This window comes from Mustela nivalis, assembly GCF_964662115.1.
Source record: "Mustela nivalis genome assembly, chromosome: 14".
NCBI classification, from domain to species: Eukaryota; Metazoa; Chordata; class Mammalia; order Carnivora; family Mustelidae; genus Mustela; species Mustela nivalis.
In genome coordinates, this window is record NC_139033.1 from 58,289,798 (window position 1) to 58,572,138 (window position 282,341).

General features: G+C 41.1%; 1 protein-coding gene and 1 pseudogene across 3 annotated transcripts; one reads left to right on the forward strand and one right to left on the reverse strand.

Moving 5' to 3' along the window:
• Positions 1-40,248: 40,248 nt before the first annotated feature.
• Positions 40,249-240,131, forward strand: GAREM1 (GRB2 associated regulator of MAPK1 subtype 1). 2 transcript variants are annotated; one of them, XM_082699589.1, is made up of 6 exons: positions 40,249-40,377; positions 117,291-117,431; positions 200,259-200,389; positions 221,138-222,310; positions 237,371-237,537; positions 239,036-240,131. In XM_082699589.1, exons 1-6 carry the CDS (start codon positions 40,257-40,259, stop codon positions 239,931-239,933), a joined length of 2,631 nt encoding a protein of 876 aa, XP_082555715.1. In that variant the 5' UTR covers positions 40,249-40,256; the 3' UTR covers positions 239,934-240,131. The 2 variants fall into 2 exon arrangements, with proteins under 2 accessions (XP_082555715.1, XP_082555716.1); XM_082699590.1 differs by having other exon boundaries at positions 239,039-240,131.
• LOC309847610 (large ribosomal subunit protein eL30 pseudogene) lies at positions 103,005-103,927 on the reverse strand (annotated as a pseudogene). Its single transcript has 2 exons — positions 103,606-103,927; positions 103,005-103,082 (listed from the first exon to the last, which is right to left on the reverse strand). The product of its transcript is annotated as a large ribosomal subunit protein eL30 pseudogene (transcript).
• Positions 240,132-282,341: the final 42,210 nt, after the last annotated feature.

Sequence of the window (282,341 nt, forward strand, 5' to 3'; positions counted from 1 at the left end):
TTTGTCTCCCCCTCCAATTTCTCCCAACTCACTTCTCCACTATGATTATTCCACAAATTCTCTCCCACCACCATAATAAATCTACTTATGATCCATCTCAGAAGTGGACCAAGGCCCTGTTTCAAATAGAATAATAAAGTCTCTCTCTGAAAACTATGGATGAAAGTTGTCTCATGGCTTACGTGGGCACTACTTTCTGAAATGATATCTCATAAATGTGTCCCAGAAAAGCAAGATCATTGCCTGATTATCACATCTCTATTTTACCATCCATTTGTCACCACTTAATGTGTTCCATATCACTGTCTTAGGTGCTATTGAGAGTTATAAGGAATTATAAGAATATACTTTTCTGCCATTGAAGAGCTTATGATCCAATCAGATATACAGAACAACCAAAAATTTTACCACAAATAATGGAAACTAGCAAGTCTCGAACTATTTGGTCTCAGAACCACTTTACACCGTTGACATTATCAGGAATCACAAAAGCTCTTGTTTGTAGGTTATATCTATATCTGTATCATCCAACAGTCTGGTAGAAGAATTAAAACAAAAATTTAATACACAAGCACACATTCTACTAGTAATAGCCTCTGAAAAGAATGAGAATGAAAAGACCAACAGCATCTTCAAATCATTACAAAAATTGTTTGATCCCAGAGACGCCCTGAAAAGATTGAGAGTCCCCAGACCTCACCCTGAGAATCTCTGCACACAAACACATCCATCTTCAGAAAGAGTGATGGAAGATGATGTGAATTTCACAAACAAACAAAAAAAAAAAGAGATCTGAGGGGGTAGAACCAAATATCAGAAGTGTACATAGGAAATGCCATTTGCAGTAATTAGCAGGCTCATGAATATTACAATCTCTCTAATGGTTGCATCACATTATTTGGAAATTCTCCCAGAGAAATGAAAATTTATGTCCACGCAAATCCTGTACACTAATGTTCATAGCAGCTTTATTTGTAACTTTTTAAAACGGGGAGCAACCAAAATGTCCCTCAATCCTAAATGCGTAAACAAATCATAGGCCATCCACATGATGGAATATTACACAGGAATAAAAAAGGATGAATGACTTAGATGGATCTCCGAGTGAAAAAAAGTCAAGTTTCAAAAAGTCTAGTCAGGTACAATTCTGTTCACATGACATTTCCTAAACATTCATAATTATAAAAATGAAAAGCAATCCATGGTTGCCAGTGATTGGGGATCATGTGAGGAAGAGGGCAGGGTAAGGAGTGTGACTATAAAGGTAGCAGGAGGTGGATCTTTGTGTTGATGGAATGGTCTGTGTCTTGACTGGGTGGTGGTTCCACGGATCAACACTTGTGGTAAATAAAGTCCAACTACAACACCCATTTTACCAATGCCAATTTTTAAATTTTGATATTATACTATACTATGGTTATCTAAAATATAACCATTAGGAGAAACTGGATGAAATCAGAAACTAGACCTCTCTGTACTATTTCTGCAATTACCTGTGATTTTTTTTTTAAATTTTATTTGTTTATTTGACAGACAGAGATCACAAGTAGGCAGAGAGGCAGGCAGAGAGAGTAGAGGAAGCAGGCTCCCTGCTGAGCAGAGAGCCAGATGTGGGGCTTGATCCCAGGACCCTGGGATCATGACCTGAGCTGAAGGCAAAGGCCTTAACCCACTGAGCCACCCAGGCACCCCTACCTGTGAATTTATAATTCTTTTAATATTAAAAGTTTTAAGAGTTCCTTGAGTTCGAGGCATCAGTATGGACTCATTTTTTTTTTAACAGTTTAAGATAGATAGAGATGGCTACATAAAAAGTATTTACAGGGGCACCTGGGTGGCTCAGTGGGTTAAAGCCTCTGCCTTCGGCTCAGGTCATAATCCCATGGTCCTGGGATTGAGCCCCAGGGAGCCTGCTTCTCCGTCTCTCTCTGCCTGCCTCTCTACTTGTGATCTTTGTCTGTCAAATAAATAAATAAAATCTTTAAAAACACTTTTAAAAAAGTATTTCTGATATGTGTATGGCTATGGGCTGATTTACGTTCTTCCAAAATTCATATGTTGAAATCCTAATCCTCAATACCTCAGAATGCGACTGTATTTGGGTACAGGGTCTTTAAAGAGATAATTAAGGTAAAGTGAGGTCATTATGGGTGGAACCTAAACCAAGACTCGAGTCCTTATAAGGAGATTAAGACATAGACAGACAAAGAGGGAGACCATGTGAAGACACAATATTAGAAGGCATTTCCTTAAAAAACTCACATCCTCTAAAACTGTAGGTAGAAGCTAGACCTGAGCCATGGAAGGAATGCCCAGAGGTGGAGTCCCAAGTCCCTGAAGGGGAACAGTAGAGACTGGAACTGGAGGGAAGGATGATGACAAATAAGCTACAGATTAAAATCCCGGTGGAGGGGGAGGATGGCACAGCATCCTGACCTTGAGGCTTCCAAGACCCAGGGTTGACCGATCAAGGGCCACAGGTGCAGACCTTGCGTTCTCCTCTTCCACCTGTGCCCCAAGGTAAACCTAGACTCCTTATAATGCATTTGCATTGAAGTATATTCCCCCCCACACCATCCCACTGAGAAAGGCTGAACTGATGGTTCCAGTACAAAGCTTGTAAGGTCAAAAACTCCCCCCAACCTTTGGGAGGAGTTTCTCCAAATGATTGGAAGCTGCCTCCATTAGAGGGCACTGGAGCCAATCAATTGGTTAGATGGTTGCCTTAGGCTTGGGTCATGATCTCAGGGTCTTGGGATGGAGCCCCGAGTCACTCCTGCTACCCCTGCTTATGCTCTCTTGCTCTCTGTCAAATAAATAAATAAAATCTTAAAAAAAAAAATTAGAGACCACCTCACTATACAAGGCAGCTCCTCCCAGCCCAGAGAAACCTAGCAATATTCAATCCCAAAACAACCCAGAGGCCAGTCCCACTCTGTGGAACCCACCTGATCTCCCACCTGGAGAGGTACTTTCTCTTTAATAAGAACTGCTTTGTGCTTGATGCTTTCCTTCTGCTGTTTTCATTCAAGGGCCGGTACCCCACATAAATCTTCTCATAGAGAATCAAAGGACCGAGACCTCCATTCATACAATGCAGAGTCAGTCACAAAACAGCGTACTAAATGTAACAAGGTATATGGGGGAAATGGCATTAGGAGCAAAAACCTTAAAACTTGGTAGTCTGGAAAATAATTTTATCAACAACAATCTTTTAAAAACATTGCACAGTTGAAAAGACATGCAATTTTTAACAAAATAATGCTACAGAATACATAGGACGTTACATAAGAATAAATGATAGTAGCTTGAAGATCACGGGTACGAGAAAGGGTTGAGGCTGAGATAAATAGTGGAGACAAGGTAAACTGCATGAAGACTGGAAAGACTCGCTCTCTTTTTTTTTTAAATTAACATATAATGTATTATTAGCCCCAGGGGTACAGGTCTGTGAATTGCCAGGTTTACACACTTCACAGCACTCACCATAACACATACCTTCCCCAGTGTCCATAACCTCTCCTCTCTCTCCCTAGTCCCCTCTCTCCAGCAACCCTCCATTTGTTTTGTGAAATTAAGAGCCTCTTACGGTTTGTCTCCCTCCCAATCCCATCTTGTTTCATTTATTCTTTTCTTACCCTACAAACCTCCAACATTGCATCACAACTTCCTCAAATCAGGGAGATCATATGATAATTGTCTTTCTCTGTTTGACTTTTTTCACTAAGCATAATACCCTCTAGTTCCATTCATGTCATCACAGATGGCAAGATTTCATTTCTTTTGATGGCTGCATGGTATTCCATTGTATATAAATATATATACCACTTCTTTTTTATCCATTCATCTGTTGATGGACAGCTAGGTTCTTTCCATAGTTTTGCTATTGTGGACATTGCTGCTATGAACATTCGGGTGCACATGCCCCTTTGGATCACTACATTTGTATCTTTAGGGTAAATACCCTGTAGTGCGATTGCTGGGTCATAGGGTAGCTCTATTTTCGACTTTTTGAGGAACCTCCATGCTGTTTTCCACAGTGGTTGCACCAGCTTGCATTCCCACCAACAGTGTAGGAGGGTTCCCCTTTCTCTGCATCCTCGCCAGCATCTGTCATTTCCTGACTTGTTAATTTTAGCCATTCTGACTGGTATGAGGTGATATTTCATTGCAGTTTTGATCTGTATTTCCCTGATGCCGAGTGATATGGAGCACTTTTTCATGTGTCTGTTGGCCATCTGGATGTCTTCTTTGCAGAACTGTCTGTTCATATCCTCTGCCCATTTCATGATTGGATTATTTGTTCTTTGGGTGTTGAGTTTGATAAGTTCTTTATAGATTTTGGATACTAGCAAAAGACTCACTCTTAAAAAGCACTTACAAGACAGAGCATACAAATGAGCAAGAGGAAAACTTGGTATGAAATTGCAAAACTGGGCTCGCCCATGGCTTGCTGCTCTCAACCCTCTTACTTCATGTTAAACTGCTGTTAATTGAGGGTACAAAGCATTAATGTGCTTAGAAAAGCCATAAATCATGGAGACCTCAGTACTTTGCTAACACCATTCCCCTATTTATGCATCCCAGATGAGCTAATTTTGTTAATTCTCATTTCAGAGACACACATTATAGCAAACAAACCGGACTTGAAGAGATTTCTCTTTGTTCCCTTATTATCTCTATACTTGTGAATAATCATCCAGCCATAGTAACTATTTATTAAATTTAAATAATTTTCAATATCTAAACAAAGTTTCATACCTTATTATATGGGACCATAGTTCATTTCAGCCACAACATACAACATTTAGGGTTAAGTTTAGGAGAACAAGATGGCCATTAGACTTTCCCACCTTCTCTATGTGTTTTCTTGTGCTGTTGAGGTTTTCTGTTTTAATATTTGAAAAATATTCAGACACAGATATTCCCCATTCTCATCCATAATTTCAGGTTAATTTTTCAGGTTTAACTTTCAAGCCCTTACTAAAGTGAGTTTGAAACGAAAGGCCTTAACATTTCATTAATTTTGTTATATGCTCCAAAAGATAACAACTTTTGTCCTACCTAATATAAAATTGTGCACAAAAAATAAAATTGCTATCCAAGTATTTTTAGCCTTTTATGCCTATTATTTAATCAGAAGTAACTATGCTCTAGAGGGTCTGAAAAATACAAACCAAATCTAGTTCTGCCACAACTTCCCTAATAATTAGTCCTTGGCTCCTCAACGTGAAAATTATTTTTTCAGTGAAAAGTATTTCTTATGGCAGCATCTTACTTCAATAAGTCCATTCGCGGCTCACTGCTTTCATCTTCTAGTACTTCAAGGAATCCAAATGTTACCTTTATGAGCTTCCTTTCTAAGTTTCTTGACCTTTTAAAGCTGTTTGTTTTTTAATCCCCAGAGAGTATACTTCCTTTCCAGACTTTCATCTCTCCTTCTCCAGAAATCTACTTCTCTGCTTCATTAAGCCTCTCTGTAATATCCAGAATTAAATCGCATACCTCATTTATTGTTGTGCCGGTGGATTGCTTTTTTTCCCCCCTTCTTTTTAATGCAGCACTGGAAATGACTTTGAAAGAAATGACCTAAAGTTTTCACCATTCAATTTATTTAAATTTTTACTTCTAGATAATTGTTGAATAAGAAGGTGTTTGACCTAAAAAAAGGAGGAAGTCGTCAAAAGCGCTGGGGTCGGGGAAGGCCATGAGCAATGATGGTCACCTGCCAGTAATTGAAGGGCTTTGTCATGAGAGGGAGGAATGATATTATTCCATAGAATTTTCAAGACAGACCCAGGACATGACAAAATAAGCTACCAGAACATATTTCTACTCAGGCTGTTGTAGAAGCAGTGAGTTATTCCCTTCCGAGAGATTCCTGAAATGAATGAGATATCTTACTGAATGGGCTTAGACATCTGTATCCATATTAAAACTTTTGGAAGGCTTTGACCGAAGGTCTGTCCCAGCAACACAGAATCATGTGGTGGGTTAGAACAAAGACCAGGAGGACAAAGAACCCAGGTTTAAGTCCCAGCTGTACAAGAGGCAAAGTTGTGTGATGTTAGCAAGTTTTGTTTGCCTTCTCCTTGCCTCATTTCCTCACCTATAAAATGAGAATGAAAGTCATGTCATAGGGCTTTTGTGAAGGTTAAATTAATTGATATGTGTAAAGTGCGCTGACAACTTGTATTATGTGTCCTTTTATATGGATTTCTTCTGTGTTCTTCTAAATTTTTTAGAAATAAGGAATAAAATTTGAGGCAGGTTATGATTCTGAAAACTGAACTCTTCTGTTGTCCATATGTACCGAACATAATTCCATGAAAATGCACCAGATCCACAAGGGTAAGGACCTTTTATTTGTTCATCAGTGATTCCCAAGCGTTAGAAACAGCTAGTCTATTGTAGATGTTCAATAAATTAAAAAATTAAAATGTCCAATTGTCTCACATTTTGATGAACAAATAGCTGTACATAGAATGATTCTTGTTTGTAATTATATCATTAATGATAATTGATTGTGGGATCATGGTAATTCTACTCAGTCTTAAATAAAGGCTTTCTTGGTCATAACCAGAACACTTAAAGTACAACTTCTGGAAGTCAAGAAATAGGTCCAAATTTCTTTCTCTTGCTTTTTTAAAACATCTGTGCTGGAGTGTTGTATGAAAGGAGACAAGGTTAGCCCTCCCCTGACAGCGAAGGAAGAAGACCTCAGGCCTGACAACGCACATACCCTTAAGGCATTGCCACCTACTCTGTGGCATCTAACCATTTTTTAAGAAACAAAACAAATGAGGGCCCCTGGGTGGCGCAGTCGGTTAAGTATTAAGAGAGTGTGAGAGACTCCAAGCACAGGGAGGGGCAAAAGGAGAGGGAGAAGCAGGCTCCCTGATGAGCAAGGAGCCCGATGCAGGTCTTAATCCCAGGATCACACCTAACAGACTGAGTCACCCAGGCCCTCCACTCTTGCCATTTTAAACATGGGGCTGATTCATTTGGTAGAGTGTAAACATTATGGGCCACAATCCAGATGTAGAGCTAGCTTACAGTAAAAAGGCTTAAGAATTTTTATTTGAATAGTAATAAAAGAAATTAGTATATAATCTGAACACTATAAACCATGTATCAGTTATCCAATGGCCAAGGAGTAACCTTGCATCAGTGTTTTGGTAGATCCTGGCATAGCTTTACAATGTGTGGTTTTCTACTATGATTCCATGACTGAAATCTATCCCAACTGGATTATGGCTGTTCCCCCATCCCTCCTAGTTCTTGATGAATTCTATTTCACCCCACCCACAATGCCAAGGGAATTATGTGTTTCCAAGTAAAATTAAATAATAAGTTTGAAAAATCAGAAGTTAAATGTATAAATTGTATGGAACTTTTCCCATGGAACCTTTGAAAATTCTCATATAATACCACAAATTAACATTCACAGTTGCCTGAACAATCATCTTAATGTAGTTAACACAGAGATGTTTGTCCCTGAGCAAGGGTCAAGGTACAGACTGGGACATCTTTGGAAATATAAGGAAGCCGCTCAAAAATATTTCTAATTCTTTGACTCAACTCTGTAGGTTTCTGTAGGAACCCATAATTATTCAGGCATTTAGAATAATGGCTACAAGAACAAGCTTTGGAATAAAAAAAGATCTAGGTTTACTTTTTCTTTTAAGATTTTATTTATTTATTTGACAGACAGAGATCACAAGTAGGCAGAGAGGCAGGAAGAGAGAGAGAGAGAGAGGAGGAAGCGGGCTCCCTGCTGAGCAGAGAGCCTGTTGCAGGGCTCGATCCCAGGACCCTGAGACCATGACCTGAGCTGAAAGCAGAGGCTTTAGCCCACTGAACCACCCAGGCGCCCCTAGGTTTACTTTTTCATTTAATGTTGCTTGAACCAATTATTTATACTCTCTAGAATTCACTCTACCCATCTGCAAAAGATGTTAATCCCACTTTGTAGAGTTACTGTAAGGGTTAAATGAGATAATGTATTTTTAAAACATGTTATTATTAATAATCCCACCTGACCACTCATACTATGTATCAGTTTATCCAAAAAATATTTAAGGACGACCAAATATGTGCAAGGCACTGAGTTCTATCCTAGTGATGCCAACAGGGATTCCTCTGACTGTAGAAGGAAATGAACTTTTAAGGAAATGGCACAATCAGGTATGTCAGGTAGTTTGATGTAAGCCTTCCATGTATTCAAGGAGAGCACAAAACTTCAATTCTATCCCAGGAGCTGGGATCATAAAGACGCTAACTCTATCAGTGTTCCAGCAGGGGAGAGATGGCACACTCCAAGGTATCAATGAGAAGAGTTTACTGTAAAGACTGTTTACAGAGGTTGGGGTGCCTGGGTGGCTCAGTGAGTTAAAGCCTCTGCCTTCTGCTCAGGTCATGATCTCAGGGTCCTGGAATCGAGCCCCGCATCGGGCTCTCTGCTCAGCGGGGAGCCTGCTTCCCTTCCTCTCTGCCTGCCTCTCTGCCTACTTGTGATCTCTGTCAAATAAATAAATAATTTTTTTTAAAAAGACTATTTACAGAGGTATGGGCAGGGTTAAGAGAATCAACAAGGATGACGAAGGCCTCCAGGATGAGCAAGAGTGGGAGGAAGCATTAAACCCATAGACCGGTTTCGTTTCCAGCATTCAATTGAATGAGAGCCGTGGCGGTGGGAGGCACGGCATGGGGAGAAGAGCAAAGCCACTACCAAACCACAGACCAGCAGGGATGAAAGCATGCAAAAGCGGAGGGAATAAATATCCAGACCTCTCCTCCTGCCCTCTAATCTTCCAGTCCACGGGGCCTCCCACTGGCCAACTTCAAGGGCAGGCTGGAGCTCAGAGGAGCTTGGTGAGGGAGGAGACGTCCCCCATCAGTCCTGGGGCAGAAAGCTGGGTGGGAAAGGCCGAAGAGCAGAACTGGAGCCGCCGATAGACGAGAACCAGCACACTCACAGCTGATAGGAGCCTGGAAACAGGAGCAGGTGTGGCTGAGTTAGGAGAGCATTTCAACAGATAGCGCAACAAAAACAAAAACACAAACGTGTGAAAGGACGGAACAAAACAGGTCACATCAGTGGAATCGGAGGGCGGACTGCAAGGCCAGAGATGAAGGAGAAGTCAAATCTTGGAGGCCCTGATACATCTTGCCAAGGCACTTAGACCATATTCTTCTACAGGACAAATAACAGCCTGTGTCTCCCGAAGGACAAAAGGAATCTATTGCTAGTTAAGTCCATGTCTGTGTATGCATATATGCTTGTGTGTATGATGAGAACAGATCATACTGAGAATTTTTGTCTATTTCCTTCTTTGAGACTCTTGTGAACCAACTGCTAATACAACTACATATGTTACAGAGGACACCGTATCATTCCTAATTGTTTTACGATAATATATTTAGTTACACACTAAATTAACACTAATTGAAGTTGGAAGAGATTCAGAAAGCAATTAAATATTATTTGGAATCGAATGGTAGGGCAGGATATGTTGTTCTCTCAATATAGAACTCGTGTTGAATGATTGCACTGAGTTAAACTGACATTTTTCCCCCTGAATTCCAGCAAGTAATTCAGTCCCCTTCACCTTTTCCAAATCACATGGTAAGAAAAGAAAAGATGCTAATGTAAGTATGTTTCCTTATTTAGATTTGACCTTGCATTAGCTATTTAAACTAAAAGCCAAATTAATCTTACGGTGAAGCCTACAAACTCCAAATCACATATAATGAATCATCTGTTTTGCTCTTTTCCTAATCTCGTCTGTGGAAATACAAGAGAAGTACTCAGAAGCTTGTTCGAAGAGCAAATTAAAAAATAGTTTTTCAAATGAGCTCTTATACACTGTACCTATTTTTTTTTCAATCCTGTTTATGCCTTTTGTGTAAAAAGAGAGATAGAAAAATACACTAATTTTCCTTGCATCTAAATACACGTTACAATTCAGAGCAGATACTTTTGGAATTTTTGTTTACTGTTGGGACTCACCGTCTGGGGCCACAGAGTTCTGGGCCACAGAGCAACATTTAACCCTTAACTTCAACTCCACTGGCTACTAAAACCTGAACTAAAAATCAAACTGATTTCTGGATGTTTCTGTAAGTATGTTGTATGTTATAATTTAGGAGATTACCAAATTAAAACCAACTACCTGACTTTATTTTGGCCTAAGTCGATTATTATTTTTTGAGGTTTTAAAGGCAGCAGACTAGCTTAATTCCTAGGAAATATGTGATGGTATACAAAATTCTGTTTACCTTAGATGCTGGAATTGAATATAATTAGGTCTTAATTAATTTGTTGCATATTAAAATAAGTGTGTGGCTTAAAACTCCAACCTGGTAATTTATCTATTCAAAGATTTCTTGAGGGTTTGGCAGGAATCAGAGAAATAATTAAGTTACTACAGGTCTCTAGTGTACAATGAGAATTTCAGAGGAAGATTTGCTCCCTCTCATGAGGGAGACTTTCTGGAGGGAAAAGAAGTAAGGATTATAACTCAGAGGAAATGACTGCCTCAGAGGCGAAAAGGGAAGATTTTACTTCAAAAGGAAGATGGTTTAGAAAAAGACCAGCTTCTCTGAAGCCTAAAAGAAGAAGCAGACCACAGACATTGGAACTTGTAGCTCATTTATTTATTCGAGAGAGAGAGAGAATGCGCACAAGTGCGGGAGAGGGGCAGGGGGAGAGGGAGAAGCAGACTCCCTGCTGAGCAGGGAGCCCCATGCGGGGCTCCATCCCAGGGTCTCCACCCCAGGACCCAGGATCATGACCTGAGAGGAATGCAGCTGCTTAACCACTTAACTGATGAGCCACCCAGGCGCCCCACAGAGCTCATTTTTTAAATATTAAAGTATTTAATCCAACAGTTACAAAATACTTAATTACATTTTAGACAGAGGGATACTTCTATCCCTTGAAGACTATTAAGTCTATTGAGAGGGGTCAAATCGTTTGAAAAAGAAGTGTGAGACTTTAAAATAAAATTTTACTCATACTGTGGGAAAAAAGCGGAGTGTGTCGGAGTGCTGGAAGGAAGTTTGCAGGGAAGAGATGACGCTTGAGCTGAGTCTTGAAAGAGGAGAAATGGCTTGCAGAGCAGAGAGGAGTCAGCTACTTACGCTGGGAATTTTCAGTGGGAGAACCGTGAATTCAGTGTGCTGGGAAGGTAGAGTGAGTCAGGGAAAACCATGTCAGAACAGGCTGGAGAATGGTCCTGATGCAGCCTGCCAAAGAATGTCAACATCATTTCATCCACGCAGGTGGGTCACTGGGGATTTTAGGGAGAACGGGGATTTACAACAATTTGCCTATTTATCCAGAAATAGCTTCTGGAGCCATGTGGTCACTTAATTAAAGGGAGTAAGTCAGGAAGGATCTTAGTAAATGATGCACAGTCGTCATAAATGATATCAACTTGGAATATTCACAATTAATTGATCATTATTAAGGAATAACTCTTCTCTCAAATAAATAAATGAGCTATGAGTTCCCATGTCTGTGGTCTGCTTCTTCCGTACGCTTCAGAGACAGTGGGAGGCAGCCAGTTATATAGCCTGAGTATAATTGCTGGTTGTGTGTGTGTGTGTGTGTGTGTGTGCACGGACACACACAAAAGGTCTAAGCTGGTAACACTCTCTTCTTCCACTGCCCATTCCATATTCCTCTTACTCTCTGCCAGCATCTCAGTCTGACGGCCGTCCTAACCCGGTAGGGTGACCCAAACCTTCATTTCTTCAAAGGATATGAGCCTTTGGTGTCTTGCCTTTCTCAGTTATCTCAGTTTTCCACTGTAAGGCTATTGGAAAATGGAATATTAAGCCAAAGGGAGCGTGCACCCCCTAAAGTAAATGCTCTGGATTCCAGACACAGTCCTGTTCCATGGTGCAGCAGCAACCACTTTTCTCTAGCAATCAATTCCCCAGACAGTACAGGGTCAAAAATCCTATGTGTCATCTTTGAGGCCGGACCAGAGACAATTGCAAAGATGTCCTCCGGCAGACCTGTGGGCTGAAGAACTACTCTTCCCCACCAGGGGTGGGGCACAGCCTCTGGAGGGAGTTGCAGTCAGGACTCAGAGGCTCCCCCTCCACAGCCACCCCTCAGCGGGGCCCAAGAAGCTCTTCCACGTATCTGTATTCCTAGCCCAGAAGCCTCCAGCTGGATGCCTCCCTACTGGGACAGGTCTCAGCTGAGAAATTGTTCAGGTGCCTCTGCCAAGACCTCTTTCTTAGGGGGCCCTGAACACTTTTCTCCCCTCAGACCCAGTATTCAATCCTTTCCTACCACGAGCCTTTCCCCCCTCCTCCCCACCATACCCCCGAAAATAGCGCACTTGAGAATTGTCACCCTTTCCTGTTTAGATTCTTGCTTATACTATCACAATAAATGAATAAAGTCTTATTTATTTTCAATTTGGCTCATTGTCTTTATCAACAACCTTGACATCAGGCAGCCCTCTCTGACAATAATAATAACCTGCTCCCCAGTCAGCTCTGTGACATGAGGAGGCTAAAAAGATCAAGGGAAAGTCTCTGTGTCCAGTTTATTTCCTTCCTTCTACCGACACAGGAACCTAAAAATCATGACACGTCCTGGGGAGGATGGAGAAAATAGTTCAGCTGTTACACTCCCATTTATTTTATCAGTTTGAGTCTTGGAAAAAATGGGCAGATCATGGTAAGTAATAGTGGTTTACCACAAACTGAACCAAGGGGGAACTCCAGTGTTGGCTTCCAGTATTGAATACACTAGAGAATGAAGCTCTTTTAGGATCCATAGAAGGACAATCAGAAGAAGTTGAAATTTAACTGAGATCGATAACCAATTATACTCATGGTCTTGTCCTACAGAAATCCTGCTCTTTCATCATGATAGGATCTAAGAGGACCTGGACCACCTGAATATTCTGGAGGATGTCACATCGGTCCCCTACGTTGGTGACGTCATGTTAATCAAACCTGATGAGCAAGAAGCTATAAGGACTCTGGAAGCTTTTGTGTAATAGGTAATTTTATGTGTCCACTTAACTGGACTAAAGGATGCCCAGGAAGCCAGTCATACATTATTTCTGGGTGTGTCTGTGAGGGAGTTTCTGAAAGAGATTAGCATTTAAATTGGTGAACTAAGTAAAGCAGATGGCTGTCCCCAATGTTCGTTGGCCATCAGACAATCCATTAAGGGCAAGAAGGACAAAAAGGTAGAGGAAGAAGGGCAAATTTGCTCTATTTGCCGAGAGTTGAGACATCCACCTCCTCCTGTCTTGTTCTGTTTGATTATTTTGTATCAAAGGACACTTTTTCGCCAAGAAGGTAGGTCAGTGAGCACACAACCATGGACTCCATGGCTCTTATCACATATCCAGAGCCTGCCAGCCTGATAAAACATTAGAGTGGTCTCTCAAAAGTGAAGCTAAGGTACCAGCTTAGAGATGACATTCTTTCAGGATACAATGTTCTTCAGGATACACTAGGTACCTTAAACCAATGCCATTGTATCATTCTGTCTCCGGTAAAATATATGGGTCAGAGAATCAGGGAGAAAAAAACAGGAGTGGTCCTGTCCACCATCACTCCTAATAATTCATTTGGAGAATGCATGCTTTCCATCTCTGCAATGTTAGACCATGCTATGGTGTGAATGTTTGTGTCCCTTCCCTGCCCCAATTAATATGTTCAAATCCTAATGCCCAATGCGGTAGTGAGGCCTTTGGGAGATGATTAAGTCATGAGAGAACCCTTATGAATGAGGTTAATGCTTTTATAAAAGAGACTCCAGAGGGCTTGCTTGCCTGTTTTCTGCCATGCAAGGACACAAGAAGCCTGCAACCTGGAACGCGCTCTCACCCAAATATGGCACCATGATCTTGAACTTCCAGCTTCTAGAACTGTGAAAAATAAATCTCTGTTGTTTATAAGCCAGTCTGTGGCATTCTGTTATAGCAGCACATGCAGATTAAGAAAGACCTGTGTATCGACACATTTGATTCTCAAAGGGAATGTGATTTCACACTTTAAGAGTCCTATTAAACTTAAAGCTACTGCTGGCACGCAGTTACTTTGGGGGTTTTGTGCCAGTAGATCAGTAGGCACGAAAAGAGTTAACATACTGGAAGAGACACTTGACTCTAATCATTATAAAGGACCTGGGGTTGCTACTATATAATCTGGCATGGAAGAATATGTTTATCACTCAAGTGATCCACTGTGGCATCTCCTGCTAATCTCTTTCTATTTTTAACTATTAATAAACAAATATAGTAACCACAATCTGATAAGCTGTGCACCAGTCAGCAAATAGTGCTAGTCAGATCAATTTCGATAAAGTTAGATAAAGTTGGTGAGCTTGTAGCTACCATCCCTGCTGCTACTGCCAGTGAAGCACACACTGGGCTGTCTGGAGAAAGACACTAACTGACATTGATGGAATGAATCATCTTGTCTACCTCTTCCACCATGAATGATGGAACATTTACCTGGGACAGAAATATTTTCATGCCTTTCCATTCCAAGAAATTCATCCACATACTTCTCCCCACTTTCACATTGGGACCAATATCTCAATACCTTTCTTTGAGAGTTCTTGAGTCAGTATAGAACTACTTCTCAGGCCATTTTTCCTTCCACAGGAAGTAAGCAACATAGGTATTGGTCAGGGCTGAGCTGCTAGGCAGTGGGATTGTGATGCAGGAGCCATGCAGGAGTCTTTCTGTTGCAGGATACCATGAGACCCATTCACATGCTGAGCCCACATCTTCTTTCCTGTTCGTGCATTATAGAAAGGACTGAAGGAGAAAAGGAAAACCAGGAAGCAGGCACCAAGAGAGCCTGGGTCGCTGGGTCTGCTTGGGCAGTTTGTAGTGCCTTCTGGACCTACTTGGTTCTAGTTTCATATATACTAGGCATTGGCAAACAACTGCCCATGGCCCAAATCCAGCCTACCATTTGTTTTGTAGCATGCATCTTTGCAAGCTGAGAACGGTTTATACATTTTCAAATGCTTGGGGGAAATCGCAATAAGAATAATATATCTTGACATTTAAAATGAAACGAAATTCAAATCCCAGTGTCAATAAATAAAGTTTTATTGGAACCCAGCCACAGCCATGCATTTACATATCGTTTATGGCCACTTTTGAGCTACAGCAGCAGAATGGAACAGTCGCAACAGAAACCGTATGGCCTGCAAAGCCTAAAATATTTACTATCTGGCCCTTTATAGATAAAATTTGCTGACCCCTGATATATGCTACTTCTATTTTATAATAGAATGCACTGTGCACATCCAATTTTATGGTTCAGTGAATCAGAAAGCACAAGTTTGGCAATTTGGATATTCTATGGTCAAGCATCCAATCTGTTCCAAGACCAACAGCCAGTCAAGGATCTTCTTTTCTAATGAATAGTTGTTGGCAGAATAGAATACAGCCTTATTCCAAAGCTCTAGGGTATCTGTTGTGATTCTGCTGGTGGGGCTTGCCAGATGTCATATAGCATCTCTATCTGCCACCAGCAGACAGAGCAGACCATCGGTTTTGTTTGGCCACAGGGTCCACACGGAAAGACTGTCTGAATTGCAACTGAACTATTTCAGAGCTCTTTCCTATTTCCGGTCCTACTAGAAACTCATCTTATGGGGTTACCCAAGAAATGGCCTGGTACAGCATCCCTAACTGTAGTTTGTGTTGCCTCAAAAATCCAAAGAGAACCACAAAGCATGACTGATACAAGGTACAGCAGCCTCTCTACAAAGCAAACTCATCACCGGAGGATTCACAGCAATTTTTCCTTTCCTAATACACATTATTGATAAAACAAATCAGCTCTACAATGTTTACTTCATAAATATTAACACTAGTATGATCTATCTTTTGTGGTCCTAATTGTGTAATCCTACACCCAGAGTTGAATTATTGGTGGAATGACAATACCATTGTACTGCGGGGCAGGAGGGAAAACGGTTGACTCTGCTCCAGAAGAGAACTAAGATTCCTCTTTGGAATTTACCCCAAACTTTCTTGGTGACTATAATGTCTGAGTGGATGACCAAGAGAAAAGGCAAAAATACTGCCCAAGCAGTTCCTGTTTGATAGGGCACCTGCAAAACACGGGGTTCCTCTCTACTGAAGGGATTTTCCTTCTATAACGAACAGGGAGGGTGCTAATTCAGAGTTTACTCTTATTTTTACCCTAAGACTTATAGGAGTTGTTCCACCATTTTACCACCTGATATCTGGTGTGTGTAACTTACAAATTTCCATTTCTGTCATTTAAGCAACTAGCCCATTCCATTTCTTAACCAACTGAGCCACCCAGGCGTCCCAAGCCCATTCCATTTCTTTTAGTACTTTTTTCTACAGGACTAAAGGTTCAGAAGGAACTTTTATAAGAAGAAACGTATAAAGGAAATTTGCAAAGGACAATGTTCCCAGGCATGTGACTTAAAGGTTACCTTGAAAATATTTGTCTTCGTTCGTCTCTTGAAAGACCATATTTCCTTAACTTTCTCTCATGCTCTTTCCCCCACTCACTAAATTTGGTCTGAGTCTGTATTAAGGGCTACATTATTGTCTGCTGACTTCCAGAGAAACTGCTAAGCACCAAGAATGAAAGCACTTAGCTGCTTTTAGTCATGATCAACAGTTTGCTCATAAGAGCCTAAAAGGATCAGAAGGGGGTGGAGGAAGGATACAGAAAACCTCTAATAGATCACCACAGGACTTTTGAGCTTGTTTATAGAGAGAACACCAGTAATAGTGACTGACAAGTAATGCTCATAATTGATGTTGCTGTAATTCTAGATGGGGTGTAATAGTATGTATATTTAATGTACAATATCTTTATAAAATTTATGTCACATCCTACTCTAATGCCCCTATAAACTGCTGTACAGGAATAGAAGGAAATGATACTTGGGTTCTCTTCAATCTCTGTCTGGGCCATTAACCTCTGTCTGGGGAGCTTCTCTACTCATCTGTCTCTGCATTGGTTTGGGAGTAGCCCTGAGACCACTAGGCAGTATTAAGTAAATAGATATTAGCTAGACATTTAACCCATTCACCCAAACTTAACTTGCTCGTTGTTTTTGGACAACATGCTTCTCCAAGGGGGAGGGGAGTTAATAATAACAGCAATGGCTCCCACCATTTGTAGGACGGGCATGATCTTATATAACCCTTGAGGCAGGTATTTTTATCCTTGTTTAATAGTTGAGGAAATTATGGCCTGGATAGCTAAAGTAACTTGCCCAAGAGCATTCAGCTAGAAAAGAATTAGAACAAAGATTCAAGCAAGGCATATCTGACCATAAAGCCAAAAAAGTGGAGAAAATTCTTTATCATTATCATCAAGTACATCAACATTCACTATCAGACTTGAAATTTCCCTCAATTCTCTCATAGATTGTAAGCAACTACAGGACAGATCTCTAGCTCAAGTACTGCAATCAGGGAATGCTCTGGACAACTGACTGGGTTGTAGTAAAACAAGCATAAAACCTCCTTTTTAGGTATTTGGATCCTAGGAAGGATATTTGTTTTTAGAGGTGAACATGTCTCAACTGAAAACAATAGTGTACGTTCTGAGGTAAACAGTATGATCCAAAAAGACTCTGGTGACAAAATCTCCAGGTATAGGTTTCATAACGAGCTCAGTTTTGTTCTAGGAGTAAGCTGGGGGTAGCATGGTCAGGTAAAAGGAGCTTGTGGGTTAATCCTACCTTCCTCACTTACTGAACACCTGGTTTAGGATTAAGGCCTAGGCCTTAACTCAGTGGCTGTTTTAACCTTTCTGTCCTTAATAATAACAGGTATTTCATAGGATTATTATGAGAACCAAAGGGAAAACATCTTTATATTTTCTTGCACAGGGTTTAAAACTTAGTAGACGTTCAACAAGTATTTACACTTAAATTTTACTCTTTTAAAGTCTAATTCAAGGGGCACCTGGGTGGCTCAGTGGGTTAAAGCCTCTGCCTTTGGCTCGGGTCATGATCCCAGGGTCCTGGGATCGAGCCCTACATCGGGCTCTCTGCTCTGCAGGGAGCCTGCTTCCTCCTCTCTCTCTCTCTGCCTGCCTCTCTGCCTACTTGTGATCTCTGTCTGTCAAATAAATAAATAAAATCTTAAAAAAATAATAATAAAGTCTAATTCAAGAAAGATTTGCTGACACTTCTATTATATATCATGCAGCAACTACACAGTAGACTTTTGAAGTAATTAAGAAACAACTCCCCATAAGCTACAATGGGGACAGATGTGCAAATAGCTACCTGTAATGTGATTAAAAAAAAAAAAAAAGGGCTGTCTCAACATAATGGACACAGTGGGAACACAAAGAAAAGAACAATTAATTCTTCCTTCGGGATGCCAGAAAGCTTGTGCAGAAATGAAAGAATTTCAACCTGCATTTGAAGGTAAAGAAAGAAATGATATGAATTTACAAATTTTTCAGTACAGGTGTGGTCATGTGATGTTGATTTGCATGACCTCCATCGATCTATTCATTCAAACAATTATTGAAAGCCTACTATGTGCCAGGCACAGTTACAACATAGTAGGGTCACAAAAATGAGAAGGCATCGTACTCCTTTTGAGGAGCTAACAAAACAATTGAAACAGAGGGATGCTTTATATATTCAGAAATTTCCTGTCATTTATCCTTCTATGAAGTATTAAATATACAGTTGGGCATATTTGTAAAAATGGTCACTGGAGCCATAACTAGGATCAGTAACAAAATACAGTGAAAATTCTAGCAACGTTCCCATTCTTTCATGAAAATTTATGTCTTGAAGAAAAAATTACCTTGTACATTTCCATTGTTGGTTTTTTTTCTTCTTCTTCTTCCCTCCATAAAATCAAGAGTTCAGTTTAGGTCAACCCCTGAGCTTCAATTGTACACATTAGATAGACAAAACGTATAAGATATGTCTGCCTTGAAAGAGTTCACAATTTAGTGAGGGTATGAAATCATCTATCTGTGTAGATTATGGCGAAAATTCCTTCCCAAGATTTATTGTCTATGAAAACTAAAGGGGAAAATAATAGAAAGCAAAGTAGAATTTATTAAATTGTTCTTTTAGTGTACCTGCAGAATCGTTTCTCCCTTAATTTCTGCAGGCACACAAGAAAACCAAATTAAATGCTGGATTTATTGTCTGCTTGGGGCATCTTGACATACTACTGTATAAACTTAAGTCTCTGTTTCCTTGGAACTGTTGGACAGAGCATCTTGTATTTCTCACTAAGAAATTTTACACCAAAGACACAATGGAGATTAAGGTACAAACAAATTGGAATGGCTTAAGTAAACCTTGCACTTTTCCATAATAAGAGAGCTCTCTCTTATTTCTCAGGTCAGATAGCAATTTTGAAAAATCCAGCTATACATTGTGTTTAAGAGATACCCCTAAAACATGATAGCACAGAATTATATACAGAAAAATGGTGTAAAAGATATATTAGCCAAATACTGCCCAAATGTGTGTGTGTGTGTGTGTGTTTGTATGTATATATATATATATCCTTCACTAGATTGATATATATATATTTATATATATATATCAGAGAAAATAGAGTCAGACAGATGGAGATAAGATGGAAAAAAGGATAGTAAAAGGAATAAGCCACCAAAAAGATATGACAATCATAAATTTTTATGGGCCCAACACCAAAACAAAAGCTGCAAAATGAAAAAAATGGAATTGCAAGTAGGAATTGATAAATCCAAAATCATAGTATGCAATTTTAACAAATCTCTATCAGAAAGTCTTATCAAACAAAAAAAAAGTGAGAAGGATGGAAAATATTCCAATAATGAGTTAATAAGCTTGCACAAAGGAATGGGTATAGTACTCTGCACTGACAAACAGAATATAATACACGGAACATATAGAGGAACTGATCACAAGTGGGTCACAAAGAAGCCCAATACATTTTTTTAAGATGCTTTTTTGTTGTTGTTTTTTAAAAAAGGCAAAAGATTTATGCGATCTGAAGAGAAACTAGGGTACTTTTGTTGTTGTTTTTAAGAGAGAGCCTATGTGCCTTAGCTGGGTTAGGGGTGAAGAGGATAAAAGTAGGGAAGGTGGGAGTGGCAGAGGGAGAGAGAGAATCTTAAGCAGGTTCCTCACCCAGCCCAGAGCTTGACCTGAGGCTTAATCTCAAAACCCTGAGATCACAACCCGAGCCGAAATCAAGAGTCAGAATCTCCTTGGGGCACCTGACTGGCTCAGTCAGTAAAGCATGCAACGTCTGATCTTGAGGTCATGAGTTTGAGCTCCATTTTGGGGGTAGAGATTACTTTAAAAAATTAATGAAATGTTAAATAAATAATGAAATATTAAAAAACAAAAACCTCCAGATATTTAGAAAGCTTTAAATATATTCTTTTATTTTTATTTTATTTATTTGAGAGAAAGAGCAAGCGAGTGAGAGGGAGCACAAGCTGGGTGAAGGGCAGAGGGAGAAGCAGCCTCCCCAGTGATCAGGGAGACTGATGTGGGAACCAATCCTGGGACTCTGGGATAATGACCTAAGGGGAAGGCAGACACTTAACTGACTGAGCCACCCAGGCGCCCCTAGAAAGCTTTACACATATTCTTAATAAGCCATCTGTTAGAGACCCACAATAGAACTTACAAAATATTTGTAACCAAATGATTAAGTACGTATGTTAAAATTTATGGGATGAAGTCAAAGTTGATCTTAGTGTGAAATTTTGAACCTCTAGATTTATTTGTTAAAAAAAAAAAAAAAAAAAGGATTGAAACCAAATGAGTTAAGAAATCAACTCAAGAGAAAAAGAACAGAATAAACCTGAAGAGAGTAAAAGGTAAAGCAAATATCAGAAATTTATGAAATCAAAAATTAGTTCAACCAAACCAAAGAAACTGGTTCTTTCAAACAACATCAGCAACTCACAAATTCATAATTCTTTAGCAAGATTTACCAAGAACAAAAGAGAAAAAGATGACTGACTTATGTTAGCAATCAAAAAGAGGACAAAAGCCTTGATAGAATATATATTTAATATAAGGAGACAATAACGGTCACCATAAAGTGTGAAACAACTTAAAATGTCTATCAATGGAGAATTCTGGACTCTTCATGCAATGAAATATATAATAGAAGATTAGAGATTAATGATCAGCATGCGTAAATCCTAAAAACAAGGTTAGCCAAAGGAGCAAGCTGTGCATATGTATAAATGCATCATTTATATAAATGTTAAAAATATGTGAAACAGGGCCCCTGGGTGGCTCAGTGGGTTAAAGTCTCTGCCTTCGGCTCAGGTCATGATTCCCGGGTCCTGGGATCGAGCCCCACATCGAGCCTCACATGGGCTCTCTGCTCAGCAGGGGGCCTGCTTCTCTTCCTCTCTCTCTCTGCCTGCCTCTCTGCCTAATTGTGATCTCTGTCTGTCAAATAAATAAATAAATCTTAAAAAAAATATGTGAAGCATCATTTATATAAATATTAAAAATATGCAAATGTTTAAAAAAGTTATATTATTTATGGGCACATACCACATGTAGTAAAAATATGGAAACATTCATGGAGATAACAGAAACCCAAAACAGAGTGAAGATTACCACAAGCAGAAAAGGGAACAAGGGATAGTAAATGAAGAAGCACCGGGGTGGCTCCGTCTGTTAAGTGTCTGCCTTTGGCTCAGGTCAGGATCCCAGAGTCCTGGCAGAGTCCCACACCGGGCTCCCTGCTCTGGGGAGCCTGCTTCTTCCTCTCCCTCTGCAACTCTCCCTGCTCATGTTCATGCTCTCTCTCTCTCCCTGTCTCTCAAATAAATAAAATCTTTTTAAAAAGGCGGGGGGAGAGGGCGCCTGGGTGGCTCAGTGGGTTAAGCCGCTGCCTTCGGCTCAGGTCATGATCCTAGGGTCCTGGGATCGAGTCCCGCATCGGGCTCTCTGCTCAGCGGGGAGCCTGCTTTCTCCTCTCTCTCTCTGCCTGCCTCTCTGCCTACTTGTGATCTCTGTCAAATAAATAAATAAAATCTTAAAAAAAAAAAAAAAAGGCGGGGGGAGAGAAGATGAAATCAGGGAGGGAGCTTTGTAACAGTACTATAGTACTATTTTTTCTTTAAACACATCTGGAGTAAATAAAGCAAAAAGTTAATATATATTTACACTGGGTTGTGGGGATACAGGTTGTCATATAATTCTCCATATGCTTCTATTATTTGAAACATTTCATAATAAAATTTTAAAAATAAAAAATCAATTCAATTATTTAATCTTTTGCTCCTTTTATATCCCCTTTCCTATCTTTCTCCTCTCTTGCCCCATACCTATAATATAGAGGTCCAACGTGTCATCAGCTTATGCAGCTATGAAGTTACAAAAATGTCAATATATTTCACCTCCACCTGAATATCTGAAAGATCTCAAATCGTCTTCAGGTTTCTTAGGAAATTCCCAGGGCTATTTTGCCTCCTTTATTAGAGTCACGTAAGCCTTTTGAGGGAGGTTTAGCCAGAACACCCAGTTCTATAAGGTAACAGAGGTTGACCAGAAAGCCCCAAAGTACCTTAAGTGGGAAGTAATTTCAGATTATGATGAGTAAATGATGATCACAGGTATCTCTCATGTCAATTACCAACACAGCCTCCAATGGATAAACTCCTGTTTCTCTTAAACCACCCTACTGGAGGCATGGTACAGGCACATTCCTCTGGGATCATTGCCACTGATTCTGCTTCCACTCAGTCTGCTCCCTGAGCCACACCAACCCACAGCCTATGGCTCCCCAGCCCAACCCACACCCTACTCAGCCTTGCAGATAAGCGAGGAAGATGCAAGATGCTCTTTCCCCCCCATAGCCCATGTGAAACAGGTTTCTCTTCTGAGAAAAATGTGGATTTGTCTTCAATCCAACTGGAAGCAAGTCATCTAAAATATGACAGAATCTAGTATTTAATAATTCTTTGAAAGTACTTCAGATAAAATCCTCGGACTTCTTAAAATAGTCATAAATTATTCAAGGTGAGAATTAAAGTTACTTTACACTGCCTTTATACTAAGGTACTTAACAGCTGTATAAATACACCTAATGACAAAAACTTTTCTATATTAATTGCTGACTACCTTTCATTCCTTCCTTGAATCTATGCTAACACATAAAAAAAGCAAAAAATGAGAGTGAGGGCTCTATCCTTAAAGCTATTATAAAAAATTTGCTCTTTATAACTCTTTTAAGGTAATAGCATGGTGTCTCTTTAGGGCACAGTGCAGATCCAAAGGTATGTATAGACTGGTGGGTAGGAATATTACATGGATACAAAAAGACTACTTCAGCTCAAGTAGATCAAAATGGTGGCTGTTCAGCATTTTGCTTTATCAGACTCTAAATAAATTGTATTTCTGAAAATTCACATGTTTAAAAAAAAAGCTAGAAGAACAACCAATTTTAAAATGACTTTTACAGTAATCCAGGAAAATCTCAGTAATATTTCATAATAAAATACTCACTCAATCTTTCCCAGTATTGTCAGGTGGTATATAATATAGCCCATGTTGTTGGACCAGTAAACGTTTCCGTTTGATATCAAAGGGAAAATGTGAAATGTTTGTACTTCAGTAATTAGCATGGAATATTTATTGGCTTAAATTATCTTCTCTATATGTTTGAAGCAATATTGCCACTTTATGTAATAAAGCAATATTGCCAATTACGGATTAAAATAAATTTGGCAGGAGGGTCTCAGAAACCAATAATGGATTTCTCAGGACATAGGAAAATTTTACATTCCTGTGCCCACTTCCATGCCAGGAAAAGAAAAGAAAACTTATTAGCACAAATTTGATTTGATGTAATGATTTCTCTTCCCCTCTTTCCTCCCCCTGCCCCTGCTCCCTCTCACAAAGCCCCCTTCCTCATCATCTCAAGGATTTCTACTCACTCTTCACCATTGTCACACCCCCTGGGACACAGTTTCTTTCTGAGTCAGAGCTCAGTCATCTCCAGTAGGCTTTTTCCTCAGACATCCCAAGGTTCTCTATCTCTTTGGCTCCGCCTGGACCTTCCCTCTCCATATTCCCATTTTCAGGTTTTCTCTCAACCCCTACCCTCTCATTTACCTTCTCTATCACTTTTGTCAGAAAAGTAATATGATATTCTCCTCTTTCCTTCCTGGAGAGCCTAAAATGGATTCATCCCAAAAGATAGTAATCCTATCATTTTCCTTTTATACATCGACCACAGAAATGTATAAAGAGAGTAGGAAAAACCCAGAGTGGCCAACTGCACTCCTGTGTTTCTTTAATCCTGAGAAAGGTGGTATAGAGGATCCTGGCTGGCTCAATCGGTGGAGCACCAGACTCTTGATCTTGGGGTTGTAAGTTCGATCCTCAAATTAGGTGTAGACATTACTTAAAAATGAAACTCATTTTTAAAAAATATTCTGAGAAAGGTGGTATAAACTGCTCAGAGAGTGTGTGTGTGTGTGTGTGTGTGTGTGTGTGTGTCGGGGAGGGGTGTTCCCGGGAAATCGGACTCCAAAACTCACACTTATACCCGTGAGACCCAAAAATGCATAATAAAGGCAACTTAAATAAACCAGTGAATATCTTGGCATCAATAAGATTTACTAATAAAAAGAACTCTGTTAACTCTTTTTCTGGATAGAATTATGACTCATATGAAAAGGTCAAATGCTTTATTAAATTACTTCCATCTTCCCTCCAGATGTGGGATTTGCTTTTTTGACATTGCAGAAACCTAGTAGCAACACTTAATTTAATGAAATCCTGAAAGTACTAAATAGACTTCATCAGGATTTTATATTTTTACATGAAATAAACCTTAAGTAAGTATTCTTGTCCTCTGCCTACTGCTTCCTGATTAGACATGAACTGGTGACACTTTGGGGGGCAGAATAACAGGTCATAAATTGATAAGATCCCATTTGATTTCTTCAATGTCTTTGAGTAAATACGAGCAATACTGGAGGAGTCTATATTCTTTTAACTAAATTCTACCCCTGACATGGGGCTCAAACTCATAACCTCGAGATCAAGAGTGGTAGGCTCTCCTGGCTAAGCCACCCAGGCACCCCAGGATAATGCCATGTTAAAACAAAGTTTTAAAAGCAACTTTCTAGACTGAAACCATTTTGAAGCCAATACCTTCCCCCACTATTAGAAATGTAAAATGTTTAATATTGAACATTCATCCCCAGAGAGTTCAATTCCTTCCCTGTAGCTGAGTATCACTGTATTAAGAGAATCAACCCCCAAATATGAGAAGCAATTGAAAACCACATTACCAGGGTGCGTGGGTGGCTCAGTGGGTTAAAGCCTCGGTCTTCAGCTCAGGTCATGATCCCAGAGTCCTGGGATCGAGCCCCGCATCAGACTCTCTGCTCAGCGGGGAGCCCGCTTCCTCCTCTCTCTCTGCCTACCTCTCCGCCTACTTGTGATCTCTGTCTGTCAAATAAATAAAGAAAATCTTTAAAAAAAAAAAAAAAAGAAAGAAAGAAAAAGAAAAAAACACATTACCTTTCCTTATAGAGAAGTACAGATTATAAAACCCAGACCAAATGAAATGGAAAGACCTTGGGAAAGACACATGGCACCAACATTTAAATTATCTAGGAATGGGGTTAATTTATTCTTCTTAAAGATCTCCAAGGAGGAAAACTTGGCAGTGTCTATTCATGGTCTAAACAGAGATTCACACGTCAGGGCAGGAACTCCTTCTTCAGCTGAATAAGAATTTCCAAATTTTATGCTATCATAAACAAAGTTTGGGGGTTGGCTATATTTCTACATAAAAGTTCTTTTCGGTAGTTAAGTTAATTTAATCAGGGCGGTTTTCTGAAAATTAAATTGCAGGGTAGGCATTTAAAGCCTCATTGGAAATAGCCAAATGTATGAATAAAGACCAGTTTACATGTTCACCAACAGGTATGAGAAAGTCCATTTCATCCTATCTTGGACATCCAGACTTCTCCTGAGATAAGGAAAACAAAACAAGACAAAACAAACAAATAAACAAAAAACTTTGCATAGAATTACTCTACGGAGTTACTAGCATTTAGCAGGAATTGGTGTTTTCATCTTCCTTTCTTCAGATGGTTTGAGGAGTATAAAAACTGCTAGTGCTGTTACCAAGGAGTAGCAGAAGAGCTAAAAAAGGGCAAACAGCCTACTTTGAATTCTGCCTCATTTGCAACTGTGTGATGGTCCACATTTTTCAATTTATTTAACAAATCTTTGTTTCTCTATTACTATGTTTTAAGCTCTGTTTTAGACTCTAGGAAGCAAAAAACAATACACTCTGTGGTTCTCAAGAAAGTTACAGTTCTAAATGAACTGTTTATGTAAATATATGGTGGAAGTTAAAGGCAACCTTTGTACTGGTCCATGGTAAATAATTCTGGGGAAACATCTTGTAAACTATTTCTATTGTTGACGTGATTTCTAAATCACTATTTCAACAAATAATTATTAGCACCTGTCATACGCAAGGTACTAACTTGGGAGATGCAAGGGGTATGGAAAAATATAGAAGACATTGCGTGTGCCTACAGGGAGACAAATCTCCTTGGGTCTCCAAAGTTTCTGCATGTCTTGTGAGCAGAGGCATTGAGAGATTTTATTTTGGATCATCTTTTCAAGGATGTTTATAGAGTCAACAGCCTTGGAAGATAAAGATAATGTCTCCTTTTAGAGCAGAAGGCAGTTTCTGTAATGTCTAGTATAGTAAAAAAGAACATCTCCCTCTGGAGAAAAGGAAGGCCAGGTTTGTTTGTCAAAGATTTGCTTCCCTAATCTCAGGATTTTTTTTTTTTTTTTTTTTTTTTTTTTGCTATAATGGAAACCTACTGTCTATGTAGTATTCACCTGGGGCATTTGGGAGTCACCGCATGGGACTTGGAACAAGGAGAACTGAAGTTTATGCTGCCTGATATACTAAGAATAATTCTTTGTTTCTGATCCAGGAGTCTCCTGTCTACTGCTCATAACCATGAAGCTGTGGCAGACTAACTTGTTAGCCTGTAAGGAGGTAATTCTTAAACCTTCAGTTCTTACAGTGCCAACAAAAATGTACTATTTAATAAAAATGTAAGAAAGCACACAGATGACCATACTATGTTATTATTGTGGAAACAGTTACCCAATATACTATAGAAAAGAACAAAATTGATTTTGTCTAAAATTGATTCTGTCCAAGAGAATCCTACCCTTTCCTAGAGGAAGTGAAGAGAAGGAACTCATATAGGAAATGGAAGCATAAATTATCCTTCTATTCCTATTTCTCTGACTATTCTTTCTCAGTATCTTCTATGGGTTCCTCTTCTGTTGGAGTTACCCAACATTCTGTCATTGTCCTCCTTCTCTTTGTAATATATGTTCTTTCTCGGGAAATTCTATCCATTTGTATGAGTTCAGCTACCAAATATGCATGCCTGTCTCTAATTTCTTTCCAAGCTCCAGCTCTCTGTTTCCAGCTGCCTACTGGATATTTTACAGGTGACTGGATATTTTACAGGTGACTCAAACTTAACATGCCCAAAATTCTTTCTTTCCCTGATGTACTCAATTGTTTCTTCCTCCCGATAACTGTTAATGGGATAACCATTTCCAGGGCCTCACGCAAGAAATCCTCAAAGAATTCTCATTGCTAGGGAGGCATGCCATCAGAGCAAAGAAAAGCTAGTTTAATAGCATCAGGCTAAAATAAACTATGCCGCTGAAACCCATTACATGTTGATACTCTCAATAAAGACTTTTGACCCGGGAGTTAGTTGTCCTGTGCCTTCAAGGAGAAGGGCTTTATTTCCATTCCAATCTATTATTGGTTGACTTGATAGTTCAATATTCTTCTTCTTCTTTCTTTCTTTCTTTTTTTTTTTTTTTAAGATTTTACTTATTTATTTGACAGAGAGCACAAGCAGGGGGAAGGGCAGAGGGAGAGAGAGAAGCAGGCTCCCCACTGAGCAGGGAGCCCAACAAGGGGCTCAATCCCAGAACTCTGGGATCATGACCTAAGCCGAGGGCAGACACTTAATCAACTGAGCTACCCAGGTGCCCCCAATATTATCATTCTTATTTCAAGGTTCTTGTTGGCTCAGGCGTCCAATGGAATCATCATCACTTTTGGAGAATTGCTTCACTCCATGAAGTGAATTCATAAACAAGTTCTGAGAATAGCAAGTATCTTCTATCTGTTCCCCTTTTTCCATCTCTGGGAATACATTATCCTGGTTCAACGCTTTAATCACCTACCACCAGCTTCTACTGCTTCCTACGTGTTCTCTGTCTCTTCACTCTTAATCTCTTCAAATCTAGCTTGTATACTCTTTCCATTCAAATTTTCTTTTCAAAATTGAAACTTGACTACAAATCCCCTGCCTAAGGCCCCCCCTCCCCTATTCCCAGTCGCTCTCATCACTAACACTGCAGATAATTTATTATGGGTCCTTCAAGATAAAGTTCAAGATTCTTCATAGGATGGACAAACCTCTCCATGATCTGAATCCTAACTTTCTAGCCTCATCCTTGCCACTTCTTACTTTAAATCTCAAGATACAGCAAAATGAAAATGATTAAGTTCCTCCCATGTCACATGCTTCTTCTCCTCTCCACGCCATTTCCCACACTGTTCCTTTTCCCTAGTGTTCACTTTCTAGTCCTCTCCCCATGCTCTGTCTTGACTTGGAGATGGTCTATTGCATGTCTCTCTAGTTGGTCATCTCTTCAAAGGAGTCCATGGTGTTCTCCTCCAAATCCTTCCCATGTAAGAGGATCCTGCTTGTGCTCTCAAAACACCACTACCAAACTCTAACACTTAACACACTGGATTGTAATTACATGTATTTACTGTGTTTCTGGCTCCTCCACAAGAGTAAGATACTTGAGAGCAAGAACTCATCTTTCCATTCCTATTGGTTTGAATAGTATCTGGCACATAAATATTCAATAAATATTTACTGAATAAATGGGTAGATGAGTGGATGGATGAATAAAAAGTGGGATGTGAGCTATGAATATTTATACAGAAATTTAATCAAAGTACATTTAAAATTTTAATGAATGTAAAAGTGGACAGTCTACAGTACGGTGCTCCACTGAAAGGGCATTAGTTACTATGATAAACATATCAACAATAGGATAGATCTGGCTGCTGTTCCAATAATTATTATAAATATTTTCTTCTTCTCCTGCTAATCTCTCCATTTTTTAATTGTTTTAAATTTTTATTTTATTTATTTATTTCTTAAATATTTTATTTATTTATTTGACAGACAGAGATCACAAGTAGGCAGAGAGGCAGGCAGAAAGAGAGGAGGAAGCAGGCTCCCTGCTGAGCAGAGAGCCGGATGCAGGGCTCGATCCCAGGACCCTGGAGTCATGACCTAAGCTGAAGGCAGAGGCTTTAACCCACTGAGCCACCCAGGTGCCCCATCTCTCCATTTTTTTAAAGTGAACTCTACCTCAGTGTGGGGCTCGAACTCATGACCAAGAGATTAAGGATTGTATGATCTACCAACTGAGCTAGCCAGAGACCCTAAGGTCCTGATAAATTAGAAATATATAATGGAAAAACTAGGACATAGTTATTATTTTCAAATGGGTATCTTTAGCCTCTTTTAAAATAATATATGTGAAGCATTTATAATTCTCAAGTATATAATGAACAGAGTCTATATTAATATTGTATATGTTGTGCTCCTTTTTCTTCTCTTTCTCCTTATGAATTAATTCCCATTTATATCAATTCAACGAAAATATAATAAATGATTTGTGTCCTTGGAAAAGACTGATGGTACTAAGTTCAGGTGTGACTACGAAGAATGTGATAGGGAAGGAAAAAGAAAGTACAGAGTACAGATGATAAAATATTTGGAAAAGAGTATATAGGACTGTAAGTTGTTACAGAAGTAGTGAAAACAATGAAGATATTTTAATCATCTGAGATAAAATGAATTTAAATGAATTTCAAAATAGAATGTGAAGGGGAGCTTGGGAAGAAAAACAGAGATATTGTTCACACGTACTGAATCAGACCCTTTGATGACACGTAGAGTTTCCACAGTCATCTAAAGGTACCTTTTCCCACCACATTAGCTTAAATAGTGTAGAGCAAAGTGGAACTTGGCTTCTGTCTTCTCTATGACTCCCGAGCACTTACTTAAGTATTGTGTGATTTCGAGGGTAGATCAACTTAAGCTAGATATGTTTTATCTTTTTATATTATTAATCCACAAATGTAGATCTGAAACAGAAGCATAACCTTTACATAGCATTTTAATCAAAGTACATATAAATTTTTTTAAAAGATTTTATTTATTTGCCAGAGAGAGAGAAAGAGAGTACACACAAGCAGGCAGAGAGTCAGGCAGAGGCAGCAAGAGAAGCAGGCTCCCTGCCAAGCAAGGAGCCCGATTCGGGACTTGATCCCAGGACTCTGGGATCATGACCTGAGCCGAAGGCAGTGGCTTAACCAACTGAGCCACCCAGGCATCTCTCAAAGTACATCTACATTTTTAATAGATAGTTATACACATAAATAGTCTCCTCCTGCTTCTTTTCTTTTTTCTTCTTTTAAGATTTTACTTATTTATTTGAGAGAGAACACAAGAGTGGGAAGGGTCAGAGGGAGAAGCAGAATCCCCACTGAGGAGGGAGCTCTATGCGGGGACTCCTGCCTGCGACTCTGGGATCATGACTTGAATCACAGGCAGACGCCCAACTGAGTGAACACTCAGGTGCCCCTTTCCTCCTATTTCTTGACATCGATAGTCTCCTACTGTACCCCAGTACCTTATCTGAGAATTTTCTCTTTAAATTTGGTCTCCCCAAATAGTTCCAAAATTTTTCCTATTCTGTTAATAAGCATTCTTACTGAATTTAGGAAGAATATGTTATCCAGGTTCATGCATCTCATTTTTTTTTAATTTTAAAAAAAATTTTAGAAGATTTTATTTATTTATTTGACACAGAGAGAGAGAGATCACAAGGAGGCAGAGAGACAGGCGGGGGTGGGGGGTGCGGGGTGGGGAGCAGGCTCCCCGCTGAGCAGAGAGCCCGAGGCAGGACTCAATCCCGGGACCCTGAGATCACGACCGGAGCCAAAGGCAGAGGCTTAATCCACTGAGCCACCCAGGCACCCCTCATGTATTTCTTATTAAATACTCTTCTCCTTGCACAGACTTGTATGGACTAATTGCTAACTACACTCAATTTTTTTGTCACTTCATATTACTTGTTTAAGTGTTTTTAAAGCTTTTGCCTAATTATGTAAAAGGACAAGATAACATAGCAGTTTTAGTTTTAAAGCAATGGAAGTGAAAATTTGTACATTTTTGGAAAGTAAATTGGAAGTATGTAAAAACACTTAAAAAGTTCATACTTTTTTTTTTTTCAAAATTTTATTTACTTTTTTGACAGACAGAGATCACAAGTAGGCAGAGGCAGGCAGAGAGAGGGAAGCAGGCTCCCTGCTGAGCAGAGGAGCCCGATGCGGGGCATGATCTCAGGACCCTGAGATCATGACCTGAGCCAAAGGGAGACACTTAATGAATGAGCCACCCAGGTGCCCCCAAAAGTTCATACTTTTAAATACAGCAATTCCCCATGTGGGAATTATATTAAGAAAAAAAGTCACAGGTATGCCCAAAGATTAATTTAGAAGGATAGTCATGGAGGCATTATTAATAACAGAAAAAATATAAACCATAAATGCCAAATCATGAAAAGTTGGATAAATTATGTTATGTTCATATGATGGGAAATGAATGAATGAATCCAGTCATTTAAAAGTCACAATTTGGGCACCTGGGTGGCTCAGTGGGTTGAGCCGCTGCCTTCGGCTTAGGTCATGATCTCAGGGTCCTGGGATCGAGTCCTGCATCGGGCTCTCTGCTCAGCAGGGAGCCTGCTTCCTCTCTCTGCCTCTCTCTGCCTGCCTCTCTGCCTACTTGTGATCTCTCTCTGTAAAATGAATAAATAAAATCTTTAAAAAAAAAATAAAAGTCACAATTTGAAAAAAAAAGTCACATTTTGGAATACTTACTGACATGGAAAAACATTCACAATATATTGTTAAGTGAGAAAGGTAGATTACAAAATTGTAGGTTGATCCCAATTAAAAAGACACACACGTGTACATGTATACTGTAAATAGAAGAGTATACACCAGATATGGAGACTGATAAATAGTTAAACTGAGGGTGGTGGGATTATTGGTCATATTTTCCCTTCATGGCATTTTTCTATATTTAAAACATTTTATAAAAAAGATTTAAAAAACAATTTTTAAAGATTGTATTTATTTATTTGACAGAGAGACACAGTGAGAAAGGGAACATGTACAGGGGGAGTGGCATAGGGAGAAGCAGACTCCGCGCTGAGCAGGGAGCCCCATGCCATGCCTGGATGCAGGGCTCAATCCCTGGAACCTGGGATCATGACCTAAGCCAAAGGCAGACGCTTAATGACTGAGCCACCCAGGTACCCCTAAAAAAGATGTTTTTAAACATCATTTGGGGGAGTTTTTAAATCTGTTTCTGAGATGAAAGACAAATTCTTTAAGAAGTAGGTTTAAAAGTGAATAGAATATAGCTAAGAGAGTGATCTTAAGCAATTCTAAATAAATTACAGTAACATGCTCTAGCCTTTACAACCAGGATCCTAAATGCTGGGAACTGTTAAGGAGGAAAAACACATCCAGCTTGGATCAAGGTAGTCACATAATAGGAGAGGTGCCCAGCATAATCACAATTTTCCCGTCTTTCTTTTTTCACTGCTTACCGAAAAAGAGGAATGGAAACCTCTATGTTGGCCTTTCTTTAGAGGACTTATCAGCAGGGATCTAAAATCTCATTATCTTTCTAGAGAGAGGCTCAAAAACAGAAGCTATCTATAACAGCCTCTGACATTAAAACTCATTTGAAGCTTCAAATCACCAGAATGCCAACCACAAACTTACATATATACCTTGCAAAGATTCTCGCACTAGGAAATATTTGGTAATACGAATTAATTTCGGCACTAATTAGTTAGTTATAATTGTGCTTTATTTTGATAAAGGATTTCTTGAAACTGCAGAGTTGTATCACTAACCTATGAATTACTTACTTTGGAAAGTCTTGCTAAAAATTTACAAAACCACACCAGACCCAGGACCACTACTCATTACCACAAGCTTCTCAGACTGAGGTCTTGTGCTTTCTTGGGAGGAAAAACACCACTTCCAAAGAGCTAGCTTCCATAAACCCAAACATATAACCTGTAAAACTATACACATACACATATACCCCCATGATGATTTTGGTAAATTGAAAGATTAACTTACCATTTGCCTTTTCATTTCTGATTATTCTCGAATTTTCGAAGTTCCTGCTACTTCAGTCATCCTGTTCCCTCTCTTGGTGAACCATAAACACCTAATGCACAAGAAGAACTATTATTTAAAATCGCTTCTTGGCCTTTTGGCTAAGATCAAGCATAAATAGTGGTTTTAATACTATAGCTTGCATTAAAGACTGCTAAACAAAATTAGTGTGTCATGACTAATATTTAAAAAATTAAACATAAAAGAATAGATTACAGGATGCAGTACACATTAAAAGTACAAAAAAAGTGTTATTTTGTAAAACTAATTTCAGTTATATAGGAATGTGTGTACAGGCTTACAATGTGGTATGTGTGCTTTTAAAAGATTTTATTTATTTATTTATTTATCAGAGAGAGAGAGAGGGAGAGAGAGCATGCACAAGCAGAGGGAACTGCAGTTTAGAGGGAGACGCAGGCTCTCCACTGAGCAAGAAGCCTAATGCGGGACTCGATATCAGGACCCCAGGACCATGACCTGAGCAGAAGGCAGATGCTTAACCAACTGAGCCACTCAGGCATCCCAAGTGTATGTTTAAATGGGGATACAGTACGTTGTGTGTTGTTTTGAAAAGCAAATGCCCCATGATACCCAATTTGTAACTCGGGATATTTTGGATATTTGGATATTTGGAATATCCCTATAATATCTGTATTATTTGATTATCTCTTTAAGAAAGGCATGTCCTGGGATGCCTGGGGGGTTCAGTTGGTTAAGCCACAGCCTCTGGCTCAGGTCATGATCCTGGAGTTGCAGGATCTCCCAGCTCTGCGGGGAGTCTGCTCCTCCCTCTGACCTTCTCCCCTCTTATGCTCTCTCTCCAATAAATAAATAAAATCTTTTTTTTAAATTTTTATTTATTTATTTGACAGAGAGAAATCACAAGTAGATGGAGAGGCAGGCAGAGAGAGAGAGAGAGGGAAGCAGGCTCTCCGCTGAGCAGAGAGCCCGATGCGGGACTCGATCCCAGGACTCCGAGATCATGACCTGAGCCGAAGGCAGTGGCTTAACCCACTGAGCCACCCAGGCGCCCTAAAATCTTTTTTTTTAAAGGCATATCCTATATCAAAAGCAAGAAAGGAACAGATGGCAAAGTAAATTTCTGAATATGTTTATAAATCCTTCCTGAAAGTACCCATATGGAATATGTTTCTTCATGGTACTTCACTTATCCATTTTCTCAATAAGCTAGATTAGATAGATAGACAGATAGAAGGATTAAAGAAAGAAATATCTATCTATCTATCTACCCTATCTATCTGTCTATCTCATCTATTGAGAGAGTGTCCCTACTGATTGCCAGGTGCTAGGCTGCAGACAGTAAAGCAAACCCCTCTGAGGGTAAAGTCTCTGCAAGGGAGACTACAAATTAACAAACAATAAGCTAACAACATGCTAACAGTTTTAGTAAATGTTGTAACTGATAGTCTAGAGCTACCTCTCCAGTTCAGGGGCAAAAGTGTACATCTTGAACTCAATGAAATTCAAATTTTCAGGTGAATGAACAAAATCCGGTGCCAATCTGGTAGTAAACATTGTTGTTTTCTAGACTCGATAAATGAATAATAATTGTTTATAATACCAAGATGCAGTGACCTATTAAGTAATTTAGAGTGAGAGGATGACTCATGACTCAGCTTGTTAGTCAAGTTGACAAACATTAATTGAGTACTTTCCATGTGCCAGGCTGGGAGGCAGGAGGCAGAGAAACAAAGGTGAATAAAATACACTTTCAGCGGCCAAGGTTAATTGCTGTCTAGGAGCGAAAGGTAACATAAAAACAGATAATAAACCATAGCGCAATTATACAATTAAAAAGGGGTATTGCCAGGTACAGTGGTGATACAGGAAAAGAACTGGTCAGCATCGCGGAGGATGTCCCTTCTGGTTCACAGAGGATTCTCCCAAGACGCCAGTGGGTGTCTGAAAACCAGGGGCAGTGCCAGACCCTCGAGCACTGTGGGATATGTTTTTTTCCTATACATACACACCTACAACAAAGTTTAATTTATAAATTAGGCACCACAAGAGAGTAACAACAGCTCTAATAAAATAGAACAATGATAAAAATGTCCTACAATAAGCTATGTACGTGTAGTCTGTCTCTCAAAGTATCTCTTTTTTTTTTTTAATTTTTTTTTTTTAAAGATTTTATTTATTTATTTGAAAGACGGAGATCACAAGTAGGCAGAGAGGCAGGCAGAGAGAGAGAGAGAGAGGGAAGCAGGCTTCCTGCGGAGCAGGGAGCCCGATGCGGGGCTCGATCCCAGGACCCTGAGATCATGACCTGAGCCAAAGGCAGCAGCCCAAACCACTGAGCCACCCAGGTGCCCCTCAAAGTATCTCTGATTGTACTGTACTCACTTTTCTTCTTGTGATGATGTGAGACACTAAAAAGTCTTTGTGAGATGAACGGAGGTGAGCCTTGTAAGGTTGAGACACAGGGACAGGCTGCGACTGACCTTCCCACCACTGGTCGAAAGGAGGATCATCGGCTTCCAGACTGCAGTTGATCGGGACACAGAAATCACGGAAAGCAAAACCATGGATAAAGGGGGAACTACTGAGGGCAGAACTGGACTAGGAGTTTCAGAAGAAGAGAAAGGGAGAAAGGCATATCATGGGGACAGAATGAGCTCTTCAAGGGTGTGCCTTTGCATGGCACCTTTGGGCAACTCCAGGAAGATACTGCTGCTAGATCCTAGGGTGTCAGAAGGTGGTCAACACAAATGAAGTTGGGAGGCAGACTGTCACATAGGGGAAGAACTTCTTTTATCATGCAGAAGGCTTTATATTATATTCCACAGACAAGGAGGATACAGATATGGTACAGGATTTTGGTCAGGGAGTAACTTTTAAGTCAATTCTGGCAATGGTGTGGAAATTAATTGAAAGGGAAAAGAGTTGAGAGACCTAGAAAACCACTGGGGCTGTGAACTTTGATATCACACTTGACTGCTAGCATATGATGTGCCCCAGGACACGCCGATAGGAGGAAAACCAACATGTAATAATTTTATCTTTCAAAGCTGATAATACAGGGAATTAACAAGTTATGTATGTATAAACAGTAGTTTCACAGTTGGGAAGCTGTGAAGCGTCCCTCAGACAGAGTCCTATAGTATTATATGCCTGATTCAGCCTTGGGTTTATCAACATCATTAGATCAGCATCTGAAGAGCCATCAAGGTCACTGCCTGGATCTGCTATGGAGCAGGGCTGGTTCACTGTGGAAGAGGTTAACCCCACAGACTTTTGATTTGGGGAGTGAGGTCTCACAGCTTAGAGCAGCCACCTCCGTTTCCCATCTGAGGAATGTTCCTCTAGTCCTTGTTCATATAAATTGTTCTTCTGTTTGTCTCTTCATCTTTTCTTTAAAATTTACCCCCATTCAAAGCCACTACTTCTTTTCATAAGAACAGTAGTTACTTGCATAGCACTTCCTACGTGTCAGGCACTATTCTGAATGCTCCACATATATTAAGTGATAAAATTCTCATATCAACCTGATGAGACATTATTATTACTATTATCTTACTCTGTTCAAGCTGCTGTTAATAACAGAATACCACAGACTGGGCGGCTTAAAAGCAACAGAAATTCATTTGTCATGGTTCTGGGGGCTGCAAAGTCTAAGATCAAGGTGCTGGAAGATTCCATGTCTAAAGAGAGTCTCTTCCTGGTTCATACCTCTAGTCCCCTCCCAAAGGCCCCACCTCCAAATACCATCACTTTGGGGATTAGATTTTATCATAAGAATGCGGGGTGGGGGGGGGGCACAAACATTCAAATCTATAGCAATTACCCTCATTTTTTAGAGAAGGAAATAGCTAGTTACCCAGGATCCCACACAGGAACAGAGGCACTAATCATATTCATGCCATCAGGCTCTGAAGTTGGTATTTTTAATCGCCATAATATGTTGCCTCTCACAAGTCTCAATTTTATAAGTACCTCGTAGGAGAAAAGGGACCGGCACATGGAATTTTGCCTTATAGAAAGCTTTTCTTAGATACTCCCTTCTTAATAACCTACAGATCCTATAAGTTTTGTCCCTGCACCCAGTTGTTATGCCTTTATCTACATGGCTTGTATTGTTCCAACAATCTTAAGAAACATAATTCCTCATACCATGTGTGGAAGTGCAGTTCAGCTAGGCGGAAAAATTACCTTTCTTAAATGATTTTCCTTACAGCTTAACCAAAACTCTCTCCATATCACACGTAAGATCTTTCTGTAAGCATTCTCCTCGGACAGGAAGACTCATGTAAGAATTTGTGGCTCATTAAAGTGTCTTCCCTCTAATACTCAAGATTACAATGAAACCTTTTTCTGCGAGGTCAGCAATAAGAGCAAATCTAATGTAAGTCTTTTATTGATTAAAAAAAGTTGACTGCATTAATCTTTTTACTTTTTATCTTGTCTTTAGGTCATAAGTCACCAATCCTGGTATGAGAGGGAATTATGGGAATTTTATTCCTTGAAGCTTTTAAAGAGGATATCATAACAGGAGAAAACTATTTTTTTTTTTAAAGAAGTCTTTCTGTCATATAAGGTTTCAGGATTTACCTAGTTGAAGGACCTCCACCCTGCCCATTCTTAAATGTTTCCTATTTCATTTTTGGAATCTGAACTCTATTTCCAAAAATAATAATTTAGATCATGATAAGCATGGGGTGATGTATGGAATTGTTTGAATCACTGTATTTTACACCTGAAACTAATACTGCACTATATGTTAACCAACTGGAATTAAAACAAACACTTAAATAATAATACTTTTTTAAAACAATAATTTGGATAGAAGAAAATTAGCTGGCACTTAGCTCCTTATTTTTTTAAATTATTATTATTATTGTTAAGTAAACCCTATACCCAATGTGGGGCTGAAACTCATGATACCTAGGTCAAGAGTTATATGCTCTACCCACGGAGCCAGCCAGGCACCCCTCATTTCTTGAGTTTTCTTCAAAATTCTTCTTTCTCTGAGCAAAGCCTTATAACTTAAATTGGCCTGTGATTCTGAGTAAAATAATATATTAAGATATTTCTCACTTTTCCCTAAGACTTTTTCAAAAAATTGATGTGCGTGACACAAAGGTCAAAACTTTCAGCAAAAAAATTTTGTGAAAACTGTGGCCTATGCCTCCAAGTGAGAGGGCAAGGAAGGTGGGTGTAGAAGATTCCCGGTGTTGTTCTTCAGTTGCTAATGGAAGGGCTTGTTCATTGGCACAGACCTAAGTCAGCCCACTGAAAGGCAGCTGGGTGTTTTCAAATTCCCTTGGGTTGGAGAAGCAGGCTCTTGTTCTGTGTCACATACGAAACACTGGATACGTGTTGGAAAAACAGAAAGAGTTGATATGCAACCGTTTCACCTGGTAATCACTCACCTCTGCTACTGTAAAATAATGCTAAAAAAAAAAAAAAAAAAGATGAGCACACAAAGGTCAGGATCTGCTTAAAGAGGAACTCGACAGTACCTTTCCCTTCTGAGCTGCGTCTGCAGAGAGCAGGCCATACTGCAATACTGGGGGAAACAACGATTTACCACGGAAAGTAAGCTGTGGATTTGAATCCTAGCACTGCTGTGTACAAGCTGTGTCATCTTGTCGAAGTACCTAAAGTCTTGGTATGCGTATCTAGAAAAAGGGAATTATCCCGGCCTTAAAGACTGGAAGAGAACTGAGAAAATTATGTGAAAACAGCTGGCCCCAGTAGGCTCCCGGTAGTTTGCTCTTTCCCTGGACGTGTTTATGGGGGTTGGTGACCTCCTACCCCGCGGTCTCCAGCATCTCGGTTCACACAACGAAGGTCCTGAACCCAACGGTCACCTTCCCTTCTGTAGTCACTGTTCACTCATCATCCCCCTTCTCCATCTCGGTGCTTTGGCGCTGTCCGGGCTGCCCAGCAAAGTCTAGACTGGCAGGATTAACTTCCAGCCCCAGTGGTAGAGTTGTGGGGTTGGGGGAGAAACGCCAAGGAGTGCTCCACGCCTGCCTTTCCCTCCCGGTCTCTCTGTGACACTCTCAAGAGGTGGACACCAAAGAGGTCTCTCCTGTGGCCCGTATTAGCCACTCCAGCGGCAGTGGGGTGGGTAGCACGGGACAGTGCCCGACGCCACGACTAGGGGAAGGACTCAGAGCTCGCTCCGGTCGTGCTGGGCTCCCGGAAGGGCCCTGGGCGAGGAAGGAGCCTGGGCGCGCGGTGACGCCCGGGAGGCTGCAGGGCGCGGGAACCGTCGGACGGGGGAGCGAGAGCTAAAGCTTGGAGAGCGCGCCGAGCCGCAGGCGTCGGCGGCCGCGGCCCGGAGGCTGACGCCCAGCCGAGCCCGCCGGGCCGCGGGAGGCGGAGCGGGTGGCGCCGGGGAGGCGGAGGCGGAGGCGGCGTCTCCCCGAGCTGCGCAGGCGTTGCTCGCACCTTGTTGGTCAGTGCTGGGAGCGCTGCTATGGCGTTTCTCAGACCCGCGGCTCCTCCTCACGAGCTCGAGGCGGAGGGAAGGAGGGGTAAGAGGAGGAGGCGCGCGGACGGCCGCCGCAGCTGCACACCCGGGGCCAGAGAAGGAGGCGGAGCGGGAGCCGCCGCAGCCACCCCGGCCGCCGCCGCCGCCCGCAGCCGCGGGGCTGCTGCGAGTCCTCTCCGGGCTTGAGGGCACGCGGGGCGCCCCGGCCATGCCCCGCATTGGTAGCTGAGCCGGGCGCGGGCCCCCTCCCTCCCGGCCGCGTCAGCCGCCGTGCCCCCGGACTGCCCGCGGCCGGAGTGCCCGGCGCCTCCCGCGCGCCCCAGACCGCGAGCGCGAGCAGTCGCGGCCGCCGAGGCGCGGGTGGTGCCGGCGGCGGCGGCGGCGGCGGGAGCGCGGGGCAGGAGGAGGCGGGGAAGATGGACCCGGCGCCCTCGCTGGGCTGCAGCCTCAAGGATGTGAAGTGGAGCTCGGTGGCCGTTCCGCTCGACCTGCTGGTCAGCACTTACCGGCTGCCCCAGATCGCGCGGCTGGACAGCGGTGAGTCCCGGCCCGGCCGCCAGCTTAGGGCAGACCGGCCCGGACCGCAGTCTCGGCGCGGGTGTGCGCGCGTGTGCTGGGGTGGGTGGGATCGGGTGGGGAGTGGGCTGCCCGCCCCTCCGGCGCTGGAGTTGGCCCGAGCGGCTGCCGCAGCCCTAGCGCGTTACTCTCAGCTATCCCCAGCAGCAGCTAGAGATGTGAAAATCAGAGCCCTTGCAGTATAATTAAAAAGGACGTCTTAAAAAAAAAAATCAACATTGGGGAAACCTCTGCAGATAGTAATTTTGGAGGCGAGCTGTCCCTCCTCACCCGCCTCCAAGAATTACTCAACATGGGAAATCCTGAAGAGTTATCTTAGGCAACTTTCTTACAAAATCATTGTGCTCTGGGTGGCATCATTATTTTGGATGCTCTCCCCCCCCCCTTCCCCCAGAAGCAGCAGATTTAAGAGGAAAAGCTCCTAGGTGACCAATGAAAGGGATCACATTTCTCAGAGACCTTTTATTACAGCTTGTCTGTTTTGTTTAACCGAACTGAAAGTAATTTGGGGCTGAGTGTAGAAAATGTTTTTAGCAGAAGTGATGGTATGCTTAAGGTCGTTATTAACACATCTCGAGCCTGGAAAACATTTAAGTCTCCAAAATCTATATTGATTGGGAACGTGAGCTCAGAACTAAGAATGCTTATATTTCCTGAAACTGACCACCAGAAACCAACCAGCCCCCCCCCCCCCAGCTGTTTGCTCTGCAGTGTGACATCTGCAAACAAGTGCATACTGTCAAGCAAGTAGACCCCTTTCAGTTTGAATTGTAACCCGTAAGGTGGCAATTTAGGTGTGTCTTGTCTTGTGTTTTCACAGTAACTTCAGATGATTAGGGCTTCATGTAATTTCAGGCTGTTTTCAGGAACATGCTTCGCCGTGGGGCTGCTGGAATCCCTTGGGCCCAGGCTGGCAGGCAAGCAGATAGAGCTGTGGTCACACAGGCCAAGTCAAAAGGAGGAGCACTGAGCAGAAAGATGTCATTTCAAGTCACATGGATTTGGGTTACTCCTTTTCTGGAGTACAGGACTGTGTAACATGAGATGTGTAAATGTCCAAAGGCATTTTCTTTTTCTTATCTGTGGGGTTCGATGAGACATTTGAAGTACTGATGTGAGAAGTAACTGCAAAAAAGTTCATGAAAGAAATTTTGGCCATGCTTTCTAGCCTTGTTTGGTTGGACATGGTAGTGGTGGGAATAAACTAGGAGTTTTCCAACTACTAATAAGTACAGATGAACCCAGGAAGGAAAGGTGGTGTGTGTTGAAGCATTTCCGCATGCAGTGGGGTGGGAAAGTGTTCCGTGCTTTAACTATGTATATGCAGGTCTGACTCTGTGTGTGTGTGTGTATGTGTATTCATATTCACAGTGTTTCATTTCCTCTTCCACTGTGCAAAATTGTTGTATATTGGAAGGTTTTGAGTCGTCACCTTTTCCGACCTTCTCTCATCACTGCACACTGCCAAAACTTCTTACCTAGGCAGAGATCATTGATGCATGTGGTATAAAAGTCACCCAAAAGCTTCATTAAATTCAAAGTTTAAAGAGCCTGAATGTCAATTGCAAATAGAACTTTTAGCTTTATTATCTGGTTTCCTATCCCTGCCATTCATAAGAAGGATCTGAATCAGCAGTATACTCATCCCACACTTCTTTTTAAAATTAGGACGTGGGTTGCAAGTCTTTAACACTGTGTCCTTTCAAGCTGTGGAATGGATTTTGATCATGTGTAATTCCCATTCTTGATGGTAAATTTTCTCTTATTACGCCTTGAGAATCAACAGTGGCACATACAATTTTGGAATCATAGCCAAATACAGCTTTATACCTTGTTCCTTAACAGTCCCATCTTATTTAAAAATTTTCTTGTTTTTAATAGCTGCATACTATTCCAGGGGATGGCTGTACTGTATAATCAAGTTCCTATGGTGGACATCAGTGGCTTTTTTTTTTTTTAAAGATTTTTTTTTTTTTTCAATTTATGTGTGAGAGAGAGAGAATGAGAGAGGGAGAGAATGAGTGGAGAAAGGTCAGTGGGAGAAGAAGACTCTTCGCTGAGCAGGGAGCCCGATGTGGGACTCGATCCCGGGACTCCAGGATCATGACCTGAGCTGAAGGCAGTCACCCAACCAACTGAGCCACCCAGGTGCCCCATGGCTTCGTTTTTTTGTTTGTTTGTTTTTTTTTTTTTTTTTTTTTTTTTTACTGTTACAAGTTGTGATGTAACGAAGGCCCTGACCCATAAATCTGTTTGGGTGGGAATATATTCCTGCCTTTCTGAATAGGTATGTGAATCTTTTTAAGTCCTGCAGATCCACTGTCAAATTGTTTCAGGGTCTAAAGGTGATACTCATTTTAACTACTACGAGAATTGTGGGAGTGCCACTCTCCCCCACAGCCTTACAATATCAGTTATCCTTAAACAAACAAACAAACAAAAACTTTGCTAATGCTATGAGAAGAAAGTGTTAGCCTACCAATTAAATTTGGATAGCCTTTCAAAGAGTTGATCATCGATTCCATGCTTACTTTTAATCACATTTCACAGCAATGCTTGCAACATATTCAGGGTACGTCGCCATGTTTATAAAAGCTGTAGCTGAAATCTCAGGTTTTGTGTTGTCCTCATTCTGTGTCCTTTTGCCAGTTTTAGCACTACAGGTACATTTTACACACAACACACACACACACACCCCCCATACTTAGACATGAAAGGTAGTCATTTTCCAAATCACTTATTTTATTTTATTTTTCAAATCACTTATTTTAAAAGAGGCTAGAAGGAAACTGAAAAACATGCCACTCACTGACGTGATGCCAAGAGGGAACTATTGGCTAATTATAAGCAGTCATTAAAGAACATTAAACATCTAACTTAATAACTATTGATTATCGAGTGCCAACTACGTGCTGTACATTTCCAGGTGTTTGACACATATTTGTCTCAAATTCTCAGCACCCCATTTTAAGGACTTTGGGAACCTGAGATTCAGAGAAATTGAGTAACATACTTGGTAAATGTGTGGAGTGGGATTTTCAGCAAACTTTCTGACTCTAAAGAAAGACCTTTTATCTCAAACTTTACCTCTTCACACTAAATGGGAGTAGGTTTAAAGTAGGTCTAATGTCTACTCTAAATAGCCCCACTGTCTCTCTGAGAGCTTGAGGACCGGAAAGTCAATATTTTTCAAACAGTGTAGACACCGAATTAAGTGCTGGCCTCATCCATCATATTTAGACTACCTTCTGCTTCCCAAAGGAGCGGCTGACAAGACGGAAAGGGCAGTGGGAAAGAAGAGAGTACGAAATCAGAGAAAGAAGGAAAGACACGGTATCTGAGGGCTTGGGTACGTAGCCGTGCCTGTTGGGATTCCTCCTCAGTACATTTGCCATGCTTAAAACATCAACTACACAGGAAAGAACTCTCCAGTTCTTTGCATAATGCATGTTAACACCTGAACTGCCAGTCAGATAGATACATTCAATATTGCATCCCCAGCAGTGAAATTGGTCATCTTATGATAAGAGAAATACAAAATAGAGAGCCTTCGTGGTCTTGCCTCATGAATTTTTCTGGAAAACAAGAGTACTCAAGAAGTAGCAATTCTCCTTAGGAAGTAAGATACAAGCTTGTCAGCCAAGGGCTATAACCCCATCAGCAATGCAGTTGAGATTAGTTATTTAACCTGGTCCTCGGGCTTAGAAACTGTTGGCTGTAGAACCATGTTCGACAGCTGGACAGGAAGAGGGTGGAGAGAATGCTAATGCCCTCCCCATCTCCCACCCACCCTAGCTCACGACTAGGTAGGTGGGAAATTGTTCATTCTTTGTCTTTTCAGTCATTTCGTCTTGGAACGTCTCCAAAGGTTAGTCTATAGCAGTGTTCTTCCACTTTTTTTGTTCCTGTAGCTCCAAACAAATCCTGTAGAAGTCTGTACCCTAGGCACATTTTTAACGTGATTGCTAAAACTTTTCATCTTAAGTTTAAACAGTTGCAAAGGATGACATTTTTCAGCATCTTATAAATCTTGACCTTTTAAATTGTTACATCATTAAAATACTTTAGTAGGTCTATAATGGATTCCCAGTATCATTAGTTTTTAAAAAATGCATGAATAAGTTCTTCTTAAACAGTTAAAATCTTTATACCCTTTTTCCTTTTTAAATTCATATTTTTATTTTCCTTCCCTTACAGAATTCTATCCCAATCTAATGTATTTTTATGCTTAAAAGTGTCTTATCTATCAGTCATACTTTCTTTCTGTAACAAAAATATATATAAATTGAAACCTAGTATCGTATTTTCCTTTTGACCTTAAGGCTCTTTCTAGTTGAATATTTCAGGTCATTTGAAATGAAGAATTGCAGATTATCTGATTTAGAAAAGGCATTGCAACCCAGGTGCTGAAGACTCCTTCCTCTACAGCATTAGCTTTTTTATTTGTTTCTTTGTTACTCACCCTGAGGTCTTTACACCCTGGGGTAATGCAGTTTAGAAAGATCTAAAGATACATTGTTTCTGTAAAATAGGTGAAGGGTCTTTGTGACAGGGAGGTAGGTGTTGGAGGACAGCTTCCTTTCATCCTGGGATGGATGAAAGCCTGATAGCCTTGATCCCAGACTAATCAATTTTTAGTCAAAAGAATATTGGGAAGTTGGGGCACTGGAAATTGACACCCTTACAGCTGTGATGGGAAGTATTGGCTTTGCATCAAACATGTAGCCCTGTTTGAGAATGCTGGCCTCCATCAATGAAAAATGAGTTCATGGCCCTGTTTGCTGAAAGTAAGAGGACTACCAAGTCCTGGAATGACTGGGAGGGAGAAGACGACGGTAGGATTTAGAGGCAGCTGCAATGATGGATCAGGACCAGCCTCTCCTTTCCAGCTGTGCAGAGCAATCAGAGCCGGTGCTCAGCCCCAGGTGTGTTGGTGCTGGGGAGCTTGGTCCTTGCTTTGTGCCGAAGTCCTTCTCTAACTAGCATGTACGTGCCTGGAAGGCTGAAGGAACAGAGGCATGGATGCTCTGAACCAGGCGAGGCTCCATGTGGCCGTTAGCAGATGTCAAAGGTGTTTCTGTTCTCAAAATCTCCATGACTGGTGTGTGTGTGTGTGTGTGTGTGTGTGTGTGCATGCATGTATAATTTCTTTTTCTAAATTAACTTAGTCTTTTTTTTTTCCAAAGATTTTATTTATTTATTGACAGACAGAGATCACAAGAAGGCAGAGGGGCAGGCAGAGAGGAAGAGGAGGAAGCAGGCTCCCTGCTGAGCAGAGAGCCCCATGTGGGTCTCAATCCCAGGATCCTGGGATCATGACCAGAGCTGAAGGCAGAGGCTTTAACCTGCTGAGCCACCCAGGCGCCCCTAGTGTCATCTTATTCCTGGAAGATCTGCTTCTCCATGGCTTCATTACCCCTGACATTCTGTGTTGTAAGAGGGTACATATGCCCTGGGTTGGAGAGACAGTAGTTGAAAGAATGCTGGATTTGGAGCCTAGAAACCTCGCCACTCAGGTTCACGAACTGACATTTCATATGGACCTTAGTGATACCCCTTTGATTTGTAGAAATCTCATGCAGAAGAAGATGTACATTATCCTAGTCCATGTATCTCATAGTTACTGGTTAATTTGTTTCTTCAGTCAGCTCATATTTAGTAGTAGCCCCTGCTATGTGTCAAGCCACTGTTATAAGTTTGGGGTCGGTAAACCTGAACAAATCAGAAATCTCTGTCCTCATGCATCCAGCATTCTTGGGTATCTGCTTAGTATGAGAGTTAAATGCAATAATATATGTGAAATACGCTTGTATTGCAAAGCAGCACCCATAAGATTAGAGTAGTGGAGGTGTAGACCAGTTGAGAGGGAGGCTTCAGATGTATCAGAAAGGCACTGAATAATTCTTTATTATTTTTGTACAGCTAAAGATACCAAGGGAGATGCTCAGGGTGACATCACTCTGTTTCCTTCTGAGTATTTCAGATCTGGTCTTCGACCAGTTATAAAAAGGTGGGGTTAAGGTCTTTATCAGAGAGAAAGTGTTAGGAGCTAACTAACCCAAGATTGGGTTTGGGAGAGACCAGAGAAGGAAGTTAGGAAAGAAACTTTTCACATCATCCAGCATCACATGTAAGTCTGACCAAATGCTACCAAGACCCTTGAACCTATTTCTAGTAGATATGTTTCTAGTAGATACTCATTGCTACTTTTCGTGTCGTGATGGTTTTCTGAGTACTTACATGGCTGTTAGCAGGAAGGGAGTGCCTTGAATAATGTCATATACCAAGTGGGTGCTAAAGAAAATCTCTCGAATATTCTTTCATGTACCAAAGTCTTTGACTTTCCTCTAATTGGCCATGCCTATGGATTAATGAAAAAAGAATGGGAAGGGATATTTTGGGGGGCGATGGGCAGAGGTATGCATTCAGACCCACAAGACAAGATTTGGACATTGCTCCTTCAGCCTCTTGCTTTTCAAGTGAGGTGGCTGTTTTGAAAACCCTAACACACTCTGGCTGTCTGTGAAAGGAAACTGGTTTACCATTGTGATCGACTGTGTCATAGTTTAAAGAGCTTATTTGAGTCTCTTTTGCTCTTTTGGCTGCCTTACTGAAATAGCAAGTCCTAGTAGGCCAGCTTGTAAACTCATTATTTTTGAGATTCCCGAGGTATCTGTCTTGGTACTTACTGAGCTGCAGTTCTAGGCAGACTCTTAAACTCCCTCTGGTCTTCTGCGGGACCATCAGTCTTAAGAACATCAGCTATTATGTGTAACTTGAAAAATAACTTTATTGCTGGCTTATGTATTATTTTGTCATATTTGACAAAATAGGAAATACCTGTTAAAATATTTTAAATGCCATGGGATTTAAGCCGTTTAGAAGACATTTCCACAAGAAGATGCTCCCCCACACTTCAGCACCCAGCCCTGCTCCTTAGTGGCACAAAAATGTTTCCTTGAGTTTCAGGTTAAAGGTATCTATAATTATTTTTGCTATTTCCCAGCTCCTAGCACAATGCCTGGCATATGAGAGATATTTCATAAGCAGTTAATTACATGAATGAGCAAACCTCAGAATTAAACATTTCAGGTCCCAAATGTCTGTATTACTAAAGCATCTATGACCTCTGCATGTTTGAAGTAGAATTTCACTTTTGTTTCAGCTGTGATAGACATATTCGTAAATACATAAATTGAACTAAGATGGTGGGTCCCCAAATTAGCAGTAGGGAAAATACTTAGTAGACCATCATGATAAAATAGTGATTCTTAGGATCATTAGCTATTAATATTTTTTAAAAAATTATTTCTGGAAATTACAACTCTTTTTTAGATTCTTTGCTCTCTTACTTGTTCTTTTGTTCCAAAATTAAAATGCCTCCTTTACATATTACATGTAGCTGTGTCACTGAATGTTTAATTTTGTATGGACTGGAATACCATCAGTCTCTGGAATCAGTCAACTCTTACAGTATAATAAAGAATAGGACTGATCAGATACTCAGCTAACCATTTAACTCTCCAATGTTTCATCTTCTCAGGGTACCAGGGATTTTACTTCTAAGCAAAGTAAGCCACTTGGTTATAAAACTACAACTGCTAATTTGGTACAGTTGTCATCTTCCTAGAATAGCCGCAAGATTGACTTGAGACCTTAGCGTCTTAATCCCAGACAATGAGTTTCCTTTTATGCCCTTGTGGAAGTATTACATGGTGGTAAAAGAGGGAAAAAACAATGTTCCCAAGGCTTTTTCCAGTTTTGTGGATGAATTACTTTGTTATTAAAGGGCAAGTCATTTTAATTGATTCTGCTAATTCTTAAACCTAGTTTGAAATATTTAAATGCCACTTGGGCTTTGATGACTTAATGGTTGTTTAATAAATACCAAGTTATTGAATTTAAAATGCAATAGGAAGTCCTATAGCAATGAAGATATTTGTTATTTAGGTTAATATTTAACATCTTCAGTAAGTTGTTAGGATTAGGAGGGACTGTGAACAGTGCTTAAAGATGTATCCTTGTGAATGAATATCTAAAATAAGTTATGTTCTGTTGTTTTTATCCACTCAGTAGAGGAAAGCTTCTTTGGTCAGAAATTTTATTTTTCAAATATGATGGCTTTCTCAATACCAGAGTTTATGATGTTAGAAATGAGGATTTGCTCTTGATAATTAGTTCAGGTAATTAGTTCACATTTTTCTTGTGGCAGGGAACGGATTCAGATATCTAAAAGTGACCAAAAAGAGGTAAACATTTACTTTTCTATTTTAATATTTTGCTACGTTGTAGGTAATTAGGAAGCACTGGTTATAACAGTCTGTCATGCATTCAAAAATGGATTAGTGAAATGCCTCAGGAAACACATCCATCTGTACACGTGTACTCACGATTGACACTCACTTTGAATGGCCTCTCTATCAGCAACGTGGGAGCAAAAGATGGTTGGAATCAAAGAACTAGCATTCATTCCATTGTCATTGGTAGTCCTCAGGGAGCTTGTGCTGTTTGGTCTGTTTCAGGTTAACTGTTGAAATAATGCAAGATCCCTTTTTACCTAGAACCGTACTGACCTACAAAATCAATCCCCAGAGGCAAGTTAAGAACAGTTTAGTTAGTCATGTCTAAAGAGAGAGAGCTCTAGAAGATGCAGATTACCTACTTAAACATAAGAAAGAAACAGGAGGCTTTTTTCAGATATTCTGTTAACCTTTTTTTGTTCCCCCTGTTTATTTTGGTCCCAGCTTTTGCGAGAAACAGAGAGCCACTGATAATAGAGAGGATCAGAAGAAATTTTCACAAGTTCATCATGGCCAGGTTATAGCAGTTAAGGGTGATTTTAGTAGTGCATAACAGGAGAAAAAATAGTGATTTGTACAACATGGAGATTTCTTTCTTTTCATATAAAAGGAGTCTGAAGGCATATATTCCAGGATAAATATGGCAGGTCGGGAGTGAAGGACCAAGGCTCCTCGTGTTTTCTGCTCTTCATGCTTAGGAGGTGGTTTTCACTTCATGGTCCTTAATGGTTGCTGGAGCTCTAGCCATCACGTGTACATCTCATACAGCAGGAACCTAACATAGCACTTCACTTACATCTCATTGGTCAGGACTTACTCCACGATAGGCAGGCATATAAGGAACTGATGTCTTAACTGGATACAGTACTCGTGAGTTCTTACCACAGGAAGGGGAGCATGGGACACAGGGTGCTGTTTAGCAGTCTCTGCCATTTAGATTTGTGCTTAGATGCTTTTTCTTCACCTTTTTTCCCCTACACAAAATCTTAGTAAAACAGCTGTACATTCAGCCCGGATTCCTTAACATCTTCTTGTACAGGTTTTTTCTTTAGCTCAGATAGTTTGAACCTCTTGCCCCAGCCTTTCTCTTTTCATCCTTGAGCATGAGCTAAAATCTTAAAGCAGTTCCATTGAAAGGCCCTTTATTAGACATGAAAGCACTTTATAAGTAAGCCATGAATAGTTGTATACTTGTAAAAAAAAATATTGTTATAGGACACTCCTCACATTCTTTTTTGGCTTGCATATTTTTCGGGTTTTTCTCTCTGATCTGATGCACACAATGGAAATAGTTGTCCATTTGTTTAAAGATACTTTTCTTCCCCCTCTTGCTTTCTTTTGCCAGAGAGGCTTGGTGGTAGTGTTTTAAGAAGGTATTTGCTATTTTCTTCCAGATATCGTTATTATTGAGAGTTTGGAAACTATAGACCAAAAAATGACAAAAATGAGTATCAGTTTTAATTCCAGAAGTTATATAACTTGTTATGTAACCACTATTAACATTTTCCTGTTATGCAGGCATGGCATGTAAATGGAGACTATAAAAGTGGGGGGGAAAAATGTCAGACCAAATCGTATAAAACTGCATTTTTGATTTCACAATAGATTGTGAGCATTTTCCTTCATTATTAGTATCTCTTAAAAATAAAATTGTTAGGACTGAGTGGGATTCCGTTACTAGCAATAAACCACCATTTGGTGGTTTTTTAGTTGTTAGACCATTTTTTAGTTGTTAGACATTTGGTTGTTTTGAGTATCATGTTTTCGAGGATATCCATGTAATCGAATTGGTCAGTTATATATTATTTCATTATTTGGGGTTCCTGGAAATGGGATTATTATTTAGAATTTATTATTTTAAAATTGTTGATGTGTGTTGCCAGATTGTACCCAGGAAAGTTTGTACCATTAGGAGTGAATGGGTAAGTTTATCACTTTGTACATCATTGAATATCATGGCTATTTCTTAGTCTTTGCCAATTTAGATAATTTAAATACTGGCACTTTTTCTCATTTGTGTTTCTTTGATTACTACTAGAATATCACCATTAATTTTATCATATTTTGTGAATTTTATGAGCCCTTTGTTCCATTTGTTTGGTAGAGTTTTTCGAAGCTATACTTCTCCTTATCAACCTGGATATTGGGTTTAAGTGTTATGTTCTTTGTTGCATTTGTGGCCAGTCCTCTGGACAAAGGAATCCTCTTCCGCTGTATAAAATAAAATAATCTCATGAAAATCTTGGTAAAACCATGCTGTGTATTCACAACATGAATTCAAGTCATGGAGAGGAGAGGACCCCACGGATACTTTTTTGTTGATAATTCCTCTGCATTGCATGAAATTTAAGCTAACCAATAAGGTTCATCCGTATTTGGTTTTCAGGGCTAAGAATAAGTTGACAAGTTTACTACATTTGGGGCAGTTAGTGTTTCCTGTTCTCTCTTTCACAAAAGGTAGACCGTGAGAGCCTGTTGAAGCTTAGAGCCCGAGTGCCAGTGTGAGAGAATAAATAACAGAGATTCACAGACAGCTTCCAGACACCAGGGAGAAAAGCAAACGAGATCGTTCGAGTGTCATTTCATTTCTTCTGTTGAATGTCTGTGTCAGTGTCCGCTTCAGTGTGACGTCTAAGAAGAAGGGAACCACAGACAAGGAGTAAAAGCCTAGTTTAATTCTTTTTGTATAGGCAGTGATCGATGGGAAATAAAATGTGTATCTGTTTACCCACTTGGCACAGAGGACTCTTTGAATAGTTCTGTTTATCAGTGGGTTTAGGTGACAGTTGCTCAAAGTGAAGTACAAGATGACTTTAAGATTATTTTGCCAGGGGCGCCTAGGGGGGCTCAGTGGGTTAAAAAAACCTCTGCCTTTGGCTCAGGTCATGATCCCGGGGTCCTGGGATCAAGCCCCACGTTGGGCTCTCTGTTCCCCAGAGAGCCTGTTTCCTCCTCTCTCTCTGCCTGCCTCTCTGCCTACTTGTGATCTCTGTCAAATAAATAATAAAATCTTAAAAAAAAAGATTATTTTGCCAAAGAAATTTCAGATTAACTTTACAGTAGATCAGGTAGTTTATGAATTGTTCTACCCTCCCTCTAGTGTTCTCTCTCTCTTTCTCTCCATCCTTCTCTTCCTCTTTCTCCCTCCTCTCCCCCTCACTCTCACTCAGTCACTCTTTTTTCTTTTTCTTTTAAGATGTACTTATGTGAGAGAGAGAGAGAAAAGGCCAGGGTGGGGGCGGGTGGGCGAGGGGCAGAGGAAAAGGGAGAGAGAGAATCCCAAGCAGACTCCCCACTGAGTGCGGAGTCCCACGGGGGGCTCCATCCCATGACCTCAAGATTATAACCTAAGCGGAAACTAAGGAGTTGGATGTTTAACCCCTGGGCTGCCAAGATACCCTGCTCACTCTCCTTTTCTTGAGTCAGTTGAGGAGATGCAAATCTGAGTAGACTCTGCAGTTGAATACTGTGATACAGGGGACTGGGGCGGGGTGGGGGGCGGTGGCTCAGACAGTTAAGCCTCTGCCTTCATCTCAGGGCATGATCCTAGGGTCCTGGGATCAAGTCCCCCATTGGGATTGCTGTTCAGCGGGGAGTCCTGCTTCTCCCTCTACCCGCTCCCTGCTGCTGCTGCTGCTTGTGCTGTCTTTCTCTCTAATTAAAAAAAAAAAAGAGAGAATACAATACTTACTACACTTATTATGCTAATAACTGGAGACCAGAGAGAAGGGAAGGAGGAAAATAGATGAACTAAGCATAAATATCTAGTTTCTAAATTGTCATAATGAAACAAAACTTTATTTCCCTTGATGGTAAATATAGTATATTCATTATGAAGAATTTGAATACATAAAAATATTTAAAATATTTAAACACTAAAGATAAACTGAGCTCCTACCACCTTGAAATAACCACCATCAACATTCTAGTGACTGTCCTTCTCATCTGTCCTCTCTTCACACTACACAGACACACACACTTACAGTTTTACACGAACAAAGCGTTAGGGTTTTTTTTTTCTTCCTCCCTTCATATCAACCCTCATTCCTCCAACCCAACCCTGCCTACTCACCAACCCACTTTAATAATCCAGTACATACTGTCCTTTTCTCCATCCTCATACAATCCCATGTTGACATTAGATACACACACAAAGGTACATATTGGAAGAGAAATGTGTCATTGCTTTATAAAACTGGGATTATTTTTTACTTTTTTTTTTGTTTTTTTCTTATATCACTCATGGGAATTTTTCAGAAATACAAAGTCATTCTTTCTTCATAGCTGCATAATATTCCACAGTGTGGAAATACTCCTGTTGATTTGGTGATCAGTTTGTTTCTAATTGTTAGCCTCTGAATAATACTTCATTAAACCTCCATATGCCTAAGTCATGCATTTGCTCATTGTTTTTATAGAAGTCTGTGATTTCTATTTCATTTTTTATTTCCTCTCCTAAAACATCCTTGATAGCACTGTCTTACTGATTTTCTTAATCGTACATGCAGAGATCAAAATTAAATCTTTTTAGAAAAAATATAGGGGGAAGTGGGTTTTCCATCCCAGTACCACAATTCACAGATATTGATTTGATTTAAATCAATTCACAGGAATTGATTTAATAGATGTTGCCAAAATGCTGTCCAAAAAGTCCATAACGATTCTCATTTCCATCACTGATGTAGGAGAGTAACAGTTCTCCAAGTCCATGTCATCATTAGCTGTTATAAAGTTTTTTTTTTTTTTTAAAGATTTTATTTATTTATTTGACAGACAGAGATTACAAGTAGACAGAGAGGCAGGCAGAGAGAGGAAGAAGCAGGCTCCCCACCAAGCAGAGAGCCTGATGCGGGACTCGATCCCAGGACCCTGAGATCATGACCTGAGCTGAAGGCAGAGGCTTAACCTACTGAGCCACCTAGGTGCCCCTGTTACAAAGTTTTTAAAAACGATTTGCCAGCCTCATGGATACAAAATGAGATGTTATTGCTATGTTAATTTGCATTTCCCTGGCTCTTAGGATTTTGTGCCCTTTTTATATGATTGTTTACCACTTAGAATGCTCTTCTGCAAATTGAAATCATACTTTTTGCTGGTTTCTCTGTTGTTGACTCCTTCTTTCCAATTTCTAGATGCTATTTGTATGTTACAGAGAGAGTTTTCCTTACTTATATTTATCTTTTGACTATGTTATATTTATCCATTTCAGAGTTTTAAATTTTTATATGGACAGACAAGTCTCTTGTGTTTTCACTCTTGGCTAAGAAGGATCTTCCCAACCCGTGGAATATATGTGTAGTTTCTTAGCTATTCCAGGAGGATTTAAAAAGTTTTTTTATTTAAGTCATTAATCTGTCTGGAATTAATTTTTGCATATGATGTAAGATTTTTATTTTCTTCCAGACTTGTTATGCCAGCCCATTTACTCAAAAGTTTGCTTAACTACTGAATTGAACTATCTTTGTCAAATTTATTTTGCTCTTTAAAAGCAGAAGAATATATTTCAGCTGCACCTGTCTTTTGGGGAATGCATTGGGCTGTGATCTAAGAATACTTGTAGTTAATGAAATCTGAAAACAGTCCTTTATTCCTCAAAGAGAAGTGGCTATGGCCACCCCAGTCTTGACTTACTCTTCTTTTCCAATGGCTGTGGGAGGCCTGAGATTTGTTTTTCTAAAGAAAATTTTAATTCATTTTAAAGCCAGCACTACCCTGGTGAGTCTGGGAAATGATAGTAACTTGTTAAATGCCTTCTGGAATATAGTCCAGATGCTTTGGCAATAAGTTTTCTCCAGGGAAGAATCTGTTTTAAAATGATACTTTACTAAGCTGCTGTTTGTGCGTGTGTGTGTGTGTGTGTTTGTGTGTGTGAGAGAGAGAGAGAGCAGAGCAGAGAATGTGCCTTTCAGAATTTAAGAAGCAGTTGCAGTTTGCACTCTTTAGACTACTTAATTAATTGAAAGTGTATTTCCTCCATTTGTTTTTGGATTAGGGCACACTTTCATTATTTTATTTTTTATTTTTATTTTATTTTATATTCAAGTAATCTCTATACCCAGCTGGGTGCTTGAACCCACAACACTGAAGTCAGGAGTCACATGCTCCACCAACTGAGTCAGCAAGGTGCCCCTTTCACACGCCATTCCTTTTTTTTTTTTTTTTTTAAGATTTTATTTGGGGTGCCTGGATGGCTCAGTGGGTTAAGCCTCTGCCTTCGGCTCAGGTCACTATCTCAGGGTCCTGGGATCCAGCCCCACATCGGGCTCTCTGCTCAGCAGGGAGCCTGCTTCCCCTTCTCTCTCTCTGCCTGCCTCTCTGCCTACTTGTGATCTCTGTCAAATAAATAAATAAAAATCTTAAAAAAAAAAAAAAGACTTTATTTATTCATATGACAGAGAGAGCATAAGCAGGGGGAGCAGGAGGCCAGTGAGGGAGAGCAGACTCCTTGCTGAGCTGGGAGCCCAATGGCCGGCTGGATCCCAGGACCCTGGGATCATAACCTGAGCTAAGGTAGACAGACACTTAACCAAATGAGCCACCCAGCTGCCCCTCACACACCATTCTTAATGGTGTTTAAAAATTTCGTGTGTTTACGTGTGTTACGTGTGTTTAAAAATTTCATTATGGCCCACATCTGTTCATTTTTAAAGACTTCAAGTAAATTTCTCTTACATATTCCTTACTTCCCACAGAATCTTTGATGCATTGTCTTCTTGAGTGTCTTAATTTCATATGCAAGGACCAAGAGTAACTCTTCTTAGGAAAAACAGAGGGCAACACGGGCCTTTTCAATGTCAAAACCCGGACTGCATAAATAAAGGAGAAAATAAGTAGTATGAGAAGAGACTCAACAAATTATTCTCTGAAACCTTTTCTCCTGCATGACCTCTGCATAAAACTACAACAAAATCTCAATCCTGCATTCCATGAGGAACTTTAGTAGGTCGGAGTCAGGCATAGGTAGAAGTTTTATCACTGCTCTTTTTAGATCTGTCTTTCTAAGCCATCTGAGAGCAGGCGTCCCGTCTTCTCTTCTCATTGTACATTTCACAGGGTGTAGTAGGACTCTGGCACAGGGTTTTGGGGATACCCCAGCTTATCCATAAAGCATTTGCAAGCCCAGCCCCACTACACACACAGGTTTCTGCACTCTGTTCTTCACCTTGTGACCTGTTAGCAAGTTCTGGGCAAGGAAGGAATGATAATTCCAGCAGCCAGCCACTCCTTCCTGCTTTTCGGTTCAAGGGTTTCAGAGTTCTTTTCCAATCTCTGACTTCTCAAATTATCTCAACCTTAGAAGAGACTCAGTGTATGAGGTTATGTCTTATTTTAGGACTTACTGAATTATATTTACATATATTAACCTCATGGAAAGAAGGTGAAAAATATTCTGAGTCTGGGTGAAGTGAACTCAGCATTAAAATTTTGCTGGAAGAACCTTGAGATTTGGTGATACTATTTAATCATAAGCTGTTTATCCTGATGTGTTGGGAGAATGTATTTGAAAATGGAAATGGACATATTTCACCATTTCCAAAGTATGCATTTTAATATCCCTGAAATTGGGATGCATCTTATAATTAATGGTATGTCGTAGTTTAATCAGCCATGTTTATTCTTTCTTGATTGTTGTGAAGTAATGACTGTATTACGAGGGATAGCATCTTTAGTTATACGAGTTGTGGTAGTTCCATAGAGTATCTTTGCGTCAGATAATTTTTTTGAGTCAGAAACTCAGACTTCTAGTGGATGTTCCAACACAGGGTAAGCTAAGCTGAAAATCAGGAATGTTCTCTGAACTAGCCATCTCTAATGAAGAAAATATCAGGGTTCCATTTAACAGGGAAGGCAGGGTTCCCTGTTCTGTACAACCATGGTGTAATTTTCCCTTCTACTACATTTTTAAACTTTAAAAAAGTAACCTGATTTCTTTTAAAAAAAATTTATTTATTTGAGAGAGAGAGAAGAAGAGAGAGAAAGCATGAGCAGGGAGAGGGAGAAGCTGACTCCCTGTGAAGCAGGGAGCCCAGCGTGGGGCACTATCCCAGGACCCAGAGATTGTGACCTGACCTGAAGGCAGACACATATCTGACTTAGATACCTAGGCGCCCCCAAAATAACTTGATTTCTCTAGCCCCTACCTTACTCTCTCCTCCATGGGGGCAGGCACTGACTTCCGTGTTCATCATGGTGTTCCCAGCACCCAGAAGTTTCCAGATTGTCACCTTGGCAACATGTACACGTGCAGTCAAGCCTGGTTTGAGGACTGTTCTTTGGCACAGTCTACAACACACACACACACATACACACTCATAGTGTAGTGGGTTGAATGGTGGCTCCATGTGTCCACGTCCAAAGCTGTAAGTCATTGGTTGTTTTATTTGGAAAACGAGTCTTTGCAGGTGTAATTGGAGTCTTGAGATGAGATCATTCCGGATTACTTGAGTGGGCTCCAAATCCAATAACAAGTGCCATTCCAACAGGAGAGAGGCAGAGGGAGACTTGAGACGGAAGAGGAGGCGGCAGAGGCTGGAGTGAAGGAGCCACAAACCAAGATTGCCTGAACCCACAAGACGCTGAGAGAGGCAGGGAACAGAATCTCCCTCAGGGCCTTTCAAGGAAGTACAGCCCTTGCCAACAGCTTGATTTTGTTCTTCAGGCGTCTAGAACTGTGAGAGTATAAATTTCTGTTGTTGTAAGTCCCTCGCTTTGGGAAAATTTATTACGGCAGCCAAAGGAAACTAGTACGCATACAGAAACACACACACACGCACGGAAGCACACACATATGTAAATACACAATTTTTGCTAGCCTGTTGTTTCAAAATGACAGATGATTTTTCAGAGTTAGAGGTTATAAATACATAACCACCTTTTCTAGGTTTGCAAAGTAATAGTTGACCCTAGCACCCATCAGTAGGCTGATGCCCATGTGGGATTATGGAATGTGGTTTTCATAATGGTGTTCATTTAACAATGATGGATCCCATGCCTGCTGCTGTCTTCTAAGCATAGTACTAAGTTCTGGGAACACGAAGGGGCATAAGTGTAGTCCTGATACTGGAGTTCAGAGCCCCGCTAGGAGCATAGTTATTGACTGTTCTTTGACTTAGCATCTTGTCTATTCTTCCACAACTAATAACATGTAATAAGCATCAAAATGCTCCCTTTGAAAGGTCAGCTTACTATTGCCCAGAGCTCTTGAGGAAAGTTGCACAGAAAATGTTAATTGACTACTGAGCTAGTCCCTGAAGAGGGGTAGAGTTTGGGTGGGTTAGGAAGAGGGGGAGTGCTGTTTCTCACAGAGGTTAGGAACATCCAGAACAGAGGCAGCTGATGGAGGGTGATAGGAGATAAGGCCCCGAAGGCAAGTTGGAAGCAGATTTTGAAGAGCTGTAACATGTGGGAGTTTGACCTTTATCTTGTGGCTAACCTGGTGGCTCTTAGCCTTTGGCCTCTTTTCCAGGACACAGATAACAGAGGGTGTTTGAACAGAATACAGGCGTAGCTTGGTGATACATCAGGTTTGGTTCCAGACCACCGCAGTAAAGCAAGTATCACCATCCAGCACGTCAAGTGAATGTGTTTGGTTTCTCATCTTATATAAATGTTATTATTTAAACTGTACTGGAGTCCGTTAAGTGTTGTGTCTAAAGCAACAATGTATATACCTTAATTATAAATTATTAAAAAAAATGTTTCCCATCACCTGAGCTTTCAGAGAGTCGTAATCACTGATCACAGATCACCATGAGAAATACAATAATGAAAAAGTTTGACACGGTGAAAATTGCCAAAACGTGACACAGAGACATGAAGTGAGCATATGCTGTTGGAAAAATGGTGTGGTCAGTGCAGAGTTGCCCCAGACCTTCAATTGGTAAAAATGCAATATTTTCAAAGCACAATAAAGCAAAGTGCAATAAAATTAGCTTTGCCTATAAACTGCCACAGAATCCACTTGGGTCTGAAATTTTGATGAACTCCAGCATAAAAATTAGTACGTAATGAACAACAATGATAACGTACTCTGATAACGTGTAAGCTACTCATGTCAGTAGCAGTCTCCAGAGAGGCTCACTGTAGAATCTTGGGCTTTGTGCACATCCTTGCCCTGCTAAACCCCATCCCTTTTTGTTTCTCTCAAGAAAACATTTTAGAATTTGAGAGTCAGGGTGTGTGGGTGGCTCAGGCAGTTGAGCGTCCAGCTCCTTGATTGCAGCTCAGATCATTATCTCAGGGTTTTGAGATCGAGTCCCACACTGGGCTCCATGCTGGGTGTGGAGCCTGCTTGGAATTCTCTCCCTGCCACCGCCCCCACCATGTTCTGTCTTTTAAAAAAAAAAGAATTTGAGTGAGGCAAGTTTTCACCGAGTAACTGGAGTGCACTCTAGTTTTTATTCAAGAATAAATTAGGGGCGCCTGGGTGGCTCAGTCGGTTAAGCTTTGGACTCTTGGTTTTAGCTCAGGTCATGATCTCAGGGTGGTGGGACGGAAACGCTCGTCCCCCACCCCCCATGCACTCCGAAGTCCGCTTCTCCTCTCCCCCTCCCCCCACTCACATGCACACATACACTCTCTCCCTCTCCCAAATAAATCTCTTTTTAAAAGAGTAAGTTATCTGAGAAACTTTAATATTTTACTAAATACTAGTATTGAGCAATTCATCCCACAACTAGCCGTGTCACCATATCTCAGTCCGAAGATCAGTGTCAAGCAAATGACTCATCCTTGTTCCCAGAGTACCAAGCACAGTGCTTGTTTACAGAAGTGCTCCTCAAGTGTTTGTTAATAGGAGCAGTGGGAAAATGTTGAAGGGCTTTTGGTATGGGAAGCATTCCATCATATGTAGTTTCTAGAAGGATCGTTGTGGTGTCCTTTCAGAAGATTGTTTAGGGCAGGAAAATTCCGGTGTACTCGAATGATAATATTCGGAAGCTGTAGGGTTGTAATCAAGGAGAAAGATGGCCTCTTGCCAAAACTTGTTCAGTGGGAATATAGAGGAGGGGGTGAATTGGAAATATTTCAAAGGTGAGATTTCCAGGACTTACGTTGGGATACGGGGGCTGTGAGGAAGAGGGAAGCATTCAGTAGTCCCGAGTTAACTGGCTTGGGTGCTGATGCCCTCATCAGAGAAACGCTGAGATGGCACTTGTTTAAAACAGCAGCGGTTATTTCTCTCTCGTGCCACGTGTTTATGACAGTTTGGGAGGGGGCTCTGCTCTGTTCTCACTGCAGAACCTAGAAGCCCTTGTGCATGCTTCCATGCTTGTCGGGGCACGAGAGAGAATATAGCAGGTCATGTGTTGATCTCTTAAAGCTTCTACCCAGAAGTGATGTCCTTCATGCCCCTCTCACCCTTCACTGTTAGTGGCAGATCTCACAGCTACACATCACTTTCCAGAGGGTAGAGATGTGCAGTCTTTCCCTATACCGGGAATGTGACTCCAGTGGTCCTTGCGAGGGGAGGTGTGGAAAGGCAGTATGCTAATTTGTGGACTTGTTAAACTTGAGGTATTTAGTTCAGGAAAATTTAGTTCAAAAGGATGTAGAAATCTGGGCTTGCATCTTGGCAGTTCAGGGCTGGAGAAATAGTATTGGAAGATTTCAATGTAAAGGTCATAGAACAAGCCACAGGAGTGAATGACATTGATCAGGAGGGAATAGAAGCTGAGCTAATGATGGTAGAAGATCAAGGTTAATAAGCTTGTGGTTATGAATATTGCAGCCCTAAGCAGTATTTTTTTTAGCAGTTTGTTATAACTTTTAAATAATTTTAAGTAACTGTTGGCATAGGAATTGAATTAATCACTTAAACGGAATTTAGCTTTCTCAGACTTCAAAATTGCTGACTTGCATTTAGTAATTTAAAAAGTGCTTTTAGATTTTGCAGTAGGATTTCAGCCAATTTTCTGACCCAGCAGGGAAGAAAAAGTATTGCAAAAGATAGTTGTTGTAGGTTGATCTGAAGAACAGTTATAAGTTGATTGATACTAAGATTGCTGAGTACTCAGAAAATTAGAATCCTTATAAAATTTCTGACTGTGTGTGCTCAGACAGAATTTATGGGCTTACCCTTGCTGTAATGATGCTCTTTTTATAGCTCCAATTACCGGCAAAGGGAGGTAGTCAAATAGCACATTTCCCTGTTGGCCAGTGTATCTACATAAGGAGACATGCTTTTTCTGTTCTCATTCTCTTAAAAGGTTCTTGTGCTTTTGCCTGCCCAGCTGATTACCCCAAATCCCATTCAGGATTATGCACTCCTCAGGAAAATGAAAAGACAAACCTGGTTTAATGCCTGTCACTGTTATTTCTTTGAAGGAGATTTTGCAGAATTACCATAGTAGTCATGGTAAAGTGGTAATTCTGGTCTTTGTACCCGAGGTGAACAAGTAGTCATAGAACTTCCACTTTTTGTGCTCACTCAGCATCAGGGAAATACAAATGAGATGCTACCTCACACCAGTCAGAATGGCTAAAATTAACAAGTCAGGAAATGACAGATGCTAGCGAGGATGTGGAGAAAGGGGAACCCTCCTACACTGTTGGTGGGAATGCAAGCTGGTGCAACCACTTTGGGAAACAGCATGGAGGTTCCTCAAAGAGTTGAAAATAGAGCTACCCTATGACCCAGCAATTGCACTACTGGGTGTTTACCCTAAAGATACAAACGTGGTGATCTGAAGGGGCACCTGCATCTGAATGTTCATAGCAGCAATGTCCACAATAGCCAATCTATGGAGAGAACCTAGATGTCCATCAACAGATGAATGGATGAAGAAGATGTGGTATGTATCTACAATGGAATACTATACAGCCATCAAAAGAAATGAAATCTTACCATTTGCGACAACATGGATGGAACTGAAGGGTAGTATGATTAGTGAAATAAGTCAATCGGAGAAAGACCACTGTCATATGATCTCCCTGATGTGAGGAAGTGGAGATGCAACATGAGGGGTTTGGGGGGTAGGAAAAGAATAAATGAAACAAGATTGGATCGGGAGGGGAAAAAAAAGATTGGATCAGGAGGGAGACAAACCATAAGAGACTCTTAATCTCACAAAACAAACTAAGGGGGGCTGGGGGAGGATAGGGAGAGGGTGGTGGGATTATGAACATTGGGGAGGGTATGTGCTATGATGAGTGCTGTGAAGTGTGTAAATCTGGCAATTCACAGACCTGTACCCCTGGGGCTAAAAATATATTACATGTTTATTTAAAAAATTATATAAAAAAAAAAGAACTACTTTTTGATAGCACTAAACTGTGAAGGATTAAAAGAAGAAGAAGAAAGTTACAGCTTTTATCTTCATGACAATAGGCATATAAAACTTTTACCTTCTTGGCAGTGGGCACATAAAACTATTAAAAGTAACTGTTCCATATTCCCCAAACAAGGCACACCATTGGTGTTTACTCCTGGATGATGATTATAATTAACATTTATTGAGGACTGATTATGGTATTAGCTATTGTACAGTGCATTATGTACATTATCTCATTTAATTTTCACAAGTACTCTTGGATATAAGTTTAACCTACAAGGGACGGGGGCTGAGAGAAAGGCAGTAATTAGCTACTGCTGGAAAGTGAAGCCAGCAGCTAGTCAGTTCTAACTTTTAATGGTTCTTCTAGGTGGCCTCTCCCAATTCTCAGGCCAACAGGAGTCTCTTCCCACCCATATTGCACATTATAGAATGAGAAACTCTTTTGTCAGTCATCTTTATTGGACTTGAACCACTAATAGGCAAGGTACCCAGGACGGGCCTGGTTGTACTAATTGAAGTCATGAAAGCCACAAGAGCCCCACAGAACTGTTAATAGACAATGGGAACCAAGTTGGACACTGGGATTTACTGAGGTGGGTTTTTTTATTTGATTTTTTAAAATATATATTTATGTATTTATTATTTGAGAAAAAGAGAGAGACTGAGAGACCCACGTGGAAAGAGGGGCAGAGGGAGAAGCAGACTCCCTGTCGAGCAGACAGCCAGGTGCAGGTCTCGATCCCAGGACCCTGGGATCATGACCTGAGACTAAGGCAGGTGCCCAACGGACTGAGCCACCCAGGCAGCCAGGTTTTCCATTTTTAAATGTTGGATGTCTTCCTCTCACGCCCTCCCCCACAAGAAAGACTGGGGGTGGAATGTGACAGGTAAAACATGGCTCTCTAATCGTCTCCATTTGTACATTCATATATATGTGATTTTTCTATACGTAAACTCCTAAGTGTCGTCAAAGTCTTCCCTTACCTTGGGCTGAGACTTGGCAGAACTCCAGCCTTCTTCCCGAGAGGCTCTGCTTCTGATGTGCGTCAGTCACAGAGCCCACACCTGGAGTCAGGTCCTTATCCTGAAACTGGAGAGTCCGGTCTTTTATAATTACGAAGTGAAATAGCAAATGCTATGGAATCCAAGCAAATACTGTGGAAACCAAGATGGGCTGGTGCCATCAGAAGGGTGTGGTCAGGGCGTATGCACACACACTTAGGCTCCAACACTTGCAGTCGATTCCCTTCCCCCAAATTTCCTCTCTACTGGACCGTATTTTTGCATCTTGTATTGATTAGAACAACTTTAGCAGGGATGCTTGCTTAACGTTTTGGAGATCTGATGAAAGCTGCAAATAGACACATGTATAAACACAGAGGTTGTCACAGAACTTCAAAGGGTTTCTTGCCCGCCCCACCTCTTTCCCGAAGCCAAGGACTTGGAACCCCAAGCTACTCTGTTCCAGTCACTGCACAGTGTGTGGTTGCCCGCTCGCCAAGGGGCACGTGGGTGTGCAGCACGGTTCAGCCACCGATGCCACTAGGAATCGAAAGACACACCTCATCATAGTATTTTATCATTTTATCCTAAAATCTTCAGTTTACTAGTAGCTTTTCTGGATGGCGTTTTACACGGGTGGGCGAGGGGGAGGTGCCCCAGAGTGGGAAGTAGTAGGGAAGGCTTCTGAAAATGGAAACATGCACTTTGTGCACAAATCTGATTTTGCTCTACTTGAGCCCCCTGCTTTCCCCTTCTGCCCACCAAATACTAGTGAGTTTACCTAAGGCGTGGCCACATCTGGCCCGCTGCCTGTTGAAGCAAGTGAAGTTTTACTAGAAGACAGCCACACCCCTGTCATCAGATAGTGTCAATGAATTGTATGTCATGAGTACTTAGGACATAGATCATATAGCTCACAAAGGCTAAAATTTTTATTCTCTGGCACTTGACAGAAAACAGCTTGCCAACCCTTATCCTAAGCCATCTGCTCTTACTCAGTTTTCTTTGAGACTAGTATTACTTATTTACGGAGATGAAAGTAGAGATGTATGTACGGCTGGAGAAACTCAGGTGGGCACAGACCAGTCTCTTGTGCGCTAGTTTAGTGGTGGGTTTACTGCATATCTCTTTGACAGTGGGGCCGGAGAGATCCCAAAATGAACCCCATTAGCAACACAGCATACAATTCTTTATTGGTTATATCCTGACTTAATTTGTGAAACAGCCTAATTTTCATCCTAGGCCTGGTTCTCCAGTGCCCTCTCCGAGTCTGCTTTGCCAATACGAACTAAATTATTTAGTATAACACTACATCGCATAGACTCAGGAAAGCAAAACCACCTCAGTAATTACACATAATGAATTTCAGCAACATAAATGCTAAATCGTATGGTTTCCTGCTTTATCCAGAGTGCCTCTTTTCATTAATGTCACTAAGAACTCTCTAGAAATAGAAGTGGCAGTCTTGGGAACGTGCCTGTGATGTGCAAAGCAGATGGGAGGCACAACCAAGTCCAAGTACCTCATCCTCAAGAAACTTAAAATTTAGTACTTTATTTTTTAGTGCCAGCATTCTATCATTTTTTTTTATAGCTAGTACAGTAGGTTTGCAAGATTTAAGAAAGGGAACTGAATCTTTACCAATCCTGAAATGTAATTAAAGCATTCATTGATTCCTGTAAAACAAATGTAGTTACCTACACTTTACCACCACATCGATAGAATAAAAAAGGAAAAGTTGCATTAATGTGTGTATATTTCCTCTTTTAAAAAGTTTACTTCTCAGGGCACCTGGGTGGCTAAGTTGGTTAAGTTTCTGGCTTGGGCTCAGGTTGTGATCTCTGGGTTCTTGCATTGAGCCCCTGGCTGATCTTTGCTCGGCAGGGAGTATGCTTGTTCCTCTCTCCCTCTCCCCCTGCCCCTCCCAACTTGTGTGCACTTTCTTCTTCTCTCCCTCTCTCTCAAATAAATAAAATCTTTCTAAAAAATATTCTAGGGACGGCTGGGTGGCTCAGTTGGTTGAGCCACTGCCTTCGGCTCAGTTCATGATCCCAGCATCCTGGGATCGAGTCCCACATCAGGCTTCTTGCTCAGCAGGAGCCTGCTACTCCGTCTGCCTCTGCCTGCCACGCTGTCTGCCTGTGCTCACTTTGACAAATAAATAATCTGAAAAAAAAAATTCTAAAATTTTACTTTTCTGTAAAGCCAAGAAAAGATTTTTACGGTATAGAGAGGAGTATATATCATAATATCAGTTGGACTACGACTTAGAAATTTATATGATGAACGGTTTTGTTTAATAAGATTTTAAATATACAAAACTAAAATTTCAAAATAAAGAATGTAGTTGGATGTTTTGACATAGCCAAATGAACTGTTTTCTTATTAGAGCAATATGTACCAAAGTCTGACCAGAAAAAAAAACTGTCTTAAATTTGGTAATACATATTCAGGGGTTCTTTGGCTTAAAACACGGTGGAATAATTTGTGTAGGAAATGTAAATGAATTATGGGAAGCCCACTCACAGCTTCCTACTGAATGTAAATGAGATGGTAACAGATACTGTTAATCTGTGTGAAGCAGTTGTGAGTGGTGTTTGTTCATGCTTGTGGTTCGAACAGCCTATATAGCTGTGAAGGCAGCAAAGTTGCATGTACTTAGTGCTCTCTGTGTATACAGCACAATTAGAGCCATTGATGTCTTGGGGCAGTCGAGCCTCCTGGGAAGATATATACAGTAAATGTCCCTTAATAAGATACTGCTACCCTGTAACTTTTGGAAGATTATGCATGGTAACACTCACCAGGGTGAGATTTTTCTGTTTCTGTTCTGCACTTCATAGTGTTTCTTCCTCCTAGTGTCTCAAAAATTTACCATGTGTAGTTTTTTAGTATAATTATAGGAATTGCAAGGGGATTTGAACAAGTATTAGTGGAAACAATAATAACTCAAGAAGCCTGTGTAAGTCATATTGCGGAGCTCACGATTATAGCAATATATGGAACCCAGGCCCTGGTACTACATGAGTTGCCTTCCTCCTGATTTTTGTTCTGTTTTGGAAATCGTTAATTGTTTTGGACCGCAGTCAGACATGGGTTTCAATCTCAATTCCCTCTGGACTCTGTGTGTAAATTTGGGAAATTAACGAACTTTTCAATGTGTTCCCTTGTATGGATGATCTTGGTTGTTTAGGATAGTTCCAGTTTGTACTTCCTGCCCCCAACAGAACTCTTTTTTTGTTTGTTTGTTTTATTTTGTTTTAATAAATAAATGTGTGTGTGTGTGTGTGTGTGTGTGTGTGTGTGTGTGTGTGTATTTAAGATTTTCTTTATTTATTTGACAGAGAGAGATCACAATTAGGCAGAGAGGCAGGTTGGGTGGGGTGGGGGTGGGGAGGCAGGCTCCCTGCTGAACAGAGAGCCTGATGTGGGGCTTGATCCCAGGACCCTGAGATCATGACCTGAGCCGAAGGCAGAGGCTTAACCCACTGAGCCACCCAGGTGCCCCTGTTTTGTTTTGTTTTTTTAAAGAGATTATGTATTTATTTATTTATTGGAGACAGAGAGCATGAGTTGAGGGGTGGGGCAGAGTGAGAGATAGAAGCAGACTCTCCCACAAGTAGGGAGCCCTGGGGGGGGCTCCATCCCAAGATCCCAGGATCATGACCTGAGCCGAAGGCTGACACTTCACTGACCTAGACACCCAGCCTCCCCTCAGCATGACTCTTGATAGCACTTCTTTCACTCTCTGAAGTGCCTTGTTTGGACAGCACATTATATGGACAACCATTTCATAGGTGAATTGATATAATACCCCCCTCCTAGTCTTGTTGTGATGTGTGATGACGATAGGAAAGGAAGTGAAAATGAAGGGCATGGTTCTGCTGGTTTACAAAAATAAAACTTTGTTACAGTAGAAAATCATGAATTCTGTAGTATAGCTGATTGATTTCATTGTGTGTGTGTGTGTGTGTGTGTGTGTGTGTGTGTGTGTGTGTATAAAACATACATCCTATGGGGAAGTTGCTGTCTGAGAAATGGAGAGAATATTTGGGTAACCTTTTACTGTGTTTGGGTAATCATTCGGTATTTTGAAAGGAATAATTACTACTATATTTTAAAAAATAGGAATTTCTACTGCACAGCTCTGTGTATCATTGTTTCAATCATTGTTTCAGTATCCCGGTCTGTTACAGAACTAATTTGAAGGCTGTGTAACTTTGTGGCAAAGTGTCACTTAAAAGAGCAGTTCTAAGCAGTTCTACCTCAACAATACATTTCCTGGGATAACATGCTTTTTCTATTGAAATGATCATTTGTAAGAGTAATTTCTGGCATGTGACCATTGCCTTATATTTTTGCTAGAAAAATGAATCTAGTTCCATTTATATGATTTGATTCTGGGATTATCATATATGCTAATTAAATGGGATTTACTGTAGATTTTAAACATGTTTAGGAGGTGGAAATCATTTGTTATGCTATAGTAAGATGACTGTGCATTAAATCCTACAAAATAAACTAAATTATATTTACACATAGAACTTCAGTGATTTTTTAAAAATTTTTTAAATTTTATTTATTTATCGGGGCAGGGGGGAGAGCGAGCACAGGCAGATAGAAGGCAGAGGCAGAGGGAGAAGCAGGCTCCCTGCTGAGCAAGGAGCCCGATGTGGGGCTCCATCCCAGGACGCTGGGATCATGACCTAAGCCAAAGGCAGCTGCTTAACCAACTGAGCCACCCAGGCGTCCCAACTTCAGTGATTTTTAACTAGGAGTCTTTATCTCAGTCATTCATCTTGAAATAGTCATAGGTCATCGGAAGATTTCTGGTTTAGATTTAGAGGCAAGAAATGATTGATTCATGAAATCTGAATATTACCATAGATAATAATTCTGACAAAACTTTTTATTTCTACCGTTCTTTTTTCTTTTCTTTTCTTTCTTGTTTTTCAAGTAACAATGTGAACGGTACACTAGGGGAATATATACTATTTGCCCTGGAACAGCACAGGTTTGAACTGCTTGGGTACCCCCCCCCCTTTTTTTTTTTTACAAATACAGTGCAGTAGTGCAGTACTATAAATGTATTTTCTCTTAATATTTTCTAGTAACATTTTCTTTTCCATAGCCTACTTTATTGAAGAATACAGTAGGACATACACAAAATATGTGTTAACTGATTATGTTATCAGTAAGGCTCTCCGTCAGTAGCAGGCTATTAGTAATTAAGTGTCCAGAGAGTCTCCTTACAGGGGCGTGAGCACCTCTAACCCCTGTGTTGTTCCAGGACCAACTGTAACTCCTTTGGAGGAACAGACTGATGTTAAGTATTTCTGATGAACTGTTTCACACATAAATAGTAGGTATGCTATTTTTTAATATATTCTCTTTTGTTCCTGAAAGATGCTCAGGAAAATCTGTAATAGTTCTTTGACCTTTTCGTGTGTGTGATCCTGAATGAAAGCTATATTATCTTTTCAAAAAATTCTCTCATACATCCTTTTTACTAATGTGTATAGATTTCTCCGTCTGCATTCATTAGTCTGCATAGATGGCGATGCCATTCTCCAAAATGAAAAATAAGAAAACAGCCTTGGGGTAGGTAGTGGAGAGACCGGGTGATGTTAGGGTTGGACATGGTAAGCCTGAGTTGGTGGGAAGTCCAGGTGGAGATATCCTCCAGACTGTTCTTGCTCCCATCTGTGGTGTTCTAAAATGGCATAAAAGCAGGAATTGAGAAGGGGGGTTGGGGTATGCTGCCAGAGGACTTGTTGCCTGTGCTGAGTCTTGAAAGACAGAAAGCAATTAGCTAGCTAAAGAGGGCCTGTTTGTGTTCTTCTGTGTCTTGAATATCTCTTACCTGGATGTGGTCTTGTATTAACCTTTGAAAGTTATGCCCTTTTAAATGCTTGTGCCATAAGTACATATACATTCAGTATAGGTCTTTTTGAACCAGTCCATATCCCTTTAGGAAAAGGGATACAGAGAATTTTTTCCTTGCCAGTCATCTTTTCACTCTGTTAAGTTATCAGGGCAGGTTGGAAAGAGCTGGTTTATTGTCTGGCACTGTGGGATGGTTGGGTTTTCCAGCAGTGACTTGGTTCATCTGGTTTTACTGTTTCTTTTTTGATCTTTTTCATTTTTGGAGGTATTAATTCTTTTGACAGTTAAACCTCTTGTGATGACTGGACTTTAATTAGGATAGAATGTGAACTCTCTAGTGACTCCCAAATAGCCAGTGAGATTGTTGCTATGTTTTGAGATCTGGCATGATCAATGAATCACCTCATTGAAGCTGGGGAGGGCCTCCTGTCCTAGAGCATGGGTCAAGCAGTTGATACAGAAACAGACTCAAAGAGCCACTAGCATTGAGCAAGCTTGGGGACATACACAGAACAGGACTTGAGACCTCCTACCTCTGATCCCCATGCTATTTGCACAGAGTAGGTGATTTTTTAAAGAAAACTTACTAACAGCTTTATTGAGGAATAATTCACAAACCATAAAGCTCACTCTTTTAAAGTGTACAATTCAGTGGTTTTTAGTATGCTCATGGAGTTAAATAACCATCAGCACTGTCTAATTCCAGGATATTTTTATTGCTACCCGAAGAAACTTTGTGCCAGTTAGTGGTCACCTCTCACCTTCCTCTCCCTAGCCCCTGGGAACTATCCATCTACTTTCTGTTTGTATGGCTTTGCCTGTCCTAGACATTTTGTATAAATGGAATCATACAACAGGCGGTCTTTTGTGACTGGCTTCTTTCACATAGCATCATGTTTTCAAGGTTCATTCATATTGTCGCCTGTGTTAGTACTTTGTTCTTTTCGTGCCTGAATAATCATCCCCTGTATGGCTGTTTCTCAGGATCCATTCATCAGTTGACAGATGTTTGTGTTATTTCTACTTCGTATCCGTATACTGCGGATACGAATATTTGTGTACAACTTTTTATGTTCATGTTTTCATTTCTCTTACATATATGCCTAGGAGTAGATTTGCTGGGTTGTGTGGTAACATTATGTTGAATCATGTAAGGAACTGCTAGACTCATTCCTAAAATGTCTGTGCCATTTTACATCCCCACCAACCATGTATGAAGGTTCTAGTTTCTGCACATTCTTACTGTCTGTCTTTTTTATTATAGCCATAGTCTAGAGTGTGGAGTGGTATCTCATTGTGGTTTTGATTTGCATTTCCCTCATCACTGATGATGTTGAGCATCTTTTACATGTGCTCATTGGCCATTTGTGCATATTCTTATAATATTATATATAACATAATATAATATTATATATAAGAATTCTGAAATGTGTATTTAGATTATTTACCCATTTTTAATTGAATTATATTTGCCTTTATATTGTTAAATTATAGAAGTTCCTTGTGTATTGTAAATATGTGCTCTTTTCAGATACATTTTGAAAATATTTTCTTCCTGGGATGCCTGGGTGGCTCAGTTGGTTGAATGGCTGCCTTCGGCTCAGGTCATGATCCCAGGGTCCTGGGATTGAGTCCCACATTGGGCGCCTTACTCAGTGGGGATTCTGCTTCTCCCTCTGTCTGCCTCTCCCTGAGCTTAGCATCCTCTCTCTCTCTCTCTGACAAATAAACAAATAAAAATATTTTAAAATAAATAAATAAATGAATAAATAAATAAATACAAAGAAAATCTTTTCACATGTGAGTCATCTTTCCACTTTCTTGATGCATCCTTTCAAACATAAAATTTTAGGTTTTGGTGATTTCTAGTTTATCTGTTCTTTATTTTGTCACTTATGCTTTTAGTATCATATTTTAGTATTGTATTTAAAAAAAAACAAAATTATTGCTTACTTCAGGTTTATAACAATTTACTTTTACATGTTGTTCTAAGAGTTTTATAGTGTTAACTCTTAGGTTCGGGTCTGTCCATTTTGAGTTGATTTTTGTATGGATTACTTTTAAATAATGGCTTATCCATCTTTTCCAGCTGTTTTATCTTGAAAATATTTCTGGTGTTTCAGTCCACGAGAAATTACACGAGAAGTTTTAAGAAAAACTCCACTTTCCACTCTTCTGTGTCTTCCGTTGGTCATTTGGGGGATTCAGCTTACTGACATACAGTGATTAATTTCCATTTTTTTAAGCTAATGCTATTGTGAGCTGAAGAATACACATGTTCTCTTTTACAGTAGCCAATATAAGACAGTGTAGTACTGAAGACTCTCGCTCTGTTAACCTGAACAGTTGGTCTCTGTTCTAGAACAATATCTTCATTTTCTGGGAACATTTGTTTGGGATCTTTTAATGAAAGCATCTCTCTTCCCATCAGCCTCTTATCTACACAATGAACAAAGCTACTGAGTAGAGGGCAAAAGCTTAAGACATGCAGGTGACTTGGAAACTGCCACATCCCATATGTTCTGTGTGCGAAAAATTTGCATCCATACCAAAGTTGAGTTTGGGAAACTTCACTGTCTGTTCTGTTCCTCAAATAATATGCTACAAAACTTTCTTAGCAAAGCCCTCTGTTATTTTTATTTTTGATTACATCAGGATGTTTTTTAGTTCTTTGATATGCTTTGTTCAGCTTCAGTGATACTGCTCTTTTTGTAAAGAGCGTGTTTTAAATTTCAGGGTGTCAGTATCTCTTAAAATGTACCTATATTTCAAAGAGCTTCAGTTTCCCTGAAATGTCACCCATTGAATAAGAAGCTGAGACGGAATCTTTGCACTGAATTCACATTAATTGGTTTGTATTCTTTCGTTATTATCTTGGTATACTTAGCTTTTCAGGTTGTAAAAAAAGTTGTGTTGTTGTACATAGCTTAGTTTCACACTTTACGCCATGAATGAAAAAATTGAATCTTAGCTGACACTGTCATACTTGCCATATCAAAGGTAATAGGTGCTATACTAAACCGTAAAATGATTTTACTTAGCAGTATGACATAGAACAACAGATTTTCAATACTGATTTTTATTTTAAATGATGGATCAATAATGATTTTCTTGTAGCAGTTCAGTAATTTAGTTTACTTTTTGGCAGAGCTGCTCAAGCCACTTTGGAGGGATCTCTTCTGTGGAGAGAAACTGCGTTTGCACCTGCCTAGAGATTGGGCGGAGGCAGCAGCGTTCAGCCGCTGAGGTTGTGCTCCCGGGCTTGTTGTGAATTGCTTCCAGTGCTATTACCATGACCTTTCCAAAGAACTTGGTAGGATGCACCAGGGACAGGAAGTTTGCTGTATTTTGGAATGCAAGCAAAAATATTGGCACATTGTCTCTCCAGATGACTTTAAGAGTACTTTTTCTGTATGGGGTTGGGAGGGTGGGCTGTGCATGGAGAGGTTTGCCATGTGGGTTGGCTTGTGTCTGAATAAGGAACCCTTTCAGATTTGGATGTGATTACAGAAGCAGAGAAATAAAACTGCAGCGGGGTCTGCTTTTTGTTTGGGATCTAAGGGAAGGCTCTAAGAATTGCTTGTGTCTGGGTGAGTAGTCATTAAATAGAGAACATGATCACAGAAGAATTTGAAGTCATGTGCTTGGGTGTAACAGGTAGCAGCTTTCCTTATCTGCTCCTTCCTTTTTTTTTTTTGGAAGAGCTTCATTTTCTCGATTGGTGGCTTGTGTAACAGCTAACTTTGATTCAGTGTTTAATCTGTACCGCATGGTAATGTTTTCCTTGGGTGGCTTATTTGATTCCCACAGCTGCAGCACCAAGTGAAGGACTGTCATCCCCATCTTCCAGGGGAGAGTGGGGAAGGAAGGGTGTCTATGGAGTTGGGGTGCCGGAGCCCAAATTCTTTGGTGAACTTTGGGGAAATTTTTTTTTCGGTATTCCTAGTTACAATAGATACTGCTTCCCATATATTGACTCCTGTTATCTGAGAATTTGCATCTGTACCTCTGGATTTCCTCAGAGGATTTCCCCCCCCCCCCCCAAAGTAGAGGACTGGCATCTTGATGTTCTTACATCTCTGAGACACCTTCAGCTAATTATGATGATAATTTCTGTAGTTTATTAAATCTTACAAAAGCATCAGTTGTAAGAGGTGCTATTATTTTACATATAGCTAAGAAAGAAAGACAACAGATACCCAATAAACTCCAGCAGTGCTTTTTATCAGCTAAAATTTTGTTTTATATTTGAATAAGCTCTTTGTGGCTTGCTTAGATGTAGATGAAAATTCTTGGGGCATATAAACAAGAAAACACAGATGAAATAAATTACGGTGTTTCTAAGTCTTCTTTACCTTTCAAGTTGATCTCTTCTGCATTATTTTTGCACTTGGCCATAGATGTCCATGTTGTTCAAATATTATGGTCTTCTGTGATAGCAAGAGCATCATTGAGAGTGAGACAGTATTCTTACGAATGCTCTACCATCGTCTCCAGGCTTTTCTTCCAAACTGCAAGTTCTAGCAGATATGCATGGGAAATGATACATCGTGAGATGTAGTGATTGGAGATTCATTGTAAAATCAGAATGTAGTATTGCAATATCAGAGGAAGATGTAAAATCAAAAGCTCAGATTTCTTTTTCTTTTTTAAATTTTTTTATTTTAGATTTTTATTATTTATTTATTTATTTATTATATATATATTTATTTTTATTTATATATTTTATTTATTTATTATATTTATTATTATTATTTTTTATTATATAAGTGTTCATTATTAAGGCAAATACTAAGCATGGTGACTAGGAATTTGAACTGGGGTCTGAAACTAAAATATCATGATGTAGAGAGTTGCCAGAAGCCCATTATAGTCAAGCAGAAGCTGTGTTAATCTTAATGAAGTTACTTCTCTGTGCCCCATTTTTTCATCTAAAAAAGGCCCATAAGGATTATGATTTCCACCTCAGGGTTTTTTGATTTCTGTAATGCCTTAAAACATCGCTTTATACCTTGATGTACTATTCATGTTATGTATATTAATAAACAAACAAATAAATGACTGATACCACCAGGAAGTAGGGGAACCGGGTATAAACAGAGGCCAGCCAACAGAGAGGAGAATGGAGCAGACGAGCAGAAACTGTAGGAGAAGGCCCATGAGGGCCATGAGGGCCTCCTTCCCTGCTGAAGGAGCCTAACAATGGGCATCCCGTGGCACAGTTGGGGGCTAGGGAGTGGGAGGCAGGGCTTACAACTTAGTCTACACAGCAGTTTCCCCAAGTGTAGATAAAGGTCACATGTATGCCAGGAATAGAGGTTGGTAGCTGGTGGCCACTGTAAGGAGCAGTGGAAACACCCACCATTGCTTGCTTTCAACCATGGACAGGGAGTATTGTTGTCAAAAATAACCCCAGCTAGTACAGTTTTGTTTTGCTTTTTAATTAGAGATAGCTTGGCCATTCTGTGACTTTGCAACCAAAGCATTTTAACTGCTTCTTCAATATCTTTTGGTCCAGAAATGACCCAGGATAAGAGCCAACCCCACAGGTTTGTATATCTGTGGAGCCCTCTTCAGTTGGAGAAACCTGAAGCATCGCGGTATCAGAAGTCAGTTTACCTGAGCAGTCATGGAATTTCTGCTTGCACAGACAGTTCTCCTGCTTCGGTCGAGTTCTTGATCTGTGAGCCAATTCCATGTTTTATCAGACTTCAGCCTAGGGCAGAACCAAGGCTCTTATTTCATATAATTCTTTCTTCTTCTGTGTTCTTTTGGGAGAAGAATGCAACTTTCACTTCTCTGCGACTCCTCCTGTTCAGTAACAGAAGTTGTCACCATAGTGCAAAGTCAGTGGGCTTTAGAATTCTACAGAACTGCCTTTCCGTGCTTGGCAGTCTTTGAGTCCGTTCGGTCATCTCTCAAGAAGGAATACTGGCCTTTACTTCAGAGAGCTATGGGAAGGTGCTCTGAAATCTTGTAGCTTAAGCTCTTTGTCTTGCCAATACTAGTGCCTGTTCCATTCAGTTGCTAAGCTAGGTCACACTTGGATATCCCACCTCTGTCTAAGGCAGGGGTCATGGTGGAACTAGGGATGAGCCGAGGGCTTTTCCCAAACAATAAATATTCGCCACCCCCAGCCCATCAAGAGTCCTTACTGTAATGAACCGCTACTACCCATGGGAATGGCTGGTGGGGGGAGGTGCGGGTACAAAAGTCAAACCTGTGCCCCTTCTCTTTCCATACTCCAACCCTGAAACTCCAGCTTGGGGTACCCTATGCCTCTGGATTGGTCACTTTGAGAAACTTAACACCTATTTTAGTGATAATCACTTTAGAATTCCTAGTGATAGCCATAGAGATCTTGAAAGCAGCCTTGGAAGGTGCTACTCCTAAACGTTTTTCATTTTACAGATCAGAAGCCCGAGATTCAGCACTTAGGTAATTGCCTAAAGAGGAAAGACAAGTTCCATTATCAACTTAGAAATCCTTCAAAGTCCGTTCCCTGTTGTCGTGTTTCAGTGTCATTTATCGGGATGAGGATTTGACATGCTTTTGTTCTTGACCCTCTTTTGTTCCGGGGTCAGTAAAGAATGGAGGGCTGTCCTTGTTTCTGACCATCTCTCTCAGCTGAAGGTCAGGTTGATGGTGATTCACAGCTCCCTGAGGGGAAGAGTCTGTTTGTTAAGGGGTTCGCTGGCCCTAGAGCAAACGGGGCCACATGGTGGAGCACTAGCCAGGCAGGGGGCCAACGGGAGGGAAGTGTGAGGGCTTAGCAGGACCCGTGGAAGGAAGTTCACAGATTGGGGTCTTAAATCCACAGGGCTGGTGGCCATCCTGAGCCTGCTAGCTTGCACGGGAGCCTGGGTTTAGTTAGACCAGAGCAAACAGACTTTCTCTGCCAGATAAAGCGTGTTTATTTTTGCCTCTTATTTAGTTATATATTATAGGACTTCTCCCTTATTTTTTCCTGAGAGTAGAAATGGCAGCTGAAGTTCATTCCTTTCCAAGTGAGAAAGAAAGAATAAAGAAATGGGGGAAGGGAGGGATCTGTACATGTTTAGTTCCTCACATTTTTGGTAGGAGCAGTAGTCTGTTCGATAAACAGTTTTTATTCTAGGCTCCTGAGTGCTGGATTTGGGTGGTTTTGATCTCTTGGACTTTAGCTTACTATTTTATTTTATTGATTTTAAAAAGATTTCTTTCCTTATTAGAGGAAGAGAGGGAGCACGAGGGAGAGGGGCTGAGGCAGAAGGAGAGAGAATCTGAAGCAGACTCCACACCGAGTGCGGAGCCCGCCAGGGGGCTCGATTTCATGATCCTGAGATCACGACCTCAGCTGGAACCAAGAGTTGGTTGCTCAACCGACCGGCCAACCAGGCGCCCCTGGTTTACTATTTTAAAGAGATCAGTCCAGCTGTTTTTAGATGAAAATGGTGGTAATAAACACAGCATAAAAGTAAGCCCAGTTTGCTTAGTTTAAGAGTGTGAAGAGTACTGGAACTAAATAAAAGCTTCCAAATTTAAAACTGAAACATTCTTTAAAACATCTGATTATTTGGGGGCGCCTGGGTGGCTCAGTGGGTTAAGCCGCTGCCTTCGGCTCAGGTCATGATCTCAGGGTCCTGGGATCAAGTCCCGCATCGGGCTCTCTGCTCAGCAGGGAGCCTGCTTCCCTTCCTCTCTCTCTGCCTGCCTCTCCGTCTACTTGTGATTTCTCTCTGTCAAATAAATAAATAAAATCTTAAAAAAAAATTAAAAAAAAATCTGATTATTTGTATTGAATTTTTAAGATGGAAGCAGATACAGCAACTTAGGTATCATTCTTTTCCCCATTTTTGCATGTAAACCACTCCCTCCTAGTTTGACGTCTGGCTGTAGGTAAATCTGTCATCACAGAGGTGGGATGTCCTTGACTTTCCAGGAACATTCTGCCTGCCAGTCTGTTGCAAGGTGCGATCAACATCCTTGACGCGCATCATCGCTGATGCTCACTCTCTCCTTGGCCTATAACCACGGGAGACTGTTTCAACACACCAGCATCTCTGACTGTAGAGTTTGAGACCCAGAGACACACCTGTGGAATGCTGGCTGATGGGCAGGGTACTTCCTCCTCCTTCCTTTCCTTATAGAACTCCCGTCAGTTTTTCTCCCTCCACACTTTCCCAGGCCCCCCAGTACAGAAGAGCATGATGGGTGGTCTGGACTTTGGTGCTAGAAGGAAGCACCAGGACAGGCCCACCCTGTCCCCTTCGTATGAGGAAGGAGGCAAGTGCAAGGGATTGCGTCCTCGCCTCGAGGTCACCGGCTGAGCAACAGTCGAATCTAACTAAAGCCCATGTCTCCGGGCTCTGTCTGGTGCTATTTTAACCAGAACAGATTGCTTTGGTCGGTTGGACTTGTTTGTTGCCCAGCTGTCACTTTTGTCATTTGAATGATTGCATATCGCTTCTCAGCCTTTCGGCTAAGATCAAGTGTGAATGATTACGCATCATTATAATGGCTTACGGCCCATGTGGGAAGAACCATGTGATACGGTTACTTTCTTTCAACTCCTCTATGAAAGGCTTGCTGCACGCGGATACAGGGTTGAGAGATACACGAGGTATTTCTCGGTGATTCCATGATAACCTTTAAAGTAGATTTTCACCTCTGTGGGCTCAAAAGACATCTTGCGTAAAGGCCCACAGCGGATCAGTGAGGGAGCTAGGATTTGAAACTGTTTCCCTGTCTTCAAAGTCTCTGCCCCTTCAGTACCCCAGTTACATGTTCAGAATAAGAAGAACCCTCGCACTTGAGATTTTATCAATTTTTAAACTGAAAATGTCTAACCAGAGTAATGGGTTTTTCCTTACACTGTTATAGTCCAGCTTTGCTTTAATTTAAAATAAAAATTCAAAGGAAACTGTTGGAATGAGTGAGGTGATGCATGTAAACAGTCCTAATAATGAAGCTGTTTGAAGTTCCAGAAATGACATCTGACTTTAGCTGCTTCATCGAGTTAATTAGTTGGATAAGAAATGACATCAATATTTGGCTTAAAAAAAAAAAAAGAGACCTTGTTTTAATTTTGTAAACCTTACTCAGATTGATGTTCAGCTGTTAAACTGAAGTGTTAGGTTAGAAAGATGTAAATAAAGATATGTCCTCTTCTAATTGTGATTTAAAACATTGGAAGTCACACAGACAACACACACACACACACACACACACAGCCCCCTCACCCCCAAATGAATAGTCAGACAGAGCAACAGGACCTGCAAGAATGTAACTGTGCTGTACCAGCTCTGTGTTCTGTGTTGCTCCTTCCTTGACCTTCAGGGGTTCTCTAGAGGACAGCCCTTCTGCCTGCTTGTTCTGGGCTGCCTCTGTAACATCCCTTCCCTTCAACCCTGTAGCTTTTGTGTGCTTAGCCTCAAACCTCTTCTGCCAGCATCTTTCTTTTACCTTTTCACACTTAACTCCTTCTTGTTGATTCTCTCATGATCGTCAGCCCCAATGCCTTTTCCTTCTCAGCTTCTGACAACATGTTGTTTATCTTGGAGACTCACTCTCCGTTTTCGTTCGATGCAGTACATGCAGAGAAAGAGGCATTGAAATGAGTCAGACCTGGGACTCAAACTTGGTTCTCCTATTTAATTAGTCATGAGATCTCAGTGGCAATTTTTTTTTTTTTTTGAAATGTGTGAAACAGGGCTAACAATCCCTCCTTCACAAGGTAATCAGAAAGATGAGCTGAGATCATACATTACAAGCACCGAAAACTGTGCTTGGCACACTCTAGGAATTCAGGCGTGAGTACTCCTCACCTTTGTCCTTTCTCTCCTTCCCAGTTCCATTGTGAAGTTGGACACATTAAAACCTTCAGCGATTTCATGAAATTTTACATCTGTAGCAACATCTGTCTCCTTAAATGTACTTTATATAGCTTTTCTTTATGTAGCAACATGTTAAACAGGTTTTTATTCTGTGTCACCATTATCTTCAATTACTAGCATTATAACTATATTGACTTCTCCTAGTACATTAAAAGAATTCCATTATTGGTTAAATAGACTTTGTGAGATATCCTATAAACCTGACCATCAATTATAATGTTTCTTTTTCTTTTTTTTTTTTTAAAGATTTTATTTATTTGTTTGAGAGAGAGAATGAGCAGTGGGGAGGGGCAGCGAAAGAGAGAGAAAGAGAGAGAGAAGCAGATTCCCTGCTGAGCACAGAGCCTGATGTGGGGCTTGATCCCAGGACCCTGAGATCATGACCAGAGCTGAAGGCAGATGCTTAACCAGCTGAGCCACCCAGCTGCCCCCAAATATAAAGTTTTTACAGACAAAAATGAGCCAGTATTCAGACAGCCAGTTTAATAACAAATGTTAGAAAGAAAACTTCTGCTTTGGTTTTTTTTTTAACTTTGTATTTTGAAATAATTTTAGATTCACATGAATTAAAATAAAATAAAAATAGTATAGCAGGTTTCCAGATACCCTTAGCCCATCTTCCTCTTATAATTATAGTACCATCATCAAAACTGCCAAATTAACATTGGTCTGATACTATTAATTAAGCCATAGGCTTCATTTGGATTTCGCAAGTTTCCCCCCTCTTCATCCTTTTTCTGTTCCAGGATTTAATCTAGGATCCCACATTACATTCAGTCATTCTGTCCCCCTGGGCTTCTTTAATTTGTGACAGTTTCTTGGTCTCTCCTTGCCTTTCATGACCCTAACACTTTTTTTTTTTTTAAAGATTTTATTTATTTATTTGACAGAGATCACAGGTAGGCAGAGAGAGAGGAGGAAGCAGGCTCCCTGCTGAGCAGAGAGCCTGATGCGGGGCTCAATCCCAGGACCCTGGGATCATGACCTGAGCCGAAGGCAGAGGCTTTAACCCACTGAGCCACCCAGGTGCCCCGACCCTAACACTTTTGAAGACTACCAGTCCTTTATTTTGTAGAATGCTCCTCAGTTTGAGTTCGTGGGATGTTTTCACTGCATTAAATCGTGGCTGTGAGTCCTGCAGAGAAGCTGTTCTCTTTTCAACGTGCTGTCAGGGTTCATGATGTCATTCTAGCTTATTACAGGTGATGCCAACCTTGATCACTTTGGTGAGGTGGTCTCCCCCAGATTTCTCCATTGTGAAGTTAATGTTATTCTCTTGGCTATGAATAAATATTTGGGGGGACACTCTGAGACTGTGCATTTATCTTCTTTCTCTTTTTGCCCATTCATGTTACTTAATTGCAGTATAGTTCACCATGTTGTTGGTTAGTTCCAGGCATATAGCATAGTGATTCAACAGTTCTGTGCATTACTCAGTGCTCACTGCAGTAAGTATACTTATCATCTGTCACCATATTACACTATTAAAATAGTATTGATTATATTCCCTGTGTTGTACTTTTCATCTCCGTAGCTTAACTTTGTAACTGGAAGTTTGTACCTCTTAATCCCCTTCACCTGTTTTGCCCATGCCCCCACCCACCTTCTCTTTAGCAGTTACAGTTTGTTCTGTGTGTTTAAGAGTCTGTTTGTTCATTTGTTTTGTTTTTTAGATTCCAACTATAAGTGAAATCATATAGTATTTGTCTTTTTCTGTCTGACATTTCACGTATTATAATACCCTTTAGGTCCATCCATGTTGTTGCAAATGGCAAGCTTTTATTCTGTTTTATAGCTAATAATCCATGGAGTATATATATAATATATTTTAGTGTATGTATACATTATATATAATATGTTGATATACATAATATGTATATATACATATACATACACATATACATATAATATGTATATAATATATAGTATATATAATGTATATATACTAATGTGTATATATTGTATATATAATATGTATATACTAATGTGTATATGATGTGTATATATAGTATGTATACACATACTATATATACATATATATACTATATATACTAATATATATACATTATATATACATTATATTATACATATTATATATACATTATATATACACACCATGGATTATTACTATGTACACAGATATAATATTTAATACTCATAGTAAATATAGTATTACTGTATTACTATATACTATATATTACTATATACTGTATTACTATATACTATGTATGTGATATATGTATTATACACACACACACACACACACACGCACGCACGCACATACCATACCTTCTTTATCCATTCATCTATTGATGGATACTTGGGTTGCTTCCGTATAATGGCCACTGTAAATAATGCTGCAGTGAACATAAGGGTGCTTGTATCTTTTGAATTAGTGTTTTCATTTTGTTTGGGTAAACATCCATTAGTGGAATTACTGGGTTATAGGACATCTTTATTTTGAATTTTTTTAGAAATTTCCCTGTTATTTTTCACAGTAGTTGTACAAGTTTACGTTTCCACCACAGTACAAGATGGTTCCATTTTCTCCACATTTCCCACTCATTTTATTTTGATTTTTTTAAATAATTTTTTTAAAGATTTTATTTATTTATTTGACAGAGAGAAATCACAAGTAGATGGAGAGGCAGGCAGAGAGAGAGAGAGAGAGGGAAGCAGGCTCTCTGCTGAGCAGAGAGCCCGATGCAGGACTCGATCCCAGGACCCCGAGATCATGACCTGAGCCGAAGGCAGTGGCTTAACCCACTGAGCCACCCAGGCCCCCCTATTTTGATTTTTTTTTTTATTTTGTATTTTTGTAAGGATTTTATTTATTTATTTGAGAGAGAGAGTGCGAGAGAGAGAGAGCAGGAGCAGGGGGAGGGGCAGAGACAGAGGGAGAAGCAGACTCCATGCTGAGCAGGGAGCCCTACATGGGGCTCGATCACAGGAGCCTGGGATTATGATCCAAGCTGAAAGCAGATGCTTAACCCACTGAGCCATGCAGGAGCCCCTTGCCACTCATTTTAGATCTGCGGATCTAGCCTACAGCAGTGTTAACAGCAGTGGTTTAACGGTGGTTTCCTCTTTCCCTCATCACTACTGCATTTATGAATTAGAATTCTTCTATAAGGAAGATAGATCTTCTCATTTATTCATTTATATATTATCATTAGTTTATTTTGGCATGGACTGATGGATATGTATTTTATCCTTTGTGTTATAATCCAGTATTATTGCTGCTTGCTTTGTTGCCCAGATTGTTCCAGTTTTGCCTACAGGGAGTTCTCATGTTGGGTTCTCTGTCCTTCAGTGTGCTTTCATTTTTTTTTTTTTTGAAGAATTTATTTAAATTTAAATAAATTTATTTATTTATTTGACAGACAGAGATCACAAGTAGGCAGAGAAGCAGGCAGAGAGAGAGAAGGGGGGAAGCAGGCTCCCTGCTGAGCAGAGAGCCCAATGCGGGACTCAATCCCAGGACCCTAAGATCATGACCTGAGCCGAAGGCAGCGACCCAACCCACTGAGCCACCCAGGCGCCCCATTTTGTTTTATTTTAAAGCACTTTCTGATCCTACAAGGTGTTCCAGGCTCATTTTGTATTTTTCTCTGTGTCAGCCTTGGAATCAGCCCCTTCACCAAGGAGCCTTAGTTTCTTTTAATGAAAATATGTTTATTGCTACTGGAAGTGTCATTTTAATGCCTCTCAGCAGGTAGAGTTAGGAAGTATTCGTATGGAAACTAACAAATGTGTGCACAAACACATCTCTGCATGTTTCCATATCTATCTGTATATGATCTCGGGGTGGGGATTCTGTATGTATAACCTCCCATTGATTTCTAGCACAGGGTTCATTTTAACCGTCCTCTGTGCTTATTTGTGACTTCTTTTTCCGACAATCGGAAACTGTCTCTCATTATTCAAAAACCGGTTGATCGTGCCTGGATCTATTTTTGGATTATCTGTTCTGTTCCACTCATCTTTGTATCTGTGCATTCAGCCAGTGTTGATTTATTATAAGTCTGTTGTTAGGTAGTGTGAGTTCCTGTGTATTTTTTTACTCAAAATTGCTTTGTCTGTTCTACTTCCTTTCCCTTTCCCTGTAAATATTAGAATCAGCTTGTCTATATTTACCAAAAACAAAGTAAAACATAAACAAACAAACTTTTGCCAGGACTTTGATTGTAATTGCATTAAGTCTGTAAATCATTTTGGGGAGAATTGATATTTTTAACTATAATGAGTCTTCCAGTCCATGAACCCTGCTCTCTCTCCATTAATTGACATCATTTTATTTCCTGCAAAGGTTTTATAGTTTCATAGAGATTCTGTACATATTTTATTAGATTTATACTTAAGTAAGTGTTTTTTGGAGGAGAGCTATTGTGAGTGATAAATTATATTTTTAAAATTTCTGTTTCCAGTATGCCCATTGCTACAATACAGAAATGTGATTGACTTTTGTGGTTAACTTAATATTCCTCAACCTTTCTTATTCTAAGAATTTTGTGGATTCTTTATCTCTAAAAATTCATGTTCTCTGTAAATAGAAGCAATTTCATTACTTCCTTTCCAGTCATATGCTTCTTTATTTTTTTCCCTTTAATTGCAGTGGCTAGGATTTCTGATATTATGTTTTAAAACTCATGTTTATGTTTAAAAAAGTAGGGAGAATAAAGGTTCTCACCTTGTTCTCAATGGATCTTAAAGGGGAGAGCACTCTTTTACCATGATGTATATTAGCTCTGGATTTTCTTTATAGATGCCCTTTATCAGGTTAGTTTGCTGAAAGTTTTTATCATGAATGAATGTTGAATTTTGTGAAATGCTTTTCCATTTCAACTGAATGATCCTGTGTGGGTTTTTTTTTTTTTAAACAGTCTATTCATGTGCTGAAATTACATTAGTTGACTTCAAATATTAATGTAGCCCTGAATTCCCAGCATAAACTCCAGTTGGAAGTGGTATATTTCTGTTAATGTTAATATTTTATTGAGGACTTTTAATTGTGGGGTAGATGAAGGATATTGGTATAAATCTCTTCTCCTTTATGATCTTTGTCTGGTTGTGGTGTCATGGTAATTCTGCCCCCATAGAATGAGTTAAGAAGTATGCTTTCTCTTATGTTTTCTTTTTTAAAAAAATACTTTATTATTTATTTATTTATTTGACAGACAGATCACAAATAGGCAGAGAGGCAGGGAAAAAGGGGGGGGAGCAGACTCCCTGCTGAGCAGAGAGCCCAAGGCAGGGCTCAATCCCTGGACCCTGGGATCTTGACCTGAGCTGACCGCAGAAGCTTTAACCCACTGAGCCACCCAGGTGCCCATCTCTTATGATAGTTTTCTTAAAGGGATTGTAGGATTGGTATTATGTCCTCATTAAATGTTTGGTAGAATTTGCCAATCAAACTATCCAGGCCTTGGGATTTATATTTTGGAAAGGTTTTTCTAAATATAAATTTAATTTCTTTAATAGAAGATTAATCAGGTTATCTTTTTTTCCTTCAGTGTGTTTTGGTAGTTTGTGATTTTTGAGAAATTAGTCCATTTTATCTAAATTGTTGGATCTGCATGAGCAGAATTGTTCTTAAGTTTTACTTTTTCCTTTTCATGCCTGCTAGATCTTATTGATAACCCCTCTTTTCTGCTTCTGATAATTTTTGTTTCTTTTCTGGTCAGTCTGGCTAGAGATTTATCAATTTTATTGATCTTTTCAGAGAAGTAGGTTTAGATTTGATTGATCCCCCATTTTCTGTTTTTAATTCCATTGATTTCTGCTCTCATTTCCTTCCTGTCTTTAACATTTTAAACATTTCTATTATTTCCTTCCTTCCGATTGCTTAGGGTTTATCTCACTCTGCTTTTTTTGTTTGTTTGCTTGAGGGAGAGAATGAGAAAGAGAGAGAGAGTCTGTGTGAATGTGTGGTGAGAGTCGGAGGGAGGGAGAGAGAATCCAAAGCATGTTCCATGCTTATTGTGGAGTAAAACGACCCTGAGATCACGACCGGAGCCAAAATCAGGAGTTGTATATTTAACCAATTGAGCCACCCAGGCACCCCTCTCTCCTTCTGCTTTTTATTTTTTAATATTTGTTTTATTTGACAGAGAGAGCACAAACAAGGGGAACAGCAGGCAGAGAGAAAGGAAGAAGCAGGATCCCTATTGAGCAGAGAGCTGGACATGGGACTCAATCCCAGGACCACGGGAGCCGAAGGCAGATGCTTAACCGACTGAGCCACAGAGGCACCCCTCACTGTGCTTTTTTTTTTTTTCACTGTGCTTTTTAATTACCCTTCTAATCAATGCTATCGTAGCAGCCCACATACACTGAAAATTTCAAATTTTTGCTTATTTAACCATCATACATATCTTACAGAAATGAAGGGAGAGCAGTCGTATACTTACTCAGATAATCACCATTTTGGTTGCTCTCCCTCATTCCCAATGTTGCGCATTTCCTTCTGGTACCATTTCCCTTCTGTTCAAGGGACTTTCTTGACCACTTTTTGTAGAGCAAATCTGCTGGCAACAAATTTTCTCTTAGCTTTTCTTCCCCTGAGAATGGCTTTATTTTATCTTTATTTGTCGAGAGTATTTTCCCTGGATATAGAATTCACTGGATGACAATTTTTTTTCTTTGAGAACTTGAAAAATGTTGCTGTTTCTTTCCAGTCTCCATGATTTCTGATGAAGTCAGTAATCATTTCAGCCATGGTTTTTCTCGGTAGTGTGTCATTATAAGTGGTCTGCTTTCAGGATTTCTACCTTTGTTTTCAGTGTTCAGCAGTTTGTGTGTGTTAGGGCATGGGTTTCTTAGAGCTTATTCTGTGCAGTATTTGCTGAGATTTTGTAATCTGTAAATTTATATCCACAACTTTTTAAAGTTTTCAGCCATTGTTCAGACATTTTTTGAGCTCTTCTCTCTTCTGAGACTCTGATGACAAAAATTATTAGACACTTAGGTATGGAGAACATGTTCGGGCTTTTTTCCAATCATTTTTTTCTTTTCTGTTGGATAATTTCTATTGGTTTATCTACAAGCTCCCTAGATTTATCCTTTGTCATCTCCATTCTGTATAGAATCTAACAGTTAATACTTTATTTTAGTTACTGTGTTTTTCAGTCCAGTGTTTCCATTTGCTCCTTATTTTTTTTTTTTTTATGGGAAGGTAGAGACGTTTTATCTATTTATTCTGTGAGTTTCACAGTACTTATTCTTTTTTTTTTTTTTAAAGATTTTATTTATTTATTGGACAGACAGAGATCACAAGTAGGCAGAGAGGCAGGCAGAAAGAGAGGAAGGGAAGCAGATTCCCTGCTGAGCAGAGAGCCGGATGAGGGGCTTGATCCAAGGATTCTGGGATCATGACCTGAGCCGAAGGCAGAGGCTTTAACCCACTGAGCCACCCGGGCGCCTTGACACAGTACTTCTTAAACTATAGTTTTAATAGCTGCTTTGAAGTCTTTATCTTGTAATTCCAATATTTGGGTCACTGTCTGTCTCCTCCCTTGCAAGTTGAAATACTCCTAGTTTTTTGTATGCCAAATAATTTTGGTTTTAATCTGGACATGTCGAATGTTCTGTTATGAAATTCAGGGTCTTGTTTAAATTTTAAGCAGAAAACTGATGTTTGTTTTCCTGTGTGTTAGCAGGTAGTCAACAGGTTAGGTTCAGATTACAGGTTTCAACCTGCTTTCATGGGCTGTGGTTCAAATGTCAGTTCAGTTTTCACTGCCTTGGCTGTGATCATTGGATCTGACCTCTCATGCCCCACCCCTTAACCAGTGTGTATTTCATTTCTCAAGGCATGGGTAGTTCGTTGAAATTCAGATCACCCCCAGCTTGGAGGTGAGCCCACAAGTTCTTTATGACTTGATGGGATTGCTCTCTTGAGCTCCCTTCTCTCTGTCGTATCACTGCCACGTACTCGCTCCTTGGCATACTCTTCCCAGTCCTCTAGGCAAAAAGTGCAAGCTTTAGTTTTTCCTGTCTTCCCTGCACTTCTCAGGATTGCATCTGTGTCCAGGGCCATGTTGCAAGAGGATGGAGAAACGAAAAAGCAGCAATGATTTGTCCATCTTCCTGGGACCACCACTCATTTGGTCAGTGAGAATTCCCCTCCCCCGAGTTTCAGGGACCTGCCCTGCTCTTGCCCCCATGGCCACTACCATCAATCTGCATGAAGCCTCTGGTGTTATGCCATGTTCTTGTCCCCTTCTCCAATCAGCCTGTTGATCACTTATTTTTCAAAGTCCTCAGAATCCTGATCTATGCATCCTGTCCACAGTTTGTAATTGCATTCAGTAGAGAGAAAGAGTGGTGTTTCTTACTCTATCTTATCTGGAATCATGAAAGAATCTAGGAAGGCTGTGGTTCTTCTGAGAGTCCCAGCCAGGCTGTCTGTCCCCTTTACTTTCAGTATATTTGCTTTCTTGTTTAACCTGTGTGTGAGTGTGTGTGTGTGTGTGTGTGTGTGTGTGTGTAGAGAGAGAGAAAGAGAGGAGTTTGTGAACCCACACCCCAATGAGAGACAAATTTTGCAGTTAGAGTGCAGTATTTGCATATTTTAAATTTAACATTATAATACCAACTGAAAAACACTGCATCTAAAGCTGCTAACTAGGGTCAGCTCCCTTCAGCCAGCCCTTCAGTGTACTTAAGTACACATTCATTTATGAGATAGATTCATTTGGTAAGACAACATTTTAAAGGTTGGATCTCACATTTTTTAGATCCCCTCAAACACCAGGTCCCTCTAACATGACTGTCTTTGGTCTGTTTGCTGGGTGTGGGGGCATGCAAAGTTGTACTTCTCTCTAAATTGTTTCTGCTCTGACTTTGGACCTCCCTCAGCACAACTATTGTCCATTCGGATGGCAGTACTGTAGTACTGGTATGTACACAGTATCTAGGACTTGATTGCTGATTATGCCACACATTTGACCTACAGTGTTTCGGCCAACTGGGCTTTTTAAAAAATTCCTAGGACGTCTGTTGTGTTTCTGACTTCAAATGAAGTTACACTGTGCCATGATGTCTGAAACAAAATTCCTGCTGTATTGTGTTCCTTAGTTTGATGTTACTGGATTATCCATGACAAACCATGATTCTGGGTCTTTTTTGAACATGTTACCCAATCCTTGTATGCAAAAGTGGCCAGATAATTATCTGCGGTTCTTCCCCCCCCCCTTGCTTTTTTACATGCATACTCTAGGCCAACAGCAATAAAAAATTAAAGAATGTCCTTTTTCCCCTGCCCCAGGGAAGGATGAACTGGAAAGTCAGTTCATTTGGAATTGGAGTTGACCTCTGTTTGGATCAGTGCTTTTCATTAAAGATGTAATGTGTCCTTTATCAGCATACATTAAAATGTTATCAAGAACCCACACCGGAAACACAGCTGGCGAGCTGAAGTGCTCTCTGGCTTCTCTCAACAGCCTGTCTTTACAGCTTGAATTCACTTTTAGAATTTGACAGTACTGTGTCCCGAGGTTCAAGCATATCATAGCAGCCCCAGAATTCAGAAGGGCCTCTCCCTTAGAGGTGACTACAGCTACCTTTGATGAAAGGATTTGTTTTGTTGGGAACAAAGCCTTAGACTTGGTTATTGAGTACTAGAAACAGTGATTCTGGGTGTGGGGGTGAACATTTTTACCTAGAATGCTGAAGTTCTTATTTATATAATGATTCTCATGATAGAAACAATCCTAGGTGGTAGATCATTGGTGTCAAAGATACTGAATGATTTAGAATATCACTGAGGAGGTCCAAGAGGAATACATTTCTAATAGCTAGTGTAGAATGATACATAGTTTTAGTTAACTTGATTGTTACCGATGTATATAAAGCTTAACGGTCAATACAAATTTGAACTGGGGCATTTCTCTTTATTCTTTCATGGAGACTGTACATGGTAATGTGGGCACTGGATTCAGGATCCCCAAACTTGACCTTGCCCTGTTTTTCCCCACTAATAAAAGGAAGCGATCATTTCAGACTTCATTTTTTGAGAGTTATTTTTTTTAGGGGAGGGGACAAGGGAAGGGCAGTACAAGAGACAAAATGTATTGTATAAATGCTTTTGAAAATGGAAACTTCCGCACTTTTGCTGCGGCATTGCAAGTGATAAAAACAAATTCAAGCTGCTTGATCAGAAAAGAATACAAGAGTCTCGGTGGAATCCAAGGGCACGATGGAGCAAAGGCCTGAACTGAAAAGATGGGAAATGGTCTGATTGGCTCATCTTGGGTGATGTGTCCACCCTTGAGCCAATCAGCTGTGTCTGGGAAATTGGGCATGAAGTCCACATGTTGCCATCAGGGGCTCTTCCTATCTGTGGGAAGAGTGACATTTAAGGGTGATGGGTTAAACTAGACAACCCCCCAACATGATCTCTTGCAAAAACCATGTTTAAATTTGCCAGCTGATTGTAATTAAAGCCTCTAATGGTGTGTGACCTTTAGGAATATTACAAAATTTATCAAACTTGCAAATAAACTACGTTTTTCAGCCATTTTCATTCACAAGTTATACTGTGCTAACAGTTTTTCTCCTTGGTGACTACTCTGTATCTCAAAGATCACTGCATTTCTAATGGTATTATTATATTATATTATATTATATTATATTATATTATATTTTCACTTGAGAAGGAGAGAAAGAGAGAGTGAGTACACGCAGGGGCCAGGGGCAGAGGGAGAGGGAGAGAGAGTCCTAAGCAAACTCTGTGCTGAGCACAGACCTCAGTGCAGTGCTTGATCCCATAACCCTGAGATCACGACTTGAGCGGAAACCAAGAGTCAGGTGCTCAACCACCTGTACCATCCAGGTGCCCCAAGTGGTATTATATGTTTTAAAGGGATGATTTCTCTTTCCTCTTACAGAATCCATCACCATTTTCAGAACTCTCTATAGTACTCTTTCCCACCATATATAGTCCTATTCTTTCATGTAATTTTCCTTAAATTGCACTGGACTCCTTTTCTTGTCTTTCCTCATGCTGTTGTGTGTTGGAAATTTTTTTTTTTAAAGATTTTATTTATTTATTTGACAGAGAGAAATCACAAGTAGATGGAGAGGCAGGCAGAGAGAGGGGGGGGGGAAGCAGGCTCCCTGCCGAGCAGAGAGCCCTATGCGGGACTTGATCCCAGGACCCTGAGATCATGACATGAGCCGAAGGCAGCAGCTTAACCCACTGAGCCACCCAGGCGCCCCGGAATTTTTTTTTAAGACCAAAGAAATTTAACTTTCAAATTTAGAAAATATAGCTTTAATGTATCAGTAAATGATGTAGCATTTTTGAAAGGTCACATTTTTTATGGTTGGAAGGAAAATCGGAAATATTTGTGAGTCATTTTAGTTGTCTGAGTTTAATGCCAGTTTTTCTGTAAGGTTAGATGCTTAATTTAAATGCAGAGTATCACTTACTTCCATATGCCTGACTTTAATTTTTGCAACATGACCGAGTATAATAATACAGTCCTTTGGAGTAGAAATTTTCATGTGTGGTTGTGGGTGATAAGCTGTGGATACTTCTGATGGTCGTGGTGTTACCCGCAGACCACAGCTACCTTACATACAACACCATTGTCACCAGTTGAGATCGAGCTGTTGGTTCCACAGCCACCTGTGGAAGGCAGGCGTTAGGGGTTCTCTCTCCAGCTCTGTCATTTATGAACAAGGTGACCCTGGGCTAGTTATGTCACCTGAGCTGCTGATCTTTAAAAACAATACTTAACATAGTTCCTGGAAAATAATCATTGCTCACAACGTGGTAATTACTATTAGTAAATGATGTGTTTCTTGCAAAATGTAACTTCGCCAACAGAATGTCCCTTCCTACTATATTTGCTGTCTGTATTGTTGCTTTGTAGAGGTCTCACTAAAACTTGGAGCTCCCAGGGGCTGTCCTGGGAAATTGTGGCAGTGAGGAGTGAGGCACTCCTGCAGATTTAGGAGTGGACGGATGGAGTAAGTGGCAAGATCCATAGCTTATTCAGGTAATATGGAATCGATTGAATTGGTTCAATTTTGAAAGCACTAAGAATTAAAAGACAAATTCCAATAAAATAAAGACAGTGGTGGGAGAGCATTTAAACTCAAATTCATATACATGAAGTGGAAGAAGGAAGCCGAGAGAACAAAGTAGAAGTTGACGTGAGAATTGCTGTTGCGTGTATTTTACCTTAGATCCTGGGACTCCTCTTTTTTTTTTTTTTTTAAGATTTTATTTATTTATTTGACAGACAGAGATCACAAGTAGGCAGAGAGGCAGACAGAGAGAGGGGGAAAAGCTGGCTCCCTGCTGAGCAGAGAGCCTGAGCGGGGCTCGATCCCAGGACCCTGGGACCATGACCTGAGCCAAAGGCAGAGGCTTTAACCCACTGAGCCACCCAGGCGCCCCTGGGACTCCTCTTTTAATATCAATAAAAGAATACATTTTTTTAAAAAATTATTTTTAAGAATAGTAAAATAATCCTGCTTTGCCTCTTGTTGGCCCGGCCATTAGTAAGACATTTTATTTTCTCTTTTGGACTCTAGAATTAAAGAAAGAAAGCTGGAAAGGATCCAGAGAAGAGCAGTGGAAGGAGCCAAAGGATTATTAAAAATAAGACCCATGAGGAAAGGGTAAAGGAGTTGTGAATCTTTAGTTTGAAGAGATGTTCAAGAGGCCACTTAATAACTGTCTTCAAATATGTGAGGGGTTGGGAGGAGGGTGCCGAGCAGTTGTTCCTTTCTCACTAAGAACTGAAGGGAAATGGTTCACAGAGACTTTGGTTAGATAAAAAGAAGTACTGCTTGGAAAGGGGAGAGTGAGGCGTGAACTCTGTGGTCACACTAGCTGTTCTGTGCATCTTTGACGGGACGAGACAGCCCTGGTCCTTGGCGGGCTGTGGTGTGTCCCTGTGAGGTCGGCTATGTGCCTGGACAGAACATCTGTATAAACTTAAAATCTCATCCCTGAAAGTATCACTTTATGTGGTACTGTCTTGTATTTCTTGGTTCTTTCATGGATGTTAGTCCCTCTTTTTTGCTTCCTCAACTCCCTTCTTTCTTCAAATGGTACAGAACACAGAATGAATTATTGTACCCACCAAAAGACACTCAGCAATTATCAGACTGTGGAGGCAGATTCCCCCCTCACAAGGTTGAATCCGCATAGTTGGAATCATCATCACCTCCAACAGAAGAAAATTCCATTTGAAAGTAGAAATTCCTTTCTGAGGGAGATTTTCACAGTTGTTAATGGGGAAAGACTCCAGATAAAATTTTGTGCCCCCGTAGAGTAGACTGGTTAAGTAACTATATTTCCTATCACGAAATATGGGAAAGGTTCTTTTTTCAAAAGGGAGGAGCTGCTGAGTTGGTAGAGTTTAAAAGCGAAGTAGTTTGAAACTCCTAAGCATATATAGTGGAATATATAAGTGAGTGGTAACTAATTAACATATGCCAACCTAGGGGGGTAAAAATGGTGGAAGGGAGGAGCCGAGTGGTCATTTGGTTGACACTTCACTCAATCACAAACACTAAATTGGGACTGGTACAGAATTTTAAGTGCCTTTTTCTTGGGCCTTGCTGTTGTGATCTTTCTTTAGAACAGTTCTGATATACCCTTTGGAAGGCTGGCCTGTGTGGACGTTGTCTGTGCCAAATTACAACACAGAACAAGGGACTGTTCTGTTTCATTTACTGAGAATAGTGCTTAATAAGTACTATTTGACAACATGCTGAATTAAGGGAATGTTGTAAGGATGTTTCACAAAGGAAAGTGGGTAAAACATCTGATGTTTTCAAGTTCTATTTATATGTAACTTGATAGCAGTATAAAGCCTTGCTTAAAACTTTATTTTTAAAATTTTATTCAGTACATATGAATATGTACGCTGAGAGAAAATGATGTTATCTGGTCCCAGATATATACCACATCTTGATATAGTTGATGCTATTTCAGAATCCAATTTTTTGCCTTGTTGGTTTGAAATGTATCAGGCCTTGGTAATTTGATTTATATTAACCAGATTCATGCAATACTGATTTGTAACATGGGATACATTCACGATTATATCCTTTTCTCAAATTTGACTTTGAGCTTATCCTAGTATATTATCTTCATTTATAATCTTCAGTAACTATGTTTTTTTCCCCTAAAAATGGAATCCCAAGTGGAAATTATACTGTTTAAAGGTTTACATATCTACATGTAGACGAATATAATAAAGGTCAGTGAGAGTTAATGTCAGAAGGGAAAAATAACTGTCAAAAATTTTTATAGTACTTCTATTTATATTTCAATGTCACAAGCTAAGTATTTAGCTCAAGTTTAATTTATTATAGATTTTAGCATATGAGAGTACTACCGTGGGACATTCAGACATTGTTCTACTTACAAATAAACATCTATAGTCAGTTACAACCTATGAAATCATTAACATGTACAATAGTGTAATTTGTAGCCTTTTTTCCTAGTTGTGCTTTTCACTTAAATATGCTTTAAAGAAAAGATTGGGTTTAGGAGAGCCTGGGTGGCTCAGTCAGTTTAGTGTCTGCCTTTGGCTCAGGTCATGATCTCAGGATCCTGGGATCCAGCCCCATATCAGGCTCCCTGCCCAGCAGGGAGTCTCCCTCTCCTACTCCCCTTTGCTCCTGCTCTTTCTCTCTGTCTCTCAAAAAAATACATAAAATTTTTTTAAAAAATTCTGTCAAAAGAAAAGATAGGGATTAGATGATTCCCTAATGCCTTTTGCATTGAAGCCTTGAAGATTCTAGTCTTCACTGAAGTCGAGCTTGTGTGAGACCTATAATCTGTGTGAAGATATGGGTAAGAAGCAATTTGTGTTAGATGGTTTTGGGTGATTATACCTGTAACCTTATGTTATTTTATTTTTTTCTTAAAGATTTTATTTATTAGAGAGCTCAAGAGGATATACACATGAGCAGGGGAAGGGCAGAGGGAGCTTATCCTAGACTCCCCACTGAGCATGGAACCTGTCTCAGGGCTTAATCCCATGACCCCGGCCCTGAGATCATAACCTGAGCCAAAGTCAGGTGCTCAACCTATTGAGCCATCCAGGTGCCCCACTTGTGACCTTATTTTAAAAAGATATTTATGTTTTGTCACTGGCAGGAGAACCCCAGGAAAAACCCGAATTTTTGCATATTCAGTTAATACCTGGCTTTCCTTTCTTTTACATACTTAGGAGCTAGTATAGTTCTAATGAGCAGAGCAAGTGCCAGAGTAAAAAAGGAAAGAGAGAAGGGTGTAAGGTATAAGGATAAGCAATAATTAACTAGTCTGAAGAGCTTCAATGCTAAAAAAAGAGATGCAGTGTAAATTAGTACCTTACCTTTCATTTTATTAATATATAGCAATCGTGTGGCATTTATGATTTATAGAATGCATTCATTGATGTTCTAATTCTGTCCTCACAACAATTTATGAAACAGGCACCATTCTTTGCATTTCTATTTGAAAACCACCTTCAGCGTAATTGTGAGTTAACGAGGATCGCATAGCTAGTGTGCCAGGTTTCAGACTCTGTTTTCAGACTTCCAGACCAGTTATCTGTCTTTCTGTTGTTTCACAGGGTTTATCTAAACTGGATTTGGTTTAAAACTACACTGAGATACACAGTGTAGGTGAACTATGGATGTGCTTGTGTGAACTCTGAGCATCACGTTTGTGAAATAGGCAATGCAGTTTTCCTTCACATGGGGCATGATGGGATAGAGTGGTTGAAGACGAAATGAGCAAGCGGGCTGCTAGTCTTCAGTTGCCACCCGCTGGCTGCGGACTTTGTGTACATTTCCTCAATTAGAAAGTGAAGGCAGGGGTACCTGGGTGGCTTCGTTGGTTAAGCAACAATGCCTTTGGCTCAGGTTGTGATCCCGGAGTCCAAGGATCCAGGCTTGCATCCGGCTCCCGGCTCGGCAGGGAGTCTACGCCTCCCTCTGACTCTTCCCCTCTCATGCTCTCTCTCTCAGTCAAATAAGTAAATAAAATCTTTTTAAGAAAAGAAAAGAGAAGAAAAGAAAGGCAGTTGGCCACTAGGTTCTCCAGACTCCTTTCTAGTTCTAAAATTCTCTAATTCCAAATTTAATGATTACTCTTCCATTCAGAATTGTTTAAAAAAATTACTTGCCTCACATGATTAGCCCACACTTTTGCATTAAGTCTCTCCTAACAGTCTATGCCAGGAATTGATAAACTTTGGATTTTGGGTAGTGTAGCAGCAGTCTCTTTGTGGTGACTCTGAGAAGACTTTTCGTATACCAAATTCTGTTCTAGTGTCACATGGTGAGAACACTCATCCTGAATTTGAAGAGTGGAAAATGACAACAGAATGCTAGTTACACAGGAGCTCTTTCAGCAAATGTAAATTGAGCAGAAGTACTCAGTCCTTGGGTTGCCAAGACCTTGAACTCCCAGCTTAGCAAGAAGGCAGACGCACAAATGTGAAATCTCAGTGTAATTAGAAGGACGATGGGATGCCTGGTGGCTCAGTCACCTAAGTATCTGCCTTCAGCTCAGGTCATGATCCCTGGGTCCTGGGATCAAATCCTGCAGCAGGCTCCCGGCTCAGCACGGAGCTTTTCCCTCTCTGTCTGTCCCTCCCCCCCATTTGTGCGCTGGCTTGCTTGCTCTCTAAGTAAGTAAGTAAGTAAATAAATAAAATATTAAAAACAAAAAGTCCCGGGAAAGATGTCTACAGAGTGGCAAAAGAGTAAAAGAAACAGTGGCATCTGTGGAGTGGAAAATAGAAGAGACGCACCAACCAAGACTTCACCAAGAAAGGGGTTTTACCAGAAAGGATCTTAGACTTATCTTAGATAAAAGGAGGCATGTGCTGAGAAGAAGCTGTACAGCGACTGCTGTGGAGAATCTTTGGTAGTTCTGTTTGTGTCACGTGTGAAGGGAAGTTGACATGCTGAAGAGGTAGTCTTAGCGAGCTTGGGAAAGTCTTAAACAGACTTGAGACTATCCTAGGAATTAAGGAGACATTTTAAGGAAGTAAGGAAAAGTGGACTCTTACAAAGACGAGAGAGGAGGCAGTGTTAGACTCTGAAATTTCTAGTTTGCACATTGTGGGGGAAGGGCATTCTAGGCAACAAGATAAGTGTGAGGAAAAATCCATGGAGACCCAAGATAGCACATGGGCCCTTCTGTGACCCTTACATACCTCAGACTTTCCCAGTGTAATTGCTGTGGAAGCTCAGGAAGGGTTTCATACTATATCCCATGGAGTTTGGGTTTTTTTCTCTGAGCAGTGGAGAGCCCTGAAAGGTTTCCAAGCAGAGTAATAGTGATAGTAGATTTGCTTTTGGAAGACTAATGGCAGCAGAATGGAAGCTAGATGAGAGGGCTCAGAATCTTGACAGAGACTCTCCCAGTATTCCTACTGAAGGCTGTGGGAGCGTATGTGAAGCCAAGAGCAGAAGGGTTGTAGTAGATAGAGAAGGGGGTAGAGCGGAGAGAGACTCAGTTCCAGTAATGACGACAATAGCATTAGCTGAGATTTACTGAGTATACCAGATGTCTGCTTTAAGTTCTTGATAGTTACTAACTCATTTAATCCTCACAACAGCCCTGTGAAGTAGGCACTAGTACTGTTGTTATCTGCATTTTACAGATGAGAGAACTGAAGCACAGAGATACTAAATAACTTGGCAAGTTACACAGCCTGTGTGTGGCAGTTTGGGAGTGTGAGCTATGGCTGGCTGTGTCTAGAGCCCACACTTGGAGTTACTGCCTTCTCTCGCATTCTGTTACTGAATCAGTAAGCGTGTCTAAGATGTGGGGAGGAGTTAGATGTAGGTGACGAGAGGAGGAGAGTCATTGATGTGGATGCTTGATTGGCAAAGAGGGTACAGATGCCACTTACAGAGATAGGAGGAGCAGGGAAGGGCACTAGGAGGAATTATAATTTGGGGATCATATCAAGTCTCGAGGTTCTTTTGGGACATTCAGCTGTTGATGTCCAGAATGCAACAGGATATACCCCTGACCCTTGAACGGTGTGGAGCTTCAGGGTACCGATCCCCTGTGCAGTCAGAATACCTCATAGAGCATTTGACTCCTCAAAAACTTAACTACTAATAGTCCACTATTGACTGGAAGCCTTACCAATAACATAAATAGTTGACTGACACATATTTTATATGTTAAATGTATTATTTTCTGTATTTTTATAATAAAGTAACCTAAAGAAAAGCAAATGTTACTAAGAAAATCTAAGGGAAGTACATTTACACCACTCTAAGGAATCCCTATACATGTGGACCTGTACTGTTCAAATCCATGTTGTCCAAGGGCCAGCATCTGGACCGGGAACTCAGGATCAGTCTCTGCTTGGCGGTGATGTGTAACTCTAAGTACAGTTGCTATCAGGACAGACTAGTCCCACTGGCCCTGTCTCGGAAGGACTGGGTAGAACTTTATGCCCTTCCTCTGCGTGGGTACGTGCAGCACAAATGCTAGGGAGGGAACTCTGGGCATCAGCATGAGTGGGAAGAGTCTAAGGAACCCCAGGGCTGCCAGATTTTCTGTAATGAAGACAGCTCCACACCACATAACATGCATGTTTATGAAACCAGGGTGATTAAAATCTAGCAGTTCTCTTGCATCCAGCTCTGGATTCCATCTTTACAGTTAAAGGAGAAATGTTCTTTACAAGCCTTTTTCCAAGAGTGTGTGGCTTCCTGGTGGTCCTTCGAATGGTTGAGCAAGTTCATGGGTTTAATCCCAGCCAGGTTGATGGGATCAGGAATATGGAATCCAAAGAGCAGAGGAATCAGTGGGAGCCAATGTCCACGGGGAGTAGGACTCATCATTCTGGGAGATAGAGATGCCTAGGGGTTTTAACGGAAGTACGTGTTTTCTCTCATGTCAGTGGCGAGCATTTCCTTTAAAAACAAAAAACAAAACAAAAAAACAAAAACAAAAACAAAACCCCAAACCCCCTGTTTTCTTTCCTCCTCTAATCTAAGGTTTAAAAATACAACCAAAGGAATGTAAGAAAGAAATTTTGAGAACTAAGCATCATATATAGAGTAATAACTTTGAGACAATTTAAAGCGTTGACAGTTATATTCAGTTAACTTTAAAAAGCCTAGTGAAATTGTTGGAAATTACTTAAAATTCTGTTCTTAAGTATAGACTAATAAGTTTTTTGCTACATTGATTTTTCAATGATATTTATCTGATTGTACGATTCTACTTACCATGAGTCTGAGTGAGCTATATTCCTTCAGCCTCCCTGAGTTGTTACAAATAAAGCAGAATCACACTCCTCTTGGTCAAGGTAGCGACTGTTTTCATACCCCAATATCTCAAAGTATAAGTTGATTTTGATTGCTTTTAGCTATCTTCGGAATTTTTTAAAAAAAGATTTTTATTATTTGAGAGAGAGAGAGCACAAGCAGGGTGAATGTAGAGGGAGAAGCAGACTCCTGCTGAGCAGGGAGCCTGGGCGGGGGTTGATCTCAGGACCCTGGGATCATGACCCTAGCCGAAGGCAGGCATCTCTACCCCTGATACCCTTGACTTAAGTTCCGTATGTGCTTTCTACTAGAATAACTGGCTGCTTTTCTGTTTTACCTTCTGTGGTAGACCAGATTCTAAGATGGCCCCTTGATCTCCATGGCCTGGTGTTACCAGATTATGTCGTGGTATATGGCACAGAGCATTTTGCAGACATAATTGAGTCCCCAATCAGTGAACTTTAAGATAGATTATCCTTGGAGAACACAACCCAGTCAGACAAGTCTTTCAAAACTGAGTTTCTCTGGCCAGTTACAGAGGTGAGGTCAAATACGCTCAAAGCAGGAGAGGGATTCAAGCTGAACCAGGTTCTCCATTGCTCAGAGAAGGAGGGCGTCACCAGGTAAGGAGGACCTGCGTGTGCTCTTTAGGAATTGAGGTCAGTCTCCAGTCAATAGCCAGCAAGGAAATGACTTCAGCTTTACAACTGCAACTGAATTCTACCAACACATGAGTGAACTTAGATGGGGACCCTGAGCTCCAGATGAGAACCTGGACAACCAGGAGCTTGATTTCAGCCTGAACAGAGAACCTGGCCATGCGTGCCAGATGTCTGTGCTATATTTAAGCTGCTAAGTTTGTGGTAATTTGTTATGTAGCAAGAGAAAACTAATATACTGTCCCTTGCTCCATTTCTCTCTACGAATGCTGATCATTGGTCTTCAGAGTTGCAGTGTTAGTATCTCTTAGGCTTGTGGTGTATGTTTTCCGTTTGTTGCCTTAGCCGCTATTGCATTGAACTAAGGGGGTTCCAGTCTTTTTTCTCCTCTTCTCTTCTAAAACCCTGAGCCCAAAGGCACTTGAGTGACTCAGTCAGTTAAGCATCAGACTCTTGGTTTCAGCTCAGGTCATGATCTCAGGGTTGTGGGATCGAGCCTGTACATGGGGCTCCACACTCAGTGCTGAGTTCTAGTTCTCTCTCTTTCCCTCTGCCCACCCCCCCTGCTCATGTGAGTGCATTCACTCTCTCTAAAAGATAAGTAAATTAAAAAAAAATTTTTTTTAAGATCTTTATCTATTTGAGGGAAAGAGTGAGCAAGAAAGAGAGAAGACACAAGCAGGGGGAGCAGGAGGCAGAGGCAGAGGGAGAAGCAGGCTCCCCACTAGGCAGGGAACCTGATGCAGGGCTCGATCCTGGGACCTGAGCCGAAGGCAGACACTTAACTGACTGAGCCACCCAGGCACCCCAATAAATTTTATCTTAAATAAAATAAAATAAAACCCTGAGCTCAATCTTACTGGTTCTGTCTTATTATAGTTTTTGGTATAGGTTTCATCCTGTGGGGTTAGATAGGGAAGGTCTTAATTTCTCCATGTTGATACTGTTCAAATGTCATCCTTAAAGATTTGATTCCTTTTCACTGTGTGATTTAATTCTTGGTGATGTTGTATCGTACCGCAGCTGTTTCTCACATTATCCACTGGACTGGGTCTGCTGTTCCCATTTCGTGGATAGAGAACAAGCAGAAAAGTGGTACGTGGCTATCGCATCAGCAAGGTGGGATGGGGACCAAGAACAGGAAGAGATGTGTGGGATGTGCTGGTGGGTGTTCAGAGTACCCAGCGACGAGGAACAGTTGAGCGATCGTGGACGTTGACGTCCCGCTAGGGAAATCTGTAAAACACGCCAAGAAGAAAGTATCTTAATGTGACTGTCTCACTTCAGGGGAAAAGAAGGCCTTCTGTGTGCGTAATTGTTCTATTTTCGTTTCCTTGGATTTATTTGGACCCTCTATCTAGTATTTCTCTTGGATCCAGAAAAAAACATGCTGAAATGGAAGGAGATAGTCTCTCTTCCTACTAAGTAATGAAATAACATCCTGGACACTGGATGGTCTACTGAGTAATTTATAAAGTGATAGATTTCTTGATTTCTTAGATCTGGAGGGGAGAAAGGGATGGTGTAGAAAGCTTTTTGTCTTGGTTTTTAATGTATCCACGTTATTCAGGTAAACTTCTTTAATTAGGTTTGCCCTTGTCTGGAAAAAAAATCCAATATTTTATAGATGCTTAAATAGATTGTAATTTTCAGTATATCTGGGCAAGATTAGAATACTTTGAACCATTTGGTTACGTTCATATAGTGACTCACTATTAGACCTTGGATGGGGACACCCCCCCCCCCGACATTTATTGAGTCGGGCTGTGCTATCCCTTGTCAATGTCTGTGAAAAATTTTCAAATGTCATTTAAATTTCACCTAATTTAAGTTTTGCAAATATAGAGCTTTTATCTGTAATTGCCAATGTAATTTTAGTCCACTAAAATAGATTTTTCGTTTGTTTTGTTCAAGATTTTATTTATTTATTTGACACAGAGAGAGACATTGGGAGAGGGAACACAAGCAAGGGGGACTGGGAGAAGGAGAAGCAGGCTTCCTACCGAGCAGGGAACCCGATACGGGCTGGATCCCAGGACCCTGGAATCATGACCTGAGCCAGAGGCAGACGCTTAATGACGGAGTCACTCAGGCGCCCCTAAAATAGATTTTTTATTTTAAAAAGTATATGTATACATAATCCACTTGAGAACTCTTGAAACTGTACCTTGCCTCTGCTGAAGCCAGTTAATATTTCCATGTCTCAGATTATGCATTTAGGAGATGTTGTATACAGAGGATTTAATGTCAAGATGGTTTTCTTTGTTACATTTTGCCTTGGAAAATTGTATTAATAATTTATCTGTAAGCAGGAGAGTTGGTTAGGAGTTGTAAGTAACCACAGTACCAATTTAATTGATGATGTCTTCCAGTCTGTAAACTACTGGTGTTATGGGTTTGGGGTTTTTTTTGATTTTTGGAAAGAACAGGTAGTTTTTTATTTTGTTTTCCAGTTCTGTTTTGAGAAGTTGTTACTTATCATACACGCTTTGCATTTCCTTTAGGCCTACTATATCTCTATAGACATGTCTATAAAATTTGCTGATCTGATTTTTCTTAAGTTTTTTGTTTATTTCTGGTATTTTAGTATACAATGTTTTTTCATATTTAAGTTCTTTATTGTATGTATTTTAAAGTTATAGAGGCAAAGTGTTGTCTGGCTTTTTGCCTTTAGGGCAACCTACTTGGAAAAATTAAAAGCTCAGGTGTTATTTGGTGTTTGCATTTATCTTACTAACCCTCTTTCATGTGTACAGAGAATATTAAAATTCATTGTTTTTGTGTGTTGGTGCTAGAAACACGAGATTTTCAGCAGTGGTATATGTGTGAGTCTTTGTTTCTTTTTTCTCAAAATTTGGTTTTGTTTTTAAGGCTATGCAGGATTTTTAGAAATCTGCTTAATAGAAGAAAATTCTAAAAATTGTCAAATACATAATTTAAGTATTTTTCTCAAGAATATATCTTCTGGACTTCGATGGCAGTGAATCATTTGTAAATTTGATTCTTTAGTATTTTATGTTTTGTTTGTCACATAATAAATTTCAAGGGGATCTAGATCAAAGTTGAAACTAAAAATGACAATGAAAATCCCTTAAGTTGACCTCTGGCTCAGTTTATCCTCTTGAAATAAAATTGTTGGCTTTAACATAACTTTATACTTGGTGAATATTTTCCTTTTATTTTACTGAAGTAGAAGTGAAATGTAAAGTGCAAATCATTGCACATTTTAGAGTATTTTCTCATTGGACACTAAAAACTCTATTATGTACCTGATTCAGTCTAAGGGAAGAGGACACTTACTGAAGAAGAAAATAAAACCAAAGTCCTGTTTTTCATGAGCCTTTTATCTAGAAGCTACTATCCTGAGTTCCTTATATTTATTCTCATTCAGTCATTACAACTTACTTGCAGTATTATTACTATAATTGTAAGTGTGAGAACATCCTCGCCCAAAGAAATTAAGTAATTTGCTCATGATCATACAGTTAAGAAGTATTAGAACCGCGATTACCTAACTCTGGCTCCAGATTGTTATTTCCAACATTTCACACTGCCTCCCACCAAACTTATGGAGTCATTATATAGTCATTTGAATAAGTGGAAACAGAGAGCATGGGGACAGGGGGTAGGGAGAGCCTAGATACGTGCCTGGTGATCTGACCTTTGCCCCTCTCTGGTAGCGTGATGTGTGGGAAGAGTCTGAAACAAGGCCTGCCTGCTTCTCTGGTTCTCTCAGTCGCTCCGGGTCTCCGAGGGCTTATGTGTGTGCCTGTCTCACAAACAGTGTGATAAGTACATACTTCACACCGACGGAACGCATCGTCTTAAGGGCACTGCCCAACTCCGGAGGACACACTGCAAGTGTCTCACTGAGAGAGGAATGTCTGTCACTGCCCTTTATGGATTGCCAAAGAGTAGTTTTCCTGTGTCAGCTTTCCGATAATAAATCTGAGTCCCCTTCCTCACCTGCCAGAAATGTGATCCCGTGGTATTTGTCGGGTACCATGCTAGATTTCATATTACTTTAAATGTTTGTAGAAATACTGATACTACTGTCGCTCACCTGTTTTTCCAAAAAGCACTTGGCATAGAATTCTTATCTTTTAAATATTAGGTTCAGTTCACTATTTCAGAGCATAACATTTCAGATTTGACTTAAGTAGGCATACTTCTGTTTCGTACAGCAGGGATCTATTATTCCTGGTCAGTCTGTTGACAAAGGAGTCTTTTGTCCAAGGGTTCCTTTGAAAAGAGGTAATAATATATCCCTAATCTCTCTCTCTCTCATTTTAAGCATCTTTCTCTTTTGTTACATGCATTCTTTCTTGCTTAAATTTCACTGTGAAGGTCTTTGACGACATTACCACTTAGTACTTTGTCTAAAGTAATCTCGAGTTCCTTTTCTTCCTGTTGCGATTTCACAGTAAACCATTGAACATAAAAATACAATACTTTCACATGCTTAGAACCCAAGACTACAGTCTTGGGGCCTTTGAGTAGCATATTCATCTCAAGAAGTGATCTTAGGCAATGTGGATTTCTAGATGTTTGTTTGTTTAGGGTAGAAAGAGATCAATAGGAGATACTGGGGAAAAAAATAGCCTTTTTTAAATACTCTTGCCTCAAAGGGTTTAAATGTTAACTAAGGTCGGCTTGCTTGATGTGTGCTTAGATGACTTTGATGTGAATGCTCACCGATTTCTACCTAAGATTGTTCATTCATCAAGCATTTATCACACACCTGGTCTGTGCCCAGCAGTCCACTGGCATGAATGCAAACATGATCTAGTTGGGGAGACAGGAAGGTTCCTAGACATTCCATGCATAGCACTCAGGTGAAGATAGGTGCCGTGGGGATTTATTTATTTTTTTTTTAAAGCAAGCTCTGGTCAGTTTTATTAAAGAAAAATTTTGTGTGTTTACTTCTCACTGGCATGTGTCTAATGATTACAGAATTACGTGGATCAGTGATAGCCAGTGCGCATGCTCTGTAGTATTTCCCACACGCTATGCCCAATTCAGTATTATTGCCACTGCAGTGATGGCCATCATTTTGGCCAACATGGTGTAGTATTCTATTTCAGACTTCTAAAGGCTGTGCGGTTGTTGGCGAGGATGACCAGTTTCACTTTGCCATGTCTGATCATTTTCAGAGTCTGCTTGTATCCCAGCACGTATTTTCCCCTTTTTCTAAGAGTTTGCTTAGAGTTGACCCACTCCAATGACTTTTTTGTCTTCCTTGTGGCCACCATCTTCCTGCCTTAGGTTCAGGGCGGCACCAACCGAGAGCAGCCTTCGAGATGGCCGGAAGCGAGGAAGGAAAGACCCGCTGTGGGGATTTAAGGACTTCCTTACCATTTGTTTTATCTCTCTAAACTTTTGATACTTTTAGTCAGTAAACGACTTGGAAACCAGTTTTAGATTAGTCAACCTGCTATGACAGCACATACTTGTTTTAACTTAATCAGACTATTTTCCAAAAATAGAAATATCCTGGAGGCTTCAAAGGAAAGAAAACATCCCTGATTGAGTTGGCATATTATTATGGATTCTGCTTCAAAGAATTAAATTGCTTTCTTTTACATTCATACACATTTTCAGAATACAGGCAGCCACGAAGCATGGAGACTGGAATTTCTGTGCTGTAGCCAAAGTGAGATGCAAGGTGGAGAGTTGGTTCCTGGATCTTTATTCTTTTTTTTTTTTTTTTAAGATTTTATTTATTTATTTGACAGAGATTACAGTTAGACAGAGAGGCAGGCAGAGAGAGAGGAGGGGGAGCAGGCTCCTCGCTGAGCAGAGAGCCTGATGCGGGGCTCGATCCCAGGACCCTGGGATCATGACCTGAGCGGAAGGCAGAGACTTGAACCCACTGACCCACCCATGTGCCCCTGCATCTTTATTCTTAATATGGGTCAAATGGATGCATAACTGGTAAGCTTGTGGAATGACTTCCTTTCTATGGTACCCTGCATGTGTCATCACTGAGGTACTTAATGCAGACATTAGTTCTCCTATTGATGGTAAATTCTAGGAAAGTTGTTTCATCTGTACTCCTCATAACATTTTCTGACCATTAATCTAAAAACATCATTTTCTCTCTTGATATCACCCCATCAAATCCATAAGCCTGATTTGGTTTCATAAATAATTTGGAGCCAAAGTTCATCATAGGCATCAATTTAATCATCCAGATGGGAGCTAACATATAACTCCTATATGTAATTAGATACAAATGAAGAGTTCTGTTAAATGCATGATAATGTTTTTAGTGACTTTTGAGTAATATTCTGGTCTTTATGAAGTAAACTTGGGTTGGTAATAGAACCTCTACAATCACAGACTAGTTGGGAAGCTTGAGAGAAATTCTCAGAAGCATAATATTGAGGAATGCTATTCCTCTCAGTTCTGTGGCATTATTTTGAAGTAAAAACAAAACAAAACAAAAACCTATCAGACATTGCTCAGATTTTAAAACCAGGAGCCAGGCTTAGACAGTACTTCCTTATATAGGCACCTTTAGTACTACTGTTTTTTGTTTTTTTTCTTTTTTCTTTAAAGAATTTATTTATTTATTTGAGAGAGAGACAGTGAGAGAGAGCATGGCGAGGAGAAGGTCAAATGGAGAAGCAGACTCCCTGTGGAGCTGGGAGCTCTATGCGGGACTTGATCCCAGAACTCCGGGATCATGACCTGAGCCGAAGGCAGTCGTCCAACCAACTGAGCCACCCAGGCGTCCCTTGTTATTATTTTTTTTAAATCAAAAATTCTTTTCCTTTTTGAACCTAGTTCATATATTTTGATTGAATACGGCAGGCACCGCGATTCTTACTTTATTCTATATTCCTGTTTCATGTTAGCCTTGAGTTTGGCTGAAGTCACGGAGACCCAAAGACAAAGACCACAGGTTGGCATGTTGCCCAAGGTGGCAGAGACCAGGTTTTTTTTTCAGTGGTTGCTATGTCATGGACTCAATTCCGGTCCTGAGTTCCCCCCAAGTCCAAGATGGTCACTCCCCTTCCAGTTCCAGTAATCACATTCACACTCCATCTATCAGGAAGAATAAAGATGGAAAAGAAGGGCACACCTCTCCCAACCATCCATCTTGGTTGCCACTTATGTTCAGTGTTGTGTTGGAGACTCTAGCTGGGGGCATTAAGGCAAGAAAAACAAGCAGAGAAAAAAATTTTGCATCCAGACTGGAGAGGAAGAAGTAAAACTGTTTCTATTTGTAGATGACATGAACTTGTACATAGAAAACCCTAAGGAATCTACAAGAAAACAAGCCAAAACTGTTAAAATGACGAACGGGTTCAGTACCATTTCAGGTTATGAAAGCTCAATATACAAAAATCAGTTGTGCTTCTCTACACTAGCAATAAGCACTCCAAAAAATAAAATTTAAAAACAGTTCTATTGGTAATACCGTCAAAAGGAATAAAATGCTTAGGAATAAATTTAACAAAAGAAGTGCAAGCCATACACACTGAAAACTACAAAACTTCATTGAAATAAAGATCTAACTCAATGCAAAGACATTCCATGTTCATGGATCAGAAGAGTTAATATTGTTAAAATATCAGTTCTCCCCAGTTTGATGTATAGGTTGAACATAGTCACTGTCAATAACCTAGCTTGCTTTTGGGGGCGGGGGCAGAAATTAACAAGCTGATCCATAAAGCTCATACAGAAATTTAAGAGACCCAGAAAAACCACAACAGTCTTGAAGAACAAAGTTGGGAGGCTCACATTCCAGTTCAGAACTTAACTACAAAGTTATAGGAATTCAGAGATTGTGGTACTGGCATAAGGAGAGAACTATCCATACATGTGAGGTGAAATAAACCCTTATATTTGAAATAAACCCTTATACTTACTATGAATGGACTTTTGAATGGACAGAGACAGTTCAGCTGGTGCTTACACAGCTGGATATCCACATTCAGAGGCATGAAGCTGGACCCCTACTCACAGCATCCACAAAAATTAACTCAAAAATGGTCACAAACCTAAATGTAAGAAATAAAAACTCTAAAATGTAGACATAAATCCTTGTGACACTAGGTTAGGCAATAGGTTTTTACGTATGACACCAAAAACACGAATGACAAGAAATAAATTTGACTTCAAAATTAAAAATTTTGTGATTCGAAGGACACTATGAAGAAAGTGAAAGGACAGTCCCTGTAATGAAAGAAAATGTTTGAAAATCATATATCTGATCAGGACCTTGTATTCAGAATATACAGAAAACTCCTGCGAAAGACAAATAACCAGATCTATGCAAAGGATCCGAATAAACATTTCTTCCAAAAAGATATAGGAATGGCCAGTAAGCACATGAAAAAAGACTCGGCATCACTTAGCATTTCATAATTACAAATCAAAACTGAAGTGAGGCATACTTCACACCCATTAAGATAACTGTAATTAAAAAGATGGGTAATAAGTGTTGGAGAGGAGGTGGAAAATTGGAACCCTCATTCATTCCTGGTGGGAATGTAAAACGGTGCAGCCAATTTGGAAACCATCTGGGAGTTCTCAGAAAGTTAAACCATGTGACCCAAGTTCCATCCCTAGTTATATTTCCTAGAGAAATGAAAACAAATGTCCACAGAAAAACTTGTAGAGCAATATGGTATAACTACCAAACCTGTAAATAGCCCAAATGTCCATCCTCTGCTGTATGGGTAAATAAAACATGGTGTATCCATACACTCAAACGTTTTTTGGCCAAAAAGGAATTAAGTGCTAATCTACTCTACAACATAGATGAACCTTGAAAACATTATGCTAAGAAGCCGGACACAAAAGGTCACATATTTCATAATTCCATTTATATGAAATGTCCAGAATGGGCAAGTTTATAGATTCAGGGAGTAGATTAGTGGTTGCCTCAGGCTGGGGTGAGAAGTAGGGTGAGGACTGTTAATGGGTATGAGGTCTCTTTGGGATGATGGGAATGTTCTATAATTAGACTGTGGTGTTTGCACACAACTCTGTGACTATACTAACACTGTTGAAGTGTAAATATCAATCAGTGAATTTTCTGGTATATGAAAGATGTTTTTCAAAAGTCTTGGAAGTGGCACATAATGATTTCTACTATATCCTTTTGGCTCTACGTGGGGGTAGAAACAGTGAAGGTGGAAATGGTATTCTATATTCTGGGCATCCATGTGCTCAACTAACCTAAAGGGGACTATGACTTGAAGACAAGGAGTGAGTGAGATTCGGCTGGACATCTAGTAATTTCTGCCATCTTCTAGTTGAAGGTGAACCATCACAAAACTGCTGCAAGTTATTGTTGTTAAGTCAACAGTCATTTTTGAGGAAGAGCTTCCTAGTAGCTTGAAATAATACCCTCATTTTTTAAAAAAGCTTTAAATACAGAGAGGTTTGAGAAAATAGAATTGCCCTTACTCTTTATTGCAATGTTGAAGACCAAAAAAAAAAAAAAAGTGGAACAAAACATCTGCTAGCTCAATATGTCCATTTGTTTGTGTGGACTCAGCAGTGAAAAGTGACCATGTCAGGTAATCATCAGTGATGCCTTTATTGGTACCAGCAGGGTATAGGATCCTGGTCTGGTAAGAAGATAAGAAAAGTCCCTGGTACCCAAGAATGTCACAGTCTAATTAAAGAAATACAATGTAGGGACGCCTGGATGGCTCAGTTGGTTAAGCAGCTGCCTTCGGTTCAGGTCATGATCCCAGCATCGTGGGATCGAGTCCCACATCAGGCTCCTTGCTTGGCGGGGAGCCTGCTTCTCCCTCTGACTCTGCCTGCCACTCTGTCTGCCTGTGTTCATTCTCTCTCTCTCTGACAAATAAATCTTAAAAAAAAAAAAAAAAAAAAGAAATACAATGTATATGCATAAAATGTTAAATAACATAGGATAGTTTATAGTTAACTACAAAATGCAAAAAAGCAGACAATAAATGCTATGCAAGTTTACTTAGCCTGAGAAAAAACCTATAACCTGACATATCTGAGGACAGTAAGCATAAGGATACTTTTGGAGAGCTTACTGTGTGGCCGATGCTTTGTAAGCATCTGGTAAGTTTGATCTTGTCCCCTTCTCACACTAAGTGCAAGAATAGAGTCTCCCGGTGGGTGATGTCTCTCCAGGGCCCGTGCACTTATATGCCTCAGTTGTGCTCTGAACCCAGGCTGCACAATAGGACGGGCGAGGAGATTACAGGACCCTGCCGGTTTCTAGATCTCGCTCTCAGAGATTCTGATTTCAGTGGTCTGGTGTGTGCCCTTAACCTCCCTGCCACTGGAGGTTTTTTTTACAAGTTCCCAGAGGTTGACAGTGACTATTGAGCCGGGTGCGAACCACTGTGTTCCTTAGTGTGGTAGGTTCCTCCCCTAACCCCTGAGAGATGATCAGCCCTTTGAAGAAGGTAAGGCAGGACTGGAGACAGCAGATACTGTCTCCTCTTAGAAGTGGTTAGAACTGGACAGCAGCTAAGCTCAAGTAATGCTGTTTTCTACTGTTCCCATCTCTGTCCCACCAGATATGTCTTAGCAGTCACAAGATGCCATTGCCTAGAAATGGACTGTCCTGTGAAGTGGATGGAGGTACAGATGCAGGGGCGCTTGTCTCCGGAGGGTCCTGCTAGTGCATGATAGCCAGAGCAGGGAACATTATAGGGGACTCTTAGGTTGCTAAAGTTACTCGTTGTGTCTGCCCAGAAGTAGAACATTCATTTTCCTTTGCATTCATGGTGTCTGTGCCAGAAGCTTTATTTTTGTTTGCTCCTTACTATGCTTTTTGAGAAGCTCTTATTAAGCGGTTTAAGATGCCTTTATTTGATTGATAACCTATGTCTGATCCTTCCTCTCCGGCCCTTCCCTTTCTTCTAACACTTCAACTGTTAGACTAAAAGCAGTTGCTTCTCTTTTTCCTAGAGCTTTCTTTTCCATTGGCAAAATTTTGTTTTGTTTCGTTTTTTCAGTTTCCATTGATTGCAAAATTAGGACCTGTGCTTTTGTGGTTTCCTATAACCACATCCTCCCTGACCACTTTATAGTTCCTCTATCTTAATGAGTTAATTAGTTCCTTCTAGGATTTTCCTCCCCTTCTGTTACTTCCTTTTTAGAACACCTTACTGCTTTTTCACTGCAGACAGCATTTTAATTTCATGGTTTCATGATTGTTCTTTAACAGTCTTAGAGCACTTTGCTATGACATCATTTCTTGCCCTCCTTTACCCCCCCAACCCCCCATATCCTTTCTTTCTTTGCCATGTTATTTGGATTGTAGTTCTTTGGGATACAGAAATACTGTGGTAGTGCCATGTTGTCTTCCCACAGTAAATATTGTTTATTTGGAAGACAATAAAGTAACCAGGACCTTACTATACACTGACTACTGAGGATGGGAACTAAGTATCATTTAATTATATCCCTCAGGTCATGGGATAGAATGTAACTAAAAGATGCAGAAAGGAATTTTTAGTGGAAGCCACCTTGGCAAATTCAAGCTTGTATTTATGAAGAGTACTTTAAAGGAATAGCCTCTGTAACAAGACCTCCATGATCACTAGAGTCAGGAGGCTTTGCTGGTTTTGGAGATCATGCATATATATGTCTTAGTTAACAGAGTCTAACTATCGAAACAAACAAACAAAAAAACTACAACACATCTGTGACGTAGTATCACATCAAAGCGTAGCTCTCCATCCCAGCTCAGTGGGTCAGGAGGGCGCTGGCGGGCCGTTGGTGCCGCTGTGTATTGATTAAGGGACCCAGACTGCTGGCAGCTGTGCTCTCTTCAGCTTGTTCCAAGGTCTTCCTAGGAATCAATATTCAGCCCTTTCCTGAGAAAAGAGCAGAGAGGATGGTTTGTGGGCATTTTTCATGGTTAAGGACAGGAAGTGGGAAATGGCACTTCTGCTTACTGAAGATATTTTTTTTTTTTAAATGGAGGGAACCTGGCGGCGGGGGGGTGGGGAGGATTGGAAGAAGGTGGTCAAAAGGTATAAACTTACAGATAAGTAAGTACTAGGGATGTAGTGTATGACATGATGACTAACTATGGGTAACACTTGCTATGTGAGGCACAAGGAAGTTGTTGAGACGGTAGATCCTAAGAGTTCTCATCACAAGAAGAAATCTTTTTTCTTTTTATTTTATCTGATGGAGGTTAACTAAGCATAGTGTATAGTCATTTCACACTACATGTAAATCAAACCATCACACAGTGATATGTGTCAATTATTTTTCAATAAAACTGTAAAAAAAAGTTCAAGTTGTAAAAGAACGCAGTGGTTTGAGTATGTAACTGACTCAGTAGGGTTCCTGTCTACACAAAAAGGATTGTAAGATCAAGTAAACACATAATTAAAATTAAGCAACTCTATTAACAGGGAGGAGGTAAAATACAATGTTGTCACTTGACCAGCTCTCCTTTTAACATTCCTAGAATAAAACAATGCACAACTCTTAAATTAGATTTATAATAAGTAGTAACAGAGACCATAAAACCTATTCATTTATTCATTGTTGATAGATTTAGTTACAGCGTAAGGAGCAGTTTATATCCATAACAGATAAAAACAATGCCAGGGTTAGTAAATCTGATTCTTATTACACATGTATTAACAAATCAGATTATTTCAATGGGGCCTCATTAATCAGTCAACAAATCCGTGAGGATCCATCACAGACATGGTTCTCCTAATGGGCTGAGAAGAAACCAAACTAAATGGGGATAAAGACATACTTTAAAAAGAAAGATAAGCAGGAATGTGAGTTTATATATTTGCTATGCAAATTGATAAACCAGATATTCTGGAAGTTGAAAGGATTAAGAGTGCAGGCCCTCTGTAGAGATACAGCCCAAATTGTTGACCGAACCTGTTACTCTGGTGTGAAGTGCCTATGGGAAGAACAGAAAGACACAAAAGTAGAAAATCAAAAACACTTTAATTTAGTAATTGCCAAAATCACAACACAGCTTAGAGAATTGTGTAAAAATCATGCATTTGTTCTTTATGACACGAGGATAGCCAAAAGAAAAAAAAAAAAAGAAAAAAAGCAAACCAATGTGGGTATGTGTCTGTGTTACCTGGGATTCAGCCCAATCTTTTTTTTTTTTTTCAAGATTTTATTTATTTATTTGACAGACAGAGATCACAAGTAGGCAGAGAGGCAGGCAGAGAGAGAGAGGAGGAAATAGGCTCCCTGATGAGCAGAGAGCCCCATGCGGGGCTTGATCCCAGGATCCTGAGATCATGACCTGAGCTGAAGGCAGATGCTTTAACCCACTGAGCCACCCAGGCACCCCATTCAGCCCAATCTTAATAGAAAACTCATCAGCGGTAAGCTAGGAGTTCTAATATAAAAGCCTTATAAATTGTCATCCAAGTACATCATACTTCATATTTAAAAACAAAAAAGCATTTAATAGAGATTTGGATTCTACTGTCACAGACATACAACTATTTGAACTGATTGAGACACATCCTAAGTAACCTATAGAAAAGGCAATATCATTATGCACTATTTCAGTATATTCAAATGTAATAAATTTAATTACAGTTTCAGGCTAAAATAGTTACAAGCAGCATGAAAATATAAGATTCAGTGGGGGGAAAATCATCTAAATAAATGCAAACGTTATTATATTTGAATATTAAAAAGGCAAAACAAAACCGTGAGGCAGTGAGGCCAGGCAGCTCCCTTGTGTGGCTGTGGATGCTAGTAAGACAGGGTAGTTTAGAGAGGATCCTTTTTTTTCCCCCCTAAGAGTTTATTTATTTGAGAGAGAAAGAGAGAGAGCACTCTTGAGAGAGTGAGCATGGTGGTGGGAGAGGCAGAGGGAGAAGCAGGCTCCCCACTCAGCGGAGAGCCCGATGTGGGATTCCATCCCAGGACTCCAGGATCATGACCTGAACCCAAGGCAGATGGCAGATGCTTAACTCACTGAGATACTCAGGTGCCCCAGTTTGGAGAGGATCTTACCTAACAGCATTTTTAATCCTAAATTATCTTTCTTCCTTAACTCTTATGACCATGATTCTCAAAATTGACAAATGTGTAGACCAGTTCCAGAAGGTAAAAAATATCTGTAATTCCCACATGGTTAAATTAATTTTATTGTCATTGAAATATACACAAACATTAAAACAGCAGTCTAAGTTCCTCCTGCCCTGAGCTCTTACAGAAATTTATATATTCAGCATAGGGTATTAACAAAACTACAAAATTACTGTAGTCCGAATGAAAAATATTAGGATTTGTATCAGGAAGATATTTGTGAAAGCGGCACTTTCAAGAATGAGTATGATGAGTAGTGAGTAAGTAAGGGTTGGGAGCTAAGGCTCAGGCAAAGGAATGGAAGTGAGGGGCCGGCGGAGGGACACTGAGCCCTGTGTGTGGCACAGAAAGCAGGTCCTTTGAGCCCTCGTGTGTTGTGTGGGGATATAGGTCTTATATTCTGTGGATAGATCATGAGGGCCTTGAGTATTGAGCCAAAAAGACTTAAAGCCTCGTTCTGTATGAATGAGAACCCCTGAAGACAGATGTGAGTAGAAGAATAAGACGAACCTTATTGTATTCTTGGAAGTTTTATCTGCAGCAATATTTAAATGAGTTGACAGAGTGAAGAACGGAGGGTTGAAAACCCGGCCAAGAGGTCAGCTCCGTGAGAGCAGGGACTTGGTTCAGTACTATATTGCCAGGTTCTAGAACATAGCTGGTCCTCCATTTATGTGTGTTGGATGAATGTAGGATGCCTGAATGAATGGTAGGGGGACATCCAGGTAGACAAGGTTAGAAGATAAAGTCTGGATGAAGAGCTCAGAATACAGATTGGTAGCTGAGAGCATGGATAGGCGAGTTGTCCATAACTAAGTGAGCCCTGAGGGGTGTGTGAAATGATAAAGGAGAGAGAAATAGTGAACAGATTGAGAGAAGAACCTTGATTAACTCCTACAGTTGTTACAGCTCCGGTGTAAAAGGGGAAAACCGTGAAGGTAACAAGGAGAGACCAGAAAGGAGCATTAGGAGATGACAGTGGCCCCGCAGCCAATCCGGCTGGACCTGTGCATGTCCGGCTTAGAAATTTTCATTTTAAATTTTGAATCTGATTTTGTTTAAAGCAGACTTCCTTTGAAGGATTCATGGGTTCTAGTTTCCCCAGGATTACAAATGATTTTGACAAGTGTGTAAGACTTAATGTTGAGGGGATCAGGGCCAAACCAGGCAAGAGAAGTATATCCCAGAAGCATTCTGGATCTGGGGAAATTTCAGAGGGATATTAACACATTTTGGAATTTAACACCCATTTCTTTTAAACTTCTTGTTACTACATCTTTGAGCTAAATATATAAGTTTTAGCATGTTACATATAGTACTTAAGCAACAGGATAATTATTATCACACAAAAAATGTTTACTTTAGGGATTCATTTAATGTCGTGTCTCTATTAGTGGCCTACCTTAGGACATTTTAAGTGATTATATTAAATTTTATTTCCAGACAATTTTTGTGAAACTTCTTTTGCCTAAAGCAGGTACATGGTTCAGTTGTTTAAAAAAAAAAAAGGCATAAGCTCAAAAACAGGCACTGGCTTCTTACTACTTTATAGCTTTGAAAATCGTCCTGAATTCTCTTGACAAGAGTGTTTACTACATCAGCTAGCCGTAGGACTTAACACTAAATTTTCATTTTGATTAACTTGACTGCAATTGTTTCTTGGCTGCCTCTTTAGAGCCCACTGTGGAATAAAATTAAAACAGTTTTATGATAGAGCAGTTTAGTTGCAAAAAATGACAGTTTTCTTTTTCCCTGAATGGTGGTTGTGTTTTTCCTCTGAGTTTCCTTACCTACCTGCCATGGCTCTGGTTTCTCCTGGCTCCGATCTAGCATTTACAGTCCTGCCAGATTAATTCTCCTAAAGCAGAGCTTTGGCCAGTCTCTCATCCCCAAACCCTTTTCTGGCTCCTCCCATTGCCAGAGAATTAGGACCAGCCCCAAAGCTATCTATTCCTCTTGACATTTTCTTGATCTTCTCTGCCAAAGTCACCGTCTCCACTCCAGATTCTTTATTCCTCTTGCCTAGCACCAGTCATGTCCTACCTTACTTCAAAGCACATGTGAGCACATCTCACCCAGAGGATGTCAGCTTCCTGAATGCAGGGACCAAGCTCTCTTTTCATTTTCGCCCACTCCTCCATTGATTGTTGCATGAAAGATCCTCCATAAATGACTGCCAGTCTTCGACATGGACACATTAAATATGTAGATCACGTATTCCTCAATAAGGCTGTTTTCAGAAAAAGCTAAGCAAATAAGGAGATACGTGTTTGTTGGATAAATGAATTAAAGATACCTTAAAATGCCAACCTTGCAAACTACTCCTCTTATATGCAGTCCTCCTGATCCTCTTAACCTTTACTTTTTCTTTTTTCCCATATAGCTCCTTTCACTTTCTAATGCATTCATAATTTCATTACTCATTTTTGTTGCTGTTACTGTCTCTCTCCTTCCTTGAGTGAGAGTTGGAGCTAAGGGTCAGTTTTTTAGATGATGGTTGGCAGGTTTTTTGTTTTTTTTTTTTTTAAGATTTTATTTATTTATTTGACAGAGATCACAAGTAGGCAGAGAGGCAGGCAGAGAGAGGAGGAAGCAGGCTCCCTGCTGAGCAGAGAGCCCGATGCGGGACTTGATCCCAGGACCCTGAGATCATGACCCGAGCTGAAGGCAGTGGCTTAACCCACTGAGCCACCCAGGCACCCTGGTTGGCAGTTTTTAAGGCAAAAGTCAGTGTGGTGTTGAAAGAACAGGGGAAGACATAGAGGGACCCCATAGTCCGTTCCTGCTATGCGGCCTCAGGCGTGTTTCCTACCTGCCCTGAAGTTAGGGCATTTCCTCACCTGTAGGAAGATAATAGGACTTAAATTACGAAGTTTATATAAGGATGGAATTCTAGGGTGAAAAAGCGCACAGTAAATAAAATTAGTAGTTGACGTTTCCTCATCCCTCCTAACATCATGTGACAGATTTGGTGAGCCACATTTCCCATCGCTGGCACAGTGCATCTTCATGGCCCCTCTGTGAAGCAGGGCGCTGTTGTTGCTCCATCTCACCGAGGGGAAAAGGTTTCTGTCCAAGACCGCATAGTGGTGGGGCACAGAGCTTTGACTAGACCAGATCTGTTGGACTTCCTGGCCGGTGCTTATAACCCCTCCTGCCTCCCGGTGGGAAGCCTCAGGGAAAACCAGAGGACTCCTCCTTTGGAGTAGTGCTTCCAGATCTTTATTTCTGCTCCAGCATGCTTGAGGGGTCTGCAGAGCACTCGTTAAGTACCAGCAGCCTCCTCGGGAGGACATTGTGAACCTTGTCTCCCAAAGTGTGAAGAGCAGGGGAGTCTGGTTTCGGAAGTTTCGCTGGGAGTAGGACCTCTCATTCCTGCTAGGGGGCCTCTTCCAGATCTGCAGCTTTTTCTCCATCCTTCTCAACCCTCCTCCCCATCTGTGTCTCCAGCGACCAAGGTGAAGTATTCTTTCATTAAGACTATTTGAAAGATTATGGCTTTACTGCATTAGAAACAGATTTGATGGCTTATGATTGTGATAACCAGTTACAGCTTCCTCGACTTCTTTTGTGTTGCAAAAGTACTGAAACTTGTTAGTGAACTTTGAATTCCATTCAAAACACCCAGTGAAATCCCTGACTCTTGGTTATTGTGATATAATAACCTTCAGAAATAAGAAAGGCTAACTGTTTTCTGTATAAAGAAATGAGCCTTTTCAGATATTATCTGAGCATTGAAAATGACTAAACCGGGATTAATGAGATAGATCGTTTCAGCATCTTAAAAAAAAAAAAAAAAAAGTCTTTTTAAGTTTCAGGGGATGAATATCTCTCTTGAAATAATTTATTTGCCATTGGTTCAGATGCTAAAAATGTACCTCAGAAAATATCAAAATGAAAAAAAAAATTCATTTGCATGCTGTAATGTGTCATTATTTTTAATTGGGAAATTTGGTAGGGGGCCAGAAAGAACTGGCAAAACATACACAATTTCAAAGGAGATACTAGCATTTAATTTCAAGTACTGTTTCAACAGAGAAGTTTATTATATATTTTTGGTAGTCGTATTTTAGTGATTAAGAGCATGAGCCTTGGAGTCAGTCTGAGTTGGGCCTGAATCTTCACTTTCCTTCTGATTAAATCTGTGAGCTCAGACCTATCACTTAACATTCTGAACCTTGATTCTTCCCACCTGTAAAGAAGGAACAATACCTACCTCATAATATTATTGCATCCATGTAATAATGCATGCAAAGCACCTGGGTGGTACCCAACATATTGTTGTCAATAAATGTTTTATTAGCCTTGAGTTCAGTCATTTAGATAAAATGAGGTTTTCAGAATATCTTCGCAGGTAAGTGGAAACATTTTTAGGGCATCCTGTGTGCCATTGTCTGCTTGTTGTAGTATGCCTTTTTTGTGCTCATTTGGAGGGAAGCTTATGTCATGTTGAGATGAACTATCGATTTCTGCATTAGTGAAGTTTTAACTAAGGAAATTTTACTGCAGAGTATGAAGCAAGCAGATGCTAATTCTAAGTTTCTTATACAAAATTATGTCTTTCAGGAGAATGCATTGAAGGGCTGCGGGAAAACGAATACCTTCTGATTCATTCGTGCCGTCAGTGGACCACCATCACTGCCCACAGCCTGGAGGAGGGACACTACGTCATTGGGCCAAAGATAGAGATCCCAGTGCATTATGCAGGTACAGCTCCCTTCAAGGGGTGAGAAAGGCAGAGGAAGGGATTTGAATATGCAAATTTCCCCCTCCTGAATGAGAAAATAGGATTTGTCTATGAACTAGAGTATGATGACTTAGAAAAAGAAGAATCAAATGCGTTTCTGTGGTTATTTTATCTGTCAGTGAAAGTTCACTTTCATTTTGTCATAGGCAGTTTCTGATTAATTGCATGTAGTTATATGTGGATTCTTACTAGACATTTATAAAATGAATCCTTTACAAACACAGAGAACGTCTCTGTCGTCCTGGGATGGCATCCGCCGTGTCTGAGTAACCCTGGGCACCACTTGGGTGTTGCTTTGGGGCATGGCTTTACAAGACACCACTTGGCAAATGAGCATTGTGGGCTGACTTTAGGAATACTGGGGTGGAAGCTCGGATACCTGGGCATGGCCCTCTTTGCAACAAGGCATGTGGGATATAGGTAGTGAAGATGCCCTCTCTGCTTTAGTGAATAAATCAGGGTGAGAGCTGCCATTTCACCTCACTTTGAACACCATTCAGTTCAACGATGCCATTGAACCAGCTTTACTGTATTGTATGTGTCAGCCCTGTCTAGGAGTTCGGGATACATCTAGTGGCTTAAATACAGGTTCAGTAGTGCTGGCTTACAAATGCATTGTAAAAAACAAACAAACAAACATGTGATCCTGTATTTATCTCTGTGGCTTATAGATCATTATGTAAAGAATCTTGATTTTTTTTCTCTGTAATTATTCAGTTTTTCAGATTCTGTAGGAGAACTCTTTGATCGATTACTTAGAAATTACGCAGCCCTAGACTGCCATTATGTTTTTGAGTGAAACCTTTATAATGCCCAGAGAGGTGCCTGCCTTTCAGGAAAAGGGACCTCACTGTGGTTCCACTGGCTAGAATGGCACAAATGTAAGTGTTTCATATGTATTGTATAAATGAATAGTTTGGCCCCCATTTCGACCCCTAGGAGATTGAAATTGCCAGTATGACCTCAGGATCACCCAGCTTCTCAAAACTCTTCTTAAAAAAAAAAATTATAAGAAAGAATTTCTCTAGCCTGAAAGTTTGCCCCCTAGAGTTATGTTTGCTGACCATAGGAGTTGCGTTCATGGAAAAAGGAGGAACGTATGGCAACAGAAAGTATTACACCATTGGATTGGGAGCCAGGGCAGAGGGACCAGAGAACAAGAAAACCTTCTGGCCTGCCCAGTCTCTCCTGCGAGGAGGTTCCATGACAGGTGAGATCTGTGCTATTTGTAGGAAGCCCAAACTCCTGGTGCTTGTCTTTTATGGAAAACTGTAAAGGAAGGTGTAAGTCTGTGCTTGATCTCACATACGCAGCTTTACCTGATATACCCTTGCTCTTCTCATCATAGATTGAGTTTTCTTTCAGTCTTCCTTGATCTCACTGTGAATAGCTTATCAATGCGGTCTTCCCAAAGGAATGCTTTCCTTTGGTCCTTAGCTTAAATCTCCATAGAGACTCCAAACTGCCACTGGACTTGTTGGCTTATTTCTCAAAGTCCCCTGGGGCTGGTTCTAATCCGCTTCTCCACACTCCCCTTTTCTGCCCTGGAGAGCAAACCCCCCCTCTAGTGAGCCTGATTGCCTCACTGTTAGCCGGACATACCGGCTACTTTTCCATGCATGCGATTCCCTGGCCGGAGTGGCCTTCCTCAGCCTTGTTCTTATCATCATCAGGGCCTGTCCTTGTATCAGGCGGGTGCGGGCGTCCCCACTCTGCGGGTGGGGTCTCCACGTGTATGTATGGTGTCTCAGGTTCATTTGACACAGACCCCAGTCTTCATTCAGTTACCTTTTCCTGGATACACATATAACTTCACTTGCTAGTTGGACTGTACATTCCTCAACAAGTGAGCCTGATTCTTTTTTAACTTACAAAAATTTTAATTCCAGCCTGGCTAACATACAGTGTTATGTGAGTTCCAGGTATACAATATAGTGATTCTACAATTCCATATATAGTACTTACTGCTCATCATGGTAAGTGTACGCTTTATCCCCTTCACCTGTTTCCCCCTCCGCCGCCCGCCTCCCATCCCCCACCCGTCTCCCCTCTGGCTATCTGCTTGTTCTCTATAGTTAAGGCAGTGAGGGACGGATGCCTGGGTGGCTCAGTTGGTTAAGCAGCTGCCTTCGGCTCAGGTCATGATCCCAGCGTCCTGGGATAAAGTCCCACATCGGGCTCCTTGCTAGGCAGGGAGCCTGCTTCTCCCTCTGCTTCTGCCTGCCATTCTGTCTGCCTGTGCTTGCTCTCCCCCACCCCCCGATAAATAAATAAAATCTTTAAAAAAAAAAAAAAAGGCAGTGAGACTCATTCTAAAAAAACCTTTGTGAATCCTTTGGATCTGTCCACAAAAGATATAATTCTTTATTGCTGTAGATGCTTAAGGGCTCTCAACCTGGCTACACATTGAAGTGTCCTAGAGAACTTTAAAAATGACCAGTGCCCAGACTCCATCTCCAGAGGTTCTGCTGTAACTAGTCCTGAGTGTGGGCTGGGCATCAGGATTTTAAATTATGTAGTTAAATTATGCAGCTGAGGTTGGGACCTGCTGTTCTGGATTGGATATTCACGGTGTCAGAAGAAAAGATTTCCCCAAGAATTTGTGTTTTATTGTCTTGAACATTTTTTTTTTTTTAATTAACAGCCATTCAGCTTCCACTAGGAAGAAAGATATGATATGTTCAACAGCTTAGTCTTTATCTGTAAGGAAGATGGTGGTTCACTTAACTCAGAAATGGGGTAGGGTGGGTAGGGGGGATAGGTGGAGTGAGTAGGGGGATGGGTTAAACAGGTGATGGGGATTAAGGAGGGCATTTGCCATGATGAGCACTGGGTGATATATGGAAGTGTTGAATCATTAGATTGTATACCTGAAACTGATATAACGCTGTATGTTAACTATACTGGAATTAAAATTGAGAAGAAAAGGAAATGATACTTTTTTTAGTTGAAAATTTGAGGTTGCCAAAGCTAAAAGGAAACATAGACTCTAAGATCATAGTACCTCACGTGGAAGAAAGTATCTTAAAAGGAAAAAAAAAACCTTGAAATAGGACTGCTTTCGTTCAGGCTGTTATAACAAGTACTGTAGATGGGGGGATTATAAACAGTTCATCTCTCACCGTTCTGGAGACAGGCACCATCCGGGGTCTGGTGTCTGGTTTGCAGGTAGGTGGTGGTCTTCTCGCTGTGTGCTCAGTTGGTGGAGAGACTCCACCGTCTCTCTCCTGTCTCTTCGATGAGGGCACTAATCCCATTCGTGAGGATGACTTAGTGATTACTAGGATATTTGAAAGGAAAAGTGGTCCTTCTCTAAACCTCCCCAACCCTGTCCTTGTGCCGCTATTGATTTCTGTCTGATTCGGTTTTTACCATGAAGATGGGGCAGAACAGCCCATTTCTAACCAGACCCCACTGTTGATTCTTTCCTTTGCTTGTTGTCTTTGTCCTGCAAGGAGAGCTTTTCTTCTCTCCCATTTATTTATTTGCTTACTCACCTTTTACAGAATTATGGATTGTTACTTCAATCATTGGGTTATAATCTATTCCTGTCCTTATATATTTTGATGTTCAGATTGTCCCAGATTTAGCCATTTGCATCCAGCTGGCCCATATATCTCTTGGCATGCCCCCTTCATTTTTCTAAGCAGGTCCTTCTGGTAGAAGCAGCAACCATTCTTCCCCGTGGGGCCCTGAACTATCCTGCTCCAGGCAGCGCTCGTCACTTTGTGTAAATGGTTGCCCTTGGATTTGTGTAGTGCACAGCCTGGGCAGCTGTATGCAGCTCTATTCATGTGTATTTCAGAATATGAGACAGCTCAGCATTTTTAGGAAAATCACAGTTCAGAGTGCCTTTCCCATATTCTTCATCAGAAATTTTCATGAAATTCCTCATGTGAAAAAAATGTTTCATAAAACTTTGAGAAAAGATAAAATATGAATTGAACTTCTTCTCAGAGCCATGCTCTGATACGATGGGACTAAGAGTCGCCTTAAACTGAATTCTAAAATTAGGAGATGTGTTTTGGAAAAAAAAAAAAAAAGAAAGACCTTCTTTCCTTCTGGGAAAACAATTTTCTCATTTTGGATAAGTAAGAGTTTTCTTGGTATAACAAACAATTGATTCCAAGAGAGGGAGCGTGTTCAGTCCGCGTCGCATATTTCGCGAACAGTAGAGAAAAATTGGCATCGTGTTTAGAAAAGCAATTGCTGCTTTCACACAAGTTTTATTCACAAGGCATCGCCAATAAATCGTGTCTAAACTTTCTGACTTCTCAGTGCATCCAAAAGGGCAGAGATTTCCTAAGGAACGTGCAGTGCACAACTCAGAATTTTTCTGCATTCTGCAGACTCAGACCACGTAAATGACTGCTTGGCTCTCCCTCAAAGATTGCTCATTCATCCTGTATGCTTGCTTCCCCTCTGCCCGGTCTCTCCTGACATACTAAACCAAAAACCAGATCTATTTAAAAAGAAATTGTTTCAGCCATGTGCCACTTTGTTATAGCCAAGCTTTTCTAAAGATGAGTGATTTTCGCTTTACAATTCACATTTCTGTTCCTCAGATTCCTTTGTCTCTGTAGCTCAGCGGGGTCCGTCAGGCAGACACAAGTTGGTTACCATGAAAGCTCCTACCTCGGGATTCCTTACGTATGCCGACCCCCTCTAGGGCATTAAACCAAATTTTGTACTCACAATATGACACCCCCCCCTTTAAAACTAATATAAACTTCAGGCTTCCCCAAAACCTGGGTATGCATGCCATTGCCTCTGAAATCTCATTTCCCTTCCTCAGCTCTGCATTCCCAATCTGTGGAAAGGAGATTTACTTAGGCAATGTCATGAAGGTTCTTTGTGACCTAACTTATGTCAGTGACTCAGTGCCATGCCAGGCACATAACGAGCACTCTTCAGTGTTACCGCCTTGTTATCACCTCTCATGGAAGCCATCTCCAGATAGCTGTCTATAAAGACGACGCTTGGAGAAACCAAATGGATCAGAATGTGATGTATCTGTATGTCTCAGGTGTCCCCCCCTCCCCCCCGCCCATGCCATTTGAGCAGTAGTGGAATTCTGACTGGGTCTATGAAAATCTAAGTCATCTGATGGAACGCTTGCTGTCATCACGGGCGAACAGATTGCTATTGGAACACACGCATCAGAGAGAAACGGCAGCCACGTTTGGCTTCTATTTTTAAATTCTCATCCTCCTGCAAATCCGGTGAATCTATAACAAGCAAAAATGATCTCAGGCCTTCCTTACTAGCTACGATATGTACAGAAATAAGTAACAGTGGAGCACAAGGTTAGTGGAAGGTTTGCTTATGAAGTCTGCAGGGCTCTTACTCAGCAAGCACCTGGATTTCTGTCGGCAGTGCCTGTTTTTAAAGATGTGGGTGTGCAGTCTGTCTCTCAGGCAAAATTATAGTAATGTGGTATCTACATAACCTTGAAGTGTAATTACTGAACAAAAGGAAATGTCGAAACAAGCTAATTTTATTCTCCTGGGTTGCGAGTTTAATTAGCATGAATCATCTATTTACAAAAGTAACTACTAGCATTGAACAACACTTCGTGTACTTTCTGTATTACATGAGATAAAGCCTGGGTTTTAAAATTAAAGTAACCAAACTTTCTTTCAGAAAGGTCTATGGACTAACAGAGTATGCCAAGGAACATTATCTCCGCCAGTTTTGCCAGTGATAAATATTAGATACTGAAGAAATAACTACTTTTCGTAATTGAATCTTTAGGTCACAGTTAGCATAAACTACTCACATTTATTTAGTGCTATTACCTAAACACTTTGTTAACTCAACGTTTTACTTTTTATTTATTCATGCAGGTTTCACAACAAAGCCAGGAGATGGGTTCTGTTATTACCTGCATTTTTCACAAGTACAAATTGAAGTTCAAAGATTTAGTTAAGTGTCCTATAATATTACACAGCTAGGAAGTATGATTCGAACCCAGGATATGTTGCTCCAGAGTCTGCTTCCCTCACTGCTGTTGCCTGGAGAGTGCTAGAAGGCAACTGTCCACACCTCGGGCGTTCTAACCATTGTACAGGAGAGAGTTTTGTTAGAATTAGTAAGGTGACTTTCACTTTCTTCCCCTTTCACATGCAGCTCAATACTTGTATTCTGACTCTAGAGGAAAATGAAGTAAATACATATTTATCTTGACCTTTCCCAGATTTATAAGTCGTCTGCAGACAGGTAACATTCCCATCTCTGAATAAATTACCAGGAAGAAACAAAGGCAGAAGAGCTTCCCAAGGAGCCCCTTGGACTTGGAGAGGGCAGTGCAATGGAGCCTGGTGAGAGCAGGGAGGTTGGGGCCTGGGGAAAGCATGTTGTAAATGTGGATAAGGAAACTGTCTGTCTCCAGAGGGGTGCTGTCAGTGAAGGAAAGCAAGGCAATTATATAACTAAGGGGGGTAAAAATGAGTGGAAGGTGAGAGCAAGCAAGGAGCAACCACACTTCTTAAGATATATTAAAAAGAAACCCAGAGAGAGGACGTAAGAGCCAAAAGTTTCTACTATTCACTTTTAAGAATAATGAATTCTGAAGAATCTAGGCTAGGAGGAATGATTCAGAAGGGAAAAGAAGGGGAGACTATTTGAGTAATATAATAGCCCAGTGTCTGGAATATTGTCCTTGTCCATATTTTTTTCCTTGAAAAGCATTTTTTCCTCTTTCCCTCCACTTCTTTGCTTCATGAAGTCATTGTTGTCGCTGTTAATAACATAGATTTATAGTCGGAGCTTAGGTGGATGTTATCTTTGGGACACTTGAACTCAAAGCAAGGATAAAGAAATCAGGTAAGCAGCTGCCTTGGAGAAAAAGGATGGCTCAGAAAGGAAATGGACTGTCACCAACCATTGGTATAGTTTTCTAGTCTCACTTCTCAGTGCTTAAGAACAATAACTGCAAGAAATGTGAGTATGAATGATACTTGTGATAAGATGATATTAGGGATTATTTTGATTTAGTTAGGGGTGATACTACTTTTATAGTTATGAGGAAGATGTCTTTGTTTTTTTAGAGGTACGTACTACATTACTTAGGGGGAAATGTGGTTATAATTTATAAAATACTTTGCCTGAAACAAACATAAAAATAGGTGAATATAAGATAAGCTGTTAAAATCGTTCAGTTTTGATGAAGAGTAAATGGGGTGTTTATGATCCTAATTTTCTATGTTTGAAACTTTGTAATAAAAAGGACTGTTACTTACCAACCAGTAGCAAAGTTAGTTGTGATACAAAACTCTTAAGTGGTTTTCTTACCAAAACATGCTGCCTCAATCCTTAAGTCTTATTCGTAGTCTTGGGTGATTTCTGTAGGGGTGAAAGTTCACCTTTCACTGGGTGGTTTGTTCTGGTGTTGAGTGTTTGTGGACCGGCCTGGGAAAAGGTGAACGTGGGAAGAAGTTCCATCTTCGCAGCTTGGTGGTGCCATCCGGCTCGTGGCTTCCCGAGGAGACTTGATGGCTCTCAGCAGGGACCAGTTTCCAGGGGGTGCCCAAGCTGGTGGTAGTGATTTATGTAAAACGGTTAACGGGGTATGTGTAAAGATTTGGGGGAGGAAGGAAATTTTTTTTTTTTTTAGTTTGTTCTTAAAATGGGAGCTTTACAGGAGATAGGGAAAGGGGAAATATGTGAGCCAGTTCCATGGAGAGCTATTGGATGTCATCTGTGTGGCCTCTTCTGATCTAGAAACGCTGGTGAAATGACTTCAGTGAAACCGTGAGAATGCCTCAATTGCTCTTTTCACATTTCAGCCTGTTTACTCTTGTAAATCATACACTGACTCTACAAGTAGAAAATCCAGGATTGGGGCATGTGGGTGGCTCAGTGGGTTAAGCCTCTGCCTTCGGCTCAGGTCATCTCAGGGTCCTGGGATCAGGCCCCACATCAGACTCTCTGCTCAGTGGGAAGCCTGTTTCCCCCTCTCTCTCTGCCTGCCTCTCTGCCTACTTGTGATTTCTCTCTCTGCCAAATAAATAAATAAAATCTTAAAAAAAAATCTAGAATTAAAAATACCAAGAAAACAACAACAGCAAAAATCTGAGGCACAAAACCAGCATGGTGTTTGGGATTTAAAACTCCTGGGCTGCTCTTTTCTAGACCTTTTCTTCTGGTATGTTAGTATTGAATGGAAAGTTGGTACTTGAATGGGAGACCTCCCGTTCAAGTATAATTTAACCTATGAGATAATGCGATTAGCATCGGGTGGAAAGTTTGAACAGGCTGCCTGAAACCACACTGTTAATGGAGTGTTTATAGCATGGGCGGGGATGGGCTTGTCTCACTTCATAATTTGATTTCCATGTTGGATTTGTACCTCTAAATGAGTGCAAATCTTTTTTTTAAAGGTGACCTTTTAAAAGGTTCCTTTTCGGCTTTGAGGAATTGCTTTGAGGTTTTTTTGTTTGTTTGTTTGTTTTTCCTTCTTTCTTTGCAGAAAACAGACTTAATAGTATGTTCGAAAACTGATTGTAGTGCTGGTCAAACTTCCTGAAGTCACACCACCCTTGCTTAGAACTGGAATCCCTTACCACTTTATGAGTCACTCTCCGTGAGGTGGTGTGCTGGCCTTCTGTTAAACTGCTTCCCCATCTGGGAAGTTGTCAGGTGTATTCTACACAGGAAAACAACGAGCCACGTGGATCCCAACCAGACCGACTTTTCTGACATTTAGGGCAAGAGGAGAGATGATTCACACCCATCCATGTGTGTTTTTAGTGAAGTATACGTTACTGGGGCCTCCAACGTGTTAGGATGGGTTTACAGATCATCCCGGGGTTTGTCCCCAAGAGTGAGTCAGACCAATGAGAGAGCATGAGACAAGCAAAATAAACACAGAGCTTTTATTTTCTAGACATTAGAAATCATTGTAGGTAAGTGAAATGCTGTGAGCACATAGACTTGTGAACTATTCCATTTCTCCCCTCCTGCCTTGGCATTCTGGGAGCTGAATACTCAGCGGCGTTATGTTCTTCTTACGGCTCTTCGTTTCATTTCCTCGCATTGGCTTTCTTACTTCTAGCAATAAAGCTGGTCACCTTGGGTGGGAATTTTAGACCTTGTCCACCCCCTTCCCCCTCAAGTAATTGTGTGCGCCATCCTCCTGATGCTGTCTCCACAGGCCCTGTCGAAATTGCTCCTCTTTCCCAACTCCCCTCACTGGGTCTCACCTGCTCCAAAGACCCAAGGGTCTCCTCTCTCCCTCCAGTCAATCTTAGCGCTATTGTTAAGTTATTTTTCCCCCATTATGGTTCTGTTACTTAACCACTGGCTTGGACTTTTCTAAGGCATCCCCACATGAGTGCGGAGTCCTATCTAACACAGAGCCTTTCGGAGCCTGGCATCCATTGGACTAAGGGCACCGCTGTCCAGTAGACCCCCCCCCAATGGGTGCCAACTCCCCTGGACTGTTTGTTGTTCCTCAGACCCCACCTGCCTGGCCTTACCCCTTGCTACTTCTTGTACTTGAAGGTCTCAAACAGAGTCACCACCCAGCTGCGAAATCCTACTTCAAACACCACCTTCCTCAAGAAGCTTTTCAGAAATTTCCACACCGTGTATAGAGAAAAGGGCCTTCCCCTTCCTTCCGCTTGGGAATCCAACAGATTGTGCCCAGCAGTGTTTCCATCTTGCCCTTCTTCTCTCTGCTAAAGGCTCCTGGAGGGCAGTCCTGTTACATCACACACCTGACAGTTTCAAGGGCTCAACTAAATGTTTCTGACCTATCTGAAATTGATGCATCTTTAAAGGACAGACTTTTTCAGCAAGTTGACAGAAGATGCCTGGGAACTGCTTGGAGAACCAGTCTGGTCTCATATTCCCTTGGAGTAGGGATACAGAGATCTGAGCCCCTCAAGAGCTATAAGAAGCCAGTAAGCAATTGCCCTAATAGGGGTGCAAACAAATGGCAATTAGCTATTGAATAAGGGGAGGTCTTGCTGTCTGGGAGTGGCTGGTGGGAGCCTGCAAGTGAGCAAAGGAGGAAAGAGCATTGTAGACAGTATCAGCTTGAACAAAGATTTGGATTGTAGGCAAGAGTGAAGGTAGTATCAGTGCTTTGTGGGAAGAGGAGAAAGGAGTCGTTAGGAAATAAGGTTAGAGCAAGCGGCGAAGGGATTTGAGTTCTAGGATGGGGATTGGGAACTGTCATCTCTGTTCCTGGGGAGCACTCACATAATCTTTGTTTCTAGATGATGATGACATGAGGCTGCCTCTCCCCACACTCTGTAACCTTCCCCACTGATCCAGAAAGAAGGATGAGAAGAAGGTGAGAGAAACCAGATAAGGAAGTTGTTGAAATAGACCTGATGAAAGATAATGAAGCCCTCAGCTAGGCTGGGGGAAATGCTGATGAACGAAAAGTTGATACCTAGATGTAGGGAACAAGATAAAAGGAAAAGCATAATTCTAAGAGGTTTTTTTGGTCCCATGTCTAAGGAAACAGACTTTTTTTGTTTTTAACCTCGCAATTTAAAGTGGTCATGCACACTTTCTCTTAAGGGTTTTAATTTACTTTCGTCGTTTTCTTTTTTTGCTAAAAACACTGTCTTCCTTTAAAATACATGTTGGTAACAACAACAAAACCTCCTAAAACTAAATAGAATAGGAAAGTAAAGATTCGGGGTCTTCTAATAGAAGTGTCCCATCATCTCAGGTGCTGGGTTTCCAGATTGGGAAGAATGTTCTTGTCCTTATAGTTTTCAGTTTTGTCCGTCTGTCCTTCTTCCTTTCTTTCTTTCTTTTAAGATTTTATTTGAGAGAGAAAGAGAGTGCACACCGGCTTGGTGGGGCAGGGCCTAGAGAGAGGAAGAAGCAGACTCCCCACCTAGCAGGGAGCCCAACGTGGGCCTTGACCCCAGGATCCCAAGATCACGATCCTAGCTGAAGGTAGATAGATGCTTAACCAACTGAGCCACCCAAGTGCCCCCAGTTTAGTTCTGATCCCAAGTAGATCAGATAATTCCACAGAAAAGTATGTTTGGAGTAAGAGATCAGGTGATAGGGAGAAAAGGATGTACAAAAATCTCAGCCTCGGAAGACTGATGCCTTAAAGATTTGATAGTTTTGCCTATATTTGACAATTACTTATTTCCTTCATTCAAAAAGAGTTGTCTCTTCCATGCGTCAAAATCTAGGAAATATTGATGAATTGAATGAAATAGTCTGGTCACATATACTTTTTTTTTTTTTTTTTTTAAGATTTTACTTACTTGATAGAGAGAGAGAGAACACAAGTAAACAGAGAGGCAGACAGAGGGAGAGGGAGAAGCAGGCTCTCCGCTGAGCAGGGAGCCCAGTGCCGGACTTGACATGACCTGAGCCAAAGGCAATTGCTTAACCAGCTGAGCCACCCAGGCACCTCTGGTCACATATTTTGAATACTGTAATAAATTCCTCTGTGGAGGAGAATGTGTGTATTATAGGTGGACTTAAGATCAAAACATCTGTTAATGGAATTTATCACAATTTTTTAAAAAGATTTATTTTATTTGAGGGAGGAAAACACAAGCAGGAGGGGTAGAGGGAGAGAGAATCTGAAGCAGACCTGACACTATGCCCAGAGCCCGATGCAGGTCTCGATCTCACAATCCTGAGATCAGGGTCTGAGCTGAAATCAAGAGTCAGGTGCTCAGCCTCCTGAGTCATCCAGGGCCATGCAGTTTATCACAGTTCTTAATAACTCTCTTTCTTCTTTAAGAAAACAGATGATTGTTTTCTTTCTATCACATAGACCCGTGGTTCTCAAGCAAGTTTCTCAACCAAGTTGAGAGTTTGCACCCACTTCTCCATCCCTGGGACATTTGGCAAGGTCTAGAGACATGTGTGGTTGTCACAGTGAGAGCAGGAGCTACTGTCATCTGTGGGGAGAAACTACGGATGCTGCCGGCCTCCTGCGAGGTGCTGGACAGCCGCCACAGCAGAGCTCTCCAGCCCGCAGTGACAGTGGTGTCGAGATAGAGATCCCAGACATTATTAGGACTAGTGTTGGTCATCAGTTTCATGCTGAGTTATCAAAAATTCAGACTTTGAGTATAGATGCTGCCAGATAGACGTCGTCTAGGAAACCAGTGTCAGAGTTAATTTCTAAAACATAACAAGCCATTGCCCAGACTTTAAAAAAAATAAAAAAGTCACTTACATGGTTTGTGACTAGACAAAGACTTTCTGCATACAGTGCATGAGACTGACGGCAGACGTGGGTGTCATGGCAGAAAAATTCAGGGGGTAGCCCCTCGAGTTGCAAAGCTTTGTTTGTTTATTCTTCACAACTACCCTGGCTCTTGACTTCTAGCTTTATATTTTAAAAAAGGGTATATCTGTCAATGCCTAGCAGGAACAGATTCTAGAAAAATTAAAACAGCATCATAAAACCTGGTCTTCCTGCTCTGGCTTGCACAGAATGTATGGTTCTTAAAATGCTGCTGAAATTAAGAATTTAACACAGTGTGCCTGTGTGGGGTTAAGATCCGGGGGCCCTCCTCCCAGGCCCCCTAAATGGAATTGTAGCACTGTTTTTCTTCTTTCATTGCTATATCTTCTCTCTTCCCAACATTTTAAGAGAAGTTTTTTTTGTTTTGTTGTTTTTTTTTTAAAGTTCAGGTGTCAGGGAATTCAGATCTAAGAAAGAGACTGGACACAGACCTGCTGGTCCGGGAAGGTTTTCGGATATTGACTGAGTAATTGACCCAGCCCAGTAACTGAGCTGGGCAGTGGGGCAGAGAACGGAGAGACAGGTGGAAGTAGGGAGTCTTGCGTGTTGTGGCATGCGAGGCCCACAACAGTGAGCTCTCAGAGGCGCCCACTGTGTGGTCACCGGGACAGCGCATCTCATATTTAATCATACAAACTGTCCTTTCTAGAAGAGGAAACCAAGGCTTTGGGATCTTAGCCATGGTCCTACAGTCACTAGATGAAATGTAGATTTAAACCCAGAGCCACCTGACTGGGAAGCCAGAGCACTCAGCCTGAGTCCTGCTATACAGTAGGCGGATCCCAGAGTTCTCAGGAACCTTCTGGGTTTGGGTTGTGTCTTGTCAGCAGTGAGTTCACTCCCATGGTATTATATTTGTGTTTTAGAGATAACTCGGCAGCAAGTGGGGGTGGCCCTTTGTGACTCGCACATTGCATAAGGAAGGTGGAAATAGCAAATAATACATTCCATTGTTCTTGGGGACTGCGCCAGAGTCTCTCAGGGCAGGCTGGGTGAATCACGAAGAGCATATAATCTCAGGTATGAGAAAGCATTTTGATTGAGGCTGTAATTGTTCTTTGGGTGTTTTTATCTTTCCTTTACATTTAACAAAGCTGCTTGTCAGCCGTAAGACCTACATACTGTTCGGCTTATCTAGTCTCATTCTTCTGCTTGTTTAGCAGGAAAAGCTCACAAATCCAAGGGGTTTTTATTCCCCCATCTCCCTTTGGAGCACTATGTGGAAGGGTCTGTGTGTTCCCAAGGTGTGAACTGGTGAGGGAAAGAGCAGTCCTTTCATTGGAGCCAAATGCCATGTCTGGATCAGTAGGGCAGACCACTGGAAACTTCAAGAATAAAAAGACATTGAAAGGAACCCACGAAATTCCTGGCATATCTAACTTCATTTTGCCTTAGTCCTGCTCTCTTTCTGAATTCACGCACGTAGGTTGTTACATAGTGAGGGAGCCGTCTTTTTTATGAAGTGACAGAGGGAAAGTCAGATGATGAGATGACGCATTTTACCTGTTGCTGAAATGATTCAGAAATTGTCTTCTCTTTGATACCGTGTTCCTGGTGAGTTTCATCATTCCCACCGAGCGTGTTGCTGTGGCAGAACGATGCCCACTGCTGCGGCTCGTGTCCATTCGTCCCTGGACCACTGTCTTCACGCTTGACCAGTCAGACAGTGCCACACTTGGTTTAGTAGTAATACCAGACCCTGAATGACGTGGGCTCCGAGATGACAAGGTGGCAGGAACCACCCTTGAATCAGTTCCATGGTTCCTGGCAGACTCAAGTTTATTGCCTCCTTCCTTGTGGCAAACAGCAGCAGCTGGAATCAGGAAGAAGATGAGTGTTCCCATGTTCAGGTTTGCTATCTCTGTGGCTGCCTTAGTCTTGTGGGGCTGTTATAACAAAATACCACACACTGTGTGGCTTCTAGACAACAGAAATTTGTTTCTCACAGTTCTGGAGGCTGAGAAGCCCAAGCTGGTTGTGCCGTCATGGTGGAAGGGACTTGGTGGAGGGGACTTATCTACCCCATGAGGTCTGATAAGAGCACTAATGCCATTCATGAGGACGCCACCCTCATGACTCAAGCACCATTCAAAGGCCCTTCCTTCTTAGACCATCACGTTGGGCTTTAGGATTTCAAAATAGGAATTTGGCAGGACCAGGGGAACACATTGAGTTCATACCAGTGGCCTGACAACTTGAACTCCACCCCCCCCCCCCCCAGAGTGCATACTGTACCAAAATGACAGTGTAGAGAGGTGGTTCATGGACCTGGCTCAACTTAGAGGTTTTGTGACTTTTTATCGGTGCCTCAGTTTCATCATTTATAAAATAGGGATAATAATACCTATCTCATTTAAGTACTGGTAGGCTGAAATGAGCATATATGTAACTAATAAGGGGAGAAGAGCATCCAGCCTATCCTGACTGTAGTCTGTCTCTAAGTAGTTTCTGCTGCTGTTGCTGTTACTTTATAGGTGATACAGTCAGACAGGAAAGGAAACAAGGTTCCAAATTTTGACAAGGAAGAGGAAAGTTCCTCCTCAGAAAATCTAAGTAAATCAACTGAACCAAAGATTATAATTAGTATCAGAATTTAGTGGTCAAGTGTAAGATGAGGTTATAAAAATCCATAATGTTTCTGATATTCTAGGAATAACCAAATAGCGAATGTCATTTTTGCAGAGTAGTGCAGAGCAGCATCCCCAGAACACACTGTTGTTTCCGTTGTACAGGATCTTTGCTTGATCTAAATGAAGATGGTTAAGCCTTGAAATGTCAACACATCCGTTACTCAGTAAGACAGTGATTCTTTGTTGGCATGTGAGAACATGTTAAATGTTATGTATGGATTTGTTTTAATAGTTAAAATGTCCCTCCTACCTTTACGTGAAGGATCTTATTTACAGATTGCCTCTAAGTACTTGTTTTGAGAGACCCTAATTATTTTCCGCCATACTTTTAATTCAGCCCTTTGGTTGAGCAGAGACAGTTTCTTATGATCATTTTCCAGATTTTTTTTTTTCCAAATTCCTTTAAGTACACATAGACCCCTGTTTAGAAGTTAAGGTTCCTGGCAGTCTACTTGTGGCTACGGAGTGGTGACTGTGGCAGTTCTTACTCTGAGATGATGGCCCTGTTTAGTCATTTTCAGTACAGAGTACATGTAATTTGGATTGAAGAGGCAGGCGTGTGCCATTGTCTTTTTAAAATTTATTCAGTGTTGGGGCACCTGGGTGACTTAGCCAGTTAAGCAGCTGCCTTCAGCTCAGGTCATGATCCTGGAGTCCCGGATGGAGTCCCACATTGGGCTCCGTACTCTGTGCGGAGTCTGCCTCTCCCTCTGTCCCTTAACCTGCTCTCATGCTCTCTCTTATTCTCTCTCTCTCTCCCAGATAAATAAAATATTAAAAAAGTAATAAATAAACTAAAATCTATTCAGTGTTAGACTCAATTCTCGATCACTGGATCTAACCATTGTCTTTAATGAGATGATTTCCAGTTTGCCTGCCTATAAGGATAGGCAGGGTATTGAGCATGATGATGCTGTACCTGCCTGAGACCCGTTTCAAGGAATAGATTACTCCACTTGGCAGCTTTTGAATGGATTGAGTTTCTCAAGTGATTCATGACTCACTTTAACTGCTCTGTATAAGATTAGGGAGGTTCCCCAAACTCAGACACACCTGTGGAAAAAAAAAAAACCCATATAGTCTAAGATTTACAGTCCCACCAGTTGTAAGAATTGTACTTTCAACTATGCGGCCTCTTAGGTGGCTGAGTGGGGTGTAGTGGGTTTTAGAGTTGGAGTCAGAAGTTATAGATTCTAGTGCTTGCCTCTGCGCTTTACATTACCATCTCTGTAACTTCAAAAGGTATCTTTATCTTTTCTTAGGTTCCAAATTTTAATGAGTGATGGTAATACTTACGATATTAAATAAATTGTATATAGAAGCTTTGCAAACTATAATGAACTATCATTTTGCCAAGCATTGCTTTTAGTAGATTGAGATTTTCCTGGTTTTTCATATACTTAGCTCCTCCTGTAGGAAAAGTGGGTGCCTTTTGTGCTTAGAATGAATGGTACCTGGTCTTAAAGCCATTCTAAATCCCTCACTTCAAATGCCATTGTTGGAAGGGCTTTTCCTTCTTGTAAGTCTCATTGCACTTGATTGAAACCATGTCTGGGACTGTAGTACTTAAAATGCCTCTTACTAGAATCTATAACTTCTGACTCCTTTATTATAAGCTCTTGAGTATAGTAGTTCATTTATCTTTGCGTTCTTCATAGTCCCTTACTGTGTGCCAGGTACATGGTAGATGCTTAAATGGTTGGATAAATGAGCACACAAGCAAGCATCAGATTGATGTATGTCTTATTTACCATTCAGAGTTGTTCTCAAAGGCTTATATTTTCAAACATTTTTATTTTTAGAATCATTCAGGCATTTTCCTTTCGCCGTTCATCCTTTTCTGTCTTCCCTTATCATCATGATATACAATTTATATATATATATTTCTAGAGGTACTGCTTAAAATTAATGCTCAGTTTGCTTTTGTTGGAGATACATTGTTTTGCTTGAATGCAAGAAAGGGTCTCGCATAAGGTGCGTGTTATCAGTTCAGTTTAAGCTGGAGGTAGAACATTGTCAAACAGGCGTAGGTAAACAAGGAAAATCCTACTGGCAGGGGAAATGGAGAGTTAAGTCATTGATCCAAGAACAAAAACATTTATGTTTAGAAAACCAAGCTGCAAATTAAAGGAAGCACTCTAATTACTGTACGGAGCAAGGAGTGGAGAGGTATGTAATAACTGCACACATTGTACAAAATTGGCCAATTGCCTAGAAAAGAAATTGATGACCATGTGACCTCATTTTACCTTCTAATATCTACTTGGGTATTGCTCATGTCTTTTAAGATCACGTTTAAAACATTTGCTAGGAAGTATGTAGTATGAACGCTGGGTTCATATTCTTCAGTGGAAGCAGAGGCATTTCACGTAAGAGAACTCAGACCAGTCTTACTTACCTCTGTTACTGATGAAAGCGGCTGACATCACGTGTTTGGTATTAGCAAATTGGTGTATTGGCAAAATGAAATCTGTGAACACGTTCTCCATCAATTTCGAGCACTGTGTTTGTAGTTTATTTAGGGTGAATCCCAGAGGTTTCATTTTTGGGTTCATTTTCTAGAAATTCTCATTTGTAGTTTTATAAGGCCTTACAGACTGATTTAACAGAAGCAATTATAAGAGACTTGCCATAAATGGACATGCCACTGACAGCAAATCTGAGCCACTTTAAAAGCACATGGTGGAAAATGACCAGGTTCCCCTATCTCTGAAGGGTAAAAAATAGGACAGCTCGTAGTGACCAGCCTTGGTGATCTGGCAATACTGAGGGCAGCTGGAGCCTGTTACATGACTGCTGTCCCACGTTGGCGTCCTCTTCTAGTGGCCTTATTCTCAGGTATATACCCTGAACATGTGAAAATTCATGTTTTCAGTTTCTTGTCAAGAGTCTTCTTGGGGGGGCGCCTGGGTGGCTCAGTGGGTTAAGCCGCTGCCTTCGGCTCAGGTCATGATCTCAGGGTCCTGGGATCGAGTCCCGCATCGGGCTCTCTGCTCAGCAGGGAGCCTGCTTCCTCCTCTCTCTCTCTGCCTGCCTCTCTGCCTACTTGTAATCTCTCTCTGTCAAATAAATAAATAAATAAAAATCTTAAAAAAAAAAAAAAAAAAAAAAAAAAAGAGTCTTCTTGGGGAACTAGGCAAGAAGAGAAAAATAATAGATGTTTTTTCTTTTTTTTTTTTTAAGATTTTATTTATTTATTTGACAGAGAGAGAGAGAGAGACAGTGAGAGAGGAAAAACAAGCAGGGAAGTGGGAGAGGGAGAAGCAGGCTTCCCACTGAGCAGGGGAACCCCCCCCCCCCAATGTGGGGCTCTATCGTAGGACCCTGGGATCATGACCTGTGCCGGAGGCAGATATTTAACCACTAAGGCACCCAGGCCCCCCTTTTCTTTTTTATAATTTGACCAAACCAGATGATTTGAACGGTTGTTACCCAAGGAGAGAAAGCGTTCTTTATGTTTTACACCTTTTTCCACTTTGTCTGTGAGTGAAGGTAGATGAGGGACATGAGCACCTCTATGTTCTCTTGTTCCCTGGAGAACTCAGCCAGGGAGCATAGGAAATGACGTGTTCGGCAGGAAGTGCCTGTTACCCATTGTCTTCTGTTCATCCCCCCCTCCCCCAAAAAACCTCATTGCTTTGGGAGTTCTACCTAGGCTCGTCTCCTGTATCCCAGGGTGCCATTGATTTTTTTTTTTTTTAAGATGTAATTTATTTATCTGAGAGAGAAAGCATGAGAGGGGAGAAGGTCAGAGGGAGAAGCAGACTCCCTGCGGGACTCGATTCTGGGACTCCAGAATCATGACCTGAGCCAAAGGCAGTTGCTTAACCAACTGAGCCACCTTGGTGCCCACCCTCCTTTTTTTTCCATTAATTTTTTTTTTTAAGATTTTTATTTATTTATTTGACAGACAGAGAGATCACAAGTAGGCAGAGAGGTAGGCAGGCAGAGAGGGAGGGGCAAGCAGGTTCCCCACTGAGCAGAAAGCCCAATGCGGGGCTCGATCCCAGGACCCTGAGATCATGACCTGAGCCGAAGGCAGAGGCTTAACCCACTGAGCCACCCAGGTGCCCCTCCATTGATTTCTTTATACCTGTGTCTGTTCCATGCTAATAGAAAGAAATCCCTGCTTCCCACAAATGGAACGTGGTTTTTACCTAGGTCGATAAAATTTCCTTTTATTAAAAGATATCCAGAAAGAGTTGAGTTTTGACATTATAAATAAATAGTATTATCTTCCAAGTTGATAACAGCAGTTTTGCATGTCTCCTTCAGCTAGGCTGTTTGTTTCCTTTTTTTTATCCTCTAATTAAAAATAAAAATTCAGATACTTATCTACTCTTCATGGACATCTGTGATTAGTGTTTTTGAATCTTTCTGCTGTCTACAGACTAAGAAGAGTGGTTAATACAGAAAGCTTTATCAGACTCATTCTTTCTGATGACTGCCAGGGGAACTTCAGGGGAGGGAAGCTGGCATTGCAGCAGTGAGCGTAGGAGTTCGAGGGAGAGCGGAGAGAGCTGGAACCAAAACGAAGCTGCTTGGAGGCCGGGGCTTAAAAAACAGCACTGCACTCCGCTTTCTCCAGTAAGGACCCTTGACCTGCTTTCTTCCCTGGAAGACCTTGGGGGGTTACCTTTATTATGTTCCAGTTCTGAACTCTTGCCCCATTTCCTGGTAGAGGGAACTCAAGCCAAATCCAGTGGCTATTCAGCTTACACGGCCAGTTTAACCAGTATTCCCAGCTCTGTTGACACTGTAGCACCACAGTAGAGCGCTTTGTGTGTTGTTCTTTCTCGTCATGGTGAGACAGACAGGTGTGGAGGCTTCACAGGGTGGAACTTGTCCCTCTCTGATGACTCACTGGGTGTCACTCTTCAGGTGTATATGCTCAGTACCCTCTTGCTAGGAGGTGGTTTGCCCCCGGAGGTAGAGCTCCTAGGGCTCTGTTCCTCAGATGGTATCTTCAAACCCCTGGAAACATTCCTAGTGGGTAATGGTTCTCTATCTTCAAAAAATCAATAGAATTGGGTGTGTCCGTTTCCTGTGTTTCTCAGAAGTAAGAAACACTTGTCAAAAATGGTACAGTGAGGCACGTAGAGGTCTTGGGTTTTGATTTAGAAGAGAGAGAGAGTATGTGTTCTTGTGTCTATGTTTGTGATCCTTATAACTTGAGGGGTGGTTTAAGTGTAAAGATACAGTTTGCTTTATTAGTATCTAATAATCTTAATAAAAACTTTTTGTGTTTGCATTGCTGTATGTATATATGAGTATGCATGTTTATATTTTACATACACGCATATACACACGTAGAAACACATAGAGGAATGTATGGAAGAATGGCCACCAAGGTGTCGACATTGGCCATCTCTAGGTGGTGAGACAGCAATGGATTTAAAAAAGAAAAACCAACCCAGACCCTTCCTTTAACCCTATTTCTGTGTCACACATTTCCACTCCTCCTCGTTCATTTATCTCCTAACTTGCTCTGACTTTCGTTCTTACAACTTTACTGAAATGCTTTTACGAAGATCCTTAGTGCATCCTGCTTTCTACTTACTTGGGACACTTGCCAGTCCTTTCCGTGCTGGACCTTTCTACCACATTCAAGACAAGTGTTTGTTTTGCTCCTTGGAATTCTGGACCCGCTTGCGGCTCCTCCCCGAGCTCTGGCTTTCGGGGCCACCCACACTGGGTCTTTTTTTTTTTTTTTAGATTTTATTTATTTTATTTGACAGACAGAGATCACAAGTAGGCAGAGAGGCAGGCAGAGAGAGAGGGAGGAGGAAGCAGGCTCCCTGCTGAGCAGAGAGCCTGATGCGGGGCTCAATCCCAGGACGCTGGGATCATGACCTGAGCCAAAGGCAGAGGCTTTAACCCACTGAGCCAGGCGCCCCCACACCGAGTCTTATTGTCACCCAGAGTGCCATTCCTGGCCCACTCTTCTCCCTCCCTGACATTTGTCCTTAGTAGCATCTTAGTCAACCTGCCCTTCAACCTGCTCTTCTTCCTGTATCCTGTTTGGTGGCATCACCACCCAAGCCAGAAATTTGGTAGTCTGCCCACAAGTTCATCCCCCACATCCTGTGATTAAAAGTCTACTGATTCTATCTACTCTGCATATCAAATGTGTCCTTTAAAAAAAAGATATTCCTGCTGCCCTAATTCAAACCTTCTTCCCTTTTAATTTACAGTAGTCTTTGAACTGCCTCCAGATTTATTCCCCCCAAATTTGCTACCCACACAGTAGCCAGAAAGGTCCTTGGTACTGAAAACACACAAGGTGCCCCCATGATGTGGTTTAGTTATTCAGGAAGAAATTAAGAAGTCTTCATTTTGAATGATACCTGACCCACCCCCACACCCCCAATTTTTTTTTTGTTTCATTTTCAACTGAAAGTTTTATTTATTAACAACCATTCACTTAACTATTCTCTCATTTTAAAAGACTATGTGGTCTTCAACTATGTATATGTATTTATTTATTATATATATATTTGGCATAAATTCGTTATGTATTATATATGTTATATGTAACATGTTATGCTAAGTATTTTATTAAGCTTAATATGTATTAAACTAAATATATATATATATATTAAGGCTGTAAACACACACACAGAGCCTGCAACAAATAACATTGTCAACAAAGTATCTTTTCCTTTGTTAGTACTGAAAGTAGAAGGAAAGAGTTTCAGATCTGTAAGCTTTAAAAAAACTCTCTACAAGGCCAATTATAACTACCTTTTCTCCAAAGTATAAAAATATTTTAAAAGTATATATGTGAAGTATACATATATATGCTTAACATATGCATAGTTCAAGTAATTTGGATCATTACCCAAATTCATGATGTGAAAGCCATTCTAGAGCTTGTAAAGAAGCATATGGGCCCTGAAATGTGAATATACTTTGGGAATTAGTTATGCCATTCACTCACTCGTTCTCAGGATGTCTGATAACTTGCAGCTCTGCTGGAATATCATCTCCTTAAAGCTTATTTGTTGGAAAGGCAAGACAATGCAATATCGTGCAGATGCCTGTGCTGATCTGTCTTCCCTTAGAACAATGGGGTAGGTGTACCATTCAGATCAAATGCAGACTGTTCGCCCACCTTCTGTGAGGACAGTTGCTACATTTTATATTGAAGCCCCAAGCCAATTTTTCTTACTGAAAGTGCTGAGCAATCGCTTTTGTTTGTTGAATTACGCTGTTATTTGTTATTGCCGGGGAACTGTGTTTCTCAGATTCCTGATCAAAATGCAGAGCCTATTCTTGAAAAGCCACATTCATATTGTGTGTGCGTATGTGGGAGAGAGGGAGGAAAGGGGAAAGAGGGGAGATAGAAGGGGAAGAAGAGAGGACTGTGTGATAGAACGAGGAAGAGTGGCCAGGGATGAGCTAGGAAAGTAACTAGGGCTGGCTTTATGTATCCACTTCCATTCATTAAAATGAATAATTTTATTCATTAAAATTATTATTAAATTAATTTTATTATTAAAATAATTCTATTCATTATAATGAATAATTTAATCACTGTACTTATTATTAGGGTCTGTAGAGACTTTATGACCTTAATATATAAAAGATAGTGTTCCTGTGATCTAGAGGTTATCAGTGAGGCAGTGGGAACAATGACTCAGAGTTAAAAGGAGAATGGGTGTTTTTACTAACTGAAGAAATATTGAAACCTCTCTTTCAGTTTTACTTTTTTGCCTGATAGTCCATGAAAATTACTTGGCCAGCGATGACACACTGCCAACAGGTGTGAAATCCATAGGTTCAAAGAAGTTTGGTCAAGTTTTCAAAGAGTAAATAGCTCCATTTTGATCAGTGGTCCTCATTGGCTGCAGACATTTATTTCTTTAGAAGATATTATTTTTTTTTTTTAGAAGATATTATTTATTTATTTTAGAGAGAGCAAGAACACAACCAGGGGGAGGGACGAGGGAAGCGGGAGAACGCCAGGCAGACTCTGTGCTGAGTGCAGAGCCCAGTGTGGGGCTCGGTCCCACAACTCTGAGACCCGGCTTGAACTGGAGTCCAAAGTCAGAGGCCCAACCCAACTGAGCCACCTAGACATCCTGACTACAGACATACATTTATTTACTTATTTTCCAGGCACCTCATTAGCACAGTAGGTAGCGCGTCAGTCTCATATTTATTTATTTATTTTCAGTCTTATTTCAGAAAGGGTTTCTGATTTTTTTTTTAAACATTTTGAAATTTTACTTCAGTTAATTAACATATGATATTAGTTTCAGAGATACAGATCTGTGATTCTTCAGTCTTACAGAATACCCAGTGCTCAGTACATCACATGCCCTCCTTAATGTCCATCACCGAGTTATCCCATCCCTCCACACCGCACCCCTCCCGCTTCAGTTTGTTTCTTACGATTAAGAGTCTCTTAATGGTTTGTCTCCCTCTCTGGTTTCATCTTGTTTTATTTTTTTTCTTTCTTCCCCTACAGTCCTCTGTTTTGTTTCTTAAATTCCACATACCTGTGAGATCATATGATAATTGTCTCTGATTGACTTACTTCACTTAGCATAATACCCTCTAGTGCCATCCACATCCTTGCAAATGGGGAGATTTCCTTTTTTGATGGCTGCATAGTATTCCAGTGTGTGTGTGTGTGTGTGTGTGTGTGTGTGTGTGTGTGTGTATGTGTGTCTGCATCTGTGTCTGTGTGTATACAACATATTCTTTATCCATTCATCTCTTGATGGACATCTGGGCTCTTTCCAGACTTTGGTGGTGGTGGACATTGCTGCTATGAACACTGGGGAGGCTGCGGACATTCATTAAACAGTGATTTCCTGTGGAGGGCCAAGCAGCGGTGATATGAGGAAGAGGATGACAGGCTTAAAACTATACTGTATGATAATACAATGGTACATATGTGTCATCCTTCACTTATCCAAACTCATAGAATATACAACACCAAGAGTGAACATTAAACGGTGGGCTGTGGGTGATTATGGTATGTCATTGTAGGTTCATTGATTATAACAGATGTGCCGTTCTGGTGGAGGTTGTTGATAATGGCGGAGGCTGTGCTTGTGGGGTGGGGGGTAGGAGATAGACGGGAACACTCTGTACTTCTCAGTTTTGCTTGTGAACTTAACACTGTTCTTTAAAAAAAAAAAAAAAAAAAGGCAAGTAGATGTGATTTGTCTGGAATAGGAGATTAGTGTAGATGGGAACACCTCAAACATGTCATAGTCTTTGTGACCTCACAGGAATGCCCTTCTGGCTGTGCATCCTCAAACCCCAATTAATGTCACTTCCCATGCGGAATGTTGTCTGGCTTCCCTGAGCAGTTCGTCATCCCTCCTGGAAGGGAATTCACTCTTCTTACCGCCACGTAGCCTTTCACTTCCTATGGTTATTGCATTTCATGTGTGTCTCCCTGGCTGGTTTAGGATTGGGGCAGGACTCTGTACATCATCCTTGTATCCCGGAAACCTAGGAGAGTGTCTGGCTTGCAAATGCTTAATAAACAAAGCAAAACAAAATTTGGACTTTGACAATGAGCACCTTATATTATAGATTATTCTTCTTGTGTTTTATCTTGTCAGGGAGCTAATCTCAATACTAAGTGAAGTAGAAGGAATTTCTCAGAGGAGTGTATTTTCTACAAATCAGTGGAATTCGGGCTAATTCTAGATATTATAAAACTGGCAGGAGAAGAAAAAGGCATAGTCTAAGTCTTAGACTCAAAATTATAATCTTGGTCTGAAACAACCAGTTGATTGCCTCTGAATTTATAGTAAGAAAAAACACGCTTTTACCTATATCAGTTGGTATTATAAGCATATACCTATCTACTAAGTAGTGTTTTTCTACCAGTCAGAAATCAGTATCTGATGTTTCTGCTGCTGGTTCATTGGTATTATCTTGATCAGTTTCATTTAAATAGAGGTTACCTTCTACTTTCTGCTTTGCAGAAAATGAAGGGATTTACGTCAATACATTAGAAAGTGTTTACTGCTTTTATTTTGTGTCATTTTTGTTGTTGTTGTCATTGGTTTTATTTGACATGAATCCATCTGAAAATTAGAAACGGAGGTTGAGGGATGCCTGGGTGGCTCAGTCGGTTAAGGTTAAGCAGCTGCCTTTGGCTCAGGGCCTGATCTCAGGGTCCTGGGATCGACCCTCATGTCAGGCTTCCTGCTGCCCCTCTCCCTGCTTGTGTTCTCTCTTCCTCTCCCTCTCTCTCTATAAATAAAATCTTTAAAAAAAAAAAAAAGAACATTAACACTGCTGAGTGGCTGTAGGAGTAAGAAGGCTTAGGGGAGATTGAGATGTTTAAGTAGGTTCCCAACCTTGCCCTTTCCATGTAGCCTAAATAACATCAATAACTTCTCCATTTTTAAAAAAAATTTAAATAGAGCTATTAGCATTCAGCGTTGGGTTTTTTTTGGTTGCTGTTTTTTAAATTCAGTGTGTTGAGTGTGAGGCACATGACCCTAGTATGATGATACTTGGTTTCTCAACTTCGCATTTCACCTGTTGACAGTAAAAGCTGTATTACTGAAGACCTAAATTCCACCCACTGGTTTTTCCAGAATATTTGTAGGACTTTCTCAACACCTAAAAGCTGCCAGCCCAGTTTTGGTATGTAGACCTCCCAGCCAGGCGGAAACAAAATATAATTGAAATCACTCTTCTTTGTTGCATAGCTGCCAGTTGACTGTGGTACTTAGTTTTAGTTAATAGTTTAACCAGAGTTTATCTCATGTTTAAGATATGGTGGTTAGACTTGCTTGTAAAAATGGATCAGGAGAGTGATTAAAAGCTGCAGTGTCACAGCTTTTCTAGTCTACCAACCATTTAGGCTTTTGGATGGATGGATCTCAGTGAACAAGAATGGTTCTCTTTTATATGCAGATCTCTTCCTATAAATATATAAAACTGTGGTCTAAAGACATTACTCTTTCCTGTCTTCTCTTGGAGTAGTTCTTGCCTAACTTAACTTCTAAGTTCATCCATGTAGCCAGTATTCATTGAGGACTCTTTTGTGACAAACACTGTTAGTCACCAAAGTACAAGGAAATCCTAAGCCTATCTGAAATACTGTTACAACATAAGGCAATAAGTAGCACTAGCGGGGCAAACAAAAGATGCTAGGACCGTCTGGAAAAGGCTCCTAGGCAAGCTAGAGTAGAATTGGTGGAATGACAGGTGGTGTTCCTGTTGGGTCACAGGGTGGGGACGGGAGAAGATTGTTACAGACAGAGATAGCAGTATATTTCAATGAAATAAAATTATATATTTGAGCCAACAGTTTGAAGGAAAAGTGGGGAGATGGTGCAGAATTGGTAAACAGGAGTCTGGTCTGGAGGACCATATGTGATTTACTAAGGCTTTCAGCGACATCTAAGGCATATTATTTGCAGGGGCTCTGAAAATACTGAGCCACCTCCATGAGTCCTCCCCTGCCTTAAACCCTTTAACCGGGATTTCTCTTACTAACTTTTCCTTGATTAAGTGCATTATATCCTTAGGTTTAACTCATTCTTAAAAAAAAAAAAAAAAATCACACTTCTTTTGCATTATTTTAATGATGTTGCTCTCCTTCCAAAATGAGTCTGAGGGAGTTAAGATTAGTGTTGAGAGGATGGCCTCTGGGTGAGGGGCTTGGTGGCATGGGGAAGTGAGAGGGGAGGCGTGGGTGGATAACTAAAAGGCAATTGGAGTGTGAAGCAGGGGGAGTCTTGAAATGACACATGGGCAGGTTTTGGTCAACACCACCTCCTCGTTTCTATTTCCCATTTCCCCATCATAATATGCAAAGGATATTTACTTATATAACATTTATGTATAGGGTCTACATTTTTTTTAACTAAAATTTGAAACCACGATCTTATAAAAGATTTTTGTGCCACTTCCTGAAAGATATTTGGACTCTTACCTACTGGATTTACAAGAAATCTCCATGATACATTTGCACTGCGACCAGAATACTTGAAATCAAAATAGTTTCTGTTGCTTTAGTGTAACTATGGGTGTGGAATGACAGTATTTCATGATGATGTGAATGGCTAGTATTTTCTTTCCAGTTGGGTAAACTGAAATATCTATCATTGCCAGAATAGTAGAACATCAGAGTTAAAGCCAACTGAAATGATATTTATTGTTTCTCAATAAAAATTAAAATTAATTTTGTATATATAAAGGTTCTGTTTATATTTGAAATTACTGTTTGGAACCAACATTCTTCCTGAAGGCTAGGACAAAAAAACAATTCCATCTCACCGCCCTTTGCCTATTTTTAATTCCTATAAATGATTAAGAACACAGGTTTGAAGAAGTCGTGAGTTTGAGTTTTTGCTTTACCACTCACTATTCTGTGATTTCATTAAGTTCAGTTTCTGCTTTAATTTACTTTAAAATGATGTATATGAAGGTCTTGATGTTTTCTTGTGCTCATATGTGTCTGGTACATGGTATATTATTCTCTTACTGTAAAATTTTGATTTGATTATCTTTATCTCGTGTACTTCTCTTAATGTTTTTCTGCTGCTAATATTTGTTTTATGTTTATAAGGTAGTTTTCTGTACATCAATTCCATGAGCTAAATTAGACAATTTTATAAATGTGTTTTACTGACATTAATGTGGTCATGAGATAGAATGTTTGGTAACACTAACGTACCACACTTTTTAAAAAATCCATAAATACAGTTCTTGCTTTCAATTTTGTTTTTCTGTCACATGTACTGTTTCTGTGTTGCCTGGTGTGTGTTGGGAAGGGGAGTCCTGGGATAAATGCTTATGGAAGGGAAATGTTGAAATTATTCTTTTCATGGTACCAGAATGATAACCTTGACCAGAATACACTTTAAATTTGGATCTGGTAAGGGCTTCTCCTTTGGTTATTACAGAAAGTTCCAGGAAAAATACCTGAGCCTCTTCAAAACAGTGCCCCTTTCTTGGTGTTGATGACAGGAGATCCACCAACTATAAGGCTTCGTCTGTTTGGAAAGTTCAGGATGGGGGCTCCTGGGTGGCTCAGTTGGTTAAGAATATGCCTTCAGCTCAGGTCATGACCTCAGGATCCTGGGATTGAGCCCTTTGTCAGGCTCTCTGCCCACCTGCTTCTCCCTCTGCCCTTCTGCCCTGCTTATGCTCTGTTCTCTTCTCTCTCACTCAAATAAATAAATAAAATCCTAAATTTAAAAAAAAAGAAAGAAAGAAAGTTCAGGATGCTTCAGTATTCCTAGTGTGGGTATAGGGGCATTGAGTTCGCTCGTAAGCTTTTTCTTACTTAGATTTGAAAATTTTACACATTTTCACATCTTTTATTAAAGCCTGATGTGTTAGGAATAAAGACTGAGAGCTAGGTTTTCAGTGCCTGTATTAAAAGGGATTTCCCACCAAGAATTGAAAATCGTACTAAAATCAAGGAAATTCTCAAAAAAATTATTTATTTCACTTTTACCTGCCACATATAATACATCGATGATCATTGATAATGATAATTGTGACCAAGATGGTTAACTATGCAGTTATGACACCATATTCATTTTATAAAGAAACAATTGAAAGGTGATATCAAAAAAAAAAAAAAATGGAACTATGGGTTAAAGTTAGTAGTTAGGCAGTTGTTTTTAATAACTTTAAAATAATTGGTTCCTTAAAGATATACTATGTCGTCAAGTAAGATTGTTTTGCCTAGAGACAGGAAAATAGTTTTTCCTTTAAGAAGCATACAAAATTTTTGTAATAATCATGAGGGAAATTGTGATATATCTAATTTTTCAGGATTATTTCCTTTTGTTGAGGCAGGCCCATCAATTTTGATTCAAAACCAAACCCCTCATATACTTTATTGACAATACTGAATACTTAGAAGCTACAGTTCCAGTTTACCTCTACAATTTAAGCAAATTTGATACACGAATCCAGATATAGAGGTGTTTAAATTAAATTAAATTATTAAATGGGATGCCTGGGTGGTTCAGTTGGTTAAGCATCTGGCTTTTGATTTTGGCTCAGGTCATGATTGAGCCTAGCATTGGGCTCCACGCTCAGCGGGGAGTCTGCTTAAGGTTCTCTGTCTCCCTCTGCTCCTCCCATTTCTGTAAAAACTATAATTAATGAGTTAAATTATTATATACTTGACATATTTGCCATACAGTTGTTTGGAAGAGCAGTCTTGGCTTGTCAGTACAAAAGCAATTTAATATGGATACAGATTTACAGTTTAAAGGAGAGGTGCACAATTGGGCAACTATATAATTAGTGGGATATTACTGTTCTAAAAATGCAGTCGCTACTGATAAAGATCTTATTAGAATACACTTTTGTTTTGGTAGTTAAAATATCTTGAATTTTGCTCTTTTGAAATTGAAAGCAGAAAAGGAGCTCAAAATAATGAGTAGATCGTTAGGTTGTCCCTTTGATGTTTTGCACTGTGTGTTTTATTCTAGTAAACACTAGCCTGGCCATCATTTGGTCAAACCATGTAAATTGGTTTCTTTCAGCTGTTTCAGATTTGAGTGTTTCGTGATCTCCAGTCATTTCTCTATTCTGTAATTGACCTTTATAACTGATGATGAAAAACAGAGAAAATTTCACATTCAGTTTTTCGATCATTGATTAGCTGCATGTATTTATATTACAGATCTGTATTACAATTGAAGGAATATTACAATTTCAAATATTATTTGTAATTTAAAGTACATGACAGTGGATGTTAGATCATTAACCCACAAAAATTCTCCAAGAGAGAATTTAATTTCATCATCAGTTGCAAAGGGCATGAAAATCTCTTAGGCTTAGAAGGTGACCATTTCCAGAGAGAACTTTTGATTACCCTAAGAGTAAATGCACCAGAATGGAAAGGAAGTGTGAATAGTGAATACTGATGCCAGGAGGAATGAATGAGAGAGTGTGTCCTGGGCTAGAAACCACAACATCTGGTGTGGGAGATACTGAGATACAGCCACTCCAAATATTGAGGATTTGCATGGTTATTGTCCCTCTCTACCTCCGCCTCTTTCCCCTTCCCTCTCCAGACCAACTGTGGTTATTTCTAGTAGCTGTGGAAGGTAGCAGCAATGGCTTATACACTTTATTTTTGTACTGTTGCTTGAAAGTAGTCCTTGCTGAGCAATGCATGTGGATGACCACCCTTAAAATGGAGATATTTATACTGTACTCCACATCTTGGTTATTAAGATGCCTTTAAAAGAGAAATGAATGAATGGATTCAAAAAGAGAGATTCCATTCCATTTTCTGCCTGTTGATTTAACTTCTTGATGTTGAGTTGATAAGAGGTAAAACATAGTACCTTTTATAAATTCCACTAGAAAATAAAAATAGCTTATGAACTTTTCTAAATTAATTGGCTTAAACAGGATATTGGAAAACACAAAATATGGATGTAAAGTCTTTCATAAAATGTCTTGATTCCATTTCCCATTTGTTGGGGGGTGGGGGAGAGCCAAATTTTCAAACACTTTTGCTTAAAAACAATTTTCTTTCTAAAATCAAAACATAAACGAGAGTTGGCCTATATATCCAAATAAATTTGTGGTTAATCACACTATTAAAGTTTGTAAGATTCCTTTGTTCAGAGGTAGTATTTTAGTTGATTATTCTTTTTGAATTTTATTGAAGGGAAGCAAATATCCAGAAATAATTTAATTTAATAGTATTATATTTTTGATTGATTTTTGTGACAGATTTACCTCTCTCACCATGACTGGATGGTTCTAACATGAAAAATAGCCCAAGTCAACATGAGGAAGTAGGCCAGGTGCGGGCACCTGGGTAGCTCAGTCGGTTAAGCATTTGCCTTCGGCTCAGGTCATGATCCCAGGGTCCTGGGATCGAGTCCCACGTTGCGCTCCCTGCTCTGCAGAGTCTGCGTCTCCCTCTCTCTGCTCATGCTTTCTCTCTCATACTCTCTCTCAAATAAATAAATAAATAAGATGAGAAAAAAAAAAAAAGAAAGAAAAGAGGAAGTAGCGCGGGGTGTTTGTGGTTATTATGGAGGGATGTGGGAAGTAAGGAGCCAATCTGAGATTTGAGAATTAACTGTGGGTGATCCCCTCAAAGTAGATCATCTGCATATGAACACAGTACTGTTAGGGTAGTGAAGCTGGTGGTAGTTGATGACTGGGAGGAAAGAAAAACTCCTCTGTGCAAGAGGACCTCCCAGGGCTGTGCTTTTTTTATCCTTATGGCTGCAGGGCAGGATTGAACAATTAGATTTGAAATATCAGAAGCCCGTCATCTGTGAGCATTTTAGTATTTTAAAAAGACTATTAAGTAGAAATGTAGTTCCCCATAACTGGAAATGCTGCCAGAATAACAGTGTTTCTGAAGCGAACAGTGAAGTCTGAGGCAAAGGGAGAAATCTGTTTAAAGGTGCAGAAGGCAGCCTGGGAATTCAGTATTTGCTCTCTCCCCGAGCCCAGGAAAATGAAGCAAAGGAACACATGTGGAGCTTAGGAATAAACAGAAGAGGAGAGGAAGTAACAGAATGAAAGATACTAACAAATGTCTAGAATAAATTATGGAAATGTCACCCGTAACCTAACCAGATTTTCAGCAGAGTGGAGCTGTAGTGAGGAAAGATACCTGTACTAGAAGCAGTTCTGAGAAATCACAGCACTTACCAGTGACTCCCAGACCCCGCTGCCCCGGGCGGTTTGCTGGTCAGGTGTAAGTCCTCTAGGCGGGAGGTGGGGTTTCTTTGTTTGTTTTTGAAAGGGATCCTCAAGAAAGGGTCTGTGGATATTAACATTTGGAGGTCCTTTAATGAAATGTAGGCTGGTCAGCTGATCACCAGTCAGCAAGCCCGGTCCTTTGAACAGAACTTCCTATTTGAGTGTTAGTGCTCCTCTTAAATCCGAACTGGCAGACGGGAGCTTCAGGCCTTGTAGAATGTCTGCAACAGGATGGTCCCAAGAAAAAGAATCTTGGAAGAAATACCTTCCCGTAATCAAGAATTCCTTAACTGCCTGAAAGAGATGGGCGGGTAGAGGGTGTTTATTAAGCAAAAACAGGAGGGCGGGGTGGTGTGAGTGTGTGTGTGTGTGTGTATTTTTAAGATTTTATTTATTCAAGGGAGAGCACACATAGGCTGGAGGGTGGGGGGGCACAGCTAGAGGGAGAAGCAGACTCCCTGCTAAGCAAGGAGCCAACACAGGACTTAATCGCAGGACCCTGAGATCATGACCTGAGCTAAAGGCAGACGTTTAACTGACTGAGCCAGCCAGGTGACCCCAGGAGATAGATAGATAGATAGATAGATAGATAGATAGATTTTTTATTCCCATTTCCTTTCCTTTTTTTTTTTTTTTTTTTAAATAAAGAAACAGTCCTGGGACACCTGGGTGGCTCAGTCAGTTTAGCGTCTGCCTTCAGCTCAGGTCATGATCCCAGTGTCTTGGGATCGAGTCCCACATTGGGCTCCTTGCTCAGCCAGGAGCCTGTTTCCCCAACTCTGCCTGCCACTCCCTCCGCTTGTGTTCTCTCTTTTTTCCTCTGACTACTGACTAACTAAACAAAATCTTAGAAGCAGTCAGAATGGGGGTACCTTGGGGTCCTGGGATTGAGCCCCACATTGGCTCCTTCCTCAGTGGGGGGTTTGTTCTTCCTCTCCTTCTGCACCGTACCCCCCACCCCTGCCTGCTCATGTTTGCTTGTTTTCTCTCTCTCTCTCTCCTTAAATAAATAGAATAAAATCTTGAAAAATAAAAAAAGAAGGAGTCAGCATAAGCAAATTCTTTTTTAGAAAATTAAAAATATTCCCTAAATAGGGGCACCGGGTTGGCTCAGTCAGTAGAGCATATGACTCTTGATCTCACAGTCATGCGTTCAGGCCCCATGTTGGGCATAGAGCTTATTTAAAAAAAAAAAAAATAAGTAAAATAAAAATATTCCCCAAATGATTGGTGATGGAATGATTGGGTAGCTAAATATGAGGAATTTTCTTAGAAGGTAAAATTTTCTACAGGAGGGAAGTATAAGATAATGCGAAAAAGAATTAGAGAATGTCTTCAGGAGGCTCAGTGTTAGAACACTAGGTATTCAGAAAAGGAATGGGTGGAAATGATCTTCAGCATTCTTTTTTTGCTTTTGAAGAGAGATCCAATTGATTACCTGGTGCGTTTGCCCATATAGAGAGTTTGTATTTTGGATCAACAAGAATTATTGATAGCTACTTAAAAAGCAAAGTAAATGTAGAAATGAGACCGTCATCTCCCTAGGGGAAAAAATACAAAATGTGGCACAGAAAAAGATATGTAATCCATTTGGTTCCACCGTGAACTGAATCATTTTAAACATTGCATATTGATTATAATCCCCACACTGACGTGGCTGATTGGGGAGGGAGAGCATGGTGTGAGTAGAGGTAGTGTAATAAGCCTCCTACATAACAGGAAATCAGTAGGTGATACATACAAGCCGTACATATGTAGAATCACAAAGACAAATGTCAGGAGGAACTGGTCAGTTAAAAATGTACACCTCTAAAAAAATGAAAAACGAAACAAAACTGTACACTTCGGTGGGGAGCGGGAATCTGGTTGGGAGGAGGGGGGCACGGACTGCTGTTTTTCTTTCTCCATTATATGACATTCAGTACCCTCTGACTGTTAAAACTATGGGCATATCTCATACTTTGCATGCAAAATTAAAGCAAGAGGCAAAGGAGGTTTTGTTTGTTTTATTGTTTTTGCAAAGCTAACCACATGGAGTTTTGAAACAGCTATGAATGTCTCAGCAGGAGGAATGCTAACAGAATGTGCGGTGGGAAGTTTAGGGAGGGTTCTCTGGTTCTTCTCCGGTCTGGCTTCATGGGCTTGCATCCTGTATGGTGACAGGGGCCCCACATTTGGTTTAATGGTCTGCCATCACTATTTTGAAAATCTAAGCAATTTAGGGACTCAGGGCCCTACCCCTTCGTTTTGCACTGTGCCTGACAAGTTGTGCAGCCAGACCTGCTTCTAATAGCTACATTGTTTGAATTCTGGCCCAAATGAGGTTGCTACTACTTCCTTTGACCCTGACCTTCTAGTGGCCTGTTGTTTTCACCACCCAGAAATCACTATGGCCACAGGGAATGGAATCAATGGACATTGCTCACAAGGGAATTTGGAAGTCGTATTTTACATGACACCCCAGAAAACTGTCCAGTCATCTTTTATTAGTTAGTTCTTTGTTCTTTTAAAGAGGATACTTAACATAGAGGGTTTTTTTTAATAGACTTTATATTTTAGAACATTTTCAGGTTTATAGCAAAATTGAGAGGAACATACAGAGACTTCCCCTGTACTCCCTGCCCGAGTGGATGCATAGCCTCCCCAACTATCCCCATCCCCCACCAGAGTGGGACATTTGATGAACTTACATCGATGCATCATTTTCAACTGGAGTCCACAGAACAAATAATAGGGCATTCATTTATTTTTTTGTATTAGTCAGTTCTGGCTGCTATAACAGAATACCATAGACTGAATGGCTTATAAGCAACAGAAATTTATTTCTCATAGTTCTAGAGGATGGGAAGTCCAAGATCAAGGCATTGGCCTATGTCCTCACATGTCTGAAGGGGTGAGGGAACTCTCTAGGGTCCTTTTTATGTGGGCATTAATTCCATTCATGAGGGATTATGACTTCATCACTTCCCAAAGTTCCCACTTTTCAATCCATCACATTGGGGATTCAGTCTCGGCATAGGGAGCCGCCTGGGTGGCTCAGTTGGCTAAGCGGCTGACCTCAGATCATGATCTTGTGGTCGTGGGATCAAGCCCCATGTCTCTGAGTGAAGAGCCTGCTTCAGATTCTCTCTCTTTCCTCAAATAAATAAAATCTTTAAAAAAAAAAAAAATCTCAACATAGGAATTTGGGGGGAACACATTCAGTCTGTAGCATTCCATCTGTACAGTTCATAGGTTTAGACAACTTCGCAATGATATATACCCATCGTTATAAATCAGAGTAGTTTCACTGCCCGAAGACTTCTCTATGCTCTGTCTATCCGTCCCTCCCTGTCCCCAGCCCCAGTTTTTAATTCCCAACTGTGTACTGAGTGTGGCACTTTAATCAGTGTTGCGCAGGAGAGGAATGGAAAGCTATGCTGGCACCACTTTGGGAGGAAGTTTATGGGGACTTTGAGGTGTGAGAGGACCCCCACCAAGCAAAGAGGACTGAAATTTGGCCCCTTTGGGCCAACGTGAAGACTTTACTTGGCTTCCTATAACGAGCAGCGCCCTCAGCAGGCCATTCCCACTTGCTGGCTGGTCACTCCCTGGCGGTTTGCCTGTCCTGCCTGTGTTAAAGAGAACACCAGTTTGGGGGAAGCACACATATCTGGTGCTCTCTGAAAGGGTCTCCCCTGTCCCCTTCCTCCATGGGCTGACTGAACCTGTCAAATCTGCTGCACATCTTTACTACGCTTCTGGCGAAAGGCCCATGCATTGGGGGATGGGAATCATTCAGACTCAGTGGCAGATGCTAAGCTGGGTTTGTCACCTTTGCGTGGAAGGAGGAGGCAGACAGTACCAATGAAGGAATAATGACTTGTCACCATAAAGTGAAGAGGCAGGTTTTCTTGTTTGTTTAGCAAATTGATTTTAAAGGCAGTTACCAAAGAGAAGCTTTAGAGATGTCTAGAGCAGTAAGAGTGTCACCGCAGTCACTGCACATTCCCAGAATGATGCATTTCAAAGACAGCTATTTTGGATATACGTGTTCTGCTCTAGTTCTTAAAAGAGTTTATATGTAGTTTTGTCTGATTTATTGTTAAAATTATTTAAAACTGTAATGTTCTAGAGATAGTTCTGTTTAGTATGAGGAAATGTTTGTGACCCGAATTAGCTCTTTCTCTCTTTACATTTTGGACAAAACAGTTTTGCAAAGGGTGACAGCTCCCATGCCTGTTACATTAACTCAAGCATGCCTTAGGATACTAGGTAAAGCCAGCAGAACAACCAGAGGCCTTCCTTTGTCCTAGTCTGCAGTGGCTTTTCCGGAACATCTGTTTGGTCCCATGCCTGACAGTGTGCTAGATGCTGGAGATGCAGATTGGACAGGATAAAGTCAGTCTCTGTCATGAGGGAGTTCACAGTGCAGGGAGGAAAAGATACTAATCCCTGCACATTGAGATAAAGCCTGTCAGTGAAAAGCTCAAGATGTCTTGAGAGACAAAAAGCAAGAGCTAATTCAGGTTGAGTTCAGGAAATGACTTGTAAGCTGATAACTAAAAGGTGAGTTAGGAGAAGAGTATTGCCAGCACAGGGAACAGAATGTGCAAAGGGCTTGAAACAAGTGTGAAAGAAATCCAAAGAAGGTCAGCGTCCCTAGAGCTCAGAAAGGAAGGAATAGAGTTGCACAGGATTAAACTGCAAAGGCAGGGCGGGGCCATGCAGTGAGGCCCCAAAGCACATTAAGGTTATCATTTTAAAATTATAGGTACAACTGAAGTCATGCATACATGAGGAATAGGTAGAACTGGACCATCCCATATCCAAGGAGGGTAGAGGGGGGTAGGTTTCACACCTTACGGGAGACTTTAGGCTTTTTCAGATAAAACTTGGGTTCAAATCCTGGTTTTGCTCTTTGCCAGCTATGTGACCTCAGTTTCTTGGAAAATCGGTGTGATAATAGCAAATACAATAGTAGCGATCAAAAGACCTATATCAGGCCCATGTACAGTACCAGACATCTGATAAGCTCTCGATATTGAATGGTAATAGAAATAATAGTAGTCTTCTTTGTCGGTGTTATTATGTACTTGAGGAATTGAAACAAGTGTAAGTGGGCAGAGGAAGAAATAAACTGTCCGGCCTTGAAGTAGGAAAGGGATAAATCGAAGAGTCTGTACTGAGAATCAAAGAGAGGCACCCCCAAAATTACACTCACTTCATTGTCTTTGTGATGGAAGACTCAGAAAGCCTAGTAGTAGGACTAGAATACTTTCATTCCTTTTCCTCCTGGCGTTTTTACTTTGTGGAATCACAGTTAAATAGCTTGTATGTAAGAGTTTAGAAAGCAAACATGGGGGATTAGTGTGAATGGTCATTAGAGATATTTGAAAATCCCTGAACTATAATTAACCAGTGCATTTTGCATTACTCATTTTCTCAAGGAAAAACTGTTGGAGACTATAACTTTTTTTTTTTTTTTTTGAGATAGGAAAAAATTGCTAACCTGACCTGCTTCGTGGTGATTCAGTCTTTTCCCATTTTGCTCCTTAAAACAAACCAAGAAGCCAGATGTTTAGTTGCCTATGATGAAAGCCATTTCCTTAGAAATCCTGGATGAAAGAAAAAGTGCTTCTCTAGAATGGCGGGGTCTGTTTAAAGGTAATCATGACCTGATTCAGGCAATAGGATGTGGTGGTAAGAATGTTACAGCTCCTAGCAACGAAGAGCACTTATAGATATGTTCATTTTCAAAAATAAGCCTCTAGTAATAAGTGTGTGTGGAATTTTCCTGTTCACTGTACTGAGTGTTCTTTTTTTCAGCGGTTGTGTGGACCTAAGTCATACTCAGTTTGGTAGGCTTATCACCTTTCAAATGCTTTTGTTTGCTTCAAAATCCTCCATTTCTTTCCTAGAGTGGTTTTTACCTGTTAACACCCTCTTTTTTCTTTCTGTGAATTAAAATTGAACTTAAGGGTGACAAGGTACTAAGAAAGAAGTCCTCAGTTCCCCCATAGCTATAAATAGCAGGATGAAATCAGTGATTTTTAGTTGTCATTATTTGGAAAGGTAAAAATGAAATAAGAAATTTCTAATAAGTTTATGTGTTGGTTGAATTTACTCCCCCTGACTATTGTTAGTAACTGAAACGTTGAGTATAAAGCTTTGAAACATGAGGGGGAAGCTAGTAATTTTGACCATTTTTCTCTCTGTTCTTGATTTCATAAAGTAAAATGTATGAATAATTCATACATTTTAATATTCATACATTAAAATGTATGAATAGTTCAGAAATCCAAATAAAACAGCCGTACCTAAAATTTATCTTTCCAAGGATGCAAAGTAAGAAATTTTTATTTACTTATTATCCGAAGATATTCTATTCATAGAATCCAAAGATTCTATGTTGTACTGTTCTCTTCTTCATCATGGGCTGCTTTTGAGATTTTTTTTTAAAGGAATTTTATGTAGATCTGTAAAATTATATAACTGATCAATAGTTTTAAAAAACACTTGGAATGCCATAATTAGACATGAGCCTGTCAATAGAGTTAAAGATCCTGAGACTGTCTTCTCTTAAAAATTTTTTCTTCCATCTCTGATTCCAAATTTTCATTCTTTTAAAGGCTATAAAGACAATTTTGTTTGTGGAGTTTCCTGGAACAGAGTCTGTTGAAACAGTGATCTCGGTGGTAAATTGATCATCAGGCAAATACAGTGAATTCTTTTGTCACTCCCTCTTATCTTGCCTGTGACTTCTGGTTTCTTACAAAACATTTATTTAAATATAGTAAAAAGGAAAAACACTGGAGGGAAGTCATAAGGAGTACAGTTCTAATTACTACTGTGCCATGTGACCTCAAGTAAATCATTTAACCTCTCTGGGCCAAGTTTGAGCAGTGAATTGAGAGAAGTAGACTTTGCTATCTCTGAGTCCATTCTGGGATGATTAGAATGTCAATCCTGATTTTGTGGAGGTTCAGAGAGAATTACAACTTGTTTCTCTCTTAGCTACAATGTGTTATTAAAGTCTTAAGTCTCCCTTGTAGGTAGAAAAGAAACAAATTTTCATGGAGAGGTAGTGCTGGTGGCAATTTGACCTAATTTTGGACTCTCCCAGATGAAAACCACAGTTTTTCTAGCCATAGTGATCTTGCCTTTGTCTTACCATTCATAATGTGCCAGACACTCTTTTAGGCACTGAAATAGAATGTATTAAATAATACAGTGGTTTTAAACTTGGCACATCTCTGTATTTTAATGATTTTTTTCAAATTAAGCTATTCCTATTTAGAGGTGCACACAAAATCGATGAAAACTCACATAATCCTTTGCTAATTTTGTTTTATTGTTAAATAATGTTTTCATCAGTAATGGGAATTTCAATATAGAGAACACAAAATATAAATGTGGAGGGGCCTCTCGTCCTAAACAATTCTTTCATTTTTCCTGGAACCTTACAATGCTAATGAATCTGTCAGTTTAGGTTATAAGAGGGTTTGCGCCTCATGTATGTTATCTGTGGTTCCTCTTGGCATCAACAGTATTCACCAGTTTCTTAACATAGACCCATATAGGACATCTTTTATTTGTAATCCTTCATTTCTAACTAGTCAGTTTATTAATAACAGTTGTATAGGGGCATCTGGGTGGGTCAGTTGGTTGGGTGTCCAACTCTTGATTTTGACCCAGGTGATGGTCTCAGTTTTGTGAGGTGGAGCCCTGCTTCGGATTCTCTCTCTCTCTCTCTTTCTCTCTCTCCCCCTCCCCTCCTTGCTCTCCCCTGCCAAACAAATAAATAAAAATAATTTTGAAAATGAAAATTATATAATCACTCTAAGGACAGAACTTCGTTTTCTTAACTTCGGAGAGTTATAGTTCTCCCTTCTTCCGCTCTCCTGCCCTCCTCTCCGCTCGCTTCCCCAAGTTCCATAACTTCCCCTTCATCCCTCTGTCAGTCTCTAACAGTTCTAAATCCTTAAGGTCCAGGTTCCACTGGCCAGTATTTTCACACTCTCCTAGAATAGCACAGAATTGATTGACCATCAGAAAGCACTTCCCAATCCACTTGCCAACTGTGGTGTGATTTCAATGTACAGTGTAGTCAGATATCTCTTGGTAAACTCTGTGTTCTGTCTAATGTACTTCTGCCTAATGTAACTAAGAAGTTAAAGTGTTGCATTAAAGAAGACCCTGATGTAATCAAAGCCAAGAAATTCAATAAACTATACCAGTGAGTTGGGAACTTAAAGTGTGGCAGATTCTTTCAACCCTCATGGCTGGGCCAAGGTCAAAAAAGTTGGCCATACATGAATGAAGTAGCTAGTATGTGGTTCACAAACCAGTTCACAAAGACCAGTTATGAGTTGAGATACCTCCAGTCTGGCAGTATTGTTGCTAATAAATAAAAAGTAGCACTTAGAACTTCTTTGACTCAATACTGCTGAATCCCCTACCCCGAGAAAATTCCTGACACACAGTAGGCCCACAGAAGGTATTTGTTGAAAACAATGAATCTTCTGACTTTATCAGCACCTGATTAGGATTTTTTGTCCATTTCTTATGTGAGGACATTTAAAAATATTCACCCATCATAAGTGGAATAAAATTCAGTGAAGAAAGATGTACCTATAGGTTCCTTTCCTAAATAGAAAATGAATGTAACTTTTATTTCCATGTTAACATCTGCCTCTTCTAAGAACTCAGTACTCTGTCAAAAACAACAGATGATCTAGTTGGCATGGGGAAATGTATGGTTGAAAGATTTAGTGTGAGTTGGTCTGTTATTAATAAAAAATTCATCGAACTGCTTTGTTTTGTTATTTATATACTGATTCCCTTTGTGTTCTCCATTTATACCAGTTTCCATTAGTAGCAGCACCAGAAGGGAGGTAATGGGGACTCCTCTACCCCACGGCCACAGGTGGGGAGTGTTTGTCTTCCGAGGACCCCAGATCAGCCTGGATTTCTTTGTCCTCCCATCCCTCCAGACCCGTCTTGCCTTCTCTCATAATCACAGATGTTCACAGGTCTGGTCTTTTTAATCTGATCCTGGGGAAAGAGAAGGCAGATTCACAGAAAGGTAGGGGGGGTAAACTTTGGCTCATATCCATCCTCACTAGCCTACCCCGAGATTCAGTCCCACTCCTCTCTCTGTTCCCCCTTCCACTCGTCACCTCCTTACCCCTGTCCGCATACCTCCATGTTCCCATTCAACCTGTCAATCCAGCCCCTTAGTTCTGCTCCTCCTCTCCTGAATCTGTGGCCCTCTTAAAGGGCACTCCACAGCCCTGCCTTAGGGGTCCTACACCCCCGTTTCCTCCAACAGTGACGGGCAGTGAGGAGGACAGGACTCCCACTGACAGACCAGTGTGGCCGCTCAAGAAGATGGGTTCCTCCCACCCCGTGTGGGATTGGCCGGGGATGCATTTTCCCAGTATCCTGTAGCACTCTTGGCCCTGCCTTAGTATTATCGGAGCTTAAATCAGGTTTTGTGTGCGGATCTGGCGACTTACTCCCCAATTGTAATCTTGTTTTTCCTGGGAAAATGATAAAGTTTTGAAGACCTGACTAATAAGTGAACTTTTGCAACACCAAAAGTTTGTAAATTGGTGCCTGCCTGTTTTCTGATAAGACGTGTCCTGCAGCTGCTGGGAAGGGCTTTGCTTGGCTTGAGGGTTGAGAGGGGAAAGGGTGTTGTTGGTTTTGTTTTTAACACTGACAATACTTAGCTCTAAAAGCACTTTTGAATCATCTTCATTTATACTATATCTCCACTTAACTTTGAGCGTTTTAAATCTAATGCATTTGCACTGAAAAACGAAAAACATGTATTTCAGATACAGATAATTCCCTAAATCTACATATCAACAGCTGTGTACCTCCACTGAGGAAAAGATTCCTTTTCACAGGCAATTCTTTATGGCATGGAAACTAATATTTTAATCCATCTTTACAAAGAATGTGCTAAGAGTTTTAACATAGGGTGGCTGGTCAGGTTTAAACTATGGGATCTATTAAATCATGCTGAACAAAATTTGGGGTTTTTGTGTTAGTGATGTTTTCTGTTTAAGTAAGAGGGCTGATAAAAAAGGGAAGTATACATATACTTACATATACTTAATTTTCATTTTTCAAGTATTAATTAGAATATTTATTACGCAGGTTTCTAGGACATTGAATGGTTAATTAAGGTCATCCTTGAAATAACGATCTCCACACTTCCTGGTCCAACTTCGCCAAATGAAGTGTGACTCATAAACTTGGTTGAATCGTATGAAACTCGTGTCAGATGGACCCTTTGGTACACACTGTAAAGCTTTTCGTGGAAAATATCTGAACCTTTATTACTGTATCATTTGTATCTGAGTCAAACTAGAGCCAAGAACTGTAATTATTGTTCTCCTGCTTGCATCATATAGTTCTATTTAGGTCTTCTCTGCTGATAAATTTGAGTCAGATTAATGAGTAATAAATCCAAAGATAACCTTTTAAAACCATTGGAGAGCTAAGAAAGGGAATATATAACAGTGATTAAAAAGGGTATGTGACTAAGGCACTGAAATGGTGTTCAGGTGCTTTTTTCTAGTTTAACACAATGGAATGAAAATTACTTCCTAGTTACATTAAAATAGCATCATTGATTACTTTCAGCGTTTTTTAAATAATGTAAGGAAATATAACAGTGCACCATAAAAATTAAAAGTTCGAATGTCAGAAGTACCAGACGTTCAGCCAAAAGACTGAAAACTTAATTGAAGATACAGATACGTAGGTAAAGGTTTGTGTCAACTTCCTCACACCCTGTTTTGCTTATGTTTGCTCTCTTTCCAGTGAAAAATAGGCATGCCCTTCGAAAACAGAGTACATTTATCAAAACGTAGGAACTTACCTAATAAATTGTAATTTTATTAAAAACATCATGCTTTACATTCCTGATGTGCCATAAAACTTAATGTGGAACAGAAATGTAAAACCTTCACCAGTTGGATGTCATGTGTATTTTGAAACTAGTAGGCCATTGCTTGGTTTGTTTCTACAGTATGCATTTTGATGTTTTTATAACTCATGTTATCTTTTTATTGCATAAAATAGAAATGAAAACTTCCGTTTATAGTTTGCCAAACAATGAAGGACAGACGTCCAAATAAGAACTTTAAAAAGTGGCCCACAGCCTACAAGAGTTAACATGTAAAGCTATTTTTAAAACTGCATTTAAATACTGTTTTTAAGTTTCCTAGAGCAAAGGGGTTTTGTGTTTAGTTTGAAGCAGTATCAGCCAGAACACATCTTTAGGCAGAAATACCTACATCCACAAGTTTGAATAGAAATGTTTAGCCTTCCTTAAACCTAAATTAAATGTCTTTGGATCCATTTTTTTAAATATCTTTAAAGACACTGGCTCTATTTTTAAAGGACTTGGGGCAAGAATGTTCTAATATTAGTCAAAAGTCCTCATCAGTATGGTATAAGAGTAGTTCTATTGAGGTTGGAGTGTTATGGGTTATTTTATTTCTTACTTTCCAAACTGTAAAGTGGTTATATTACTTTCATAAATAGACTTTTTTATGTCTCCATGTGTATATATATTTAGGGAGGAGAGAGACTCTGAATGACTCATTCTGAAAAAAGAGGGGGAGGATTTTAACTTTTCAGATAGCTTTTCATTTCTTTTCATTTCTTCAGTGAATGTTGCCAGATACGGTACATAAAAAGTGTTCCCTTTCTCTTAACTATCTCTCCTTGCTGCCAAGGTATAAATCAGAAAGTCCAAGTTTCTTTTCTCCCACTTCATAAACAAGACTTGGTTGGTTCTGCTTCAGACGCTTGGAGTCCTGCCAAAGTTGTCATGATGATGTCAGCTTACCAAGAATGTTCACATTTCTCATGCTGTGTTCACATTCCCTGGACTCAAGCAAATGTCCTTTTTGAGCTCATTGAAGTTTTAGGGTTGGATTTTAAAAAGCATGCATTGTTTTCAGTACTTTATGCTACCTTTTCAAAATCAAGGACCCATTTTTAACCGCATGACAGTTTGGAGGCCCACGCCACAACATTTTGTATTGGTTGGTTAAGGAAATATGAAATGACCAAAAGTTTATCAGGTGGTAAAACCAGTAAGATTTGCTAATCTAATAAGTGGAATTTTGATGAATTTAGTATTCTCTCATTCAGCAAATACGTTGTCTATATTTATAATACATTTTTTATGATATTTATTGATTTTTAAATTTTTATAAGGAACAGTGGCTTCTACCTATTTTTGGAAAGAGATCCTTATATGTAAAAGTTATTCAGTGTACACAATTTTCAGGTGTCTTATGATATTTCTTGGTTATTGGTTAGCTGATTGGAAACCATTGTGCTCAAGATAATTATTTTTAATTGTTCAATTAATAATTTCAGCCTGTAAGACAAAACATTAGAAAACCCTGACAGCTTTGGAAGATTTTGAGAAATGGCTACAGTTGAAGGGTGTAGTTTGACTTTGTATATACTGGTTCTAGTAAACTTAATAGACTTATCATTTATAGAGAAATTATGAAGACCATAAAGAGTTCAGTCCCTCCACCTTTTAAAATGTGTATAAGTTCAAATTGGTGGACTTTCAGAGAACCAAGGTTTAAAATAAAACCGATTTTATTTTATATCTACTACATTTGATCTAGTAATCTGATGTAATCCAAAGCAGTGTGTAGAATTTTAGTTCTGAAATGATCCTTGAAGAACATAGAGTCTGACTCAAATTTTATAGGAAAGTCCTGGATAACTGAATAATTCTGGGCAGATTAACTGCATGTTAGGATGTTTGGAATAAATATGATAAATTCTGTGAAGTTTATTTGTCCTCAGACATGATTCTTTATAATTACCAAACAGATGATGTCTATATGACTTTCTTAGAGTTCATGTACGTTAATGGCCTAATTAACCTTACAAATAAAATGCCAGTTAGTTGATATTGATATCATAAATATATTTGACTTCTCTTATATCCTCTCATTTGAGTTGGTGAGTTACATATTTACGAGGTGGGAAAGAGAAGTGTCCTTTAATATTAATGTTTAAATTGACTTTTGGTTGACTTTCTTGGCTGATGTTAGATACTAACTGTTATTCATTTCTCTTATGGTAATGTGAGGTATAAATAGTTTTCTTCCAAGCCCCAAATTTTTAATTCATTCGAAATAATGGAACTTCTTGAGACAGATTTACTAGCCAAAACTAGGACAAATGGTGTTAATCATGGTTACAACCCTGGCTCTCTGCCCTTTGTTCTCATTGAGCAACATAACATATCCTTTTGATAATTTGTACAGCATTCTCTTGTGGCTTTTCATGAAAGTTTTAAAGCAGGTTTGAACTAGATAAATTAAAGTCTAGTTTGAATTCAGCGATTTTTAAATCTCTATTTTAAGAAATAATTGCAGATTCCAAAAGTAGTTTTCAAATTAGCAAGGAGGCCTGGACCAACGTTTCATTCCTGTCTTAGAATCACGGTCTTTGGAATTTCAAGAGTGAATTTGCAGAGCTAGAGAGGGACCTGAAGCCCAGCCATATCAAACTTCCAGATCTTACCTTCCCTGAAATTAACTCGTGGCAGTAACAGCTCAAAATTAGGGAGTACTTAAGGTGTACTTATATAATGGAATACCATAGAGGTCTTTAAGCAAATGAGATACTTACATGGCATGAAAGGCTAGGCAAGAGAAGTCTCTACACTGCACAGTTTGTTGTTAGTTACAACCATTGTCTGTGGACAAGCACTGTCTTACACACCCCATTATGCTCCTTTTTCCCACTTTGATATATTGTGCAGCATACATAATGTTTTTTTTAATTGACCTTGATTGGGTTTGCCTGTGATTTTGAGTTCAAGTGGTTGATTTTTTAAGCATCTCATGGCACTTCCTAAAGAAGAAAGATCCCTTTTCTTCTGCAAGACATCTCCCCAAATTGACACACAAACTCATTCCCTGTCACCCGATTACTACCGTTTCCTCCATTCACCTTTGAAAAGGCTGGTTTTCTGAGTTTGGCTACATTTCCTATTTCTGATTTCCTTATTTCCAATGGGGGCTCCTTCTTGACCCCCATCGCGCACAAGCGGCTGATGGGAAGCTGGGAGATTCTTCTTGTTCAGCTAGGAGAGGGGGCTTCCCTTGGCTACAGAGCAGTGCTTTCTGTAGACCAGAGCAACCATGTGTGTTTGTTACAATGTTCTTGTCACTAAACTTGATTCGTACATTCTCTCAGCTATCTTATGCTTCTTATCCTTAACTGTCTGAAAATCACTGTTTTTTTTTTTTTTTTTTTTTTTTTTTTTTTTTAATTGTAGTGCACTGCTAGCAGCTGGAGACACAATGTATGCATAGTTCCTTCAAGTAAAAGCTTCAGACCTGGCTCTCTCAGGGTGGGCTTATATTCAGACATCTCCAAATTCTGTTTCCAAACAGCAGTGTAGTGTAAACAAAGTGGAGACTGAGTTCCAATTGAATGGAGATGCTGCCTACACTGTATCTCCTCCCTCTTTAACCCTGGCACCGACCTCCTTCCCCATGGTGGGAAGTTCGTTTCAGATCTGTTGCCTTTCACAGGGCCTTTTCCCCCCTGCAGTTCACCTCTGCCTTATAAATATTCTTCTGATGTTAAGGTTGTGTTTTGGGAACCTTATTAGAAGTTTTTGAATCAGATGCTATGAAGTTCTCCAAAATCAAATGAGTCCCTTCAGTATCTGAAACACAACGAGGAGTAATAAGTTGATCATTTCTTTGATTCCCGTAACATTAATGCAACAAAAAAAATAAGCAGAACAATAAGCCATTTGTTCTCCTGTCACCAAAGGAGAGCCCAAATTCTTGTGTTTTATTGGAATTTTATTTCTGTATAGAGTCCGAAACAAAAGAACCATCAACCAGGACTTGGACACATTCTTCATATGGCGATATTCTAATAATATCCATCACTTTATAAGATGATTTGCTTTACATTGATGAAGCTTTGCAGACTACCTAAAGGAATTCTCATAAAAGAATGGTATTGTGAGTTTGTATTGCTAGATGTAAGCCAGTGATTTTATTTTGTGTAAAAGTATCCCTTAGTGTTTGTATCTTGTTGTTAGCATTTAAAATTCTATACTTGCTTAACTTTGCTTCTTTTCCAGTTTTGTTTCTAATTAAGCAATATGTTGATATTGATCTTGTCAACCTTTGATCAACATGGCAGTTTATGCGGGGACTGTCAGACTTTAACCCAAGTCAGAGTTAAAATAAAACCAGACCAGAGTGTAATATAAAGTAGACCTAATATGATCTTAGTGGCAAGCACATCCAGTGTTTAGACCCCTGGGAAGATTAACCGCTGGACCGCATGTAATCTGCTTTTGGCTGGCTGGACCCTTCCTCTGACTACCTAAGTCCACAATGCCATCATCACCTGAATCTGAGACCCAGGCCACATTGTCCCCAGTGTCATTTTCATCACCTTTGCAAGTAAATCCCAGTCAGAAATTCATCACTTACTTTTCATCTTGAGAACTAAATAAGCCTTTGCTTTTTTGAGCACATTTAACCAGAAACTGTTATTTTTTATACCCACTGCAAGTTCAACCAGATTAGCATTGCTTTATCCAGGTTGTATAGTGAGACTTCTTAAAGGTTTTCTTGTTTTTCAGTCTCCTGAAGAACCAAGCATAGATTAAGATGAAATTATTTGTCCTTTTTTATGTCGTGATTTTTTTGTTTTACTGGTTTGTCATTAAATGGTATTTCTAGTTATCAGTTTAAAAACTTGCCAAATTTACTGTGGGTTCAGATTTGAACAATTTCATTAGATGAAGTATGATCAGTGAAAAGATTGCCCCTGCTTCGATAGTTATACTGGATACCTAACAGCGGTCTTCTAGAACATAGACATTTCACTGATTTGTTGTCATTTTAACCTTTTCACAAATGCTATGACTTCATAATTAATTTTTCTCTGGGTAATGAAGAGTTAACTGTGCATTTATTTGATTTGCTTGTACATTTTACTTGTCTGGTTTGCTTATAGACTATTATTTTATTGCAGACCATTTACTGGCTCTCTGACCTGTCACTTCATTACTACAAATTTAAGCATATGTATATGCATGTGTTTTATCATTTGGTAGTGTTTTATTTTTAAAGATTTGTTTATTTGAGAGAGAGAGACAGAACGCATGGGTGGGGGGAAGGGCAGAGGGAGAGACTCTTCAAGCAACTCCCCACTGAACGTGGAACCGAATGTGGGGCCTAAATGTGGGGCCTCCATGTCACGACCCATGAGAGCATGACCTGAGCTGAAACCAAGAGCCAGACGCTTAACTGACTGAGCCACCCAGGCACCCCTGGTAGTGTTTTATTTTTTAAATGGTTTTGTATTAGAAATCTTTAAGCTTAATTTTTTACCCGTATAATTTAATTTCCCTGAAATTCTGGAAGTAATTAGGCATTTCTAGATATAGTAAATTGCTGTTTATTCAGCATGGTGACTGCTTAACTTCTTTTTTCCATTTAACATGATTAGACATAATTATTGATAATTTCTGTGAAGAAGCCAGCAGCGCCAGCCCAGGTTTTAACAAGAATGTAGCCTTTCCAGTCTAAGTCTAGTTGTATATCTGGGTCCCAAAAGAGATCAAATCCAAAAGAAACGAAGTCTGACAGATGGGGTCTGGAGGTGGGATGGGGGAGGCAGCACAGTTGTGTGAATATAATACAGAGGTGATATTAATACCAGTTACCAGAAGGCATTTCCAAGACTTCCTCCAGGGTAGGATGTGAGAAGACCAGAACAGGATGCACACAGGCCCCTGGAGACCTGAACCTTGCCAGAAACAGAGCCGGAGATGATCCAAAGACTGCCTTTGTGCCCAGGAAGGAACTGGAGAACCCCCTGGCCCAGTGCTAGGAATGGGTGGGAACCAGGACGTGGCTTCTGTATGCAGGCATTGGGCAGAAGAGCTGGGAGTGGGAGGCACCCATGAATATCCTGGACTGCTGCCTTCAGCAGGCCACTGGGGGCGGGGGGTGGCTCGCGGACACTGGGTGTCTTTCTAAGCTGAGATGGATCTAGACGCCGCGTAAGTTGGCAACCGCCGTTTCCTCTGGAGATGATGTAAACGCATGTTAGGCAAGTGGTAATATGTTATACTAAAATATGTAATAATCTGGAACCTGTGAGATGGATTATATGAAGTGCAGGTTGGGTTTGGTTTTCTTTTAACTAGCATGATTTAAAAGTGCTCTTGTGAAAAATTCTAAAATTTGTATGGAACCACAAAGGACGATGAATAGCCAAATCAGTCTTGAGAAGGAAGAACAAAGCTGGAGGTGTATCACACTTCCTGATTTCAAAGTATATTAAAAAGCCACAGTAATTAAAATAGTTTGGTACTGGCATAAGGACAGACATACAGACCAGTGGAACAGAATAGAGAGCCCAGTGGGATGCCTGGTGGCTCAGTTGGTTAAGCAGCTGCCTTCGGCTCAGGTTGTGATCCCAGCGTCCTGGGATCGAGTCCCACATTGGGCTCCTTGCTCGGCAGGGAGCGTGCTTCTCCCTCTGCCTCTGCCTGCCATTCTGTCTGCCTGTGCTCGCTCTCTCCCCCTCTCTCTCTGATAAATAAATAAAATCTTAAAAAAAAAAAAAATAGAGAGCCCAGAAATAAAGTCATGCATACACAGTCAATTGGTCTTTGACAGGGATGCCAAGAATCACAACAGAGAAAGGATCGTCTCTTCAACAAATAGTGCCGGGAGAACTAGATACACCAGCAAAAGAATGAAATTGTACCCCTTCATCACACCATACACAAAACACAACTGGAAATGAATTAGAGACTTAATTTAAACACAAGACCTGAAACTGTAAAACTCTTGGAAGGAACATAGAGGCAGAGCTTCTGGATATTGATCTTAGCAGTGATTTTCATGGATATGACACCAAAAGTATAGACAACAGAGACAAAAATGGACAAGTGGGACTCAATCAAATTAAAACTTCTGCATGGCAAAGGAAGCCACAGAGTGCAACGGCAATCTATAGAATCTATAGAATGGGAGAAAGTATTTGCACACCGAGTATTCACTGGTCTGGATAGCTTGAGTCCCTACCCAGCACTAGCTTGCAACTACATGACCTCAGGCAGGGTACTTAAACGTAACCTTTTTGTACCTTGTTACTGATGATCATGAGAGCAGGAAGGCACTTGGAAAGTGCCCAGCAGCTAGTTCGTACTATGTGTTTGTTGTTATTATTTATTTTCCTCTCTATTGTTGAGTTGTTCAAATAACATACTTTGCCTTTACAGTGCATTTAAAAAAAATTTGTTTTTTGTTTTTAAAGAGAGGGGAGTGTAAATAGTGAGGAAGAGGGAGAGGAAGATAGTCTTTTTTGTTGTTGTTGTTCCTCTGTTTGATTTGAGAGTGGGTAGGGGCAGGGGGAGACGGAGAGAGAGAATCTCAACCAGAGTCTGTGCTGAGCATGGAGCCCAATGTGGGGTTCATTCTCAACGACCCTGAGATCAGCACCTGAGCTGAAATAACCCCAGAGCACTTTTTCTTTGCAGCATTTATCCCAGTCGTAATTACATATTTCTTTGGGCTATTGTTTGTTGAATAACTGACACCGTGGGGGCACCTGAGTGGCTCAGTCAGTTAAGTTTCTGCCTTCAGTTCAGTTCGTGATCCCAGGGTCCTGGGACCCAGCTCTGCATCCAGCTGTCTGCTCTGGCGGGAACCTGCTTCTCCTTCTCCCTTGTGCTCTCTCTCTCTGTTACATAAATAAAATCTTTAAAAAAAAAAAAAATAACTGACACCCTGTCCAACCCCATCCCTTGACGAGAACCTCGAAAGGACCAACACTGTCTGTGTGACTCACCATGCTGTCCCCAGTGCCTAGGACAGCATTTTGCCAAACTGAGAAGGAAAAGGGTGTCCCCAGAACCAAGAATGCTGGTCGGTGTGGAGAGATCTGGGCTCCATGAAGGCTTGGCAGAAGTGATGCTAGAGAGGAGGGAGCTGTTATATTTTGAAGGATAATGTCATTCCTGCCAAGGATTTTGAATCGTATGCAGATGTTTTTGAGCTGGTGAAGGATTTTAGCCACGGCCATGACTATGGAATCAGATTGCATTTTATTTATTTTTAATTTTTTAAAAGATTTTATTTATTCCTTTGAGACACACACACACACACACACACACACACACAGTAGAGCACAAGTAGGGGGAACAGCAGGTGGAGGGAGAAACAGACTCCCCACTGAGCAGGGAGTCCGATGTGGGACTCGATCCCAGGACCTGGAGATCATGACCTGAGCCGAAGGTAGATGCTTAGCCATCTGAGCCCCCCAGGCCCCCCAGATTGCATTTTAGAGTGCTCGTCCCAACACCACTGTGATGGGTGGATGGGTGGGTGGGTGGAGTTCCGAATCCAAGAGATGAACATATCTCAATATATATTGAGAGTCAGAACTTAGGCAGCAGGGCTGGAGCGAAGGGAACAGCTTCAGGAAATATTCATATGAACAACTGATATTACCATGTGATGGGGTAGATGTGGTGCCATATGGTGAGGATGACGTCCAGTCCTTCCTCCTGGTTTTATTACCTTATGGATTTTCACTTTCGTTTGGGAAGTTAATAAGCAGAGGGGAAAAGTCAGATTAGAGAGAGAAATCCTATGAAATGAGATTTGTGTGTGCTCCCTGTCTGTGAGGCATCCTCAGCGACTTGTCTAGTGGAGGCTCAGGCAGGCGGGGCTGGAGAGAAGGCCTTAGGAGATTCAGGTCTGTAAGGATGGAGTGGTTCCGGTGCTTCCGGTTCCTCCCCTCAGGCCTGCAGCCCAAGCCCATCATCTTCTGTGAAGAAAACTTCTGTCTCCAGGGTTTCCAGTTTCTTAAAGGCCTGCAGAAAAGACATTCCCTACAGCAGTGTTGCATCAGCCCCCCAGAGATCTCCTGGCAGTACCAGGACAAGGCTTCCACAGAACAGATGTACAGGAATCCTAGTAGGTATGCTTCTGGAGCTGTTCATCCTGGTGCATCGGACTAGCATTCACGTCAACATCTAGAGTGGAAGCAAAGGACAACATGAAGTAAATCTTCATGGCTTAGTGTTAAAACTAAGGAGGGTGACACTGAATATGTTAGGCTTCTCCAAAGAAATAGCAGTAGGGTATTTGTATGTGTGTACAGAGAGGGAGAGATAGATAGCTTTCAGAGAATTTGTGAAGGCTCACAGTCCTTCAGGGTAGGCCAGTGGGCTGACAATACAGAGAAGAGTTGCATTTCAAGACCAGAGAGTCTGTTGGGAGAATCTCCTTCTCAAGGAACCGCCACCTTTTCCTGAATGCCTTCAACTGATGGGATGAGGCCCACCACATTATGGGGAGCAATGTGCTTTACTTATCATGTGCTGACATAAATGTTAATTGCATCGCCAAAAATACCTTTACAGAAATACCTACAGTAATCATTGACCAAATAACTGGGAACCATGTTTGAACCAAATTGACACAAAATTAACCATCACCCCTATTAAGCTGTCCTTGCCTGTGTCATTAGCCTGCTACAGGAACGCTCTGGTCTACTGCTGGTCTGCATAAGACAGCCTTTGTGGGAGGTTCAGACTTCAGTGTGATCATCTAGAGCTTACATGTGAAGTACCCAAAATATCCAAAATTTTGAGATCCTTAAAGAATCAGAGGCCCTTGTTAGTTATCCTAGTTCAGGAACTTTGTTATTGCTTTGGAGGTATTTAAGCATCATAATTTCTGTGTTCTGTTTTGCAGTTGGCATTGCCTTTCAAAAGCAGAGCACACACACACTCACACACTGAAATCAGCAGTTCATGTGTTTTTCCATCTTACAGAGAAGAAAACTGAGGCTGGCAACATTAGGTTCCATGCCCAATTAGTGGCTATTAAGTGGCTAGTTTGAACCTAGGTCCTTTCACTTTAAATTGAACCATTCCTCCCCTCTGGACCCCGCCCCCAACCTTATCCCTACAGGAGAAGAAAGGTGGGTGCAGAGAATGAATACTTAGAGAACTCCTACCTGAATTCAGGATAGGAGGGAGAAAAGTTTTACCAGATGATGTGCCTTTTTTGGTCCCTCGAGGTTGTGAGTATTTCAAGTTAGAGGAATTTAGGTTTGCAGTTCATTCCTTTCTAATTCTGCATTTTCGGTGACTATATTTGTGGACACATGAGGATCGAAACTTTAAAGAAACCAGCTCCTTCATCACTCTGGGTCCCTCTCCCCGCTGCCCCAGAGCATCTGAGCATGTTTTCACAGTCCCCAAGTTTGCCAGGTTTGGGTCTTGTGTCCTGGCTTCTTCCAGTTTGTTTGGTTAGTTAGCTAATGTGTTTTGCATTCAACCAAGGAAGTTCCAAATACTGCCTCTGAGAGAGCCAGCTAGGGTAGAAGTGCTGTCCAACTTAAGAGTGGCAGACTGGCTGAGTTCTCTGGGTGATGACTGAGCCACCCACTAATTTTAGGCTGGGAAAGCTTGGAGCACAGATGGATTTTTCAGTAGAAAATAACATCCTGCTAAGACATTCTATAACCCTTGGAAATATCTTCGGACTCTCTAGCTCTGGGCTGTTTTGAAGGTTCATATCCCTACCCATTATCATATTAAGTGTGGTAAAGACTTTAGTTTGGAAAATGCAACTTTCTACCTTAGATCATCTGGATCTCAAAGGTTATAAAAGCGAGGTCTTCCTTCTTTCCTATGACTAATGTAGAGGGAAGCAATGAGCCTCAGACAGCCGTCTCCCCTGTAACTGGATAAGCTGAGTAGGAGCACACAGGCCGACAAAATGTTCTGGAGTTACCACTCCCAAGTTTGTATACCAGATACGGGGTTGTAGTGCAAAGTGTGTATTAATTGGCCATACTTAGGTTCACATTGTAAATTTTCAAAAACTTCCCTTACGTACATCATCTGCCTTGGTTTGTGGGGATGAAGTTTAAGTTTATAGCCAAAGCTGCATTTGATCTTGCCCAACAAATTGCGTATGGCTTCATCAGTCCCAATTTTGACACCTTTTTGAACTTTTTGGAGCTTAAAAACAGACCATTAAAAATGTTTTCCCGAGTCCCGCGTCGGGCTCTCTGATCGGCGGGGAGCCTGCTTCCTCCTCTCTCTCTCTCTCTGCCTGCCTCTGCCTACTTGTGATCTCTCTCTGTCAAATAAATAAATAAAATCTTTAAAAAAAAAAAAAAATGTTTTCCAGGGGGACGCCTGAGTGGCTCAGTCAGTAAAGCATCTGCCTTCAGCTCAGGTCATGATCTCAGGGTCCTGGGATCAAGCCCCGCATTGGCCTCCCTACTCAGTGGTAGTCGGCTTTTCTCTCTCTCTTTCCCTCTGCCTCTCCCCAGCTCCTGCTTGCTTTCTCCCTCTCTCTCAAATAAATAAATAAAGTCTTAAAAAAAAAGTGTTTTCCAGGGATTGATTTCCCAAAGACAATACCAAAATTCAGTGATCTTTGCCTTGTATATAATCAATAGCTAATACTTCATAGCTTTGAACTTCTCCCTAGATTGTCTTATTGGATTTTCATGACCAATCTGTGCAGTAGGTAGAACAGCTAGTGTCATTACTTTTTTTTTTTTCTTTTTTAACATGAAACCTTTCTCTCTCTCTTTTTTTTTTTTTTAAGGTTTTTTTATTTATTTGACAGAGAGAAATCACAAGTAGGCAGAGGCAGCCTGGGGAGGTGGAGGGGAAGCAGGCTCCCCGCTGAGCAGAAAGCCAGAGGCAGGGCTTGATCCCAGGACCCTGAGATCATGACCTGAACTGAAGGCAGAGGCTTAACCCACTGAGCCACCCAGGCACCCCTGTCATTACTCTTTTATAAAATAAGTGGAAACAGAGGAATAGCATTCACATAAAGACCCCCTGGATTGTGTATTTTTAGCAGTTGCCATTTTGAGTCACCTGTGTTGAGTCTGGAAACTGATTCCAGCTGGCTGGATTGCACACATCTGCTATAGTATGATTTAATCCTCATAACTCCCTGTGAAGTCCCTGGTAGGGTTCTCACTTAGTAGATGAAGAAGGCAGGTTTCAGAGAAGTTCAGTCATCTGTCCAGGGTCCTGCTGCTGCTAAGTGGAACTCAGCTGGTCTGAAGCCCATGCTTTTTCTAGTCCTCAGGCTTCACCTCATTACAGTGTTCAGATTGATGTCATTAAGTTCTGTGACCATGTATGACCCACGTTTGATTTCTTAGTTCATTAGAGCATTCGAGTGGGAAATAGGCCAGAGCCAGTGCCTTTTGACCTGTTGCATCCTCTGATTGCTGTATGCTAACTTTAATAATGAAATGCCATAATGCATCTTTATGGCAGTCAAGGTGTCTTGGCTAAGAAGAAGGTATAACATGAGATTAAGATATTTAAATTCGGCAGGTATTTTTGGAGCACCAGTATTTGCTTGGTTGGTGCTCCCCATCATACTATGTCATATGATCTTTATAACATTCCAGTAGGCCTCAAGTATTGCTTCTTTACAGATAAGGAAACTGAGCCTCAAAAAGAATACAGTACTTGGGGAAGAGTGCACAGCTAGTAAGCAGACCAGAATATGCCCTGAGATCCTGCCCATTACTGGTTCTCCAGTGCTCATGCTTACTGCTTATAGCACGCCATGTCGCTCCCGTGGTCATTCCACCATCCCTCAACCCACCATCAGCCGAACCCATTCCTTGCCATTTGCATACCCTCACTAGTGATTTTCAGATAATTTAGGCAGCAACCCGGAGAGCATTTCCTGAGTTGTAACTGGGATTGTCTATGGGAAATCATGCATCTAAAGGAGGTACTATGTTATGCAGTCATTAGCATCTAGTTTAGGAACCTCTGTTTTTCAGAATTAATTTCACAGAAAGCAATGGAGTTATCTATCAAGCATTTCTGAGAAATAAAGACAAGAGATGGATACATGTAGTTCAAATCAGGACAACTCATTACATCTGCAATGGGTATTTAAGGAGTCCTGAGGTAATTGAACATGGTAATTGTGTTGCTATATCTGATGGGTTTCACTGACACTTGTTTTGTTTGTGTTTTGCCTGAGCCCATAATTGCAGAAATATTCTCCCATGGTGATTAGTTCCCCATTTAAAATAGACTGTTTCATTAAAGGTAACTCCATAATGAGACCAATGAGGACCCAAGCTGTGTGCTTTAATGATAGTAATTCCCTCTCTGCTTGTAGCTTGACCATGTGCACATAGAAGATGTGAGTCAAAGCCTTCATCTTAAGTCCTGCTTGAATTGCAAGAAAAGAGGAGGTCGAATTACACCGCCTTTAAGGTCCCTTCCAGCTCTCGCATTCTGTGATTCTGTGGAGTAGTCACCAAATGGAAGTTCAAAAATTGATTCTGCTTTCACACTGAGAGGGAAGAATGCCCACAACTGAATAAAAGATTAGAAGCTGTGGAGAGGAAATAGTTGTCTTGAGTGAGTTCTTTTATTGGAAATCAGCCTTGTACTACTGGACAGGAAATTAAGTTCTTGCCTGGGTCATTAATCATTGTGCCAATTTGAAAATTGGCAGCGGGAGGAGGTGGTTATATTTGAGGAGGGAGGAAGGAGTGGGCGAAAAGGGCGTTCCTAAAAGCTCCCCGGTCGGAGTGGCCATTAGTGGCAAACGTAGGGTGCTCTTGGCCGCCCCTTTAGTATTTCTGTCATTCTGCTAGTTCCCACACATCTCCCACCTGAACCAGTTTCCCACTTCTACTAAGGAGAGGGAAATACAGTCACGGGATTTTTCCCTGAGAAAAAGCAGAGAATTGAGAGTTAGATGGGCGTGATAGTCTCCGGGTTAGCCCAAGAGAGATGTTCTAAAGGAAGAAGACAAGGGTATTGTTATTTTTTATCAAAGTTAACATCAGTGAGAGACCAAAATACCCGTAATAGGTCATGCCGTGTCAGGACAGCCTGTGCCCTTTGAAACAACTCCATTTTTACCATTTTGCTACGTCCTCTGTTTCCCTCTTCCCAAGTGGAAACTCACTCAGGGGGATACTGTCTTCTGCCTCATGAAGTTGGAGCTCCCCTCTGCATGTATTAATCAGTCTGGAAAAAGAGCAAAACCATCGTGGCTTTCACTTTTTCATTCTCCTGCAAAAATGGGACTGTTTTAGTGTATTTGCAGTTTTCTGTTTATTTTCCCTTTAAGGTGAGAAGTTTTGGTAAATAAAAACTTGGCAGCAGATTTTATTTCCACAAAAATAACCATTTTGACATCTCAGGGTGTCATCTGTCTCAAAGCTGTTCCCAGTGGAGCCTAAATATACCACTGGGCTTTCTCATCACTCATCAGAACTGCCTTGGAAATTTGCACCCCTTGGGGTCTGATTGACTAAGCCTTCTGTAAAGCTCTCTCTCAGAGATTTTTCTGATGGGAAAGGGGATAAATTGAATTGGGAATTGAAGTGTTTGGCTTGGTTACAGTTTCTGTAGGTTTTTGCTCTTTCTCCCTCTCTCCACACACCTGCTTCTTTCTAACTGTAACTTCACGATGCCCTTAACTGCTCAGTGCACCATATGACCCTGAGCATCCCTCATGAATCCTTTGCTGAATCTCCCCCCAACCCCCGCCTGCTGGCACGGCAGGGGCTGGCTGGTGTGGTGTCATGGCTTCATGCTCACGTGGAATAGAAATAGACTAAATTCTTCGCTCTGCACATCACACACCAGCCTGCATAGAGATCTGAGTCTTTTTTCCAAACCAGTCGCTGCTGCTCCCCACATGCCTCCCCCCATTATTTACACTAATGAGGAGCACTAGAGGTAATGTCTAAAGCATTAAAAAAAAAAAAAGAAAAAGAAAAATCAACACCAGGGTAAGTGTCGTCTGCCAGGAAGAACATTTGGGGCAGCTAATGATTCAGAGGATGAGCTCTAATGCCATGATCCAACTGCCTCTTCCCAGGAAATCACATAGACTCGCTGTATTTGGGGCTCGGAGAGTGGGCTAGGTTTCCACTTCCTTGGAGTTTGTATACCTGCCTTGAGAAGTAGTGTGAGTTACTCAAGAACTCTTGACGTTCTGACTTAGAGGACGGATCACAGCCATTCCGTAGGGGCCTTGGTCTTCTCAGTGGATCCTTCCCCTTCAAAACCTGGTCTCAATGTCACATGACTTCCGGTTTTCAGAACCGTGGTCTTTCCTGTGTCCGCTCCTTGCATCTGCAATAGCAGACACTAGAGGGGGCTGTCCTCGAAACTCTTCTTGCCACCCTTCCTGACGGCCCACTGCCCTCCGTCTTCTCCATTCCTTTCCTTCTTTGGTTCATTCCTACCGTGTTGGCCTGAAGACTCAGTGCCTATCTTTGCTATTGTCATCTCTGCAGAAAACCTAACCCTCACAGCTTCCACTGGTGCCTCCTGTAGGTCTGACTTCGCGACTTCTCCCTTGGCAAGGTTCAGCTGCCTACTGCATGCATTTCTACTTTCTTACTATCACTTCAGCCTCAGATGCTCCAAAGGAAAAGTGGATTTTTTTGTTTTTTTGTTTTTTTTGTTTTTTACATCCTAAACTGGATATTCCTTTTGCTGTGTCCGTTTTGGTCATCGTCACTTTAGTCCATGTCTTAGACCACCACGTTGGTGACTCAATATCGTTCCATTCCAGTATTCTCAGAGACAGGCCCAAGCAGCCTTCCAGGGTACACGTGTGAGGGACCAGCATTAAGAACTTAGAATTGGTCGTTTCCATGTGTGACACGTTGAGGGCCAAGCACTGCGCTCCACTCTGCTGGGCTCGTTTTATTTAGTCTGCACGGTTTCCAAGAGGAAGAACTGGGTTCTACCCAGAGACAGGAACAGGCACCACTCTTCCCTGACTACTGTCCGGACATCACAGGACTGACTGTAGATTTTGAAATGGAAGGATGAATGGATGATCAATTTGGCGACATAGTGGGGGCAACTCACTTGGGGATTTTGTGACTGGAGCCTCAAGTGCCTTCCTTCCCTCCCTCTCTCATCCTCCCTTTTTAGGGTGGTAAGACTTGGTTTTGGTGAGCTTCCCCTGCACTGTGCGCCTTTGGCTCTGCCCAAAGGAGGGTGAGAAACACAAGGCTCAGCATAGGCTTTGGCCCTGAGCTCCAAAGGAGAGCCATCGAGGGGGCCAGGAAGAGTTCACTGTGCTCTGAGCAGCTCGGGTCTGCGGTCCTGCCCCTGTGCTCACTCGTTCAGCGTGTTAAATACAGTGCAGGGCTGTGTGAGGGAATGTGCTGGAAATGCCACCCCCTGTCTCACGTAAGACTGGGAGAAATACACATTATAAAACTTCTTACATAGTTGCTTACTTAGAATGATAAGAAGTGCTGCAGAAGCACTGTGGGCCGAAGCGCTTGCCAGGGAGGGCTCTTAGCTGTCATATCTGAGGATAACAGTGGGACGAGGTGCAAAAACCCAGTGGGCAGGAGGGCTGTCCAGGGCCACAGTTTGTGTCAGTCCTCTGCTCACACCATTTCAGTAGATTGAGTTCACCCACCTGCCTTCTTCCTGTCACCATGCCCATCAGGCTGTCCCTACTGCTTGTCCTTTTCTCCCCCGGCTCTGCCTGTGCTCACATACTCTTACCTCCTCCATATTCTCTAATTGTCCAAAGCCCACCGCGGCTTCAGGGTGTCCCTGGTGTCCCAGTTTCTCTTCTGTCCCAACCATGCCGTTGTGATCTCTCTGCTCTTATGGTTAATGCCAGTTCTGTCCTGAGCTGGTATGGAGTTCTCGGAGTGGGCACCGCCAGCAGCAGGATCACCTGGAAGTTTGTAGAAATGGAGTCTTAATCCCCATGGCGCCCCCAACTGAATCCAGGAGTGGGATCAGGCCCTGTGGTCTGTGTTCTCCAAAGCCCTCCGGGTAAATTTCATGCACACCCATTTGAGAACCAGGAGTTATGTTACTCCTTAAGAATTTAATGTTGTGTTGCTTTATTTTCTTATGGCATATAATAATATGTCATTTCCAAAATAAAATTATAAATTCATAATTGTGTTTGTATTTTTATTTTTACAGCATTATATATAACAGTTTAATATACATTTGGATGCATCCCTAAAGCTGTAACAGTCAGTTTTTACCTACTTCCATAGGACTCACCATCTCTCATTTTGGTTAGTAATCTATGGTATATATAGGGCAGTGTTAAATTCTTTACAACCTAAGAAACCCGTTGATAGCCTCCTATTGGTATAAAAAGCAGTCTAAAACTGGAAGGGTTGTAACTCCAAATGTGAGGTTTTTAAATGTGAGGAGGAAATGTCCTTGAGGTCATTAGATTTTTGCTACCCCCGAAATGCATGAAATAGAAACGGGGGTGGCAGGCTAAAGTTTTCTATATGACATCAATTTGGTGGAAATGATAAAAACACATTTTTTTGTGAACTAAAGCTCTTGCTGAGGTTGGGAGGTATTTCCCATTCTCTTCAAAGGCAAGGGCGACTTGATATCCGAGTGTAGCCCTGTGGGGGCTGTGTGGAATTGTGAAGGCAGTGCTGGAAGGCAGCTGTTGTTTCAAGAAAGAGTATTTTCATTTGTCGGTCAAACCCAATGCCTCGCCTGTAAGAAAACACAAATCTTTCTCTTCTTCCCTCCTACCTTTTAGGCTCCTTCACTCATTTCTCTTCCCTTCCTGATCTTTTAAGTAAACGTTAAAAATACTAGTGATAAGAGTTTTCTCTTTAGAGGGGCGCCTGAGTGGCTCAGTGGGTTAAGCCTCTACTTTCGGCTCAGGTCATGATCCCAGGGTCCTGGGATTGAGTCCCGCATTAGGTTCTCTGCTCAGCAGGGAGCCTGCTTCCTCCTCTCTCTCTGCCTGCTTCTCTGCCTACTTGTGATCTCTAACTGTCAAATAAATAAATAAAATCTTCTAAAAAAAAAAAAAAAGTCTTCTCTTTAGAAATAAATGTGGCGGGGGTAGATTTGATTTTATTCTCTTTCATCCCGGGTAGAATGTTACCCTCCTGCCTTCCCATATACAGCCATTTAAATGTGTTAGTGTAACTTTTAACTGTGGGTGTATTCTTAGAAAAGTGCAAGGGTTTATGTGCAAATATTTTAAACTAACATAAACCATACTGTGTCTTCAATCTCTCATTTCTTTTTTCCTTCCACGTAGCACTGTGCTTTAGAGATACACTGCGTTTAAAAAAAAACATTCTTACTGCCGTGTATTTGTGTGGTTTCCCAAAGGTGGACAGCCCGAATCGTGCCTCAGTGGGCATTCATATGGATGCCTCCATGGCCTTGGGTGCACATTTCTTTGGGATACAGAAGCAGGAGTGGAACTGCTGCTGTGTCTTAGACATAAGTAGAGTTACCTTGACTAACTGATGCCATACTGCTCTCCAGGGTGGCTGCCACAACCTCAATCCCACCACAGTCCAGCAGGATTCCTGACCCCCATCAGGAATTTACAGCCTTATGGGTGTGAAGTAAGAGCTCTTGAATAGCATTTCTTTGACCGTACAGCTTCTCTTCACATGCTTGCTCGTCTTTAGGCTACCTCCGTAGTAAGTTGCCCACTTAACATTGGTCCATGCTTCTACTGGCAGTGGTGTGTGTGTGTGTGTGTGTGTGTGTGTGTGTGTGTGTGTGTGTGATGTGCAGGATCTCCTTGAATAGTATGGATGTCATCTCTTTTCACTTTTAGGCTTTGCAAGCATCATCTATTCTTCCACCGATCTGTCAACTTTTCCCATAATACCCTTCACTGGACAGAAATCCTTTAATGTAATTGTTGCTGTCCTTCCTTGCCCAGAGATGGAGCTGGAGTCACGTAGTGATTCATTTTTAGTTTTTTTTCTACATAGTGATCCCGTTTTACAAACACCAAAGACCGTATAGCCTTTTCCTTTTCTTTTCTTTTCCTTACTTTTGGCATATAAAGATTTTTTCCATTTCTCTAACGCACTCTAACTTCATTCATTGCACACGCATGTTTGTATAAGTTGAAGTGACTCAGAAGGACTGAGGGAGGGAGCTGGCATTCTGTGACGAGGAAGAATAATATTCGTGAAAACAATGTCAACACACTCCATCCCAGCCTTGGAAAGTTTTCAGCTAGACCCGAGGTGGAAATCCAGTGTGATTACCAAACAAAACCTTTATTTGTTGACGTGGGCTGTTTTACGTCCCGGAGGACCGCCACAGCAGCCAGCCTAAATGAAGGTCCCAGTTCACTGTATCTTAACAGTGATTGAGTTTATGAACTATCCCATTATTTTGGATTCATGAATTAGTTGCGGGACATGCAAAAGAAAAAAATGCCACCTTACATCATTCACATCTTAAAAATTGAACCGGCATTGGAATATTCAAGTTTATATGTAAATGAAAGAGAGAAAAACAAACAGGTTTTTAAGTATTTTTCTGCCAGATAATCTCCGAGTACCTGAAATGTCTGTAGCGCTTTTCACACTATAGTGCCCTGAACAGAGTAGTAACTAAATAAATATGCTTGGAATTGTTAGATTATTTTGACTGATGGTTAAAACAAGGAGGGAAAATAATGCAGCCCTTGTTTTTTGTTCTGTTATTGAATCTTGATAGTATGAAACGATGGCAGTTTTCTTCTTCTTCCTCAAGTGCAAGCTGCCCTTTGAGAGCATTGTGTATATACATGGTCTTACCTGGTTTTTGCAATAGTAATACATGGTCTGACTCGGTTTTTGCAATGATAAATAGGTATTTCCATCCCAGTTTTATAGGAGAAACTGAAGCCGAGAGAGAGAGAGAGAGAGAGAGAGAGAGAGGTCCTTTCCCCAGAGTCCCAGATCTCCTGTGGGGGCAGGGCTGAGATTCAAACCCAGGTCTGCCTGCACTCAGGCTGGGCTCTTCTCTGCCACTCAGGTTGCCTAACATTAACATAATAAGGGAGGCCTAAGTAATATTTTGCTGAATTAACATGCGTTTATACTTACGCAAAAAGATTTTGACTAGCACGTTCTACATCCCAAAGCGAGCACTGCAGTTCAGACGTGAACTGTCCATCACATTGTTTGTTTCACAGGAAATTTGTAAACAAAAGCTGAAAACTTTTCTAGGCATTCTTCCCCTGCCACACATATTAGTGGGTGTCTGGTTTCAGGTATCACAAGACCTGTTTTCTTTACTGCTACCTGTTTTCTCTGTTAGGAGCTATGGGCACCTTCCTAGAGTGAGTTGTTTGTATCTGCTCCTGTTTGCAAGGCTAAATACCGCCTTTTCATCACTGTTCCATGGACCAAGTATTAAGACAGCGAGAAGCCTCTGTGTCAACACATCACAGATACAAACTATTCATTTTCTCATGACTATGTATCTTATTTAATCGGTAAATTATTAGCCTTAACTTCCATTCAGCATCTCTATGGGTTCTTAAATGTTACAGATTCTTACAATAGGCTTCTCATTTCCCTGGCACTTTAAGTGGTTTTGGTTTTTATTTTTGAAAAAATAAAATTCGAGAATCAGAAAATGAAAGTCAGTCCCCTTAGTACAATTTCAGAAATCATAGTTGCTGACTCAGTCCTTACTAGGGTTGTTCCCTCCCCCCCCCCCCCCGGCCCCGGTCCCTACATTAAGAACAAGAATTCTTTATCTGAAATATGTCTCTGTGCCCCGACAAAGTGACTGCCTGTGGGGTACTTTTTCTCCGCAGCCTTGTTGATCCCAGCGGACGTTACTGTCAGAAGCAGCCTGTTTACATTAACTGCCCTTGTGGGATGGACCGTTTTCCTGAGCACAGTCCTGCACTCGCTCCGCAGCCTGTATGACATGGACTGGGAGACAAAACCTGAAAGGCACCAGGGAAGGCTCAGTAAGCTAGATGTGTGGTGAATAGAAGTGGAGGCATTTGGACACAAAGAAAGTGTTGGAAGAAGGGAGCTGAGCAGGAATGGGGCGTTTTGCCCACAGAGAGCCGCGAAAACACACGAAAGAGAGTGGCTCTGACATGGGGTGGGGGAGGGGAGACCGTTCGCTGGTTCTGGAAGTGTATGTATTACTGTTGGGAAGCAGGCTCGTTTGTTAAACACTTCAACAGAAATGGAGCCTCCAGTCTCAGGGCACCAGCAAGCATGATTATTGCGTCTTCATTTTTTAAGTAAAAGGAAAAGATTTGAGAAGAATGAGGCTTCTTTGTCTCATAGGTCCTTTTCATTTTGCTGGAGTTTCCGTTCTTTACTGCAGTTTTGCTGATTTCCTGGTGGGCGTGGGACTCCATCCACAGTCATGGTGGTCACAAATATATTAAAGTAATTACATCTTGGGGCACCTGGGTGGCTCAGTGGGTTAAGCCTCTGCCTTTGGCTCAGGTCATGATCTCAGGGTCCTGGGATCGAGCCCCGCATCGTGCTCTCTGCTCGGCAGGGAGCCTGCTTCCCCCCTCCCTCTGTTTGCCTCTCTGCCTACTTGTGACTTCTCTGTCAAATAAATAAATAAAATCTTTTAAAAGAAAAAAAAAAGTAATTACATCCTCAGCATCAGGCGGCTTGTCATAGAATAGGTAGCATTTGTTATCTCTGGCTTGCTGTCTTTCCCAGAACGAGAGTCTCTTAATGGTCAGCAGCAACCCCCCAAAATCCAGTTCTCTGTATTTCTCGTTCTGTCATTTTCGCATCTTTCTGATGGCCAGTTATGCCACTTCTTTAACTAGGTCCAGTTTAGAATACTTTCTAATTCTTCTTCTTTCTTTTTTTTTTTAAATGTGGGCTCCACACCCAGCACAGAGCTCAGTGCAGGGCTGGAACTCGAGACCCGGAGGTCAAGACCTGAGCTGAGATCAAGAGGCACGTGCAGGGACGCCTGGGTGGCTCATTTGGTTAAGCGGCTGCCTTTGGTCCAGGTTGTGATCCCAAGGACCTGGCATCAAGTCCCACGTTCGGCTCCTGGCTCAGCCGAGAGCCTGCTGCTTCCTTCCACTCCGCCTGCTGCTCTCCCTGCTTGCGCTCTCCCTCTCTGTTAAATGAATAAATAAAATCTTAAAAAAAAAAAAAAAAAAAGAGTCAAGGGCATAACTGACTGAACCACCCAGGCGCCCATAGGATACTTTTGAATGGCTCATCTCTGGTGGAGTTATTCCAGGAGCTAATATTGTTCTCCTAAATAAAAAGGAATTCAAAATAGTGGCATGATGACACGCCTTTCCATTTGTGACAAGTGTATCTTTGTCACATCTGATGTTCATTGAACCCTTATCGTGAGCCACTTACTGTGTTAAGCCGTTTACTATGTTTTATCCCAATAACTCATACGGGTTTTATTGCCCTTGTATTGTAGAAGCAGGAGCGCCATGGAAGTATAAAAGTTATGATGTAACCAGAAGTTGCCCAGTAGGGGGGAAAGCCAGGATTTCAACTACAGAAGTTTTGGCCAGTAACTGTGCTGCAGAGGAAGCTGTGGAGGCAGAGTATCAGAGGGGGCCACCCATGTGCTGAGCCTTGAGAACAGAACGTGCCTGGCCTCAAGGGTGTTCTCCCTTAGTTCTGCTTTCTTGTATGGAATGCAAGCTTTTCAGGAGTTGCCTTGCAACTTTTTCTTTTTAAATACCAATTTTTTTTTAAGATTTTATTTATTTATTTGACAGAGAGAGAAGTCACAAGTAGGCGGAGAAGTAGGCAGAGAGAGGGGGGAGGCAGGCTCCCTGGCGAGCAGAGAGCCCGATATGGGGCTCGATCCCAAGACGCTGAGACCATGACCTCAGCCAAAGGCAGAGGCTTAACCCACTGAGCCACCCAGGTGTCCCTAAATACTGAATTTTTTAGACTAGATTTAGGTCCACAGCAAAATTGAGAAGACGGTACCCAGATATCCCACATACGTTGTACCTCTACCAAAGGGGTTATAATTGATTAACCTACATTGATTGATACATCGTGACCACCCCAAATCTGTCATTTACGTTAGGGTTCACTCTTAGTGTTGTCCATTCTGTGTTTGGCAAGTCTATCCACAATTATAACATCATACAGAGTGCTTTTTTTCACTGCCCTAAAAGTCCTCTCTGCTCTACCTTTTCATCCTTCCCTCTCCACTGATCCCTGAAAGCCACTGATCCTTCTACTGTCTCCCTAGTTTTGCCTTCTCCAGATGTCCTGTAGTTGGAATCATACAATATGTAGCCTTTTCAGATTGGCTTCTTTCTCTTCTGTCACCTGCATTCAAGATTCCTTTGTATTGTTTTATGGCTTGATTACCTTGCTTTTTGTAGCTAAAGAATTTGGTGAAAATATATCCCTGACCTTTATAACAACATTAGGACATGTGCGATTGGTTTTGATTCTGTGTCTCTGCTAGCTTTCCCATATCCAAATCCATGCAGTAAGTCAAGGTGGGTGTCAGGATTTGGACTGCCCTCCCCACCGCGCTTTGATAATACTGAGTACACTCTGGGGTGCCTGGGTGGGTCAGTCAGTTGGGCGTCTGCCTTTGGCTCAGGTCATTATCCCGGGGTCCTGGGATCGAGCCCCATGTTGGTCTCCCTGCTTGGTGGGGAGCTGCTTCTCCCTCTCCCTCTGCTGCTCTGCCTGCTCTCTTGCTCTCTCTGTCAAATAAATAAATAAAATTAAAAAAAAAATACTCAGTCTGCTCTACATCATACGTTTAAGAAACCATTCGTGTTTCTGAACATGGAGTTTTAATCACTTCAGTTTTGGCCGAAAGGTTAAAAACTAAATCCCTTATAATCAAGGCACTTTTTTTCCCTAATGGAAACCACAGCTTGAGCAGCTGCTTGTATTATTGTTCCCTTCTGTGGTCCCACTGGTGTGTGGGAGTTTACTGTTAGGCTGTGGAAAAGGGAGCAAATAAGAAGCCAAGAATGGGGTCATGTTTCAATAGAGAAATAATGATGGAATGTTAAAATCCTTGAGTGTTTTCTTCCCCACACACACACTTTGGACATGCAGTTTGGCTCTCTTTTTCCTTTTTAAATACTTCCATAAGGCATGGGAAAGAAGCATATATCATAGGAAATGTAGTATTGAAAACTTCCGAGACCTCAGCTTTGACTCTATATCTGCTTCCTATCTCCCTGTAGGTCTAAACTCTGAAGCCTCTTGGCCGTGTACAGCCGTGTTTTGCCTTTCTGCATTGGGGTGCTCTTCCTTTTCTTTGTCTGGGTTAAAATTGTGTTTATCTGTGTCTAATGTTTTATCCTTGTGTCAATTTCTACAGCCCATTTTCTTTTTAAAATCTGTTTCCCTATCTCCCTTTCTCATTTCTGTTCCCTGCCTCCCCCATTTTCTGTATCTTCCTCACTTTTTTATACAATATAATTTTGAATTCTACAAGTAAAAATTAAAGCCTGGGCAGCTGGCTGGCTCAGTCAGTAGAGCATGCAACTCTTGATCCTGGGTTCATGAGCCCCACATTGGGTGTAGAGCATACTAAAAAAAAAATACTAAAAAAAAAATAAAATAAAAATTAAAGCTTTATTTTGCTATTCTTAATTTGTTATGTAGGTAAATAGATTATATTTCTCCAAAAGAATCCCACCTCAATTAAAGTTACTTTTTACTTGGAAGCTTGATTTTTTTTTTTAAAGATTTTATTTATTTATTTGACAGAGATCACAAGTAGAGAGAGAGGCAGTCAGGGTGGGGGATGGGTGGTGAAGCAGGCTCCCTGCTGACCAGAGAGCCCCGATGATGCGGGGCTCAGTCCCAGAATCCTGAGATCATGACCTGAGCCGAAGGCAGAGGCTTTAACCCACTGAGCCACCCAGGCACCCCTTGATTTTTTTTTTTTTTTAACCTAGGTTTTTGATCCTTAATAGAAGCAGTTGTTTCATCCCATTGACAAGTATAATGCCAGAGATTAAAAAGAGTGGCTGGGTTCTCATTCCACAAAATGGGGTGAGTTATCAGTGACACTGTTTACCTTCCATAACCTTAATTATCCTTGAGTGAGGACCTATTCTACCATTTAACCAATTGCCAAGGTCATTTGGGGGGATTAAACAATCTGAATAGCCCTCCAAACTCTATCAAAGAAGAATTCATTGCATAAATAAATAGGGCATGATCCTTCTTTCTGCTATCTTTAGGATATTTTTTCAGCAACGCACAGGGCATAGCCAGCTCCTTGCCCTGTTGACTCATCCTGGGAGCTATGGGTAGTTTGGGGAAGCAGCCAAATAAAGTCGGGCTCAGGATGACAATGCATGAGGTACCATCCTGGGTTTACTGTTGACTTGCTGTGACCAAAGGCATAGTCCTTAATCTCAGCCAGCTTCCGTTTCCTCATAGGTCAAGGCTCCAGTAACCCCCCCCCCCCCCTCATGGATTGTTGAGTGAGATAACGTGTGTGAGAGAGACTGGCTGGGAAGAGGCATTGTGAGATGGCTTGGGTCCCTTCTGGATTTTTCTCTTTTCTAGTTTTGTCTTTCCACCTCCTGTGTTGAGTCTCTTTCTGAAGAAGCTGGTCATTTAGGAGACATCTGGGTCGCTCAGTCAATTGAGCATCTGGCTCTTGGTTTCAGCTCAGGTCATGATCTCAGGGTCCTGGGCTCAAGCCCCACGTTGAGCCCACTTCAGGCTTGCGTGCGCTCGCTCGCTCTCTCTCTCTCTTTCTGTGTCTCTCCCTCTTTCTGCCCATCCCCCTGCTCATGCTCTAAATAAACAGATAAAATCTTAAGAGGGAAGAAGCTGGTCATTTAGTATGTGATTGTCTCTTCTCATCGTTGCCAGGGCTGACATTTAACATACTCTGGCATTCAGAAAGCAGGCAGGACCTACCATCCTTTATTACATTTTCAGATTGAATGTATCTGTCAGGGCAGGAGTAGGAGCTCAGGATATTTCCTAACAGGAGGCTGTCAACAGTCTAGGTCTTCCGAGAGCTTGCTACCTAAATGGCTTGAACATTTCCTGAGGGATAGTGACCCACTTACATACGGCACCACCTAGATCAGTGATGTTAGAAGGCCTTGCTCAAACCACAGCCATGCCCTCCTCCTCTCACAAATGTAGAGTAGTCCCTGGGTTAGATGAGATTTTTATTTGAGCCAACCATTAAAAATTGGACTTGTTTCCATAAAAATTCAGATTTCCTGCCTCTGGAAATCAGCAGGTGCTAGAGCTATCAGATTACCGTCTCCACCTTTTTATCAGTTTTACCAATTCACAAGACTTTTCTGGTCATGTAAGTGCTTGATTTTGAAACTACAAAATATGTGTATTTCTCCTGCTCTTCAGAGAAAGCATTTATTAAGTGTCTAGGGTGGACTCCAACCTGTGCTGTCAGGAGACATATTTCTGCTATCAGGATGCTTGTTGGTCAACTAAGAAAACAGTACAAAAACAGGCGAAGTCGGTGGGAAATCACTGAGTGTTAGACTCTGGGAATAAATATGAGTGAAGATCAGCATTGGGCTGAGGCCGTCAGGGGAAATTGCATGGGTGACTGGGTTTGAGCTGGTGCTTAAATTTGTTCCCTCATTCGGAAGTCATTTATTAAGTACCTGCTGTGTGTCTTGAATGGTATTGAGCACTGGGAATTAAAAAAATGGTATTAGGCACATCCCCTGTTTCTTTAGAGAGTTTACTGTTTAGTGTCCAAACATAGACATGTAAGTAAATAAGGACAATAAAATATTTTATATGTTTGGATAAAAATCTGTCGACAGATAATGAGATCACTAAAGAGTATGGTCAACTACATACCTGAATTAAGATTTTTTTTAATAGAGTGGGTGATGAGTGAACTGATTCTGGATAAATAGAGTAGCTAAGCCAGGGAATAGAGGAGAAGCGTTCCATATACTGAATTCAGGATGAGAAGAACCATAGTTCCCCATGGATGGGTCTAGATGGGTTTTAGCCCAGTGAGAAGAAAGTGAGGGCCAGATTTTGGACAGCCTGTGTATTCATTAAGAAGTGAAGTTTACTTAGATTTCATCTGACTCAGGTATTCAGTGCTTAGATTTGAACATGACTGCTGAAGTAGATGGAGAGCCACTAAAGTCAGAGGATGGAGGGGCATACATCCCAATCCATTCTTCATTGCCTCCATCCCAGCTGTAGGGCTCAATCACCAGACTCTCTTGCTCTTTGATTTCCAGATAAGTTCAGCCAGTGGATTGCTAGCCCCAGCAGGAGATGAGCAGGAAGAGAATGAAGTCGAGGTCTTTAATTTTCTGGCCTCCTCCCTTGAAGGATCACCAGGAAACAGCCCTCTCTCCCCTTCTCAAGGCGGTCTTATTTACACCACTTTCTCCTTCCAGTAACTAGTCCATCCCCTTGTCCCAGCGGGCCTATGGTGGGGCTTCTCTGCTACTGTTCCTAGGTTATCACTGTGCTTCCCTGCAGTTCACCCACACCCTTAGCAATAGTCTCATTATAAATAAATCCTCTGCAAATCATCCTCACTTAAAATATGATTCGATTTTAATTTTAAGCAGTAGTGTAAGGAATAGTTTCCTAGAATGGAAGTCAGGGGGCAGATCAGCCCACTAGAAAGCTAGCCAAAGTGAGGGATGATGCAGTTGGGAACTTAGAGTAGTAGGAAATAGAAAGGAACTGATTGATAACAGGAAGTTGAATTAACATCCGTTAGATGTACGAGATTAGGGAAAGGGAGGGGTGGAGATGACCACCCAAAGTTCTCACTTGAGTGGCTGCTTGGTTCAAGAAGTAAAATGATGGGTTTGGTTTTGCATCTGCCAATTTTTAGAGCTTTGTGGGAGAGCTGCTGGAGATAACACAGCAGGGATAGGGTAGCATTGATGTGGAATTCGGGTGGTCTGGCTGGAGGGAAGGTTTGTGTTGTCAGTCTTTAGTTGGTCCTTGGAGCCAGGATGATAGAGGGGTTCGCCCAGAAGAGATGAGAGGGTAGGAGAAGAAGTAGAATAAAGGAGGAAGATGGTCATGCCCAGAACTTAGAAAGGCAACGAAAGGACCCATACTTTTTTTTTTTTTTAAGATTTTTTCTCTATTTATCTGACAGAGATCACAAGTAGGCAGAGAGGCAGGCAGAGAGAGAGGAGGAAGCAGGCTCCCTGCAGAGCAGAAAGCCCCATGCGGGGCTCGATCCCAGGACCCTGGGATCATGACCTGAGCCGAAGGCAGAGGCTTAACCCACTGAGCCACCCAGGTGCCCCAGGACCCATACTTTTGCAGAGACCAAGAAGGAAGCTTGAACGAAGGCAGAGAGGGAGAGAATCAGTATTGATTGCACAGGTGGTGGGGGAAACCCTTGCAGAAACCAAGTGGAGTGAGTTTATGGAGAGACTTAAAAACGAAGGCAGAGGGGCGCCTGGGTGGCTCAGTGGGTTAAGCCGCTGCCTTCGGCTCAGGTCATGATCTCAGGGTCCTGGGATCGAGTCCCGCATCAGGCTCTCTGCTCAGCAGGGAGCCTGCTTCCCCCTCTCTCTCTCTCTCTGCCTGCTTCTCTATCTACTTGTGATTTCTCTCTGTCAAATAAATAAATAAAATCTTAAAAAAAAAAAAACGAAGGCAGAAGAGCGTGATTGGGGCTAGAAATTGAAGGGCTGTTATACGCTTACTTATTAGCACTGAACACTTGAGTCAGATGAAATCCATTCAGGTTGTGTTTTACGATGAGCAAAGTGGTCCTGGACGGGTGGAAATGAGAATGGGCTTGACACCTAAACCTGTGATACCAGTAGGAAGTGATGAGGATCGAAGCCAGGAGAGTGGCAGGGAGGGCGGAGGGCAGAGTGATTGCAGGGGTCCAAAGGGTGAGTTAGGGGAGAATGAGTACAGGAGAAGAAAGATGAAGATGACCCCAGGATTTCCACATTAACTCGTCAGCAGCCACATTCAAACCTAAGACATTTAGGGGTTCCATCATATTTACAGTAATAGTGCCCCAGAAAATTTCTGATAATTCTGAAGAAGCAACTGGCCAATTAGATACAATGAAAAATGCAGTTTTCCCATTTTCAAAAAAACAGGGAAACCATTTGCATGGTATGAAGTAGAATGATGCCATTTTGAATCCAGATCTACTTAAGTTCAGGGATGGAGTTTCAGAGTTGAACTAATGGTCTGACTACTTTGTGTTGTATAATCTTAGGAGGAAAAATAAATAAAAATACCCATAATTTATGGAAAAACTCACCGTATTTTGGCTAATGATTTCTTTCTGTTCTTTGGCTTTAATTCCTATTTTCTGTATTTACATGTTGAGCCTGTTGGGTTGATGTTTGTTCTTTCCTTCTCCCCCAGTTCATTTCTACAGCCACCTCCCTAAATCATCATAATTTTAGGAACTAACTAGGAACAATGTAGGAATTGGATTTTAGAATAGAATATACTGTGTTGTAGTAGTTTGAGTTTATGGGTTTTTTTTTTTTAATGATGCTCAAGATTAAGGGAAATTTCAAAAATTGGTAATAAGAGAAAATAAATACAAATAAATAAATACATACATATAAATACAAATTTGTAAACAGAAAAGTTTACAAAACATGAAATATAAATTACTTATAATAAAAATGAGATCCACCTTTATAAGAAAAATGCAATTAAAATTCCAATAAAATACTATTTTTTAGTATATGAAATAACTGGACTGAATGCTACGGTTGTTTTGCAATGAGTGGCACTGTGCATGTGGAGATTGAATCAGATACTTCCTGTGGATGGATGGATGGACTAGAGAACAATAGCCCTGCCTCTAAGAAGAGATCTGAGGATAATATTGGGGAGGAGACTCCCTTTCCACCCGCTACCCTCTGGCACTCTGTGAATTTTTTGGCAATTGTTTATATTAAGTAATCTTTAAAACTCTTCCCCTCACTCCAGAAAGGGGAAGCGAAGTTGTTCATGAACACCAGCAGTTTTGGTGAAGGGTTTAGGTAAATGAGTTTTCCTACGCTGTTGGTGGAAGTGATCATTCGCATAAAGTTTTTAAAGGGCATGATATTGGTTGGTGCGGTTCATAATAAAAAGAAATGTTTAGGACACCTGGGTGGCTCAGTGGGTTAAGCCACTGCCTTCGGATCAGGTCATGATCTCAGGGTCCTGGGACCGAGTTCCGCATCAGGCTCTCTGCTCAGCAGGGAGCCTGCTTTCCTCTCTCTCTCTCTCTCTGCCTGTCTGCCTACTTGTGATCTCTCTCTGTTGAATAAATAAATAAAATCTTAAAAAAAAAAAAGTGTTTTATCTTTTTTTTTTTTTAAGAATTTATTTATTTATTCGGCAAAGAGAAATTACAAGTAGGCAGAGAGGCAGGCAGAGAGAAGAGGGAAGCAGGCTTCCCACTAAGCAGAGAGCCCGATGTGGGGCTCGATCCCGGGACTCTGAGATCATGACCTGAGCCGAAGGCAGAGGCTTTAACCCACTGAGCCACCCAGGCACCCCAGAAGTATTTATCTTTTACCTGGCGATTCTACTTCTACATTTCAGCCCTCTGGATCCTCCAGCCCAGCCTGCATGCATAGGTATAGCCAGAAATTCAAGAGTAGATGTACTGTTAAGGTTGACCATAAGTGCAGATTCCTGCCCAGGTTTATTTGCTTCCTGAAAAATGGCAACTTGTTTATTTATTTTTTTTATCGTAAAAAAAGAAGTGCTCGTTTCTTTATGTTTGGAAATAGCCCACTGGTTTTAAAGCCCTGTTATTTGAACCATTTAGAATATATTTCATTTGCACAGTGGATCTGAAAGCTTTTAAGGTAATGTTGGTGGCCTGGTTCTGAAAGGGGTAGAAGAAGAATGTATGCCTTCATTCATTCACTATTTAATAAGCACCTACTGTATGCCTCGTGTGGGGCAGTGCTGGGGTGCCACACCGAATAACAGACGTGGTCCTGGCATTTCAACATTCCAGGTTTCCTTTCTCTTAACCATTTCTGCTCATTTTTACCTATTCTAAGGTTGCTTTGGTGTTCTGGTGCCATTTTTGTTGCTTTTGTTTTGCTTTCTCTTTTATCATTTTGCCCCAATTTATGCAGTGTTTTTCTGTTCCCAGAAAGAGGGAAATGCCAGTAGCGTGTTGTTGTTCTCTTGAGTTATGGGCCCACAGATGGGTATTAGAGAGGCCTCAGCTCTCATTCCATTTCATTTTATTTACACACATAAAGTTGACCACGGCACTGAAGGGGCGGTGAATAGTAACACTTGAGATATAGAAGAAGACTTATCGCAGGCCGTGCTCGTTAGCAATAAGGGGGACCCAGGAAGCACGACTCACAGGGAGTCCCATCTTCAGCAGGGTCATGGAACTTATTTCCCACTGATCATTGGCCCTAACATCCCAGCTAGTAACAAACATGACAGACCTGAATACGGCCACCTCTGACTTTCTCTGTTATTTCTACACATCTCAGCATTATTTCTCTCTTCTTAATTACTGTGTTTCCATTTTCATTTCCTACAGCGGACCTTGTTCCTCCAAGTAAAGGAGAAGGTGTGTAGCCTCATAGCATCCTACAGGTACCTGAAACGTAGGTGCCTCTGGGAGGGGCCTCTTAGCTGTGCCTCACATCTCATCCCTTCTGAGGCCAATCACTGATTATCTTGAAGAACACACCATAGAAATGAATATTTTCTGGATGACAGTTACTTCTTGTCAACATATAACTATGCAGTATAGTTTTAGAAACGGATCGCGAAAATGGTGGCTAGTACCGATCTTTGCTTTTTAAATATTACTGTAAATTCATGTAAGCTGTAATTGATGGGCATGTCATTGGTGTTGAGTTAGTTCCTGTGAGTTTCTTGGTTCTGGAGACAGAACAGTTCTCAAAATGGAGACATTTCCTGAAATCATCAAAGCTGTTGAAAAACAATGCAGTTTCCTCCCTCTCTAAGACCAGGCTTTGACAGTAACATCTCAGAACAGATGTTCGATGATCTCCAAATGTTTTTATTTGGTGGCACAAAGACTCTGTTATTCATGAAACGGTCCATTAAAAAATTAGTTCCTTCATGGGGGGGGGGGTGTGGGAATATGTGCTCTGTAAATCGATTTCACATTTTGGCAGGGAACTGGCTCTTCAACCCTTTAGATTGTCTCCAGGCTTGGCCTCTGACGGGCCATAGCAGTTCCAGGGAGTATAGTAACACAAGAGCTCAGCATCTTTCCCAGAGTACTTAAAGTTGACTCATCTGTGAGCGTCATATTTCTTTTGTAAAAGAAAAGAAGCTAAGTAAAAATTCGTAGAAAACTGGTCTTAATACAGTGAGAGAATGCAGCCACGCATGTTTGGTGGTCGTTTGGACTATTCCAGTACAATCTACTTCTGCAGCTTACACTTTTTCATTATAGGCTCCTATTGAAAGGAAAAACTGCCATCCTAAGATAACATGGGTCAGCTTAGGATGGTACCTTGCAAGGCATCTTCCAAGAGACGTCAGTATAACTATTTAAGAGTGTTGGGAGAGGGGCGCCTGGGTGGCTCGGTCATTAAAAGTCTGCCTTCGGCTCAGGTCATGATCCCAGGGTCCTAGGATTGAGCCCCATATCGGGCTCCCTGCTCAGCAGGAAGCCTGCTTTCCCCTCTCCCATTCCCCCTGCTTACATTTCCTCTCTGCTGTCTCTGTCAAATAAATAAATGAAATCTTTATTTTATTTTATAAAATAAATAAATAAAATCTTTATTTTATTAACACCCATTGGGATATAAGGGACTGGTCATTGTCACTCTGATGTCCTGTCCTCGTGCCACTACCCTCCATACTTTGCAGTCCTTCCAGTGGGACAGAGGTCAGCAAAGTATGGGGCCCGAGGTCCAGATCTGACCTGCTGTCTGTTTTTGTATGTGAAGTTTGATTGGGACACAGCTGTCCAGTTTTGATTCCAGATTGTCTGTGGCCAGTTTCAGGAGAGGTCACCAGAGGGGTAGTTGCAACTGAAACCATTTAGCGCATGAAACCTAAAATATTTACAGAACAAGGTTGCCAACCCAATGCTGTAGAAAGTCACATATATGCCATGACCCATTGTTGAGAACATTAAGATAGTTACATTAAGATAGTTGGTGTATTTAGGGGGCGCCTGGCTTGCTCAAGTGGTGGAACATGTGACTCTTGATCTTGGGGTTATAAGTTTGAGCCCTAATTGGGGGTAGAGATGACTTAAAACTAAAATCTTGGAAAAAAAAACTTTGATATATTTAGATTTTGAAGGCATTTGTGGGATATAAGAAATGTAAAATATCATTAAACATATGGCTAGGACAGTGTCTAAAGTAATAATACATGTACACAAAGAAACATATAAACCAAAATCTTCCAAGGTAGTCCAGAGGAATTGTAGGGAAAAGAGGAAAGGTATGTTAGCTGACTGTTGGCTGTCCAATGAACAATTAAAACAATGAATGAAAGAATCTATTTTTCTGAGGTACAGTATGTTCAAACGTTAAAACATTTGGTCATAGTTGTTCCTTTCTTTTTCTTTTTCTTGCATCTGTGTGTGTTAATCGGTCTCAGAATATTTTCTTATAAGTGCTCCTAAGGTCTCCCTGTTCAGCATAGGTGGCAAACACAGATGAGACTAGAAATTTAGAATTTATTCAGCTGAGGGATGCCTTGGGCGGCTCAGTCCCTTGATCATCCAACTCTTGGTTTCGGCTCAGGGTCGTGAGATGGAGCCCCGAGTCGGGCTCTGCACTCAGTGGGAGTCTCCTTGAGAGTCTCTCCCTCTGCCCCTCTTTCTGCTCTCTCTCTCTTTCTCTGATGTAAATAAATAAAATCTTTTTAAAAACATTATTCAGCAGAACACTGACACGACAACCATACCAAAGATGATTATTCATTTGGTCCATAATCCAAAATATATTTGAGGCTACTGGTAGGTTAAGGTCCCAAACACAATAGAAAAAGAACTAAAGAATTGCTTAAAGGTCAAGTCCCCAAATTGGCAGAGGAGAAAAATGGTGTTAAAGGGACAGTTACATCAGGAGTCCCAGGCTCTATTATACAAATCAGATTATCAGCAATCGTGTCAAACAGAGCGAGGAAAACAAAGGATGAGAGTCCTAAAGCTCTTATTTCATGAGAGGAAGCATCGTGTTTTGTCAGGAGATACCTTTTTTCCCCAAAAGGACTCTGTCACCCGAGAGGGGACTTGAACAGTATCTGTGATCACAGTTTTAAGGGAATGCAGAGATGTTCTGGACCCACACTGTCTAACACGGCAACGACTGGCCGCATGGGGCTGCTGAGTTCTTGTAACACGGCTGGTGTGAGGGGAGCTGTGCCACGGTGTAACACAGACACAGGATTTTCAAGACTTAATGCAAGAAGTAATAATAATAATAATAATAATAATAATAAAGACTTAATGTAAAAACAGAAGGTAAAATATCTCATTAACAGTTCTCTTATTTAGATGTATTGGTTTAAGTAAAACATTGAAATTAATTTCACCTCTTACTTACCTTTTTTTGTAGCTGCTAGAAAATATATGATTGCATATGTGGCTCATGCTGTATGTTGGTGAAGCAGCACTGATTCTAAAGGGTCATGTCTTATGTGATACAGGAAAGTGACTGCAGTGGCACACGGTTGCTCTATGAATGCATTTCTGAAGGGACGGGGTGGAATTGAGTACAGGCTTGTGTGCTCTCAAGTGATCTCAGCTCAGAGATCGAACATCTGCACACCACGTAAAGACTATTGGACATACATGCAGATTCCCCCTGCCCTATTTCCCCCTTATTTAGAAAAATTAGAAAATTTTTCTAAAATACTGATCACAAATTTAAAGCAACGTATTTCATACCATTGGTAGGTTTTCATAAATTATACCTGGTTTAATGATGTTTGATTATGTTCGGGTTCCAAACCAGCAATTTCTTTTTTGAGTCTTCTAACAGAAAGTACAGATTAGTACAGAAACTGGAAATGTTGGGCAAAAATTGGTGTCTCTGTCAGGTGGTTCTGGACATTCTAACCAAGTGGACCTCTAAGTTTGAATTCTCACGGAAAACTACTTTTGTGTTCCTGAGGATCACATTCCAGTGTTCAAATACTGTCTGCTTCATCCTGGAAGATAACTTCAACTGCTTATTTAATCTCATCGATTCTTCTGGTCCCTAAAAAGTGTTACTTGAGGCTCTGTGCACAATTCAGATAATGATTTTTAAGTAAACCATAGCACACCATTCCTTTCTTCCTCTGATGAATGAAAACATTCAGCTAATACTCAGAAACAGGCAAACCTTGTATATAGTCAGGCAGCTCACTTTTATTTATAATTTTGAAAACCTGCAGTTACTTATGTGTTGGTTCATTGTTTGCGAGTCCTGGGACCAGAGCAATTTTCTGTCTTTTGTTCGGTGGACATTTATTAAGGGCCTATTGTATGTGAGGTATTATGCTTTTCTGCATTGAGACATGTTGAATTTGGGGCTGATGAGACTCGCAAGTATAAATATCCAATAGACTCCTAGACATATGTCTCTGGAGGTTAAAAGAAATTTAGATGACATCAGATGTATTTATTATATATTTATACAGCCATTTGCAGGAGAAAAATCCAACTGTTTAACGTTGCTGATCTTCAAAGAAATGCAGATTACAGGCAAGAGATGCTTTTTTAGTACCCAGTGAATTATCTAACTTAAAGCGTACTCACTGCAGGGGGCACCTGGGTGGCACAGTCATTAAGCATCTGACTCTTGCTTTCACCTCAGGGCATGAATTCAGGCCCTGCATCAGGCACCTAGCTCAGAGAGGAGACTCCAGAGTCTCTCTCTCTCCCTCTCCCTTTGCGCCTCCCCGCACTCACTTGTGGGTTCTCTCTCTCTCAAATAAATAAATAAATCTTTAAGAAAAAAAATGGAATACTCGCTTCTGGCAAGACTGTGGCCCAACTAAGATGCACATGGTAGAAATACAAATTGGTTTAGGTATTTTGGAAAGCGGGGTAGCCTGGCATGTTCAACACAAAGAATTGTGTGGCGCCCTTGGCTTTAGTAATCCAGCACTAGAAACTTTATCTCACAAAAGCAAGCCAAAAAAGAGGAAAGAAAATCATGTGCATCTTGAGAACAGGAAAGGAAGCTGAGGGTTGCTAGATGGTTAGTTGTGCTAAATACTGAAAATCCTCGCTGTTGATCCTCGTGGAAGCCCTTTGAAGTGTCCCCATGTTGTGGGTGAGGAAACAAAGCTCAGACGGATTAACCATGTGTCAGTGGCCGAGTTGGCACTTACGTCAGTCTTACCCTAACTCAGACTCATTGTGTAAGAACAGAAAAATAGTTAAATCCCTTATGAAATGGGATGCAAGCATTCTAAGTAAGTGTAGTCATGTTGGGGGGATGTCGGAAAATGTAGAGAGGAATGGAGATGAAACTGGAGATTTGCCGTAATTATTACGAATGTGTACAAGGACTGAGTAGAATAGAGACATATGAAAGTTTGATTTGTTCTCATGGCAGAATCTGTTAAAGTGGTACGGATAATTGCTATCATTTCTTAAAATTTTTAAGAATTCTGTTGCTGTTTTTTGTGAACAGGGTATAATCTAACATTTTATACAATATTTTCGAATGTTTTATTCGTACTCCTCCCTATCTCTAAAGGTATATGACCTGTCGTATCTAGGTATGTTCACTACATTGTCCTCATCGCCCGCCCCGTAACTCCTGAAAATCTCCCTTTGGAGTCCGTCACCAGCAAAATCCCTATGTCCTTAAGGTGTTCTCTGACATTACTTTCATCTTGTTGAACCCTGACCTGGGTATGCCCTGAAAACACCACTTCCCTGAAGCCCTCTCTGGTGGCAGCTCCTTTTTTTGCCCCAGAGTTGAGGAGCTGGGTTCTTCATTGCTCCCGTGACCATTCCACTTTTCCCCTCCCTAGAAACTCTCAGCTTTCTCCTCCTGTCCTCAGACTCTCACCCGCTATCCCGTTGTTGCTCCTGTCATCTACCACGTGTAGGGTCCCTCCGTCATTGCTCCATAATCCTCACTCCTGGCTCACTGCCTCTCTCTTCACCATTCCTTCTCCCCTCATTCTTGGGGAGTTCAGTGCATATGTATATGATCCTTTTAAAACCCCTGGCCTTGGGGCACCTGGGTGGCTCAGTGGGTTAAAGCCTCTGCCTTCAGCTCAGGTCATGATCCCAGGGTCCTGGGATCAAGCCCCACGTCGGGCTCAGCTCTCTGCTCTCCCCTCTCTCTGCCTGCCTCTCTGCCTACTTGTGATTTCTCTCTGTGCGTCAAGTAAATAAAATATTTAAAAAAAAATAAAAAATAAAAATAAAACCCCTGGCCTCTTAGATCCTTCAGCTTCTCATCACCTCAACCTTTACCTCGCATGGTTGCCCCCTAGACTGTGTCATCACCGACCACGACATGCTTCCATTGTCTCAAAGTGCACGCCTGCTCCTCTGACCACTCCTCTGCCTGGCTCTTGAGCTCCCTCCCTCCAGAAATCCTGCCCCATCAGAACCCACTATCCATTGACTCCATTACTTTCCACCCTCATTCCTCCCTCCCAAGAGGTTGTGTCCAGCGCAGGTGCCACAGACAGTGATTCTGTTCTCTCTTGCATACATCCGGGCTCCTCTGCCCTTCCTTCACGTCTCATCCTCACTTGGCAGTTTTACAGTCCTGGCTGGACCCAAATCTCTGTCCGCTCTGTGCCAGCCCCTCTGCGTTGCCCATTGGCCGGAGGAAAACATACAACTCTACTGTTGGGTTTCGCTTCTAATTCATGACTGTAAACCTCAGGTGAGAACTTACGGCTGTCCGGCAGTCATGATGTGTCCTTCACTCTCAGTGGACTTTTCTGTGGTCTTCTCTTTTCTCAGCCCTCCCATAGCTCATCGCTCCATCTTATTCTCAACAGATGCCTTTCTTCTAGGGAGCTTCCACTGCTCCCACTGAGCTCTCACAGGTGACCTCCTGCTGAGGGCCAACCCTTCCACTCCCATGTCCCCTCTGCCTATCCCGGGACATGCTCCGGAAAATTCCATCCTCATGGTCTTGTCCCTCCCTTGGCCATTCCCATAAGCATCCACCACATTAAAGATCCAATCCCACGTGCTCCCTTCAGCTACCACACCATGTCTCTTGTCCCCTTCACAGGCAAATGCCCCAAACGTCCCCTGCTGTCCATTCCTGTTACTCCCACTTCTCCCTTCTCAGCCTCTTAAATCCAGCTCAGGCAGGCTTGACCTCAACCATTCCACTGCTTAAGTGAAGTTGCTAAACCTGACAGTTGTCAGGCCTCATCTCTCTCGCTCCTTGAAGTGCTCAGCTGGCTTCTAGAATGCACCCCTTCTGGATTTGCCTCTCACTCCCCTGGCCAGTCCTTCTTAGTCTCCTGGGACTCAAGCCTTAGACCTCTTCTCTGGCTGCACTTAAGCCCATGCCCATCATCACCAGGTGCCGTGGCTTTGAAGATCATCTAGGTACTGATGACTCCTAGGCTCTCTCAGCCAGACTTCTCTCTGAGCTCCACACGTTTATGTTCCTCTACGAGCTTTGGGGATATCTCTGTTTGCCTGCCTAGCAGATGTCTCAGACTGAACTCAGGATCCTACACCCACCCTTCCAAACCTGCTTCCTTCAGCTGCTCAGGCCAAATTCTCACCTTTTCCAGCTCCCTGCCATCTCACAGCTGGACGATTGCAGGACCACCTCACTGCTCTCTGCCTCTACACCTTGTACCTGCACAGTGTGTTCTCAGAACAGCAGCCAGAGTGGTCCTTCTCTAACGTTGGTTAGATCACTTCCTCGTGCATCCCCCCGGCAGCTCTCCATCCCACTCAGATAGAGCTACAAGTCTTCAAAGCTGTACGTAATCTGAACACCTGTTATTTTTCAGACTTTATTTCTCTTCCCTCTTCCCTTGTACTCAGCCCACTCTAGCCATACTGGTAGTGTGCCAAGCAGGCAGCCACCCACCCATCCACCTGCAGCTCTTTGCCTAGATTTTGGGCTATGATTCGAATTCATAGAACACACCTCCCAGTGGTGTCACAGCTCACCTTCTCAGCCATACCTCCTCTGGACACCCTGCCCTCTGTCCCCCTTGCCCAGCCCTATTAACCACATTTCTCACCCCCGACCTATTACATACCCTAGTCATTTATCCTATTTACTATTGTCTCCTGCTACAATGTAAGATTCAGAAGGATAGAGATTTTTATCTGGCCTATTTATTGACTTTTCTCTCCAGCATCTAGGATAATGCCTCCACCTAACAGATGGTGAAAAAACGTCCTGAGAATATGAATGAAAGTTTATTTCCGCCCAATGCCCCATAGACGCATGCTGAGAGATTGGCCTCATTATAGCTTTTAATTCCTTTTCAAGTTTCTCAAGTGTTAGATTGTAAGCAGCCTTCAGAAAATGACTACCAAGAAACACTGTCTTTGGCTTGAGTACATACGGTCTTTTATCCTAAGCTGTAAACAACTCCTCTAGAACAGAGCAGAAGTGTCATCAATATTGAAAGTATATAAACAGCCATAGATGCTTGAAATTTTTAGGAATATGTTCAAAGGTCTTCACAAATCCCCCAAATTATGGATACTGTGATGGTATATTCTTCTCTCATGAACTTCCCACAGAACAATAAAAAGGAAAGAAGGAAGCCACATGTGGTTCCAGATGCCACCTGGCTCGTGGCCAGCCTCACTCATCAGAAGGAGGCTCACCCCGTGGCCCAGCATCGCTCTGCTCAGGGTTTTTGTGCTTGTGCAGAGCAACACCCCACATTACAGCCGCTCACGAGCTTTCGGCGTTGCCCGCATATTGTTGAAACCAAGGATATCAATTCTGTGAGAGCCCAAAGGTCCACTGTACTATTTTATCCTACCTGTAAGAGTTTTAAATACTTATTTTTTAAACAGTGAGCTCCCCCAGGCCACTCGGCCTTCATTTCAGAAGATCACCTGTGTGGGTGTTAATTACAGCTAAATGCCAAGGTGATTCCTGGGAAAAACAAAATGAGCCATCATTTGTAACAGAGTAGGTTTTCGCTTTGAGACCCAATTACAAACAGGCATCCATTCCGTTTGATTTTGGTCATGGGGTAACAAACTCTTGGTGTGAACAACAAATGAAAAAGAAACGGTTCGTAATTGTTTTTCCATCTGTAAGCTGATTCTTCGATACATATTCTCGTTGAAGAAAACCTTCTGCCATGGTAACTTTTTCCCCCAATGATAATGATCAGGAGTCTTTGACAAAGAAGAGTGGGAGTAAAGGAAGGGGGGATGCTGTCGCCACGGTGACAGCTGTCTAGCGTAAACATCTCACATCTCTTCCGTTTATCGTGTGTTTTAGGGCAATTCAAGCTGCTGGAACAAGACCGAGATATAAAGGAGCCAGTGCAATATTTCAACAGTGTGGAGGAGGTGGCTAAAGCGTTTCCTGAACGTGTGTACGTCATGGAGGAAATAACATTCAACGTGAAGGTAGTTCTCGAAGAACCAAATATTTATCCTCACTGAAATAATTTAACTTTCAGGTCATTGCGTGCACAGTGTGTTCCCCTCTGTGCCTCGTAGGAGAGTTCCGTCCTCCTCACGGACTCCTGTCAATGGCCAGAACAGATCTTTTTAAGAACCGCGTGAGCTCTAGCTGACCTGATTCTCCAGCAGGTTACAATGATAACATTACCTCTGGCTTGAACAACTGTCAAGGCAGATCAAAAGATCTTTCTTTCTTTTCTTTTCGTTTCTTTTCCTTTCTTTTCTTTTCCTTTCTTTTCCTTTCTTTTCTTTTCCTTTCCTTTCTTTTCCTTTCTTTTCTTTTCTTTTCTTTTCTTTTCTTTTCTTTTCTTTTCTTTTCTTTTCTTTTCTCTTCTCTTCTTTTTTAATTTGGACTTTATTCTCTAACACATCATGGTTGTTTGACCGGCTCTTCTGTGAGGCTGGATGCTTCACTTATGGGAACAAGCAAAAAGGCGTATGACACGACGAATACCGAACACTTAAAGAAAAAGAGAGAAGGTTCCAGAGTACTCCCCGACGTCCACTCATATTCGTTCCATCCTTTGCAGACTGTGTCTGTCGGTACACACAGGGAAGATTGATGTGTAGAGTGTGGCCTCGTAGGTATTTATTGATCTTTGTCCCTCAGAGAAAAGCTAAATAGTGTTTACTGTGCTGTATTCATTTTGCATTCTTAAAGGGACAGTTCTGTCCCTGGCTACGGAGTGCGTGAGCTCCTTTGACTAGACTCGCTGTTGAAGAGGGACTAACCGGGGAAGCGGTGTCACCGAGGCCCAACCTTTTTGCCTGTGAATCCATTGTTTTCTCCAGCAACACCCACAGTTATGCTACATCAGTCTTAAAAGTGTTCCCATCGAAACCATTAACCTCCTTTCAGCAGGAAGTCCGACTAAGTCACATTCTCTAAACATTTCAATATTTTGGGGGCAAGATGCCTGTTTGTTAGAAATCATGCTCTATGTGAAAAACAGACTGTGGGGTATCTTAGTCCAAGAATGCAGCAGTGTCTTTGTGGATGAGTCACTCCACCCACACGCCTCAGGAAAGGGGGAAACATGCCCAAGATGGCTTCCTTACTGGAGCAGTGCTTCTGCCCATTTGATCGGCCAAGCCAAGTCGTCCTTCCAGTCAGTTCTAAAATAGAGCGGCTATCATCTACTTTATGTGGTCTTATGAGTAAAATGGGTCCATTTTGTGTCCTGTCAAATTCTTTACTACCTAAATTATGCTGGTACTCAAAAATATTTATAACTTGTAAGCCCTTCAGTGACTTAGTCTGTGAGTCCTCAAGGCAACTTGAACTTACCTTGAGGATTTGTGAAAACATGTCCATTTTTAAATGTACCAAGAGTCGTTGGTCAGAAGCTAATCAAATCCTGTTTGATTCTTGTTTTGATATGATTGAAATTTTTCCTTAAAGCTTCTATTTTATTTATTTATTTATTTGTTTGTTTGTTTTAAGATTTTATTTATTTATTTGACAGAGAGAAATCACAAGTAGATGGAGAGGCAGGTAGAGAGAGAGGGAAGCAGGCTCCCTGCTGAGCAGAGAGCCTGATGCGGGACTCGATCCCAGGACCCTGAGATCATGACCTGAGCCGAAGGCAGCGGCTTAACCCACTGAGCCACCCAGGTGCCCCAAAGCTTCTATTTTAAATTTCCTAAATGAAAAAAAAAAAAAATTGTTTGGAAAGAAAAGTCCATACTTCTTAAAAACTGTTTTTTTGAAAACCTTGCATTTGCTGGTGAATCATGAGAAAGTAATCATAAAAATTTTTTGATTTTTTAAGATTTTGTCAAGTATTAAAATTTAAGTCTTTTGTGGCATATTGTACTTGTGAAAGATTTTTTTAAATGCCTCTAGCAGCTGTTTTGTCTGTGAATTTGTATGAACATCAGCAGCGATTGGAACAATAATCTTGAAATCAATAAGGTTTGATGGGCTTTTTTTTCTTTAATTTTTTTGTGTGTTCCAAGATTCATTGTTTATGCCACAATTGACTTTATTTATTCAAACATACGTAATAGAGGTGCCATTTAAAAAATTCAGCACAGCAGTGTGAATGTATTTAACACTACCGACCTGTACACTTTAAAATGGTTAAGATGATAAATTTTATGTTATGTATATATTACCACAATTTTTCTAAAAAAGCCAAAAAATGTTCAAAGGCACAGACAAATGGGTATGTATGGATTACAAATTTTACAGCATCTATAGAGCAGTCTGGACTTGGGTTGAGTTCCAGTGCTATGCATACATAAATATTTACTACTTCTTGTCTATTACTTATAAAGTTTTAAGATGCTATCACATCTATCCGGCATTAATCATTTAAGACATCGTTCGATTATATTCAAAGAAGAATTGATCAAGGAACCTCAGGAAATTTCCACAAAGAAATACACAAAAATCTGTGCCTAGTGAATAAACACCCAAGTAAATAAATAACCAGGGAGGTTATTTATATAAATAAGTAAATAAAAGTAAATACAAGTAAATAAAAATAAAATAAAACATGTAAATAAAAAATAAATAAAATATAATAAAATAATAGTAAATAATAAAATAATAATAAAAGCAAGTAAATACAAGTAAATAAAAAACCAGGGAGGTTTATGGCAAAGATGTCTGGGTACTACCTGACCACCCCCCACCAAACACAGTGTTGGTCATGGTTTATAAGAATTGATCGTAATGGCATGTGTGCAGTGCTTAATGGGAGAGCTAAGTGGTGTACTTGGTTACTGCTTTGCCTGGAGAGGGAGAAAAAGAATAAGAAACAGTACAGGAGGGGTGCCTGGCTGGCTCAGTTGGTAGAACATGGGACAGTTGAAGGCCTGTACTGGTCATAGAACTTACTTAAAAAAACACAACAGTACCCCATTCTCATAAATATAGCTATTATAAATAGTATTAAATATTATATAAATATAGATATTATCCAGAAAGCAATTTTTTAAGTGATAGCAGAATTCAAACGTCCTTGCAAAACTCCACCCTCTACTCTCCGTTTTAAATAGAGCTTAAATTAGACCAAGAGGATAAAAAACTAAATGACTTGCAGCTAAGAGTTGGCAGCTAACAGGCGTCGTAGGAGTCAAAAGGCACAATTATTATTTGAAATAAGGAAATATATATATGAAATCATACATACTTATAATAACAAATAGAAATGAAATGTAGTAACGGCATGGAATAGAACAGAGGTGTTGAAAGATTGGGAACTCTATAGTGATTGTTACTTTCAAGACTGTAGCAGAATTTTATCTAAACTTTAATGGATAGGATTAATATTATTCACCAATTTATTTAAAATTAAGTCATTCCTGGGGCACCTGGCTGGCTGAGTTGGTGGAGTGTGTGACTCTTGATGGGGTCATGAGTTCGAGCCCCATGTTAGGTGAAAAGATTACATTTATTTATTTATTTATTTATTTGACAGAGAGAAATTACAAGTACACTAAGAGGCAGGCAGAGAGAGAGAGAAGGAAGCAGGCTCCCTGCTGAGCAGAGAGCCCGATGTGGGACTCGATCCCAGGAATCTGAGATCATGACCTGAGCCGAAGGCAGCAGCTTAACCCACTGAGCCACCCAGGCGCCCCAAAAGATTACATTTTAAAACATTAAAAATAAGCCATTCCTTTTATTTTGCAGTTAAATGTCTTTAAGAGGCCTTGATGTGTTTGAAATTATCTGCCTGATTGGCCCATCATTGATGAACTTGCATGAAGTGAATTAATATATGTTAAATGTTTAATTCTTTAACCAGCAAATACATTTTAAGCACCTCCTGTATGTCTGGCCACTGGGAATAAATAGTGAATATGCAAACCCTGGAGGTTGTGTCCGTTGAAGTGGCAGACAATAAATATACAGGTACAAATACTACGTCCAAATAAAGAGATCAAGGAGACAGTTGGGTGTACAAGTTTGGAGCTTGGGGCAAGGGATGGGCTTATATGTTTGGGGCTCATCAGCTCCTAGATGGTATTTGAAGTCACAGAGCTAGTTGAGCTCATATACGTCTGTGGTTCTCAGTCAGGGGTGATTTTTTTTTTTTTTTCCTCCCAGGGACATTTGACAATGTCAGGTTACAGTTTTGATTGCTACAGCTTATAGAAGAGTGAGTGCTACCGGTTTCTAGTGAGTTGAGGACAAGGATGCTGCTGAAAATCCTGTAGTACACAGGACCAGCCCCGCATCAAAGAAGGATCTGGCCGAAAATGTCAGTAGTGCCAAAGCTGAGAAACTCTGACCTGGACACTAGATAAAGAAGGGAGGAGATCAAGAACTGAGCCCTGGAACACCCCAGCATTGGGGTCCAAGAGAGATTACAGGCAGTAACAGCAAGATAGAAAGATGATGGGGCATGTGGATAGATGTTCCAGAAGCCAAATGGCTTTAAAAAGTGTTTCGAAGAAGAATGGACAACAGTGTCAAATGCTACTTGCTGATTAAAATAGAGGAGGACTGGAAACTAGCCATCAAGTTCAGCAGAATGGAAGCCTTGTTAGCCTCGATAGGAAGAAAATAATAATCAGCTCAGAGACCTGAAAGTTAAGTTTACCAGGGAGGTATAATAGGATGTTCACTGAGTTTCGTCAAGGTATGCATTTCAAGTGAGGTTACTCAGCACCAGTTTTTTTCTTCCAGCCATCTTTGGCTTCCTGGATGGAGAGACAGAGTAAACAGAGCCTTAGGTTTAATCGGAGCTGGGACTCTACTGGGTGAGTGTAACAGAAGTGAGCAAAGGTGTAGATGGAGTGTGCCCTAGAGTGACAGATCGTGAGCCTACAGCCGTAGACTCCTCACTGAATAAAGAAGTGTGAATACAAGAATTGTAACCCCCTGTAAAAACTAGGGATCTTAACGGGGTTAAGGAACTTTTGAAGTGGTGAATAAAGTGATGTGTAAAGTGGGAGTGGTGGTAGTGCATAAAATGCTTGAAATTGAACTTTAGGCAATATACAGGAAATGACAGGAGTAGCTATTTTTTTTTTTTTTTTTCCCAAATCTAAGTATGTCCCGGGCATCTGCCTGGCTCAGTCGGGGGCAAGTGCGACTCTCGATCTCAGGGTTGTGAGTTTGAGCCCCATTTGGGTGTAGAGATTACTTAAATAAATAAACTTTTAAAAAAATTTTAAAAAAATAGATGAAAACAAGTCTAAGTAGGTCCATTTGAGTGGGCAGCTAAGGTGGTAGGAACAGAAAATGGGAGATGAGATGGTCAAGAAAATGAAAGAATGTGTGGACAGCTAGCCTCCTGCTCATCATTTGTGTGCATTGGCTCCAGTCCCTTCTAAGCCAGTGGCATTCGATATTGTTAAGATAGCAATCACCTGCTTCTTTCACATTGTCTCCTTTATCCATCCAGGTTTTGGTTTCCATGGTGATAGTTCTTCTTCTTCTTTTTTTTAACCTGCTTACTGCATTTTTTTAAAAGATTTATTTATTTATTTATTTGGGGGAGAGAGAGAGCACGTGAGCATGGAGAGGGGAAGGGCAGAGGGCGAGAGAATTTCAAGCAGACTCTCCTCTGGGCATGGACCCCCACATGGGCCTGATCTTGCAACCCTGCAAATGCAGCCTGAGCTGAAATCAGAGGTGGGACACCCGACCAGCTGAAATCAAAAGTGGATGATGTGGTGGTTGAAATCACCCAACCACCCAGGCATATTTGTTTTTAACTATAACAGGCATTTTCTTTCTTAATGATTTGTTTTAATTTTTCATCAGCCATCACTGTCATCACACTTACTTCCAGAGTCAGAAGCTGTCCTGTGTCAGTTGGCTAACCCCAACTAAAGACTCATTCCTCTACCTTTTAATAAGAAAAATATAGTCACACAAACAGTTTTCAGGCATGCACCTTCCTTTAAACAAGCTCCTGTGATCTAAAGAGCATATTAGACTGTGTAGTGTAGCTCAGACTCTGAATTTGGAGCTGAGTCCACACCCCAAGTCCAGGTATTGGGCTGTGACCACAGAAAGGTCACATGGCCCCTTGAGTCTGGGGGTCATCATCTGCAAAACAAGGATGATTCTATCCTCCTCAGAGACTTTTCATGAGAATTAAATGAAATAATGCACTACAGCACTTTGCAAGTGCCTAGTATAGGAGTTGGCAAACTATACCCTTGGGTAAGGCACTGTATTGCAAATAAAGTTTTATTGGGACACAGCCACCCCATGCATGGGAATGTGCCGGGGTGGTGGCTGCTTCACAATACAATAGTAGGATTGAGTCGTTGCAGCAGAGATCATATGGCACACAAGCCTAAAATTATTACTGTCTGGCCCTGTAAGAAAAAGTTTGCCAACCTCTGATTCAGAACATAAAATCATACTAAATTAAGTTTCACATAAAATTTAAAAATCCCACCACAGATTATTTCACTTACTCTTTATTTAGTTCTTTGTACCCTGGAACTTGATATTAAAAACTCGGTACCTAGTAACTGTTGTTGTTGCTGTTTCAAAGTACCCCTTCACTTCAGATACTTTTTTGGAAACGTATTATACTGGTACCCAGTGAATTATTTCAAACGTCTTCCAGCCTTTTGAACTAAGCCCAATAATAGTGAGAAATTTTCCCACACATCTACTTTCTGCCACCAAAATAATGACTAACAAATTATGCCCTGATTTCACTTCGGTCCTTCCTGAGACGTAAGCAGAGGAAAGAAAAGATGGCCTTCAATTTGGCATTGGCTAACCTGCCACCCTTGGTAAGCACGTAAGAGGCCTTCTGACTTCACGGCTCTCGCCCAAAAGCTTTCTACATTAAAATTAGTGCTCTCGAGTCACAGAGAGTCCAAATACCCTGATCTCGATGCTAGAATGTTGCTATTTTCATTCCAGCTAGTGAGGTCCAAGGTTTCAGCTGTTCCAGCATAGATTTTCCCCAGTGGCAAAATAACAAGTTTGCATTGTCTCAACTGGGGGAAATGCCTCACAGGGGAATAGTGAGATTTCAGACAGACCGGGAGTGTAGTCACCGCTTCTGCCCACAGAGACCTCTCCAGAACCATTACCATGTGGTCTGGGGCAAGAGCTGAGCTGACATTCCTGTCACCTGCATATCAGCTCATGATTACTGGGTTTGGCACCTGTTTTTGGCAGGGGTGGCAGTGTCTAGCAGCAGAGCTATCCCAGTGGGAGAAGGATTGCTGTGTTGTCTTTTTTTAATAGGGAGGGAAAAAATCCTGTAAGATTCAGAGAACTTGAATGATAACTGACCTTCTCGATACTGGGAAACATGACCGAGAGTAAAATGAAATATTATAAATAATCCAGCACAACAAAGGAAGTTTATCGACAAGAGTTTTTATAATCATCTCATTTTAGATCTGGAAAGGCCCTTAGACACCGCTGAGCCCTACTCCTTCTTTTGACAAATAGGAAAACTAAGAAACAGATGTTAGCTGACTTCATTGATTCACACGAAGCCACAAAACTACTTAGCAGCAAAAGCTGGGTGTCCTGATTCAATCGGTCATCTTTGTGCTCCCTTGAATGCCATTTGTGGATTGAGCTAAGGCTCATGATTGTGATCGGAATATCCTTTCACAGTGACACTGTAGCTTGTACAGTTAATTCATTTTCTTATCTAAAAATCTAAATAAATGTGTCCTGTAATTATTACGCAGCCAAATTCTTCTGTCTTTTGTACTTTGGAAACAGCTATGGTCTCACACACAGGACTTGGCAGCTTTTATGACTGCTCTACATATAGATTTTTAGATCTTTCCTGATGCCAGTACTTAAAAAAAGAAAATCCTACAAGTAAACTTACTATCAACATCAGTGCAGCATATGTCAAAATGAACCCTTTTAAAAACAACAAAAATACCCCTGTAAAGTATGAACCCAGAATTTTTTAAGTATGAACCGGTATTGTCAATAGAAACTGGGCTTCATACAGTTGGCCTCTTGCCTTGTTGCTTGAAGCAGTGCTAAAGGTGGCAACCCAGTACCATGCAATAAATAAGCAAGAGTTCTAAGTTTAAGGTGAATGGCTTGTGCAACTTGATGCTGAACTTGGGATTTTTTCCAGGGCTTCCAAGTTACTGAGAATCAGCTTTTTTTTTTTCTCCCCAAGTCACAGATTAGAGGCAGTTCATGTGCCTTTTATCTTAACATGTTACTTACCCCTTTTAAAGTTGCCATCTGAAAAAGATGAAGAAATACAGCTCTTCCTCTTCTGCCAACTCGTTAGACTATATCTTATTTCCATGTATAAATTAGTTAACAAATCAAACATATGTCCTGTTACTTTCTTTACTCCTTTTAACAGAACAGCTACATACAAGGCCTTGAGAATACATTAATGGAGAGGTTTGGGGCTGTTTGTGATTCTATTCTTGTCATAATTATTTTATTCTCTGACATCTTTTTTTTTTAAGATTTTTATTTATTTATCAGAGACGGGGCGGGGGAGAGCGAGCACAGGCAGACAGAATGGCAGGCAGAGGCAGAGGGAGAAGCAGGCTCCCTGCTGAGCAAGGAGCCTGATGTGGGACTCGATCCCAGGACGCTGGGATCATGACCTGAGCCGAAGGTAGCTGCTCAACCAACTGAGCCACCCAGGCGTCCCACGCTGACATCTTTTTTTTTTTTTTAAAGATTTTATTTATTTATTTGACAGAGAGAGATCACAAGTAGGCAGAGAGGCAGGCAGAGAGAGAGGAGGAAGCAGGCTCCCTGCTGAGCAGAGAGCCCGATGTGGGACTCGATCCTGGGACCCTGAGATCATGACCTGAGCCGAAGGCAGCGGCTTATCCCACTGAGCCACCCAGGTGCCCCGACTCTCTGACATCTTTTTGATCATTTTGTCTTTTAGGCAAAAACAACTTGCTCTGTAGACTTTGTTCTGTGTCTGTCAGCCGTCCTGTGGTGGTCCTGTAAAGTAATACAAAACAGTGGTGTTGAAGCATTAGTGTTCTTTGAGGAATTGTGTGTGTGTGTGTGTGTGTGTGTGTGTGTGTGTGTGGTTTTAAGAGTGTAGTTCAGGCATAACCACCATTACTAGTTTAAAATACCATTCCTAATGTCTGTCATGACAGTTCAGAAAAAGCATCTCCTCCACGTTTTAAGATTAGAATAATCAGAGAGGTGGGTTTTTCTTACGAGATTTCAAAATGAATAGGAATCATTTGCTCTGTAATTTTCTACCTCCTCTCTGGCACCTTTAGAGCGCGAGTAATTTTAGTTAGCCAGCCTTTGGGGGAGCTGTGAATTTTATCAAAAGTTCTATCCAAAGAACTATAATTTCATTTCAGTTTCCTGAAATGTGTAGTACGTTTCTTCCATCTTAACGAGAAGTACTTGAACAAAAGTTAAACTTCTTTCCATCTCCCGAGATGTGTTATGACTTTAGTCTTTATGTGGAGAGACCTTACACTGAGAATCGGGTGTGTTTTATGGTCTGATTCAAATTGTTTGTCGCCTCTTACATTAGTTAGAATAGCTGCCTTAATTAACCATCCCTGTTTCCAGTTTTAATATTCACTTTTGTTATGCTGTGGGCTGGTAACCAGGTTGGATGGAATTTTGATTGTAGGGGAGGAAGTGTGCTGAGTTATGGCCCTTAAAGGCTTTCCTATAAGCCCTAACATCAACATCACATCTTTTTGCCTGCTCAGGGGCCTTTAGCAACACTGCCTTGTTCTTGGCTGTATTCCAGAGAGATCAGAAATTATTGATTACTGTGTAGCCTGAATTTTGTCAGATGTAAGAACAAATTTCTTAAATGAAGATTGGATGGATTTGGAGATAGCCAACTTGTATTTTTACTTTCCAGTTGTTTAAAATTGCATGTTTTCTTTACCATGAGTCATGTCACTTATTTTCAGAATTCATTCAGAATGACAAATTGGATACAGTTGTGAGGTTAATTATTTCAGTGTTTGAAGATAGCCCCGTGGGCCAGTGAGTTTTGTTTTGGTTAGTGTTTTTTGTTTTTTGGTGGAGCGAGGGGTGTCATCTGAGGTTTTGAGACCTTGTCTGAAAAAACTAAGCTTGTTGCTTGAAGCAGTACTTGAAGCCCTCTGCTGTACCATCACAGATTAAATCACTGCCATCATACTTGTCATCTCTGCCCTGTTTCCTGTTGAAAGAAAGAGATACTCAGGATTGACAAGTAACCCTTCATGCCCCTTTGTGTCTCATGTTCTGCCATTTTCCCAAAGGAAAGAATTAGAAAAATTGAACTTTTGGGGGAAATGATCTAGTATTAACCAAATATTAGCTGTTTAATCTAGCCGTCAGATCAGTCCTGATTTTTTTTTCCCAAGGGTTGCAGTTTTAACCTCTGTTCCATGTTTGATCTTTAGAACAACTGTTCTTAGAAAACAGATTATCTGTTGCCAGAGACATCTGCGGGTGTGGGTGTGTGTAAAATTTTCTATCAGTGTTTTAAAATGTTGCTTGACCGTAGGGTATTATTCATTCTGAATGGTATTACGAACAGTAAAACCTTGATAGTTTCCTGGATTAGACCTATTAGAGTTGTTTAGATAACACACTTTGAATTACTTCCTCTCAGGAAACACTGAAACTGGAAATGTTAACCAGGCACGCATACCGAAGCACTTAGACAGAACGCATTGTTTCTTTTGCTATTAAAAAAATAGAAAAGGAAAGAAATTATGCAAATAAATCACATCTGTGGAAACCAGAGGAGACTGCTGGGCTCAACTGCCAAAGGAAGGGCATTTATATATCGGATTCTTCATCTGTTGCTGACAGTGACCACAGGATCTGTCGGGACGTTAGTCTCATAATTTATGCAGAGCTAATTGCTAGCATTAATGATGACATCAGGTTTGGGAGCATGGAATTACAGATTGTCCTCACATATGTTAGGCATTTTTATGTATGGGAGTAGGAGTAACTTCCGTTACAAGTATACACATACACAACAACACAGACAAAACTGTTGAATGTGCCCAGAGAGTGACATATAGCAAGGACAATTTTGATCTGTTTCATCTGTGCACGTAGTGGCTGATGGGTGTCTCCTGAGCAGCCTCGACGTTCTCTTTCAGCTCATCTGGTATGTGGTACTCACGAGCCTATATGATTTCTTCATTTTATAAGGTGTATGTTTATAAAGGTAAATTAGGAAAAAATATATTAAGGATTGATTTAAAGAGCCGGGAAGAAACATATGCTCTGTTGTTGCTTCACATTTGAGAAGCACTGTTGGCTCCTTGTGTGTTAACTGAAAATAGTTTGTTGTATGAGTGAGTGTGTGTGTGTTTCTCAAGTCTCCTGAGAACCCTCTCTCTCAACATCTCTGTCTCCATCCTGATCCAAATGGATGAATTGCCAAGTTTTTTACAAAGTTTCACCAGAAGGGAAGTACAGCCGTGCAGCTGAATGTTTTGGAGGCTAGACTATCTTAAAATGGTATATTTTTTTGAATCATTTCAATATGTTCACTTCCTTTGGGATATAACTGTAAGGATATTTCAGGCCCTCTTCTGACATTAAGTTTTATTCTGGGATAACACACTGAATAAAAACTTGAGCAATTCTTCAGTATAGAAGAAAGGATAATGCTTCAAGTAGTGGTTTGGGCTTGAAAACAGTAGTGGATAGAAATAGAAACCAGCATGAAAATACAGAGATGTGAAAGGCAATGAGAAACAGAATTACTAAGAATTCAAATGTTGGGGCCCCTGGGTGGCTTAGTTAAGTATCCAACTCTTGATGTCAGCTTAGGTCTTGATTTCAGGGTTGTAAATTCAAGCCCAGCATGGAGCCTACCTTAAAAAAAAAAAAAAAGAATTTAAATGTTTTGGGGGCACCTGGCTGGCTCAGTTGGTACAGCATGTGACTTTGGATCCCAGGGTCTTGAGTTCAAGCCCCACATTGGGCATAGAGCTTACTTGGGGGAAAAAAAAACTTAAATGTTTTTATTGTTCACAAAAGTAATAACAAGAGTAATGGCCTCCATTTATTGAGAGCTTACCACTGTGGGAGGTTGTTTACATACATTGATTAAGCTTGTGAAGTACACAATCATGTTCTAATTTTATGGAGAGTGATGCTGAGGCTCAAAAAAGTGAAATACTTTTTCTGAGGTCACTAATAGTAAAGACAGATTCAAACTTCGCTGGTAATTAAGTTAATAGTATTGGCCCAGTTAATTTCCAAAGGCTATAGTTCTTTTCATTCATTTATACCTGGGGTCAGTAGACTTTCTATAAAGGGACAAAGAATAAATATGTTAGTTTGTGGGCCATATAGTTACCGTCACAGCTACCCAACACTGCCATAAATTATGCATAAATGAATGGACACAGCAGTGTCCTAATAAAACTTTATTTACAAAGGCAGGTGTTGGGTCAGATTTGGACTGTGCTAATAGTTTGCTGAGCTCTGATCTATATTGTTATATACATAGCTAGATGCTAGCTGAAAACAAAAGCCTTAGGGATAAACTAAAATGAGAATTAATAGCAAATGAGTCTTTTTAGGATTCTTGGTGACCAACGTCAACAAAATGAAGTAACTGAAACCTCGAAGTTACAGGTCCTATAGGTAAAGAAAGTCAGCCCTCATATGGGCCAAGTACTATAATTTATCAATGATTCATTAGCTTAAAAAACAAACAAACCCTAAACTATATTCTTTAAAATTCTCAAGGTCATAAAAAACAAGGAAAGACCAAGAAACTCACAAAATCAAGGATTGAATGTGGTGTCATATCCTGGTTTGATTCTGAAAGAGAAAAAGGACATTAGTGGAAAAAAATAATGAAACCCAAATAAAGAATAAAGCTTTGTGGTTAAGTTAGTCATCTTGTATTAGTGTTAATTTCTTGGTTTTGATAATGTGCCACGGTTGTACGAATGTTAACAGGAGAAGCTAGACAAAGCTAGACAAAGGTATACAGCTTTGTAACTTTTCTGCAAATCTGGAATTATTGCAAATAAAAAGTTAAATTGTGTTTATTTATTATTAATTTATTTATTTAGATTCCTAAACGTAACTCCAATGTAGGAGCCCAAGTGAATACTGAGTCTGAAAGTAAACACAGTTAAGTGTGGTCTTATTAAAAATAATAATACTCATAACACTTACTCTGAATCACCTAAAATGGACTTTAAACCTCATGAGCCTGAACTGCCATTAAAATAATATTGTGCCACCATTTAGGTACTGGTAATGCCTTGCTACAGTTGTCACTGTAGAGACAACAGAACTGTTTGTTTTTTATACCACTAATGTGGATTGACAAATTGCTTGTTCCAAAGTTTAAAATTATATAGAGATGACCTAGAATAGTGCGTGAGAAATTATTTACAAAGACTGCCACCTTCAAGTCTTCTATACACATACTGATGATTACTGCTCAGTAAACAACATGAACATGGCCAATCACTTTACCCAGATGCTTTTTCATTAACAAAGAAGAACAATCTCAGCCTTAAAGTAAGCCTGGTACTAAAACTGATAAAGATAACATAATAAAACAATAGACTAACTTCACCTGTGACTAAGATACATAAGTCAGAGATCAAATAGTATCAAAGAGTCATGCAATACACTTTTTTTTAAAAGATTTTATTTATTTATTTGACAGACAGAGATCACAAGTAAGTGGAGAGAGAGAGGAGGAAGCAGGCTCCGTGCTGAGCAGAGAGCCCGATGGGGGGCTCCATCCCAGGATCCTGGGATCATGACCTGAGCTGAAGGCAGAGGCTCTAACCCCCTGAGCCACCCAGGCACCCCCATGCAATACACTTTTAAGTACACTATGGTTATACACAGATTATTTCAGGCACGTAGCATTGTTTTACTATTTGGGAATCTACTATTTTAATATAAAACCAGGACATCAAAATAAATAAAAATAAACATATGACTATCTTATTGGGTGCAGAAATGGCACTTGATTAAAACATTATTTTAGGGCCTCTGGGTGGCTCACCTTATTGAGCGTCCGACTCTTGGTTTCAGCTCAGGTCATAATCTCAGGGTCATGGGATCAAGCCACATGTTGGGCTCTTTGCTCAGCCATGGAGTCTGCTTGAGATTACCTCCCCCTCTCTCCCTCTCTCTCTGCTCCTCCCCTCTGCTTGCACATGCGTGCACTTTCTCTCTAAAATAAATAAATGAAATCTTTAAGAAATAAAAACATTTTTAAAATTTCTTCGTAGAAACTTTTAGAAAACTAGAATTGGAAACACACATCACTAACATGATAAAATCCTTCTCAAAAAATGAATGAGTTTCTCATGTGATCAGTTTTAATAACAAATAATTCACATTAAATATGGAACACCATTCTCACCACCACACTGTTGTCGGGAGAAAGGATGAAGACTAAAAAGATGAAAGTGAATTTTGCATTGGTTACATAAGACTTAATCACTTAAGAATCCTAAGATTATCACTGGAAAAAACTTACAGTGAGGTTACTGATCTTAGAGAATAGCAACAAACCGTATGTATGAACAAACAGCAATGTTCAGGGATTAATAACGAAGGCAAACTTAATTACTAATAAGGGAAAAAGAAGATCTCAGTAGATGATGAGAATTATCATGTGTCTATTTAGAAATATTTTTGATGATGTCACTCCTTGCCATAACAGCAGGTAAAAGTACTTTCAATAAAATTATCAATAGAAACCATAGACACAATGATTGTGAAGTTTGTCTGGAAAAATAGGCAAAAATATCTAAGATTTTTCCTGCTGTCATGTTTTAATTTATTCTGAAACAGTTGCAGTCCTAAAAAATAGCTACAAGATCACCAACTTTTAACATTTTGCCACATTTGTTTTCTCATACTCCACCCCCCACATGCACATACATAGACAGACACACAACTTACATTTTTCTGAATCATTTCAGAGTGAATTACATGCATTATGCCCTTTGCACCTTAATACATCAGTGTCTATTTCCCAAGAATGAGGACATTTTCTTGTGTAAAAACAGTGCATTCAGGAGCGTTAACAGTGATGTGCTATTCTTCTTTACGGTCCATCAAAGCACTTGATGGCGTTGCTTCCCTTTAGTTCAGAATCCATTCCAGGAGTACATATTGCTTGATGTCGCATTCTGTCTTTCATTCACTTTACTCTGGAGTAGTTCTTCAACCTTTCTTGTCTTTTATCCCATGCACGTTTTTCATGCATACATACCAGGTATTTTATACAGTGTTTCTCAGTTAGGGTTTGTCTGATATTTCTTCATACTGGGGTTCTCGTGATGCATTTTTAGGTAGAATGTTCTGTAACTGAAGTCCTGACCTTCTCAGGGAATCACATTCAGGGGCACACACATGAGGATGCCTCTCTGGTTATATTACATTTGGACATCTGGCCTAAGGTGTTGGGGTCTCTCCACTCTGTATTTACTTTTTCTCCCTTCACAATCAGGAAGCATTCTGAGCAAAGACACTTTAAGACTAAGACCATGCACATAACCTACTCCTCAGTCAAACTTACTGTCTAAATGAGCATCCATTGATGTTTACTTGATGTACCAATCTTGGATCCCACCAGTCCTCCACATTTGTCAGCTTTTCCTCCATTCATTTTTTCCACTCATTCCTATTTTTGTTAACATATGGACTTTGATATTCCTACTTTATTCAGTAGATCTTTTCATTGCAGTCTTAGTGTATTGTGATGCTCAAATTGTCCAGGATTTGGCCCATGGAGGCCAATTCAACCTGGCTCCTGTGTCCTTTTGGCACATTGCTGTCATCTTAAGAGCATTTCTTTACTTTTTGACACAATACAGTGTTCCACGCTCATCTTGTAACTTTCTTGCCCTACCCTTGAAGTCAGACATTTCTTCTTCAAGGAGCCATGATATTGGGGCGCTACGTATATTTGGTGATAGCGGGAGTCATTTTTTTTCTTTTTATTATTTTTTATTATGTTAGTCACCATACGGTACATCATTAGTTTTTGATGCAGTGTTCCATGATTCATTGTTTGCTTATAACACCCAACGCTCCATGCAATCTGTGCCCTCCTTAATACCCATCACCAGGCTAATCCATCCCCCCAACCCCTTCCCCTCTAAAACCCTCGGTTTGTTTCTCGGACTCCACAGTCTTTCATGGTTCGTCACCCCCTCTGTTCCCCCCCCCCCTTCATTTTTCCCTTCTTTCTCCTAATATCCTCCATGCTATTCCTTATGTTCACAAATAAGTGAAACCATATGATAGTTGACTTTTTCTGCTTGACATATTTCACTCAGCATAACCTCCAGTCCCATCCATGTTGATACAAAAGTTGATGGCTGAGTAATATTCCATTGTGTATATGGAACACATCTTCTTGATCCATTCTTCTGTTGAAGGGCATCTTGGCTCTTTCCACTGTTTGGCTATTGTGGACTAGTCCCTTAGAAGGAACAAAGCTAAAGATGTGTGTACGCATATATAATTTTCTAAAGTTATAACACAATACCTCCAGTTTCTGCCTTCCCTCCACAGTGAAAACTCTGATTCTCAGAACATGTTTACTCATTTGCTTATTTCTACAATATGCATAAAAGTTGTTTCAGAATCCCTGTACCCATTCTCATATGCAAAACAAATCTCCCAAAAAGAACACAATATTTGTTGGTCTTTTTTCCCTACTGGCAATTTGTAGTCAAAGCATTTTGAAGTTACTTGGATGATTTCTCTGTCTCTCCCCTATGTGGCTAGTTTATTCATTTGAAATAAGATTGGATTCATCTGCTTCCATTTATGTTTAGCTTTCAGTTTCTTTTAACTTTTTGCTGATGTAATTTTATTTTTTGTATTTGTTCGAACATTGGCGTACCTCCTAAGCATTGAAACTCTATAGCTAAGTACGCTCACAGAGGTATCACTTCTTCCCTTCTACTAGTTTCCTCCCTCCTTTAAGGACCGATTTCGTTGTTTTCTTTTTTTATTTTTATTTTTATTTATTTATTTGACACAGAGAGAGAGACAGCAAGAGAGGGAATACAAGCAGGGGGAGTGGGAGAGGGAGAAGCAGGCTTCCCTCTGAACAGGGATCCTGATGTGGGGCTCGATCCCAGGACTCCAGGATCATGACCTGAGCCAAAGGCAGATGTTTAACTAACTGAGCCACCCAGGCGCCCACAATTTCATTGGTTTTCTGGTTTATTTTTCTTGTATTCCTTGTTGTTGTTGTTTTTTAATTTCAGAAAAAATATATACCGATTTTTCCGAAGGTGTAGTATACTGTATAATCTTTCATGCACTTTGGGTGGTTTTTTTTTTGGGGGGGGGGGTGGTTACTTAATATCTCCTGAAAGTCATTTTCCTATTAGTTCATTGTTTTCTATTAATTCATTGAACTCATCATTCTTGTTCTTATTTGCATAATACATTTTGTGTTTGTGCCGTAGTTCATTCAGCCAGTCTACTATGTTTGAGCATTTAGATTGATTCTAAGATTTTGCAAATACAAATAATGCTACAATGAATAACCTTGTGCATTTGCATTTTCACACCGTGGGAGGAATGTCTTCAGATAATTTCCTAGAAGTAGGATTGCTGAATGGAGGGATAAACACGTACATGGTTTGGTTCAGTCTTGCCATATTCCCCGCCACAGGGCTTGTATCATTTGCATTTCTACCAGCTATGGTGAAGAAGAGTGCCTGTTTCCCCTTAGCCTCACCCACTGAGTATGCTGTCAAGCTTTTGAATATTTTTCAGTGTTCTAGGTAAGAAACAGTATCTCAGTATAATTTTCATTTACTTTCCTCTAATTATAAAAGAAGTTGAACATCATTCCATGGATTTGAAGTCTGTTGTGCGCCTATTTTTAGTGACTTGGTTTTTCATGACTTTCACCTGTTTTTCTGGAGGCGTTCTGGTCATGTCTTAAAACTTGCTTATGTATTAGGGAGGTTCACTCTTGTGAAAATATTGCACATATTTCCTCTCAGACCGTTACTTGATTTTGACTTTGCTTCTCTTGTTTCTTGACATCCAAAAACTTTCTGAGTTGGAATAACCACAAATGAGGGTTTTTGTATCAAATCTGAACATGTAAGATAAAGTTGTAGAAATTGAAACAGTATAGTTATGATGAGAAAATAGAACAGTCATTTGGATAAATGGCCTCATCGTAGATGCAAATATAAGTATACGAATGAGTGTATGTGTTTTATAAATTTAATACATTATCAACGTAGCACTTCAAATCCATGATGAAAAGAAGTATACTGGACATTCAGTTAGCTATTGAAAAAACTAAAGTTGGGGGTGCCTAGATGGCACAGTCGATTAAGCATCCTACTCTTGGTTCCCCCTCAGGTTGTGATCTCAGAGTCATGAGTTGAAGCCCCCCATTGGGCTCTGTGCTCAGTGTGGAGTCTGTTTAAGATTCTGTTGCTCTCTGCCCCTCCCCCCCAGTAAATAAATAAATCTTTAAGAAAAAACTAAAGTTGGATCTCTACCTTTAATAGTCCATCAAAGAAATTTTAATTAAATCAGTTAAATAGTTAAAAACCATCAAAATTCTAGAAGAAAATAATCATCTCAGTTTTTCTCATCCTCAGCACTACTGAAATCTGGACTAGATAATTCTTGGCTGTGAGAGGGTGTTGTGTTCATTGTTCCATGTTTAGCAACATACCTGGTCTGCTAGATATAAGTAGCACCCTCCCAGCCATGACAATCAAGAAATGTCTCCAGACATGGTCAAATGTCCCCAGGGGTTAGGGAAGACGGAGCAAAATCACCCCTAACTCAGAACCACTGATTTATGTCATCTCACTAGTAGAAGCATACTGCCCAAGAATGAAATTACAAAGGAAAATTTTGAAAATGTTTGCTACATAGGAAGAAAAAACTTCAGCTCTTTAAGAAGTTATAAAGTTGAAATTCATGCAACAAATTGGAAAATATATAGAATCGCTGATATTCACATGACAAAAGGAATCAATAAGATGACCGTCCCGATAAGAAAGAATGGGTGAAGGGCGCAAACAGACATTCACAAGGAAGAGATCTAAATGGCCAGATACATGAGTACCAAAATAGATCCACTACCCTAATAATCAAATCAAATAAAATGTGAATAAATAAATGCAGGATATGTGCTCTACCTTTAATATTGGCAGACATTAAACTCATTAAGCATGGGTATGGAGAGACCTATAATTTCATAAAGTGGGAGAAGTGTGAATAAATACAACATTGAGGAAGCGCAATAGGAAATGCATATTAGACCTTCCAAATAGATATCGATAGCTTTGTCCATGCAATGCTGCTTCTGGGCCTTTATCCTAAGGAAATAGTTAAAATGTAAAAAAATTCATTGCAGTACTATTCATAATTGCTAAACATTGGGAAAACCCATCTGTCTAACAATAAGGAACTAGTCAGAAAAATTAAGGCATATGCCCAGATAATCAGATACATAAGCTCAGTATTAACCGAAGGTGTGTATACCTAACAGGAGAAAATGAAAATAGTGAGAAAAAAGTAACAAAATTGTATGCATGTATTTATAAATCTCCAAGAGAGATGACGCATCTCATTTCTCTTTTTCTCTCTCTATATAAATTTATATATGTAAATTTATATATATAAATATATAAAATTATATATATAAATTTATATATTTTTATATATTGTTAACATAGATTATCTTCAGTAGTAAGACTATAGAATTTGTTCATCTTTGCATCTATATTTTCTAATATTTCTGCCAAAGAATATGAATAGTTTGTATAATAAAATTAAAGGACAGGGAGAAATAAAACATTTTTACATCCTCTCTCCCAATTCCAATTTTAGAAAATTTCATAAATATTTTTTAAGGATTTTACTTATTTATTTGACAGATAGAGATCACAAGGAGGCAGAGATGCAGGCAGAGAGAGAAGAGGGTGGGGGGAAGCTGGCTCCCTGCTGAGCAGAGGGCCCGATGTGGGGCTTGATCCCAGGACCCTGGGATCATGACCTAAGCTGAAGGCAGAGGCTTTAACCCACTGAGCCACCCAGGCGCCCCAAATTGCATAAAATGTTAGAAGTAAAGTGGGATGCCTGGGCAGCTCAGTCAGCTGGGCGTCTGCCTTCGACTCAGGTCATGATCCCAGGGTCTGGGGATCGAGTCCTGCATCAGGCTCCCTGCTTGGCGGGGATCTTGTGTCTCCTTCTACCTGCTTCTTCCTCTGTTTGTGCTCTCTCTCTCTCTGACAAATAAAATGAATAAAATCTTTTTAAAAAATTTCTTTAACAGTTGAAAAAAAAAAAGGAATATTTTACAGTGGTGTTCGTGAAAGCATTTTTTTAATAGCTGGAAGAGACAGAATAATATTACTATCCCAAAATAATTATCCATATGGTAGGCTCCTCTACGTGGACAAAGAAACTGGAAGAATGTTTATCAAACCATTATAATGGTGGCTATTTCTGAATCAGGCCCGTGGGTGTTAACTTTCTTCTTGTGTCTTTTCTCTGTATTTCCCAAATTTTTACTAACGAACAGATTGCTTATTTCTTCAGAACAAAGTATGTTTTTACAAGTCTAAAAGAATATCTTCTTATTACTGTTAGCCATATAAATATTATAAGAGAAATGGAGTGGCTAAATTTAGTATGGGAACAGCATTTTCCTTTTACACGTGCTTGTGTGTCTGTCTTCATGGCAAGTTCTCTGCTTCTCTGCAGGAATGGACTGAAGGCAGCTAACGTAAAACTGATTTCTCCTGTTGCAGGTTGCTTCAGGTGAATGCAATGAGGACACCGAAGTTTATAATATCACCCTCTGTACTGGGGATGAACTCACTCTCATGGGGCAGGCAGAAATCCTGTACGCAAAGACTTTCAAGGAGAAGTCACGACTCAACACGATCTTCAAAAAGATCGGCAAGCTCAACTCCATCAGCAAGCTGGGGAAGGGCAAAATGCCATGCCTGATCTGCATGAATCACCGGACCAATGAAAGCATTAGCCTGCCATTCCAGTGCAAGGGCAGATTTAGCACCCGGAGTCCCCTGGAACTTCAGATGCAGGAGGGCGAGCACACCATCCGCAACATAGTGGAGAAAACCAGGCTCCCCGTGAACGTGACGGTGCCCAGCCCTCCACCCAGGAACCCCTATGACCTCCACTTCATCCGCGAGGGGCATCGCTACAAGTTCGTGAACATCCAGACCAAGACAGTGGTGGTTTGCTGTGTGCTACGGAACAACAAGATCCTCCCCATGCACTTCCCTTTGCACTTGACGGTCCCCAAGTTCAGCCTCCCAGAACACTTGGTAAAGGGAGACGTGTGGCCCGAGACCCTGGTGCATCACTGGCTGGGTATCTGCCAAGAACAATTCGACATCGACGAGTATTCCCGGGCTGTCCGAGATGTGAAGACCGACTGGAATGAGGACTGCAAGAGCCCCAGGAAGGGCCGGTGCTCTGGCCACAACCACGTGCCCAATTCTCTGAGCTACGCCCGCGATGAGCTCACCCAGTCCTTCCACCGGCTGTCCGTCTGCGTGTATGGCAACAATCTCCATGGCAACAGTGAGGTGAACCTCCACGGCTGCAGGGACCTGGGGGGAGAGTGGGCACCCTTCCCTCACGACATCTTGCCCTATCAGGACCTGGGGGACAGTGGGAGCGACTACCTGTTCCCGGAAGCCGGTGAAGAATCGGCGGGCGTCCTGGGGAAGTCGGAGCTTCCTTACGAAGAGCTCTGGCTGGAGGACGGCAAGCCCAGCCATCAGCCTCTCACGCGGTCCCTGAGCGAGAAGAGCAGATGCGATCAGTCCAGAGGTTCCGTCCGGTCCAAATGTGCAACCTCTCCTCTTCCAGTGCCCGGAACTCTGGGAGCAGCCATGAAGTCTTCAGAGATCGCCCTACCTCCACCTCCAGTGCCTCCCAAATCTGAAGCCGTAAGTCATTTCCGTTCTCAGGGGAGGTTGATTTTCCATCTCTCCGCAACGTCACCTGACGAGCTTGTCTTCTTTCTTAATGAGAGGGAAACTTCCCGGTGGGAAATGATTGGGAGCAGCAGATTTGCTTCATTTGGAATGAAATAGAAATACTGGCTAGTTTAGTTTTACCAGTTAGGAGTTCCAAGTTTTCAAACCTTGAGAGTTTTGAAGAAAAAGAGGTTTGAACATGCCTTTCGCTGCTGCCTGGAGAATGGATAATAGGGAGGAGGGGGCATACGGTGGGAGACCTGGGAAGAGGCATTACGGTTGGGGGAGGTCCGAAATGACGATGCCTTGAACCGCAGCAGCGGGAAGCCATGGATGGCAGGGAGAAATGAGCTGCTTCCGAACGACCCGGCAGTACTTGCTGATAAATTGGGTGTGGGTAGTGAAGGAAAGAGGGAAATCAAGGAAAACTCTTAGAATTTTAGCCTGGGCAACAGAGTGGTTATTAGTGCTAATTACAGTGGTGGGGCAGATTGAAGGAAGAGTAGGTTTATTGGGGGGGGGTTGGGGAGGGGTGCAGGATGGGAGGAGGAATCAAGAGACATCAGCGTCATCTGTAACCCTTCCTACTTCCCTGAAGTTACACGGAGATCAAAGCATGGTCGGTGTGCCTGTGTCCATAGACACACACCAGAGCAGAACCCGAGCCACAGCGGGTTCTGTGTAACACCTTAAACGTAACTCAGTTAAGGCTCGAGGGGCTTCTGTCAAATCTTACTGTAAAAAAGGTCAGTATGGGACAGAAAAAAGGGCCCTCTGTTTTGACTGGGTTCTTGATTGACAGGCACTCTGAACCTTTGCTCCTTGTTTTTAATCATTGGATTTCATTATATCTGAACTGAGAAAGTGCTAGAGACGATGGGTATAGTTCTGTTTGTTTATTTGACAGTGGCTACTGCAGTGGGTTTTTTTTCCCCCCATCTCTAGCAGACTCTTTAAAAAAAAAAAATCTTACACAAATCACAGTAAATAGAAGAGTTCAGACCTATCTGACTGAAGCACATTTAGGGGGAGGATGTCTCCATATGCGTCTCTTCTCTCTGCTCCCCGTGGTGGTCTTGGGACACCTCTGTGGAACCCTGCAGCTGTGCAGAACCTAGTTGCAAACCGGTAGACATCCTGGGTGGGATGCAAGAAACAGGATGTGCACTCTGGACTCTGGTATCTTTCAGTTTTATAGGGAAGTTAACAGATGAAATGCAATGACTGTCATATAAGTTAAAATGTGATAAACGATAGAAGAGAGATAGACTTCATTCAGAGGAAAATGAATTCGGAAAAAGAAACTTCTAGTTGGGTGATGCATGAGAGAAGTCTTCGTGGAGATGATGGCATTTTAAATGAGCTGAGAGAACACACGTGAGTTGGAAGAGCAGAGAGGTGAGAAAAAAGGGCATTCCAGACAGAATAGCATGAGCAAAGATGTGGAAGAAAGCTGGGACAGGTGAAAGGAGAACAGGGAGTGCTCTAGAGTCAGCAGAATAGGGTGACTAGGGTGGATGAATGGCCGTGATGGCTGAAAGGGCTGGAGCCACATCATGGACAGCCCTGAACTTCGCTGTCCGTGTGGGGCCCTCATTGTTGCAGAGATTATTGAGGGGAGACCCCCCCCAACCCCAGCTGTTCATTCTAGGACACAAGAACTCCCCAGAGATTGCAGATCTTGCCATGCAGATCCTTGTTCTTTGGAGCATCTCCCATAGACCTCAAGACACAAGCCCAGGGATCCCAGTACCTAGTAGGGGCCATGAAAAATTTCAGGGATGTCCTTGGTATTTTTATTCATGTCAAAGGATGGTCCTCCATCCCAGCCCAGCCCCCCAAAAGCAGGTAAAAAGTAAGGGGATGGTCCTTCTAGAAAGTAAGCAGTGTTCAGTGTGTCTCAACTATATACTTGATGTTCCTGGAAACTTGGAACCCTGGTCTTCAGTAGGAGTGTGACTGTGTGAACTGTTCCTATAGGACTTTGGTCCTGGTTGGCACATAGTGGAGACTTATGTTGGCTAAATGATGGATTGACTCATCCATGATGGTCATATCCAAAGTCATTATGTAACAAAGTCTAGAAATAGGAGGCTAGCGCCACTTGTTTTTTCTGTGGCGTAATAAAAGATGAGTAAGAACATAAATATTAAGAGACTCTATTCTTGACCTTGGTACTAAAAAATACGAGAGTTAAATTTGAAAGCAAAAGCAAACCTCAGAGGGGGAGAAAAAATGTTAGTCTCCAGTCTCAGATGTCGTGTCTTACAAGAGACTCTTTTCAGAGCATGTCCAGTGTTTATAGAATGCTATAATCTTTTTTAAAAATTTTAAAACACCTGAAATCACTTGATTTACTTTAAAAAAAAGTTGGGCATTTCAAATGAAGTCATATTTTTTATGGGCTCTTTGACCATGAAATGAGTTTTCCATTTTTAGGAACTATGTGGGATCCAAAGAAACGTCATAATTGTTACATGTGGCTTCAGCTTGTAATTTTCAAAAGGGAGCTTTAATGGGGCATAAATTCAAACGCTCCCACAGAATTAAATAAAACTTCTTTGGAAAGATACACTGGGGTGAGTCCTGGGAGAAAGACATGCCATGTACCTAATAGTTATCCTGCCAATCATTAAAGATGGTGATAAGCTTTCAAGTGAGACATCATCTGGGAAGGGGACAACTCCCACCAGGTCTTTAGGGATAAAAGGTGCCAGAACAATGGCACAGAGTTGTCTTTCATGGTAAGGGAAGCAGAGCTGGTAATTGGCAAATGCGCTCTGTTTGCCACAGTGCGTGACCCCGTTGTGTTAACATCCAGGGCTACAATGGCTCCATTGCATGCCCACCTGTCCCTTCTCTCCTGATTCTTCTTTTCCTCCTTCACTTCCTACTTCAGTGACCGAAGTTGTAACCCACGCTCGTGCTCTGTCTCCAGCACATTTTGGTGTGCTTTGTTTCTTTCTGTAACCAGGAGAGTAAATCTTTCCCCTTCGGCGATACCACTGTGTTTCCCTCATTGTGCTGCAATTCTGGCCACATCGGGGTCGTGCTGTTCAGCACTTTTTTCCCCACATCTTACTTAAGCAGAAAGCTGGCTGGTGGGACCAAATTGAAAATCCTCAGTGGATTGAGTCATCGGTGTAGCCCTCATTCACTTTGTATTTGATGTGGCTGTTGAGGGCTATGTTCTAGTCTTCAGGTATCTTTGTAAAGATTGTTGAATGTAAAGATTGTTTTTGTTTTTTTAAAGCAATACTCTGCCACTTACTTCTCCAGAATAGGAGAGGCTGTTCCCCTCCCAACAGGAATAGCCCAGGAAAAAGTAAGCATAGTTCTAGTTTAAGAGGGATGCCACTTGTCTCCCTCAGAATTGTTGCAGATGAGCCCAGACTGAGGGAGCATCGCGGGCTCACTGAATGGTGACATTGTCCCTTTTTTAAATTGCACAGAGGGCCCTCAGATCAGAATGACCTGACAGTCCTTGTTAAGTGGATTATCCTTTTGGTTCATATGTTTATTCTAAACACATCCTCTATTTTGTAACATCATGGGCCTCTATCCCTAATCTTAATTTTCTGGGTACTGGCTGATCAGTCTAAAACATTTACCCAGATACACTCAACAAGTGACAATGTTGAAAAAAAAATGCCATTTTGGAGAGCAATAATAGAAAGCCTTTATATTGCATAAAATTCTGTACATAGAAGGGTTGAGTCCCAGACTGCTTTGGGCTGCACACTGAATTACAAGTCATTATCAAAACCATAGGATTGCCATTCTTCTGAAACTATTTATGCAGCAGTATCCAACCTGGGGACCACAGAACCCCAGAGATTAGGCTCTTCCCTCCTTGCTTGGCTGTTGACATTAGAGCAATTCCTGAGGTTCATGAAAAGAAAATCATAAAAGGAGCTAGGTCACGAACCACTGGTTTAAACCAAGTGTTACTGCCAAATTGATGAAGAATTTGTTAACCGTGGCGCCCGAAAGGGGTGCCCCAGAGCCCTAGAGAAACTAGGTGCAGGGATTTGTCGTAAGACGGATTGCTGGCGTATTCACTGAATAAGGCTGAAAGTCCATCATAAATAAAGCCCCTGGCACGGAACACTCTATATTGTTGGTTTGGGGAAAAATAAGACTTACAGGGTGGATTTAGTCCAGTAGGTGCTTGGAAAAATGGACTGAGCTCTACAGAAGTGAGTCGGAGTATCTGGTCAGCCTCAGACAGGCTGAACAATTGATGAGAAAATGTGAAGAAATGCCAGGCCTCCCAGAAGTCTTCATTTCCCCTTTTCTGTGGAATTTAACTGGAAGCGGGGAGAGAAGTGATCAGGCACACTATGTGGTAGATAATTAGAGGCATAGGACATTAGGTTAAGAGCTGTGGATTTGAGGGATGCCTGGGTGGTTCGGTTAAGCATCCAACGCTTGATCTCAAGGACATGAGTTCAAGCCCCGCGTTGGGCACCATGCTGGGTGTGAAGCCTACTTTAAAAAAAAAAAAAAAAGCCACAGATTTGAATCTTCCTCACTCTACCACATAGTAGCTTGGTACCTTTGGCAAAATACTTAACCTCCCTGAGTCAGTTCTGTGGGGAGAATAACAGCTTCTTCATTGCATCGTTGTACTGTACCAAGTACTTGGCACTGGCTTGTGGCACTTGGGAAGTGTTCAATAAATAGTGGCTGTAACTTAATATGGGGCAGATTCCAATTTAGGGTCAGATGGAAAATGATTTTGGGAGGTTTTAATGAGGGTATGAGGCCTCTTCAAAGAGGCAAGTAGGCTGACAGAAACAGGCACCTCTCCCTCCACAGTCAGCCCAGCACCCAGGCAGGGCCCCTTGGTCCGCACATTCAAAAGCACGTGTGATAGCTTCGTGTTCCTGGTCTCTAAGGTATCACAGAAACCGACTTGGGTTTAAAAATAACAAAACATTCTTTTCATCTGACTTTTAAAACACCCATTTGATAAGCTAGGTGTTAATGTTACAGTTACCCAGCTGTGGAGCCAGATTTGTACTCATCGAAGAGACACAGAAATGCTCAGCAGCCTGGACCCCAGGACTGTGTCATCCTTTCCTGGGGGCAGTTGGGGGTTTTGAAGAGCTGTAGAGTACCTGTGAAGAAGCCACGTGTGGCTCTAAGGCTGCAAACACATGTCAAGAAACTGGAATTCCCAGACAAACCTGTATAGAAATATTAAGACTAACAAGTTGCCAGGATGCCTGGGTGGCTCAGATGGTTAAGCGTCTGCCTTCGGCTCAGGTCACGATCCCAGGGTCCTGGGATCAACTCCCCCCATCCGGCTCCTTGCTCAGCAGGGAGCCTGCTTCTTCCTCTGCCTGCTGCTCCCCTGTTCATGCTCTCCCTCCCTCTCTTTCTCTCTCTCTCTCACTCTGACAAATTAATAATAAATAAATAAATCTTTTTCAAAAGTGGGGGGGTACTGACAAGTTGCCTTGGCAAATTCTATTCCTCGGCGTGGCTAGGCTAGATTATGGTGTGACCAGGTGTCCTGCACCACCTGGAGGTATCCACCCAACAGAATTAGAGACATCACATGACTACCAAAGTTGGGAAAAAGCTATCAACAGATGTTTGTTTATAAATTAAGGGAAGTGGCTATGAGAACTAATTTGACTAAGTTTTTATTTTATTTTGACTTTGGACTTTTGCCCTGTATCAACTGTTAACATTAGAAAAGGCATTAAAAGACAGATTTTCTTAAATAAATCTGACATATTAATATTCAGGTTTAGGTACTAAAAAGATTAATCTGGAAGTGACTATTTATTTTTCAGAGTAATTGCTCTACAAAAAGATTCACTCAGGATTCCACTAATTAATGAGGTCTCCTAAGGCATTTGACATTTAATTAATTTTAATTACGACTTTTGAGGAGTACTCTGAGAACAAGCCATATCTACGTTCCCATATGTTAATTGAAATAAGGACTAAATTATTACTGTGTTTTGGTAATTTTGAAACTAATTGCCTCTGGTTTCATGTAAGTTATTTGTTTTTAAGTGAAACCTTCTAAACCAAGAAATGTTTTTCTCCTGTGTCCAGGAAAGTCTCAATGTTGAGTACGCTAATAATTACAATATTCTGTGGGATAGCTCTTGTTGCAAATCTGCACTCTTGAGTGCCATTTGCACAAAATCACATTAATGTGAAGGTTATATACTATTTAAATATATGTATCATGTATTATATTCCTTGCTCAGAAAAGGGCTTTATTCTCTGCCCCAGTAGCATATTCCTTCTTCTGAGTCCATAGAAGCACCCTAGAATTTGAACAAGTATTCTTTTCAGGACCACTTGCCCTTCGTGAATGGCCTCCGCCTTGCCTCCCTGGCCCGAGGCTTGGAGATTGGAGGTCGTCTCAAACCCAGGTCTGTCTTTAGGTCTTATCGTCAGTGTGTAAAACTAGAAGGGGAAAAAAAAAAGTATTCATCTAAGAATCAGGATTTTGACTGTAAATCACATCTGCCCTTGCGTAATTAATCACATAGAGTTTCATTTATTGCCATTTTGTCATTATAAACTTTTCATTTCTGTTTGGCTGAAAATACCCTGATGGGTATGTGACAAGGTTATGAACTCTTTGTATAAAAGCCTCTTTATAAATAAGATTTCTTAAGGCTGTAATGATTTTGTTATCTGGGAGAGGGAGTGTGGGAAGCGATATAAAATCCAGGGCAGAGGGCATGCACTGAAGGCAAAGTTGCAAAGTTCAAGGAAGTGTGGTTACAAAACTCCTTTCTTTCCATTGCTGACATTATCCTGAAGTTGGCTTTTTGAGAAGAAAATTCACAGTACAGGTGAGTGCAGTTGTAGATCAAGCTCACTTAAAGAATCTGTGTATTTTCTGAGTTATTGTCAAAAAGAAACAAAATGATCCTTACCCTGCTTGAGTGATGCCGAAATCTCTTCAGTGACTGCTGACAATTCTAAGCAGTGTGATCTTTGAGACAAAATCTTTCCACCCACAAGCTTGTGATGGTGCGTGTGTGTTGGTTTTAAACCACAGACAAGGGAAATGGTTGGCCTTGTCAATAGGTGTCTCCAGATCCATTGCCATGGATTTAAAAGTTGAGTACACTGCGATAAAATTGATGTTTCCCCCCCAAAAGATGGCTACACAAAAAATGTCACAGTAATGTGTTCCATTTACTTGTCTTAAGCAGTTTCTTTGGTCCAGCTAGTGAGAGGGTATAAAAAGTGTTCTTGCTTCCGTGGAAGACAAGTAGAATGTTCCAAGAAATAAAAATTTTACAAGTAATATTATACCAAAACCCTCCATCCCTACACTGTGCTGTTTCATAAATACTTGGTGTGTCTTTCAGTCTCTTGTATTCTTTTAGTCCCTAGAAGTGTCGGGAAAACTTAATGGTCACAGGAGAAAGAAATTAGATCATAGGTAATATGTATAAAAAGCTCCAATTATGTGTACCAAATGTTACATACAATAAACATAACATATCATAAATATACATAAATATGTGTAACCTTGTTTTTCAACCAGGTACTAATGAGCTTTGTAATTGGAACAAATTCTCATGCATCACTTTTAACATGTGGCTATTAAGGGAGACGACCCTTTTCTCCATTTTTAACAAATTATTGTTCCTTTACACTGTGCTCAGTTCCCTCCCAGCCACACAGAGTTGGAGCTGAAGGGAATGGAGAAGGGAAAGGCCAGTTAAATGCTATTCCCGGAGTCAGGAAAGCAAGTTCAGCTTTGTGGACAGTATTCTGAAAACAAAGAACATCATCCCATTCTATGACACATTTGGTTTTGACCAAAGATTGGGGTTGGGTTTTGACTTGGTTGACCACCTTCGCTTTAAAAACACGAAGCTTTCCAAAGTCATTCATTCTGTTGGGTGCATCTTTGCTCTTGCTGTTAGACAGTAAGTTACCATTGATTTCTTTTCTGGCTTTACAGCGGCCAGTGATGGTACGGCCAAAGCAGAAAGCAATGGGAAAATATCTCTTCTCTCCGTCTTCTTAAATGAAGGGAAACCGTACGTTCTAGGGGTTAGTAAGCCATTCGCCTCCAGGTTATTATGTGTGTGCATGTTTATATCTGGGCACATTTCTAAAGTTCTTCCAAGCTTAGGGGTGAAAAAAGCCATGCCTTCTTCTGTCCACTATCCCTTTCTAGTAACTGCCTCATCCCCTTCCTTTCTAGTCAGTATTCTTGAAAAGAGTGTTGTGCCCTCCCAACTTCATTCACCCTCACTTCCTGTTATACACTTGACTCACTGGAATCTGTCTGCCAAGTTGGTTTTTTTGTTTTGTTTTGTTTTTTTCATTGTGACTTTTGCTAAGATCCCCAGTGACCTGCGAACTCTAACATATCTTCCAGACCTTTCCTGACTCTTGACAGGCTGCCATCCTTACATGGCCATTCTCCTGCTGTCCTCCCCTCCCTTCACTTCTTTGACACCATTTGGGCAGGTTCTGTTCTGGGGGTGCTAAGATAGAGTCACCTCTTTCCTCCTTCTTTGTCTCCTCTTCTGCCCATTCCGTAGGGATTCAGCTTTCTTTTCTTCTCATCTGAGATCCCAGTGCCACCATCACACAGATTCTGTTGGTAGAACATCAAACTCAAGCTCCGTATTTTCAAAACTGAACTCCTTGTTTTCTCCCAAGCTTTGTTCTTCCTTCTAAGTTTCTGTCTGATAAATGGAAACAATACTTGCCTCATCGTTGAAGCCTCCAGGCCCAGGCATCACTTTAGTTGGTTTTTTTCATGCCTCTATACCTTTTGTACACTCATATATTCCTCCATCCTGGAGACTTTCTTGGTACAATTTCCTATGAATTTGTTCTGTCACCTTGAATAAGTTAATGGTGCTCCTACTAACCTTTCCTCTTACTTCTGTTATTACAAGGCCATTTGTGTCTTGATTATGTTTGTCTCCCTTCTTCCCAACAAATTCCATGAGCTAGTAATTTCTGTATACTTAACACTAGCTCAGTGAGCATGTGCTAAGCACTTATCATACCTTTGAATGTATCAGTAGCAAAATGGAATTAATGTACTGTGTAGGAAAAGGGAAAGGAATGGCCATATTCTTTAGACATTTGGGGACGGTGGAAGTAGATAGTGGCTCTGATCTTAGCTCTGAGCCCCTAGACACGTTTTATAGCTTACTTCAAACCCTGACTATTAAATTGTGTCAGTGTGTTAGATGGCACAGGAATAGGCCTTCTGGACTAAAGAAGGTGACTAGAGAGTGTTCTAGAAAGAGCAGAACTCACCATTTCCACCTTCTAGTAAATGACCTTTATATTTAGCCCTGGGTTAGCAATCTGCTGCATGAATACTAAGGAGAGGTTGTCTTTATCCTGAGTGGTGGTATCTTACATTTGTTAAGAATTTAATTCTTGAGGGTGCCTGGGTGGCCCAGTCGTTAAGCGACTGCCTTTGGTTCAGGTCATGATCCCCAGGACAGGGTCCTGGGGTTGAGCCCCACATTGGGCTCCCTGCTCAGCGGGAAGCCTGCTTCTCCCTCTCCCACTCCCCCTGCTTGTGTTCCCTCTCTCACTGTGTCTCTCTCTGTCAAATAAATAAATAAAATCTTAAAAAAAAAAAAGAATTTAATCCTTGAACATTTTACAAAAGGGAAGAGGTAATTGTACTGGAGGTGTACAAGTGACTCCTGGAAAAAAAATATTTATTTATAGAGAGATTATGTGCTTGCCTGTGGGCAGGGGGAGGGGCAGGGAGGGAGAGAGAGACTATCAAGCAGACTCCCTACTGAGTGCAGAGCCCAGCTCCTGCCAATCCCATGACCCTGAGATCATGACCCAAGCTGGAATCAAGAGTCGGATGCTCCACTGACTGAGCCACTGAGGTGCTCCAGAAAGAAGAGCTTAGACCCGAGAATTCATGAAGCAAGGCTCTGGGGACAGCAGAGAGCCAGCTCTCCCTGCTGTCCACTGAATCCATGTCGTGTCATTGACCCTGTTCTAACCAGCAGGTGCCAGGAGTTCCTGGTCTCTGCAAACACCCAAACTACCCATAACCAGAAATGATCAACCAGTAGCCGAGGTCATGCATAATCTGGGATAGACAGTAACACCTGCCCCCAAACAATGCCAGCACTCGCTTAGGACCAGGGCAGAGGTTTATTCCTGAGAACCCAGGTACCGTGCTGTCAGACATGCCACATTGGAGAGGAAGGAAGGACTCTAGCCTGCCAGCCACGCTGTGTTCTGTAATATCCCCATTTAGAATAGTAGTTATTCGGAGGGGGGTTGACATTTCCCAGTTTAGAAATACCGTCATTGTCATTTTCACACTCCTACTATGGCAAGTGTGGTGGTGGTAGAGTTGAGGTTGGTCATATGCGCCAGGTCTGCTGGTGCGTTTTTTTCTCAAGATTGACACTAATAGGAGGACACACGCAAAATTAACATCCAGCCCAAGTGACTTAACAAAAACAATGCCCACATAAAAATATAAAAGGCATTCTTACATATTTTAAAATAAAAGTAGCTTTTTGTTGTATTTTTTGTGTGTGTGACATCTGTTAACCTCTGCCTAGCATTCTGTGGGACATATTTGCACCCGAGTTGATGAGTCCCCGAACTCTGTTGTCCACAGGGTATCAGTAACAACAATGCCAGTGCCTACCATTTTCACTGGCAGGCTCAGTGGCTATACATGGGAAGTAAGTAAATACAAAGAGTGTGAGCTGGATTCAGAAGCAGTGACATGTACTGGTGGCCCTGTGCAGTGGTCCCAGACCGAGCATGTAATGTTTGGGACTGGCCCTGGGGAAGTGGCATTTAGGAAGACAGGCAGGAAGAAGCACAGCAGAGAGGACCGGACAAGGACAGGTGTGGACAGGTGACGCTAAGTCTGCCGCTTTGGATGGACCTGCGTGTTCATACAGAGGAGTGGTGGGAGAAATAACCAGAAGGATGGAGTAAGGTGTAGTAATTTCTGTGGCTACCAGAGAGAGCTAGAAAGACTGCAAAAGGCTTCAGTGGAAAGCAGGAGAGGCTGAACTTTATCCAGCCATCAGAGGGTGTCACCGGAGATGGGAAGTAACGTGATGAAAGCCACATACTGAGACTTTTAGAAGGAATCCGCTGAAAATGTAGCACTTGAAAGTGAAATTGAATATGAGGGACCTGGAAATAGGGTGATTGGCCTTCCAGTCTTGTAAATTGCCTTTTATTGTCAGATAAAATTCCTCTCGAATAGAACTACACTCCTCTGGGCGATTCATGTCCCATGTGGAATCCAATCAAGAAGCAAAGTAGAACAATTACTGTAACGGGCGTAGGAGGTAGGAGGGAAGATGGCGCAGTGAACCCTCACTGTTTGTAACTTCTGGATCCCAAAACGCATGAAATACATGTATTTCACCAAAGCATATAGTTTTTCCCATAAACTGCATATGACTTCATTTGAAAATCTGCAGCAACAAGCTGAACGTAACAAGTTGAGGGGCTCCTGGCTGGCTCAGTGGGTAGAGCGTGCAAGCTTGGCCTCGGGATTGGGAGTTCGAACCCCACGTTGGATGTAGGGATGACTTAAAACAAAATCTTTTCAATAGAAAGAAAGGAAATAACTAGATGAAAGTAACACACAGAAAGCAGGTAATCAGCTGTGCTCAGCCCCACTCAGTCCTAAAGCACCCACTTGGAAGAGCCAAAGCCGGCCCTTTTGTGCCTCGACAAAATAACACCTGAATTCTTGTTATGAACCAGGTCCTTTTTAATTTTTTTAAATAAGATTTTATTTATTTATTTGACTGAGACAGCGAGAGAGGGAACACAAGCTGGGGGAGTGGGAGAGGGAGAAGAAGCAGGCTTTCTGCTGAGCAGGGAGTCCAATGTGGGTCTCGACCCCAGGGCCCTGGGATCATGACCCAAGTCAAAGGCAGACGCTCAACGACTGAGCCACCCAGGCTCCCCAAACCAGGTCCTTTTAAAGTCATTTTATTTTTGTTTTCAACTACCTTTTCTTTCAGATGGTTTTCAAATCAGTCTAATTCTTTGCCGCTGAGCTCGCAATGACACCCGAACAGCCCTCTCCTCACAGTGGAAGAGAACCTTTCTCTGGCCTTCTGTGAGCATCTCTTCACTGACTGCTCCCCGTCTCCTAAGAGCAGGAACCACACACACACACACACACACACACACTCTTCCTCCTTTCGAGAGTCCTGTGACGACCCCAAACACTTCCTGTATCTCCACTACAGTCTGGAGTTGAGCTATACACACTCAGCCACAGCTCACCTCCCTGGGCCCTGGGCCCTACAAGTGCTGCTTTTCACTACTTCCTCTCTGCTCCTCATCTCACTGGGGAAACCTGTCGGAAGGCTCTTCAGGACTCCCAGTTACAGAAGTAGGTGGCAGAACCAGCTCAAAACAACCTTGACTGAGTGCCTGGGGTTAGTTTTAAGAATAGGAAGAGGGGACTTCCTATAGGTCAAATTCAAGTATAGGCGGCTGCTTTTCTGTGTTCTATGAGCTAAGTCAGCCAGCCACTTAAAATGCATCTTGTCATGGATATCTCAGCATATCATAATTGACATCTAGATAAGTGAGCCCTAATGAAACATCACAGTCCATGACTACTTCCAGAACTTGGAAATTTCTAAATCAAATGCAGCATTAACCATATTTCCCCCATGCTCTTTTCTAACCCAGTATTGAAAAGGGACTGTTTATTTTAAAAACTGAAAAGTTATAAGACAGGCTCCTTATGTTTTCCCTGATTCCTATTACCGGACGCATAAACAGAATCAGGCACATGTATAATAAAGCAACACCCACCCTGTAGATACTCCCTAAGAAAGAAAAAAAATGTAGCTGGCTCCTGTACGAATCGCTAACAAGACGGAAGCTGACTCTCTATCTCAGTTACTTATTTTGTAACCGGTATATACTCCTGAAAGCCAGCCAGTGGGGTGATCCGGCCAGCCCTTCTCAGTGTCCTAGCTGGTTCTCACCTCCTTAAGAAAAGGAGACCCTCTAGTGGTGCGGGAGTCCCCCCTGCCCAGCTGAGTGATCCTCTTTCTTTCCTGCTTATCCAAACCCAGGTCTTCCCAGATTTTCCTTCTGTAGTCATCCACTATCTCCTTTTAGAAAACTTAAAAGGTCAAAGTCTGCAGGTACTGGAGAGAGAATCTGCTGCTCAGAATTACTTTGTTTCAGGCTAAAGAGCTTTTCCAGAAAACGATCACCCGTGGGTCCCAGTCACCGGGGCTGTGGGTTCTCTGGGTGGGAGCAATGATCCTCTGCGCTAGGCAGAAATGCAACAGATGAGACTTTTTTTTTTTTTTTAACAAAGTTTATTTTATTTTATTTTATTATTATTTTTTTTAGATTTTATTTATTTATTTGACAGAGAGAGACCAAGCAGGCAGAGAGGCAGGCAGAGAGAGAGAGAAAGAGAGGGAAGCAGGCTCCCTGCCAAGCAGAGAGCCGGATGCGGGACTCGATCCCAGGACCCTGAGATCATGACCTGAGCCGAAGGCAGCGGCTTAACCCACTGAGCCACCCAAGCACCCCAGATGAGACTTTTTAAATTGCTTCCATTTCACTTAGAATTGAGGTTTGCGTGGTCATGTGACTTTTTGTAACATCTGTTTTGTTTTTTTTTTTTCTGGCAAACTACTCAGGTCTGGGGAGCCAGTTAGAGGCCCAGTGTGCCATGTAGGTGGTAGAGGATACAAAGTCACGTGCACATATTTTATTTGGTTTTAAGCAAACCCAGTTCCAAAGCTAATGGAAGCTTTTTGTTTCATTGTCCTGATTACCCCAGAGCTGCTGGGACAGGGACAGAAAGAAATTGAAGGCAAAGGTGAAAACATTGTTGGGAACACGACCTAAAATCAGGCAAGGACCTTTCTGACGAAGTCAGAATTGGCTGTTTTTACCTGTGTGGCTTAGGGTGGACTAGCAGAACCAGGTATAAACTGCCCCCTGCTGCCTGACATAGAGAAGTGCATTTTAAAATGTCCGCCTTTTTAAAACGAATCCTCCTATTCTCAAATGCCTCTGTGAACGGAAAAGAAACGGGATAACTTACAGCCTGCAGACTCACACAAGCCACAGACATCACAGGTCACCTAATGCTCTCCAAGGTGAAGCTGAAGGGAGTTAAAGGCAGCTCTCGTGAAAAGTGCCAGGTCCCGGGGCTTGGAAGTCAGCCTCAGTACCCCATCTGCAGCCTTGTTCCAGCAGCATCTATGGTACCCGGGAGCTTGTTAGAAATGCAGGTTCCCAGGGCCCCGCCCTCAGTCTTCCAACTGAGACTCTGCCCATCGACAAGAACCCGGGTGATTCATATGCACCCTTAGGAGTGAGAAGCCCTGAGCATAATAACTTCAGAAGGAGCTTCCCCCGTGGAAAAGAGCCTCTAGCTCCAAAGGATCACACTGAATTCAGTTTGAACAGGGGATAAACACAACCCAGTCGATGAGTTTGATCCTCTATGAAGGTCACGATTGCCTTACGTCCTTCTTTTCTTAACACATCCCTTTTACACAGCTCACCCATCACTAGCCTTTTAACTCACTGTAGTTCACGTTATTGGCCGTGGTTCAGCAGCCGCTGGTGTTTGCCAAGCAGTCCCCTTAAAAATCGGTCTGTCCCGGGGGTGTCTGGGTGGCTCAGTGGGTTAAAGTCTCTGCCTTGAGTTCAGATCATGATCCCAGAGTCCTGGGATCGAGCCCCGAATCGGGCTCTCTGCTCATCAGGGAGCCTGCTTTCCCCACCTCTCTCTCTGCTGCCTCTCTGCCTACTTGTGATCTCTGTCTGTCAAGTAAATAAATAAAATCTTTAAAAAAAAAAAAAAAAAATCCGTCTGTCCCAGCAAGTTCGCGACAGGCGTAGCTCTGATCTCGGGCAGCATCTGTGTCTGTCGTCGTCCTCCCGTGCTGCGGTCTTCTCTCTCCCTCCCTACACCTGCTGCTACTGTTGTTTAAGAGTAGCAACTTGACCCGTTGTCAGTCTGTTGCTAACCCAGAGTGTTCTTTTCTGCGCCAGGTCAGGGAAGAGTGCCGGCTCCTGAACGCCCCTCCTGTTCCGCCCCGAAGCGCAAAGCCTTTGTCCACAAGCCCCTCCGTCCCTCCTCGCACAGCCAAGCCAGCGCGGCAGCAGACTCGCTCTCCCAGCCCCACCTTGTCCTACTATTCTTCAGGGCTGCACGACATGTAAGTCTTCACGCAGGGACGTGTCTTCTTGTCGGCCAGCTCACCGGGTCTTGAGAACAGTGTCAAGGTAGCCGCAGCCTAGGCAGGAGGAGGTGGGAGAGGAAATGTCCTTTGAATGCAGAGGATTTTCACTGGAAAAGCACGATGGGGCCCCTGTTGGTTTCAGGTTAGAATGGAAGAGCCAGGGTCCTAGGAAGAAAAGAAACCACAGTATATGTGAGAAACTCCGTGATAAAGGCCAACTAGATTCTCTTTAAAGCAAGCCGCGGGGTGCCACCAGCTCCCTCAGACCAGCATCTTGTTCTTTCCACTCCCACTTCTGCACGAGCAGACAGACAGCACCTTCAGCGGGGACCTGCAGTAGAAAGGGTCCTGTTGGCTCTGCTCTGCCTTTCCACCCAGTATGGGAGTCCCTTCTTGACTGCGGCGGTCTGATAGCCATTCGCTTCTGTCTGGGTCCTTCCAGAGCTGTGAGCTCCTTCTTTTGCACCGCAGTTCATTCCGTGGTTGGCAAACGCCCGTGATGTTTTGGTAATCTTTCCCTATACCCAGTTGAATCTATCTCCACGTAACTTGCAACTGTTTCTTACATCTAGAAATAAATAAATAAATAAATAAATAGATCCTCCCTGCTTCTCTTTGTCAGCCCATGAATGATTTGAAGTCGGCTAAGATGTAAGTCTTCTCTTCTCCAAAGAGATCGCCTCAGTTCTGCCAGCTGTTTGGTCTGGCATCACTGCCCGGTTGGTCCCCCATCAGCTTGGTCACCCCACCTCTGAGCACAGCCTGGCTTCCCTGACACTCTTACAATGTGGCACCCAAGCTGAATGCACCATTCCATATATGGTCTTCACCATTTAAAATAGCTCTCTTTTGCATTATTTTTTGTTGTTGTTCTCTGGACGTTTAAATCCTGATGCTAGTTTGACTCAGTTGAATGGAAGCCAAGGCAAGCATTGTGTTTGACGCATTTCTTCTCACTTCCGACTTTGAGATAGAAATAAAGTCCTCGGTGCTGGTGCTGTGTTCTTGTCCCCTGGCACAGGGAGGCATGAGGCCCCCCTTTGTAGCTCTCATGCCACCCGGACCCGCTGTAGGCATTACTCATCATTTACATGACCTGTTGGGGTCATACGGGGGTAAGCCTCAACACGGCTTAAGAATTTTTCTCATCGTAAAGATCCAGGCATTCTACTCACCGTGATTTTCTTGTTAGTTTAAAAAAAAATTATTTATTTGTCACCTCTACTATATCCTTTTAAATCATTATAATTCACAAATCTGTGTAATTATTGGTATATTTTGGTAACTTACAGACCTTTTTTTTTAAAAAACCCGGTGAAGTTAGCAGGTGCTTGATCGAATTCATGATAAGTAATACTGTATTTTCCTTCCTAGCTGTCCTTTTCTGTTCAGAAGTGACATCTAGGGGATCAGGGTCGGCTCCATATTTGGCTTTTCCTTTTGACTCACCTCCCTTTCTGTGTTTGCTCTTAAGCAGCGTTCCTAAAAGCGACACAAGTCCTCCCGAAAGCGCTCCTGTGTCCTGCTACCCCTGTAACCGTGTGAAAGCGGATTCCGTGGACCTCAAGTCCCCGATGGGAAGTCCTTCTGCTGACACGGTCTCCTCCAGGCTCTCGTGGCCCAACCATTACTCGGGAGCGGCGGAGAGCCAGACCAGGAGTGACTTCCTGCTGGGTCCCAGCAGGAGCTACAGTTACCCCAGACAGAAGACACCAGGCACACCAAAGAGAAACTGCCCAGCACCCTTTGATTTGGACGGCCTCGAGCTCTCGGCCAGTCCGCCTGGCTCCATCACTTCAGAATTCAGCGGCAGCATCTCCGCCTGTCCCAAGTCAGCCAGCTACTCTGTGGAGAGCACAGACGAGAAAATTCTGGCTGCTGACATGACCAAGCAGAGTATTTCATGCCCTGCCTTACCCCCCAGGGCTCCCAAACCCGTGGAAGAGAAAACCGCCTCGGACACTTCTCCTTTGCCTCTGAAAATTGATGGTGCTGAGGAAGACCCCAAGTCTGGGTCACCGGACCTCTCTGAGGACCAGTACTTTGTTAAAAAGGGCATGCAGGACATCTTCTCCGTCGCCTACCCTTTCGCATCTCCGCTCCACCTCCAGCTGGCCCCCAGGTCCTGTGGCGATGGCTCCCCATGGCAGCCACCCGCAGACCTGTCAGGACTCTCCATAGAAGAAGTGGCCAAGTCGTTACGGTTTATTGGTTTGTCTGAAGATGTCATCTCATTCTTCGTTACTGAGAAGATCGATGGGAATTTGCTCGTTCAGCTGACCGAAGAAATCCTCTCCGAGGATTTCAAATTGAGCAAACTGCAGGTGAAGAAAATAATGCAATTCATTAATGGCTGGAGGCCCAAAATATAGCCAAATAACCCCAGCTAGCATTGAACAAAACGAACAAATATGTGTGCTAGAAGGGGTGGGCTGGAACACAATTCCATGTTTTTTTGCACTAGAAACCTTCTCTGTAAATAGGGATAAGAGAAACTCTTACTATGCAGATTACGTTTTTGAATGGTGAACAGGCTATTTTGTACATCAATAAAAATGCTGTACAGAACACTTAGAGGTGTGCCTTGTACATCACTCAACACTCAACAGCTGCTAAAAGACAAAAGGCATGTGCAGAGAAGTAATTCTCGCCCAAGGAGGTTTATGTGAGAAGGTATGATATTTATTACAAAATAGCCAAAGCTGAAAACTGTAAGAATCAAAACAAACAAACAAAACTTAAAAAAACAAAAAACAAAAAACACTTTTTGAACAACAGTTCTCTCCTTTGGGGAAATCGACTTTAGACAATTAACTGTCCTGTGCTCTGTCGTTTGGATTGCTCAGTGCTAATCGTTTTACTCTTGTGCCTGAAAATGTTAGTGATATGAAATGACACTTTACTGTTTGTTATATGCTTGGTGGGGATCTTTTCATCAAGAGACATTTTCCAAAAGTCATGTGTTGATAGAGGATATATGAAATAATACAAATCATGACCACAATAATTTATCTATAACTACTGCTGATTTTATTGAGCAGTGGGGAAAAAAAAAAAACCCTGAACATATACATATATGTGCATACATGTATACCCAATACACATGTGTGTTTTAAACATCATTAGTCTGATATTTTAGATAACATCTGTTCACTTTCAAAAATTTGGGTTTGGGGCTGTTAACTAAGTTGACTATTTTAGGAAGAGTGGACAGAATGATTCCAAAGATCTCAGAACCCTTCCCCTCGAAGCTCAGTCTGACTCCGCTTCATCATGGAAAGCCTGGAAGAACTCAGTAGAGGGGTGTGTATTAAAGAATTAAATTTGATTGTAAGCCCAAGGGCGGTGGTTTGCTTATAATAATACTTGCATGCCGATGTCTGGGAAAATGATAGTTTCTTGTCAGGGGGTAATTCATCTCCGGTTTGAGGGTCATCTTTTTTCCTGGTGTCTAACAGTGAAAGGTCTGAAGAGTGTTTCTCAGAGCGTGTTAGGTATCCAATGCTTGGCTTCAGGAGAGCTCAGAAATCAGACTTATTAGGACCTTCATCTTTTGAGTAAATTTTTATAAAGTATCAGTAAGTATACTTGATTTGTTCATAAACCTCTTCTTCCATCTCTTCCAAAGAAAACACATTATTACCATAATTTTATTCCAAGAATTCCAGGACATGATTCTGACAGTTCTTGCCAAATGTGATTGAATAGTCCAAAATATAATGGCCTCATCATCCTTGTTGACTTTTTGGAGGAATGTAAATCTTAGAAAAGTTCTAGTTCTCCAAGCCAGTCGCCAGCACTAGCCCTGCCTGCCCCCCAGCCTGATTCTGGATGTGCAGACATCTGTGACTGACGTCAGCCAACCGGGGGCCACTAGAACTTGCAGGATTGGCTTCTAGCTTCTTCCCCACTCTTCCTGCTCACCAAAATAAATGCACAAGGGGAAAGACAAGACCCATGGTAACAGAACACGCAGGATGCAATATGCCTTTATTTCTTGACATTAATGATGCTCTCAGTTCTGATTTAGAATTGAGGTGAACTAACACCTCTTTTCATTTTACATCCTTAATCTTTTTTTAAGCATTCCTTCCTTCTCTTAACACATCTCCCAAAATGTAAACACTCTAGGTAAAATGTATCCCATAAAGAGAAACTGAAGCGCCCCTTCAGAAGTAGCCAAAAAATCTAGATGGAAGTTTCCGGTCCTGCGCTCACGTGACATGAGACCTGCCCTCAGTGACTTTCATGGTTAAGAAACATCCTTCTGTGTGAACAGCCATTTCTCTAGCAATGTTAACCTATCAGCGCTTTCTTTTAAAATAAAAACAGGATGCAGTTGAAATATTGCACTCCCCACCCCCACCCCCAGCCAATTTTTGCTGAATCTGCTTGTAAGCACCTGACCCTTGGACACAATTCTCGAATTCAGGTGCGGGGAACACAGTGGGTTTGGTTTACTCTGAAGGCTGCCCCCCATGAACAGTTGACTCTTTGTGTGTTTCTCTTTCCTTTTTTTTTTTGTTTTTGTTTTTTGTTTTTTGTTTGTTTGTTTGTTTCTTCTTTGCAAAAACTCGACACAAATAGTTTCTGGTTTTCGTCCGGGCATGTTTATATCAAGTTTGTATTGGTGGCAACGCAGACACTACTTGGGGGCAGGCTCTAGGGGGCAGGTGCTAGGCCCTTTGGGTCATGTATTCAGATTTGTTGAGCACCTTTTATTGCCAGGCACTGTGCTGGTATGACTCGACAATGCTGGGGGGGGGGGGGAGCCCTCTTGGAGCTCATAATGTTTATATTTAAAATCACAGTTGCTGAGACTGCATATGTGTGAGTAAGAGAGACACGAAATCTTCTGGGCCGTTGGATGTATGGAGAGTTAAGTGTGTTCTGTCTTTAAAGAATCCACAGATGGAAGAAATGGCAGCCTCTGTGAAAGGGGTAAAAAAAATCAACACCATGTGATCGTGAAAACTTGGACTATGTTGGAGGCAGAAAGTATCTCGGACTCCCACTGGCTAATGTTCTCTTTTGCTGATTGGGAATGTTTAACTGTGGTAACTATCTTCTGGCATCTCTAAAGGCACAGATAGACGTAGTTGCCATTCCTGAGCTGAACACTAGTCTGTAGAGGACCTTGGCACCCTGACTAGACACGGCACACGTAGGCAGAGAGTCGCGGCAAGAGCCGCAGCGTGGGGGTCGGCAGGAAACGGCCTTTCCCTTCAGAGAGCTGCAGTTTCGCAGGGAGATACGATGTTATAACGATCCCCAGAAGCAGAATTTTTTGTAACCAACCAGGTCAAGACTGAGCATTTTCTGGCAGGTTCCCTGCAGTCAGTGTGGTGACCGTGGGGCTTGGGGGAAAGTGTGTCTAAACAGGACCCTTCTTGTGGTTTCATGGCCCCCATCAGAAGAGAAAATCCGCAGTAAGCCAAACCAAGCAGCTTAAGTGTAGAATATGAACCTGACTCACGCTGGAAGGGAGAACTCATACACTCCCAGACCCGTTCTTTCTCAAAACCTTGTAAACGCCGGCACGTTCTCCTTGAAGTTGAGCTGCTCAACTTTATGAACTGTGAAATTTACATTTATACTCTTTCAACCCACATGTACCATTCAAGTTTATGAAGTTGCAGCAAGCTGCCCATTTGACTAAATTGCCGTGTTTATTCTTGTCTCATGTAGAAATAAAACAATCTTACGGGAAACTGTTATGACAATCCATTCCAACTGTTTTCAGACACAGGCATAAACACCCTCTGCTCACATTCCAGAACCACCTGCCCACTATCCGTACAACTCCTTGAGAAGTTCAGGGATTGGATGTGGACGGAGAGAGGGTCCTTCATTTTCCAAACACTTTGTGTAACAAGTCACTACTCATCCTGTCTAAAGACCATAAAATTCACATTGTGAATAACCAACTGCAAAACAAAACAGTTCTCCAAAGTACCTCGTGAACCATTTAGAGGAAATTTCAACATCAGTCCCCCAGAAAAGTTAAATTTGCTGTTGGACACACAAGACTTTCAGAAACTATGACCCTTCTGTCAATGCCCACCCTTTATCTAGTGAATAAAGGCGACGGGCTCCCAGGGCAAGAAGAGGAAAATGCCCAGAGTGCAAATGACGGAAAGTAAGATTTTTTATGCTGTGGAGTTGTCATGTTGTGGAATTCTCCTGGTCCCTTCTTGTCCAGTCCCACTGCAGTTTAGTCTTTAAAACTTGGTGTGAAAACCAGAAACAAGGGGTAAACATGATTTCAGTTAAAACTGTACAAATAGCTTATGTAATTTTGCTGCTCTGTCTCATTTTTAGGCTATGAATTTTGTAATGAGCTTATCAGATTACAAATTTCCTTTGTTTACAATCTCATGTAGTCGGGCTCAGACCGTTTCTTAGCTATCAGCCTCTTGTCCCATTTTCGTATTGAGTTCCATTTAAAATGCTGTTTAAGCTAAGCCTGAAACTTCAACTCAATTAATTAAAAATTAGGAGAGTGTTCCTTGATTGAAATGGAAAGGGTATATTCTTTTTGAAGAATTTTGTAACTGTCTTTATAGGTTCTTTGCTTGGAAAACCGCGGGGGTGTTAACTACGAGTTAATGGTTGTATTACTTTCCAGAGCATTATCTAATGGGCCCAATGTGTACCTCAAGAGAAACATAGTATGTTATGTCTAAAAAAAATTCATTGTTGATTTAAATGGTTCCAAAATGTCTATAAATAAAGAAAATTTAAAAGTTGCTCCTCTTGCTGTTCCTCAGTGAGTCGGACCTAGTGCATAGTTTTCTAGAACTTTCTTCCCCATCCTTATGAAGGAGATGAGAAGGCATCTAAAAGGAATTTTAATGCCACAAGCCCATTCCACACTAAGAGATAGAAGACAATGGCTATCGTACAAAGAAGAAGCTGGGAACCAGGTCACCTGACGGCATTCAAAGAAAACCCAGTACCTGTGTGGTCAGGAGTTAGAACAAAAGACAAATACAGGTGAGCTTTAAGAAAAAAGAAAAAAAAAATCCATGTTTGTGTGGGAAAGAAACAAAACACACTCCTCACTTTTGGGTTTATATATTGTTGAATTTATGTAATTACAGGCCGTGTAAGTGGTGAGAAATGGTGGTGGGCACTAGAGAAAGTCCTGAGTCTTCATCTTGCAACATCCACCAGTGAGTTTTACAAAGAAGCTGTCAAATGGCAAGTGGGGGTTGCTTACGAGAGCTTCCATTTTACTCGAAATAGCATGAAATAGCTTCAGACCATTTTATGGAGAGACTTTGGGGGAGGGTCAAAAGAGCTTAGAGGACAGAAGGAACCATGTCCTCAGCCTCCAACAGGAACCACCCCCCCACAACAGCTTCACAATCGTGCAGTTTTCCTGACTTTTACTAGACAGAGCATTCTCAACCCATCTATTCAAGCATTCAACCCTCCATCCTATTTCACAGGGATAAAGCTTGTGACTAAATCCATAGGTGACCACTTCTCTGGATTTCGGAGATATGCACTAGAAGAAAATCTAGGGTTGACCCTGTAGAATGGGGTTGGCTAAAGCATGCAAGGATCTATCTCAAGGTCCTAGGAGTACTTACATCAGATGGACACTAGGACATATGACTCCCCCAAACTGAAAAATTGCAAAGTAAATTTGAGTTCAGAAATAAGTGGGGTTAGAGTCAAATATCAGGACGTTAGAAAAAGCCAAATCATTGAAAAGAATGATTAAGTACTGGATAAATTCTCATTTCACTTGAAATGAATTTTCCCAGGTCCTCCTTGCTTACCTGACTCAACACTTCCTTCTGGATTTACCAGTACCATCCCCCAAAGCCAGTGAGATTTCACTCTGTGCTGACAGCTTCCTGCATGCATTATCTCCGTCCCTTTGTAAGCTACAAGCTCTTCATATCAGGGCTTAAGTCCCCATTGTTGTGTCTTTAAAAGTAGATGCTATTTGGAGTTCTCCTGAAGGACAGCATGAATACCATCACATTCCTGCTGGTGGCCAGGCTTTGTGCCCTCAAAATCAAAATAACAATAAAGTAAAAAAAAAAAAAAAAAAAGACACAAATGAAACTTGTATCAATCCTAAGACTTTTGAGTAGACTTTTTTAAAAGAGGTCAAGATATGAAGTTGTTTAAAGGTCCCAGACTGTTTGCATCATTTGCCAATGAGTTCATTTTCTTCCAACAGTTTAATTAAGCCAATGACTTCAATTCTCTCATGGATATAAAACAAACTAAAAAAGATCCGTGTGTACCCATCAACTGAGTGAAATATTGGTTCTGAAAGACACAAGCAATTGAGTAGTAGATACGGTAGAGTGACCAAGCCACGATTTTAGGACTACCGGCAATGACCCATGAAAATAAGGAGTCGGGTGCCTGGCTGGCTCAGGTGGTGAAAGTTTTGACTCTTGATCTCAGCGTTGAGGGTTCGAGCCCCATGTTGGGTCTAGAGATTACTTAAAGATGGCATCTTTAAAAGGAAGAAGGGAAGGGGGAGAGAGGAAGGAAGGAAGAGAAGGGAGGAGGAGGGGAGGGAAGGAGGCAGAGAGAGAAGAAAGAAAAGATCAAGAAAAAGAAAATAAACAGTGTCTGTGTGCTTAGAAGCCCAACAGTGCAGGGCCTAGAAAATCCATGGACAGATCACAGAAGTTTAAAGTCAGAGGGAACCTTGAAAATGGTCTCCTCCAATCTCTTAACTTTATTTATTTTAAGTATCTCTACACCCAATATAGGGCTGAAACTCTCGACCCCAAGATCAAGAGTTACAGGCTTTACTAACTAAGCCAGCCAGACACCCCCAACCTCTTTACTTTATAGGAATGAAGCACATGGAGGATAAATGGCTTCCCCCAGACTGCATATGGTTTGTGACAGAATCAGAGCTAGAAATAAAGTCCCCTGATTTCCCCATTATGTATTCGTTGTATTACAACATTGTCTCCCAATTTCCTTGACTTTTTTTTTTAAATAATATTTTTCCCCTGGGTGGGGCACCTGGCTGGCTCAGTTGGTTGAGCATACAATAGTAGAGCACTGTCATTTTTCCAAGCCCTATGAGTTTGAGCCCAATGTTGGGCATAGAGATAAAATTGAGTTTTTTGAATGCAAAGAATTTCTTATCCTGGTCCTCCAAGCTCTGTCTTCTAAGATCTTGAACTGATGCTACACAGCCAGTGCTAGCTGGAAATCAAGAGAAACCTCTCCTGCTTATAAAATGGAGGCTCTGAGCATGTCTCTTGCTTTTTGATCAGAAGGAATGACTCCATGGAGATAGTGAGACAGGTATAAAATGAAAAAATGTTAACGAACAACAACTTACACATAGTACACACACCTTTCATCCCATTGGATCTAGCCATGCCAGCCCCTTGGAAGAGTTTACAGATGGAGACACCAACGTGGAGAAGCAACGGTAGTTCTAAACATGGCCGCAGGGTGTCGGGCTTTTCCAACCAGCTAACGACAACACAAGGCTTACTCCAGTCAACTCAGATGGAGTACAACTGCGAGGCAAGGAGGAAAACTTTAAGTTCAGCCTGTGTTGGTGGTCTCCATCTTCCCCTCATTCAGTTTTCCACTTTCCTTAGCCAAACACATTGGAATCCTGAAGTCATGGAAACAGAAAGAAGTGGCTCAAAAAAGATAAGGCATTTTGAAAGTGGAGCACTGTCAATTTTCCAAGCCATATGTAGGGAAGGAAAAATTCTTCCTCTCCCCCTAGTAGTCATCCAGCTGGACTAAGAATTAAATTTAAAAGATGAACAGAAGAAAGAACCAAACTTTCATGATGTGCACACGGAGGCCCAATAATGAAATTGAGACCTAAAGAAATGATCAAGGCTGGCCGTTTTTATACTCTTTAGACAAAAAGACAATAAATCTTTAAGAAATCAATTAGTAGGGAATTCTAAACAGAATTTGGACTGGGGCAGTAAGTTAGTAAAAAGTAACAGTCTTTATATTTATAGTCTTCTTAGTTCTAAATTTCTCACTCTGGTAATAAGGATGTCTCTTTCTCTCCTGGCATAAGGAGGATAGCTTTCTCATGGGAGAAATATTTCCAGCTTTCAGAGGACAGAGGAGGGTCTGGGTGTCCTTGCCCCAGCTGCCTCTTAAGTATTTAGAATATTTGTATGCTAAAGTGGCACATTTTGGCTGGCCTACCCTTGGTTCCTACACATATGTCCATGGCAGAAGAGATACAGGAATTTTCAGAGTGCAAAATTGACCTGTCAGATGCCTTGTCCCTTTCTTAGATCTGAGTCTCTGGAATTCTGAAACTAAAAGGTACTTGTGAATTAAAAAAAAAAAAAAAAAAAGCAGCTGTACTTCTCTTTTTTTTTTTTTTTTTTTAATTCTGGTTGTTGGTTTTGAGCAGCAAAACCCTCAACCAGAAACAAAATCTAGCAAGTATCATTGCATTAAAGCTGACTTCCAAGATAAGATTGGAAAAGTAAATCTCTTTCAGTCCTCCTTCACCTTAGTCAAACCATGAACCCACCTAATCGGTCCCGGAAGAAAGAATAAATAAAAGATTAACAAAGGAAATATCAAACTTCAGCTCTTGCCTAAATATGTTTATGCTTCATTCTCTGTGCTTTTTACTATTTTCAGTAGCACAGTTTTTTGACAAGGTGGAAGTCTCTCAATTTAACTTTTAAGGAGATGAAGTTACAGTTTTTTATCTGAAGAAAACAAAAATGCTAGTTCAAAAAGATATAGGCACCCCTATGTTTTTTGCAGCATTATTCAAAATAGCCAAATTACAGAAGCAACCTACGTGTCCACTGATAGATGAATGGATAAAAAAGAAATGGTATACATGTATGTATAAATATATGTGTGTACACACATGCACATATATAATGGAATATTACTCAGCCATAAAAAAGAATGAGCTCTTGCAGTTTGCAACAACATGGATGGACCTTGAGGGTATTATGCTAAATGAAATAAGACAGAGAAAGATAGATACTATATGATTTCACTTATACGTGGAATCTAAAAAAACAAATGAACAAACAACAAAAAAGTAGAAATACATAAATAGAGAACAACGTGCAGGTTGCCAGAGGGTAGGTGTGTGGAGGGATGGACAACATGGGTGAAGGGGAGTGGGAGATACAGGCTTCCAGTTATGGAATGCATAGGTCGCCGGGATGAAAGGTAAAGCATAAGGAATACGGTCTATAACACTGTAACAGTGACACATGGTGACAGATGGTAGCCCTTGTCATGAGAACAGCATAACATAGACTTAACAATCAGTATGTTGTATGCCTGAAACTATGTAACATGTATGTCAACTATACTTTAATAAAAAATAAAATAAAATTTTTGAACAGACATTTCTGCAAAGAAGACATCCAGATGGCCAACAGACAAATGAAAATATGTTCCACATCACTCAGCATCAGGGAAATACAAATCAAAACCACAATGAGAAACCACCTCACACCAGTCAGAATGGCTAAAATTAACAAGTCAGGAAATGAGAGATGCTGGCGAGGATGTGGAGAAAGGGGGACCCTCCTACACTGTTGGTGGGAATGCAAGCTGGTGCAACCACTCTGGAAAACAGCATGGAGTTTCCTCAAATAGTTGAAAATAGAGCTACCCTATGACCCAGCAATTGCACTACTGGGTATCTACCCTAAAGATACAAACGTAGTGATCCGAAGGGGCACGTGCACCTGAATGTTTATGGCAGCAATGTCCACAATAGTCAAACTATGGAAAGAACCTAGACGTCCATCAACAGATGAATAGATAAAGAAGATGAGGTATATATATAAATATATACTATGGAATGGAATACTATGCAGCCATCAAAAGAAATGAAATCTTGCCATTTGCGATGACATGGATGGAACTAGAGGGTATTATGCTGAACTAAATAAGTCAATCGGAGAAAGACAACTATCATATGATCTCCCTGATATGAGAATGTGGAGATGCAATGTGGGGGGTTTGGGGAGTAGGAAAAGAATAAATGTAACAAGATGGGCTCAGGAGGCAGAGAAATCATAAGAGATGCCAAATGTCACAAAACAAACTAAGGGCTGCTGGGGGGAGGGGGGTCGGGAGAGAGTGGTGGGGTTATGGACATTGGGGAGGTATGTGCTATGGTGAATGCTGTGAAGTGTGTAAACCTGGTGATTCACAGACCTGTACCCCTGGGACTAATAATACATTATATGTTTATAAAAAAAATTAAACTAAAATAAAATTTTAAATAAATTAATGAAATACTTTCAGTTGAGTTTAGGTTGCCATCTTGAAATAGTATCATTGTACAAGTTTTCATATAATCACACTTACCTGTTTCTATCACATGTCAGTGACTGGAGATGAAGGCGTCATGGGACAATGGCTTCGTTTTGGGAGTTGGGGCACAGGTCACAGAAACACTGTTCTTCTCATTGTAAAATGGTCCGCTCTCCTGGTTTTGTGTCTCTTTTTATATTACCCCTGGCCTACACAAAGATGATCTCACTTTTGGTGTCTCATCTAAGTGATCATCGTAGAATGATGCCAGTACTTCACGTACATCCTAGCTGGCCCATTCGAAAGGTAAAACAGGCAAATGTTGCAAATGCAATCCAGAGAGGTGCTCTGACTGATCTATCCTTGAGCCAGGATTACTCATGAACCCGCTCAAAGTCTGAGTCCTGGACAAGACTTTAAAGACCCTCAAACATTGTCATGATTTATTCACACATGTAGAGATCTCCAGAGAAGTTCCCATTTCTACATCGTACGGTCCAGGGTTCTTCCTTTTCTGCCTCATTTTGCAACTTAATCATCCCCTCGGTTTTGTGCTATGTAAGTTAGTGACATCACAGTTTTTTAAAAGCTTACCTATTCCTCCATGTGATTAATTTTGAGTTGGGCCATTTTCTATTACATTCTTTCTCAGGCCTGAGACTGTTCACATAGTTCCTAGTTTCCCCATGATAAGAACAGCCCTTGACTCGTCACCAAGGCTTCAGCGTTGTTGTACGCTAGTTATCTGAGGCACATCTTGAAGAAGTGAGATTTCTCTCTATGCTAATTATCCTGGATGACAGAAAGATGTGGAAATCATTTGTGCTGGAAGAAAGAAAAAGACAACCTGTAGAGATTACACTATTAGAGTAACATAAAGTACTGGAATCCATGAATTAGTTAATCATTGATAGTTTGTTATTTGGAAGGTTGAGATAACTCATTTATCTTTCACAGATAACTAACTATAAAAGAACAGTTTGAAATATGAAATGGGAAAATGAGGTACATGTTCTCCTTATTCAGTTAGCTATTAGGTGTGTCTCACCAGAATTAATGCTTGATGAAAAAAATAAATGCTAGTATTTAACCCTTGCTGGCTTCTTTGAGAGACATGCTGTTTCTTTATATTTTTAGTCTTACCATGGTGCCAATCTTTAGAGCATTCATCTTCCATCCTTGGATTTTTGTCTCCTCCTGACTGTCCCCCCATGTCAGGGCTGGATTTTGAGGTAGGAGGATTATCAAGGGCAAAATGGTCAGTGGTTGCTGGAGACCAGGATTCAGGACCCATGAACACGTCCAGAAGCCATGTTCCAAGCTGTAGATTCTCCCTCTGCCAGACTTGTTCATCTCCCCACCTACCTCAGCTGCTCTCCTCACTGACCACTGTGGTTCTTACTGTTCACTGAAATAAAAAGTCCCATCTACTCTGTCTTCCCCCATTCTGGGTTTCTTCTCACATACCTTTCCTGGACCTTCTTAGATCTTTAGCCAGACGTAGCCCAAATTTCACATTTCCCTGAATCCCTTTAATGCTCTCTTATTCTATCTCCATATAGCTTGTGAGTCTGCTTTAAAACATTGTCTACCTTGATTTCATAAATCTGTTCTTATCACAGCGAAAGAGGTCCACCAGGCAAACAATACTGGAGTTGGGGTTGATCTCATGGGCAAATGGAAGAAGGAAGTGCGACTGGTATGGCATTGGATGGATTCATTAATTGAAGTAATTTGGGGGAAATGCCTACTATCTTTCCCAAGCAGTAAAAATTTGCCTTTTCAATACTAGATGTATAAATGCTAAAGCCAGGTTTGAAATTACTTTTAGTATCAAAAAATTATTTATCAACCAGCCTCTGACCCTTTGGCATGCCCCTAAGACACATGCACAGTGTGTGTAGGGGAAAGTGTGTCTCATTTGCTCCCTGGTTGACCAGCACTCAATCACTGTCTGAGTCTCAGCCCGGGCCACTGCACCGTGCCCCGCCAAGGCCACTGGATCTCTTTCTGCTACGCATCACCTCCTGCTTAGGTGGGCACCACCTCTGCAAACAGTTGTCACTTGAGATATGCATATGGGCATTTCCTGTCCTTCTCTGGCCCTTCCTCTCCCCAGCAGCATCATAAAGTTTCAGTATATAGGCTGCTTCATCAGCATGAGTTACAGGTGTGCTTTCTTATAATCCCAGGTGTCCAGCAGGTAAATACACAAACACATACACCCACACATGCAATAGACAAATGCGCTCTCAAAGACTCACAGCCTAAACCCATAAGGAATAGACCCAATAACGAACAACAGACCTCTTCATGACTGCCCCCTTAGCTACCCAAATGCCCTGCGAAAGCTTTGATCTACCACCCATAGAGGCATGATTATATTCTCGCACATGCTTCTATCCTATATCCTAAAGAAGGGTTTCTTTTTCTTTCTTTTTTTTTTTTTAAGTAGGCTCTGTGCTCAGCATAGAGCCCAGTGCAGAGCTCAAAGTCATGACCCTGAGATCACGGCCTGAGCTGAGAGCAAGAGTCGGACACTTAACCAACTGAAACACCCAGGCACCCCTCTAGTGATGATCAGTTTACACCTGCGGAGTCCCCTAGTCCTGAATTTGGATCAGAGATTTGCTCATTATTAGTGTGACCATTGGCCTCATTATCTTACCTACAAAATGGGAATGGGAACAGCTACCTCCTAGAGCATTTATGGAAATTAAATGAGTTAAATGAAACTTAATTCTGTTTTGAAATAGAACTAAACCCATTTAGATATGAGAAAGAAGAGGCGCCTGGGTGGCTCAGTCAGTTAAGTGTCTGCCTTCAGTTCAGGTCATGATCCCAGGGTCCTGGGATCAAGTCCTGCATTGGGCTCCCTGCTCAGTGGGGAGTCTGCTTCTCCCTCTCCCTCTGCCTGCCACTCTGTCTACTTGTGTTTTCTATATCTCTATCAAATAAATAAATAAAATCTTTTTAAAAGGAAGAGAGAAAGAAAGAAGAAAGTAAGAAAAGAAATGAGAAAGAAGGTGGTGATGGGAATAACTTAAATTCTTCTTTTGGCCATCCATTCACTTCGCAAGTGCTTTTGAGCATATATTAGGTTTTCAGTACAGACCTGAGTGCAAAAGCAACTCTAGTGAATAAGACAAATTCTCTGTCTACAAGCTGCTAATTTACAGTTAGCACAGTAATAAAATCTTTTATTGAGTACTTAATGTGTTCCACTCATTGGAACTTAGGAAATTATATGCATTATCTCATTTAATTTAAACAGAAGCAACAATAAGTAGCTCCTACTGTTATTTCCATTTCTATAGACGAGAAAACGGAGTCTTAAAGGGTAACTCATCCAAGACATCCATCACATAGCAAGTAAATGGCCAATCCTGGGTTTAAACCCATGGCTTTCATCTGGCACCCGTGCTCTTACAAGGAGATGCATAGAAGGTGCTCTGGGAGCAAATAGGGAAGAACATCGCTGTGTCTGGTCTCAGTGTCTGAGTATAGGATAAAGAAATGGAATATTAACTTTATGACTAATGACTGCGCTCAAGCTAGAATCTTTGCTGGACCTCCTTCTGCTTGGAGTGACATAACAGGGGTCTTGTCAGGCAGCATCTCTCTTAGACAAGCTGGGTGGAGATACCCTGCTGTGTGTCCACTGATCACATGGCCTCCTCAACCATAGTGAGCCTGAGATTTCCCAAGGTCAGTGAGCTCACCAGGGGCACTAGAGACCACACTTCAGCTGGTCTAGGGCTGTAGAACAGAGGTTGTACCCAGAGCACCTTCAGCAGCTGCTGTGGGACAAAGATCACAGCTTATGGAGAGTGAGGGAGACATGGGATTGAAGATGGCATCCATGTTGTCCACCTGGGACAGTGGGTAGAAGAGAACCTGGGGAGCAGGGTGGGAAAGAGCTGCTGCAACAGCTTTGGGTGTGCTGCATTCCAGACAGTCGCCCAGTTGAGGTTGTGTTTGGCTGGACGTAAGTACAACCCAATTAGAGCAACTTTGTTGAGTAGAGGACTGCTTTTCTCAAGTAACAAGAAGGCCAAGGAAGGCAGCTTAGTTCTTGTGCAGCAACCGAAGGATCCTTCTAGTCCCTGTTCCATGGCCTTCACCTGTGGTTGTCATCCTCAAGATGATACCTCAAGATGATCCTGTATGGACAAGCATTCTTCCTGAGTTCCAAGCAGAACAAAGGCTCAGAATTGTGAAGACTACAAGAGCCATGCCAACTGACTCCATCCCTTTTTAATCAGGAAACGTATTTCCTGGAAGCTCTGCTCCATAGATTTCCACTTGGCTAAAACCAGGTCACATGAACACCCTAATGGCAAGCGTGACATTGGCGAGTATTTCTTAGCCAGAACTAATCAGGGCTCTCTGAGCAAGGGAGAAGAGCTCGGACATCGAATCAGCCACCTGCAGCATCTGCACAGGCCCTTGTGCAATACATATTCACAGCCCCATCACTGGCTGTAGGAATGCAGGCCATCTTGCTTGGGAGATTTTTGATACATGAGTCAGAGGTTGAGGACAGAACTCCGCTCCAGAACGAGTCAGACCACTAATGTTTCTTATTCTTGCCTGTATTTGCGATGGTCTCAAACCCATCAAAAAATTTTTTTGAGAAGTGCTGCATGTTATATTTCACCTCCTGGGAATGCCTAATGCATATTAGTATATTAAAGGCTCTGAGAAGTCTGCAATAAAAACTCGTTTGGCTCTACTTAACCCAATGTTTCTCCAACACTCTCCAGATCATGATTTGGAAATGCTGACCTGAGTCAGTACCTTGAGATCACCTAGGTTAGTTCTTCATGGCCATGTGGTTCACTCATAATTAAGCTTGTTAGCAGGATATAAGAAATATGGGATTCCCACCCCATAGGGTTGTAGGTCCAATGCCAGTTCCTGAGCATGAAACCTGTACAGTCTCCTGGGGCCTCATGTTGCATGTGTCCCACACTCAGGCCAATACTTGACCATTGCAGTTTTGAAATTAATTTTTGAACAAGGGGCTTTATGTTTTCATTTTGCCCAAAGCCCAGAAAGCTATGTAGCTGATCTCGGGCAAACAGGATAAAAATCAGATATATGTGATTTATATTTTTAGCTTTTTCTTATTTCAGAAGAAGCAGTTGTTTGCTAGTGTATGTATGTTTTCCCTTCTTACTGTCATACATAAACATATATGAAAATGCTAAAACATTAGAAGTGTTCTCTCATTCCTAGTCACATCCTTCCCTGATTCCTGTCAAGGGGGTTATGTCAAGTTTATATCAAACATAGTAAAAAAAGAAATTAGACTCATTCTGTTATCATAAATGGATATGAAGAGGAATTTAAAGCAAATTCTTTTAAAAGTAAGATAGTTGGCTTTCCTGACTGGTACATTCAGTGGAGCATGTGACTCTTAATCTTGGGGTCATGAGTTTAATCCCCACATTGGATGTAGAGTCTACTTAAAAAAATAAAAAATAAAGCAAGAAACAAAAATAACACAGAAGCTGATTTCTTTAGCCTTAGCTCCAGGCAAATCTTCAGTTTTTCATTTATTTTCGTCCTGTTCTTCCACTTCCAGACTAAAATGTATTTATCCCAACAACCCCCATCACCATATACTCCATAAAGGGAATGGGATAAGGCAGGACAGAGAGAAGGAAGTGGTATCTTCCACAAAGGAGGGTTGATGGGTCAGGCTGCCTCTCAGTATAGGATAACTATGTCTAACTTGATCTGACTTCAAAAAGCCTAAACAAAGGGGCGCCTGAGTAACTCAGTCAGTTAAGCCATTGCCTTCAACTCAGGTCATGATCGTGGAGTCCCAGGATCAAGTCGCACATTGGGCTCCCAGACAGTGGGGAGTCTGCTTCTCCCTCTGACCCTCCCCCTTCTCACACTCTCTCTCTCTTTCATTCTCTCTCTCTCAAATAAGTAAAATAAAATAAAAAGCCTAAACAGAGTCTCAGGAACAATATTGAAGAAATAAAACTGACTTTAAGAAGCAAGAGCTGGACTTCCATTACCTTGAAAGAAGAAAGTTGAGCCCAAAGGAAAAACAAAAAAGCAACAAGACTTAAATATGAGCAGAAAGGGGGAAAGGAGGCTCTTTGTCATTATTTGTCATGTAAAATGGCAAGATAATGACCCACGAGGGATTGACCTTTTCACTGGAAGGAAAGCGTTGGCATTTAGACTTCTTCTGAGTCAAGAAGTGGGTCTTAATATATCTTTGCCCTCTCTAGAGGAACCACCGCAGCAAGTTATTGTTGGTAGTGGGTGTTCAGTAGCATCACTTGGCTATTTCATGGGTGAGCAGGGTGGCTAAGGGTAGAGTTGGTTGGTGGTTTTAAATTCAACATTTCTTCTCTTTTCTTCTCCACTGTTTTAGCAATTTCTTTCTCCTGGTCTCTACCCCCATGGATGCTTTCCCACAGCCTTGTCCTTAATACTATATCCTTGTGTTAGTACTACAATGGCCATTCTTCTCTAGAAAGTGAATTGGGGTCTAAACCTTACCATTTTGTCACTGGATTGTAGGCTTCCATGTCTTACTTATCTTCGTCCTGGTTCCCCCAAGACTTGCCCACCTGCCTGCCCCTCAGCCTGCCCCTTCTGGTCAAATGTGGTAACTATTTGTTGTTGGATCAGTTAATGGAAACAAATGAACCTTGGCAATCCACTTTTGTCAACAAACTCTTCTTTAAGTCACTTATTTTTTTAAAGCACGATCAATGTTTGCCAAAAATATTAAATGTCTCAAGATACCTGTGTTTAGCTGTTTACGGTATCATTTTTGTTTTTATTTTATTTTATTTTATTTTTATTTTTATGTTTTTAAAGATTTTTGTTTATTTGACAGAGATTACAAGAGGGAGAGAGGCAGAGAGAGAGGAGTAAGCAGGCTCCCTGCTGAGCAGAGAGCCCGATGTGGGGCTCGATCCCAGGACCCTGAGATCAGGATCTGAGCCAGAGGCAGAGGCTTAAACCATTGAGCCACCCAGGCACCCCTCAGTTTTGTTTTTAAAGTTGAAGCCTACATTTAGTTTTCAGTCCAATGAAATTATCTGCCATAGCTCTAAAAAATCACATGGCACCCAGTTTTTTGTTTGTTTGTTTGTTTGTTTGTTTGTTTGTTTTAGGAACCTCTACACCCAACATGAGGCTTGACCTCACGACCCCGAGATCAAGAGTTGCATATTGTACCAAATGAGCCAGGCAGGCGCCCAATTTCCCTAGCTTTTTACTTTTTCTCTATCTTTTCTCATTGAAAATGGTATTAAAAAATTCTGCAACTTAATGGATATATAATTCTCTCTAAATTATAATGTGATTTGCTTTTTATGGTAGAAAACATTTGCCTTTGTTAGATTTGCTTCTTCCCCTACGTGAACACCCAGGTGCATTGTACCAGACTTGTCTCAAGGCAGAGAGAGCATCAGTACTCACTGGAAGCATCTTGATTTCCCATAGGCCATTTCAGAGAAGATCTCTTTACTAGTTCCTTCTTTCGAAAGTTTTAAGAGAGCACAAGTCTAAAATAAATAAATAAAATTCACAGTATAGCATTCTGAGATTTAGAGAAGACAGGCAAAGGTTAACAAAAATAGAAAGAAAGAAATTTAACTCATTCCATTTTATTGAAAGCAATTTCCAAGTAACTTATCTGTTATGAAGATAACTTCATCCAAGCGTTTATTTAATAGTTAATTAGCAGCATCTCTTAAAAGATCTCTGCAGTCTAGAAAACACAAAGCCATAATCCCGGCTAATAATATCAAACTGATGAGCAAAGACATAGCACCTACGTTTTCAGCTGATGATGTGGCAAAGATCATGAAATTCTGCAAAACTCAATCTAAAGTGAGTTATAAATCGCACAAATACCAGCTAATGGATAATGAGATCCTATTCTAATGTTGATAATGTGCAATGTAAGTGTTTCCTGTTTCTTAAATAGGATATCTTTGACCATTTAAACAAGTCTTTAGCACCAAGCATCCACAGGCATGAGTATATTAGAAAAGCCATTTTGTGTATGCCGCTTGGAGGTAATGAGAAAGTGCTTCTCGATGGGACACGCATAAGAGGAGACATCAATGTCTTATTAATAGGTAAGAGCACGCTGAGTTAATAGTGCATTGATAACTTATTTTTATTGTCCCCTCCTCACCACGCTTGTGTGACTCGGTGATGTAATATTAGCAAGAAAACAAAAAGCCAAACTAGCACAATTATGGTGTCATCATTTTCCTGTATAAAAACGTGCTTGCCTTTTATTAGAAACATTTTTTATCCTTGAGAGTATCATTTGACCTTTGTCACAAATATCCTGTGTCCAATATAGCAATCCCTTTCCCCACATTCCCCACATATTTCCTTACCTCTCCCCCTTTATCTAGCCCTAAGTCGATCTAGACAAAAATCCAACAAATACCTAGAAAAGTGGACTATTGTCTAAATCTCCCTCTTGTCCACATTGTTCCCCATCTTTCCACTTTAGCCTTTGAGCGAAGACTCAAAAGCCAAGTGGGGTTTTGGGAAGGATTTCAAGTGTTTGCATCTAAAAACCTGCAATTGGCCAATCTTGCCCCAACTGCTTGCCCCACGTGCCTCCAACTACTGGGCACCTGGGGCGGCAAAACACATGTGGGCGCGCCTGGCTGGCTCAGTCAGGAGAGCACAGGACTCTGGATCTCGGAGTCATGAGTTTGAGTCCCACATAGGGTGTAGAGACTACTTATATAAATGAAACACTATAAATTAAAAAAAAAATGCACATGATTCATGGTCTGCCTTCCTGTCAAGCTGTGGCGATGAGATGAATATAGTGACTGAATATATAATTATTAAGTACTTACTCTGTGCCAGGGAGTGGCACAGATGAAAAGTGGAAGACACAAAGCTTGGATACACAGTGTAAAGGTAAGAGGAAATATAAGAGGATACACATTGTACAGAAATCAGTGCATTCGCGTGCTCCGGGCTCCATGACAGACGTCTAAGTAGAATGCTGCGAGGGCATCCCCAGAACCTAGCAGAAAGGAGATTCAGAGAAGAAAAGACTTGTGAGAATGGTGGTGAAGTTTTCAAGAGCACTATTTTAGCTTTCAACACTTCCCTCAAATGGTCATTTAAGGACTCCTTAAATGCGCCTCCTTAAGGGCGCCTGGGTGGCTCAGTCAGTTAAGCGTCTGCCTTCAGCTTCGGTCATGATCCCAGGGTCCTGGGATCAAGTCCCACATTTGGTTCCTTGCTCAGTAGGAAGCCTGTTTCTCCCTTTGCCTGCCACTCCCCCCGCTTGTGCTCGTGCTCTCTCTAGAATAAACAAATAAAATCTTAAAAAAAAAAAAAGAAAGAAAAGAAAAGTATTCCTGAAGAATACCTATTCCAAGCATTCCTTAGTATCTCCCACATTTGATGCTGTGACATATTCAGATTTCCACTTAATTGTCACCTTCAAGAGACCGAATCAGATATCCTAAATAGCATAGCCATCCTGCCGGTCACTCACTTTCCCCTAACCTTCGCCTAGCATTTGTCAGCATCTCTTTCTTGTGGGTTTGTGCATTGCCTATAAGCTCAAAGAAAATCAGACTTTGTTTTATTGCTTAGAATTGTATGCTCAAAAATATTTTTGAATGGATGAATGGTAAATACACAGAATTTTCTCAGATCAGCTTTGAGGCCAGGCCCCTTTTGCTTTCTCAAAACTTCATATTCCACCCATTTTTCCTGCACCCATATTAGCCCTCAATCAAACAATAGCCAGTATCATTCCACAAGACAAAAATTTTACAGAATATTCATTCCATCCGCACTGATGCCCTCTCTGTGCTCTGACGCCTCAGATAAGGGTCACAGCCAGAGGCTAGGCCTAGGACAGCCGTGAAACCCTGTCAAATATCAAAGTATAAGAATATACTTTTTAAATAATAAAGAATACAATGTAAGAAAATAAAATGCATTCTGGATTTTAGGCAAGTGTTGTCTATTTGCTATAAGTTTATGGGGTTTTTTTTAGTTCAAATATCATGAAAAATTAAAATCTGGGATGGAGTGTTTTGCTCATTTCCTAACATTTTATGTCGAATGGAAGGACTGCCAATCTGAGAAGAGGAAAAATGGCACGATTGTATGTGATAGATGAGTGAGAAAAGTACCCTAAATATTATTTATGCCTAACAAGCTAATAATAATGATCCAAATGAGATATTGTTTCAACTTTAAAGCTTCTAGCTAAAAAATAATTCTTTGAAATGTGTTGTTGTCTTCTACCATGTCTTTGATTGTGCTAATCTATCTGATTCAATTCCACAAATATTGACTGTGTAGTCTTGAGAACTTGGAATGGGGTGGGGGAGGGGAGGGGAGAGGGCTAGGAACGTAAAGCTGAAGAGGAACCTCAAGGATCTTAAGACCTAGTATCCTGCCATGTGTTCCAGAATATTTTTGTACAAGCATGGCATATATTTTTTTAAGATTTTATTTATTTATTTGACAGAGAGATCACAAGTAGGCAGTGAGGCGGAGGGAGGGGTGGGGGGATTGGGAGGGGGTGGGCAGAGCAGACTCCCTGCTGAGCAGAAAGCCCAATGCAGGGCTCTATCCCAGGACCCTGAGACCACGACCTGAGCTGAAGGCAGAGGCTTTAACCCACTGAGCCACCCGGGCGCCCCAAACGTGCCATATTTTAAGAGATCGTGCCTCTCTTCACTCGTGTTTTCAGTATTAAAATTGAAACAAGGTCAGAGAAAGGTGCCCCGCTGTCACAGAAGCATGCTCTGCTGGTGCGGGCTCACCCAGCTCCCCAAAACGGTCATGCTTCTAGCTTTTCTGGTTGCCTTCTCTATGGGAAAATCAACAGAGCATCTGTTGCACTGAGCTTAGAAACAAAAACGTCCTCTGCTGTGCTAGGAGATAACATCCGCAGAAGGCTGAAAATTAAAATAAAATAAACAGAGGACTGCAGATTGTTCAAATTAGCTTACATTAAAGCCAGAGGAACAGCCTGTCATCTCGCTGTTAAATTAGACTGCGGCTGCCGCTGATTTGGAAGGACAGATGACTGAATGACAAGTGTGAATGAGCCCTGGAAAAGGTGCAAAGGGACCCACGGGGAAGCAAGAAATGCAGAGCAGATGGACAATTAGATTTGAACAGAAGGAGAAACATGGAATTTTTAGGTTGAATTTTTTCAGAAGATAGCAATAACCCATATTCCCACAGACAGACGCCTTTTCTTTTTGATTTCGAAGTCCTTCTCTTTCAGTTTGCTGTCAGAAAAAAGACAGGAGCGGCTGTAAAGTGATACAGATAAGAACTCTGTGGGTAAGAATACTGGATGTTTCCGGTAAATCTCAGCAAGCATTACGTCACGTCGCAAGGTGAGTTACATAGGCATTTCGTAAGACTCTAAATTCCAATACGGGCCAATGAAATCAGTCAATCAGTCAATCAGTTAACATAGCCTATTTATAGGACGTAGAGGTCCGACAGTACTATCCATTTGCTGCCAGCTAGAAACAAGCTATCTAGGTGAGGAAGCTTGCCGTTATAAGAACCAACGCTTTTCTTTCTTTCTTTCTTTCTTTCTTTCTTTCTTTCTTTCTTTCTTTTTTAAAGATTTTATTTATTTGACACAGAGAGAGGTCACAAGTAGGCGGAGAGGCAGGCAGAGAGAAAGGAGAGGAAGCCGGCTCCCTACTGAGCAGAGAGCCCAATGCAATCCCAGGATCCTGGGATAAGGACCTGAGCAGAAGGCAGAGGATGAACCCACTGAGCCACCCAGTGGCTTTTCAATTTGAAACTCTTGGTTGAATGAACGAATGGGTGGAGGAAAGGGATTGCGCAGTTGCATTCAGTAGTAGACCTTGAAAACACTTTCCTGTTTCCTGTTATGTGAAAACATAAGTTCCAGTGTCCTACCATCACACAGACAACCCTGGAAGCTGAAATGTGAGTTAGAACCACTGCTTCACTGACACAGTCCTCCTGGATGGATCTGATAACAACAGACAAGCCTAGAGGGCAGTTGGGATGAGCCAATAGGGAGACTGTCACCGACGGCCACCGAGGCACTTGCTGGGAGAACATCCTAAGGGGGAAGCATCAGGCTGCATGATTGGTTTAAAAAGAAACAATACCAGGTTTCTTGGAGGCGAGGTGGTATTTTGAGTTCTGCACATTCGGAGTAAGTCCAATATTTTTTCTCTGGGACACTCTCATAGGTTCATAGCAAAACCCTAGGAAAACGGAAATGCAAAGGACAGACCCAAAGAGTGATCCTTATATAAGATCCCTACACAACGCTGGGAACACTGCCTCGCAGCCTCACGTGGTTTCGGAGAACACAGGCCAGCTCCAGCATAACTCAGCAGCAAGCCTCCGTGAAAGGACACCTTCTTCCCAACAACCATGTCCTGCCTGGCACATGACAGGATGAGACACAGCTGCCCCGCCCCACTAGTGTCTTGGCACGAGCATTACACTACACAGGGATTTACACTTTCACTCAGTAAAGAATAACTGTGCACCATGGGTCAGACTCTGGGCTCAACCCTGGGGGCTCAAGGACAAACAAGGCACATTTGGTGTTTGCCTTAAGAGGGCTTTGATTCCAGAAAGCACTGGTCAAGGGTCTCAGTGGCCTAGAAGTGACGTAATAAAGGACCTCGGACTGGGTGGCTGAAACAACAGAAATATATTGTCTTACAGATCTGGAGACTAGAATTCGAGGAGCAAGGTGCAGGAGAGGTGGTTTCCTTCTGAGAGTTATGGAAGAGAATCGGTCCCATGTCTCTCCCCTAGGTGGTTTACTGCAATCTCTGGTGTTCCTCTGCATGGAAAAGCATCCCCTTGATCGGGGCCTTCATCTTCACGTGACTTTCTCCCTGTGTGTACGTCTGTATCTAAATTTCCTTTTTTTTTCTAAGGACACCAGTTGTATTGGATTCAGTGGCCCACCCTACTGTAGTATGACCTCATCCTAACAAATTACATCTACAAGGACTCTCTTTCCAAATACAGTCACATCCTTGGGAACCAGATGTCAAGACATCAACATATAAAGGTTGGGGGACATAATCCAACCCATACAGAGAAAACACTTTTAGGAGCTGCGTGGAAAAGGTGAGTGATGGATACCATATGCAGCTGAACTCACGTGAGAAAGCCCCTGGAAATTCTCAAAACCTATCATGTTCTTAGAAGTAATGGGAGGTCCCACAGAAATAAATGGAGACAAAAGATGGAAAAATACAATTTTTTATTTTTACTTTTTTTTTCCAGCTTTATTGGCACATAATTGACATCATTGTGTAAGTTTAAGATATATCATGGGATGATTTCATGCATGTATATACTGCCAAACGTTTACCCCAATAAAGTTAGTTAACACCTCCATCAATTTACATAATTACCATTTTTGTGTGTGTAATGAGAACATTTAAGATCTATTCTATGAACAACCTTGAAGTATGAATAATGGAGTATTGTTAACTATAATCACTATGCTGTACATTGTATTCCAAGGACTTACTCATCCTATAACTGGAGGTTTGTATCCTTTGGCCAACATCTCCTCTTTTCCCCCCAATTCCCAGCTCCTGGTAACCACTATTCTACTCTTTGTGTCTATGAGTTTGTCCTTTTTATTTTTAAGAATTTATCTTGAAGTAACCTCTACACCCAATATAGGGCTCAAACCTCACACAACCCTGAGTTTAAGAGTCACCTGCCCTACCACCTGCTCTAACAACTGAGCCAGTCAGGCACCCCGATTTTGGCATGTTTTGATTCCAAAAATAAGTGAGATCCTATAATGTTTGCCTTTCTCTGTCTATTTCACTTAGTATCGTGCCCTCATGGTCCATCCATGATGTTGCAAATGGCGGTATTTCTCTCTTTCTGTTTCTCTCACTACTTAATAATCCATTATATATCTACGGCATATCGTCTTTCTCCATTCATTTCCATATTTTGGTGTTTCTGGATGTTGGCTATTATGAATACTGCTGCAATAATATGGGAGTGCAGATATATTTTTGAGACTCTGATTTTGTTTCCTTTGGATATACATCCAGAAACGGGATTGTTGGATCACATGGTAGTTCTGTTCTTAATTTTTTGAGGAACCCCCATACTATTTTCCATAGTGGCTGCATGGATTTACATGCCTACCAACAACACACAGGGATTTCCTTTTACTCCACATCCTTGCCAATGCTTGTTACCTCTTATCTTTTTGATAACAGCTACTCTAACAGATATGAGGTGATATTTCATTTGGTTTTGATTAGCATTTTCCTGATGATTAGTGATGTTGAACATCTTTTTGTGTACCTGTTGGTCATGTGCATGTCTTCTTTAGAAAGATGTCCATTTGGGCCCTCTGCCCATTTTTAATCTAATTGGTTTTGCTATCGGATTGTGTGATTTCCTTATATATTTTGTATATTAACCCCTTATCAGATAATTTACAAATATTTTCTCCCATTTCACAGGTTGCCTCTGCTTTTCATTGATTGTTTCTCTGATCAGAAGCTCTTTAGTTTGGTATGATCCCACTCATTTATTTTTGCCTTTGTTGTCTGTATTTGTGATACTAGATCCAAAAACTTGTTGCAACCACTTTTAAGAATACTTTTCCCCATATTTGCTACTAGGAGTTTCATAGTTTCCGCTTTTACATTTAAGTTTTTAATTCATTATGAGTTAATATTTGTGGGTGGTGTAAGGGGTTTAACTTCATCATTTTGCGTGTGATTTTCCAGTTTTCCCAGCACCATTTACTGGTGAGACTGTTCTTTCCCCACTGAGTGTTCTCGACTACCACGTCAAATATTAGCCAACTGCATATGCAGGGATGTATCTCTGGGCTCTCTATCCCATGTGTCTAGGTATGCGTTTTAAAAATTTTATTTATTTTTTTGACAGACAGAGATCACAGGTAAGCAGAGAGGCAGGCAGAGAGAGAAGACGAAGCAGGCTCCCTGCTGAGCAAAGAGCCCTATGCGGGGCTTGATCCCAGGACCCTGAGATCATGACCTGAGCCAAAGGCAGAGGCTTTAACCCACTGAGCTACCCAGGTGCCCCTAGGTATGCGTTTTAATGACCGTATCAGATTGTTTCGATTTCTGTAGCCTTACCGTGTCCCTGGAAACAGAAAGTGTGACGCTTCCAGTTTGTTCTCCTTCCTCATGCTTGCTTTGGCAATTTGGAGTCTCTTGTGACTATACAAATTTTAGAATTTTTTTTCCCTATTTCTGTAAAATATGCGACTGGAATTTTAAGAGGGATTACGTTGGATATCGGGATGGCTTTGGGCACTATGCACATTTGAACAATTTTAGTTCTTCAGACCCATGGACGCTAAATATCTTTCCATGTATCTGTGTCTTCTTCAATTTTTTAAAATCCAAGTCTTACTGTTTTCAGTATACAAATCTTCTACCTCTTCGGTTAAATTTATTCCCAAGGACTTTATTGTTTTTGATACTATTATAAATAGGATTGTTTTCTTTGTTTTTTAATTTTTCATATTTTTCCTTGTTAGTGTATAGAAACTCAACTGACTTCTATATGTTTACCAGATTCATTTATTAGTTCTAACAGGGTTTTTTGGTGGATGGTGGAGTCTTTAGGATTTTCCGTAAATAGGATCACATGATCTGCAAACGGACAATTTTATTTCTTCCTTTCTGATGTCAATGCTTTTTAGTTCTTTTGCATGATTGCTTGGGCTAGGACTTCCAGTACTATGTTGAATAGGAGAGGTGAGAATGGGCACCCTTGTCTTGCTCCTGATCTTACAGGAAACACTTTCAATCTTTCCCCATTGAGTATCATGTTAGCTGTGGGTTTGCCATATATGGACTTCATTATGTTGAGGATACTCTGAATTTGACTTCGTATTTTACTGCCCAGGCTAGGGCATGGCACGTGTTTCATCTGCTATTCTGTTTTTTTCATATATTTTTAAATGTTTAGGCCTCTGAATGGTTCAAATTCATTGCAGTATATAGAATAGGTATAAATCTAAATTAATTTTTTCCTATCCTGATATCCAGTCATCACAATAATTTTTCTTTAGTAGTGATTTGGGAAATATTTGCAGTGAGTTTCTATTGCATTATAGTCAGAAGGTCAGGAATTCTCAAAGCACCTTTATCAGCCATATCCATCCAAACCTTCCCTTCTACCACAGGTTCCCGAGGAACTCGAGACAAGAACTTAGGAACTTGGGAACGTGCTCCAAGAAAGTGCAGGTCAGGAAGTACTGCTTTGAAAGAACTGAGTTCATGTCCAATATTCCCAGCGTCTCCACGTGATGAAGTTGAGCTAGAGCATACAGCTTGGCTCTCCCAATCAAAGCCTGACCCCAGAACCTAAGATAATAACCAGTTTCTGGCCAGATACCAGATATGGCAACACAATGATGTGCAGATAGAGAACAGAGGGACTCGGCAGGCCCTGAACCCACTTAGCCAAGCAAATGGCAGGAACTTAGGTGTGGAGACAGGGAGGCAGAGAAGCCCGCTGAGAGCAGAATTATCAGCCACCCCAACCCCGCAGCCTCTCTCCCCAGTTGTCATATTGCTTCTGTTTCACCATGCATTAATTTTATAATATATGAACAATGGAATAGAATCCCCTGGGCAATTTATGTTCTTTTAACCCAGCACTGTAATGTTTTGGGTTTTATTACTTTCTAAAATGTTTCAATATGACAGAACAATTGTATGTAAATAGATACATATTTTTTAATTCATATTGAGTTCTTTGGCCCTCCAGGTGACTATCAAATTGTCAAGTTCTATTTTCTATTCTGTTATAAACTTCCATTGATAATGCATCAATGATGCATAAACCTATGTATTACATTCAGTTAGGAACTGTTGTCTTCTGTATTTAAAATTCTCAACTTGGAATATTATATATCTGTCCATCCATTCATTCTTATCTTTTTATTTTTTCTGTTACAATCCTGGGATTTTATAAATGTTGTGTGTCTTGAGTTAATTATCAATAATTCAATATTTGTACAAACAACAAAAAAAAGGAATCAGTGAGACTATGAATCATACGAAATCATCTGAATGTCCAAAATACAGTTCACATTATATTTAGTCTTTGTCCGTGATTTGTGACTCAGAACACCCAAAACTGTTGGAATCTCCTGAGCTGATAAGAGAAACAGGGATGGTTTTTGTCACAATATTTGGTCTTTGTCCTTAGTTCTTGAAATTACTTTAGAGCCATCATGGTGAAATGGATGTCTTATTTATAAAAAGTGCCTTTCCACCACAGCTGGGTTTATGCTACTGAAGTGGTGGGGGCTTCTTGCTGTGGGGGGAAACAATCTTGTGATTAGAGGGTTGGAACCTTCAGTCCTACCTCTCTCTCCACTTCAAAGGAAGGGCGAGGTGCTGGAATTTGAGTTCAACCACCAATGGCCAGTGATTTAATCAGCCGTGCCTACTTAACGGAGCCTCCATAGAAACCCAGAATGACATGGTTTTGAGAGCTTCTGGGTTGGTGAACTTGGTACAGAGAGAGTAGCATGCCCAGAGAAGGCAGAGACACTCCACACCCCTTCCAACATACTTACCCTTTGCATTTCTTCCATCCAGCTGTTCCTGAGTTATATTCTTTTATAATAAACCAGCAATCTAGTGGATAAAATATTTCTTTGAATTCTGTGAACCACTCTAGCAAGTTAATCAAACCTAAGGCTGGAATGGAGGTATGGGAACTTCCAGTCTATAGCCCTTCAGTGGGAAGCACAGGTATTAACCTGGGCTTACAACAGACATCTGACTTGGAGGGTGAGGGATGGTCTTGTAGGACTGTAGCCTTTAACCTGTAGAATCTGATGCTGTCTCTGGGTAGATAGTTTGAAACCGAACTGAATTCTAGAATACCAGCTGATGTCTTGAGAATTACTTATTTGTGTGTAATCCCCCATCCTTATACAGACACACACACACATACATGCACACATGCACGGATTAGAATTGGATACAGAATCCAAATTATCATTTCATTATCATTGTATATTTTAGCACTATGGCATTCACATGTACAAATAATCTTGCATAGTTATTATATGTATATAATTATAAGAACTTATTGCCTCTGATAATTTTTGATAGAGTCCTTTGCATTTTCCAACAATAGACTCATAAAACGTACAAAATTAAAATGTTCATTTCTGTATTTTCTTTATAACTTGTTTTTCCTTCTCAACTATCATCAGAAGTCTGGGGCGCCTGGGTGACTCAGCTGGTTAAGCATTTGCCTTCAGCTCAGGTTACGATCACAGGGTTCCTGGATTGAGCCTAACGTTGAACTCCCTGCTCAGTAGGAAGTCTGCTTCTCCCTCTGCTCCTTCCCCTGCTTGTGCTCTCTCTCTCTCAAATAAATAAAATATTTTAAAAGAAAATATCATCAGTATTTTTGAATGGTAACTGAAGCTTGTTTTCTTTCTTTTTTTTAATTTTATTTTTATTATTTTGTAAAGATTTTATTTTTAAATAATCTCTACACCCAACATGGGACTCAAACTCACAACCTGGAGATCAAGAACCACATGCTCCACTGACTGAGCCAGTCAGGTGACCCCTCTTTTTCTTTTTTTTGTTTTTTTAAGGCACATTTTATTGTGTGTGTGTGGTTTTTTTTTTTAAGTTTGTTTATTTTTTAGTAATCTCTACACCCAATGGGGCTCAAACTCACAACCCCAAGATCAAGAGTCACATGCTCTTCTGACTGAGCCAGCCAGGTGCCCCTTGTTTCCTTTTTAATAAGATTATGTCTGAGGGGCTTGGCTGGCTTAGTCCTTAGAGCATATAGCACTTAATCTCAGAGTTTTGAGTTCAAGCCCTATGTTGGGTATAGAGTTTACCTAAGGAAAAAAACAAAAAAAAACAACAAAAAAAATTTTTTAAAGACTATATCTTAAATTTTGCATTTTAAAAATTTCTACAGTTTTTAAGATCAAATGGAAAGAACAATATGTGATTAACTATTAGAAATTCAAATGCTGGGGCGCCTGGGTGGCTCAGTTGGTTAAGCAACTGCCTTTGGCTCAGGTCATGATCCTGGAGTCCCGTGATCGAGTCCCGCATCAGGCTCCCTGCTCAGCAGGGAGTCTGCTTCTCCCTCTGGCCCTCCCCCCTTCTCATGCTCTCTCTCTCATTCTCAATCTCTCAAATAAATAAATGAAATCTATAAAAAAAAAAAAGAAATTCAAATGCTGAACACAGCAGCAGTTTTTCATTTCTTTTAATAAATTAGAAAAAGATCTCTAAAGAGTAAGTATTTGGGACATACCTGTGGAATCGCCAAATTTGGGGGGCCATTAACTACTTTCTCTACCTGAAGTCTTCGAGAATAATATAGTCTATGAATGGGGTAGATGGGAGTCCTTTTTGTGGGGTACAAGTAGGTTGGCAGATCACATGAGTGATGAGTCATTGGCCCCCAGAGCATTATCTTCAGAAAATATTCCCATTCCGTCATTTAGGCCATCCATTCTTTTCCCTGTTCCTTCTCTTATTGTCCTTAGAAATGGCCCAAGAAGCTGTAACTTGCAGAAAGACAGATACAGAGAGGCAATGGCAGCCAAAGGAAGACACAAATTGGACAGAAGATTAAGGGTAGAAAATAGAAAGTTTCTTGGGACTGTTAGAGTTTCCAAGGAGAGACACATACTCGGCCCTTTTCCGATATTAACTTCATTTTATACAGTATCCTAGTACTGGCTCGGGAGCTTTCAGAGAGACTGAAAATTAATTCATGAAATACTGCCGAACTCAGGAAGCCAAGAATTGTCTCGTGAGGAGGGTGTGTCTGGGAGGAATGTTGACAGATAAGAAGTCATTGCCACCTTTGCTGAGAGTCCCAGGACCTTATCCGCTCACGCTTTATCTGTTTCATCCTGACAATCCCAGTTACTCATTGCTTGAGCTAGCTTTTCGAGGCTCGAGCTGCTTTAGGGTGTACCAGGTCACCATCATTAAGGTTTATGGTAACCGAGTCATGGCCCAGGGAAGGGACATTACCCAGGAAACAGAAGTTCTTGAGGACTTGGGGATGACTTTTATTTTGTTTTTTATGCAATCATCAGAAGATGATGACAAAAACTTAAATCTTTCTGTTGTGATCTGTAGAGTAAGAACCCAAGTAAACCCCAAAAGATCATGTCATTTTTGAAAATCCTTAGAAAAGGAAAATTTTAAAAACCCCACTAGCTAACTAACTCAACACTAGACTATACACACGTGAGGTAGTTATATGAAAGATGCACAAGTTTCCTTTTTTTAAAGCTTCTCTTTACAGTTTAGACACTCTAATGTAGTTACTGGAACACATGCAAAGAACCTCATCACATAAAAAATTAAAAAGGAGGGGTGCCTGGCTGCCTCAGTTGGTGGAATGTACGACTCTTGATCTTAGGATTTTGAGTTCAAGCGGCACGTTGGGCGTAAAGCTTACTTCAAAGAAAATTAGATAAGAAATATTGTATCTTCTCCCTGCCCATGTATGCTTTTCCTAAGCCTCTGGGAGATCTGTCTGTGTTTTGTCCATGAGGGTGGCTGGAGAGGGGGTCTTCCCTTGAACATCTCAAGATATTCTTTCAGAAGCAGCGATGGTCATCAGCTCTGGGACAAAAGGGCTTACTGAATTCAGAACCTGGAACCCAGGCCATAAGTCTTAAGGAGGTCAAGAGCAGTGAGAAGCAGAGATGACAAAGGCGTTCAGGTCCAAGGTCTTAACCTTGAGCTGGCAAGTCAAATACATTCCTTGGTAAAGCAGATTCCTCAATCTGAGGAACCTCTCTGTAGTCTCGGTCAAATTTCGAGGCAGGTGTTTTACCTCACATTTCCAAACTACTGATTCTGCTAATAAATTTTGCTATGTAGGGCATGAGGAGGATGTCCCCACACCACCAAGCAATGATTTGATATCAGCTGGGTGTCCTACCACTCAACTCAATTCTGACACTATCTACCTGGCTATAGATTAGAGGTTCCAATGACTGCCTCTTGAAGTTTGATAAATTTGTTAGAGTCGCTTAAAGAACTCAAACATTTTACTTACTAGATTATCAGTTTATCATGAAAGAACATAAGTCAGGAGAAACCAGACAGAAGAGATGCATAGAGCAAGGAGTAGGGAAGGGGCCCAGAGCTTCCATGCTCCCTGAACCCACCAGTCTCCCCCCACCTCCACATGTTCACCAGCCTGTAAGCTCTCTGAACCCTGTCTTTTTGGGTTTGAATGGAGGCTTCATCACATAAGCATGACTGAGGAAATCAGTGGCCACGGGTGACTGATTCAACCCCCACCCTGCCCAGAAACCAGAATAGGGTTGAACCTACCTATTCTTCGTTGGTTCCCTATTTTTCCAAGATCACCTCGTTAGCAGAGCAAAAGACACCTTTCCTGCTTTCATCATGTAGGAAATTCTGGGGTTTTAGGAGCTCTGTGGCAGGAACCAGAGGAATACCAAATATGTATTTCTTATTACCAATCATTGTATCACTACACACTTCCCAGTATAATTTCTTTTCTGTTTGTTCTAGGGCTGATTTGGTTTGGCTCCATTTGATAGTTGACCCCCTCAAAGATTTCCATGCAGTTTCTCTGTTAGATACAGATCTTAAAAGATAGTTTAGATGTGCCATCAACCACTGCTGAGGTCCAATCAGCCACCTGCGCCCCACCCCCCCCACACACAGCAGAATGGAAGAAGCACAAGGTGACGGCCAGTTCATCTAATTCTAGAAATGATATCTCTTCTCTGCCAAATAAGGATAGTGTGGTGTCTAAATGGGGATATCCCAGGCACCTGGATGGCTCAGTCGGTTCACTCTCTGTCTTCAGCTCAGGTCACCTGGGATCATGACCCACACTGGGCTCTCTGCTCAGTGGGAAGTCTGCTTCTTCCTCTTCCTCGCCCCCTCCCCTCTGCTCTCTCTCCCTCAAATAAATAATCTTAAAAAAAAGTAGCTTAAACTCTAAAAAAAAAAGGGAGGGGAGTATTTGATCATATGAGGACCCCCGTATGGGATGATGACAGGTGGAAGCCAGTGGCAAAGAATTCACCTGAGGCAGAACAAAAGAGACAGAATTTGACTGAATCAACTGCAAGGAAGCAGCAGGAAGCAGCAGACCCCTGAGGAGAAGCTGTCGGTGTCCCAGGCAGTGGTGGGGCCGGTTTTTAAAGAACGAAGGTGAGGAAGTATGAGGACGTAAGGAATGTCCCTTTTCCGGTAACTGTGCCTGGTTGTGAGTAGCCCATTGTTAACTTAGGGCCTATGGAAATCTCCATGTGGGTCCCCTGATGGGCCTGTCTGGGTTCCACCAGGTGGTCACTATGGGCCCTTTCTACATTCCACTGCTCAAGGCTGTTTGACAGAAGGTGGCCCTCACAGATAATATTACCTATCACAATGGATTTTTTGAGAATTAAATATATAGAACACCTTACACAGAACCTTGAGTAAGGCCACCCCCAAAATGTTAGTTCCCTTTATCTGACCAGTTGGAAAGTCCATCCTTTTCTGATCCTGCTAATCTCTAAGGTCCCGGAAGTTTATGAGCTATCCATCTCCGGCGGGCCTGTTTCTGCCTCCTGGGTTGGTCTGAAATGAGCATTTATGTAGCCAACAATAGATCATATATAATATATTATATGTAATATGTAATTAATGTGTGCGCATGTGCGTGTATTAAATACAATTTGGACCTACTATAGCTACGCAGTATTGTTGGGGAGGAAGAACTTCCTCTGCCCTGTGGTCCTTCCAGCTGGACGTAGAGCCACATTGACATGAGACAGGTTACCAGGAGAAAATCAAATTTAAGAGGCAGGCTTCGTTTGTTCAGGAGTCCACATGGACATTAAATTCCAAAGACATTGGGGCGCCTGGGTGGCTCAGTGGGTTAAGCCGTTGCCTTTGGCTCAGGTCATGATCTCAGGGTCCTGGGATCAAGTCCCGCATCGGGCTCTCTGCTCAGCAGGGAGCCTGCTTCCCTCTCTCTCTCTCTTTCTGCCTGCCTCTCCATCTACTTGTGATTTCTCTCTGTCAAATAAATAAATAAAATCTTAAAAAATATATATATAAAAAAATAATAAATAAAATAAAATAAATTCCAAAGACACTGAGGCAACATGAAACTAAGGAAAAAGGTAGGGGCCCGCGATGAGAGGAGATATTTGGAAAAATAAGATTGTTCCATTATGCAGCTGAGTTTCTTTGGTAAGAGGGGGACCATTGTTAATAGTTCTGTTCCTGTTGCAGGCTTTCCTTTCCAGTGTAGATTTAGGCAGTTATGGGGGAGGCAGTCAGCTTTTTCTGCATCTGTTGGGTGTTCATTACTTTTAAGTCAAAATAATCTTTATGCCAAAGTGGGACAAGTTGGGGCAGTCTTCCCTGAGCCTCTACAATATTAATGAACGGCATTTTACCGAAGTGTATGTCTACCTGCTTATTCCCTTGTTTTTCTGATATATTCATGTACTACATATGAATAATATGATTATATTCACATATAAGAAATGGGAAGAATTGCCTCTATTTGTCTTAGAATAAAAAATACAAGATGGGAGATGCCTGGGTGGTTCAGCTGGTTGAGCGTCTGCCTTTGACTCAGGTCATGATCCCAGGGTCCTCTGATCGAGTCCCACCTCTGGCTCCTTGCTCAGCAGGGAGCCTGCTTCTCCCTTTCCCTGCCACTCCCCCTGCTGGTGCACACTCTCTTTCTAATAAGTAAATAAAGTATTTTTAAAAATACAAAATGCTCAAAAGTGATCTCTATCTCAATTTGGGAACCCTTGATTATGGAACCGTCACAGCTTGCCTAGGACTTGGTGGCATCGATCAACCAAGAACCACGCTGTGGGAGGCCAGTAAAGCTTGCAACACAAATGGTCAAGATTCTGTGCAAAAACACAACAATAAAATCAACCCTTAAAGGGCCAAATTTTCTTAAGCAGGATTTTTACAAACGGCCATGAACATGGACTTTGAGGAAAGGCACATACACAACTGCCAAGCTGCTAATTAGACACTTACCAAAAAAACCTGCTCTTAACTAATCCCCTTGCTACTCCAGCCAGTTTAGGGAAAATAACCCATTATCCTCCAAGACACTTCCTCCTGCCTCCTTACCCTCTCTCTTCTTACCCTCTCTTTGTATTCCCACTTCTAACAATAGCAGCTCTTGCTTACAAAGTGCTGGTGGTGTACTAAGAACTGCTCAAAGCACTTCACATACATCAGATAGTCTAATTGTTGCAACAACATTCTGAGAAAAGTATTGTTATTGCTCAGTACAGAGGTGGGGAAATTAAGGCAGAGGGAGTTGAAGTAGTCTGTGCAGGGTCATACAACGAGTATGGGGTGGGATGTGAGCCTAGACAGTCTGGCTCCTGAACTGCATCCTTACCCAGCAGCATAGGGGGGGAACACTGTCTCTTCTGTTGCTAAAGGGACTTCCTACAACTTTTTTATTCCAGGTTTGTCTGAGACAAGGAAAGCCTATTGTTCATAGTCATTTCTTTCTTTTTATTTTTTTTTCTTTTATTTATTTTAGAGAAAGAGAATGCAAGCTGGGGGAGAGGCAGAGGGAAAAGAAGAGAGAGAATCTCAAGCAGACTCCCCACTGAGCATGGAGCCTGCCATGGGGCTCGATCCCACGACCCTGAGATCATGACCGGAGCCGAAACCAAGAGTTAGAGACTTAACCAACTGTGTCACCCCAGCACCCCATTTGTAGTCTTTTCTGACAGCACTCTTTACCCTCAAAAGTACCCTGCTTAGATAATAAATTTTATCGCACTTTTAATGCTATGTACTTTGCATAGCTACTGTTTGTTGAGTGCCCACTGTGCACCAATTTCCCACATAAATTTACCACCAAACGAAATGACCACATTTAAACCACATAAAAATTCCCATATTTTATGGCTGAGGAAATTGAGGCTCAGAGATATTGGGAAAGTGTTCTAACATTACTAAGTCCTATTTACTGAGCCAGGATTCCAATCCAGGTCTGTCTTTTACAAAAGTTCATGTCTTTAACCACTATCCTAACTTTGCCCCTTCTGAAAGGCAAGCAGCCAAGAAAAATCATCTAAAAGGCCACTAACCAGGGCGTCTGTGTGGCTCAGTCTGTTAAGTGTTTGCCTTCAGCTTAGTCATGATTCCAGAGTCCCGGGATCAAGCCCCATATAGGGCTCCCTGCTCAGTGGGGAGTCTGCTTCTCCCTCTCTGTCTGCCCCTCCTCCTGCTTCTTCTCACTCACTCTCTCTCAAATAAATACAATGTTTAAAAAAATAAATAAAATAATAAACAAAATGTCACTAGCTATGAAAAGGAAAGTCTCCCATTACTCCCTGCAATTTCATTTGTGCAGCTGTTCTTTTTTTTTTTTTTTTTAAGATTTTATTTATTTATTTGACAGAGAGAGATCACAAGTAGGCAGAGAGGCAGGCAGAGAGAGAGGAGGAAGCAGGCTCCTCGCCGAGCAGAGAGCCTGATGTGGTGCTCGATCCCAGGACCCTGGGATCATGTCTTGAGCCGAAGGCAGAGGTTTTAACCCACTGAGCCTCGCAGGTGCCCCTTGTGCAGCTATTCTTAAAGGGTGGCTCGCCAACCCCTAACAACTTCCCAAATCCTTTCATGGGGTCATGGAGATAAAAATATTGTCATATTAATACTAAAATGTTATTTGCCTCTTCTATGGAGATATTTGAACTTCTGGGACAAAAGTGTTTGTGAGTCTATAATGAGATGCCACCTTACACCACTAGACCTGTTATAATTTTTTAAAATGGGAAATAGGGGCACCTGGCTGTCTCAGTCTGTAGAGCATCTGACTCTTTTTTGTTTTTTTCAGCATAACAGTATTCCTTGTTTTTGCACCACACCCAGTGCTCCATGCAATCCGTGCCCTCTATAATACCCACCACCTGGTTCCCCCAACCTCCCACCCACCGCCGCTTCAAACCCCTCAGATTGTTTTTCAGAGGAGTTGGGGGAAATTTGAAGGGGAGGTGAACCACGAGAGACTATGGACTCTGAAAAACAATCTGAGCATCCGACTCTTGATCACAGGGATCATGAGTTCAAGCCCCACCTTGGGTGTAGAGATGACTTTTTAAAAAAGAACAACAACAAAAATGGAAAATAACAAATCTGGTGAGGATGTAAAGAAATTGGACCCCTCACGCACTGCTGGTGGGAATGTAAAATGGTGTGGCTGTCATGGAAAGCATATGATAATTCTTCAAAAAGTTAAACATAAAATTGCCATAGGACTCACCAGTGCTACTCCTAGATACATTCCCAAAAGAATTGAAAATAGATGTTCAGGGGCACCTGGTTGACTCAGTTTGTAGAGCGTGCATCTCTTGATCTCAGGGTCATAAGTTTGAGCCCCACACTGGACAAAGAGATTACTTAATAAAAAAATATTAAAAAATACATGTTCAAACAAAACTTGTACACAAATGTTTGTAGCAGCATTATTCACAATAGCTTAAAGGAGGAAACAACCCAAATGCCCATCAGCTGATTGATGAATGGATAAAAAGTGTGGTATATTCATACAATGGAATATTATCCAGCTATAAAAAGGAATACTGGACAATTCTAAAGACCACAGTGAAACCTTGAACATCTTATATTAAGTGAAAGAAGCCAGACACAAAGGACACATATTGTATGATTCCATTTATACAAAATGTCCAGACTAGGCAAATCCATAAAGACAGAAAGCAGATGAGTGGTTGCCAGGCGCTGGGTGGGGGAAGAGAGAGAATAACTGCTTAGTGGATAATTTTCTTCTGGGGGTAATGAGAATGTTCTGGAACTAGAGAATGGTGGTGATTGTATAACATTTTAAATGTACTGTCACTTTAAAATGGTTAAATGGTGAATTTTATAGTTTTAAAAAAAAATTCTACGGTTTTTTTCAAGATTTATTTATTTATTTGAGAGAGAGAGAGATGGGGGGAAGGGCAGAGGGAGAGAGACTCAAGCAGATGCCCCACTGAGCCCAGAGCTTGACTCAACTCAGGGCTCAGTCTCATGACCCTGACATCACAACCAGAGCCAAAACTAAGAGTCAGATGCCTAAAACCAAGAGTCAGACCACCCAGGAGACCCTGCATTTATTTTTTATTTTTTAAAAGATTTCATTTATTTATTTGAAAGAGAGAGAGAGTGAGAGAGGGAGCACAAGAAGGTAGAGGGCAGAGGGTAAGGGAGAAGTAGACTTCTCCTGAGCAGGGAGCCCAATGCAGTACTCAACCCCAGGACCTTGGGATCATGACCTGGGCCGAAGGCAGAGACTTGACCACCACCCAGACTTAACTGAGCCACCCAGCTGCCCCTAGTTTACAAATTTCACCACAATAAAAAAATTAGGGGCAAAAATTAATCATGGGTAAAACTGGGGTATCTTAACACAAATCAAGGCAGCCGTACCAGACTGTCACTGGTAGTCATTGTAATTTTCACTATTGTACATTCATAGTAAATAAATACAGAAATTCATAGTAAATAAATACAGAATTTTAAAGCCAGTTTTACTTAAGAATGTCCCTAATGAAGCAGTAGACATTATTAACTTTATGAAAGCTTAACCATTGAGTAGACATCTTTTTTGTATATAAGTATAAATTTTATAAGTACAAATTATATATATGTTACATTTATATATACTTATACAGAATTTATATAATAATATATAATAGAATTTATATATTACATTTCTGTATAGCTAGCTATACATATTTATATCTAAATAAGTATATATTATATATAACATAAGCATTATATGTTATATTTAATATATAATTATAACCATATATATCTATATACCTTTATATATAAAAATTGTAATACCCAGACTTAGGACTATAAAAGCTACACAAAGAGATGCACACAGAAACACTAGAGATAAATGGATAGATGGATAAAGATAGACATTCAATATCATTAGTCATTAGGGAACTGCAAATTAAAACCACAATGGGACATCAGTACTCACTTCTCAGAATGGCTAAAATAAAAATAGTGACAAGTGAAAGAAACCAATCTGGAAAGGCTGCACACTGTATGATTCCAACTCAGTGACATTCTGGAAAAGGCAAAACTCCAGAGGCAGTAAAAAGATGAATGGTGGTCAAGAGTTAAGTGAAGGGAAGAGGAGTAGACAGAACACAGAAGCATTTTTCAGGTGGTGAAACTATTCTGTAAGATATTATAATCAGTGAATCCATGTTACTATCCATCTGTGCAAACCCATAGACTATACCACACCAACAGTGAATCCTAATGGAAAGTATTGACAACAATGAATTTACCACTCTGCTGATGCTGACAGTGGGAGAGGCTGTGGGTGTGTTGGGGGGAAGGAGCATATGGGAACTCTGTACTTTCTGCTCAGTTTTGCTGTGAATCTAAAAGTACTCTAAAGAAATAGCCTATTTAAAAAAAAAAGATACTAAAATACAAAAAGGTGGTAGATACACAGAGAAACTGGATTACTCATATGCTGCTGCCAGAAATGTAAGAGGACAGCCCCTCTGCAAATCACTTTGGCAGTGTCTTAAAAAACTAAACATGCAATTACCATATGACCCAGCAATTGATATTCTGGGCATGTATCCCACAGAAATGAAGACTTATGTGTCTGTAAAACCTGTCCATGAATGTTTACAGCAGCTTTATTTGTAATAGACCCAAGCTGGAAACAACCCAAATATCCTACCACAATGAATGGTTACACTGTGGTGAATGCATACCAGGAACAGTACTAGGCAATAAGATGAACAAACTAGTGTATATACAATCTGGAGGACTCTAAGAGAATTATGCTGAGTTTAAATTAAAAAAAAAAAAAAAAAAAAGCTATGCCCAAAGGTTCTATAGTGCGTGATTCTGTTCTTGTGACATTTTTTTTTTAAATGACAAAATGAGAGGCATCTCACCCTGAGATCATGACCTGAGCCAAAGGCAGCGGCTTAACCCACTGAGCCACCCAGGCGCCCTCAACTGTTTTCTATTAAGCCAGACGGTAGGGTTTTGCAAAAATGTATAAAACAAGCCTAAATTTTCTTGTTTTGAAAAAGTTATTTTTCCTAAAAATATTATTTATGCTAACATGTAAACATTGGGCTTATTATTTATTAATGATTAAGAAATACATAGCTTTATATTTCCTGGTTTGAATTTCTAATAACATAAGTACTGATAAATGTGATATTCACAAGCAAAAGCGCTTTGGGTCCCTTGACCACTTTTAAGAATGTGGATGCTCCTGAGACAGAGCTTGGGGAAGCAGTGTTCTGGGAGTTAAAAGTTTTCTAGTTGATTGCAGTCGCATGTTCAAACAAATTCCAAACCCAGCTCATGTTCTGAAGAGTCTGTATGAAAACAAGAGAGTAGCCAGCTTTGGCCAGAGGGGCACGTTCCGAGAGAGAGAGGGAGCTGTCCTACTACCCCTCCTTACACTGGCATGGGACCACACGCAAATGCTGAGACAGCATATGGATCATTTCCACTGGGTATTTCCAGTGGGTGCCTAAGTGATCACTTGTGAGGCCACTGCCCTTGGCCCCCAAGGGAAGGATCAGTAATTTGGAAAGCTATCCCTAATTATTGTGCTACTTTTTATAGATGATATTATACTTCTCCAGGAGCCTGAATTGTTTCGCTTCTTTTAAAAGCAAAAACACAGGGGCACCTGGGTGGCTCAGTGGGTTAAATCCTCTGACTTCATCTCAGGTCATGATCCCGGGGTCCTGGGATCGAGCCCCGCATGGGGCTCTCTGCTCAGCAGGGAGTCTGCTTCCTCCTCTCTCTCTGCCTGCCTCTCTGCCTACTTGTGATCTCTGTCAAATAAATAAATAAGTAAAAATCTTTAAAAAAAAAATAAAATAAAAGCAAAAACACACACAAATAAATAAATAAATAAAATAAAAGCAAAAACACAAACATTTCAGCAATCAGACTTTCACCAAAAAATGATTTATAGTATACCCAACTCTTTACAGAGAAGATCCATTTATAGAAGAACAAGGAAGCTGGAATAGATTCTAGGTGAAATCCATGATGAAGAATCCTTTTTAATTTCATTTGCTGGCCATGTTATTGAGTTGATCTTCAAAATGCATGTTGCTAAAAGGGGAAAGAACAATTGATGATTTAATTTCTACATTTAAAGACTGTCATTTCAGTGAATCACAGTGAAGCAGTCTCTTTTTTAAATGAGGAGCCATCAACAGGCTTCTGGCATCCCTGCCTGCTGCGGGGCTGCCCCAGCCGGGTCTCCACGAAGATGCCCTGGCCTGTCTGGCTGGCCTAATTCAGATGCTACACCATTACAACGAGCACAACACTGCAGCCTCAGAAAGAAAGGTGTTCTGATTTTTTTTTTTTAAGATTTTTATTTATTTATTTGACAGAGATCACCAGTAGGCAGAGAGGCAGACAGAGAGAGAGGAAGGGAAACAAACTCTCCACTGAGCAGAGAGCCTGATGCGGGCCTCGATTCCAGGACCCTGGGATCGTGACCTGAGCTGAAGGCAGAGGCTTAACCCACTGAGTCACCCAGGCGCCCCAGGCATTCTGATTTAAGACCTAAAGTAGATCTGAAGATTCTGCTTTCCGTGAATTGACTGTAGAAATGTTTAGACTGGAGGAAATGTAAGTTGATTTCTTGCTTTTGGGAATATGGCAGTTAGAGGTGTGTGTGCTCGCATGTTTGCGTGCGCGCGTGCATGTGTGTGTGTGTGTGTGTGTGTTGTGTTGTTGTGTTACTTAAAAGCCCTACCCTGTGTGTGTGTGTGTGTGTGTGTGTGTTGTGTTACTTAAAGGCCCTACCTTGTCCCTGATACTCTAATAATTCTCCTCTTTCTTGATTTAACTTCCTTCCTTCTCTCTCTTCTCTTTATCATTTTCTTTAACTCCTTCCAATATTGGCTTCATAAGTCAGCCCCTTTAATAGCACGTATATTTTCCAATTTCCAGAAGAATAACCTGGCAGTTCTGTCTATTTACTAATGTGTCCTCTCTTCCCTGACCACTACTCCAACCCTCACGTGCACCCCTCTTGGCCCAGGGCACCATGCTTGCAGGTATGACTTTTATCAGGTTGGCCTACCAGATCATTGCCCAATCTGTCCTTTTTACTTTGAGTCATAAAGTAAACCAGAAATACTTGTTTGTTTGAAACAAACACAATAAAACACCTATATACATTTTAAGTACTTTTCTAATAAGCTTGAGAAGTAACTGAGCCGTGCTTTGTGATTATTTGCAAATACTTGTGTTGTTGAAGAAATGCAACAGCAGTGCATGCAAATAAAACTATTTGCTTTCTGCTCACTATCATTGTCCATCTTCTGACTAACTTCACAAACAAATTTAGTGCCTCAATACCACTTTTTCCACTTCAAAAAATTAGAATTGTAAAATATAGTATGTCTTGAATTGCCATTTTTCTTCAAAAAATATGTACTTGATTTAGTTAATTGCAGTATTTCTAGTTTTCGAGATACCCTCATTGGGCACATTTTTTTCTTTAGTTTTGCGAGTAGTTTTCAGAGACTCTATTTTGAATGAAATGGACCTGGAAGAATTTTATAGCTTCACTTTTAAACAATGTTCAGATTTCACACCATTTTCCTTGGGCTCTTTCATGTGTGAGACGAGGAGTCTATGTGCCCTACTCCTGCATATGTAGTGGGTGCTGGGGTGCACTGCTTAGTTCTGCCCTTCAAAATAAAGGCTTTCTTGCTGGACATACCCTTGCCACAAGGGGCCTTCCCTCACCCAATTGTCCACTCCCTCCCAGGCGGCAACCGCAATCCAATGGCTATGATGCTGGGAGTACATTGGCTTTGTCTGAGTTCCGGAGAGTATCCCAGCTCTGTAGTAGGGCCAAGGCCTCAGGTGCAACGCCATCCCCGTGTTCCGTGTACTCTCACCCTCTGCCCTGTCCATCTTCCCATATTCCGTTACTCTGTGCTCCCAGGAGCACTCTCTCTGGGGAAGCCAGTCTCAAACAAGGTAGTTTCAAGAATCTATTGTCATTTTAGAGACCTTCTGAGACAAGACTTTAAACCCTCTACTTGAAAATCTTGCCTTAGAGTTAGTTACTGCACATGAGCTTAGAACCTTTGTTAATGGAAAAGCCTTCCTACAATCCTGAGCTGTACCACCTCCAAAAGACCTTTAGAACAAAAACTCTTATAGTTCACCTGTCCCCTCTATCAGGAAGGTTGGGATTAGAGGCAAAATAGCTTTTGCCCTTCAGAAGGGTCACAGACGCTCATCCTAGAAAAAGTATACAACCATACACAATTTTGGATATAATTCCAGGAGGATATGAACTCCTTCCCAAAAGCCCTCATGGACTCCAATTTAAGAACTGTTGACCTGGGTGCCTGGGTGCCTCAGTGCTTA

Bases quoted from the DNA above. Each gene is read 5' to 3' on its own strand.
- GAREM1 (XM_082699589.1), top strand. From the start codon at position 40,257: ATGGACCCGGCGCCCTCGCTGGGCTGCAGCCTCAAGGATGTGAAGTGG. The intron at 117,432-200,258 runs GTACAGCTCCCT...CGTGTGTTTTAG, and splicing joins GATCCCAGTGCATTATGCAG to GGCAATTCAAGCTGCTGGAA. The intron at 237,538-239,035 runs GTAAGTCTTCAC...TTTGCTCTTAAG, and splicing joins TCTTCAGGGCTGCACGACAT to CAGCGTTCCTAAAAGCGACA.